At 37.8% G+C, this 288,358-nt stretch overlaps 1 protein-coding gene and 1 non-coding gene across 2 annotated transcripts; both read right to left on the bottom strand.

Annotated features, from left to right (window-relative positions):
* Positions 1-51,646: 51,646 nt before the first annotated feature.
* On the bottom strand, positions 51,647-229,643 carry TBC1D19 (TBC1 domain family member 19). The gene is made up of 21 exons (XM_031010512.3): positions 229,276-229,643; positions 200,400-200,472; positions 199,186-199,231; positions 192,948-193,023; positions 176,341-176,415; positions 174,786-174,849; positions 173,433-173,479; positions 154,373-154,483; positions 147,672-147,744; positions 141,905-141,943; positions 140,198-140,310; positions 130,325-130,399; positions 125,670-125,732; positions 95,983-96,067; positions 93,870-93,914; positions 78,193-78,225; positions 73,704-73,813; positions 71,386-71,477; positions 65,459-65,574; positions 53,974-54,044; positions 51,647-52,991 (listed from the first exon to the last, which is right to left on the bottom strand). The coding sequence occupies exons 1-21, from the start codon at positions 229,372-229,374 to the stop codon at positions 52,917-52,919; spliced, it is 1,581 nt and encodes a 526-aa protein (XP_030866372.1). The 5' UTR covers positions 229,375-229,643; the 3' UTR covers positions 51,647-52,916.
* LOC115934465 (small nucleolar RNA SNORD74) lies at positions 111,664-111,743 on the bottom strand. Its single transcript, XR_004070258.1, has one exon. It is a non-coding gene; the product is annotated as a small nucleolar RNA SNORD74 (small nucleolar RNA).
* Positions 229,644-288,358: the final 58,715 nt, after the last annotated feature.

The following is a 288,358-nucleotide window of genomic DNA, read 5'->3' as shown; positions in this document are numbered from 1 at the left end:
TCTCTGAGCCATTTTTGTCTTTGCCAAATGAGCCCCTTGGGAAAATGAAGCAGCTCAATCTATATAAATAACCACCATTTGGGAGAGGAAGTGAGAGATTTCCCTAGAGAGGGCAGGAAAGGGCTGTGGGGCTCAGTGTCAGGCCCAGCACCTGGCCTGTGGGGGACACTCAGAACTATCCAACCAGTGGATGGGTTTCAGTGACTTTCGTTGTGAAAGGCCTTCTTCCCTCCTTGGACAGAGGACATTGTCTTGTTGCGGGTGGCGGCTATGGAGGCTCAGGTTCTGTTGGGCTTACCTTGGCTGAGTCAGGTCGGATACCGGTCTCCTCACTTCTAAGTTGAGGACGGGGGACTCTGGATCCCTGCTGCGTCTCCTGAGAGAATGAAGGTTGCCAACACCCCTAACACACTCCGTAGTGATGCTACAGGGGAAAGGACAGGGAGAGCTCTTGCCTTTTCATGGGAGTCAGAGAGTGCCGTGGGAAGGGGGTGTCTTCGATTTATTCACTCACTCACTCTCTCACCAGTGATTGAGTGTTATATTAGTTTCCTAGGACTGTGGTAACAACTAGGCGGCTTAAACCTTCTGACATTTATTCCCTCACGGTTGCAGGACCAGCCTCTCTCTGAGGCTCTAGGAAACGACCCTTCCTTGCCTCTTCCTAGCTTCTGGCATTTACCAGCCTTCTTTGGCATTCCTCAGCTTGCAGTTCCTAACTTCAATCTTGCCTCTGCCGTCAGACGAGTTTCTTCCCTCTGTGTCTCAGTCTCTGTGTCTTCACATGGCTTCTTGCAAGGACACCAGTCATTGGTTTTAGGGCCTACTCTAATGGAGTATTACCTCACCTTAACTAATTGCATCTGCAAAGACTCTATTTCCAAATAAGGTCACATTCTAAGGTTCTGTGTGGACATGAATTTGGCAGGGGGCTGGTGGGAGGACACTATTCAACCCAGTACAGTTGACTTCTTCATGCCAGGCACCCTGACAGCTGGCCTGGATGTGAAGATGAGTAAGACCCCACAATCTGACAGTTACTGAGGAGGCAGACACATAGTGAGTCACTGTAATTCCATGAGATTAGCATGAGCTAATATCTGACATTGATTGAACTTTTACTAAGTGCCTGGCACTATTCAGTGTACATTTAAACTCATGATCCTCATAGCAACCCTAGAGGTATGTAGTACTATTATCCCCATTTTACAGATGAGGAGGCTGAGTTCCAGGGAGGATGAGTACTTGCCACAGGTCACAGGCCTGGTCTCCCTGCCTGTGGAAGTCAGGGCAGGCTCTTCTGAGGAAGTGGCACTGGAGTAGAGACTTGGATCAGGAGAAAACAGCAACTATAGGAAGGCTGGAGGGCGGATGGGGTAGGCAAGTGTTCCAGACAGAGGCAAAAGCCATGCCAAGCTTGGCAAGCTTGAGTCAGGCTCAAGTTTAGCAGGCATAGGGAGATGAAGGAGGCACCTGTGGCTGGAGCCAGTGCCAGGCAGCAGAGTGGGGTGAGGTTAGAGAAGCAGGGCCTCTGAGGCCATGGTGAGGAATCTGGGTCTCACACTTTTTCTCCCCCCCTCCCTTTTTTTTTTTTTTTGAGACCAAGTCTCACTCTGTCATCCAGGCTGGAGGGCAATAGTGCGATCTCGGCTCACTGCAACCTCAACCACCTCCCAGGTTCAACCGATTTTCCTGCACGCCAGCACTCCTGGCTAATTTAATTTTTGTATTTTTAGTAGAGATAGGGTTTCACCATGTTGGCCAGGCTGGTCTCGAACTCCTGACTTCAGATGATCCACCCACCTAAGCCTCCCAAAGTGCTGGGATTACAGGTGTGAGCCACTGCGCCTGGCCTGATTTGTTCTTTACACAAGTCTCTCTGGCTGGGAATGGAGAATGGACAACTGTGGGTAAGGGTGGAGGTGCGGAGCCCAGATGGGGTCTGGGTTATCCCTAGCAGGACTTGCTGATGGATGTGAAGGGTGAAAGGGAACGAGAAAGCACTCACGTTAGGCCTGAGTGACTGAGGACTGAGGATACCCTGAGGAAGATGGGAAGGATGGGGTGGGGCAAGAGGCATGGCCTGAGGAAGGACTAAGTCAAGGACTAAGTCTGTTAGGCACCCAGTGGTCCTTGAAGCCGCGGGACTGAATCTGGATGAGGACGCCGCGGCTGAGAATCCTGCTGGTACCCATGGCAGGGGCTGGGGTTCCCAAAGCTGGCTGCCCAGTAGAAACCCCTGGAGAGCATATTCAAAATACAGATTCCTGGACCTCATCCCAGACTGAAATTTAACATACGAGGGTCCAGGAATCCGTAGTTTCAACAGACCTAGAATGATGTAGCAACAGCTTACTTTTACTAAGCACTTCCTTTATGGATTTTTTTAATCTCATAAGAATTCTGCGAGCTAGATCCATGTCCCCACCCATGTTGCAGCTGAACACACGAAGGCTCAGGGCAGCTGGGTAATTTGCTCAAAGTCTCACAGCAAGTTCCAGCATCTGTGGGAAGAGGAGCTGAGCCACGTGATCTCAAACCCTAAGCGGATTCCAGGCATCTCCTGAATCTTCACGCTGCTTCCTTTCCATCCGGAGATTTCTTTATTGTCCGGGGCTGACTTCAGAAAAGCCATGTTCCGCTTGCTCCTGAGTCTCGGTTCCAATATCTCAGCTGTCTGCCCATCTCCTCTTTGAGTAAATATTTAAATCGAATTTAAATTTTCCCTCTTCAACCTTTCTAAATAAAAATAAATCTTGCCTTCTGGACTGTGTCTGCCGCTTCCCGTTTATTGGAGAGCTCCATTTATCGCACACAGCGCTCAAATCACTGACACCTGCGAACAGAGCAGCTCGAGGGAGTCCTGGCAAACCCGGGCCCGCCGTCTCCGCGGCTGCTCCCGCCCGCCGGGCCTGCGCTGCGCCCGGTGGGGTCTGGGCCTGCGGCGTGAGGACCCCTTTCGCTTCTGGGCTCTTTGACCTTTTCATTTAGCCGAGGTCCTACTGGCTCCCTCCAGGTGAAAGGCTAGCGAGGGGCCACGTCCCAGACTGACTTCAGGCCCACGGTCACCATTACCAAGCTTCCAGCTTTTAAATAACACAGACAGGGCCGCGCACGTGTGGCTCACGCCTGTAATCCCAGCACTTTGGGAGCCCGAAGCCAGTGGATCACCTGAGGTCAGCAGTTCAAGACCAACCTGGCCAATGTGGTGAAACCCCGTCTCTACTAAAAACACAAAAATTAGCCGGATGTGGTGGTGGGCGCCTGTGATCCCAGCTACTCGGGAGGCTGAGGCAGGAGGATCGCTAGAACCGGGGAGGCAGAGGTTGCAGTGAGCCAAGATCCCACCATTGCACTCCTGCCTGGGGGACACAGTGAGACTCCATCTCAATAAATAAATAAATAAATGAATAAATAAAAATTTAAAAGAAAAACACAGACTCAGCTGCTTGTTTTTTTTGTTTCTGTTTTTGTTTTGTTTTGTTTTGTTTTCTTTATTTTTAAGGAGTTAGGTCCCTGGATCCTTGAGAGACAAATTGTCTGAGTGAGGAAGGGAGACTGCTGAGTTTGCCTGCCTATTGAATCCCATTTCGTTTCCAGAAAATTCCCTCTTTCCTACCTCCATGCCCCCTCCCCCGTCCCCTTCTCTTTGCTGCAGTTTACCAAGACATACCAGCAGTAACGATTCTTGTTCAGAAGGCCCTGCAAAATCAAAAATGAAAAAGAGACATTTTCCTCTCCTTTCCCCAGCCGTCCTCTCCCCTCCTTGTTCTGCCAGAAACCCCACTAGCTTGCCAGGAGCCACCCAGGAACAGATTTCCTCTCTAATCTGTTGCATCTGTTCACTCACTCCTACTCCCTGTTAATCCCTCCAAATGCACGGTTTGCCACAAATGGGCATGAGACAACTGGCAGCGCGACCTCAGGGCTGATTCATGTGGCTCCAGCCACTCTCATTTGTTCTGTTTCTCTCTGAAATGCAGGGAGGCAGCCACCTCCATTCTGCTCAGCAAAGTGACACTTGAGAACTCTAGTCACAGGGCCAGTTCCAGTCTGTGAAGCCAAGCCTTTGTCATTTATATGTTTGTGCTCATCGATTTTACGCTGATGATTTAGTTATATTTATCTGGGAATGGTTCCGATTCAAGCCATGGGAAAGCCAGGAGACTTGGGTGGTATTTATGGTTCAGTAATTGCCTTGTTGTGGGGCCCTGGCTCAGGAAATAATCCTCCCGGAGCCTGCATTTCTCCATTTTGAAAACAGTGAGAAATCTTCCATGTAACAGCTATTTGTCAGGTGCACTGAAATCTCTTCATAAAAGTATTGGTTTATTTATTTTTTCTTCCTTTTCCCTTTCAGTTATTCTGTAATACCCCCAATGCATCCTTGGCACCCAGGAAATCTGCATAGAGAAGTGAGTACTGCACTGTTAGGGATGGCATGCGTTCCCCTCAAATTCATATGTTGAAGCCCTAACCTCCAATGTGATGGTATTAAGAGGTGGAGCCTTTAGGAGAAAATGAAATCATGAGGCTAGAGCCTTCATAAATGGGATTAGCGTCCTTATCAGATGAACCGACACTAGAGCTTCCTGCCTCCACCGCATGAGGATACAGTGAGAAGGTAGCTACATGCAAGCCAGGAAAAGAGGCCTCGCCAGAACCTAATCAGCTGGCACCTTGATCTTGGACTTCCAGTTTTTAGAACTGTGGGAAATAAGTATCTGTTATTTAAGCCACCCAGTCTATGGTATTTTGTTATAGCAGTTTGAGCTAATACATTATCATTCTAATAATTTTTCTCCGTGTTAATATGATCACCTGTAAACATCAATGTGCATCTATACCGATACATATATAAAGTATATGCCATTATTTCATATATTTTTTTCTGTATCTTGCTTTATTCCTCTAGCACCTAACGGAGCCACTTTTGTTTTTGTTTGTTTGTTTTTGACACAGGGTCTTGCTCTGTTGCCCATGCTGGAGTGCAGTGGTGGGATCTTGGCTCACTGCAACCTCTGCCTCCCAGGTTCAAGCGACTCTTGTGCCTCAGACTCTCAAGTAGTTGGGATTACAGGCACCTGCCACCACACCCAGTTAATTTTTTGTATTTTTAGTAGAGATGGGTTTTCACCATGTTGCCCAGGCTGGTCTCAAACTCCTGACTTCAAGTTATCTGCCCGCCTCGGCCTCCCAAAGTGCTGGGATTACAAGTGCCAGTCACCGTGCTGGGCCAAGGAAATCACTCTTAATTCACCTGGTTCAGGTTCAATTTATACTTTTAAATGGCCACATATAACTCTGGTGCAGTTCTATTATAATTTCTTCAGCTATTCCCATGTAGATGATACTCACTTTGTTTCCCGTTTTTTGTTTTCTTTGTTTGTTTTTTGCCTGTTTACAAGGTAGTATACTTCTGTGTATCTAAGCTTTTTGGTTTTGAAGCTTTTGTTCCTATGGGATGGATTTTCAGGAGTGTGACTTCTGGATAAAGGTGTATATATTTTAATCATAACAAATGTGGCCCAGATTTCTTTCCAAAAAGACTGCATTAATACAGTCTTTCCAATACAGTATAATAATACTGTATTTCCAATCACAAATGTACTAAAGTCCCCACATTCTCTTTAGCAGTAAAGATTATCAATCTCTCTCATTTTTTCACCTGATCAGAGTAAATTCTTGTCTCACTGTAACTTTACTTGGTAGCTCCCTGATTGCACATGAATTTGAACCTCTTTTCACATATGCGTTGGTCACATGGATTTTTTTTGTGAATTGCCTTTTCACGTCCAGAAAAGTACCACTTTTCTGTCTTGGTACTTATCCCTGTCTTGTTTGATTTGAAGGAGAACTACAAACCACTGTTCAATGAAATAAAAGAGGATACAAACAAATGGAAGAACATTCCATGCTCATGGGTAGGAAGAGTCAATATTGTGAAAATGGCCATACTGCCCGAGGTGATTTATAGATTCAATGCCATCCCCATCAAGCTACCAATGACTTTCTTCACAGAATTGGGAAAAACTACTTTAAAGTTCATGTGGAACCAAAAAAGAGCCCGCATCACCAAGTCAATCCTAAGCCAAAAGAACAAAGCTGGAGGCATCACGCTACCTGACTTCAAACTATACTACAAGGCTACAGTAACCAAAACAGCATGGTACTGGTACCAAAACAGAGATATAGACCAATGGAACAGAACAGAACCCTCAGAAATAATGCTGCATATCTACAACTATCTGATCTTTGACAAACCTGACAAAAACAAGAAATGGGGAAAGGATTTCCTATTTAATAAATGGTGCTGGGAAAACTGGCTAGCCATATGTAGAAAGCTGAAACTGGATCCCTTCCTTATACCTTATACAAAAATTAATTCAAGATGGATTAAAGACTTACATGTTAGACCTAAAACCATAAAAACCCTAGAAGAAAACCTAGGCAATGCCATTCAGGACATAGGCATGGGCAAGGGCTTCATGTCTAAAACACCAAAAGCAATGGCAACAAAAGCCAAAATTGACAAATGGGATCTAATTAAACTAAAGAGCTTCTGCACTGCAAAAGAAGCTACCATCAGAGTGAATAGACAACCTACAGAATGGGAGAAATTTTTTGCAATCTACTCATCTGACAAAGGGCTAATATCCAGAATCTACAATGAACTCAAACAAATTTACAAGAGGAAAACAAATGACCCCATCAAAAAGTGGGCGAAGGATATGAACAGACACTTCTCAAAAGAAGATATTTAGGCAGCCAAAAAACACATGAAAAAAATGCTCATCATCACTGGCAAACAGAGAAATGCAAATCAAAACCACAGTGAGATACCATCTCACAGCAGTTAGAATGGCGATCATTAAAAAGTCAGGAAACAACAGGTGCTGGAGAGGATGTGGAGAAATAGGAACACTTTTACACTGTTGGTGGGACTGTAAACTAGTTCAACCATTGCAGAAGTCAGTGTGGCGATTCCTCAGGGATCTAGAACTAGAAATACCATTTGACCCAGCCATCCCATTACTGGGTATATACCCAAAGGATTATAAATCATGCTGCTATAAAGACACACGCACACGTATGTTTATTGCGGCACTATTCACAATAGCAAAGACTTGGAACCAACCCAAATGTCCAACAACGATAGACTGGATTAAGAAAATGTAGCACATATGTACCATGGAATACTATGCAGCCATAAAAAATGATGAGTTCATGTCTTTTGTAGGGATATGGATGAAACTGGAAACCGTCATTCTCAGCAAACTATCGCAAGGACAAAAACCAAACACTGCATGTTCTCACTCATAGGTGGGAATTGAACAATGAGAACACATGGACACAGGAAGGAGAACATCACACACCAGGCACTGTTGTGGGGTGGGGGGAGGGGGAGGGATAGCATTAGGAGATATACCTAATGCTAAATGACGAGTCAATGGGTGCAGCACACCAACATTGCACATGTTTACATATGTAACAAACCTGCACATTGTGCACATGTACCCTAAAACTTAAAGTATGATAATAATAAAATTTAAAAAAAGAAATGTAAATGTCCAACAGGCAATTAAATCTATAGATAGTTTTAAAAAAAAAAGAATTCTCTGTATATTATAGCTATTCACCCTCTATCTGATCTCTGAGTTGACAGTCTTCCCCTGCTCCTCAAGCTGGTGTTTACCTATTGCCTTAGCATCTTATTCCGGTTGAGCTCCTACAACAAAACATTTTAGAGTGGGTAATTTATAAACAACAGGAATTTATTGCTCACAATTCTGGAGGCTGGAAAGTGCAAAACTAAGATGCCAGCAGTTTTGGTGTTTGGTGAGGGCCTATTCCTCATAGATGACACCTTCTGTGTCCTCACATGGCAGAAGTGATGAACAAGCTCCCTCAAGCCTCTTTTATAAAGGCACTAATCCCATTCATGAGGGCAGAGCTCTTATAACCTGATCACCTCCCATAGGCCTCACCTCTTAATACTAACACCTTGAGGATTAGGTTTCGACATATTAATTTTGGGGGGACACTTAAAATTCAGATCGTAGGACTTAGCTTCTGGTATCTTTTCCAAACAAAAGTTTTTCATATTTATCTGGTCAAATATGTGTATCTGTCCTTTTATAGCTTCTGAGTTTCCAACCTTAATTAAAAAGCTCTCACCCACCTTAGTTTTTTGTTTGTTTGTTTGTTTTTTTCCTCTTTGAGACAGGGTCTTGCTTCATCACCCAGGCTGGAGTACAGTGGCTTGATCACTGCAACCTCAACCTCCCAGGCTCAAATGATCCTCCCATCTCAGCCTCTTCAGTAGCTGGGACTATAGGCACCCAATACCACACCCAGTTAATTTTATTTTATTTTTTGTAGAGATGGGGTATCTATTTATGTTCTCCAGGCTGGAAAGGTCCGTTTTAACTTTCTTCTGACTGGATAATCATTCTAGCATCTTTACTTAATACCTAATTCCTCCTCATGGGATTAAAAATATCATTTTTCCTCTTTATTTTTATTTCATTTTAGATTCAGGGGTTACATGTGCATGTTTGTTAGCTGGCATATTGCATACTAGTGGGAATTGGGCTTCCAGTGTATCCCTTATCTAAACAGTGAACATTGTACCAGATAAGTTTTTTTCAACCCTCATCCCCCCTTCTACCCACTCCCATTTTTGAATCCCCAGTGTCTATTATTTCCATCTTTGTGTTTATATGAATCCATTGTTTAGCTCCCACTTATAAGTGAGAATGTGCAGTATTTGGTTTTCTTTTCCTGAGTTAGTTCACTTAGGATAATGGCCTTCAGCTCCATCCATGTTGCTGCAAAAGACATGATTTCATTTTTTATGGCTATCTAGTATTCCATGGTATATATTTCTTTATCCCATCAACTGTTGATGGACACTTAGGTTGGTTCCATGACTTGAATAGTGCTGCAATGAACATATGAATGCGGGTGACTTTTTTATAATGTGATTTCTTTTCCTTAGTCTCACTGCTAGTGAGACTGCTGGGTTGAACTGGTAGTTCTGTTTATAGTTCTTTGAGAAATCTCCATACCATTTTCCATAGGGATTGAACTAATTTACATTCCCATCATCAGTGTATAAGCATTCCCTTTTCTCCACATCCATACCAACATCTGTTGCTTTTGACTTTTTAATAATAGCCATTCTGACTGGTGTAAGATGGTATCTGATTGTGGTCTTAATTTGCATTTCTCTGATAATTAGTGATGAGCATTTTTTCATGTGTTTGTTGACTGCTTGTATTTCTTCTTTTGAGAAATGTCTGCTCCTGTAGACATGGCTAGGATTGCCATTTTTAATGGGGTTGTTTGTCTTTTTCTTGTTGAGTTGTTTGAGTTCCTTGTAGATTCTGGATATTAGTCCTTTGTCAGAGGCATAATTTGCAAATACTTTTCCCATTCTGTAGGTTGTCTGTTTACTCTGCTGATTATTTATTTTGTTATGCAAAAGCATTTTAGTTCAATTAAGTCCCATTTGACTATTTTTATTTTTGTTGCATTTGCTTTCAAGGTCTTCAGCATAAATTCTTTGCCTAGGCCAATGTCCAGAAGAGTTTTCCCTAAGTTTTCTTCTAGGATTTTTATAGTTTCAGGTCTTATACTTAAGTCTTTAATATACCTTGAGTTAATTTTTATATATGGTGAGAGATAGGGATCCAGGTTCATTCTTCTGCATATGTCGAGCTAGTTTTCCCAGCACCACTCATTGACTGGGATGTCCTTTCTCTGTTGTTTATTTTTGTTGACTTTGTTAAGGATCAGTTACATGTAGGTATGTGGCTTTATTTCTGGGTTCTCTGTCCTATTCCATTAACCTATGTGTCTAATTTTGTAGCAGCACCATGCTGTTTCAGTTACTATAGTTTGGTAGCATAATTTGAAGTCAGGCAGTGTGATGCCTCTAAATTTGTTCTTTTTGCTTAGGATTACTTTGGCTATTCGGGCTCTTTTTTGGTTCCCTATGAACTTTAGGGTTGTTTTCTTCTAATTCTGTTAAAAATGATGTTGGTAATTTAATAGGGATCGCATTGAATCTGTAGATTGCCTTAGGCAGTATAGTCATTTTAATGATATAAATTATTCCAATCCATGAGCATGGGATGTTTTTCCACTTGTTTATATCATCTACAATTTCTTTCATTAGTGTTTTGTAGTTGTCCTTGTAGAGATCTTTTACTTCTTTGGTTAAATGTATTCCTATTTTATTCTTTTGTGGCCATTGTGGGGATTGAGTTCTTTTTTTTTGGATTGAGTTATTGATTTGGTTCTCAGCTTGAATATTATTGATATATAGAAATGCTGCTGATTTCCATATGTTGATTTTTTATCCTGAAACATTACTGAAGTTGTTTATCAAGTGTAGGAATCTTTCAGAGGAGCCTTTAGAGTTTTCTAGGTATACAATCATGTCATCGGTGAACAGAAATAATTTCACTTGTTCTTTTCCAATTTGGATGCCTTTTATTTCTTTCTCTTGCCTGATTGCTCTATGACTTCCAAAAATAATTTTTTAAAAATAGCTTTTTTGAGGTATAATTTATATACCATAAAATTTAACTTTTGTTAAGTGATTTTAGTAAGAAGTTGATAGTTTTACAACCATCACTGCAATTCAATTTTAGAACATTTCTATCACCTCCAAAAGTTCACCTGTTTACCTTCCAGCCTAGGTAATCTCAGATATGCTTTCTGTGTCTGTAAATTTGCCTTTTCTAGACATGAAAAATCATTTTCATCCTATTTGAAACATAAATATATTATTACATCTGTTCAGGATTCTCTATTTTCTTTTTAAATGTTTACTTTTATTTTCATTATTTTTGAGGCAGTCTTACTCTGTTGCCCAGGCTGGAGTGCAGTGGTGTAGTCATCACTCACTGCAGCCTTGGTCTCCTAGGCTCAGGTGATCATCCTGCCTCAGCCTCCCAAAGTGCTGACATTACAGGCATGAACCACCACTCCTGGGTAGGATTCTCTATTTTTTCCCATTGAGTCTTTTGTCTATCCTTCAACTTAATAGAAATATGAGCAAAGAACATAAAGAGTTTTTGGGAAAAAAAATACACATTATTTTTAAAAGATACCCTCACTCCTGATAAGAAGTACAGATGAAAACTATGCTAAGATATCATTTTTCACCTCTTATATCAGCAGTAATTCAAAAGTTTAGTGACACACTGTGTTGACGAGTTTTGGGTGAACACACTCTTACATTGCTGGTAAGAGCATAAGCCCTGGGCAATTTGGCCAAATTTCAAATGCATATTCCCAGCAGTTCTACTTTTGGAAGCTTATTCTATATATATTTTTTCATTAAGAAAAAAAGTACATATTTTGGAACATTGCTTTTCGTAACAAAATGTTAGAAACCATGTCCTAGGGGACTCGTCAAATTATAGTATATTCATATGATGGAGACATGAGGCTGCTGTATAATAAAGGACAAGAAAGCTCTTTTTGTACTACAAATACCTTAGAGGCATATTAAGCAGAAGCAAGATTCAATGTGTACAGTATTAACATTTGTGTAAAGAACAATGGAGAAAAGATTTTTGTACTCATATCTGCTTGTCTATGTATAAAGAAATTCTGGAGGGATACATATGGTGGGGGGTAAGATGGAACTGGGCAGATGTGGGACAAAGACAGAAGAAAAATATTCACTGTATGTTTCTGTAACTTAATTTTAATTTTATATTAAAAATTTACCTATTTTCTCTTAGCTATCTTAGGCATTGACTTTTCCACATAACTTCCAAGACAATTTTACTCAGTTTTCACCTTCCCAACACTATTGGCATTACAAGAGTAATCACATCAAATTTATATCTGAATTTTGAGAGGATCAAGTTTTAAATGACAGTCATCCCTCTGTGCCCAGGACTTCCTCAGGTGCTCAGACTTTTCTAGAGAAGAGCCATCATGGTGGAGGAGAATAAACAGCACCAATCATCCTGTAATCATTGATTCAATTCATTCAAACATTTTTTTGAGCACCTGCTATGAGCCAGGGGATACAATGGTGAACAAAACAGGCAAAAAGGTCCCTCACAGAGCTTACGTTAGAGTGAAGGCAGATAGACAGTAAGTGAGTAAGTAAGTTAAATCATGGTGCATTAAATGGTGATCAATCTAAGGAAAAAATGAATCAGGGAACTGTAATAGTAGCTACCACAAGTTGGAGTAGGGGGATGCCATTTTAAATAAGGTGATCAGGAAAGGGCTCCCTGGAAAGTGACATTTAAGTCAAGAGAAGGTGAGGGAGCAGAGCCTGTGTAGAGCTGGGAGGAGCATTCCAGGACGAGGAAATCTGGTCAAGGGCAAGCCTGCCTGTGTGAGGGTAGCAAGAAGTCCAGCGTGGCTGAGCTGGAACGAGCGGGGTGAGTCCAGATAAGTGAGGCCTTGGGGACCAGCATATGGAGTTTGGCATTTTCCTGAGGTGGAAGCCACTGGAAGTTTCTGAACAGAGGCATGGCATGATCTGACTTACGGATTGAAAGGATCACTCTGGCTGGTAGCTGGAGAACAGCCTAAAGTGGCAAAGGCAGAAGCCAGGAGACCGGTCGGGAGCCCAACACAGTAATCTTGACAAGAGATGGTGGATGATGGCAACTTGGGCCAGGGTCGCACGAGGGAACATTCTGGATATATTTGGAATGCAAAGCCAAGACAATTTTCTGACTGATTGGCTGATTTTTTATTTTTGCAGTTATATTTAATTAATCGGCTGTTTTTTTTCTTTTACTACTGAATTACAGAACTTTAAAAAAATTTTCTATGGCCTAGAATTATTTAAGTAGCATTTTAACTATCTGTTTGTAAAAGTTAAAACTCAGCTATGACACCATCTGGTATTACTGTCTGTTTCAATGTTAGTTTTAAAGTCACCTTTTCCATATTCTCTATGGCAATTAATGTTTTTAAAAAAATTTCCCAGTTCTTTTCTGATTAATTTTGATATTTTGTATATTGTTTAAAAGATCATACTTTTTTGTTTTCACTTTGTATCGATTTATGACTTTTAATTTCTTCTGTAACATGGTTGTACCTTCTTTTTTATTTTTAAACTTACATGTTTTTACCCTCTTTTACCCTTGATGAAGTTCATTTAATCTATTTATCTTTTCAAATAGTTTATTTTCATTTATTCTTTCATTATTTTTATTGGTTTATATTTCAGTAATGTTTGATTTTGTCTTACTAATTTCACCTCATAATTTCTCCTGGCTTATTTTCTTACTTTTAAAAAATTTAATTTCAAGTTTGAAAGAATTAATGAAATAAACCTGAAAATATAAATAACAGCAATTCTTGGCTAAAATAAGAATTTTTTTCTTTAAAAGTAAATTGGGATTAGTAGGATAGAACAGGCATCAATATTTCTTTTTGCTCCTATAATATGCATCTTCCTTGTTTTTGGCAACTGAACATCAGTCTCCTTTTGGGAACATGTTCTCCTTCATCCTCAGTCTACGTGATCCCACCTCCAAGCTCCAAGTACAGGCCTGTAACTCAGGACTAGCTAATCAGGGTTCTGTATCTGTCTGGGTTCAGCCAATGGTCACATGACCCAAGATGGACCAATCAAATTTCTTCCCAGCATTTGCTAGAACTATTGGAAAGATCGTCCCTCTGTTCTTCAGAGGTTTCAAGTACTAAGAAGTAAGTTGATCCGGAACTGTCAGAGGCTGTCTTTGTTGCCATTAGAACCAGTCTGAGAATGAAGTCTGAGAATAAAGTCAACATAGAACAGGAGAGAAAGAGATGGATTTTTTTTTTTTTTTTTTTTTTTTTTTTTTGAGACGAAGTCCCACTCTGTCTCCCAGGCTGGAGTGCAGTGGTGCGATCTCTGCTCACTGCAACCTCCACTTCCCGGTTTCAAGCGATTCTCCCACCTCAGCCTCCTGAGTAGCTGGGATTACAGGCACTCGTCACCATGCCCAGCTAATTTTTGTACTATTAGTAGAGACGGAGTTTCCATGTTGGCCAGGCTGGTCTCGAACTCCTGACATCAAGTGATCTGCCCGCCTTGGCCTTCCAAAGTGCTGAGATTACAGGCATGAGCCACTGTGCCCAGCCAGAGATGGATTCTTAATGACATCAACTGTACCATTGGTTGTCATGTCTGGAGCTGATTTGATCCCTTTGAACATTCTAGTTATGTGGGCAAATAAACTCCCACTTTTGTTTAGTGAGTTTGAATTTGGTTTCTATCACACACCATAGGATGAATTTTGACTGACACAGACCACCTGGTGCCATTTTCCATGAGAAGCGGGTCTCCTGGCCGAGAAGGACTAGTCACCCCAGACATTTCAGGTCGCACCTCTCTGGCTTTCCCAGGTGCATCCCTCACTGTTCCTGACTTCCTCCTTCTTAGAAGTGCCCATCCCTTGGCCTCTTCAGCACTGCAACTTCCACATTACTTGGTTCTTCAAGTCTTCTGGTTGTCTGTTAGATGTTGGTATTTATTTAAGAATATCAGGGGGGAAAAAGTAACTTTTAATTAAAAGCTGGATGCAGTTTGAACTTTTGACTTGGGAGAAAGGCAGAACTGCTTAATTTTTTGGTTACAGAACCACATCCTTAATAGGCCCATTTTCCTGGAAAAACAGGAAGGCTGCAAAGAGCCCAGCCTGGCCAGGGTAGAGGAAGGAGGACAGGAAGGAGCTGTGCTCAGGAGCAGAGGCCTGGAAGGCCTGGCTGGAACCCAGCTTCTCAGACTAGTGTATGCATAGCCTTTGCAGTACTGCAGGGAAATAGGACAAATACAGTATGTTTCTTCTGGGGGATCCATTGTACTCAAGGACTTGGAGAGAATAGAGTACTTATAAATTAAAACAGATATTGTTCAGAATAAAAGAAAAAATTCAACTGCATCTTTAAGACTTCAAAGAAATTGTATGCTTACGCAGGTTGCTTCAGCCAATGCATCCCAGATGTTCTGGTGATATACAATTAAGATATACTCTTCCCACCTTAAGGCCTTTTCCTGACCCCATATTCGCCTCCAGCTGGGCCTGTTTCATCAGATTCCTTTACAGCAAAACTCACTCAAAAAGTGGTGTCTAAATTTGCCATCGCCATTTCTTCTCATCCTATTCTTTCGTGAATCCACCGATCAGTCTTTTGCTCCAATTTCACTTCTGTTAAGTCCCTAGTAGTTTCCATGTTGCCAAATCCAATGCTGTTATCTGCCCTCAGCTCACTGTTCAGCAGCAGAAACTGACAGAATGTATAAACCTCTTCTTTTCTTTTTATAATAAGTATGGTTTATTCATATACTGGAATATTATACAACAATGGAAATGAACTAATTACGTTACACACAACAACCAGGATAAAAAAAAAAGAGTTTATTCTTAGCCTAGAAAAAAAATGCATAAACCTCTTCTGGAATACTCTTCATTGGCTTCCAGGACCCTACATTCTGCTAGGTCTTGTCTCACAGTGGTCACCTCTTTTCAGCCTCCTTTGCTGATTCTTCTGAATTCCCAGACCACCTAGTATGAGGGTCCCCTCAGATGGCTGCTCTGTCCATCCACATGCTCTGATCTGTGATCTTAGCCAGTCTCACAGCTTTAAATATCATCTATAGGCTGACAACTTCCAAATTGATAGCCCCAGCTTGGACCTTTCCCCTGATCCAACTGCATACCTGACATCCCCACTTGGATGTCTAACATGCATCTCAGACTTAATACACTCAAAAAGGAAACTCATCTTCCCTCAGTAAAACTGCTCCTGTCCCAGTTCATTAAATGGCAGCTCTATCTTATCTATTGTTAGGCTTCAAGCCATGAGTCTTTATTGATTCTTCTTTTGCTCTTATACCCTACAATCAGTCAGAAAATTGTCTCGGCTTTATGTTCCAAATATATCCAGAATTTTCCCTGGTGCCACCCTGGCCCAAGTTGCCATCATCCATCATGTCTTGCCAAGATTACTGTGTTGGGCTCCCAACTGGTCTCCTGGCTTCTGCCTTTGCCATTTCAGGCTGTTGTCCAGCTACCAGGCAGAGTGATCCTTTCAATCCATAAATCAGATCATGCCATGCCTCTGCTCGGAACCTTTTAGTGGCTTCCACTTCAGGGAAAAGCCAGCTGGTCCTCAAGGCCTCACTGAGCTGGACTCTCCTTGCTCATTCACAGGTCAGCTCTGTGAGGGACCTTTTTGCCTATTTTGTTCACCATTGTATCTCCTGGTTCATAGCAAGTGCTCAAAAAATGTTTGAATGAATTGAATCAATGACTGCAGGATGAATGGTGCCGTTTATTCTCCTCCACCATGGTGGCTCTTCTCTAGAAAAGTCTGAGATTCTCTGTGGGAGGCAGCCAAGGGCCATGCAGGGTTTGGAGCAGGGAAGAGATTGGTGACAGAGTTTTAGAGCAGTTGTTCTGGGGATAGTGTGGAGAATGGATTTGGGAGTGCACAGAGAGGATGCAGAGAAAACTACGAGCAGGTTGACCAGTAGGAGGTCACTGTAGTTGTCAAGAAAAGAGCTAAAGATGACCTTGGAGTTTAAGGGACACCCGACATTTGGAACAGGCTCTACCCCACAGGCAGACTCAGTTACCATAAATAAATGTCAGTTTCACCTTATCATTTCCCGTATAAGTAAATTATTTTAATAATTATTTGAATAGAAAAGTGAAAATATTTTTGCATAAAACTCCATTTGGCTGAAAAAAATGTTTAAGTTGTCTGTCTCATTCAGACTATATCTCTTTGAGGAAAGTGATAGATTTTTGTTTTTCTTCAAGAAACATAGGAAAGTGCTAATAAATGGCTCAACATATTTTTCTGTAATGCCATCTCTTGCCTCCAGAATGCAAACTTTACAGCTGTACAGTAAAATTTAATATTATCTTGGTGATAATCTAAGAAATAAAACTCTGTGGCCAACTGCCTTTGCAACCCTTAAACATAATTTTGTCTCTCTTTCTCTCAATATCTATCTATTTATGCATCCATCCATCCATCACGGTAATATCAATCATGGTTATAGCTCATCAGGTATGTTCCAGACACTGTTCTAGTTCCAGTCACATATGTGACTTCATTTAATTCTTATAACAACCAATGAGGCAGGTTGACTGCTGTAAAAAACTCACCCTAACTTCTCAGTATCTTAACACAATAAAATTTATTTTTACTCAAGTAACAGTTCAGTGGAGGTGTTTGGAAGGCAGCCTTCCACATGGTGATTGAGAGGCCAAGGCTCCTCTTATCTGACGGCACCATCATCCCGCAGGGCCTCAGAGTCCTCTGAAGTAACCTCAGCCAGCAGATAGAATAAGAGAGAGTACGGAGGATCACCCAGAAAGTTTTGTTTATTATAAATTTAGAAGGTACAGGTGCAGTTTTGTTACATGGATATATTGCCTAGTGGAGTCTGGGTGTTTAGTATAGCCATCACCTGAATAGTTTACATTGTACTCATTAAGAAATTTCTCATTCCTCACCCTCCTTCCACCCTCTCACCCTTCCAAGTCTCCGGTGTCTACTATTTCACGCTGTATGTCTGTACATTATTCAGCTCCCTCTTTTAAATGAAAACATGCAATATTTGAATTTTTGATTCTGGGTTATTTCACTTAAGACAATGGCCTCTAATTCCACCCACGTTTTTGCAAAAGACATGGTTTCATTATTTTTTATGGCTGCATAGTATCCATGGCATGTATACTCCACATTTTCTTTGTCCAGCCATCCATTGATGAACACTTTGACTCATGACTTTCCTATGGTGCATAGTTCTGTGATAAACAAATCTTTTTGGTAAAATGATTTCTTTTGCCTTGGGTAGATACCCAGTAGTGAGATTACTGTATCAAATGGTAAATCTATTTCTCATTCCTTGAGATGTCTCCATACTGTTTTCCATGAGGTTATATTAATTTACATTCTCATCAACAGTGTTTAAGCATTTCCATTTCTCTGCATCCTCACCAACATTTGCTATATTTGACTTTTTAATAATAGCCATTCTGACTGGTGTAAGATGATATCTCACTGTGGTTTTCATTTGCCTTTCCCTTACGATTAGTGATGAACATTTTCAAATGCTTGTTGGCCATTTGTTTTGTCTTCTTTTGAAAAATGTCTGTTCATGTCCTTTGCCCAACCCAGAAAATTTTTATGGGCCAGATCTGGAAGTGACACATCATCCTCTGCCCACATTCTATTGGCTAGAGAATTTAATCACACAGCAAGTCTAATGCAAGGGAGGCTGGGCTAGAAAGAGCAGTCTGGCTGCCTGGTCAGGAATTGGTTTTAATTGGCACTTATCAATCTCTGCCAAAGGCCAAGTACTCAATTACACACGGGAACACCAAGGTATAGAAGTTTAAGAAACTTGCTCAAAGTTAAATTAGCAATAAATGATGGAGCTAAGATTCAAACCCAAGCTATTAGTCTTCAAACTGTGGGTTCCTTACATTACAACTATGTTGAAGATACACTAAGGTCAATTTGAGGTGACAACTACCCATCCACATAAATGAAAAAAGGGAAAAAAAGGTAACAATGACTTCCAGCACCCCCAGGGTGCTCCCATTTACTTGCTTACTCTCAATCTGCTGTTTCCCCTGAAATGTTCAGCCAAGAAGGCCAGTAGCTCAGCGACTCCCACCCTAAGTGCTTGAGAATTTGAGAGGCAGCTTCAGGGATCCTCCAACTGCAAATACTTGTCTCTAGAGCATGTTGTCCTCTTAACAGGAAGCCAACTTGATAGGTAGGTAGGGTCATGGGGTGGGAGTAGGCTAATTGGAAGGAGGGAAGGGGCTGGTGGCACAAAGGTTTTCAAAGTGGTCCTTCTTGACACATTTAATTTCTGTCTAGGGGCTATGTTCAGAATGTCACAGCAGATTGCTTATTGTAGGTTCTCTCATGGGGCCAGGGCAGCAGAAAGGGGCCTAATGACTTTGCTTTCTCTCTCTTCTCTGTTATCCACTGGTGGTGTGGCTTTGAACAAATCACTGAATCATGCTCTGTGGGCAAAATGAGGAGTTTAGGTGTCACAACATAGAGAGAGGATCTTAGAACCAAGAGTATCTGATTAAAACTATGTGCCCTCTTTGCACAAAATGCACATACCTACCGAATTTTGCAGTTTACCAACTTCCTGATGAGTATCCGGGAACCTCCCATTAAGAAGAGGTGGATTCTAGGCACTTTTCAGCTCTAATGCTCTTGCTTTCCAAAAGCAAAACAACTGCTCCCCTTGACTCTGCTGCCTCCTATGGAAGGAAACCTTCCAGGCACCCTCTTGGTTCCTCCCTGTATGGTTTGCTTGGTGGTAAAGCACAGCCCTTCCCCTGAACCCAGGGCCCCTGGGATCCCATAGTCACCTGGAACCATGCCGTGAAAATCAGCTGGCAGCCGGCCTTCTCTGCAGAGGCTTGTGAAAGGGTGAGTCACAGCAGATCGCTCCTCTGATTCACAGGTAGCATTTATTTGACAAAGGAGGTTTAAGGGGACTTGCTTCCCTTTGTATCATCTAATCTTTAAAAATCACTTGCTTCTTAACTGTCAGCTGAGAGTTTCTGTAGGCAGCAGTCTTTCAGCTGCTCCCTGGGGAGGGAGGAGAGTGCTGGCTGCCAGAGTCCTGCAGCTGTCCTGGGCACAGGAAGTCCACAGCTTCTTGTAAAAGGTAAGGGGAACTATAAATACTGTAAGAAGCCAGGAGCTTCCAAGTTCAAAGGAAGTCCGGATGTTGTCAAGGTCAGGCTTAGAGGAAAGGGGGTCCAGAGGGAACATTCCTACTTCCTTCTGAACCTTCAGTAACCTCCACGAATCTCCAGGGAAAAGCCAAATCTCATGACTTGACATGAAAAGCATGTCAAGTCCTCTACACTCAGGCTTCAATCTGCCTTTCCAGCCGCACAAACTTGTGGCTCTGGGAGCCCCCTCAGTGACACCAGATGCAACTCTAGCTTTTCCAGGCACACACTCTCATAGTGCTGCCCTTTCGTCAGAGACCGCCCTTTTCCTCTTTTCCATCCATCTCCATCCGGTCCTTTCTTCAGGCCTGGCTGTAATCCCATGTCCACCTGGAAACTTTTCTAGATCATTATTCATATTAATAAACCTAGTTTCAGACAGGCGCTGTGGCTCACGCCTGTAATCCCAGCATTTTGGGAGGCTGAGGTGGGTGGATTGCCTGAGCTCAGGAGTTTGAGACCACCCTGGGCAACATGGTGAAACCCCGTCTCTATTAAAATACAAAAAATACAAAAAATTAGCCAGGTTTGGAGGCACGTGCCTGTAGTCCCAGCTACTTGGGAAGCTGAGGCATGAGAATGCTTGAGCTCGGTATGCAGGGGTTGCAGTGAGCCAAGATTGCACCACTGCACACCAGCTTGGGCTACAGAGTAAGATTTCATCTCAAAAAAAAAAAAAAAATTAGTTCCTCTTTATTATGTGTCTACCACATGCCAGGTGCTTCACAAGCCTTATCACATTCAATTTTCTCAACAAGCTTGCAAGGCAAGTATTATCACTCCTATTTTATAAGTGAGGCGATTGTGTTTGAAAGGGTTAATTAAATCTCCTGAGGTCATGTAGCTAGTAAATGGCAGAACAGCAACTCTTGTCTAATTGACTTCAAAGATACTGTGTAATGCTGCTGCACTCATGCACCCACCCACCCATTCATCAACCGGCCATTCGGCCCCATCTGGCTGCCATCCTTCCATCCTTCCACCCATCCATCCACCCACCCACCCACCTATCCACCCACCTGTTCATGCTACCATCCTTTCAACTGGCCATCTATCCATTTACTTGCCCATCCCCAAAAACCTACACGCAGCAAGACAGCTCTCTCCCACCTTCAAAGTCCTGTGACACTCAGTGTTTGCAGCACCACCCCCTGATGTTGGCCCAGTGAAATACTTCTCCTTTTCTAGTTTAGGCACTGCCTCAGCCTCTCGAGTAGCTGGGGCTACAGGCACTGGCCACAATGCCCGGCTAATTTTTTGTATTTTTAGTAGAGATGGGGTTTCACCGTGTTGGCCAGGATGGTCTCGATCTCCTGACCTCGTGATCCACCTGCCTCGGCCTTCCAAAGGGCTGGGATTACAGGTGTGAGCCACCGTGCCCGGCTGGTACTACTTCTTTAACTAGACTGGAAGCTCTAAGAACTGGGATCTGGTGTCCCTCACAAAGCCTAGCCCAGCACTTTGGCGACATTGAATACTCACTGACAACTGGCTAATGACTGAGCACTCACCCTGCTTTTATGGGCAGCCACGTCCCAGGAGCAAGAGGCAAGGTGGCTAGGCTTAAACGAGGCCATTCAAGAAATGTCAGCAGATGAAGGGTCTTTTGCCAAAGTCCTGAGCCAGTGCCTCCTGGAACCCAAAGAAACCCTAATTTCAAACTCTTTCAAAACCTTTTGACAGGGACACACTGCTGTCAAGAAAATCCTGTAATGAGCATGGAGCTTTAGCCTTGAGATTGTAATCACAGGAAATGTAGTGTTCAGTTTCCTAAGAAACCATTATTCTTTTTCTTTCCATTCTGCCTGCCTACCCCTGTGTATTACAATGGAAGCCTCTGGTGAGTGGAATACAAATCCAAAATACTCTTCAATAGCAGCCAAAGTGGTATTTCTAAAAAGTTCCTAAAGACCCCAGTGCTATGTGGCACAAAGAAAAGGAATGATAAAAGCAGCAGTTGTCTGAAACTGAATCTGTTCCTGTTCACATATATGAACAGACAAGCAGTTGTATTTACAGTCATCTCTACATACACACACACAGTGTACGTCTGTGTGTGCATGCAATGCCGTGGTCCCCACCCAAACACCTGCCCATCCAGATTGAGTTCTCCTTTTTCTAGTCCTGCTCACACTTTGTGCATTATTTTTGCCACACTGTACTATGATCTTTTGTTTACCTGAATACTTCCTCCACTAGATGGAGAACTTCTTGAGAGGAATAACTACGTCGTCATCATCATCATCATTGTCATTGTAGTAATAGTTAACTTGTGTCACTGCTAACTATTGACATGGTTATCTTTTCTATGTACATTGTTGGACTTCATCCTGCCAAAACAACGCTGTGCTCTTACAGTTCTTGGGTGCCATTTTATTCTCTGAAGTCCTTTGCATATTTCAGCAAGGTCTATCTTACTTTAATTTTTTAAAAGTTTTATTTTAAAAAGAAAAAGAAGCAACTATTTGGGAGAAATGTTAGGCTATCCCTACTTTTTCCCTTTATTGAATTTGTCATCCTAGAGACACTTTTGAATTGGATTGTAAAAACTACCAATGCCATGTCAAAATAATAGCTAGAGTGGGTAGGGAGATAAAACGACCTAGATCTGAAATGGCTTCTAACATTTCAAATGGCTATGTGATTTTGGGCCAGTCCCCGCACCACTCTGAGCCTCAGTTTTAACTCATGTGAAGCAGTTTCTTTTGGTGGATATTGGGAGAACTAGGGAGGACCTAGGCCCAATGCTTAGCATGGCGTGTGGCACCAATAATAAACAATAATAAATTGTGGTTATCGTTACCATTATTTTCATGGTCAACATTCACCCTTTGATACTGGAGAGTAATATAAGCTAGGATTTAGTATGAATGTATATCATGGCAGTTTTTAATTATCTAAAAATTATTAGCCAATGCTCCCCAAGGCAGAGAACTACTTTTCTTCTCATAAATTCAGAAAGTGCGTAGTATCAGAACATGAACCTGCTCTCCAAGAGATATAAGGATACTCAAGCATGTTGTCACTGGAGGCCTTAGGAGCTTTGTAGGCGGAGGAAAGCAGAAGTAGACAGTCTTGGAAATGTCTCTTTGGTATGTCAACAGTGAGAAGAAACTGTGAGAAGATTTGGGAATGTCCATAACAAAGGTTTCTGATGGGCAATTGGGTGGATTGCCCAGTGTTTCACCAGCCCAGCATACACTGGTAGCCTGAAGAAGCAAGGTGAGGATGAGGCTAGCCATAGCCTAAGATCTGAGGTTGGGCTCCAGGGTTCCTGCCAAGTGCCTTGGGCAGTCACAAGATGGCTATTGGCCTGAGAGATAAGAGGCTGACACAATAATTTTTAATCTCTCACTGCCTTCTCAATACTGGACTTATGGAACAAAGAGATGGTAGTAAAGACCCAGTCTCCAAGATTCTTTACTAGGAGACCCAATTGGAAGAAGCCCAGGGGAATCTCCTGGGATTCTGGGTAACCGTTGCTCTAATGCTGTCAGTCACCATAGCCTTTGTCTTAGCCTGCACAGTTTCTCTACCCCTACCTTAGTGTGAACAAGTTCATTCAGGTTGTTTTGTATGCCTGGGAAGGATGAAGAAGTTTTTATTGAGGGTGAAAAACTGGAGAGGCAATTTGAAGCCAAAGCCATTGAGTGGCCAAAAATCTCAACAAGATTAGTACACAGGGCTCCCAGGAGGATGGAGGATAAATTCAACTCTGACCTGGTTCCCTGGTGACCAACAAAGAAACTTGAAGGGGGAGTTCTGGAGATGGCAACCACCAGAGGCACCTCTGGACCATTCCCAATGTTTTGAATTTAGAGAACATACTTGGATGCTCCTCATAATTTCCCTAAGATGCATGGTGGCCTAAGATGCATGGTGGCCTAAGATGCACGGTTGCCAGGCATTGTAGGGGAAGTATGAGCAGCACATGTTTCTCCAAATGCAAAACCATGAAGAGCATTTCTTCTCAACTGATTCATCCCCACCCGCATCCTCCTGTCTTATATCTCCCCCATCTAGCTATTATTTTGACACTGTATTGCCAATCTTTACACTTCAGTTCAAAAAGCATACCCCCTTTATTTCTCAGAGATGACAAGTTCTTTTGCATAAAAGTGGAAAAATAGAATTGGCTAATATTTCTACCAAATAGCTTTTTTTTAAAAAATGTGCTTTTTATCTTGGAATAAGACATTCCAAATTGTTCTGATTATTCTGTTCAAAATGTTTGAACACTCAAAACGTTTTTCAGGAGACCTTCAACCTGAAACCAAACATTTTTCCCTCGTTCATTTCAATAGGTGTTTCTCTAGCATATGGCAACTCATTGTCAGTGATGAGCATTTAGAATTAATCACTCCTTATGCCTTTAATTAAATCTTCAAGTTGGAAACTATGAGATACTTTATTCCAAATACCCAGAGAAAACATGAGCAGGCTTCATTTCTTGTTGTAACAATGCCAGTTTTCCATAATCTGACCTTCACGTGACACCAGTGGACCAGAACCTTTCTTCAAAGCACTGTATGTATTTTTATAACCTAGATGCTCAAGATGACGACAGAGGATTATCTTCAATTATTAAAGATGTTGGAACATTCTTTATTACAGATGGAAAAAATAGCCCCGCGGTTAGTTATGATCCATGCTTGAGGCTGATTTGAGTTGTCTTTTGTTGTCACAAGGTGTGGACTCCAACTGTGGATTGTACAGGATTATAAGTACCTATGTTCTTTAGGAACAACATTTAAAAGCAGATTAGATACATGACTCACACATTCTGCAGTCGTATTTTGCAGTAAATTGAGAGTCATGTTTGATCATAAAAAATTCAAATATACTTACAAAGAGAAAACAATCTGTATTCTCTTTCCTGAGCAAGCTGTTTTTTTTTTTTTCCTCAAGGAAAACTTTTGGATATATTGCTTTTGGGATATATAGTATGCTCTGTTTTCTTATTCCACACTCTTTTGTTTGTTTTATAAAAAAAAGTCAATGTTGTTTTTAATCCATACATCCTTTTCTTCTAGAATATGAATAAATAAATGATTAGTCACTAGAAACACTGGCATAGCCACAAGATGCCAATGTCAAAAGCAATCTAGTTTGACAGTAAAGCTTTTGGTTTAAGCTTTGTCTCTCAAGCACAGAAAGTACAATGCTAAATTTAAGAGAAAGATGCAAAACTACATGTAATTAAGAGTCTAATTCCAGTTTTGACGTTTGGCTGCTGACAACTTTCAAGCCCCGTGACTGCCCTTTCCATTTGATTCCACATCTGGACAAGCTGATAAGAAAACCCCAGTGCACCAGTGAGAAGTTCAAACCATGCAGTATTCAGTCTGTGTGCAGGAGCCCTCCACTCAGCCCCACACTCTAACTGCGATAAAAACCCCAAGCTAGTCTCCTTTCCCTGCTTTCTCAAGCCATTTATGGACTTCCTTGGGATCCTACTCTGCTCTTTCTAGAAAGCCTCATTATGCAAGAAACCTTTCCATACCCTCTTAAGATGTATGTGTGACATCATCAGTTTTGACATCTGAACCAAATTTTGGGTTGGGGGGAGTCCATCCTGCCTCTGCAGGGTGATAAAAACAGTAGAGTGTGATTTCATTAAAACATCTTAAATATAGATACATATCAACCATTACACATGTGAGCAGGAAGAAAAGCCACAAAGAAATACACCAAAACATTCACAGTGATTATCTGGGCAGTAGGATATGTGTGCTTGCTTTCCTCTTCATGTTTCTCTGTATTTTCTAAAATTTCTGCTATAAAGGTATATTTTTTTATAAGCAGAAATCAATGTAACATGGAAGTGAGTAAAAAATGTTCTGCCTTAAGAGAAAAGAATTAAAATGCTCAAATCATTTTTATTAGTTTTTAAACATTTGCCTAATCCTGAATTACAAATACAAAAAAAAAGTCAACCTTGATGATCTATTCTTCCTCTCTCTTAAAAAGAAAACAAAGGAAACCTAAGTAGAAGTTAAGTTTCACTTTTTAGTAAAGTTGTAATCTAATCTTTGAAACTATTTGGATGTAAGTCAGCATGGGAAAACATATTTCTGCTAAAAATACCATTATCCTCAGGACTTAAAGGCTGAACCAAACTCATTTAAACCTAGAACCACTTAAAATGTTAATTAAAAAGGTATTAACATCAGCATCCTGCATGTGGCCAATCTTGCAGATTTTTACCCTAGGAACAGTAGGTCCTGTTCTGTAAATTTCCTTTTAGATAGATTGGGGTGGCGAAATGAGAGAAACTACATAGGCCGGACACACACGACCTCCCAGTGGAAGAGGTTTTATTTCCCCCACCTTAGAGGTGAGAGAACTGACATCCAAGGTCACATCACTAGGAAGTTGCAGAGAACCAGGTAACCTGACTTGAGAGCCTCACTTTGTTACCCAGCTCCCCTTACCTCTAGAGAACCCCAATTCAACCTGATTTAAAGGGGCTCCACAAATAATGATTTGATAAAAGCAATGGTCCTCAAACTTGGACTTGCACCAGAATCACCTAGAGAGCTGGTGAGACACAGAATTCTGTATCCCAGCACCAGAGATTCTGCGTCAGTAGGTCTGGGATGGTGTCTGACAATTATTTCTAACAGGTTCCCAGGTGATGCTGATGCTGCTTCCCAGGGACCACACTGAAAATAGTGAGAGCAAGAACCTCAACTCTGGACTTTCCAAGGCACATAGTTCAAGACCTGGATCCTAGAGGCCCTAAGTATTTATGTAATTTATTTGATGCTTAAGGCTGCCGGAGGGCCTGTGTAGCCGCTGAGCCTTCCCATCTCATAGATGGCAAATCTCCACACATCAGGAACTTCCCTCCAGAGGTGCCAGGCTTCCTCCATTGTCCTCAATTGGCTAGTCAGCTACCCCTTAGGTGAAGTTTTACTAGGCCAATGACTCACTTCAGGGCCAGGAAATGTCTTCTCTCGTTTCAGCCCTAAAAAGCCTACATAGAAATAGTACTCTCAAGGGAGGTGTCACAACGCTGGGGCAAGTGAAGAGAGGAACTTAAGTCTACTCAGACCAGTTGCAGGAGACCAGAAGCCTGTCCCAAGGGCTGAAACAGATTGCACTGTGGGTACTTGGCTACTTGCTAGCTGGGACACTGGTCTTGGGCAGTTTGTTGAGCCACCTCATCTGGGAAATGAAGTTTTTCCTTGGCTGTCCTTTGGGAAACAATGAGGATTAATTATCGTCTGATGCTGTTAGTAGGGAGGAGAAACCTGCTCACTCTCTGAGCCACATCGCCTCTTTCAGTTCCCAGAGTAGCTTTCCCTAAATGGTTGGAAACTGTAAGGAAATTAAAGAGTCTCAAGAATCTGGGTGAAAAGTGTTATTCCACAGGGTAAAAAGGTTATGTTCTGGCGACCAGTTTTATCTGGCATGTGGTAAGATGCCTTGTTAACTAGTGCTTAGGAAAATGTCATTGAATAAGCCCCAAATAAATGTGGGACGATCCTAATTTAGAAACAGATTTTAAGAATCCTCTACTTGGCTGCCTTTATGTTGAATATCCTAAGGTCTCAGTTTTTCCCTTCCCTTTCTGTTCTTTTCTGTCAAACCTAGACAAAGTGAATTAGTTTGCTCTTCTGTAGAGGTTAACTTTTGGCCCAGTGGAATTCTGGGTAAGTGTTTTGCCATCTCAGAAATGGCCAGCTAAGGCTGTTGAGGATTCCTTAGCCCTGGCACGTCCAGAGGGAAGCCCTTACCTAGCTACACCAGCAAGATTTCCCACTCTGCCACAGGCCAGGGGATGAGTCAAAACTTTGGGATACAGCCAAACCCAGCGTGGACCTGCCACCACACTCGACAAGTCCCACACAACCTGCTGATGACAGTTGCTTGGGTCTTGCCAAGGGAAAAATATGTAAATTATAAGCTGGAGTGAGAATAGTTCATGTTCAGTCCTGCCAAGCTATCAGACCACATATTGCGTGTCATGAACGGATCTGTGATGAAAAACAAATCAAGTTCCATCATGCCGTATCTCTCAGGCACTTATCCCCAGGGCCCTTCTTATTCCGCTGGCTTAAGCTCCTCTGTGTTATGGCCTGAGATTTTGCAGTTTTGACTTAGTCCAAAACCCAAGTAAGCACATAGCAGACCAAGCAAGTGCCCCAGTTGCTGCTGGGAAGCCTGGAGACAGGAACCCAGGGAAAAGAAAGAGAAGGACCCAGGGAAAGAAAGGTAGACAGATGGTGAAGGCACAGGCAATGAGAAAAAAGTATGTGTTTGCAAGAACTCTTGCCTTGGGGCTGCAAGCAGCAGCCTGATCCCAACTGTCTGGCACACCTAGGTGGGTCTGCCCAGCACCAGGTGTGAAGTAACCTGGAGAGCCTTGTAAGAGCCTGCAGCACCTCCACCCCTTCTCCCGGAGTTCCTATTTTGCTCTCAGGTGGAGTTAGAAGGCCAGGACTGTGCGTTAGAGAAGCTTTCCTTGATTAGATGCTATTTGTATTTATTGACATTGTTGAAGGAGGCTTCCGGTAGTTTCATTTAACTCCAGAAACTCTTAGGAGCAGCAGAAACTACCATTTGAGAACTTGTTAGAAATGAAGAATCTCAGGCCCCAAACTAGATCTACTGAATCAGCATGTGAAGATGAGAAGCTCCCAGTATTCTTAGGAACATGAAGGACTAACCGTACTGTTTTAAGACCTAGCTCCCAAACATGGCTATACTTTGGATCACTTGGGGAGTTTTAACATATGCTATGCTCCATCCCCAGAGATTCGGATGTGATTTAATTGATAGGGGTTGTGGCTTGGGTATCAGGAATTAAAAATTATTCCAAGGGATATCAGTATGCCATAAAATTTGAGAATTATAGCTTAAAATACCTTTAGATTTTTCTCTAGACCAGTGTTTCTTAAATTGTAATGGAGATTGAAATAACCTGGAAATCTTATAAAAATTCAGAATCTCATTCAGTAGGACTGGAGCAACTGAGATTCTTCAGTTCTAATGGGGTTTCTGGTAATGCCAATGATGCTGGTCCAAGGGCTAGATTTTGAGAAGCAAGACTGTAAGGCACATGAGAGTGACCATCTGAAGGAAAAGCAGTGAAATAAACTCAGAAAGGACCCAGGCGGCAGGGTAATATGGAAAAAAGACCTAAAGATTCATGGTTGAGCAGACCTCGGTTCTGGTTCTTCCCCTACCACCTGTGGAATCTTGAACAAATTATATCATCTTTCCTTTCCTTTTTCCTTTCCTTCTTCCCTCCCCCCTTCCCTTCCCCCTTCCCTCCCCTTCTCTTTCCTTTCTTTCTTTTTTTTGAGATGGAGTCTCACTCTGTTGCCCAGGCTGGAGTGCAGTGGCACGATCTTGGCTCACTGCAAGCTCTGCCTCCCAGGTTCACGCCATTCTCCTGCCTCAGCCTCCCGAGTAGCTGGGACTACAGGCTCCCGCCACCATGCCTGGCTAATTTTTTCTATTTTTTAGTAGAGATGGGGTTTCACTGTGTTAGCCAGGATGGTCTCGAACTCCTGACCTTGTGATCCACCCACCTCGGCCTCCCGAAGTGCTGGGATTACAGGCGTGAGCCACTGTGTCCGGCCTCTTTCCTTTCCTTCTCTCTCTCTCCCTCCACACTCCACCATGTCTCCCTCCCCTCCCTTCCCCTCCCCTTCTTTTTTTCTTACAGGGCCCTGCTCTGTTGCCCAGGTTGAGACACAACTGCATCCTCAGCCTCATGGGTTCAAGCAATCCCTCCACCTCAGCCTCCTCAGTAGCTTGGACCACTGGCATGTACCACCACGCCCTGTTAATTTTTTATAGAGACAGAGTCTTATTATGTTTCCCAGGCTAGTCTTGAACTCCTGGGCTCCAACAATCCTCGCACCTTGGACTTCCAAAGTTCTGGGATTACAGGCATGAGCCACCATGTCCAGACAAAAAAATCTTTCTGATTATCAGTGTCCTCAATTTAAAAATGGGGGTAAGAGGCCAAGAGCAGTGGTTCAGACCTGTAATCCCAGCACTTTGGGAGGCTGAGCCTGGTGGATCACTTGAGGCCAGGAGTTAGAGACCAGCCTGGCCAACATTGCAAAACCCTGTCTCTATTAAAAAGTACAAAAATTAGCCAGTTGTGGTGGTACACGCCTGTAATCCCAGCAATCCCAGCTATTCTGGAGGCTGAGGCATAAGAATCGCTTGAATCCAGGAGGCGGAGATTACAGTGAGCCAAGATTATGCCACTGCACTCCAGCCTGAGGGACAGAGAGAGACTCTGTCTAAACAAACAAACAAACAAACAAAACCAAAACCAAACAAACAGGCAGAGTGCGGTGGCTCACGCCTGTAACCTCAGCACTTTGGGAGGCCAAGGTGGGCAGATCACCTCAGGTCAGGAGTTCGAGACCAACCTGACCAATATGATGAAACCCCATCTCTACTAAAAATACAAAAATTAGTGGGGCATGGTGGCGGGCACCTGTAATCCCAGCTACTCAGGAGGCTGAGACAGGAGAATTGCTTGAACCCAGGAGGCAGAGGTTGCAGTGAGCCAAGATTGCACCATTGCACTCCATCCTGGGCAACAGGAGTGAAACTCCGTAAAAAAAAAAAAAAAAGAAAAAAAAAGAGAGAGAGAGAGAGATGCCTAATAGAGCTATGTAAAGATATAAAGTGGCCTGTCCCAGCGTTTCCTGTAGAATAACACCAAAACAAGGAAATAAAATAAATTCTGCAACTATAGTTCTACAAGCTATAATTCAATAAAACGTTCTTGAAATAAAAAAATTTGAAATTACATATTGAAAGAGCACAAAAAAATTTGAAATTACATATTGAAAGAGCACACGATGAACTTCAAAATATGAACACAAAACAACAAACAGAAAGATATATATTAGTTATTACTTGGCTTAATGAAAAGGAAAAAAATCCTTACAAAATCTAGGCAAAAACTGCAAGTGATTTATAAGGGAAAGAAAATTAGATGACCATCTAATTTTAAGCCAGAGAAAAATAGAATAACATATTTAAGATACACAAGGAAAGAAAATGTGAGCCAAGCATTTTACATGTAACTTAACTTACTTTCAAGAAAAAGAGTACATACAAGCTCTTATCAACATATAAACTTAAGAGATTATTTTCTCCCATGAGCCCTTCTTGAGGTATCCAAATAGAAAACAAGCTTCGGACAACCAAAATGACTAGGATGACATTGACACAAGTAGATGGTGGGTATTCAATATAATTACTTGTAGAACTAAGACTAAGGGGTTAAATGGACTAGGATATAGTCTGCTCTGGCTATATGCTCTGACAATGTAGACATAGTGCAAAATTGGGAAAAACATATAATACAGACATTTACAAACTCTTCTGTTGGGGTGAGTTTTGTTATCTTAAGACTATTATATGTGAATTGTTGGATAAAGCAAATGAATCATTATAGATATTTTATCCCATCACCTCTTGTATTCTTGAAAACTATTATTAGTATGCAGAAAAAAATTATATATATATGAAAGCTTAAGTAAAAATACAAAGTCTGTATTTGAATTTGAAATTACCTCTGAGCACCTGAAAAGGCCTAATAACAATGACCAACCTACTAGCAATGATTAGCCCTAACGATCAGATTGTGGCCTTAAAATATTGTTTACTACTAAAAGATACCATGACTTCTTCGAGAATTGACTAATTTCAGGTTTTGGGTAGAAAGTGTATAAGATAAACTTGGAACATCTTGTCATACCTGATGGCAAGTAAGCTTTCAATGATGACTAGAGTCATGACAAAAAAAACTTTACTCCTTGAAGTGGCTGTCACTGACTGAAGATGGGAAACCTTGAACCTCAATAAGGATAAAAACTGCATGGGAATGAAACCCGTAACATATCACGTTTAACTACATAAGTTCACAATGATATTAAAAAAAACTGACCACCTTTGAAGAATAATAAGATACCAACTCATTGCCTTGAAAACTGACAAATAAGCCCTTTATTTGTCAGGATGAAGCAAATCCTGGCTTTCCTGTATGAATTTGTCTTAGTCCATGTTGTTCTGCTATAACAGGATACCTGAGACTGGGTAATTTATAAAGAACAGAAAGTTATAGTTCTGGAGGCTGGGAAATCCAATATCAAAGTGTTGGCATTTGGAGAGGACCTTTTTGCTGTGTCATCTGATGGTGGAAGGGCAAAGAGTAGCCACCCTGAAAGCCCTTTTAGTAAGGCACACATGAAGCTGGAGCCCTCATAGCCTAATCATCTCTTAAAGTCCCCACCTCCCATACCATTATATTGGCAATTAAATTTCTTTATTTCTTTCTTTTGAGACAGAGTCTCGCTCTGTTGCCCAGGCTGGAGTGTGGTAACACAATCACAGCTCACTGCAGTCTCCACTTCCTGGACTCAAGTGATCTTCCCACTTTAGCCTCCTGAGTAGCTAGGACCATAGGCGTGTGCCACTATATCTGGTTAATTTTTTAAAATGTTTTGTAGAGACAGGGTCTCACTATGTTGCTCAGGCTGGTCTCAAACTCCTGGGCTCAAGTGTTTCTCCAGCCTTAGCCTTCCAAAGTGCTGGGATTACAGGTGTAAGCCACTGCATCTGGCCTGGCAATTAAATTTCAACATGAGTTTTGGAGGGTACAAGCTTTCAAATCATAGCAGTACTGCCCTAAATTATTAAAATGCAATTTACCAGTTCACAGTACTAACATACTAAAAGAGAAAACTTATATGGTTATTCTCAATGGATACAGAAAAGTCATTTTTACAAAATTCAACCTTAGTTCCTAATAAAAAAACTCTCAGCAAACTTGGAATAGAAAGGAAATTCCTTAACCTTACAAAAGGTTGAAGCCTGCTGCTCATATGTAATGGAGAAAGAATAAGTGCTTTCCTTCTTAGATTAAGAACTTGTGAGGGATGTCACTCTTACAGTGTCTACTCAATGTTTTCTTGGAACTTTTAGCAATGCAAAAAGACAAGAAAAAAATAAAAGGTATTGATATGGGAAAGGAAGCAGTAAAACTGCCTTTATCAACAGACAATATTATCATTTATGTAGAAAATATTAGATAATCTACGAAAAAAGCTACTAGAACTAATAAGTAAGTTTATCAAGGTTTCTGGTTATAAGATCAATATACAAAAATCAATTGTATTTCTATATAGTATAACAATCCAAAATTGAAATTAAACAACAGCACTTATAATAGCATCAAAAATATGAAACCCAGGGAAAATTCTGACAAGAGATGTTCAAGACCAGTACGCTGACAACAAATGCAGAGATATACCATGACAACATTGCTAAGTGAAATGGAAAAAGATCTAAATAGAGAGATATACCATGTTCATGGATTGGAAGATTCAGTATTATTAAACGGAGTAGACTTTATTGTGGAGATTGACAAACTGCTTCTATAATCACATGTCAAAAACTGAACTAAGAGAGTGCTGATCTGCCAGGAATCAGCATAGCTGATTAAGGCAAAAAGCTAAAATGAAAATAAGAGTCAAGCCTTTAGTCACTTGCTGTACTATGATGGTATAAGCAATGTGCCACCTCCCTTTATTTTCCCTGTAAAACAGCTCTGGTTGAGGATCAGGTGGATCAGTGCAGTTGTGGGGAATGGTCTCAATGCCAAAGGAGCCCTGCCCCCCAAAAGGCTCCTGGTGTATTATGGACCTGGGGACCAGGAGGTGAGAGAAGGGAAGGGGTAGGAGAAAAAAAGTAGTGAGTATTGGGTTAGTGTGGAGAAAAGCATCAAGTGTCCCCTATTTCTACCTAGATAAGGAGATCTTAGCAGAGGCACCTGAGGAAGGCCTCTGCAGAAAGCCCCTGTGCAAGGCTTCTAATAAAGAGGCCTCCAGGCAACACACTACCCAACTTCAAACTATGCTACAAGACTACAGTAACCAAAACTGCATAGTACTGGTACAAGAACAGACACATAGACCAATGGAACAGAATAGAGAACTCAGAAATAAGACCACACACCTACAAACCATCTGATCTTTGACAATCCTGACAAAAACGAGGAATGGGGAAAAGATTCCCTATTTAATAAATGATGCTGGGAAAACTGGCTAGCCATATGCAGAAAATTGAAACTGAACTCCTTCCTTATACCTATATAAAAATTAACTCAAGATGGATTAAAGACCTAAATGTAAAACCCAAAACTATAAAAACCCTACAAGAAAATCTAGGCAATACCATTCAGGACACAGACATGGGCAAAGATTTCATGACAAAAATGTCAAAAGCAATTGCAACAAAAGCAACAATTGACAAATAGGATCTAATTAAACTAAAAGCCTTCTGCACAGCAAAATAAACTATTATTAAAGTGAACAGACATCCTACAGATTGGGAGAAAATTTTTGCAATCTATTCATCTGACAAAGGTCTAATATCCAGAATCTACAAGAAACATAACAAATTTACAAGAAAACAAACAAACAAACCCATTAAAAAGTGGGCAAAGGACATGAACAGATACTCCTCAAAAGAAGACATACATGTGGCAAACAAACATATGAAATAAAGCTCAATATTACTGATCATTAGAGAAATGCAAATCAAAACCACAATGAGATACTATCTCATGCCAGTCAGAATGGTGACTATTAAAACGTCAAAAGCAACTGATGCTGGTGAGGTTGTGGAGAAATAGGAATGCTTTTACACTGTGGATGGCAGTGTAAATTAGTTCAACCACTGTGGAAGATAGTGTGGTGATTCCTCAAAGACCCAGAGACAGAGATACCATTTGACCTAGCAATCCCATTACTGGGTATATACCCAAAGGAATATATATCTTTCTGTAATAAAGATACATTCATGCATATGTTCATTGCAGCACTATTTACAATAGCAAAGACATGGAATGAAACTAAATGTCCATCAATGATAGACTGGATAAAGAAAATGTGGCACATATACACCGTGGAAAGTATGCAGCCATAAAAAGGAATGAGATCATGTCCTTTGAAGGGACATGAATGGAGTTGGAAGCCATTATTCTCAGGAAACTAAAGAAGGAACTAAAAACCAAACACCGCATGTTCTAATAAGTGGGAGCTGAACAATGAAAACACATGGACACACAGCAGGGAGCAACACACACTGGGGTCTGTTGGGGGTGGGGGATGAGGGAGGGAGAGCACCAGGAAGAACAGCTAATGAATGCTGGGCTTAAAATCTAGGTGATGGGATGATCTGTGCAGCAAACCACCATGGCAGACGTTTACCTATGTAACAAACATCACATCCTGCACATGTACCCCTGAACTTAAAAGTTGAAGGAAAAAAAAGATGACTCCCCACTACCCAGAAAAAATAAAGAGGACTCCAAATGGAGGTACTTAGGTGAGGAATGCAGGCATGTGTAAGAGCATGGTCAGCCAGATGGGCCTGAGTCTGTGACTGCAAGACCCTTCAGGGACTGCAATGCTCTGGCTGTGCACCAAGTCTGGTGAGGGGGTAGTCAGCTTCCTCCCTTGAGACCTGTGAGGTAAAGCCTTTGTAATTGCCTATAGTAGGACCTGAAAAATCACATGTAGACTTTGGCCAGGAGCCAGACTCCTTAATAAAGAGATGCAGAGAATCCACAATAGCCATAATTACTCAAAAAAAAAAAAAGTTGGAGGGCTAAAACTACCTTATGTCAAATTCACAGGCATGAAGTTGTCCATAGTATTTCCTGCAGTTATATTATCTCTCTCATTTCTGATATTGGTAATATTTATCTTTTCTCTTTTTTTCCCTAATCAGTCTGGATAGAGGTTTACTAATTATACTGACTGCATTGAAGAACCAAAGTTTTGTTTTAATGACACTATTGTTTTTGTTTTCTATTTCATTGATTTCTGTTCTGATCTTTATTATTTTCTTATTCTACTTATTTTGGGGTTTAATTTTCTCACTTTTTTCTAGTTTGAAAAATGTGATAAGAACACTTAACATGAGACATACCCTTTGAACAAAATTTTAAGTGTATAATACAGTATTGTTGACTATAGCACAATGTTGTGAAGCAGATCTCTTGAACTTATTTATCTTGCATAACTGAAGCTTTATACTATTGAAAAACGACTCTTCATTTCACCCTCCCCCATCCCCTGGCAACCGCCACTCTGCTTCTGAATTTGACTATTTAGATACCGTATATAAGTGGAATCATGCAGTATTTGTCTTTCTGTGACTGGCTTATTTCACATAGTATAATGTCATCAAGGTTTTCTCATGTCATAGATGGCAGGATTTTCTTCTTTTTTAAGGCTGAATAATATTCCTTTGTATGTATATACCACCTTTCTTTATTCACTCATTTAGGTTGTTTCCATATCTTGACTATTAGGAATAATGTTGCAGTGAACATGTGTTCAAATCTCCTTGAGATCCTGATTTCAATTCTTTTGGATAAATATCCAGAAGTGAGATTGCTGGATTGTGTGGTAGTTCTATTTTAACTTTTTGAGGAAACTCCATACTGTTTTCCAAGCAGCTGCACCATTTTACATTCCCACCAACAGTGTACAAGGGTTCCAATTTCTCAACATCGTTGTGAACAGTAATCTTTTTTTTTTTTTTGATAATAGACACCTTGACAAGTAGAAGGTGACATCTCATTGTGGTTTTAATCTGCATTTCCCTGATGATTAGTGATATTGAGTGTCTTTTCATATGTCTGTTGACCATTTGTATGTCTTTTAGTTTTTTAATAGAAACCAAGATCACTGATGTGAGATCTTTCCCCTTTTCTATAATAATATTGGTATTTATAGTACAAATTTCCTAGTAAATACTGCTTTGACTGAATTTCAAAAATTTTGTTGTTTTATTTCCATTTTCATTCAGTTCAAAATACTTTCAAGCTTCCCTTTTGATTTATTCCTTGACCTATGGGTTATTTAGCAATCTGTTAGTATCCTCAATAGTTCAAGATTTTTCTAGATATTTTTGTTATCAATTTCTAATATTACTCATTGCAATCACAGCACATACTTCATATGGCTTGAATCCTTGTAAAATTGTTGAGACCTGTTTTTTGGCCCAAAATATATTTTATACTCATAGAAGTTCTGTCTGCACTTGAGATTAATGTATAGTTTGCTGTTGTTGGGTGGGGTGTTCTATAAATGCAGTTAGACATAGTTGCTTAACAATGTTGTTCTTCTGTTATCTAAAATTAGTCAGATTTCAACACCCCTTTATCAATTATTGGTGGAATAGGTAGAAAAATCTAGAAGAAATAAGAACTATAGATTTTTCTACTTACTCATTCCACCAATAATTGATAAAGTTTGTTGAAATCTGATTAATTGTAGATTTGTCTGTTTTTCCTTGCAATTCTATCAGTTTTGCTCCATATATTTAGAAACTCTGTTATGTGCATAAATGTTTAGCACTATGCCTTCTTGATGAATTCACCTTTAACATGATAATGCTTGCTGCTTTGAAATCTCTCTAGTTTACTTTTGATTAGTGGTAGCATGATCTTTTCTCACCCTTTTACTTTTAACCTAATTGTGCCTTTATATTAAAATGGGTTTCTTGAAGGCAGTATATAGGTAGGTCTCATCTTTTTTAATCCAGTCTGACAATCTCTGCCTTTTAATTGAAATTTTTGTATTTAGACTTTTTATTTAATGTGATTATTGATATGGTTGAGTTTTAAATCTACCATGTTGTTTTTTTTTCTATTTTTCTCCGTCTGTTTTTTGTTTCCTTTTTATTCCTTTTACACCATCTTTTGAAAACATATTTTATGATTCCATTCTATCTCCTTTATTAGTTGTAACTCTTTGTTCTTTTTAGTGGTTGTTTGAAGATTTCAAAAATATACGTATTTAACTTATCACAGTCTACCTTCAAGTGATATCATACCATGCATATATAGAATAAGAACCTTATGGCTGGACTTGGTGTCTCATGCCTGTAATCCCAGCACTTCTGGAGGCTGAGGAGGGTGGATTGCTTGAGCTCAGAAGTTCGAGACCAGCCTGGGCAACATGGTGAAACACAGTCTCTGCAAAAAAAATACAAAAATTAGCCAGGTATAGTGGCAGACACCTGTAGTCCCAACTACTCCCTGGGAGGCTGAGGTGGGCAGATTGCTTGAGTTCAGGAGGTTGAAGCTGCAGTGAGCTGAGTTCACACCACTACACTCCAGGCTGGGTGTGAGAGCAAGCCCCTGTCTCAAAAAAAAAAAAAAAAAAAAAAAAAAAAGAACCTTAAACTATATATTTACATTTTCTAATCCTACTTGCTGTTGTGCTATTGTCATACATTTTACTTGTACTTCTATATAAATCTCATGATTTATTATTATTGCTTTACACTGTTTATTTTTAAAATAGATTTAAATAATAAGAAAAAGCCTTTCTATTTACCCACATGGTTATTATTTCTAGTGCTCTTCATTCTTTTATATAAACACACATTTCCTTTTAGAGCCATTTTTCTTCTGCTTGAAGGACTTCATTTACCATTTCTTTCGAGGCATGTCTGCTGGCAAAGATTTCTTTCAGCTCTTGTAGGTGTGAGAAAAAATCTTTATTTCATATTCATTTTTGAAAGATGTTTTCACTGGATAAAGAATTCTAGATTGACAACATTTTTCTTCCAGTGCTTTAAAGACATCGGTCTACTGTCTTCTAGCTTGTAATATGTTGTCATCCTTAATCTTGTTCCTCTCTACAGGACAGGACTTCTTGGGCTGCTTTTAAGATTTTCTCTTCATAACTAGTTTTAGCTAAATTTATTATCATGTGTCTTCTTGTAACTTTCTTCATGTTTCTTCTGCTTGGGGCTTGTTGATCTTCTTGGACAGGAGAGTTTTAATTTTCATCAAATTTAGAATATTTTTGCCATTATTTTTTGAGATATCCTCCCCTGCTTCCTTTGGATATTTCAATTACAAGTATATTAAGTTGTTTAAAGGTGACATACAGATAATTGACTATCTTTTTATTATTTTATTTTTAGTTTTTAATCTCTCTGTATTTCATTTTGGATAGTTTCTATTGCAATATTTTCATGATTCAGTAATCTTTTCTTCTAAATTGTCTAATCTGCTGTTAAAATAAGCAGTTCCTTTTCATCTTAGACACTATTTTTTAAATCTAGAAGCTTTTTAATATCTTCCATGTCTCTACTTAACATGGCCAATTTTCCTCTGGCTTCTTTAACAAATAGGACAAAGTTATAAAAAGTAATGTTCTTGCTTATACATTCTATCATCTGTGTCATTTACAGTCCCTTTTGATTTATTAATTTTGTTCCTATCATGAGTCTAATTTTCCTGCTTCTTTGCATGTCTGGTAATTTTTTATCAAATGCCAAGTATTGTACATTTTACTTTGTTTGAATGCTGGATATATTTGTATCCTTATAGTCTTGAGGTGTGCTGATATGGGGTTAAGTAACTTGGCAGTCACTTAATCCTCCTGAGCCTTGCTTTTAAGCTTTGCTAGATTGGACCAGAACAGCATCTAGTTTAGGATTAATATTCCTTCCTGAGGCAAAACCCTTTTGAGTATTCTACCCATGAATGCTGGTAGGAATAGCCACTCTTCCTGGCCTGTGTGAGCTCAAGAGATTACTCCCTTTAATCCTTCTGAGTAATTCTTTTTCAGCCTTGGATAGGTTCCTCATGTGCATGTTCTGAGGAAAGCTCCCAGCTGAAAAGTTGAGGGGATCTTTTGCAGATCCTTAGAGTTCCCTCTCTGTGCATCTCTCTCCTCTCTGGCACTCTGTCTTGTGAACTCCTGTCTTGGCCTCCTGGAACTCCTAATCCCATCTCTTCAACTCAGCAAGAAAACCAGGTTCCTCCTTCTTATGTTCCATCATGGAAACTTTCCACAGGCAGCAAGTTAGGGCAACTGTAAGGGTCACTGTCGTTAGTGCTTGATGTCCCATATCTTGAGAACTATTATTTTGTATAGTCTAGATTTTGAGTTGTTTCAGATGAAGGGTAAATGGGTAAATTTGATTCTAGTTACTCCATTGTCTTAATCAGTGCAAGCTGCTATAACAAAATTTAGCAGCAGGGTGGCTTAAACTACAGAAATTTATTTTTCACAGTCTGGAGGCTGGGAAGTCCAAGATGAATGTGCTGGCAAGGTAAAATTTATTCTGAGACCTCTAGTCTTGCCTTATAGTGCCACCATCTTGTTGTGTGCTCACATGACCTCCTCTTTGTGTGTGAGAAGAGTGAGAGGGGAGAGAGCTACGTTCCATCATGGTGGCTCTACCTTGATGACTTGATTACCTCTCAAAGGCCCTGCTTTCTATACCATCACATTGGAGGTTAGGGCTTCAACATATGACTTCTGGGAGTGGGGCACAAACGCTCAGTCCATCTCGGACAGAAATGGAAATCTATTCAAATGGTGTTTTGAGGAAGACTATCTCTGTAAGATATTAATAGTTTGTGTATATGCAATGCTGAGGAACTGTGGGATAAATGGAGTTATTCAGGTTGTTTATTGCAGGAATTCTCAGAGTATATAATGGACTAATGCGCAGTATAAATCTCCATGAGGAAAATACAGCACAAAACATTTCATTTATTTATTTTTTATTAATCAGTTGACTGAAATAGAGTCTCACTCTGTCACCCAGGCTGGGGTACAGTGGCATGATCATGACTCATTACAGCCTTGAACTCCTGGGCTCAAGCAACCCTCCTGCCTCAGCCTCTCAAAGTGTTAGGATTACAGATGTGAGCCTCCATGCCTGGTCTCGCAGATTTATTGCTCATGAAACCCTAAAAATGGCAGAGCACTTCTGATGTGTCTTATTGTTCTGAGCTTGCTATTTATGCATCACTACGTACCTATTAATTGTATGTCCCTTGATGATAAGAATAGATTTCTTCTTCTTCGTAAAGTGTTTAGTATTAAATATTCTATATGCATTGTCTCATTTAACCTTTAGAGTAACCAGACCTATTTGGTACTGATTTACATTTTGTAGATGAAGAAATCAAGGCTTAAAGGTTAAGTAATATTACCAAGGTCACACAGTTAGTAAATAGTGGAGCTGGGATTCAAGTCCATGCCTGGTAAAATCTAAACAAAAAATATGGGTATATTGTGAAAATATTTGTTTGCAACAGTAGTGACTATTCCTTCTGTCTCCAGTCCAGGTGTTACTAATATGCATAGTTCTCTACAAAGCATGGGTGTAGAAACTCTCCCCTCCTCTTTCAACTACCTCCCTCACATGGCATAGGTGTCTGGTGGTTACTTAGGAGTGGAGAAAGACCTGAGAATCTGGAAGGTGTCCTCACACAGTGGTTGGGTATTTATATTGGTAAGAGAAGTCTGGAAGGTCTACCAAGATATTGTTCCTATTCTCTAGCTGAGGCCACTGAACTTGTCTTAGGGCTGAAAGGCTGGGTTGGCCTTCTGTTGAGGAGAGTATAGTTCCTGTTCCTCATACAGTGCTCCATTACAACATTTCTGTATTTGGCCACCAGCCTGGCATTATTCAGACCTCTGACAGAGTTGGGGAGCACTCTCAGGGTGAAGTTCTATTTGCCATCCTCAGACTCAAATCTTTCTTTCCAGACATGTATTCAGTTCTTTCCTCTTTCTTTAGGCTCTCACACATGAAATACTCATTCATCTACTTTTCTCCTATGCTAGGGGAGGAAATCCATCAATGTAAAAAATAGTATGCCTCTCTCCATATCTCTGTCTTTCACATACACTCTCCCCACCTCCCCACCATGGGTCAGTCCATCACCCAAGTCTTGGCAGTGTATCGTGCATGTGTTATGGGTGCAAATTAAGTTGTGTATCGAAAAGAATTTGTTGCTTTATATTTCAAAAAAAACCTTGCAGTGATTCCATTTATAAAGGAGGAATTATTTTGTCTGAAGATAATCCCTCCCCATGCCCGAAGTAAGTAGAAACAACAAATAGGCAGAAGTCAGAAGAGAAGAGAGGAGAACCAAATTCACTAGATGAGAAAAAATAGGTGAGTCACCAAACTAGTGTAGTGATAGAGCAGAGACTACGACAACTCCTGCTGTCTAAGAAGCAGCTGACTTTGATTAGACCATATCAGGCTTCCTGAGGCAGTAGGTGCCCCTCCCCAGAGACAAATGATCTAGACCACAGCAGTAAAGTTTATTGCTCAGTCACCTCTGAGGAGACGGTTCACCTACACATCCCCGTTTATTCTACTCCTTATCAGAACTTACTCTCTAGGCATCAATTACCTAAATACTTTCTTCCCTTTATCTGACCTAATTTGCTCCCCACTTCTCTCATCCCCAAATTCCCCTCCTTAATAAACCATCCCCCGCTACCTCTTTGGAATTCCCAGCCCCCAATATGAGTTCATTAAAATCCTGGGTTTTTCAATCTCTTTTCTGGAGATCTATTCACAGTCTCACTTAACTAAAAGCAGGCTATATCTTGGGGACATGGTTTCTCTGAAACCCTTTCAAATTTTTTTCTCTCCTCCCCGAAAGTGCTTCAGCACCAACCTTACTCCTCAATGCCAATTTTAGACTGTTATTCCTCCTTCCTTCTTGCAAACCCCCTCTGCTCCTTTGAGGCTCATGCCATCTGGTTCTACTACTCTTCCGCCTCCATCCTGCTGTCGCCTACTAGTAGTCTCTGGGTCTTTCCTCCTCATTCTCAGGGAAGTGAGCTTGCAACTCAGTTTTCTTCTTTATTCCTACCCTACTCCTATTGTCCTTTGTGGCTTCAACATGTACTCTCATGATTCATCTAACATCATGGATTCTTGGTTTTTTTGACTTACTCATATTTTCAATGATATTTTCTTCTACCCTATTTCAGCTATCCATATGCCTTACATTTTTACATCAATAAAAATGGCATCATCTCCAAAATTTCAAATGCAAATATCACATTCTGACTACCAATATTAACCTTCCACGTTATGTGCCTTCAAAATTACCATTCTCTCAGAAGCACTTTTACTTTTTTGTTGTAACCTTTAATCCATTTACCCCTCTTTATCCATATCCATCACCAAACCCTCCTTACCTTTTATTTCTCTTCTTTTCTAGGTTATATTCCATGACCCATCATTATAGGTTCTTCCTTGCAAACCTCAACTTCTTTGTTCTGTTGAATGAGATTTGGAGTCCAATAAACTGCACTCTTCTTTCTGCCTGAGCTCAGCAGTACTTGAGAGAGAAAATTAAAATCTAGGCTGATGAAAGCAGATGAAGATGATATATCATCTTTCTGACTGCTAAAGTTAATCCCAAGGAATGTGACTTAGTTTTATAGCAAGGACTTTTAAAAACTGAGTTAGTCATGGGCTCCTCGGCTTTTAAAAACTGAGTTAGACACAGGCTCCTGAACAACTACAGCCATCTCCTTCCCCACCCCCAATTCCATACCATGGGATCTGGACTCTGTAAAGCTCAGAGAATAGAGGAGCAGTGCAGAACTGTTCACTGTGGGCAGCTAGATTCCGTGAAAAAGATGAGAGAAGGAGGTTGGCTTTAAATGCTCACTGTCATATCCCGACTTCATCAATAATATAATTCATTCTTCTCCAGGGGAGGAGGGAGTGAGGGTCAGCAATCAGCCAAAATATTACATTGATAAATATCTTAAAATACTTGTTAAACTTATTCAAAAAAGAAGTACATTTCATTTAAAATTAGGTGAGCTGTAACACTTTTATACTTGATTGCAAATTCTAGTCAGCAAATAAGAAATGAAAAACAATAGGCATACATATTTGAAAGAAGCAAAATTGCCTATTTATAGATAACATACTGTACATCACCTAGGGATGCTGCAAAAAAGGATAGTAGAAGTAGTAAGTTCAGCAAAGTTTCAGGACACAAGGTCAATTACACCAGCGAACTCCTTCCACACAGAAGAAAACATTAGGACTTGGTGATATACTTCCCCTAACACCCCTCTTCCTCTATCACACTTGCCCAACTTTCTGTGGTCTTTTCCCTGTCAGCACCAGAACAGAAGTTTGTATTCAAGATACTTGTATGTATTTTATCTTACTTGTGTAGACCCAGAAAATCTGAGACAGGTCTCAATTAATTTAGAAAGTTTATTTTGTCAAGGTTGAGGACGTGTGCCCGTGACACAGCCCCAGGAAGTCCTGACGACATGTGCCCAAGGTTGTTGGGATGCAGCTTGGTTTTATACATTTTAGGGAGGCATGCGCCATCAATCAAGTACATTTAAGAAAGACATTGGTTTGGTCCAGAAAGGCGGGACAACTCAAGGCGGGGAGGCTTCAAGGCTGTAGGTAAATTTAAACATTTCCTGGTTGACAGTTGGTTGAGTTTGTCTAAAAACCTGGGATCAATAGAATGTTTGGGTTGTGGAGACCAAAGTTTTATCATGCAGATGAAGCTTTTAGCTAGTGGGCTTCAGGGAGAACAGGCTGTAAAATGTTTCTCATCAGACTTAAAGTCTGTGTTGATTTTAATGCTGGAGAGGTATAGTGAGGCATGTCTAACTCCCACTTCCCTTTATAGCCTGAACCAGTCTTTCAGGTTAAATTTTAAGAGCCCTGGCTGAGGAGGAAGTCCATTTAGATGGTTGGGAGGTCTTAGAATTTTATTTTTGGTTTACATTCGATCATTTTCAAAACCACACAAGAGAAATTAAGACAGGCAGAATCACCTATTTTATAAAAAGTGTTATTAAAACAATGTGAATTTGTTATTTTCATATGTTACAGTTAATACAGTCAACTTAATTTAGCTGCGAGGAGACAGATTGTCTCTTATTGCTGTCACAAACTATGACCCACATAGGAGCTCAGAACAATACAACATTATTATCTTACAGTTCTGGAGGTCAAAAGTCCTACAATTAAGGTGTCGGTAGGGATGCATTCCTTCTGGAGGGTCATGGGAGACTCCATTTCCTTCCAGCTTCTAGAAGCTGCCTGTATTCCTGGCTCATGGCCCTTTCCTCCATTTTTAAAGCCAGCTGTGTGACACCTTCAAATCCCTCTGTGACTCATACCCTCCTGTTTCTGTGTTTCACTTTCAATTATAAGAACACTTGTCATTACATTGGGCCCACCTGATAATCCAGGATAATCTTCCCATCTCAAAATTGTTAATAACATCAGCAAGTCCCTTTTGCCGGTAAGGTAACATATACAGTTTTCAGGAATTAGAACATGAATATCTTTGAGGAACCATTATTTTTCCTATCACAGGAAGGATGGCGCCATTACTTTAAGAAAGAGGTGCTAAGATTCTATTTTCGTAGGGGGTACTGTCTCTTACCACATTTGATACTGAAAAAGCAATCACATGAATACCTGTATACGTTGAAGGTCCAGCAGAGTACCTTGCTCAGAGTAAGTATTCAATGTTTGTTGAGTAAGTATATGTACACTACATATCTAAGAAAAAAGTTTTAAGGATAAAGAATAGTTAAATAAGTAATTAAAAACCATTTTCTAATTAATATGACAAAGGCATTGATAATACCTGAAGCCAACTGTTTAAGTTAAAAGGATAATTTTAAGAAGCCATGTGAATGATCAGCAACATAAAACTTAATCTATCTTCTCTGTATGTGAGTATTGCTCCCTACCTCCTTCTGAATCTGTCTCACTTTCCCCTACTGTTTTATTTATTTATTTATTTTGAGACAGAGTCTCACTCTGTCACTCAGGCCAAAGTGCGGTGGTGCAACCTCGGCTCACTGCAACCTTCATCTCCCTGGTTCAAGTGATTGTCCTGCCTCAGCCTCCCAAGTAGCTGGGATTACAGGCATGTGCCACCATACCCAGCTAATTTTTCTTTTTTTTGTACTTTTAGTAGAGACGGGGTTTCACCATGTTGGCCAGACTGGTCTCAAACTCCTGATCTCAAGTGATCCGCCCACCTCAGCCTCCCAAAGTGCTGAGATTACAGGCGTGAGCCACCGTGCCCATCCTCCCCTACTGTTTTATAGCTAAATTGGCCAAACTATTGTTTATAAATATTGAAAAATATTTGTTAAACTTATTCAAGAAATAAGTACATTTCCTTTAAAATTAGGTGAGCTGCAATACTTCTGTATTCAATTGCAAGTTCTAGTCAGTGCATAAGAAAAGAAAAAAAGGCATACCTATTTGAAAGAAACAAAATTTTATTTATTTATGGATGACATATTGTATATATGGAAAATCCCAGGGAGGCTACAAAAAAGGATAGTAGAAGTAGTAAGCTTAGCAAGGTCTCAGGATACAAGGTCAATATAAAATATCAATTGTATTTTACATTTTAATAACAAAAGATTGGAAATTGAAATAAAATACCATTGTTTAAATACAATAGCATCAAAAAATGTGAAAGAAGTAGGGATAATTTTAACAAAATATGTGCAAGAACTGTACATTGAAAACTACAAAATATTACTGAGTAAAATTAAAGCAGATCTAAATAAATGGAGAGATATGCCATGTTTATGGGTTGGAGGACTCAACATTGTTAAAGATATCAATTATTTCCAGGCTGATCTATTAAGCCAATGCTATCTCAATAAAAATTAACGCAGACTTTTTACTTCTTTTGGTGCAGATTAAAAAGTTCTTTAGAAATGCGAAGAAGCTAGAATGGCCAAATAGTTTTTTTTTTGTTTGTTTTTTTGTTTTTTGTTTTTTTTTTTTTGAGACGGAGTCTTGCTTTGTCGCCCAGGCTGGAGTGCAGTGGCGCGATCTCTGCTCACTGCAAGTTCCACCTCCCGGGTTCACGCCATTCTCCTGCCTCAGCCTCCCGAGTAGCTGGGACTACAGGCGCCCACTACCATGCCCGGCTAATTTTTTTTTTTTGTATTTTTAGTAGAGACGGGGTTTCACCGTGTTAGCCAGGATGGTCTCGATCTCCTGACCTCGTGATCCGCCCGCCTCGGCCTCCCAAAGTGCTGTACCGCGCCCGGCCGGCCAAATAGTTTTAACATACATGAATAAAGTTAGAGGACTTACACTACCTGATTTCAAGATTTACTATAAAACTACAAAAATCAAGAGAGTGCAATATTGAAATTAGGTTAGACAAAAATTCATGAACAGAATAAAGGGTCCAGAAACCAGCCCATACACATAATCAGTTAATTTTATACAAAGGTACTGATGTAAAAGGGAAAAGACAGTCTCTTCAGCAAATGATTTATATCCACATGCAAAAACAAAACCTCAACCCTTAACTTGCACCATACACAAAAATTAACTTGGAAAAAAAGCGATCATAAACCTAAATGTATGAGTTAATCTTTAAAGTTTCTAGAAGAAAACATAGGGAAAAAAATATTTGTGACTTTGACTTAAGCAAAGATTTCTTGGAGAGGAAGCAAAAAATATAAACCATAAAAGAAAAAATAGATAAATTGGATCTCAACAAAATTAAAACTTTTTCTCTTTAAAAGACAGTTAAGAATATTAACTATCTCATAGTTAAGAAAATTAAATATCCTATAGGCTGGGAGAAAATTTTGCAAACCATATGCTACATCCAGAATAAAGACTCCTTACAACTTTCTTTGTTTTGATACAAGGTCTCCCTCTGTCATCCAGGCTGGAATGCAGTGGCGGGATCACAGCTCACTGCAGCCTTAACCCCCAGCCTCAAGCAATCCTCCCACTTCAGCATCCCCACCACTCCCACCAGTAGCTGAAACTACAGGTGTGCACCACCATGCCTGGCTAATTTTTTTTGTATTTTTTGTAGGGACGTGGTTTTACCATGTTGCCCAAGCTGGTGTTGAACTCCTGGGCTCAAGCCATCTTCCTGCCTTGGCCTCCCAAAGTGCTGGGATTATAGGTGTGAGCCACCACACCTAGCCTATAACTTAGTAAGATCATTGATTTAAAATGGACAAAAGATTTGAACAGATACTTTACAAAAGAATATGTATAAATGGCAAATAAGTATGAAAATATGCTCAATATCATTAGGAAAATACAAATTATAACCACTTATTAGAATGACTAATATGACAACACCAAGTGTTGGTAGTAAGGACTGGGAAACACTGGAACTCATATACTGTTGGTGGCAACGTAAAACAGTAGAACCACTTCAGAAGAGTTTGGAGGCCTCCTTCTAAGTCAAACACGTGCTTACACATAACCCAGAAATCCTACTCCTAAGGTATTTACCCCAGATAAATGAAGATATATGTCCACATGAAGGCTTGTGCACAAATGTTTATAGTAGCTGTATCCATAATACACCCAAACTGAAAACAACATGAATGTACATTAACAATGGTAAATAAAAAAATTGTGAAATACTCATACAATGAAATCCTAGGCAGTAGTAAAAAGGAATGAACTACTATCACATAATATGGATGAATCTCAAAACATGCTAAGCAAAAGAAGCCAGACACAAAAAAGTACATATGGATGATTCCATTTACGTGAAACTCTAGAAAAGATGAATCTAATCTTTAGGGACAGAAGCAGATGAGTGGTTGGAGTGAATGCGTGTATGGGGGACTGGATGGGGAGGGGCACAAAAGGAACTATTTTGGGTGATGGAAATGTTCTATATCTTGATGTGGTGGTGGTGACATGGGTATATACATTTGTTAAGCCTTATAGAACTGTACACTTAAAATGCATTTTATTTTACATAAAATATACATATAACTTTATTGTACATAAATTATACTTAATAAAGTTAACTTAAATGAAAAAAAAGAGTGACTGAACCATTTCATTTTTTCCTCTGAAAATATTCTTTCCTTTTGGACTTCCAAAGGTGACTCCACAAATTCCTTTATCAGTAAATGAGTGAATTAGAATAGATGACGTCATTCGTTCATTCAATAAATATTTACTAAAGTCTATTATGGGGCAAACACAATGCCAGATTCTAGAGATATATGGCTGAAAAAGAATCCAATTTTGTCCTCAAGGAGTCACAGTCTAGTGGGAGTGAAAGACAAGCTAACTTGATTATAATACATCTTATGTATATGTAGGGGTTAAGGATTCTTAAGAGAAGCAGTCTTCCCTGATGATGCAACACCTGAAGTGGGTTTTGATGTACAAGTAAGAGTTAGGTAAAGAGGGAAGAGAAGGCATTCTAAGCAGAGGAAGCTGTAAGGGCAAAGGGCCAAAGGCAAAATATGTACCTTGTATTAGGTACTTCGAGTAGTTCAGTAGGTCTGAAATATACAATTTATCCTTGTAAGGTCATGGTTGTGTCTTGACTAGAAGAAGTTAAAATATACTACTCTAGTTTGAGCAGTGTGTAGACAGGGGTTCTATACCAAATAATGATACCCCTTATTATTGTGCGTCACCTAAAAGGAAAATAACTGCCATCAGTTAGGATCCTTTCTGTTGCAAAGAAAATCCTTTGGGTCTTGTAAAAAAACAGTCCAGAGGTAGACTGGTGCAGCACAATCTGGGGATCAACAAGGCCAAAAGAGCAGCTTTTCCTTCTCTCCATTCCTAGACTGCAGCAGCTACACACCCTACATTCTTTCATTTTCATATCCAGCTTCCCTGAAAGATTAAACCAAAGCTTCCTAATTAAGTTTCACTAGCTCTCATTGGTCTCGATTTTGCACTGGTCCTGAAGCAATCCCCACGGCCAGAGGAACAGTACATGGTGACTACTTGGCTAGGACCCAGAGGTCCTGGGGATGCAAGTCAGCCTCACCTGATGCACATGAGGAAGGGGCAGATCACTAAAGAAAAATCAGAGCATTTGTGGAAGAAGGAAGACTAGATACAAAGGAGAAATTATGTTTTATAGAAAACAGATCCCAACAATTTCTGAGTAGGTCAAGGGATACAGACATATATGGACAAATTTCTGCTTGCATCTTCCACATTTAGGACAGACAAGTCAATGAAAACTGCCTTGAGAATAAAGTGACAAAATCAGAACACATATCCAAAAAGCTATCACTTAATACTATAAGCATCATATGAGTGATGAACAGTTTTATGAGAACAAGGAGAAGGGCATAATTAATTTAATTTATAGGCTCCATGGTATCTTCACAACAGAGAAAAATTTTGGGGGAAGGCCTTGAGAAATGGAGAAGATTTTGGTGGAGACAAAAATAAACAGCCATATCTGGTTGAGAATCAGCATGGAATCTGGAGAGGCTGAAGTACAGGATAATGGATCATTGTGGGAACATAGGAATGAAAAGACCAAGCGATGAAGAATTTTTCCTGTTATGCTACAGAGCCCAGCCTTTATCCTTTAAGCAATGAGAAGTTGTTGAGTTTTTCAAGCATAGAAACGGCACAATCAAATCTGCATTCAGAGAACTATAGGACTAGACTAGACTAGACTAGACACTTCTTAATGCAAGAAGGAAGGAGATAAATCTGGGGGGAGAGAAAAAGCTAAATTCTGAAGTAGAAGGCTGAGACAACTCAAGCTTAATGGTCTCTATTTTCCCTGCAAAATAGGAGAAGAGAGCACATGCTGAGTATGGGGTGTTGTGAAGTTAAGACAAGCTGGAAATTTCTATTAGCCAGAACACTGCCTTACCAGAGCATTCTCAACAAAACCATTATTCAATAAACTCTTCCATACTATAAAGTCATAACATATCACATTAGTGGGTGAAATGACACCCTGAAGAACCAAATACAATTTGCCTATTAGGCTACATCAATGCCAATGTATCACTGTTTACTCCAATCTTTGTAATCACTGGCAGAGCAGATGTGAAGGGGGTGTCAGGGGTTGGAAGGAGATGGCACAGGAGGATGCAAGAGGAAGAAAGCCAAATGAGGGAGCCTAAGGAGGCGTGGTTAAAGATGGAGCGGACAGGTCCGGTGTGGTCACTCATGCCTGTAATCCCAGCACTTTGGGAGGCTGAGGCGGGTGGATCACTTGAGGTCAGGAGTTTGAGACCTGGTTGGCCAACATGGTGAAAACCTGTCTCTACTAAAAATACAAAAACTTAGCCAGGTGTTATGGCACATGCCTGTAGTCCCAGCTACTTGGGAGGCTGAGGCAGGAGAATCACTTGAACCCAGGAGGTGGAGGTTGCAGTGAGCTGAGATCGCATCACTGCACTCCAGCCTGGGTGACAGAGCCAGACTGCGTCAAAAAAAAAAAAAAAAATAGCATGGGTAAGGCAGCCCGATGACCCTCAGTGCAGTGTTTTAACAAGCAGCCAAGAGCACAGCTTGGCAGAGAGGGGTCTGCGGAAGCAGCAAAGTGGGTGGTTGTCAACCAGGTCTGGCTTTGGGATTCAGATTCAGATCTACTGCCTAGAGCCACCTGTTTCAAATGAAAGGATCTGCTATGGCATGGTCCATTCATCTTTACAGACATAGTCTTAAACTATCAGGTTAAATGATAAAAATGCTAATGAAGTTGTGCATTCTTCATATATCATCTTCTACCACTTGACCTTAAAATGTCATATACAAACTAAGTACCAACAATATCCTTCATTTGCTTGGTGCTTTGCAGTTTAAAAAATTACTTTCAAATATAGTATTTTCTCATTTGGTCCTACAGGTCCTTACCTACCTGCAAGGTAAATGGAGAAGATACAATAAGTTCCTACCATTTGTTGCCAGCCCCTCAACCCCAGTTACAGATAAGAAAGCTTACATTATCTAGGGATTTACAGGAGGACCAAAATTCCCCCATCTGAGGACCAGAATTCTCCAATCTAGTGTACTAGACTATTACGTTGCCTCTTTTAAAAAAGCTAATGCATATTCTCCTAAAGAAAAAAGCCAAAGATGGGCATATCTGTATGCATGTGAACGAGATCATTTAAAACTCACTCTCTTCCTAATATTTAGCCATTTTCTCAGAGTAGATAATAGTCATGGGTGTGTGCTTGTCCTGTCAATTAATGTGCATTTGCAAACAAAGAATGACAAAGCATAGGATTATAACTGCATCACCTTCAAAAGCAATAAAATGGGGTTTATTAAGAATCAATCATGGAATAAATTATTATTCAGCTCTTAGTAAATCAACAAGCGTTTTTCCTAATACATACTGCCAAAATAAAAGACTCATAAAATACATTTGGGTAAAACTTAATAAAATTCTAGGCAATCAATAAGTGTATCAATCTACTGATTTACAGTTTTAATGAAGTGATCAGCATCTTAAATTTGAAACTAAAATCAAAGGACAATAGTTTTTGGACTTTTTACCCCACATACTATTATTCCATATTACAGAAATGGTAGGTCTTTAGGAAGTAATACAAAATAAGACCCTTCACTTATAATAAAGCCCAATATAAGGCTGATGCCTTGCATAATGTCTGCAGTTTAGAATGAATGCCTACTACCTACTTTTAATCTCTCTCAGCTGCTCTGCCCTAGAAGTAAATCTTGTTAAACCAAGCTTCAGCAAAAGTGAATGGGGTTTTGACTCCTCATTCTCTTGGGTGTCTTCCTTGTATAGTTACAAAGTAACAGAAGCTGGCAACAAGCATCGGCAATGTCAAGTCTTCTAAGCAAGAGAAGGAAGGTTGAGAAGTGAAAAGGGATCACCTATAATTTTCTGACTTTCAAGAGTCAAGCATAAAATATTGTCAGATGGAGACTATTGTATTCGACCTTCCCCAGTAGAGATGTTTAAAGAGAGAAATAAAATGGAGAGAAATGTAGAAAATCCCTGGGGTGTAAAAAGTTGCTTAAAACATCATTTAAGCAACTTTTGAATTCCTACTTAAAAACATTATCTTTTTCAAGTGTTCTCACACCCTACCCCACCCCTGGCTCTTAGTGAGGAGCAATTTATGAGACAAAACAATACATTATCTAGAGATAAATTTATAAACTGACATAAAAGAATTATCCAAGAAGCTACATTGCCTCTTGAAATTTATTACAGTATCTTTAGTTCTTATTGCATATATTATTACATGCCATTTACAAGTCAGGATTATACATATAATATTATATATATAATGCTCAATTTAGCAGAAGTTGTGTTTATTGCTTCTCTCTTGAAAATCAGCAGCATGCGATGCAATATTTGGTGCAGAGTTATTGTTTCAAAAAGTGAGAAACTACTTAGGTTTAACTGAAGAGGGAACATGATCTTTATTGGCTTATATGCAAAGTTTCATTTTGGTTTTATGCAGAGTTTGCATAGTTCATGATTTCTTTCTAATGAAAAACTAGATGTGTTGTCAGTGACTGTGAAGAAGATCAGGTGACAGTAGCAAACAGAAAAATTTGAAGAAGAGGCATAACTTTTAAAGTAGAAAGGTCAGCAAGAACTGCCTGAAACAAAAAATAAAAAGAATTATTAATAGCAAAGCGAAGTCTATGAAATAAGGTAAACATAATTACAATGTAATTTTGACACTAAGCTCCTTCTTCGGATTTGTCCTAAATCTTAATACTAAAGCTACAACTTTCCTTCTCTTTTCAGAATATCTTAATGTTAGTACATGTGCAAAATGCTGAAATGTGCTGTAGAAAATAACCTGGATGTTAGCCTCAGTCTTCTTCAAATATACAAGGTAGCATGAGTTTATAACAGGTTTAACATTTCAACTTGCTTCTATAAATAAGCATACATTATGAATCCTAGTCCTGTTATTCTAGTGTAAGGAGTAACTGACTGCAGGAAATCATTTTGAGATGGAACTAATGTTTATTCAGTTACAAGATGCATAAACATCCTCTTCCCTTTAAACAAAAATGCAGGCAGCTATTTTAAGGAAAAACTTATATTTCTGTGAAAGATAACAAATAGAATAATACAGTAAACACTATTTAATTGGACCATATTTCAGGTATAAATTATACCACTGAAAAGAAATCAGCTTTAAATAATTAACTCACAATTTAAAATAACCAAAAAAGCCCATGTATCTTCACTATATCATCCAAATACATGCTCTTTAATTCTCTCAAGTGGTTTTTCTTCTGTGAAAATAATGCATGGACATGAATGATAAAAAAATGCAACATAAACCCCAATTGTTTCCATTAAAATTACCAGGTATCTGGTTTCCTATATGGTTATAATGGTTTCCTAAAATAATCTTGTTTATTACTCCCTCATAAGAAGACTTTTCTCAAGTAATTAAAGAAATTTGAATCTTTAAGTATTATTAGCTCAGAACTTAACAGGTTTTACCCGAGTTAAAAAACCTGGCTACAAGTAACGCGTGTCCTATGCAACAGACACTAAAATGACAGCCTGGCAATCTCTCAGAGACTATTTCCATCCCATCTGAGTGAAACTTATCCTTACTTCAGCTGCAGCCAGTGATGTCACCTCCATCAGGTTCACTGCTCGGAAAGCAAACACGGCAGCTGCCAGCACTGGAAAAGAATGCACACTACTTCAACTGCTGGCCTACTCATCAGCCCGGCACGGTTACTGCTATGCTATGCCCAAAATCCACTGCACGGAAACTCAGAACTAGTGCTTTACACAACCGACCACACCCCCACATTCTGAGTTAAGGTCTTGTGATGAACGGAAATTGTCTGCTCTAGAGGACAGTGCCTGATGGCCAGACAAACTGAATACCACAGTTTTGAGAAAAAGGAAAATTCAGTGTTCTTAAAAAAAAGCCATTTTATAAGTTATTTCTTTTAGACCTACAACTTAAACCGCTTTAAAATGGCATGAAGATCTAATGAGTTTTTTTTGTTTTTTTTTGTTTTTGTTTTTGTTTTTTGGTAGAGATGGTGTCTTACTATGTTGCCTAGGCTGGTCTTGAATTCCTGTGCTCAAGTGATCGTCCTGCCTCACCCTCCCAAAGTGCTGGGATTACACGGGTGAGCCACTATGCCTGGCCTAATGACTGTCTTACCGATTAAGGTTTATTTTGGTGCAGGTATTTCTTACTAATATAGTAGACAGGCTTCTGAAACGTTATACGGAGGCTGAATTTTTAAATAGATTATGTTTCATATGTAACAAGGAGGTGTCCTGATAGAAACACGGCTTTAAAGCCTTTTCTTAAAAAATATTTTTATAATTTTTTGTTATATTTTTATACACAGCACTGACTTTCTTAGAGTGTCACAAATGGATATACCTGTAAGGAGGGCTGCTGTGGGATTGATCCTGACATTTAATTTAATGTTGGCTACAGGAAAAAAGAAGTGAAACTTCAAAAAAATCCAAACATTACAGGACAACTTAAAGGTCAATAATATACATTAAGTAGAAAACAACATTGGAGGCCAAGCATGGTGGTGCACACCTGTAGTCCCAGCTAACTGGGAAGCTGAGGCAGGAGAAGTGTCTTGAGCTCAGGAGTTTGACAGCCTGGGCAACATGGCAAAAACCCGTCTCTTAAAAAAAATTAAAAACAGCATTTGGATTATTTTTTCCATTAAACATACGCACATGGAAAAAGAGTAATGCTAACATGCAAAACTTATATAACCTACCATAAAACTCCATGTGAGGGAGTGAGTCATAAACAACAGAAGGACCCATTTGAAAGGCAGGTGACCCTGATAAGGAGATGGTACTGCTTGGAGCTAACTCTTGACTTATCTCCTTTTCTCTCCATCACCAGTGATGGTAGTGGATTCTCTACCCAACAAGTCATTGAAGTTTAGGAAATTAATGGTAAGAAATATTCAAAATACTGGGCACAGTGACTCATGCCTGCAATCTCAGTGCTTTGGGAGGCTGAGACAGGAGGATTGTGTGAGCCCAGGAGTTGAAGAACAGACTGGAAAGCAAAGCAAGACCCTGGTCTCTACAAAAAATTTAAAAAATAAGCCAGCCACGGTGGTGCATTCCTGTAGTCCCAGCTACTCGGGAGGCTGAGGCAGAGGATTGCTTGAGCCCAGGAGTTCAAGGCTGCAGTGAGCTATGATTGTGCCACTGCGCTCTAGCCTGGGTAACATAGCAAGACCTCGTCTCAAAAAAAAAAAAAAAAGAAAAGAAAAGAAAAAGAAAAAGAAATATTCCAAATTATTTGGAAGACTGGTTCCTAGGTATACTGCATACCTAATGCAAACACATATATTTTTTAAAATACATTTTTACAAAGAGAATAAGTCATTCTCATACCAATTCTGTGAGTTAAATACTATTAATAGCCCATTTTACTAATATAGAGAGTGAGGCATAGTAAGTGGGGTGACACATTCAGAGGCACCCAGGTAGAAAATAGTAAAGCCAATACTCAACCTTGGCTCTGGAGTTGTGCAACTAACCACTATGTGAAGATACTATTGAGACTGAAAGTAAGCAGCAACTACTCATCTCTGACATGAAAATCTGTGTGCTTTCCTAAAAATCACTGGCTCTGCTGTCTATCAGAATGGCTTTCCAGAGATGGCATGAAGGATGCTGCTACAGTGGTCCTGGTCATTGTGCCTGAGGAATAGAAGTCAGCAGCCAGGTCTCTTAATTTCCCCAGATAAAGGCCAAGTGCAACCAGTAACTGGGAAGCACAGGCACTTTTCTAGGGGACTAGAGATTTTGGACAGTCGGGCAAAAAAGCATTAGAACTCATTAGAGAGAAAAATTCTGGAGAAAAAGATGAGAATGGTAAAATTTTAAAAGTCAAGTCAGCTGGAGATAGTGAATATGTAACAGTAGATACAAGAGATCTGCAACAAAGGATTTACTCCTTAACTGAAATGGAGAAAACATGAATACTTTAAAGTCACTGAGTTTCATGTTTACAAGAATATCAAAGAAAACTATTTCTGTAGACCAGCAATTTTTTACCGCTTCCTAATATCTGGAATCATATTTTATATAGTGCAGGCATTTTAGCAGTTAAAGAGTATGATTACTACTTCCTTTTTGGTATATAATTGAACATAGTTGCTGAAAGCTTGACAGTCTGGCCAAATTTTCTGCTCCAGCAGGAAAGAGTTTTACACAGTGGGAAACTGTTTCTCCAAAGGTAGATAAGAAGGGGAAAAAAAGAGCAGTTCACTAATTGACCTCAGCATCCAAAATGCTTATGTGCTCATAACCTTTATTTATCTTGGTGTCACATCACAGAAGTTCCTTTCCATCTGCCTCATGTTTGGTTTGCCCAGCCCTTCCACAGAACAGGTTTGTTTGCCAGGGAGGAAAGGTCTACACTTTGGGATATTTTCAACTGAAATTATGCTTCATATGAAATATAGAGTCTCTAATATTTTCTTTTGGTCTTATTACTTTAATTCTAAGCAATTCTATCGAGAACATTAAGATAACTTTGCTTTAAACTGTTCTTCAAAAGGCTCTAATTAATTCACAATTAAAGCCAGTGACATTTGTGAAAATATTTCTCAAGACTACATAGTAACCCACTTGATCAGAAAAAGGTGATTTCAAAATTCTCATATTTCATAAAGTATATGAAATAATCAAAACTAATTTGTATACATTTACATGAAATTATCTACCCTGTGATTCTTTATCTGAATTCCATGGTAGGGGAGCTTCCTTCAGTCTAGTTCCATTTCTAGATGTTCCAGAATTCTTCCCTGTAGATTTTTTTAAAGCACTCAGGGAAAATGGGTGGAAGCAATAATGCAGACTACATTTCTACCTATTCTTCAGTAACCTTTTTATTAATTATTGAGCTCACAGAAGAGTGCCTGGCTTACAGCAAATACAGTATTCAACATACATTTATTTCTCTTTTCCTTCAGTTTGCTAAGGGATGATAAGGCACAGAATGAGAGAATTTAAATTGAAAGAGGGCTTGGAGGTTTTCTAATTCAACATTTCTTTCAAGGTATGAAACCTCTTGACCCTTCACATAACAGTTAAAGAACACATTCTACTTTTTGAAAGTCCTGATTATTAGAAAGTATTTTCTTAGACTGAGCCCTCCTTTTAAACATGCTTTAATGTCTCTTTAAAATGATACAGAAAGCTATACACAGTACTCTTCAAATTTTCTGGCACACTCAGAGGACAGACATTTGGTTAAAAGTCTACAATTCTCTCACTTGAGAAATGACAGTAGAAAACAAGGCTACTTAGCTTGGAAAATAGATGACTTTGGGGAGAGGCAAAAATGTGAGAGTAGAGAAAACATGATAATTACTTTGGTTTAATAGGGGTACATGTAATGAGCCATATTATCCAGAAATGAAATGGGCCACGAGGTAAGGCAGGGATTGCCCAATACTGAAGTGTCCCAGCAAAGGATAAGAAAGGCTTGTGAACAATGTTTAGAAAAAGTTATACTCAACACCCTTGAGGATTCCTTCTCTTGCTAGATTATATATGTTACTGCCATTCAGCCAAAAGAAATGAGGGCAGACCATTATTTCCTAAATCATATTTGTATAGGTTTTTAAAAAAATTGAGACAGAATACTAGAAGTTGCTAAAAACATTAATCAGTGGTATCTCTGATTATATCAGGGTAATTGCCACCCAGGGACATATGCTACCCAGTAACTATAACTATAGACTTCTCAGCATTCAAGAATATGTTAAGGCTGGGCCTGGAGGCTCACACCTGTAATCCCAGCACTCTGGGAGGCCGAGGTGGGTGGATCACTTGAGGTCAGGAGTTTCAGACCAACCTGGCCAACATGGTAAAACCCCGTCTCTACTAAAAATACAAAAATTACCTGAGTGTGGTGGCAGGCGCCCGTAATCTCAGCTATTCGGGAGGCTGAGGAAGGAGACTCTCTTTAACCCAGTAGGTGGAGGTTGCAGTGAGCCAAGATCGTGCCACTGTACCCCAGCTTGGGCCACAGAGTAAGAGTGTCTCAAAAAAAAAAAAAAAAAACAACCCGAATATGTTAATATGATACCTAGAGAATCTTCCTATCATATTCTTCTTCAACTAAGCTTTATTTCCACAGCAGCCCAGAGAGGTGATTTTATAATGCTATCAATTTAAGGTATGGAAACATTCTGCCAACTTTTCTGATCCCTATCTACTGTGAAAACATTGTAATTATTATTTGAATTTCCTGGTAATCTCACTAATAAAATAATTGAGTCTATTGTGCACAAGAGAAGCAAAATAATATAATTAATAAGAAATATATGCCTTCTTTGTAATCATATAATTGCCTTGGGCATACATCTGTTGTAAGAACTGCTTAATTATTAAATAAAAGATAAATTTGTGGCTTTGAAAAAAAGATGAAATAGTTTTTGGCCTGAGAGAATAAAAGGGGAAACTCAGCCACCAGGGAGGAAGTCAGAGACTGTTAGCAAAAAGGAAAAGGTTTTAACTTCATTTATAAACAGACACAGGTCGAAGGAGGAGCCAAGATGGCCGAATAGGAACAGTTCCGGTCTACAGCTCCCAGCGTGAGCGACGCAGAAGACAGGTGATTTCTGCATTTCCATCTGAGGTACCGGGTTCATCTCACTAGGGAGTGTCAGACAGTGGGCGCAGGCCAGTGGGTGCGCGCACCGTGCGCGAGGCGAAGCAGGGCGAGGCATTGCCTCACCTGGGAAGCGCAAGGGGTCAGGGAGTTCCCTTTCCGAGTCAAAGAAAGGGGTGACGGACGCACCTGGAAAATCGGGTCACTCCCACCCGAATATTGCGCTTTTCAGACCGGCTTAAAAAAACGGCGCACCACGAGACTATATCCCACACCTGGCTCGGAGGGTCCTACGCCCACGGAATCTCGCTGATTGCTAGCGCGGCAGTCTGAGATCAAACTGCAAGGCGGCAGCGAGGCTGGGGGAGGGGCGCCCGCCATTGCCCAGGCTTGCTTAGGTAAACAAAGCAGCCGGGAAGCTCCAACTGGGTGGAGCCCACCACAGCTCAAGGAGGCTTGCCTGCCTCTGTAGGCTCCACCTCTGGGGGCAGGGCACAGACAAACAAAAAGACAGCAGTAACCACTGCAGACTTAAATGTCCCTGTCTGACAGCTTTGAAGAGAGCAGTGGTTCTCCCAGCACGCAGCTGGAGATCTGAGAACGGGCAGACTGCCTCCTCGAGTGGGTCCCTGACCCCTGACCCCCGAGCAGCCTAACTGGGAGGCACCCCCCAGCAGGGGCACACTGACACCTCACACGGCAGGGTATTCCAACAGACCTGCAGCTGAGGGTCCTGTCTGTTAGAAGGAAAACTAACAAACAGAAAGGACATCCACACCGAAAACCCATCTGTACATCACCATCATCAAAGACCAAAAGTAGATAAAACCACAAAGATGGGGAAAAAACAGAACAGAAAAACTGGAAACTCTAAAACGCAGAGCACCTCTCCTCCTCCAAAGGAACGCAGTTCCTCACCAGCAACGGAACAAAGCTGGATGGAGAATGATTTTGACGAGCTGAGAGAAGAAGGCTTCAGACGATCAAATTACTCTGAGCTACGGGAGGACATTCAAACCAAAGGCAAAGAAGTTGAAAACTTTGAAAAAAATTTAGAAGAATGTATAACTAGAATAACCAATACAGAGAAGTGCTTAAAGGAGCTGATGGAGCTGAAAACCAAGGCTCGAGAACTACGTGAAGAATGCAGAAGCCTCAGGAGCCGATGCGATCAACTGGAAGAAAGGGTATCAGCAATGGAAGATGAAATGAATGAAATGAAGCGAGAAGGGAAGTCTAGAGAAAAAAGAATAAAAAGAAATGAGCAAAGCCTCCAAGAAATATGGGACTATGTGAAAAGACCAAATCTACGTCTGATTGGTGTACCTGAAAGTGATGCGGAGAATGGAACCAAGTTGGAAAACACTCTGCAGGATATTGTCCAGGAGAACTTCCCCAATCTAGCAAGGCAGGCCAACATTCAGATTCAGGAAATACAGAGAACGCCACAAAGATACTCCTCGAGAAGAGCAACTCCAAGACACATAATTGTCAGATTCACCAAAGTTGAAATGAAGGAAAAAATGTTAAGGGCAGCCAGAGAGAAAGGTCGGGTTACCCTCAAAGGGAAGCCCATCAGACTAACAGCGGATTTCTCGGCAGAAACCCTACAAGCCAGAAGAGAGTGGGGGCCAATATTCAACATTCTTAAAGAAAAGAATTTTCAACCCAGAATTTCATATCCAGCCAAACTAAGCTTCATAAGTGAAGGAGGAATAAAATACTTTACAGACAAGCAAATGCTGAGAGATTTTGTCACCACCAGGCCTGCCTTACAAGAACTCCTGAAGGAAGCGCTAAACATGGGAAGGAACAACCGGTACCAGCCGCTGCAAAATCATGCCAAAATGTAAAGACCATCGAGACTAGGAAGAAACTGCATCAACTAATGAGCAAAATCACCAGCTAACATCATAATGACAGGATCAAATTCACACATAACAATATTAACTTTAAATGTAAATGGACTAAATTCTCCAATTAAAAGACACAGACTGGCAAGTTGGATAAAGAGTCAAGACCCATCAGTGTGCTGTATTCAGGAAACCCATCTCACGTGCAGAGACACACATAGGCTCAAAATAAAAGGATGGAGGAAGATCTACCAAGCAAATGGAAAACAAAAAAAGGCAGGGGTTGCAATCCTAGTCTCTGATAAAACAGACTTTAAACCAACAAAGATCAAAAGAGACAAAGAAGGCCATTACATAATGGTAAAGGGATCAATTCAACAAGAGGAGCTAACTATCCTAAATATATATGCACCCAATACAGGAGCACCAAGATTCATAAAGCAAGTCCTGAGTGACCTACAAAGAGACTTAGACTCCCACACATTAATAATGGGAGACTTTAACACCCCACTGTCAACATTAGACAGATCAACGAGACAGAAAGTCAACAAGGATACCCAGGAATTGAACTCAGCTCTGCACCAAGCGGACCTAATAGACATCTACAGAACTCTCCACCCCAAATCAACAGAATATACATTTTTTTCAGCACCACACCACACCTATTCCAAAATTGACCACATAGTTGGAAGTAAAGCTCTCCTCAGCAAATGTAAAAGAACAGATATTATAACAAACTATCTCTCAGACCACAGTGCAATCAAACTAGAACTCAGGATTAAAAATCTCACTCAAAACCGCTCAACTACATGGAAACTGAACAACCTGCTCCTGAATGACTACTGGGTACATAACGAAATGAAGGCAGAAATAAAGATGTTCTTTGAAACCAACGAGAACAAAGACACAACATACCAGAATCTCTGGGATGCATTCAAAGCAGTGTGTAGAGGGAAATTTATAGCACTAAATGCCCACAAGAGAAAGCAGGAAAGATCCAAAATTGACACCCTAACATCACAATTAAAAGAACTAGAAAAGCAAGAGCAAACACATTCAAAAGCTAGCAGAAGGCAAGAAATAACTAAAATCAGAGCAGAACTGAAGGAAATAGAGACACAAAAAACCCTTCAAAAAATCAATGAATCCAGGAGCTGGTTTTTTGAAAGGATCAACAAAATTGATAGACCGCTAGCAAGACTAATAAAGAAAAAAAGAGAGAAGAATCAAATAGACACAATAAAAAATGATAAAGGGGATATCACCACCGATCCCACAGAAATACAAACTACCATCAGAGAATACTACAAACACCTCTACGCAAATAAACTAGAAAATCTAGAAGAAATGGATACATTCCTCGACACATACACTCTCCCAAGACTAAACCAGGAAGAAGTTGAATCTCTGAATAGACCAATAACAGGAGCTGAAATTGTGGCAATAATCAATAGTTTACCAACCAAAAAGAGTCCAGGACCAGATGGATTCACAGCCGAATTCTACCAGAGGTACAAGGAGGAACTGGTACCATTCCTTCTGAAACTATTCCAATCAATAGAAAAAGAGGGAATCCTCCCTAACTCATTTTATGAGGCCAGCATCATTCTGATACCAAAGCCAGGCAGAGACACAACCAAAAAAGAGAATTTTAGACCAATATCCTTGATGAACATTGATGCAAAAATCCTCAATAAAATACTGGCAAACCGAATCCAGCAGCACATCAAAAAGCTTATCCACCATGATCAAGTGGGTTTCATCCCTGGGATGCAAGGCTGGTTCAATATACGCAAATCAATAAATGTAATCCAGCATATAAACAGAGCCAAAGACAAAAACCACATGATTATCTCAATAGATGCAGAAAAAGCCTTTGACAAAATTCAACAACCCTTCATGCTAAAAACTCTCAATAAATTAGGTATTGATGGGACGTATTTCAAAATAATAAGAGCTATCTATGACAAACCCACAGCCAATATCATACTGAATGGGCAAAAACTGGAAGCATTCCCTTTGAAAACTGGCACAAGACAGGGATGCCCTCTCTCACCGCTCCTATTCAACATAGTGTTGGAAGTTCTGGCCAGGGCAATCAGGCAGGAGAAGGAAATAAAGGGTATTCAATTAGGAAAAGAGGAAGTCAAATTGTCCCTGTTTGCAGACGACATGATTGTATATCTAGAAAACCCCATTGTCTCAGCCCAAAATCTCCTTAAGCTGATAAGCAACTTCAGCAAAGTCTCAGGATACAAAATCAATGTACAGAAATCACAAGCATTCTTATACACCAACAACAGACAAACAGAGAGCCAAATCATGAGTGAACTCCCATTCACAATTGCTTCAAAGAGAATAAAATACCTAGGAATCCAACTTACAAGGGATGTGAAGGACCTCTTCAAGGAGAACTACAAACCACTGCTCAAGGAAATAAAAGAGGATACAAACAAATGGAAGAACATTCCATGCTCATGGGTAGGAAGAATCAATATCGTGAAAATGGCCATACTGCCCAAGGTCATTTACAGATTCAATGCCATCCCCATCAAGCTACCAATGACTTTCTTCACAGAATTGGAAAAAACTACTTTAAAGTTCATATGGAACCAAAAAAGAGCCCGCATCGCCAAGTCAGTCCTAAGCCAAAAGAACAAAGCTGGAGGCATCACACTACCTGACTTCAAACTATACTACAAGGCTACAGTAACCAAAACAGCATGGTACTGGTACCAAAACAGAGATATAGATCAATGGAACAGAACAGAGCCCTCAGAAATAACGCCGCATACCTACAACTATCTGATCTTTGACAAACCTGAGAAAAACAAGCAATGGGGAAAGGATTCCCTATTTAATAAATGGTGCTGGGAAAACTGGCTAGTCATATGTAGAAAGCTGAAACTGGATCCCTTCCTTACACCTTATACAAAAATCAATTCAAGATGGATTAAAGATTTAAACGTTAGACCTAAAACCATAAAAACCCTAGAAGAAAACCTAGGCATTACCATTCAGGACATAGGCATGGGCAAGGACTTCATGTCCAAAACACCAAAAGCTATGGCAACAAAAGACAAAATTGACAAATGGGATCTAATTAAACTAAAGAGCTTCTGCACAGCAAAAGAAACTACCATCAGAGTGAACAGGCAACCTACAACATGGGAGAAAATTTTCGCAACCTACTCATCTGACAAAGGGCTAATATCCAGAATCTACAATGAACTCAAACAAATTTACAAGAAAAAAACAAACAACCCCATCAAAAAGTGGGCGAAGGACATGAACAGACACTTCTCAAAAGAAGACATTTATGCAGCCAAAAAACACATGAAAAAATGCTCATCATCACTGGGCATCAGAGAAATGCAAATCAAAACCACTATGAGATATCATCTCACACCAGTTAGAATGGCAATCATTAAAAAGTCAGGAAACAACAGGTGCTGGAGAGGATGTGGAGAAATAGGAACACTTTTACACTGTTGGTGGGACTGTAAACTAGTTCAACCATTGTGGAAGTCAGTGTGGCGATTCCTCAGGGATCTAGAACTAGAAATACCATTTGACCCAGCCATCCCATTACTGGGTATATACCCAAAGGACTATAAATCATGCTGCTATAAAGACACATGCACACGTATGTTTATTGCGGCATTATTCACAATAGCAAAGACTTGGAACCAACCCAAATGTCCAACAATAATAGACTGGATTAAGAAAATGTGGCACATATACACCATGGAATACTATGCAGCCATAAAAAATGATGAGTTCATGTCCTTTGTAGGGACATGGATGAAATTGGAAACCATCATTCTCAGTAAACTATCGCAAGAACAAAAAACCAAACACTGCATATTCTCACTCATAGGTGGGAATTGAACAATGAGATCACATGGACACAGGAAGGGGAATATCACACTCTGGGGAATGTTGTGGGGTTGGGGGAGGGGGGAGGGATAGCATGGGGAGATATACCTAATGCTAGATGACGAGTTAGTGGGTGCAGTGCACCAGAATGGCACATGTATACATATGTAACTAACCTGCACAATGTGCACATGTACCCTAAAACTTAAAGTATAATAAAAAAAAATGTAAAAAAAAAAAAAAAAAAAAAAAAAAAATAAATAAATAAAAAATATAAACAGACACAGAAGAGCTGAGGTTTCAGCCATGTAGGGAGGCTTAGCCTCAGTTTGGATCTTAGGTGTTGAGATGGGGCATAGAACAGACTGCTAAGGTAGCCAGGGGAGTCCAGAGTAGAAGGGAAGTATATCTACACTCTGCTGCACAGACTTCATAGGTGCTGGGAGATAGTGAGACCTAGCTGGACTAAAAGGGGAGAGGGAAAGGGAAGGGAAAATGAACTTTCCTGGGAGCTGGGAAGAAAGACTAGAAGTAGGCTGGTATTGTGCAGTTACATAAAAGTATCAAGACTGCAGTTTTTGTTCGTACTTATCGTCAAAGCCAGATATATCTATTAATTGTTCATGAATTAGAAGTGACAAATAAATTCCAGTTACGGATGGTGAATGTTAGGAAGAAAAGGGGACTTATTATAGAAACAACATGTGTTCTACAAACAAGCATTTACTCTTACCAGCAAGAATTTCCAGAGAGTTGTATCCCAGGATTCTATCCCATAAAAGCAAGAGCTGATCTGTAGCTAAGTATCCAGAGAAAGCTCGAACCATCCACTTAAATGATATGCGAAGTCTATAAGCAAGGAAAAATAAAAATTAATGTACCACTGAAATTTTTTCTCATGAAAATGCAGTATCAGAAGAACCCAACCAATTCTATTCAAGAGTCTTAGAAACCACCTGGGCATTTAAAACTTAAGTACTTTCTTGAAAGCTGCAAGAGTGCAGTGGTGAGAAACCATAAGTCCTCAAATTAGTGGTCTTAAAGTATTAAGAGGAAGAATTACACATGCTGGGTCCTCCTTTACTCTAGAGGTCAGCCTTTATAAAACCCACTTCTACATTCTGTTTTTCAGAGTGTATACTACTTAGCTATCAATGAGCTGACCTTCTGATAGTCTTAACAATTCCAGGCAATCCATAATAATTTGAATTTTTATTCAAAATACTTGAAAGATTGTTCAATGCCTGCATATTTTCTCAATTTAATAAATTATTTTCTACATTTCAGTCAAATGGCTATATAGGATGAATAAAATAAAATAACAAGTATGAGTATAAGGACAAAAATAGTTTTAAAGCTATGAGACATTAGAAATAGATTTCTGATTTCAAACCCTTCATTTTAGTTAGGAGGTTATAGAACTCTGAAAGATCAGCCACAAAATTCAATTAAATTCCATTTTGCTAAAACAATTCTAAGATGTATGAGATCTTACTACTTACAAGTAGGTTATGTTACAATAACAATTTATCTCTGAAATCAGGAAATGAACTCTTTGGCTTTGGTGCCTTAAGGGATCAACCAGTTCTTCATATTTCTGTATTATCTATTAGCATCTAATATCACTTGACTGTCCCTGACAGGTACTAGCTAAACTGCTTGCTGGAATTATCATATTTTGTCAATAAACATCTGTGCTATTCTCTTAAAAGACAGAAAAGGACCCAGAGGTTGCCTTGGTTGGTGTCATTGTATTAATTATCTTAAGACTGAAAAAGATCCTCAAGTTTCAGAAATTCCTCAATACTGCATAACTATTGTTCTAATATAACAAAGTACATGTAGGCACTAGTATTGACTAAGCTTTTTGGGTGGTTTTAGAATATCTCTTTATATATACAAAAGAAACTTTGGGCCACTGGATATTTTAATAACTTACAAAATACATTTGAATTTAAAGTCAAAATTATTAACTTCAGCTTGCTTCGTTTTACTCAAATTCTCACAGTGTCATATTTGAGGAATAGTGCCACACATCCCCACCCACCAATATAGAAATAACATAGCATAGCTTTTTAGAAATAAAGCCTATTGTGCTATAATTTATGTACAGTTGTCCTCCTACGGTTTCACTTTCTGTGGTTTCAGTTACCCATAGCCAACTGTGGTCACCAACAGTCCAAAAATATTAAATGAAAAATTCCAGAAATAATCCATAAATTTTAAATTGTGTGCTGTTTTGAGTAGCCTGGTGAAAGCTCGCACGGTCCCACTCCAGATATGAATCATCCCTTTGTCAGGTGTATCTATGCTGTACGTGCTACCCACATATTAGTCACTTAGAAGCCACATGGGTTATCAGGTTGACTGTCCTGGTATCACAGCGCCTGTGTTCAAGTAACCCTTTTTTTTTTTTAACTTAATAATGGCCCCAAAGAGTAAGAGTAGTGATGCTTCCATATTGTTATAATTGTTCTATTTTATTGTTATTGTAAATCTCTTGCTGTGCCTAATTATAAATTGAACTTTATCATAGTTATTCACATATAGGGAAAAACATCATGGTGTATATACAGGGCTCAGTACTATCCACAGTTTCAGGCATCCACTGGGGGTCTTGGAATATATCTCCCACAGATAAGGGGAAACTACAGTATAGCAGAAATTACCCTTATTAGTGTACAGTTCAATATGTTTTGTATGAAGAAGAACCAGATGGAAATTATAGAACTGAAAAATACAATAACCGAAAAACCACACAAAAACATCTCACTAGATGGGATCCAATAGTAAAATGAAAATGATGGAGGAAAGAGCCAGAGAATTTGACTATAGATCAGTAGAAAATGTCCAATCTACACCATACATAAAAAGGATTAAGAAAAAGTGAAGGGCTGTGTGTGGTGATGGCTGTAATCCCAGTGCTTTGGGAGGCTGAGGCAGGAGGAATACTTGAAGCCAGGAGTTTGAGACCAGCCTGAGCAACAAAGCAAGAACCTGTCTCTATGGAAAAAAAAAAAAAAAAATAGACCTGCAAGGACCTGTGAGAAAATAACAAACCTTATTTTTCTTCATCTTCTTTTTTTCTTTTATATCAAAAGTTTGAACATTTGTGCCACTGGATTGCCAGAAGAAAAGAAGAATGAGTATGGTGCAGAAAAAAATATTTAAAGTAATAATGGGTCAAAACTGCCAAATTTGGCAAAAGATATAAACTTATAAATTCAAGCTTAGCAAACACCCAAGAGGATAAATCCAAAGAAATCTATGCCTAGATATATCATAATCAAAGTGGTGAGAACTGAAAACAAAAATCTTGACAGTAGCCACAGAAAAATAAGGATTAATATCACTTCTTCCTGGAGTGCTTGGTAGAATTTGCCAGTGAAGCCATCTAGGCCTGAAGTTTATTTAAAGGTAGAATGTGATTAATTAAAGAAGTATATTGGCTGGGTGCGGTGGCTCACACCTGTAATCCCAGGACTTTGGGAGGCCAAGGCAGGCAGATTGCCTGAGGTCAGGAGTCCGAGACCAGTCTGGCCAACATGGTGAAACCCCATCTCTACTAAAAATACAAAAAAAAAAATTAGCTGCGCATGGTGGCATGCACCTGTAATCCCAGCTACTTGGGAGGCTGAGGCAGGGGAATTGCCTGAACCAGGGAGGTGAGGTTGCAGTGAGCCAAGATCGCATCACTGCACTCCAGCCTGGGTGACAGAGTGAGACTCCATCTCAAAAAAAAAAAAAAAAAAAAGAAGAAGTATATTATAAACCTCATGGCACCTATCAAAAACATACTTTAAAAGTATAAAAATCTAATAGTGGAGATAAAATGGAATAAAAAATGTTCAATTCAAAAGTAGGCAGAGAATGAGAAAACAGGAATAAAGAGAACATGGAACAACTGAAAAAATTTAGCAATATAGTTGATTCCAATTCAATAATATCAATTTTATTAACTATAAATGGTATAAACACACCGATTAAGAAACAGACTGCCACATAGGAAGACCCAACTTTCGATAAGAAATCCACTTAAAAAAAAGATATTGATAATCAATACGTTAAGTAAAAGAATAGAAAAGAATGTATCATGCAATTATAATCAAAAGAAAGCTGGAATAGCTATATTAATATCAGACATAGTAGATGTATTACTAGGAATAAAACAGGACATTATATAATAATAAAGTGATCAATTCTCCTAAAAACAAAGCATCAAAATACATGAAGAAAAAGACAAATAAAGCACTAAAGGAAGACATAGACAAAATCCACAATTATAATTAGAGCTGTTCACATTCCTCTTTCAATAATTAATAGAAAAAGTAGACAGAAAATTAGTAAGTGTATACAAGGTTTGAACATCATTATTAACAAACTTGATTTCCTTGACATTTATATGACATTCTGTCCGATACTTGCAGAATACAAATTTTTTTCAGGTGCACATGGACCAAGACAGATCATGTTCTGGATCAAAAAACAAACTTCAACACATTTAAAACAACTGAAATCATGTGAAGCATGCTGTTTAACTGCAACAGAATTAAAACAGAAATAAATGCCAGAAAGATAGCTTTCCAAATATTTAGAAATTAAACAAAGTACTTTTACATAACCCATATTCAAAGAGGAAACCACAGGAGAAATTACAAAACATTTCTAATTAAATAAAAATGAAAATATAACATATCAAAATTTGTTAGGTGGAGGTAAATAGGTAATTTGAGGGAAATCTGTAACATTAATGCTTATATTAGAAAAAAAGAAAGTCCCAAATCAATGATCTAACTTCTACCTTAAACAAGCAGAAAGACAAGAGCAAAATAAATCTAATGCAAGCAAAAAGAAGAAAATAATAAATATAAGAGTAAAAATAAATAAAATTAAAGTAGAAAAACAACAGAGAAAAAGAATCAATGGTACAAAAAACTGATTCTTTCAAAGATGAATAAAATTGATAAACCTGTAGCCAGAATAATCAAGAAAAAATGGGAGATAATACAATTACTAATCTCAGGAATGACAAAGATGATGTCACTACTAACCCTATAAATATTAAAAAGGCTAAGCATAGAGAATATTATGAATAACTTTGTTTATAAATATGATAACCTAGTAAAAGACATAAACTACTGAAGCTTATTCAAAAAGAAATAGATAACCCAAGTAGTCCTATATCTATTAAAGAAATTAAATTCAAAATTAAAAAACCTTCCAAAAGCTTCAGTTTTTAAAAAAATGATTTCTACCTTGACAATTAGAATTTTTACACTTTTCCTATATAGGAATTCTAATGTTTATCAAGTCATTGAAATAAATTTATTTCTTTTAATGAGTAAAGTATACAAACAGGCTAAAAAAAATATTTGTTTCTAGTAATGAACTAAATGTCTTCATCCTAGTAAAGAAAACCCTACTTATACTCCAATGTTCATTTCACAATAGCAAAAAGAAGTCAATTTACTACAAGAATAAAAGTCTTATGCTCAATATAAAATATTTCTGAATCATGAATAGAATTTTGTTTTTTAATGGCTATAAAGGAAAGGGTATCCACTCAGTATTATCAATGGATGATATGAGGTATTATTTTATAAAGGCCATCTCTAAGATGTCTGAAATTCAATGGTACTTTATAAAAAGGAGATTATATATCTACCTATCTCTATCTCCATCTTGATTGCTATCTCCATCTTTATAATCAGTCAATCTTGAAACAACTCTGCAAGGTACTAATTCTCTTGATTTTTAAGATAAACAAACTGAATTATCTTAACATAAAGAAATTGAGGCTTTGATAAATTAAAAAACTTCACCAGGATTACAAAGCTTAACAGAAATGGAATTTGAATCTGGATTAAATTTCCACCCACTGAGCTATCTATTTGCTATGGATTCAAGAGTGGAGAAGACAAATACTATACTATTCTATCTCCCACTAACTTCTTTTGTGGCCTCAAGGAGTTAATACTTTTTTCAAATATGCCCTCCTTAATAGGAGAAAATAGCTGCACAGAGAAGACAGGAAGAAAACACTGATAAACCATTTGGAAATTTCTCTTGCTTTAGACATATTTTTTTTAAAAGAGAGAGATAGAACCAATAATCTTTAAGTCCAGAGATACTATACATATTCACTTATAACTCATGCTGAGACCAATGAACAAAACTCAAATTTTAGAAAGGAGAAATCACAGTGTACAACCATTGATAGGTACCTGATTTGCTTTCCTTTAAGAAAAGACAGCCAACTTTAACTTTTATAGTTTTCATAGGTTATTCTCTGGTAAATGTGGCCTATATTGAATTAAGTTTAGTATGATCATGTTTCTCAGGTAGTATTTGTTTCCACAAATGTTTGCTTCAGTTTTGGCTGACACCTTTCGTTATGAATAGAAATTGGTTCATTTTGGTGATTCTTGTACCAGACACAAAAATCCTAGTAAATAAGACTTTATTAGGATTTTGGTAATTCTTTCAAGAATTTTTGGCACAATGTTATTACAATTTACTAATTGATAATTATAGTTTTATTAGGAAAACTGTTAGCTTAATTTCTCTGAAAAATTACATATTTGCAAGTGCTCTGCAATGAGGAAAAAAGAGCTTTCTGTGAAACTATCTATTCTTCAATTAGGAGAGAAAAGTACTCACGGTTGAGCCCCAATTTCTCGTAGATGATAAAAGAGTTGGGGAAGATAAGTTTGAAGAAGAGTTTCAAACAGCAGACAGAGTGACACAATACCCTGGATACAATAATGAATCATAAGAGAAATAGATATTTTAATATTTAAAAATTAACTATGCCAACAAATTATTCAAATGGAAAATGAGAAACTATCAACATAAATTTTCTTTATACTGTTTAAGAGTCAAAAACAGGAAATGTATTAAAGGATCTCTAACATTGTGTTTAGAGATAAACTTTATCCTCTTTATGTATACTCACACATACAGATATGCTAAAGAGCCTCCCTTTTTACACAATATGCTCTCCACATAAACCAGTATGTAATATTTGGAGAGTCCAAGGAAAATATCACCTTACAGAAAACTTGCTACTTTGCAAGCCACTATTATTACTTAGCCCCAGCAAAATTAGTTTTTATCTGAATGCATTCCAGTTTCCAGTTATTTTCCTAGTGCTATATAGCCACCTTCACTCTCCCTCCATATGTCCCTTCCCCTCCAGCCTCACTCACTAGGGAAAATACTGCCTGCTTTTCTCACTCTTTCTTTGAAATCTACCCCCAGGAAAAGACTAGCAGCTAGCTGCTTTAAATTTGCATCAGAAGTTATTGAACAAGAATGTTTGATTACTTAGTATACACATATTTTTTAAAACTAAAATCTACTGTTTTTAAAAGGGCATTATTTGTAAAGTACAAAACCAATTTAAGCAGATAGTTTTTCAAGTACATTTATTATTTGACAACTCTGAATAAAGTCTTTCTTGCAGCTTAGCATTCCTCAGAGTTTATCTTTGTAAGGAAGTTTTAATCCTCTTTTTGCATTTCTAAAGAAAAAAAGACTGTCATGGTTCCAAATAGTTCAGTCTAGCTGCAAGCCAAAAAAGGAGGTGACTGCCTGTAAGTTTTCACTCCTCTGAATCAAAAAAAAAAAAAAAAAAAAAAAAAAAAAAAAAAAAAGACAGAGGCAGGCCTGGCTCAATCAATTCACTGAAAAAGAATACCCAGGGCCACCAGCATAGAGATAGACAAGAAATACCCAGAGTTGCCCAGTGCCAGGCTTCAGTGCTCTGCACAGGGAGAACACCATGGGTGTGTACTATGCAGCCAGTTTTTTTAAACTCTGAAGCATAAAATGGCATAGAATATGAGCATAGAAATATGATACTTAGAACTGAATATTAGAAAATAATTATTAATATTAATTATTGGTCATATTTCTGATTATTCCAGATTAAATATTAAAGTAAGATAAGAACAAAATCAAGTTCTCTTAGAGATAAGAAACCCAAGATAACTGGTGTTGCTTCATTTGTTTATCTGTAACATCCTGGAATTCTGTGATTTGCCAACTTTCACTAGCGATGTATGAAAGCAAAACTGGAGATGGAGGAAGGTGAAATAGGAATATATAGGCTTAGAATAGGGGGATAAAGAACAGCTATTTAATTTCATAGCAATAATACAGTTGCCTCTTTGGGGAAATTTAGTAGCCCTGACATATATTCCAATTGAATGTTTCACCTGGAGTAGCAGTCATGTTACCCACAGCAGGTCCAAAGGGGGAAAAAAAGCATAAGTGAAATAAAATAAATACTGCTCTTAGTCAGGTTTATGGGAAGGGAAAAAAAAGATATGATAAAGGAACAGCCAAAAGAGAACAGATTAAAATGTTCAACTCCTAAATATATGCTTTTCCTTGATTCTTATATCGTAGGCCAAAGGATCATTTTATTGAATACAAAGAAAATATGTACTATTATAACTGATAATTAGCCAAATATGAAATTGGCAAACAAGTGACAAATCAATACTTGATTTTCACTAACAAAGAAGAATGATGATTATAATTATAACAACAACGGCCATTTATTTACTGAACACCTGCGAGGAGCCAAGCACTAACTACACTGCGTGCTTTGTAGACTTTTCTACAGCACTAGAGATAATATATTATTTACTTCATTTCATAGATAAGAAATGAGAAAAGAAGGTAGGCATCTTTGCTAAGAATAATAATACAGACATTCTAATTTTTTTAATATGTAAAAGAAAAAATCATTTAAATGTAGTTGACAAGAGACTTTTTCTGTTTAAATTATTACCAAAATATTTAAATATCAATTTCATCTTCTCTGTCATTTTTGCAATAAAAACACATTGCTTGACATCACAAATTAAAATTTGTTGCGTTACAATTTGAGTAGAAGACTTTTTCTTAACAGAAAGAAAGAATAGATTACAATCCAACCTAATTTGATCAAGTTTTTCTTATGAACTTACAGAAGGATGAGAAGAGATGGAATGGAGTCTGAAGAAAAAACGCACATACATCTCACGGAATATCTGATATAATTTGGAAGGTTCATGGTATAGAAAACAAAGTGGTGCAACTGAAAGAAAAAAATTAATTTATAATACTGCAGAACTACTGAAATGTTAAGATAAATTTATAAAATATGTCATAATAAATCACTATTTTATAGTAATCATATACACCACCAGACAAGTTTAAAATCATACTACTTTTTTTCATTTTGAGAGGGGAATATATGCATATGTAAAGTTCAAACAGCCATTAAATATTATACAGAAAGGAATATATTACAAACTATTATAATCCCAATTTAACAGATGCCTAAGAATGACATTATGGAATTGTACAGAAATATGAAAAGTTCCAAGTAACTTATAAAAACTACCTAAGTCAAATCTCTCCTTTTTTTAATTGAAGTAATAAGAAAATAACAACCAGGCAGCTTATTTTTACTTTCTCTCACAAAAGATTCAGGCCACATTTCAAAATTTTTAATTTTGGAAGTCAGGTAAGTAAAACAGATGATTTATGACTTTTAGAATCATGGTCTTCAATTAATTCAATTTGAAAATAAAGATTTTGAGTAATAGCTGTATACTACTGGTCTTTATCGCTATATCCCCATATATATTCATCAAATGAAAACAATCCTTAGGCAGAAAGGATTTATTTCTCTAATGAATGTAGAATTGACTGCCCCCAGTTTGTAGCAATTAAGCACAGCTGGGTCAACTCAACCAGACATCCCACAGTTGAATGTCAGAAAGTCCTAATCTTGGATTGGCGACCTACCTGAACATGTGATTATTCTACACTGACAAAGGTGGTCATGCTTTCCATCTTTTCAAGCCTTAAGTATTTTAGGCAGCATAGAGACAAATTTATAATGCAGATAGATACAACTGCATTGCCTAAATATTAATTTTAATAAAAAATGCCTTACAGGGTAATTTCAAACAATATGTATTGGACAAGTAAGAGTTTCTGGGGCTCTATAACCTGTTGGTAATGCTCTGAGGGCAATAAGCACTAAGTAAGCAAGGAAGTCAGTGGGCCAGTTGTGCTCTCTTCCTTTTGACAAAGTAAAAGGAAAAATAGTAAAATATTTTAAATTCTTTCAAACACAAAAATTCAATTTTCTGGGATAAACAGCAATGCACAGTATTACTGATAAATAAGTCATTAAAAATCAGCATTGCTAGTGAGAATTTTTATTTTTTCTGAAGGGCAAAAGAGAAATCACTTTTGGGGGTAAATATCTAAATTCATATAAAAATACATACTTGTATATATATAGAAAAATGTATATACAATATGTATTATAAATAAAATTTTAAAAAGACAGGTATGTCTATTTCAAGACTGATTTTTAAAACTTATTTTACTATTAAATAAATTGCTACTTATAAAAACAGCCCAAATTAGGATATTTCATATATTTACAAATAGTAACTCATGCTCTAATTACAATAACAACCTAAGAAACAACAGTGTGGTACAAATATATGGTATTATTATAAATCTAAGACTAAGGTTTGGAACTTCTTTATTTTTAAAAAATGATGCATATTTTTCCTCCAATTCTTAGATATTGATATGTGAAAACTTATAACCTGAATCTGAAGATGGTATGGATTCAGTAATTATTAATGAAAATTTCCAGTGAAGAAATGAAAAGAGAATTTTAAAATAAGCACGTTTCTACGAATATATAAAATATAAAAGAAATTTACAATTAGTTTTTATTCAAGATACCACAGTTGTTTATGTTGAATTCCTTTATATAGCTATGAAATGGAAAAGCTTTAGTCCATTATAGATTATATGTAAAAAAGATTCTACATGACTTAATTTTTAATTTTAAGCATCCTTTCCTATTTGGTTCTTCCATAAAAATAAATTTAGCTAATTATCTTTTAAACCAATGAAAGACTATACTGTAGGAATTTATGACACCATAATATACTATACACCTACAATAAAACTTCATTAATCTGCATAAATAGAAGAGCAGAAGGTATTTTAAATTAGAGAAGAGTTCTGAGTAAATTTTTAAATAAATTACTATCTTTTGGTTTCCTTTTTAATGACAGCCTATCATTAAAGATCTGTATCAATGTTTAAAAGAGATAAGTATTATAATTTTAAAGAAATATAGTAACTAAAACTGAAACGGCAAAGTACTAACTAGAGTTCCTTAGGGATGATTTGTGATTATTTTTGTACACTGGTTCTAAATAAGTGGTTGCTGGTAAAGTTTTTGTGGATGTTTAAAATAGTTTTCTAAAATAGTATAAATAAATTCTATATCAAACATTTTGCATCATTGTTAGCAAATGCTTTCCCCTTGGGTGTATAAACTGCAGCCTATTTAAATGACCATAAATGTGAATAGGCAGAGGCTGAGTCAATGATATATTTTGAACACCAGAAGATCTTGCTAGAAGATTTAAACTTTGATGACATCAAGTATCCTCCAAATCATTCAAGCACAACTTCCAAAAACGATTTACTTGAAAAATTTTTGCAGTTGGAACTATTAAAGTAGAAAGATAAAAAGTGAACATTTTTATTATTAGATGTAAAAATTTATATTATTAATCTTTTTTGGTTTTCTATTTTAAATTCTTCACATATATAAGATAAATATGCTGTAAGGTCTCTATAACATTATGTATTATGTTATGAAATTTTGGTTGCCCAAGAGAATGAAGCTGAGTACCCTATAATTCAAGCCTGTGACTAACACCAAGTATAGCATAAAGTCCCTAGGTACTTTGACTCTTTTTCACTGAACGATAGTTTTATATTATGTCATTCACCATGACCATCTGATGTTGAACACTGATGTTTACAAAGAAAAGTGTTTATTGCAGATTCTTGGTACAAAGGCAAAACATTAATGTATTTCTGTTCATTCTAAAGGTAGGGGGTAGAAATAAAGGGGACAACAATCTTTAATAAGTTTATATGTAACACTTGAAAACTTAAAAATTAAGTGGCATTAAAGTGTAGAGAGTTCTTCCTTTTGCTAATCTTCATAAGCTTCTTGCATTCCTCATTTAACGACACATGAGGCCTCAGAGACACTCAGAGCTCTCAAGCCTGCATATGCATCACCCACGTGTATCTCAGGTGACTGAATGCTCTGATGTAATTGTTGCTGTGCATATAAGTAGCCTGGAGAAATCATGAGCTCAAACTCAGTACTGTCCCTTCCTTAGCATTCTTTCTGACCTATTATTTTCAAAAAACTCTTAAGAGAATTACTTTAGGAATTTAAGCCATCTGAATTTACACCTATTAGAGCTAAATATTAATGTGTATCTCTAGTTTCCATCGGACTAAAAAATGGTAAACCACAGGACCATTTTCACAGTATGTTCTTTTTTTTATTATACTTTAAGTTTTCGGGTACATGTGCACATTGTGCAGGTTAGTTACATACGTATACATGTGCCATGCTGGTGCGCTGCACCCACTAACTCATCATCTAGCATTAGGTATATCTCCCAATGCTATCCCTCCCCCCTCCCCCAACCCCACAACAGTCCCCAGAGTGTGATGTTCCCCTTCCTGTGTCCATGTGTTCTCATTGTTCAATTCCCACCTATGAGTGAGAATATGCGGTGTTTGGTTTTTTGTTCTTGTGATAGTTTACTGAGAATGATGATTTCCAATTTCATCCATGTCCCTACAAAGGACATGAACTCATCATTTTTTATGGCTGCATAGTATTCCATGGTGTATATGTGCCACATTTTATTAATCCAGTCTATCATTGTTAGACATTTGGGTTGGTTCCAAGTCTTTGTTATTGTGAATAATGCCGCAATAAACATATGTGTGCATGTGTCTTTATAGCAGCATGATTTATAGTCCTTTGGGTATATACCCAGTAATGGGATGGCTGGGTCAAATGGTATTTCTAGTTCTAGATCCCTGAGGAATCGCCACACTGACTTCCACAATGGTTGAACTAGTTTACAGTCCCACCAACAGTGTAAAAGTGTTCCTATTTCTCCACATCCTCTCCAGCACCTATTGTTTCCTGACTTTTTAATGATTGCCATTCTAACTGGTGTGAGATGGTATCGCATTGTGGTTTTGATTTGCATTTCTCTGATGGCCAGCAGCCTCCCAAAATGCTGAGATTACAAGCGTGAGCCACCACGCCTGGACTATTAAACTCAACATTTTAAAATGTTCGTAATAACTTGTGGGTGATTAGAAATAAAGTGGTGTTCTTTTTGTTCAATTTTCCAATGGGTAATAAAAATAATAATTAAAAAAAATGAAGCCCCTATGGGGAACTAGCATGCATTTCACTTTATTTTTTCCTTTATTGTTTTACTATAGTAAAACAATTATATCTCAGTCATTATTTTTTAAATTGACAGATAACATTGTATGTTTTTATTGTGTACATTATGATGTTTTTAAAGCCCAACTTACCATACATTGAAAATCCATGAAAAGGGATAACACCTAAAAAAAAAAAAGGTATTTCTTTTCAATAAGTAGTAGGCCTACTGATTATTAGGTAAGCTTTAAAAGAATAAAACTGACAATAAAAAGGTTTTCTATTTTTGCTTCAACTTTGTTCATAAATGTCAGAAAGACAGTGATAGTAAACAATAAAAAGATATTTTTAATACCTCCAGAAAAGTAAACTAGAGGCTTTAAAACATATATCCAGTTAACATTCTATTAATATTGAGAAATCAAAGCTTTGAAAATATATGTGTATATATGTGTATATACACACGTGTGTATATATGTGTACATACATATACACATACACACATATGTGTATACAAATATACACACATATGTGTACACAAATATACACACATATGTGTATACATACACATATATACACACGTGTGTATATACATGTATATACACACGTGTGTATATACACATATACATATATACATGTGTGCATACATATGTGTATATATACATGTGTATACATATATACATATGTGTATATATACATATATACATATATACATATACATATGTGTATACATATATACATATATACATATACATATGTGTATACATATATACATATACATATGTGTATACATATATACATATACACATATATACATATACATATGTGTATACACATATACATATATACATATACATATGTGTATACACATATACATATATACATATACATATGTGTATACATATATACATATATATGTGTATACATATATGTGTATACATATATACATATATATGTGTATACATATATGTGTATACATATATACATATACATATGTGTATACATATATACATACACACATATATGTGTGTGTACACATGTGTGTATATATATACACACACTTACGTATATATATACACACACAAAACAACAGGACAAAAACATAACGAGACAGATCACAGAATTAAGTTTAAGAACTAATTATAATGGTCTCAGAAAGTCAATAGATTATGTCCCTCCTGAATCAACTTCACTGTGTATATTAGAATTGAATATGCTAAAAGATAAGTGAGCTTTTCAAGGCACTTCTTGAAAACATTTGCTTTACAGAAAACACTATGGGTGTTAAGTAAACTAACTGAAAATTAATCATGGGATATGGCTTTTGAAGAAATATTGGCAGAAATACGATACAAACTCAGTATAATCTTTGGCAATAATTACACACAAGTAAAGTACACATCCTTTTCAAAGAAATACTCAAAGCCTAACTTGGTGTGCTAAACATCGTCTCACATTCCAAGTAAAAAATTTGAATTTGTACAGTTTAGTTCAAAACAGAAGTTTTGTAATATATACCACCATATAGCTAACACTACTAAATCAGGTTGCAAACACAGCACAGAAGAAAGCTGCTAAGTTACATTTTTGAAAAATAATATAGAAATGCTTTATTCATCTGACATGTTCACAGGCAAAAATTTTGTGCTGGTGGTCATATAGAGTGAGTTCTAATAAATGATAGTTCAGCCTCAGTTTAAAACATGTCCAGCGATAGCAGAAGCATTAATTCCCAATGCAACTCATTACAATTTTGAATGGGTTTAATTTGGAAGGAGCTATTTTCTCATAGTGAGCCAAACTCTGGCTCCCTGAAATTTCTACTTAGTATTCTTAGTTCCGACCACAAAGGTCACACAGAACAAATCTAATTTATCTTCTATGTGAAAACGTTCAGAAATATTTGAAGACGCTGCTCTCTCTCCTGCTCTATCACCATCAGGATTTCTTGCTCCAAGACTTTATGAATTTCTTCAATTTTTCCTGAGATGAGGTGGTCTTGAAAAGCTTCCATATTTTATTTTCTTCTAACCAGTTACAGTTCACTGCAGTCCTTAAAGTGAGCTGACTAAAATCTCTAATCATTTTCCCTCCCTACACACCCAACAGCTAAGACAGTGTTCTTGGACAGTTGTTCCTGGACTTCACGAAAGGGTTATATTTTTATCCCTATTACATTTCTTCTTTGGTGAACCACTCCAGTTAGAGATAATAATCCTGAATTCTTATTCTGTTATCTAATGCATTCTCTAGTTCTCCTGATTCTACAAAACTGAAAAATTTGATAAGTATACCATGTCCTCATCAAAAGCAATATAAAAATGCTGAACATGACGGGGTGAAGACTAGAATTATCAGTAGAAACTCCTTTCATATTGATGTCAATGCATTAATCAGCAACCTGTTACGATAAGGGCATGGACTGGATGTCAGACAGACTTGGTTGGGTTCATCCGGTTCTATCACTAAAGAGTGTGTGTGTGTGTGAGTGTGTGTGTGTGTGTGTCTTTGCATATGTATCTTAACTTCTCTAAGCTTTAGCTTCCTCATCTGTAAATCAGAGATAACGCTAGAACTCACATAATATGATTAAATGAGATAACAGTTGTGGCTTAGCCATTAATAAATAGCTTAGGGCCTATATTATTTATTTAAATAGCTTAGGCTATTATTTATTAATAAGCAAATGTTAATTGTTGATGTTATCATTTACAAGTTAGTTCATACTTCTTTGTTGTTTCTAGAAGCAATTTTATCAAAAATAGTATGAGAAAAGCCAAATTATTCTGAACCGGTATGCCAGGCCAACCATCTTCAGAATTTTGTGCAGCACTGCTTTAAGCTCACAAGTGAAAATTCTGAGGATTGACATTTTCTCTAGTCTTCTAGCACACAGATTCATGTTCTCCAACTTCTGCTGAATTTTATGTTGTGTATCAATTTTCTTATTCCTCTCTATATGATTAGCCACCCCATTCTTTCAAAATTTCCTCCCTTTTCAAGTGTTTAACACTGAATTGTAGACTTCACTTTCTCCTCACTAGGAGGCTGATGCCATTGACGTGAACTCCTTCCTTTGTCTGTTCTTCATATTTCATGTTTTCTCACTTACAGCCCAGAGGAGGATGTATCCTTTTTCTTTTTCACCCAACATCTTCACCTGTGCTCTAAATCGTGTTTCCTTGACTTTCACAGTGACTGGCAAGCAGCAGTCAGGTTTGCAGCTTGTTTATGTGTGGCCTGTGAGCTAAGAATGGCTTTTACATATTTTAAAGGATTATTTCAAAAACAACAAAGAATAATATGGGACATGGACTGTTTGTGGCCAGCAAAACGTGAAATATTTACCATCTGGCTGGTTAAAGGAAAAGTCTGCCAAACCCTGCTTCGGACTCCTGCCCCATCAACCATCCCTTCCCCCTTGCTGCACGTGCATCATTCCACACACATGTGCTGTGTCCCTGCGATGTGCCAGACACTGTTCTAAGAACTGAAGCTGCCATTTGATTAGGGACAAAACAATCATAATAAAAATAAGCGAATACATGTCAGATAGTAATAAGTGCTATGAAGAAAAATAATGGAGGGACAAGGCCAGGCTAGGGCGGAGGAGGACTTACTGATAAAGAGCCCTTAAGCTGTGGAGGTGAGAATCATCTGACAAGGGTGACCTGGAAGCCCTAGCTTCATGTGATGATTGTCATAAACAGGGTTACCTTTACTGAGGGCAACTGGTCTTCAGCCGGATAGTGGTGGGATCTGCTCTTTACTCCTCTAACGAAGCAGAGTAGAAGCAAGGGGTGGGTGTATCTTATCAAAGTAATCATATCTTTAGTCTTTCATGTTTCACTGCATCCTTTCAGCCAAGGATGTTACAAATATTCTTACATATAATAATAAGAAGAAATAAGAAAGAAGAAGAAAAAATAGGAAGGAAGGAAGAAGTAGTCAATTTTTTTTCCCGGACCCTACTTTCCCATCAAACAAATCTCTAATCTCGCTCATTTTCTCGAAGACAGGCTTAATTTTTTTTAAACTATATTCACTTCCTTTACTTCCTTATTATGTATCCTCAAATTCTCGCAAATGGTTTCCCATCCCTACGGACGTAACTTCTGATTGCCAAATCCAGGGGTTTCCCTTCTTTGTATGCTGTACTTAATGGCCTCACAGTCAAACTTGAATCTACCATGGCATTGATGACACGACGCAGATCGGGCTTCTTGTCCCACAGAAACTTTTGCTGCTCAGTTTTTTGTGAGTGTTTGTTTTGTTTCTGGCAGTTCTCTCTTCTGCGCACTCCTTCAATATAGCTCTGAGACTCTGTATACTTGTTTTCTCTTTCGCTCTACCAGTATTCTCATTATTAATCCATAATACCAACCTTAAAAGCCCAGTATCCTCAGGCTCCTTCTGGTCTCTATTTTTGTAAATGACTCACCACCTCCCTAGTCATTCAGGGAAGAAACTTTTGAGTCATTTTTGCTCTCTTGTTCTCCCTTAGCCCTTATACCTAAATGTGATTATGTACCTCTCCTGTCTCTTTTGGATAAGGACCACTTAACTCTTCAGTCTTCATTCCTTCTCTGTACCCCACAAGCACTGCTCTAATCCCTCCAAATTGATCACCACCCCTTCAGCCTCTGGGTGCAAGACAAGGGCTGTAGGCAATGTTCTCGTCTACCTCTGGCCCTGTCCCTGCCCTACTCCTTCATAATTTTAAACAATAATCTTCCTAGAAAGATCTCCCTGATAGCCTTGATCCCTCCCCCTAAGCAATTCATTAATCGGTCCTCTTCTTTCAGTTGATTTGCCCTCATTGATTGAGGTACTACTCCTACACACTGTGCAATTCTGACTCCAGCACTTTCTACCTGTGTACGCTTACGTATGTTACTTAACCTGCTTCCTCATCCAAAGCTGCTTTTAGACTAAGGCACAGGGGCTTGCGCTGAGGGCTCTGTGACCCTCCTCCGGCTGTACTCCTTATCCAGAGCCAATGTTTCTCCTTCCAGACCATATCCGAGGTACCCAAGACTCTGAAATTCTGAGCCCAAAGGCTCCTAAGACAGCTTCCAGGGCCTGCATGTTCTCTTTGGTGGGGAAGAGAAGAGAAGAGAAGGTATACACCTCCTGATATACTTGTATACCTCAGGACAGAGAGGTGGCCAAAGCCTGGCTATTTGTGGAAACTGTGAACAGAGGTTGGACCTGCAGGCTTCTGTCCATGAAGCCTGTCCAAGGTGTGAAGTGGAGCCGTAAATGAGAAGTGGGTGGGGATACCACAGGCTAGGGAAGGATGAAGAGTCTGATAATTCTGAATTCAAACCTGGCCTTCCAGATTGTTATCAAAGTATATGTGTCAAGGAAAGAAAATAGAGTAGACTTTATCAGTTTATGAGTCTAATTTATAACTTTCAAATATTTTGACTTATGGTAGGTGGGCCTCTATTCGTACTTCTGCTCTGGGCCCTGCGAAGGTTGGAGAGAAACTTGCCTTCAACAATCAAGTGGGAACAATACCAATGAGGTGGTGAGGATTAAATATTATAATATATGCAATATGATTAGCACAATATTTGATACAAAGTCAGTACTTAAGAATTGTATTCCTTTCCCTATCTTACTGTCTTTTAATAATTTTTTATTTTTTTCTCTCCCAGTAGAATAAATCCTTTGAGCATGGGAACTGTTTTTTGTTTATGTATCTCTATATCCAGAGACCAAGCACAGTGCCCAGAATATAAGAGGTACTCATTAAATGCTTGCAGAATGAATATATGCATCTGTAGGGAGTCTACCTCTATCATTTTTTAACCTTTTATTTCCTTCCGTACTGCCATGATCAGAATTCTGTCCCTAATAAACTCTTACCTATGGTTCTGTAAGAGCCTCCTAATTGGTATCCTTTCCTCCAAACTCTCAGTTCTCTAACCAGTTTTTGAAATTAGAAAGCTCAAGTTATCTTTCAAAAATATTAATAAGACCATGAAAAAGTTCTCTACATCCACTGAGGACTTTCCACTATTTATCCATCTACCAAATATTTGCTGAGCTCCTACTCATCTAATTAACAAATATTTAAAAACCTACTCTGTAGCCTCTGGAGATATTAAAATAAATATGACATTGTCCCTGTATTTATAGAGCTCACACTCTAGCCTTATAATATAGGCTAAGTGTATACACAGTAAAATTCAAGACCTTTGATCTGGTCTTAAACATTCATGATTATGTCCTGCAACCTGAGCTACATCTGCCTCCCACTTGGCATACTATCCTAACTCCACACTCTCTGTAGTACAGCCATACTAGATTATTTATCGTCACCAGTATCCCTACAGTTTGATAGCTCTGAACTTGATAATTCTTTATTCTATTTAGCCATCAAAACCTTACTAAGGTCAGCTATAACCTCAGACAAACATTTCCTGATCTCTTAATCATAATTAAATGCTCATTCTTCTGCATTCTCATGGCACTTAGTTCATATTTCCAACACTATGATTTCACTCTGCTTTGTGTTATAATTAGCTGTTTAACAGGTTGTTCCTGAGGATAGGAAATATATTTTATTCATCTGAGTATACAACTCATGGTGCCACGTACATAGTTGATGATATACATCTTTGCAGAATGAAGAGATGAGTAAATCATAGATACAGAAGCAGCAGGAGAAGTATTGGTCTCTAGTTAGGAGATCAAAGTTCAATTGTGGGCTTAACACAAACCAGCTGGGTAACCTTAGGAACGTCATCAAACCTGCTGAGCTTCAGTAACCTGCCTGACACACAAGCGGACTATGATTGCCTCTGATGTATTATCTAACTCTAAAATTAGATGTTAACAATTAAGTCTAGAGGAAATGCGAAAAAAATTGTGAGACTTGAAGAAAACAGTACCTATAAAGATTTTCCAACAGTAAGACTCTTTTCTTTTTTTTCTTTTTTTGAGACGGAGTCTCGCTCTGTCGCCGAGGCTGGAGTGCAGTGACGCGATTTCGGCTCACTTCAAGCTCCGCCTCCCGGGTTCAGGCCATTCTCCTGCCTCAGCCTTCTGAGTAGCTGGGACTACAGGCGCCCGCCATCACGCCCGGCTAATTTTTTTTGTATTTTTAGTAGAGACGGGGTTTCACCATATTAGCCAGGATGGTCTCAATCTCCTGACCTCGTGATCCGCCCGCCTCAACCTCCCAAAGTGCTGGGATTACAGGCGTGAGCCACCACGCCCGGCCAATAGTAAGGCTCTTTAACAACTTAAAGGCCCTTTGCATTCTAGAAACTAAAAAAATTAAAAACCAGATTAGAAGGTCAATATTCCCAATGACACTATAGCCACCAGCTTCATTTCCAGGGACCATCTGGAAGGAGAGCTCAAAAAACATTACTTTTTCAAGTCTTTCTCTATATTCTTTGGTTGAGTCTCTTTTTCTTCCGCCCATCTTTTTTTTACCTTCCTACTGCCTCTGCTGTTTCATGTTATTTCCTTTACTAATTATAAACTTTTAACAAATAATTACAAAGTTTGTCTTTTCTAACTTTTCTTCAATAAACATGTTGACATGTGAAAGAAAAACTCAGAGAGAAAAATAAGTTAATAAATAGAAGGCATATTTTGATGCCTTATAAAAGTGTAAGTACATATTATATCTTTCTAAATACTAAATCTCAAAGCAGACTGCTATTATATAAAAACCTGACAGCCTTACTTAAAAAACACTTTTGCCTTCTTCTTTTAAGCCACTGCACTGCAGAAACATTTCAACAAGTGGCTAAGGTAGTCAGAAATGAAGACATTATTAATATTTTCATCTTATAAAAATACTTATTCAGGATCTGCTAAGTGTGAGAATACCCTAGTCAGGACAAGGCACTTTTAATAAGAAAGCTTACAATAAATTAATTAGTGAACTACGAAGCAGCAAAAAGGGATGCAAGTATTAAGATGAGTCATGTTTAACCACTTTTACTACATTTCCCCCAAGTTCTGAAATCTATAGCTTCTCTTTAAGTAGCTAGGATACAAGCTGTTTGAAGAAAGAACTGTATTTCATACTGTGTATTATCTTCAGCATCCAGCACAGTGTCTTCCACAAGTGAGATGCCCAGTAAATGTTAATGATGGAAATTTGAGCATTTATAAATATAATCAAGGCTTATAAATAAAATACTAAAATATAAAATTCATTTATAAATAAGTAAGATATAGGACAGAAGGCTTTTGATAACTCAATGTTGAAAGAACAAATGACCAAAGAAGTCATACAGACATGAATTTGAATCCTGTGTGACTCTGGGCAAGTTACGAACCCTTGCTGAAACCATATTTTCATTTCTGAAAATGGAGATAAACAAGATCAACTTCATTGGGTTGCACTACAAAGCACAACGGAGTTAATTTATTTAAAGTGTGCCAGTGTGGTGTTCAGTCCACAGCAGATGCTCAATAACCCATAGCTATTTTATGCTCTCAGAAGGGAAAGTGCCACATTAACATATCAGCTTAAACTTAAGAAAATCTTTTTTTTGTCAGTATCAGATAAAGGCACACTCAGCTTAGCCAAGATTAGCCTGGGCTTAAGGCTCCAAAAAAAGGCTACACAGTCCGCTTTGTTGAAGGACGAGTCAGATTCTGGTAAACAAAATCCGGAGGCATAAGAAGCAGTGAAGAATCCATTAACACTGTAGGGCGCATACCACCTAGAACATTTCTTTGATCTTAGAGGTTGTCATGTTCTTGGCTAGTTTTTCAAAATCCTTCCCTTTGCCTCTCATCACTTCAGCCTTTCAAGGGCCAAGTTTCATTCACCTGGCTACCACCCAAGAGCATGTTTCCAGCAGGCGTCAGGATGCTTGGGGCACATCTCATATCTGGCCTCAGAGTTCTTCTACAAGTCTGCTATGAGTAATTATTTTCAGATTCTAGCCTTTCCTTATGCATCTGAAGAAAGTCTAAAATATTAACCGCCTATTCCACTCAATGTGAATAATTTTATAAAGTGATGATTTATGGGCCTTTGACAAAGCTCAGAATGGCAAACATTGTTAACTAAAATAAATCTTGAACTAGATGAGATATAAATAGTAAATATGACTCAGAAAATACCCCAAATATTAACATGCTTTGCACTTATTAAATATTTTCTCTTCATTTCCTCATTGTCTCTATTAATACTTAGCATTTATCGTTGTACCATAACTCGCCTATCTGATTCACTTCAACTTCACTCCAGCTGAAAGCATATTATTACTTAGTACAGTTTATTTAATTCATTTGTTGAAGTAATCAATTCCTCTGTTTATTCTCATTCCACATGTAGCCTACAGGTCAGTAAGAACAGAGATTGGGACAACGATTAAATTGTTTTCTAGTTATTTCCATTATCTTTCTGAATTAGAATGTCACATGATGGTTTTGTTACTCTATTTCAGTAGTTAAAATTTCACAAAACATAGGAACATAACCACATTTAAATATCAATCTGAAAATCTTACTTTAAAATTTTAGTGAGGTTTTCATTGAAGTTTAAAGTTATACCTCAAATGAATTTTAGAATATGAGATATTTTAAATTTACTTAATATGGATGACAAACTACATTGCTATTTATTAATTTGACACTTGCAAGAAGATTTAAAATGATGTACTTTGATTATTTTTCTTCTAAGAGCCTTATCTAATCTTTGTTGTAAGGGGCTGTCCAGTGTACTGTAGGATGTTTATCAGCATCCCTCTCCCCTGGCTGACAACCAAAAATGTCTTCAGACATTGCCAAATGTTTCCTGATATGTGTGTGTGTGTGTGTGTGTGTGTGTGTGTGTGTGTGTTGGGAGAATTGCCACTGGTTGAGAATTACTGCTCTAGAGTACTGAAACTCCCCTACCCAATATTCACTGACAGTTGTTTTCTTCTGTCATGTAAGAAACAAATGATATTAACAAATTTATGATGGTTGTTTATCACTTGTAATTAAGTCAGTCAGATATATGTGTATTTTTGCTACAAGTCTGGTTTCCTTGCTTCTATTCTTATTCCTCTGTATTCTATGTTCATTTTCTTATTTATTCCCTCACTTATTCAATAATGTTTACTGAGCACAGACTTTATGCCATGCATGATTCTAGGTGCTAGATATGTTGGTCACCAAAACTATTAAGGTCCTTGTTCTCTTGGAGCTTACATTCTAGTGACACTTTTATTCTACACAGTAGACAGGATGATCGTTTAGAAGTATTAATCAGGGTTGGGCATGGTGGTTCATGCTTGTAATCCCAGAAATTTAGGAGGCTGAGGTGGGCGGATTGCTTGAGACCAGGTGTTCAAGACTAGCCTGGCAACATGGTAAAATCCTGTCTATATGAAAAATACAAAAAAATCAGCCCAGCATGGTGGTGTGCGCCTGTAGTTCCAGCTACTTGGGAGGCTGAGGTGGGAGGATCACTTAAGCCCAGGAGGTCGAGGCTGCAGTAGTTCATTATCGGCCCACTGCATTCCAGCCTGGACGACAGAGCAAGACTTTGTCTTGGGGAGAGAAAAAAAAGAAAAAGAAAAAGCATTAATCAGGAATTGGAGGAGAGATGTCACTGAGAAGAGTGGAGTAGGAAACTCCCAAACTCCATTCCTCCATTAAAGCAATGGTTAAGCTGGCAGGAACTGTTAGAATCAACTTTTTTGAACTCTGGAATTTAATAAAAACTTACAACCACCAGGGGAATATTTAATGAAGAAAGAATTTTAGTAAGAAAGCATATGGCATTTTAATTTGCCCACCTACCATACCCTACTCCCCAACTTGGCAGCAGCCATGAAGACCATGGCTCACATTCCTGATGCAGCTTGCTGCTACCAGGGGGATCTTGTATCAAAATATTGTGGTTGTGTGTTTTGACCTATATAGTAGCTAACTGCGGGACTGGCTCAGGAGATTGCCTTCATTTTATTTGCCTCATCTCTGGGTTTTTTCAGGGCTGACATGGCCTGCCAAGAGGCATTTGTCAAAAGCATTTAAAGGAAAATATATACTAGCTGCAGCCACCTAGGAGAAGGAATAAAAGATGGGAGTGGTGGTATACAGATTGAAAAGCCTGGGAAGAAAGAGGCTGGGGAAGGAGCTACTTGGGGCATGAGGGCTTTGGAAAGCATCTGTGTATACAGGTGAATCTAAAAATTACCCAAGAAGACCTTAGGCTCCCACTTCTGACTGCCTTTTAGGCTCTGTGCAAGCAGGAAGTGAAGGCTAACATACAGTTGTAAACAGCCTGGCTAAGCCTTGAAGGAGTGCCCCAATACTCAGCCAATCTGCAAAGACTGAAAGAGTGTTTTTTATTTTTGGTTCTAGATATTTAAGAAAATCTCTGTCAAATCACTAGTTGACTGTTACTCTAGTAAAATAAAGACTTCAGTGAGCATATAAGATGAAAAATATCTTTATAAAAATATCTGTATAAAATATCTTTATAAAAATATTTAGAAAAGTCACTAAACAACACCTAGAACCCACAACAAGCAACAAGAATGAATTCTTGGGGAGGCGGACAGAGAGACTCCCATTTCCAGTGATACCACAGTATAATATTCAAATTATTCCATTTTCAACAATAAAACAATTACTAGGCATGTGAAGAAATAAAAAAGTATAACCCATTCACAGGAAAAAAATTAATAAAAAATCCCTGAGGAAGCCCAGACATTGGACTTACTAGACAAGACTTTAAATCAACTATCTCCCTAACTGACCTAGCTCCATCTACCTTTTCTAACTCACCTTGTATCAGTCAATGCTTTGCTCACTATTGCCAGTCACACTGGCCATCTTGGTGAGCTTCAGACCATCAAGCTTATTCCTGCCTTCAGACATGCTGTGTACTCTCTTCTGGAACGTTCTCCCATTTCATTGCATAGCATACTCCATATAGTCTGTCTCTGTTCATATTCCACCTCCTCAGAGGCACCTTTCCTGACTACTTGATCTAAAATGGCTATGCCCATCCCAACTTCCTACAATTTCTGCTCCCTTTCATTGTTAAGTTCATCATTCTTTGAAATTACTTTCATTCATTCATCCTTTGTTGATTGACTGATGATTGATTGATTTTATGTTCCCCTTACTAGAAGGTAAGCTCCCTGGCAGCAAGTACTTTATTTGTATCATTTACTGTGGATCACCCTCCTACAACAGTGACCTAGGCTAAATAAATATTTATCAAATGAATAAAGACAATTTATATGTGTTGAATAACAACAAAAAATATAAAAAGCTTATAAAATTCTTCTGAGAAGTCTCCCTCAGTTCAGAAATTTTGCTCACTAGCTGTTTGGTGAATCTACTAGAGGAAATCTGTCCATTGGTGATTCTTCAAATGAAGTGAGAGAACAAAATGTTTGATGCCACCATAGCCTGTCATTTCCCTCCCAGGGAAGGTAATCACAGGCATGTTGGGGGTAGTGGTGAGAAAACCTCTGCCCACCTGTAAGCACTGGCCTGGTCAGGGAATGAGAGTGTGTCAGTGAGCTGCAGGCTAACCTCTATGTGTGGTCCCCTGAGACCAAGAAAGCCAGAACAGTTTTGGTGGTAGTAGTGACAGAGGTGTCAAGATTTCAAAGTAATAATATCTTTGGCAGAGGTTCAAAACAGGGTGGGTAATATAAAAATGCTGCTAAGTATTGCCTTGAGCTTAAAAAAAAGCAGGGGACAGTAGATTGACTGGTCTTTGTCTCTTCTTGTTCTGAAACTTCAGAACCATTGCCCAGAGAAAAGTGTCCTCCTTGATTCTGGCAAGTTCTAAAACAACCTGAGAGGAGAAATGATTCTGTAGAACTAAATTTATGAACAGCTGTGGGCTTATCTCATTAAGGATTAAACAGTTTTCATTCTGGATGAAAATCTTTCTAGAACCTATCATATACATCCTCTACCTTTTTACTACATTAACTACTTTCCTTTCTTCCCAAATTCACTATAATGAGCTCAGCAACATCTTCTGAGGCAGTAGGGCATCCTGATAAGAATGTTGCTTCTGAAGCCAGACAGCTTGGATTCAAAGCTTGGCTTTGTCACTCACCTGTTGGGCAGGTTAACACTCTATGCCTTAGTTTCTTTATCTGTAAATAGGGATAATATTAGTACCTTCCTCATAGGTTCTTGTAAGGACTAAATGAATTAATATATGTCATATACTTAACACATTGCCTGGGATATAGTACTGCTTGGAAAATGTTTGCTGCTGCTGCTATAACTATACTGTTACAATTATTACTATAGCGAGATTTTTTTTGGTGTCTTGAGCTCATTATAAAGATGTTAAATTATAATATGCTGCAACTTAGTGATACCTTCTTAAAGGGCACAGCGTTACTAGCTTTTACATAAAATGGCCCCAGACTGATTTGCTGGAGTGGTCTAATATGCTGTTTTATAGCTCCTGTATTTTCCTTTGTGAAGTCCCCTTTTTACTTCTCACTGTTGTTGCTATTTTTTCATATCTATATCAGCCTTTTCCATGCTTCTATTTTTGCAGGAGGCATAAAAAAGAGTTAACCAATTTGTTAGACATGTGTGTTAAGTAAAAGCTAATATATTCTAAACTAAGTTGAAAAAACACTTCTATGGATGGAGAGAAGAACTTGAGTCCATGGACAACTCTTTTGGCTATTCAGAGGTATTTTGTTATTGTTTCTTGCTTCTTAGATAAAATATAAAAAGTTACTATAAAAGTAAGTTTCTGGGATAATAGATGTAACAATGGTAATATATAAAGTTAAAATTAACAAACCTCTAATTGAGTTCAAATAAATACTCATTACAATCCTATTACATGCTAGATACTGAGGCAGCAAAAATGAATGATATGGCTCTGAACTACAAGAAGCTTGCAATTAAGAGGAGGAGATAAAGTATAAACAAACAATATCAAGATAATATAGCTAGAGATACCAAAGAGTTTAGACCAGGTACTATGGGAGTCTAGAGGAAGGGCCCTTAGCCTAACCTGGGGATTCAGGGAAAGCTTCCTGAAAGAGGATCATGCCTAAACTGAGCTTGATGACAGCCAGGTGAAGAAAGGTTAGATGGGCTATTCTAAGCATGGAAACATGAGAAGTGATGAGACAGGAAGCAGCATAATGCTTTCGTGAGAGTATGTAGCTGTGGGTATAAATAATAAATAGTTTGATATTGCTATAATTAAAAATGAGATGGGAAATGGTGGGAAATGAAGCTAGGAGGTAGACTATAGGGATCAGACTCAAGAGGTCCTCATATGTCATGCTGAGAAGCTTGAATATCACTTGTTAAGAGATGGGAAGCCATTAAGAACACTTTGAGAAAAATGGCAATTTGCAGATTTTCACTTTAGATGTATAACTCAAATGAGCAGTGTAAAAGACAGCAAAAGTAGAAAAGACTGTGGGAAGAGGGACCAGTTAGATGTTTGTTGCAATTAACAAGCTAGAGATAGTAAGAACTGAAAGGAGACAAGGCAGCGGGGATGGTGTGGAAGAGAGGGTTCCAGACATATTTGAAAGATAAAATTGGAAGGTCCTTGTGACTTATTAGATGAGTTGGGGACAAGGTGGAGAGAAATCTAGGATGGCCTTGAGTTACTAGGAAGATGATAATTCAATTAACTGAGAGAGAAATAGGTGAGTTTTTGTTTTTTGTTTTTGAATTTAGTTTCTTCTTTTTTGTTTTGGGGGTGGGCATAAGAAGATAAAACAGTGAGTTCAGGCTGGGACATATTAAGCTTTAGGTAGTTATGGGAGAGGTACGAACTGGATATATTTTAGAGTAATTAACAATAGATAGAATCATAAAAGCAAATGGCAGCCCCTAGATAAAAGTAAGAAAAGAGAAGAACAGCAGAACAAGAGTGAGATATTAAAAGAGGGACAGAGGTAGATGGCCCATGAAACTGAGATTCCATATTGAGAGACACAGGGAGAGAACAGCGCCATGAAAGCCAAAGCCACGTATGAGTTTTAGATATAGTGATCAGTAAAGTTAAGCACACTCATAACAGCTACATCTTCTGAGCACTCACTACATGTCAGGCACTACATGTCAGGTTTTATATACCATATCTCATGTAATCTATTATCCACATGGTACAGATGATGAACCTGAAGTTCAGAGAAGTCATGTAACTTACCTAAGGTCATAGGGTAAGCTGGAAGAACTGGGATCTGAACCCAAGTCTGCTGGATTACAAAACCCATGTTCTTAACTCTGCTGGAGTAAAAGAACTTCTTCAGGATGCAACTTAATATTATCATAAGGACTGCTATATATTGCTTTTCCAAGAAGCATATCTTAAAACCTGTCTAGTTATCTCAAAAGAATATTTAATGTCTAATGAGGTCATTATATATTTGATCACTTTATAACATCAAAATAGGTGATTTCAGTGATACCTTTTAATAATATTTTTGTTTCATAAATACTACATTGGTCAAATTATGAGAACAATAAGGTGCAATACAAGATAATCCACCCAATTGAGTAAAGCCCAGCTCCAAAAAACCCAAAAGGAAGGTCCACGTTGGACTAGCTAGTTTTCTTCACAGTAAAACGAAGTGCCTTGGACTTAGATCTAAGCATACTCAGCTTTCTCACAGGTTTACTGTTGGTCCCAGGGAGAATCAGAGAGAGTATGCATAATTTAGCACAAACCTACCACAAATGTGGAGGATTTCATTAAATTATACATTCTATGGAAGGTTTATTTTAGATAATAAATGATTATCCATTAAAGAGAATAAGAAAGTCACATTTTGATTATAAAAGTTGTAATTTTTTCACTTCCCACTAGAGGAAGCAATAGCATTACTCTTACCATTTGGTGGGTAAAAGACAGCATATTCTTCCAGTCCTAGTTTTCCTATAAGAGAAAATCATAGAGGATTTCAATATGATTAAGTAAATAAATCTTTAAAAATCAACTTATTTTGTGAATGTACTAACAACGGAATTTTAAAAACTACTATAAACTGATATGTCATTTCATGATATGGAATTAACTTAAAAATGTACCAGCCAATCTTTTGATATTAGCAAACCCTTTCATCAATTAAAGTAACACAAACATAAGTACAACAGAAGCGACACAAAACAACCAAAAGAACAAACGCTTTCAAGTTCCTTAGGCACTTAAGAAGAGAAGTATCTATTTATTATGCATAAAATTGTTTTGCTAATTATAAATAAGTCTAATCTATTCATTAAAGCAAGTCTTAAGCTTTGTAATACTGTGTGTACACTTTTATGGAATGTGCTGAAAGTTAAAAATTAAATGACTAGCTGTATGGTGGTCATATTTTCTGAATACCAAAACAGTTCACATGATTTCAGAATGGGGCTGAATATTTGAAATCAGAGTTGTCCCAGAAAAGTATATTCACAATAGTCAAATATTTAACAGAGTTTTAAAAAGTATCTTTCCTTTAAAACTCTTAAAAGTTCTCAGTTTTTTCCACCTTCCACTGAATATCTTTAAATAGCTTTTACTTTGACAGTTTTTCTAACACTTTTGAGTTTATTGAAAAGTCACTTGTATTTTTATACTGGGCTAAGAGTAATATTTTTAGTTAAAAAAAAGTTCTTTTTATTCTTGTTAGGGGTGGTGACAGAGACGAAATGAAGAATAAGAAGTGTGAGCAGTTCAGGTTAGGGTGGAAACAAAAAGGATTGATCTTGTGAGCAAGAAGAGAATGGAATAATGAATAGGTAGGTAGGTAAGTAGATAAAATTGATTACTGGGCTAGATGCTGAGAGGCAAACATATATATGTTCCCTCAACCATGTGGTTTATAGTCCAGACTAAACCATGAAACATTAGGGTATATTTGCTAACTTTTCTAGCACAGACTTTAAGTGTTTAGAAGTTCAGAGAAGAGAGAAATGGATGATGGGTTGGTGGACATGGTGAGGTACTGGCTAGTTCTTCAAGGACCTATGATTTTTAAGGTTGGAAAGTGGGAAGCCTTCCACATGCAGGGACTATAGGGAGGCTAGAACGAATATGGGGTATTGTGGAATAATCAGGGAAGCAAAGTTAGTTAGGTTAGGACAGTATCAACTGGTCAAAGGCCTTAAAATCCTGGCCGAGTTTAGAGGTGAGCTCAGTAGATAATTAAGTTTACAATCAGTTTTTCAGCAGAAGACTTAAAGAAACAAACAAAAGGTTTCCATAAATTCAATTTAGAAGCAATGGACCTAAGAAAACCTTATGTTAGGGGTAGCTGAAATCCAGCACAAGGTTATGTGGCCTCTCCTAGGGTAGGAGGTGGAGCAATCAGGCAGATAGTTCAGACATAAGAGATACAGGAGAAAGTTTCTTTTTTCATGGAAATGGCAGAATGACCATACACAATGAAGTCTGAGCTTTCAGTGTTGGTGTTCACCATTTAATAAAAAGGAAAAGTTGGGAAGGGCATTCAGCTGAAGTTATTGTATCTTCAGATGATGGCAGGATATTGATATTTTATAAGCAGCTGGTGATAAAGAGGAGAAGAATAACTAAACTAGAAATTGGAGAGCTAAAAGCATATAAATTGTATCAAAGTTTTGTATGTGGTGGAGCGTTTTGAGAGAAGTATAGATTGTTTAAAAAAGTAGAAAAAGCAAATCTGTGTTATAAACTTATAGTTAGAAAGAAAAAGAAAAGTCAACAGATATGACATAAAAACAACAATAAAGGGTAGAGCACACAGGGAAGACAGAGAAAGTAACTTGAAATGCTGCTTCTGGGGACCACTTTCCCGTGATTTGTGATAAATTACTTGGGCACTGATTTGAGGTATGAAAGGATGATTACGGTCATCTGAGAGAAATCTTAAGTAATTTATAATAAAATAATTTGGCAACACCACTATCTCCAAAAATAAAACAAATATTCTTGGCATGATTATGTAAGTCTTAATGCTTCCTTAAAATTATTGAAAATTTACCTCTTATGTATGATTTTGGTGGCGAGGCACTGTTGAATGCAAAGTGACTCAACACAGATGTATCCCGGGAAAAACAAAGTAATACCTGAATATAACATTGGAAAAAAAATAGCAATTAAGCACTATTATAAAACCAGGTAATTCATTATTTCCTACTCAGGAGGCATCCTTCAAGTTCAAGTACCGTGCCTTGCGGTGGGAAGAATGCCCTTTATCGGTATACCTTTGGTAAGCATTACAGTGGGATGCCAAATTCTTCCAAAGAGTTCTCACCATTTGCTACCTCAACTTTGAAGAGCAGAAAATGCAAACTGCTAACTAACAGTTGACTCTTCTCTTGTGTTTTCTATCTGGACAAGAGAAACACCTGGGGGAAATTTAACAGATGAAAAATGTATGGAGAAGACCCTGAGTAACTATTGTGACATAGAGCAATTTGGGAAGTGCAGGAAATGAACTTGACTCATACTGGGATGCATCACGCAGTTAGGCATGTCAGGGTGGGAGGGAAGGCAACTCGTGGTACTTAGAAAGGATAGCAGCAGCAGTAGAACAAGTGGTTGCCTAATAAAGGGTAGAAGCTAGCTGTCCTGACCAGTAGGGTAGAGTATGTCAACTCTATGTGGAGATGAAAATAGGCACAGTAGAAAGTCAGGATCAAGGATGTCCATTAGGAGGTACTAGATTGAGGACACCAGCCTGGAATTTGGGAGCAGCAGTCCAAGACCCAGTAAGGCCATTAGTGACAGGAAATCTGGGTCTCAGTATTAGAAGACCTGGGAGTCTAAAAATATTACCAAGAAAAGAACTCAAGATGACTGAAAAGGCAGAACAGGTGCACAGAGTCAGGCTGAACTAGCAGCAAGAGTGAAGGGAGAGGAAAAATCCTTGTGTCCAAGACACAAGAAAGGGGATACAGCTTTGGAAAAAAGGATAAGTAATGGAGATTGGGCATCAGTCAGGTTCACTGGTGGAATGTGTATCAACCACTGCCACTGCTTTGTTTTCATTATATTTTAAATGACTGCATAAGTGGTACATGTTAATGACAAATTTAGAAATACAGAGTATTGGCTGGGCACGGTAGCTCATGCCTATGATCCCAGCACTTCGGGAGGCCAAGGCAGGAGGATCACTCGAGCCCAGGAGTTCAAAACCAGCCTGATCAACATGGTGAAACATCATCTCTGTTTAAAAAAAAAAAAAAAAGATTAACTTTAAAAATAAAGAAATACAGATGATAAACAAAAGGGGAAACAGCCATAATCCCATCAGTCTTAATAATTTGAGGTATATCCTTTCAGACTGCTTTTTAACATACTCATACATATAATTTTTTCAAACCAAACAGGATTATATGTAGTTTCTTTTCACTATTGTAAGATAAATATTTCTTACACATTTTTATGTTGCAGAATATTCCACTGTATGAAAGAACAATAATTTATTTAACCTGTATTGTTGTTGAACATTATTTCCACTTTTCTCCAACTACAAACAACACTAGAGTGAATTTACTTATGACTAAATATGTACACCTTTAGTTATTTAAATTCCAAAAACTGGACCACCTGTCTGGTCAATTGCTTTGGGCATTTTTAATTGAACGATGCCTCTCCCACATTTTCTTTATTTACTTCTACCTGACTCCTGTAAGCTGTAAGATTTACCTACACATATTCAACCTGCCATGCCTTTTACTTACTTTTATCCCCCCTGTTCCATTCTGGATGACTTCCTCAGATTATTTTTTAGTCAGTTCACTAATTCTCTTCTTCTGCCCCTACTATGCACCAGTCACTGTTCCTTGTGTTTGGAATACATAAAAGGAAACAAACAAAACACCTCTTTTATGGAGTTTAATTATGATGGAGCAGAATGTGTGTAACAAATAGCAAATATGATAGATAATTACATTATATAGTGTATTAGGTAGCAAGTGCTATGGAAACAAGATAAAGGGGAACAGAGAAAGAGTGGGTGACACTTTAAAGAGGCTGTTCAGTGTAGGCTTCCTTGAGAAGGTGATATCTAATCAAAGATTGAAAGGAGTTGAGAAACTTAGCATGCGGATATATGTGCAAAAGCATTCCAGGAGACTTGTTAGGAGACTATTGACAGTGGCTTTCACTAAGATGGCAGCAGTGTGTGGCAGATGTATGACACACCACCCAGAGATCCTCCTCTAGGAATGAAGGACTAACTATAGCAGCTGGTAGTGCTGTAGCAAATAGCCCTCAGCAGCCAGCTCTTTTCATGGATTGCCTCTGCTGGAGAGAGCTATTTTGCTCAAATATCAAGATCACACCCTTTTCCTGAAATGGCCTATATCTGATGAAGAGGATGCAAGGGAAAAAGGTCTGAAATGCTTGTCCCCAGCTCAGGATGGGTCTGACAGTTTATTCCATCTTTAGAACTCTCTGCAGCATTGGCTGAGGGTTTCATTTAAACTGTATTGCAGCTAGAATTGTCCTTATGCTCAATCCTGCTTCATTAACTGCACTTATACATGTGTTGATTCCAAGAGCACTCGCTAATAATCCTTTGGTATCCTCATCTCCATCTAAATTGGCTTCCCTGGGAACCCATCTTACAATACAGTGAAAGTGGGGAAAAGTCAGATTCTAAATACACTGTGACGGCAGGGCCAACAGGAGTTACTGATAGATTGAGATGATATTTTGGAGAAAGACAGCAGTCAAGGAGAGTAACATGTGGAAGTTGAAGGTAGAAGGATGTTTGATCTCAGCAAGTGGAACACCTTTAACTGAGACAGGGAAAGTGGCAGGCAGAACAGTTTGGGGAGTGAGATCATGGGTTCATTTTTCAACATGCTAAATTTGAGATGTCTGCAAGACATCTAAATGGAAAAATTGAAGAGGTAATTGGAGATACTTGTATGGAGTATAGAAGAAAAGTTCAAACTGAAGATACAAATTTGAGAGTTATCAACATATAGATGGTACTGAAAGCCACAAAATAGGTGAGCTTGGTGGAATTATCAAGTGAGTAATTGTAACTAGAGAAAAGAAGACCAAGAACTGAGACTTGAGGCATTCTAGGATATTGGAGAAAAGAGAAGGAACCAGCCTAGACAACTGAGTAGTGAGTACCCATCAAAGGTGGATTTACCATGATGCTCTGTGAGTGCTGCAAGTTGCTGGGAGACGCAGAGTGTCCTAGGCAAGGAAAGTAAGTCAGTGTGTAATCAGAAAGCATTTCTATGTATGCATTTCTAGAAACTGTTTCTAGAAACAGTAAACTGTTTAATAAGATCTCAGAAGAAAAATACCTGAATCTCTATAGTTCTAATAATCTGTTACAAATTTTTCCTGATTCAAAACAAAAATATGTGTTCTTATCTGGTTTTGTATTTATAATATGATATTCTTTTTCTTAAAGAAGGCCCTCCAAATTGTATAAGCTTTAGGTCCGCAAAATGCTGAATTTGCCACTGGTGACTAGAAAAGTAAGAGGAAAACTAAAAAGAATGTGGTGTCTTGAAACCCAAGTGAAGAAACAGCAAAAATGAATCAAATGCTGTTGAGAGATTAGTTAAAAGGAGGATGGATAATTGGTCATTGGATTTAGTTCTTGATGACCTTGACAAGAGTATTTTCAGTTCAAGTGGTAGGAGCACCATACACAATGTTTGGTACCTGCTTCTTAAAACAACATGGCACATGTATACATATGTAACTAACCTGCACATTGTGCACATGTACCCTAAAACTTAAAGTATAATAAAAGAAAAAAGAAAAAACAAACAAACAATGCATTAAAGAGATCTTTTCATATCAGTATATACAGAGCTGCCTCATTCTTTTTAATTTTTTTGGTAGAGACAGGGTCTATTTATGTTGCCCAGGCTGGTCTTGAACTCTTGAGCTCAAGTAATCCTCCTGCCTCAGCCTTCCAAAGTGCTGGGATTACAGGCGTGAGCCACTGTGCTTGACCCACTGCATTCATTTTTAAAGGGCTGTATCATGTTTCACTGAATATGTACTCCATGACTCATTTAATGGGTTACTCCCCAATATATGAACATTCATTTTCAACTTTATGCTGTTTCTGACAATACCAAAACAATTAGCCTTTTACTGTATCATTTTACACATATGAGTGTCTCTGTAGAACAAATACATAGGAATAGAATTGCCCAGTCAGAGAGTATACACATTGAAAAATGTGATGGCTATTTGCCTGTACATTTATATCCCTTGTGTTCTTTTTCCAGCATTTCTATATGTGTACAGTCTAAAAGGGAGCTGTGTGAATAAGCCCAATACCTTATGTTGCCTAACTCTATTTTCTATTACATAGTCTAAATAATTATTACTCATATTTAAAAGAGTAAGGGATTTTAATATTTTATTCAGTAAAGAGGCAGTTAACTGAATAATCTTATTAGTTCTACTGGCTTTCAGTCCAATCCCTTGAATTTTTAAATAACTATAGTTAACAATAATGTTGTGTCCTTTCTGTTATTTATTATTTTATTTTTCTTATTCGATTGTTGAGAAATTCCAAAATGATATGTTCTTTCCTTCCTTTAGTGGGAACATCTCTAGTATTTCACTAATGAGTAACATTAACTTGCATTAATATTGCAAATGTTGGTTTCAGATAAATACTATTATGTCAAGAAAATATATTAATACTTGATTTCTAGTGTATAAAAAGTATAAAAATGAATATTAAGTTGCAAAGCAATGTGAATATACTTAACAGTGCTAAACTGTACCCTTAGAAATGGTTAAGTGGTCAATTTTATGTTGTGATTTGTTTTACTACAATTGAATACTTTTTAAAAATCGATATTATCAAATATGGTCTCAAATAAATTTTTGGCGTCTATTAAGATAATCATGTGAATTTTTTTGACCTATTAATATAATAAATATTTTCCAATAATTAAGAAAAACCATTAGGCTATAAAAATTCTAAATTTATAAATATTAATCTCTTCTCTTGCCAGACTTTCACATACCACTGTGGTAGGTAGCATAATGGCCCCCAAAGATGTTCACATCCTAATCCCTGAAATTTGTGTGCTACCAGTTTGGATATGGTTTGTTCCTGTGAAAACTCCTGTTGAAATATGATTCCCAATGTGGTAGTGTTGGGAGATGGGCCTAGTGGGAGGTGTCTGGGTCATGTGGGCAGATCCTTTATGAATAGATTAATGTATCTCTGTGGGACAGGACTAGCTGCCATGAAAGCAGGTTGCTCCTTCTCATGTTTGGTCTCTTTGTATATACCTGCTTACCCTTCCATTTTGTGCCATGAGTTGAAGCAGCATAAGACCTTCACCAGATAGGCTGTTCAATCTTAGACTTTCCAGCCACCAGAATCATGAGCCAAATAAGCCTCTTTTCTTTATAAATTACCTAGCCTCAGGTATTCTGGTATAGTCACACAAAATGTGACTTATGTGACAAATGGGATTATGCAGATGTGATTAAATAGAAGATCTTTAAATGGGGAGATTATTTAGGATTGTCTGGCTGGGCCCAATGTAACCAAGGATTCTTATACATGAAAGAGAGAAGCAGCAGGGTCAAAGTCGGAAAGAGATGTGATGATGCTCTCTGCTGGCTTTGAAGACAGAGGAAGGGGACACAAGCCAAGGAATACACTAGGTTCTATAAAGGGCACTCTAGGTTCTATAAATGGCAAGAAAAACCCAGATTCTCCTCTGGAGCATCCACAAGTAACACAGCCCTGCCAATGCCTTGATTCAAGCCCAATGAAACCAATTTCAAACTCAACTAAATTTATGGCAGCAATAATAAACTAATAGAACCAATCAACAAATACAACAATAAACATATATAATTAGGGTAAAATAATACAACAAGAAAATATACTTACAAACAACTTTCTACTATTGCCTAGAGGAAAAACAATTCCTAAAGAAACATTTGTATTAACTTTCCCTTAGTTTAGCAGACTCGTAGAAGCACAGTAATTTTAGAAGAAGCTCTATGATTAAATATATCTCCCTAGAGTCCCTGTTGCCCTAGAGAAGACAAGCTATCTGAGACTGCTCTAAGGAGAATATTGGCGATTGTAAGGTGATAATGCCAGAAGTGGTATGTTAGACAGTACGTACTGGTGTGCAATCCTGTGATACAAGCAAAGAGCTGCCAACTCTTATTCTAACCTGAGTTGTTTTAACTTCTGAGATTCTAATTTTTGTATCTGTATGGAAATGACAGTTCAATTGTAAATCTGCTAGAAAATGGTATGATTATATGAAGATGACAATTTCAATCAAATTAACTAGAAAATCTAACCTGGATTAATTACTAATTAAGTAAAAATTAAACTTCATCAGGATGAAGCTACACATGATAGTAATTTACTTCATTTAGAAGAGTTATAAGAAACTGAATGTGTAAGTCTGAACTATGCTAATATGGCAGAATTATACCTAAAATGTCTACATATAGCCACAAAAGATTTAGTTTGTCCTAAAGCTTTCTCTTACTTCTAGAAAATATATTTATGGTAAATGTTTCTGAGAAATAAATTATTTTTATAATAAAAGCAATAAGAAATGACATATCAATTGGGCAATCACTTTAATGTAAAACTATTATAAAATTTTTTTCATTTGTGATACTCTTACATTTTTATCCAAATTTAGAAAATTTCAAATGATAAATTTTCAAGAATCACTTTTTAAAACACTCTGCCCTCACCTGTCAAAAACAAGCAATGGGGAAAGGATTCCCTATTTAATAAATGGTGCTGGGAAAACTGGCTAGCCATATGTAGAAAGCTGAAACTGGATCCCTTCCTTACACCTTATGCAAAAATTAATTCAAGATGGATTAAAGACTTAAACGTTAGACCTAAAACCGTAAAAACCCTAGAAGAAAACCTAGGCAATACCATTCATGACATAGGCATGGGCAAGGACTTCATGTCTAAAATGCCAAAAGCAATGGCAACAAAAGCCAAAACTGACAAATGGGATCTAATTAAACTAAAGAGCTTCTGCACAGCAAAAGAAACTACCATCAGAGTGAACAGGCAACCTACAGAATGGGAGAAAATTTTTGCAACCTACTCATCTGACAAAGGGCTAATATCCAGAATCTACAAAGAACTCAAACAAACTTACAAGAAAAAACAAACAACCCCATCAAAACGTGGACGAAGGATATGAACAGACACTTCTCAAAAGAAGATATTTAGGCAGCCAAAAAACACATGAAAAAATGCTCATCATCACTGGCCATCAGAGAAATGCAAATCAAAACCACAATGAGATACCATCTCACACCAGTTAGAATGAGGATCATTAAAAAGTCAGGAAACAACAGGTGCTGGAGAGGATGTGGAGATAGGAACACTTTTACACTGTTGGTGGGACTGTAAACTAGTTCAACCATTGTGGAAGTCGGTGTGGCGATTCCTCAGGGATCTAGAACTAGAAATACCATTTGACCCAGCCATCCCATTACTGGGTATATACCCAAAGGATTATAAATCATGCTGCTATAAAGACACATGCACATATGTTTATTGTGGCACTATTCACAATAGCAAAGATTTGCAACCAACCCAAATGCCCAACAGTGATAGACTGGATTAAGAAAATGTGGCACATATACACCATGGAATACTATGCAGCCATAAAAAATGATGAGTTCATGTCCTTTGTAGGGACATGGATGAAGCTGGAAACCATCATTCTCAGCAAACTATCACAAGGACAAAAAACCAAACACCACATGTTCTCACTCATAGGTGGGAATTGAACAATGAGAACACATGGACACAGGAAGGGGAACATCACACACTGGGGACTGTTGTGGGGTTGGGGGAGAGGGGAGGGATAGCATTAGGAGATATACCTAATGCTAAATGATGAGTTAATGGGTGCAGCACACCAACATGGCACATGTATACATATGTAACAAGCCTGCACATTGTGCACATGTACCCTAAAACTTAAAGTATAATAAAAAATTAAAAAATAAAACACTCTGCCCTGATACAAATTTTCAAAAACTAAAGGGCAATGTGGCTTACTAGCTTTGAAAATGGACACCCCTGGCTTGGGGTCCTGATAGCTGTATGGGCTTGGAATCTAAGCCTCTGCTTCTTCATCTATAAAAGGCGAATAAAACTACCTCCTAGGGTTGTTGTAAGAATCATCTATAAAGTGGATTCTGGGAAGATGGTGCAGTAGGAAGCACCAAGAATCTGTTTCCCCACCTAGACAAAAATTGCACTGGCAGCAACTGTCTCCTGTAATTATTTTAGAACTCTGGAGTCTACTGAAGTCTTGCAACTTTTAGGAGAAAGCTTGGATGGTAAATTTCAGTTAATTTTGATCAATGTCAGCTTCTAGCATAGCCGCATATATGCATCCCCCACCCCAATCCCCTCAACAGGCAGGAATGCATGAGTCCCAGGAACAGCTTACAAGCAGCTTAAAGGACCCAGAAAGGGAAAAAAGCACCCCATCCTCCAAATGTCTGGTATCTGTACTCTGATTGCTTCTTCTGACCAGAGAGGTGCAAACAAAGAAGTAAGGGTGAAGATCGGAGGAAGGAAACACTGTTGTTGAACTTCCCTTGATTGTTGCAAGCCCCTTCCCCTCTGGCTGAAGTAACTTTCAGAAGATTTAAAGGAACAATGCTCTCCCTCCTCTTCATTTTCTCTTTTATTCCCTTTGGGAGCCAGATGTTAAAGACTAGGTCATTCAAAAACAACTGTGTATAAGGGGGAAATTAGAAAGTGACCACATGCGCTCAATGAAAAGTGAAGGCTAAGAAAAGACCCAAGAAGATGTTAGATTTATACCTCAGGCTGATCCTGGGCAGAAGGAGAACAAACAACATTCAAAAAAACTAAAACTAAAACAATAACAACAACAACAAAAACCCTGGGAAGAAAAAGAATCTGATTTCCAGAGATTCCCCATTATTAGATTTATATGTCCCTTTTTCAACAACAACAACAAAATCACAAATAATACAAAGAACTTGAAACATATGGCCCATTTAAAGGGCCAAAAAAAAAAAAAATTGACAACTGTCCTTGAAAAAGACCTGATGGCAGATTTGCTATAGAAAGACTTTAAAACAACTGTCCATAGATTCTCAAAAAACTAAATAAATGCGGAGAAAATCAAGAAAAAATATATGAACAAAACGGAAACATCAATAAAGAGATAGCAAACCAAAAAAGAAACCAAAAGGAAATTATGGAGCTGGAAGGTATAATACTAAAATAAAAACTCAGTAGAGGGATTCAAAGGCAGATTTGAGCAGGTAGAAGAAAGAATCAGCAAACTTGAAGATAGGGAAATGGAAATAATTAAGGCTGTGAAACAGAAAGGAAAAAAAATTGAAGTTAACAGAGCCATAGGAACTTATGGGACACCATCAAGCCAACCGATATGCAAGGTAGGAGTCCCAGAAAGATGAGAGAAATTGAGGAAGGGGTAGAGAGAATATTTGAAGAAATAATGGCTGAAAATTTCCCAAATTTGATGAAAGACATTAATATAAACATCCAAGAAACTCAATAAACTCCATGTAAGATGAATTCAAAGAGTCCCACACTAGGACACATTATAATCAAACTGTTGAAGGTCAAAGGCAAAGAGAGAACTTTGAAAGCTGCAAGACAGTAATGACTCATTAAATATAAAGGATCCTCTATACAATTATTAGCAGATTTCTCATCAGAAACTTGAGGACCACAAGCAATGGGCTGACATATTCAATGTGGTAAAAGAAAAAAGCCATTAATCAAGAATGCCATATCCAGCAAACTGTCCTTCAAAAGTGAGAGAGAGATTCAGACTTTTTCACATAAATGAAAGCTGAGACCTGACCTTCAAGAAATGCTCACAGGAGTCCTACAGAGTAAAATGAAAAGATACAAGACAGTAACTAGACTCTGAGTGAAGAAAGATCTTTAAAAAACACACATGGGCAGTTATAAAAATAATACTATTGTAACAAAGGTTTGTAACTCCATTTTTTGCTTTCTATATGATTTAAGAAACTCATACATTTGAAAAGTCATTATTAAAAAATCAGTATTATTGTAACTTTGGATTGCAACTCCACATTTTGTTTTCTACATAATTTAAGAAATCAGTGCATTTAAAATAATTTCTGATTTCTGGGTTTGTGTATGCACTGTACACAGATGTAACATTCTGATGTCATCAAGTGAAAGGGGTGAGGATAGAGCCGTAAAGTAATACAAATTTTGTATGTTACTAAAGTTAAATTGGTATTAATTTAAACTAGAGTGTTACAATTTTAGGTTGTTAAATATAATCCGCACGGGAACCACAAAGAAAATAGCTGTGGAATATACACAAAAGAGAAGAGAAAATGAGAAAGAAATGTAAACATTTCACTACACACACACAAAAAAACCCCAACTAAACCCAAAAGAAGACAGCAATACAGAAAATGAGAGGCATAAAAGCTATAAGACACATAGAAAACAAATAGAAAAATGAGAGAAATATCTCCTCATCAGCAATTACTTTAAATGTAAATGCATTCAACTCTCCAATCAAAAGACAGGTTGACAGAATAAATTTCAAAAGACAAAACTACATGTGATCTATAAGAGATTCATTTTAGATCTAAAGACATAAATATATTAAAAGTTAAAGGACAGAAAAAGACCCTCCAGGCAAATAGTAACCAAAAGAGAGCAAGGTGACTGTACTTATATCACACAAAATAGACTTTAAATAAAAGAGGTTATGGGAGACAGAAAGACATTATATATTAACAAAAGTTTCAATACAGCAAGAAGATACAACAGCTATAAACATTTATGTACCTACAACAGACTTGAAAATGTATGAAGCAAAAACTGACAAAAAATGAAGGGAGATATAGACAATTCTAGTGTAACAGTGGACTTCAATATCCTATTCTCAATGATGGATAGAACCACTAGACAGGAAATAAGGAAATAAAGTATTTACATGATAAACCAACTAGAGTATTTACATGATAAACCAACTAGATCTAACAATATACTGAACACTTTACCCAAGAACTACAGCATACACATTCCATGTAAATGCACATGGGACATTTTCCAGATAGATCATATATTAGGTCACTAATTAAGTTTCAATAGATTTTTAAAAAACAGAGATGATACAAAGTAGCTTCTGTGACCACAGAGATGGAGGTAGAAATCAGTAACAGAAGGAAAACTGGAAAATTTACAAATTTATGGAAATTAAACAACACAGTCTTAAACAGCCAATGGATTAAAGAAGAAATTATAAGATAAATTAGAAATACTTAGAGACAAATGACAAAACCATGACATATTAAAACTTACGGGATTCAGTGAGAGTGATGTTAAGTGGCAAATTTATAGCTATAGAGGCTTAGATTAAAAAACAAGAAAGGTTTCAAATCAACAGCCAACTTTGCAACTTCAGGAACTGGAAAAAATGGGCAAACTAGGCTAGAAGCTAGCAGAAGAAAGAAAATAAAATAATAAAAAGTAGAGCACAGATAAATGAAATAGAGAATAGGAAAACAATAGAGACAATAACTGAAACCAAAAGTTGGCTTTTCAAAAAGTTCAACAAAATTAACAAATCTTGAGCTAGAAGGACTAAGAAAAAAGAGAGAAGACTCAAATTATTAAAATAAGAAATGAAACTGCGAATATTACCACTGACTCTACAGAAATAAAAAAGATTATAAGAGAGTACTATGACCAATTGTACACCAACAAATTGGATAACCTGGATAAAATGAACAAATTTCTAGAAACACAAAGTCAACCAAGACTAAATCACAAAAAAAATAGAAAATCTGAACAGACCTGTAACTAGTAAAAATATTCATCAATAATCAAAACTCTGACAAAGAAAAGCCTTGGTCCTGATGGCTTCACTGGTTAATTCTACTAAACATTTAAAGAAGAGCTAACACCAATGTTTCTCAAACTTTTCAAAAAATTGAGCTGGGCATGGTGATGTGCAACTATAGTCCCAGATACTCAGTTGAGGCAAGAGAATTCCTTGAGGCCAGGAGTCCAAGGGTACAGTGCATGTGCTATGATCAAGCCTGTGAACAGTCACTGTACTCCAGCCTGGGCAACATAGGGAGATCCTGTCTTTCAAACAAACAAACAAACAAACAAAACAAAACAAAAACAAAACAAAACAAAAACTCTCCCACACAATTAAAAAATAGAAAACACTTCTTAATTCATTCTGTGAGGCCAGCATTACCTTGATACCAACACCAAAGACCCTACAAGAAACCCCAAATAGCCAAAACAATGTTGAAAAAAGAACATATCTGGAAGATTCCTATTTCTTCCACATTTAAAAACTTCCTAGAAAGCTATAATAATCAAAACAGTGTGCTATTGGCATAAAGACAGATGTACAGACAAACAGAATAGAACAAAACTAGAAATAAAACCTAGAATATATGGTCAAATGATTTACAACAAGGGTTTGTGCTTGTCCTTTCTCCCATTACCATTCAATGGGAGAAAGTGCAGTCTTCCAACAAATGGTGCTAGGAAAACTGGATATCTATATGCAAAAGAATGAAGCTGGGCCTTTATCTAACACCATATCCAAAAATTAAGTCAAAATGGATTAAAGACCTGAATGCAAGTTCTAAAACTATAAAACTCATAGAAGAAAACATAGTGCAAAATCTTCACAACATTGGATTTGGTGATCTCTTGGATACAATACCAACGGCACAGATGACAACAACAAAAATTAGGCAAACTGGACTTCATGAAAATTTTAAAATTTTGTGCATCAAAAGACACTATCAACAGAGTAAAAAGTCAACTCACAAATGGGAGAAAATATTTACAAATCATATTTTCAATAAGACATTAATAACCAGAATATTTACAGATCTCTTAAGACTCAACAATAACAACAACAACAAAAAAAACAAGTTGATCCAAAAATGGCCAAAGGACTTCAATAGACATTTTTTTCCTGAGTAGATATATAAATGGCTAATGAGCACAAGAAAAGATGCTCAATATCATTAATCATTAGGGAAATGCAAATGAAAACTATAATAAGATAACATCATTTCATACCCATTAGGATGGCTACTATCAAAAAAAGAGAAAGTAACATGTTGGCGATGATGTGGAGTAACTGGAAACTTTGTACACTATTGTTGGAATAGAAAATGGTATAGTCACTATGGAAAACAGTATGACAGTTCCTCAAAAAGTTGAAATAAAATTCATTTCTTATAATATTATATTTCTATTCTGAAGCCATCATTAAGTTCTGCACTACTCCCAGAATTTATTTTCCCTTTATCTATATTTGCATAGAATTTATATATATTTCTATTGGGGGATTTATCAAATTATAACTATGAATTTGTCTTTCTCTTCATTTTTCACTAAGTTGTGAGCTTAATAAATATCTTCTTTTGCTAGCACCTAACACAGTGCCTATATCAGAACATACACTAAATAATCTAACTAGATACATGAACAAAGAATATCTGACACATTTGGACCTTTTTAACTCCATTCAATAGCGTTAAAATATCTATAACTATGTCACACTTCAGTATCTCAGGACTACTACTAAGTATATGCCAGATAAACCAAGCATATGATGGAAGATTCGTCATACAACAGAAAGAGTAAATCTCCATGTCTTCCCTTTTACTATATATGAATTCTTTCCCATGAATATTTTATATACTTTGGACAATATGTTAACTTACGTAGTTTGTGAAAATTCCACTCAGTATCGAAGTCTGAAAATGGTACTGTCAAACTACTCAATTTACTTCCATTAAATAAGAGTTGTCTTCTGTTTGAATACATTTTGAAACTGACATAATTTAAAACTTACAACACTTAAAAATGGGTACTTTAAGAATTTCATGCAAAATAAAAACTAACTTAACAGTGGAATACTAAAGGATTGGCTTATTACTAAAAACATTATTTCTATAATATTCAGCATTGTTGCCTGTAAAATTTAGATAACATTAATATGAGGTACTCAGGAACAAGTGCCTGCGCATCCTTGTAACATAGGCCCAGATTTTCTTTTTTCTTTTTTTTTTTTTTTGAGACGGAGTCTCACTCTTTTGCCCAGGCCGGATTGCAGTGGCACGATCTTGGCTCACTGCAAACTCCACCTCCCTGGTTCACGCCATTCTCCTGCCTCAGCCTCCCGAGTAGCTGGGACTACAGGCGCCCACCACCACGCCCAGCTAATTTTTTTTTTTTTTTGTATTTTTAGTAGAGACGGGGTTTCACCATGTTAGCCAGGATGGTCTCGATCTCCTGACCTCGTGATCCACCTGCCTTGGCCTCCCAAAGTGCTGGGATTACAGGCATGAGCCACCGTGCCCGGACATAGGCCCAGATTTTCTTTAAAGAAGGATTACTGGATATTTTCTCATCTGTATGTAAACACAGCAATGCCACATGACATCTAATTTTGCAGTGTAGTCACAAAATCCAATAAATCGGCTATGACCAAGAACATGGCCAGGAATATTAAATTTGCTATACATTGACAATTTTCCTATACAGCAACTGTGTTGCTAGGCAGCTCTGCTAAAGGAATGCCTGTAATTAATGACAAGAACAGGCTTTCTTCTGTCTTATTACACACATGCACACACACACACATGCACACACACAATTTTTTCTGAAAGGAAAAAACAGAACTCAATTTCTGAAAACAGAATATTTACAATGCATACAATTACATACGTTTTTATTAGTTAAAATAAATTTCTAATAATTCAGACTAATTGTAAAATGAATAATTAAAAAGTAACACCATGAAAGTGTTTTCTTAGTAATTATCCATATAAGGAAAATTTATTTTTACATAATTCCCAAAGAGAGATGCTTAGATGTTGTAATTATCCATCTATTTATGTTATGGGGATAGAGATCCACATTAAAGCTTATTTAGACAGATGAAAGGATAAAGAAAATGTAGTATATACAATACAATGGAATATTATTCAGTCATTATAAAGAAGAAAATGAGTTACATGAGGCCACATGATCCTGGAGGACATTATATGAAATGAAATAAGGCAGTCACAGAAGAACAAATATTACATGATTCTACTATATGAGGTGTCTAAAACAGTCAAACATATAGCAGCAGTTGAATGGTGACTGCTGGGCCCAGGGGGCAGGGGGAATATGGAGCTGCTATTCAATTGGTATAATGTTTCTGTCATGGGAGATGACTGAATTCTAAAGATCTGCTGTACAGCACTGTGCCTATAGTTAATACTACTATACTGTACACTTAAAAAGGTATTAAGAGGATAGACCTTGTGATAAGTGTTCTTACTACAGCATTTAAAACAGGCTTATTTAGTCATTTCCAAAGTACTAAAAGCAGGAGAAGTCATGAGACCTATGACTGAAAAAATTATGTAAAATCTAAAAACAATACAATTTGGACTAAAATATTAATAGAAATGGAAAATAAAGGTTAAAGCATACTCCTATAGTACTTACTGTTTGTGATACTGACTTAGCACCTAATGCTTTACATAAACACTTTAAAACAATTTCAGAATATTTTGCATGTTCGTGTCCTGCCCCCTTAACTAGAATGTAAGCCCATCAAAGGTGGTATCGTTTACACATAGTATAAGAATCAGTATTTTTTTTCTATCAGAGTCACTGGCATTCATCAACACTCTCAGATGTCCCCACCAACACAGGTTTCATCAGAGGTAGATCAATAAATATTTACTGATGCTCATTCTGCTTTTTCTCAAAATATGCATCCACTTATTAGTTCAGTTACTTATAAGTTTTCTTAGAAGTTTTCTCGCATGTAAGTCACTTACATGTGGAAAAGATAAAAATGAATGCTCCCTTAAGGGTTAGTTCTGGCATTATTTGGAGAACTTGTTACTGCTCTCATTTAAAACAGATGCCCTCACTGACTCTGTTTACCAAATGAGGCAGATTTATTACCTGTCAAGCCCCTTTTTACCACCACCAAAGAGGCTTTGTAGTTGTAACTTAAAAATGGCAATCCTCTTATCTCTGGTGACCAAATGGGACAAACTACTCAAATGTACACTCTCTCTACCCACACACTGAAGTAGAATAGTCACAGATTACTATGAGTCATGCCATTATTGGCCTTTGGCTGATATTATAATTTATGTGTTCATATGTTTGGTGTCACAACAGTTTCATGTTCTGGATCAAAATGGCATAAGAAGGACCAAAAACTTTTAGCGAGTTAGTTAAATTTTTGCCAAGTGGTAGATATTTAGTTTATGTGGGGTTTTTTTTTATATCTTTGTGTGACATTAATTAATCTGTTTATGAGTCAGTTCATAAAAAAGGATTCATTACAACTATACTAAAATCTAAGGAAATCTAGAGCCCGATAAAATGATGGTAAAATATCAATTAGCCTATAAATTACTAACATTAAGCTTTTAGATAAAAGAAGAAAGCTTCCTTCTCAATAATGAAAAAGATAACCCCATCAATGAAAACAAGTACACGATGTTAAGGAAAATTTTTACTCAGTATCTACAGTATACTAGGCATTGGAATTAACAATAAGGACCAAAACACTTAAGAATTTACCCGGGAGAGACAATTATAAAATAATCAAATAAACTGTGATAAGCACTATAAACAAAAAGTATGGAAAATACTACACAGTACTTCAAAAGCACATATTAGATAGCCATCACTTTGTGTGTGTTTGTGCAGATGAGTGACGGGTTGGTCAGGGAAGGTGTATCTGAGTAAATGATTATTTCTTTAAGCATGCTTTCCTTTGGCTCTCTGAATATATTTATAATGGCTGCTTTGAAGTTTTTGTCTGTTAAGTCCAAAATTGAGAAATGAAGTAAAAATAGGAGTTGACTAGGTGAAGAGGGGAGGGTTAACAGTCTTGCTTATAAAAGGAATTGCAGATCTTATGGCACTGAGGTAGAAAGGAATATAGTGAACTTATGAAGTTAAAGATCAGGGTGGCTGGAATATAGAATGCCAGAGTGTCAGGTAGAGAAGTGAACAATCCACCTGGAGAGCTGGGCCAGGTAATGGAGGGTCATGTAGACTCTTGTGAAAAACGTGGGTCTTTTGGTTTTAATCAAACAAGTGACATGAATTGATTAGTGTTTTTAAAAGACCACTCTGACTTTACTGTAGAACATGGATTAAAAGCTGGGGTGGCCAGCATTCAGCAAGAGAGAAAAATAGGAAGGCCAATTTACTTTTTAGTAGCAGTAAAGAAATGTAATAAAATACCCATAGATTAAAGAAAATATAACTATTCTTTCTTTAGGACAAAACCAATAGAATTTTCCTGCATAACAAATTATGAAACTTTCAACAGATAAAATCCCACTAATAACTCTTGAGATAAAAGAATTTTAAAATCCACATTTAAAAAGAATAAACAATCTGTAATCAATACTTTTATGGAAAAATCTAATTGTTCCTTTTATGGCAAATCATATAAACTTTTTTTTTGTACCTCTGATATCTACATAAAGACAGTTTAGTCTAAACTCTCAGCTTAATGACAAGAATATGAAGGCCCATGAAGTTCTGGTGAATTGCCTAAGGCCACAAAGATATTTGAAGACAGAACTACTGAAACACGAGTTAAATAAAAGAAAAAAGATGCCATTCAATATTTATTTCAGCACTTTTGAGATTGTTTCATCACCTTTGGCTTTTGACATTTTGACTATGATATGTCTGGGTATGGATATCTGTGGTTATCCTACTTTCAGTTTGTTGAGTTTCTTGGATGAGTTTCTTGGATGTGTAGATTAATGTTTTTCATCAAATTTGAGACATTTTCAGCCATTCTTTCTTCAAATACTTCTGCTCCTTTATCTCTCTCCTCTCCATCTGATAGTCCTGTTATAAATTTGTTGGTGAGCATGTTGTCCTAAACCTCTCTGAGGCTCTGTTTGTTATTTTCTTTGTTCTTTGAATGACATAATTTCTTTTTTTTTCTTTTTCTTACCCCTTTTAATTTCTTTTTTATTATTATTATACTTTAAGTTCTAGGGTACATGTGCACAACATGCAGGCTTGTTACATATGTATACATGTGCCATGTTGTTTTGCTGCACCCATTAACTTGCCATTTACATTAGGTATATCTCCTAATGCTTTCCCTCCCCCTTCCCCCCACCCCAAAACAGGCCCCAGTGTGTGATGTTCCCCTTCCTGTGTCCAAGCGTTCTCATTGTTCAATTACCACCTAAGAGTGAGAACATGTGGTGTTTGGTTTTTTGTTCTTGTGCTACTTTGCTGAGAACGATGGTTTCCAGCTTCATTCATGTCTCTACAAAGGACATGAACTCATCATTTTTTATGGCTGCATAGTATTCCATGGTGTATATGTGCCACATTTTCTTAATCCAGTCTATCACTGTTGGACATTTGGGTTGGTTGCAAGTCTTTGCTATTGTGAATAGTGCCACAGTAAACATATGTGTGCATGTCCCTTTATAGCAGCATGATTTATAATCCTTTGGGTATATACCCAGTAATGGGATCACTGGGTCAAATGGTATTTCTAGTTCTAGATCCTTGAGGAATCGCCACACTATCTTCCACAATGGTTGAACTAGTTTGCAGTCCCACCAACAGTGTAAAAGTGTTCCTATTTCTCCACATCCTCTCCAGCACCTGTTGTTTCCTGACTTTTTAATGATCATCATTCTAACTGGTGTGGGATGGTATCTCATTGGGGTTTTGATTTGCATTTCTCTGATGGCCAGTGATGATGAGCATTTTTTCATGTGTCTGTTGGCTGCATAAATGTCTTTATTGAGAAGTGTCTGTTCATATCCTTCGTCCACTTTTTGATGGGGTTGTTTGTTTTTTCTTGTAAGTTTGTTTGAGTTCTTTGTAGATTCTGGATATTAGCCCTTTGTCAGATGAGTAGATTGCAAAAACTTTCTCCCATTCTGTAGGTTGCCTGTTCACTCTGATGGTAGTTTCTTTTGCTGTGCAGAAGCTCCTTCATTTAATTAGATAACATTTGTCAATTTTGGCTTTTGTTGCCATTGCTTTTGGCGTTTTAGACATGAAGTCCTTGCCCATGCCTATGTCCTGAATGGTATTGTCTAGGTTTTCTTCTAAGGATTTTAAATGTGAGATTTAAGGTCTCACATTTAAGTCTTTAATCCATCTTGAATTAATTTTTGTATAAGGTGTAAGAAAGGGATCCAGTTTCAGCTTTCTATATATGGCTAGCCAGTTTTCCCAGCACCATTTATTAAATAGGGAATCCTTTCCCCATTCCTTCTTTTTGTCAGGTTTGTCAAAGATCAGATGGTTGTAAATGTGTAGTATTATTTCTGAGGGCTCTGTTCTGTTCCATTGGTCTATATCTCTGTTTTGGTAGCAGTACCATGCTGTTTTGGTTACTGTAGCCTTGTAGTATAGTTTGAAGTCAGGTAGTGTGATGCCTCCAGCTTTGTTCTTTTGGCTTAGTATTGTCTTGGCAATGCGGGCTCATTTTTGGTTCCATATGAACTTTAAAGTAGTGTTTTCCAATTCTGTGAAGAAAGTCAGTGGTAGCTTGATGGGGATGGCATTGAATCTATAAATTACCTTGGGCAGTATGGCCATTTTCACGATTTTGATTCTTCCTATCCATGAGCATGGAATGTTCTTGCATTTGTTTATATCCTCTTTTATTTTGTTCAGCAGTGGTTTGTAGTTCTCCTTGAAGAGGTCCTTCACATCCCTTGTAAGTTGGATTCCTAGGTATTTTATTCTCTTTGAAGCAATTGTGAATGGGAGTTCACTCATGATTTTGGTCTTTGTTTGTCTGCTATTGATGAATAAGAATGCTTGTGATTTTTGCAAATGGATTTTGTATCCTGAGACTTTGCTGAAGTTGCTTATCAGCTTAAGGAGATTTTGGGCTGAGACGATGGGGTTTTCTAAATATACAATCATGTCATCTGAAAACAGGGACAATTTGACTTCCTCTTTTCCTAATTGAATACCCTTTATTTCCTTCTCCTGCCTGATTGCCCTGGCCAGAACTTCCAACACTATGCTGAATAGGAGTAGTGAGAGAGGGCATCCCCGTCTTGTGCCAGTTTTCAAAGGGAATGCCTCCAGTTTTTGCCCATTCAGTATGATATTGGCTGTGGGTTTGTCACAGATAGCGCTTATTATTTTGAGATACGTCCCATCAATACCTAATTTATTGAGAGTTTTTAGCATGAAGTGTTGTTGAATTTTGTCGAAGGCCTTTCCTGAATCTATTGAGATAATCATGTGGTTTTTGTCTTTGGTTCTGTTTATATGCTGGATTTGGTTTATTGATTTGTGTATGTTGAACCAGCCTTGCATCCCAGGGATGAAGCCCACTTGATCATGGTGGATAAACTTTTTGATGTCCTGCTGGATTCGGTTTGCAGTATTTTATTGAGGATTTTTGCATCAATGTTGATCAGGGATATTGGTCCAAAATTCTCTTTTTTTTGTTGTGTCTCTGCCAGGCTTTGGTATCAGGATGATGCTGGCCTCATAAAATGAGTTAGGGAGGATTCCTTCTTTTTCTATTGATTGGAATAGTTTCAGAAGGAATGGTACCAGCTTCTCCTTGTACCTCTGGTAGAATTCGGCTATGAATCCATCTGGTCTTGGACTTCTTTTGGTTGGTAGGCCATTACTTATTGCCTCAATTTCAGAGCCTGTTATTGTTCCATTCAGAGATTCAACTTCTTCCTGGTTGAATCTCTCCTTGGGAGGGTGTTTGTGTCCAGGAATTTATCCATTTCTTCTATATTTTCTAGTTTGTTTGCATAGAGGTGTTTATAGTATTCTCTGATGGTAGTTTGTATTTCTGTGGGATCGGTGGTGACATCCCCTTTATCATTTTTATTGTGTCTATTTGATTCTTCTCTCTTTTCTTCTTCATTAGTTTTGCTAGTACTCTATGAATTTTGTTGATCTTTTCAAAAAACCAGCTCCTGGATTCATTGGTTTTTTGAAGGGTTTTTTTGTGTCTCTATCTCCTTCAGTTCTTCTCTGATCTTAGTTATTTCTTGCCTTCGGCTAGCTTTTGAATGTATTTGCTCTTGCTTCTCTAGTTCTTTTAATTGTGATGTTAGGGTGTCAATTTTAGATCTTTCCTGCTTTCTCTTGTGGGCATTTAGTGCTATAAATTTCCCTCTACACACTGCTTTAAATGTGTCCCAGAGATTCTGGTATGTTGTGTCTTTGTTCTTATTGGTTTCAAAGAACATCTTTATTTCTGCCTTCATTTCGTTATGTACCCAGTAGTCACTCGGGAGCAGGTTGTTCAGTTTCCATGTAGTTGAGCTGTTCTGAGTGAGTTTCTTAACCCTGAGTTCTAGTTTGATTGCACTGTGGTCTGAGAGACAGTTTGTTATAATTTCTGTTCTTTTACGTTTGCTGAGGAGTGCTTTACTTCCAACTATGTGGTCAATTTTGGAATAAGTGTGATGTGGTGCTGAGAAGAATGCATATTCTCTTGAGTTGGGCTGGAGAGTTCTGCAGATGTCTATTAGGTCTGCTTGGTGCAGAGCTGAGTTCAATTCCTGGATATCCTTGCTAACTTTCTGTCTGGTTGATCTGTCTAATGTTGACAGTGGGGTGTTAAAGTCTCCCATTATTATTGTGAGGGAGTCTAAGTCTCTTTGTAGATCTCTAAGCACTTGCTTTATGAATCTGGGTGTCCTGTATTGGGTGCATATATATTTAAGACAGTTAGCTCTTCTTGTTGAATTGATCCCTTTACCATTATGTAATGGCCTTCTTTGTCTCTTTTGATCTTTGTTCGTTTAAAGTCTGTTTTATCAGAGACTAGGATTGCAACCCCTGCCTTTTTTTGTTGTCCATTTGCTTGGTAGATCTTCCTCCATCCCTTTATTTTGAGCCTGTGTGCCTCTGCACATGAGATGGGTCTCCTGAATACAGCACACTGATGGGTCTGGACTCTTTCTCCAATGTGCCAGTCTGTGTCTTTTAATTGGAGCATTTAGCCCATTTACATTTAAGGTTAATATTGTTATGTGTGAATTTGATCCTGTCATTATGACGCTAGCCGGTTATTTTGTTTGCTAGTTGATGCAGTTGCTTCCTAGTATCACTGGTCTTTACAATTTGTCATGTTTTTATAGTGGCTGGTACCAGCTGTTCCTTTCCATGTTTAGTGCTGCCTTCAGGAGCTCTTGTAGGGCAGGCCTGGTAGTGACAAAATCTCTCAGCATTTGCTTGTATGTAAAGGATTTTATTTCTCCTTCACTTACAAAGCTTTGTTTGTCTGGATATGAAATTCTGGGTTGAAAATTCCTTTCTTTAAGAATGTTGAATATTGGCCCCCACTCCCTTCTGGCTTGCAGAGTTTCTGCCGAGAGATCCGCTGTTAGTCTGATGGGATTCCCTTTGTGGGTAACCCGACCTTTCTCTCTGGCTGCCCTTAAGATTTTTTCCTTCACTTCAACTTGGTGAGTCCAACAATTATGTGTCTTGGGGTTGCTCTTCTCGAGGTGTATCTTTGTGGCGCTCTCTGTATTTCCTGAATTTGAATGTTGGCCTGCCTTGCTAGGTTGGGGAATTTCTCCTGGATAATATCCTGCAGAGTGTTTTCCAACTTGGATCCATTCTCCCCATCACTTTCAGGTACACCAATCAGACACAAATTTGGTCTTTTCACATAGTCCCATATTTCTTGGAGGCTTTGTTGACATTTCTTTTTATTCTTTTTTCTCTAAACTTCTCTTCTCGCTTCATTTCACTCATTTCATCTTCAATCACTGATACCCTTTCTTCCAGTTGATCGAATTGGCTACTGAAGCTTGTGCATTTGTCACGTAGTTCTCATGCCATGGTTTTCAGCTCCATCAGGTCACTTAAGTACTTCTCTACACTGTTATTCTAGTTAGCCACTCGTCTAATCTTTTTCAAGGTTTTTAGCTTCTTTGTGTTGGGTTTGAACTTCCTCCATTAGCTCAGAGCAGTTTGGTCATCTGAAACCTTCTTCTCTCAACTCGTCAAAGTCATTCTCCATCCAGCTTTTTTCCGTCGCTGGTGAGGAGCTGCATTCCTTTAGAAGGGGAGAGGTGCTCTGACTTTTAGAATTTTCAGCTTTTCTGCTCTGTTTTTTCCCCATCTTTGTGGTTTTATCTACCTTTGGTCTTTGATGATGGTGACGTACAGATGGGATTTTGGTGTGGATGTCCTTTCTGTTTGCTAGTTTTACTTCTAACAGTCAGGACCCTCAGCTGCAGGTCTGTTGGAGTTTTCTGGAGGTCCACTCCAGACCCTGTTTGCCTGGGTATCAGCAGCGGAGGCTGCAGAACAGCAAATATTGCTGAAGAGCAAATGTTGCTGCCTGATCATTCCTCTGGAAGCTTTGTCTCAGAGGGGTACCTGGCCATGTGAGGTGTCAGTCTGCCCCTACTGGGGGATGCCTCCCAGTTAGGCTACTCAGGGGTCAGGGACCCACTTGAGGAGGCCGTCTGTCTGTTCTCAGATCTCAAACTCCATGCTGGGAGAACCACTGCTCTTCAAGCTGTCGGACAGGGACATTTAAGTCTGCAGAGGTTTCTGCTGCCTTTTGTTCAGCTATGCCCTGCCCCCAGAGGTGAAGTCTACAGAGGCAGGCAGGCCTCCTTGAACTGCGGTGGGCTCCACCCAGTTCGAGCTTCCTAGTCACTTTGTTTACCTACTCAAGCCTCAGCAATGGCAGTCGCCCCTTCCCCAGCCTTGCTGCTGACTTGCAGTTCAATCTCAGACTGCTGTGCTAGCAATGAGTGAGGCTCTGTGGGCGTAGGACCCTCGAGCCAGGGGCAGGATATAATGTCCTGGTGTGCCGTTTGCTAAGACCTTTGGAAAAGTGCAGTATTAGGGTGGGAGTGACCCGATTTTCCAGGTGCCATCTGTCACCCTTCTCTTGGCTAGAAAAGGGAATTCCCTGACCCCTTGTGCTTTCCGGGTGAGGCGATGCCTCATCCTGCTTCGGCTCACACTCGGTGGGCTGCACCCACTGTCCTGCCTCCACTGTTCGACGAGCCCCAGTGACGTGAACCCGGTACCTCAGTTGGAAATGCAGAAATCACCCGTCTTCTGCATCGCTCACTCTGGGAGCTGTAGACTGGAGCTGTTCCTATTCGGCCATCTTGGAACTGCCGAATGACAATTTCTTATGATGTCTTCCAAGTTCACTGATTCTTCTCTGCTTTTTCAAATATACTTTTGAGTCCTTCCAATAAAATTTTCATTTCAATTATTGTACTTTTCAACGCCAGAATTTCGGTCTGGTACTTTAAAAATGTAATTTCTATCTCTTTAAAACCTTCTGTATTAGAGGAGACATTGTCATCACACCTTACTTTACCTGTTTTTTTTTTTAGACCGGGTCTCACCTGTTGCCTAGGCTGGAGTGTAATGGCATAACCACAGCTCACTGCAGCCTTGACCTCCTGGGCAAAAGTGATCCTCGCATCTCAGCCTCCTGAGTAGCTGGGACAACAGGTGCATGCCACTACACCCAGCTAATTTTTTTTCTATTTTGTAGAGACAGGGTTTTGCCATGTTGCCTGGGCTGGTCCCAAATTCCTGGGCTCAAGTGATTGTCCTGCCTCAGCTTCCCAAAATGCTATGATTACAGGTGTGAGCCACTGCATCTGGCCTTACTTTACTTTTTTTAAGCATGGCTTCCTTTAGTTCTTTGAATATATTTATAATGGCTGCTTTGAAGTTTTATTTGGTTAAGTACAACATCTAGGCCATCTTACAAGCAGCTGGGGCTCATGATTGTTATTTGCTTATTTGTTTAGTGACTTGGTTGAAATATTTCATTTAAGTCTGTTTCTCCCAAAGTGTGAAGCCTCTGATGTACTTCAGAGTATGCCGCCTTGAGCATACACACAATCATCCTTCAATGACACTGGCTTTAGCAGGGTTTTTTTTTTTTTTTTTTTTTTTAGACAGTCTTGCTCTGTCACCCAGGCTGGAGTGCAGTGGTGCGATCTTGGCTCACTGCAACCTCTACCTCCTGGGTTCAAGCAATTCTCCTGCCTCAGCCTCCTGAGTAGCTGGGACTACAGGCATGCACCACCAAGCCCGGCTAACTTAGCAGGCTCTTTGTCTCTTCCCCTGATCTCTGTGTTAAGCTTTCTGTCTTTCTCGATATCACAGCCAGATATTAGGTTCCTCTAATTGCCAGCTGATTATTCTACTGTTTTCAACAATGTCCTCATGCATAAATTGTACCACAGTCTGATTCAATTAAACGTATGGTCCTTTGTGAGGTCATTTTTGTGGCCAGTCTTTGAGGTTTGTCCTATCCCATCAGGACTCCTCCTAGTTATCTCTGTCTCTGGCTTTCTCTGGTAAACCAGCTGCTATGCTTTTAGCTTGTTACTCTTAAGTGTTTGCTATTAAAATCTTCATTGTTCAGAGCCCCATTAGGTTGGAACTTTCCTATACTCCATATAAGTTAGTTCTTTGAGGAGAGCTTCAGAGTTACTATTGTTAAGGCTGTCTCCCATTCTGGCCAAAATCTGAGTCATTTGCCCTGGAACCGGGTTGTGGACAGTGGCCTACTTCTCTTGGAGTGACACTTCTGCTTTGTGAGAAAGACACTGGTGAGGGTGGTAGCCTCTGGTCTTCTCAGCTTGCCTTTCCCATGTGGAACCTCTCTCCCCTCTATAAACAAATGAGGTGAAAGCCGTTGAGGCCCTAGTATTTTTGGCCTGCTGAGTGGAGTCAGAGCTTTTGGGCCAGATCTCTGCCCTATGGGAAGGAATCTGACAACTTCCTGATGGTACTCTCTAGAATTTAGCATCTGCAATGGAGGTGAGGGAGATAAGAAATACTGGCCATCTGCCCCTCCTGTGGAGATACTGTATCCGTCGACTAGAAGCTGGAGGGAAACGGAGCCCCATCTTCCTGGCCACACATGGCTGAATTGAAGCTTCTGTCATGCTAATCTGGGGATGAGGGGAGGCAAAAAGCAGGTCATGACTCAAGGGCCACAAATTATTTTTACCGAGATTTAGTAGCTTTTCTCAAATAAATGTTTTCTTCTTTGCTGACTTTTTATGTAACCTTAGGATAATTACCAGAGACTTTAAGTACTTTTAAAAAAATAGTTTTCACTAGTTACAGTTTCCTGCTGAGGATGGTTCTGCGGAGCTTCTCTCAGACAACCATTTAAGAACTGATAATTTCCACTCTGTATTTCTGAAGTACAGAGGTTATTGGCAAACTAGTATTATTGTATAAATGAAGAATTAATTTTATTTATATAGGCATACCTTGGAGATATTGCAGGTTCAGTTCCAGACCACCACAATAAAGTGAATATCGTAATAAAGCAAATCACACAAATTTTCTGGTTTCTCAGTATGTATAAAAGCTATGTTTATACTACACTATAGTCTATTAAGTACATTAGCATATGCCCAAAAATATACATGCCATAAATTAAAAACACTTTCTTGCTAAAAAAAAAAAAATGCTAATGACCATCTGAATCTTCAGCAGGCTGTAATCTTCTTGTTGGTGGAGGGTCTTGCTTCAATGTGTATGGCTGCTAACTGATCCAGGGTGGTGGCTGCTGAACATTGGGGCAACTGTGGCAGTTTCTTAAAATAAGACAACAATAAGTTTGCTGCATTGATAGACTCTTCCTTTCACAAAATATTTGTTTGTTGGCACTTTACCCACAGAACTTTCAAAATTGGAGTCAATTCGCTTGAACCCTGCTGTTGTTTTACTAAGTTTATGTAATAGTGTAAACACTTTGTTGTCATTTCAACAATGTGTATAGTAGCTTCACCAAGAGTAGAGTCCATCTCAAGAAATGACTTTCTTTGTTTATCCTCAAGAAGCAACTCTTCATTCATGTAAGTTTTATGATGAGATTGAAGCAATTCAGTCACATATTGAGGCTCTACTTCTAATTCCAATTATCTTGCTTTTTCCACCACAGTGACCGTTACTTCCTCCACTGAAGTCTTGAACCCCTCAAGGTTATCTATGAAGGTTAGAATCAACTTCTTCCAAACTCCTTTTCATGTTGATATTTTGACCTCCTCTCATGAATCACAAATGTTCTTAATGGCATTTAGATTGGTGAATCCTTTCCAGAAGCTTTCAATTTACTTTTCCCAGATCCATCAGAGGAATCACTATCTATGACACTATATAGCCTTACAAAATGTATTTCTTAAATAAGATTGAGAGTCAAAATGACTCCCTTATCCATGGGCTGCAGAATGGATGTCGTATTAGTAGGCATGAAAACAACATTTATCTCCTTGTACATCTGCATCAGAGCTTTTGGGTGAATATGTGCATTGTGAATGAGCAGTAATATTTTGAAATGAACGTTTTTTTCTGAATAGTAGGCTTCAACAGTATGTTTACAATATTAGGTAGACCATGCTGTTAACAGATGTGCTGTCATCTAGGCTTTCTTGTTCCATTTATAGAGCACAGGCAGAGTAGATTAAGCATATTTCTTAAGGGCCCAAGGATTTTTGAAATGGTAAACGAGCACTGGCTTCAACCTAAAGACACCAGCTGCATTCGCCCCTAACAACAGAGTCAGCATATCCTTTGAAGCTTTGAAGACAAACATTGACTTCTCTCTAGCTATGAAAGTTCTAGATGGCATTTTCTTCCAATGGAAAGCTGTTTCATCTATACTGAAAAATCTGTTGTTTAGTGTAGCCACCTTTAACAATGATCTTTGCTAGACAGGGACAATTTGCTGTAGCTGCTACATCAACACTTGCTGCTTCACCTTGCATTTTTTAAGTTATGGAGATGGCATTTTTCCTTCAACCACATAAACCAACCTTTGCTAGCTTTCAATTATTCTTCTCCAGCTTCCTCTCCTCTCTCAGCCTTGATAAAATTGAAGAGATTTAGGGCCTTGCTCTGGATTAGGCTTTGGTTTAGGGGAATGTCATGGCTAGTTTGATCTTCTATTCAGACTACTAAAATTTTCTCCATATCAGCAACAAGGCTGTTCTCCTTTCTTATCACTCTAACACTTTTGATTTCCTTCAAAAACTTTTCGTTTGCATTTACAACTTGGCTGTTTGGTGCAAGAGGCCTAGCTTTTGGCTTATCTTGGCTTTGGGCATGCCATCCTCACTAGGCATAATCATTTCTAGCTTTTGATTTAAAGCCAGAGACATGTAACTTCCATTCACTTCAACATTTCAAGGCCACCACAGGGTTATTATTGGCCTAATTTCTATATTGTTGTGTCTCAGGGTATAGAAAGGACTGAGGAAAGGGAGAGAAATGGGTAATGGCCAGTTGGTAGAACAATCAGAACACATGCATTTATCAATTAAGTTTGCCATCTTAAGGGTGCAGTTTGTGGCATTCCAAAATAATTACAGTAGTAACATCAAAGATCACTAATCACAGATTACTAAATCAGATATAATAATAAAGTTTGAAATATTGTTAAGAATTACCAAAATGTGACACAGAAATATGAAACAAGCTCATGCTGTTGAAAAAAATGGTGCTGATAGACTTGCTCAATGCAGGGTTGCCACAAACCTTCAATTTGTAAAAATAACAATATCTGTGAAGCACAATAAAGCACAATAAAGTGAGATACACCTGTATATTCAAAAATTTACTGAGTACTAAGAATTAGGTACAGGGCTACATATTAGCTAAATAAACAAACTTTTAGAAGAAGATTTTTGTATTCTCCAACTTTTAATTAATAACTAACTTTATATTAAAATGGAATTTTAAGTCCACTACTTAAAAAAAAAAATTTTAATTATGCATTTGAAATCACAGGAATCTCTTAAAATTGTTTCTGGGGTTATTTAAAATTTTAACTTCATAAACAAGTCTTATAAAGTCTTTATACTTTAGCTCTTGGAACATATGATAAACCTTCTTGAGAGATGCTTATTTAAGTTTATATTCTCTCTTAAACACATATACACCACAATACCATTTTCAAACAAAAACCTGCTCATACAAACAGCAGGGACCAATTTACATTTAATCAAGCAGAAATTGCTGTGTAGAATCTAGGTATTTCCTTTATGACATTTGTATTGACATTTATTCAAAATCAAATTATTAATATGTACATATCTTTTCAAAAAAGAACATCATGTAAGCAATTCTATATAAATTACATATTTTCTATTTATGATAAATGATTTTATTCTAGATGTGAAAAAGTAAGAATCCAAGCATCCACAATATCTGCAAATGAAACGATCAAAGGATAATCACGACACTCCAAATTGATTTTGAAACATTATTTTTTCAATATCTTTAATTTTAAAAGTATAATGCAAAATGCTTTCTCCAAACATCTTGGAATGGCTTAAATATGAATTTGACATCTGATTTAAGCATCTGTGCCAATAACAAAGATAGAAAACTTACCTGCCAATACCTCCTTGATGTACCATATATGACAAAAAGAAACAATTGGGAACTCTTATTCTCCTAATTTCACAGTAAAAACAAAAGGTAATCTTATCCCAAACTTAGAACATTTCATCCGACAAGCATGCCATGGATTACAAAAAGATTTAGTCAACAACAGAGATATCTCCTAAAGTATCATGATATAGAGAACCTAAAACAAGAACACTATGTATTTTTATTTTTAAACTTACCTGATATAAATAATCTTCAAATACAAAATAATAATCATCATTGCTTGCTGTCAACTTCACATCCTATAATTAAAAGTAGACAGTACTGAAAAGAACTCAAACAGATCTGTCTGTAGTACTAAAGCATACACATGTATTTAGAAGCACTACTGCAATAAATTTATTACTTTATGATTATAAACTTCTCAATTAAATTTTATCATTGCTATGTATTTACTGAACTAATATATGTGACACATTATTTGACCTCGAATTCCTCATACTTTTTAAGGTCCCATTAGTAATTCTTTAATATTTATTTCAATTTTATCTCCTTTTAATCTAATATTTAGATGGCTTAAAGCTAAAAAAGAAAAGCAGATGCAATCATAACATCCAGAAGCAACCATAACGATCTGGCCCCAAATTACTGTTCCAATCTCACTGTTCAAGTCCAAATTCTTGCCATTCCCACAAAAGACCAAATATCTTCCATGCCTTTGTGATTATTCACTTGCAAGTCACCACTTGTTACTGAGAGAGCAAGAATGTTGATTTTCTGTATTACGAGTTTAAGGGCCAGTTCACTGACTTCCCCTGGATAGCATATTAGTTTCCTTCTTTAAATATATTACTATTCTCACTTTCTGACTTGAGTCTACCTTAATGATTTCTATGAGCCTCCCTATGACACTTTAGCCACTTTGAGCTCCAACATCTTAAATGTTTTCTGTATACATAGTACCAAAACAGTGCTTAGCACCTAAATACCCAATACGTATTTGATGAGTAAAAATAAATATGATAAAATTGTTAATAGAAATTAATTATATTTTCCTGTGATATAATTCATAAGTATATAGGTACCCCTCCAATAACAAGCAAACAAATGAACAAAAGTCTAGAAAAATGAACTAAAGCATTTGTGTTTCCCCCAGGATTGTCTCTGAATATTATGTCCAGAGTTGGAAACTGCTGCTTGTGTGCTTCAGTGTAAAGAACATAAAATTCCAACAGATCTAACTAAGATTTGAAATCCAGTTCCACTACTTTTAGCTGTATGACTTTGGTCAGTAACTCTGAGGCTAGATCTCCATATCCATAAATGAGGATACCACTGTCTCCTTCAGAAAGGATGGGTAAATGCCTAACACGGTATCAGACAAAGGGTAAACATCCAGAAAGCTTTTTTTAAAAAATTCACCAAAAGCCCTTTTACTTATAATAGTGTTCATCTATTTATAAGTAAATATAGATCCCAAACCTTACATGTATCCAAAATCTCCAGATGTAACTATACCATGCTTTTAGACCCAATATATAATCAATTCAACAAGTACTGATTGATTGGTTGAGATGAAGGATACAAAAATCAAAACTTCAAAAAACAAACAAACAAAAAAAAAAGAAGACAAATTATAAATGTTTACCATCAAGAAGTCTACAATCTCACTGGCAAGATAGTAAAAACATGGGAAAATCCCAAAGAAATGTTACAAAAATCCATGGTCAAATAGCTCTAACAGTCTATAAAATTCAACCAGGCTGTTGAGCAAAGTAGCAATCAGGGGAGGATGGAAAGAGTCATAGATGACTCTGGGGTTAGCGAATGTGTGCTAACTCTGAAAAAACCATAATGACACAGATTAAGGAGAAAGAAACAGTCCAGCTTTTTATGTCAGAAGACAACCCAGACAAAGGTAGAGATCATGCATTCTCAACAGGGGGATACTATTGCCTCTGTGGGCATGAAAACTGGTTCCTGGAGGTCAACAAATTTTACATATTATAATGGTATGTGGCCGACCAGAGCTCATCCCTACCCATCCAAATCTTATTTTTTGTTATTTACTTTTTCTTATTAGAGAGAAGTTAAATAATCTTTCTCTCCAGGAGCGTGATAATGAAGAAAGGTTGAAAAACACTAGTATAAATTATCAGATTATAGTAAATGGTTGAAAACTATAGAAAGTATGGATACAAGGCAAGTTTGTTAAAAAAAAAAAACACAGAACCATTTAATAAATTAGCCTAGGGAGGGTTCAGTGATGTTCTGTACTCACAACATCATTGGCTCAGAACATCTATGACTTTCCATCCTCCCCGATTGCTACTTTGCTCAACAGCCTGGTTGAATTTTGTAGACTGTTTGAGCTATTTGACCATGGATTTTGTAACATTGCCTTGTTCCATTCATTCCTTTAACCTTTAAAAGAATTCCATCTTGTTTTCAGTTAAATTTAAAATAAGTCTTTGCTATAGGGAGCTGTAATAACACGGATTTTTGTTTTTAAATGATCATTCCCTTAACGGCTGACTTCAATAATGTTTGGAGTGATTGGCAGAGCCCAACTAAGTCAAAAATAACCAAAGACAGATATCTTCCTAAAAACATTCACATTGCGCACAGCTTAGATGCCATTAAAACTTTCATTCAATTCCTCAGGCACAAATTACTTACTTCTTGGAACAAATTTTCTTTACTGACTCAAACTGAAATTTGTTTTGGTGACAAAGAGAACTCTCATCCTAGCACTCCTTACTTTTTTTTAGCTTTTTCACGTGTGAGTTTCCTCTCATCTGACTAGAAAAGAGGCTAACGGTCTTACAGGCCAAAAGATCTCTCACATTTTTGATAAAATAATCCACTGAGCATAATAATTTGACCTCAAACTTAAGAGTAGTACCTGTGATCCAAATCTAGTGAAAAACCTCTGTGAGATACAAGACTTTCTATCATAGGACTGTATCCTCTAAACTCTCATTTCCACTTACTGTAGAGCTTAGTGGTTAAGAATACAGTTCTGAAGTCAGATTGGCTAGGTCTAAATCTTGGCTTCACTACTTCATATGTTAATTTAAACAAATTTCTTTCTTTATCTCAATTTCCATAACTACTTTCTGCTTTGTTATCACACATGTGTCACTATGTTGCTGGTAAGTAAGGAAATGATGTTAGTATAACATGGAAATTGTATTGGTTCAGATGCAATTTTTCTTAAGCAAGAGGAGCTGGAGCAGAGGGAGGAGAATTATAACCAACAGCAGGAAAAAAAAAATGTCTTCAGCTCAGCTGCTGCTGCACAGGCATGAGACTTTATAGTTGCTTTTTAAGAACATTAAAAACAGGCATTGGCACTGGGGCTCCCTCTTGAGAGAGGCACGCTCCCAGCTCAGCACATTTCTTCACTGCTGTTCTCTTGTGCTCACCTTAACAGTAGCCCCAGTGGCCCAGAGCACCACTTCCACTTGCATTATTTTAGCATTTCTGTTTTATTATTTTTATACATTTTTAATAGCTCCTACCAGAGTAGCCTGCCTGAGCTGTCTGATTCTTCTCCCAGGCCACCAATGATTGCTTTTGTTAGTACTCTGATTACAAAGTTGCAAAAATTTTGAGTGGGTCTACCCCAACCCTGTTTTACCCATAAGCTCTGTTATTTTCAATGCGTGGTTTTACAGAATGCAAGTTTTTCCACAGAAAAACAATGCATTTATAATGCATAGCCTAAATGTTGGTATCTGCTACTCTTAGGTAGTTGTATGCACTAAATAGTAATCTATGTAAAGGGTTTGGAATACTATATGGCACAGTAAGCAGTCATTTGTTAGTAATAGTTATTATTACCCCTGGCCATGTTCTACTCAGACACATTTTCAGGTCCTCAATATGTAATCTTCTTTTTCCCATTTCTGAGACCTATAATAGTATGCCTTTCTCTCTTATATTTCAAATCTAAATTTTAAATCTAAGACTTTTAAACTGCCTAATATTAATTCAGAATTATTCATATCCTATATTACACATAAAGTGTTAGCTACACCAGACCAATCTGGTTCAACTTCTATGTAACACAGTTATGAGCTGTTTTTCAGTTGCCATGGACCTCCAGGTTGAAGGTCACGTAACCCGAGCATGGCCAGATGAACCAAGCACACAACCACAGGTGGAACCTATGTGATAGGACTAAAGAGTGGGGTCTGAATTAAGAAGTGGACACCACATGGCAGTATCCAGGATTCAATCAGATCAAGCCCTGGCATCACCCCATGGCAGGATCCAGTCCGATCAAACCTTTCTAGCTACAAAAACCCAGTGCTTTGGTGCTTGGCTTTCTATTGTGTACTGGAAAATGGACCCCGTTTGGCTCAGTGATGAAAGCATTAACTCAGCTCTCAACTTGATTATCAGATGCTTGGAGGCAAAAAGTCAATGTGTCTCTACCTTAAAACCTGAGATATACTTAGCCATATGTCTAGAAACTAAAAGAAATTAAAAATTAAAAATGACTTCAATATAAAGAAAATAAACAAGTAGGCCCTAAAGAATCATAAGATAAAAATATTATAATCTGGTTTTGCTTTTCAGTTGCCTTTTTACTTGGTTTGTGTAGAAAGCTTGAATTTAGAGATATAAGAAATGCTTATCTTAATCAAAAAATAGGAGGACTAGGAAAGAATCATGAAGACAGCTTCAAAGGGAAAGAAGATAACAGAGAATGCAAAGTGCAAATTTTGAACACCAACTTTAACTTTATATGTATAAATCTAATCACTTAAAATTATTTTTCAAGGTTAATATATATCATTATACATAGCACAGGATCTGCATACTGAAGAATCTCAATTTTAAATTATATTAATGAAAAGGAAAAACTAAGCTGACTTTTACTTACTTTATAGATTAGACTGTCCACCAAAAGGTCATGTTGTATCACATTGGTCTTAAGCTGCTCATAATACAAGACATCCTAAATTCAAAAGTAAAACAAAAAAATTAAAGGTCAATCACATTTATAAAGTCAGCCTTAAACTCAAATAATAATAGTATTCTAAACACTAAGAAGGGCAGGAACTCAGTGTTAGTCACTACTATAACCCTCACGCCTGACTAATAGTAGATGTTCAACAAATATACTTACTTCTATCACTTAGGATAACATCTGGCACCTCGTAAGTATTCCGTCAATATTTGCTAAGTTAACTATAATTTAACTTTAATAGCAAATACAGTATTTATTAAGTACTTATAGGTGCCAGGCACTATTTTACCCACTTTACATGAGTTAACTCATTTAATCCCAAACCAACAAAATGAATTAGGTCAGTGATTATTATTCCCATTTATGCTTGAGAAACTGAAGCCAAGAGAGAAAAGTAACTTGCTATCCAAGGCCATAAAGCTAGTAACATTTAACCTCAAGAAACCTGGCCCCACAACCTACACAAAAAACTCAGAAGGATTACTTTATACTGCCTTTCTAATATCTAAATTATTACAAAATAAAAAGTTTAAGCATAACAAAGAACTCCTGGTAGTAAAAGCAATCATATAGGATATAAAGTCAGCTTTTAATATTAGAATATGGTCCCACATGCTTGAGCTCAGGAGTTTGAGGTTACAATGAGTTATGATGGAGCCACTGCTCTCCAGCCTGGGCAACAGACTGAGACCCAGTCTCTAAAATAAATAAATAAATAAATAAATAAATACAAGAATATGGCCACATAATATTATAAAATCTGATTAACTGCACAATGATGAGATTAGGCTAATGTAATAGAGAATAAGAAGTGGAAAAGAGGGAAAATGGAAAGTGGAGAGAATAAGGAAGGAAAGGAAGAAGGGGGAGGAGGGACTAGAGACAGTAATCAAGTTAAGCATCAGGTTCATAGTTGGTCAGGGCATTAAGGATGAAGGTAGGGATCAACTGGGTAATAGATATGCTAACAAGAGATGCAAATAGTATCTCGTTGCTTTAGCTGACATGTGTATTGCTCCAAATCCCCCCTTTCACCTCTCAGGCACTTTAGCCCTAGCCTCCTCTCAAACCCAAAGGCAATTTAGGACAGCGGATCTGTATGACTCCTCCTGACCTCACAGAAGAGTTGTGGGATAGGGTCGTCTGAGACAAGGAGGAATATTTACTGCATGTAGCTGCCTTGCCAGGATAAAATCTGACTCTGCGTTTCCTGAAATATGATTTCTTCATTGCAAAAGATGTTTAATACATAGTTCTTTGGCTTGAGTCAAAGTGCTCTTTGCCTAACGATGATCAGGGCATTTACTGGCTATTTTTAGTCATTTAAATTTTAATTAAAAAGCCTTAATTGGTCCTTATTGGTGTCTTCATTTTTTAACTAAAGCAAAATTATTTTACTATTTTATTTATATTCCATTGTATCTACTGAATCTATCTCTCTGGCTAGAATGCAGGCTCCTTAATGGTAGAAACAGCACCTAATTCAAATATCAATTCCTGCCAGTTGGCATAAGTAGAGTAATGCAAAAGCTACGTTTAGGGGTTTGCTTCTATTTAAAAATAAGTTTAAAATTACAAACTAATATATGACCATTAAAACAAGTGAAACAATCTAGAGTAAAATAAAGAAAAAGTTAAACATCCTTTTTCCTTCCATTCAACCATCCTAAAATAATTAACATTATTTGTATTTGGTATTGTATTTGTGGTGTTATTTGTAATTTGTATTCTTCCATGCTTATACCTATCTCCATGCTTATATGACTATATAATCATAGTTGGGCATTTGTGTTGTCGTTTTTCAATATGAAATGGAATCATACCATACTCATTATTCAGCTTCTCTAACCTAATGCCATATCATGGTTTTCCTTCTTGTTAAACAATACACATTTAACTCATTCTTTTTGATAGTTACATACATTTTAATATTTTTAAAGCTGTGGTATAGATTTGTCACAATTTGTTTAATCATATCCCTATAGATGGATACTCAGGTTGTTTGTCCCTACAAATAATGTTGTAATAAATATCCTTAGGCACTATGTTTTTATATCTACAGAATAAATTGGCAAAGGCAGGATTATAGACTGAAGGCTGTATGTATTTTTTTCTTTTTTTTTTGAGACGGCGTCTCACTCTGTCGCCCAGGCTGGAGTGCAGTGGCACGATCTCGGTGCACTGCAACCTCCGCCTCCCGGGTTCACGCCGTTCTCCTGCCCCAGCCTCCCGAGTAGCTGGGACTACAGGTGCCCAGCACCATACCCGCCTGATTTTTTTTGTATTTTTATTAGAGACGGGGTTTCACCGTGTTAGCCAGGATGGTCTCCATCTCCTGAACCTGGTGATCTGCCCGCCTCAGCCTCCCAAAGTGCTGGGATTACAGGTGTGAGCCACCACGCCCAGCCAAGGCTCTATGTGTCTTAAACTGGGCCACAAATTGCCTGACTAATCTCAGAAAAAAAATCAATTCAAATTCCCACCAGCACCATGAGAGCACATTTTATCTATGTACTCACCTCTTTTAAACATTTTCATGCATGAGAAACATCTCATTTTTGTATTAATTTGCACTTTCCCAACTCAATATAGTTGAAGAATCTTTCATATATTTATTGGCCATTTGAATTTCCATTTCAATGATTTGTCATTCATAACATATACCTATTTTTCTATTACATTATCTTTCTTGGATTGAAAACAGAGTTGAAGCCATTAGGGAATAGGTGACTTGTGGATGAGACAGTTCAGGGAAAATGAATAGAATAAGATCAAAATGGATTTCTGAGAAATACATGCACTTAAGAGCCAGCAGAGAAATCCAAATGGAGACTAAATAAAGAAAAATGAGAGAAAGAAGAGCTAAGAAAACAGGGTGAACTAAAGTAAAGACCAAGAATATTTCAAGGATCAAGTAGGCACTGGTATCAATACTGTAGGTATAAGAACTAAAATATGTCCACTATTCCTTGGTGACTTTAATTAGGGTAGTTGTAGTCATGTAGTGGGGGTCGGTGTGTGTCAGACTACAATCAACTGAGTAATTAATGAGATCAAGTGATTAACTCAGCATTACTTAACTCATATTAATACAATCAAGTAATTAATGAAATTAAGTCTAGCACAGAATTTTGTTTCACAGGTGTAGCTGTGAAAGGAAGGAAAGGGAGAGAGAGATGGCTAGGAAAGACATGAGGTTTAAGATTTACTTTTATTCCTAAGATAGAAAAGACTTGAGAATGTACAGTGCTATGAGAAGGAGTGAGTAGAGAGGAAGGAAAAGGCAGAAAAAAAGATTTTTTTAAAAGTAGATGGAACATGTACAAACATAGGGTAAGGAGAAAGTATGTTCAGGTGTTTAAAATACAGGATTTTTAAAAGTGTTTAATCAGAAGAGCTGAGATATCAGATGTATTAGTCCATTATCATGCTGCTATGAAGAAATACCTGAGACTGGGTAATTTGTAAAGGAAAGAGGTTTAATTGGTTCACAGTTCCACATGGCTGTGGAAGCCTCAGAAAACTTACAATCATGGTGGAAGGCACCTCTTCACAGGGCCACAGGGGAGAGAATGAGTGCCCAGCAAAGGGGAAACCCCTTATAAAACCATCAGATCTCACGAGAACTAACTCACTATCACGAGAACAAAATGGAGGAAACCACATCCATGATTCAATTATGTCCACCTGGTCCCATCCATGACATGTGGGGATTATGAGAACTATAATTCAAGATGAGATTTGGATGGGGACACAGCCAAATGATATCATTCCACCCTGGCCCCTCCCAAATCTCATGTCCTCACAATTCAAAACACAATCATGCCCTTCCAACAGTCCTCCAAAGTTTCAACTCATTCCAGCATTAACTACGCTGATGCAAGAGGTAGACTCCCATGGCCTTGGCCAGCTCTGCCCCTGTGGCATTACAGAGTACAGCCCCACTCACAGCTGCTTTCACAGGCTGGCATTGGGTGTCTGCACCTTTTCCAGGCACACAGTGCAAGCTGTTAGTGAATCTACCATTCTGGGGTCTGGAGGATGGTGGCTCTCTTCTCACAGCTCCAGTAGGCAGTGCCCCAGTGGGGACTCTGTGTGGGGGCTCCAACCCACATTTCCCTTCTGTACTGCCCTACCAGAGGTTCTCCATGAGGGCTCCATCCCTGCAGCAGACTTCTGCCTGGATATCCAGGCATTTTCATATATCCTTTGAAATTCAGATGGAGGTTCCCAAACCCCAATTCTTGACTTCTGTGTACCTGCTAGACCACCACCACATGGAAGCTGCCAAGTCTTGGAGCTTGCACCCTCTGAAGCAGTGGCCTGACCTGTATCTTGGCCCCTTTTAGTCATGGCTGGAACTGAAGCATGGGACACACGGCACCATGTCCTGAGGCTGCACAGAGCAGGGGGGCCCAGGGCTTGGCTCAGGAAACCATTTTTCCCTCCTAAGCCTCTGAGCCTGTGATGGGAGGGGCTGCTGTCAAGGTCTCTGACATGCCCTGGAGGCATTTTCCCCATGGTCTTGGCAATTAGCATTTGGCTCCTCATTACTTATGCAAATTTCTGCAGCCAGCTTGAATTTCTACCCAGAAAATGGGTGTTTCTTTTCTACCACATTGTTAGGCTGCAAATTTTCCAAACTTTTATGCTCTGTCACCTCTTCAATGCTTTGCTGCTTAGAAATTTCTTCCACCAGATACTTACCCTAAATTAACTCTCTCAAGTGCAAAGTGTGAAAGGAAAATAAATCTTGGGGTCCCCAAATCACTAAGCTAAAGGGAAAAGTCAAGCTAGGGACTGGGTCATGCAAAACTGCCTCCCCTTTTGTTTCCTAAAAAAGATGATTATAAGACGAAAAGCTACATGCCTCCCCCATATTTTACCCACAAGGAAATTCCTAGTGAGCTCAAAGATCTTTACTGTAAGGTGTTTCTGTTAAAATTTCACTATGGCAATGTAAGCTGATAGCTTATTTTTACAGGTGCAGTCACCTCCCTGCCCACCAGACAAATGCATATCTGATTGTTTCCCCGCCCCATTTTTTTCTATGTTATCTCATATAAAAATGCAGATTCTCCACATTTTTCCTCACTCCATTTGTCTATGTCATCTGAGGTTGAAAAAAAAAAAAAAAAGCAGTTTTGCTGAGCCAGGCAAAGGCATGAATAACTATTTTTCCCTGCCCACCTCTTACATAAAAATTGTGTACTTCTCAATACCTCGCTCTTTCCCCTTTAAATTTGGAGCCCTCAAAATCATCTTTGGAGAAGGCGTAGACCTGTTTCCAGGATGCACATCCTTAACTTTGGCAAACAAACCTCCTAAAATAATTGAGACTTGTCATTTTTCTCCACTGACGAAAGTTACACAGATCTCTAGGGCAGGGACAAAATGCTGCCAGTCTCTTTGCTAAAGCATAACAAGAATCCCTTTTATTCCAGTTCCCAACAAGCTCCTCATCTCCATCTGAGACCATCTCAGCCTGGACTTCATTGTCCATATCACTATCAACATTTTGGTCAACGCCATTCAACAAGTCTCTAGAAAGTTCCAAACTTTCCCACATTTTCCTGTCTTCTTCTGAGCCCTCCAAACTATTCCAACTTCTGCCTGTTAACTAGTTCCAAAGTCGCTTCCACATTTTTAGATATCTATAGCAGCACCCCACTCTCTGCAGTACCAATTTACTATATGAGTCCATTCTCATGCTGTTATGAAGAAATACCCAAGACTGGATAATTTATAAAGGAAAGAGGTTTAATTGACTCACAGTTACACATGGCTGAGGAGGCCTCAGGAAATTTACAATCATAGCAGAAGGCACCTCTTCACAGGGCAGCAGGGGAGAGAATGAGTGCCCAGTGAAGGGGGAAACCCCTTATAAAACCAAACCATCAGATCTCGTGAGAACTCACTCACTATCATGAGAACAGGATGGGAGAAACTGCTCCCATGATTTAATTATCTCCACCTAGTCCCTCCCATGACACGTGGGAATTATAAGTACAATTCAAGATTTGGATGGGGACATAGCCAAACCATATCACCAGATTTCAGTTTTTAAAAAAGCAGGGTATTGGGAGGCCGAGGCAGGCGGATCACGAGGTCAGGAGATCAAGACCATCCTGGCTAACATGGTGTAACCCTGTCTCTACTGAAAAATACAAAAAAAAATTAGCCGGTGTAGTGGCGGGCACCTGTAGTCCCAGCTACTCGGGAGGCTGAGGCAGGAGAATGGCGTGAACCTGGGAGGCGGAGCTTGCAGTAAGCCAAGATCGCACGACTGCACTCCAGCCTAGACGACAGAGTGAGACTTCGTCTCAAAAAAAAAAAAAAAAAAAAAAGGATTTATAGGGAACAAGGCTGAAGTCAGAAAGATAAGGTAGAAGGTTTTGTTTTGTTTTAATCCAGGCAAGAAATGATGGTATTTTGAAATGAGAGTGGTAGTGAAACATGTTTAGGAGTTAAATCAAGAAGGAATTATTGAGTAGTATAATTATCGAGTAATACAATATGATATTCAGGAGCTAGGGATAACACCAGGTTTCTGGCTATGGTTCCTTGATGGACAGTGGTACTGAAAAAGGAATTTAGGAAGAGTGTTGACATCTTGAATTTGAGGTGCTTGTGAGATATACGAGTGCTTAGGTTCACTAAGCAGCTGCATTTGAAGTTTAGAAAAGAGAGATCTGAGAAGAAGGCATATAGATTTGAGGTAACTGGTAACTGAGGCTTTGGGAGTTTGTAATATTTGCTAAGGAATGTATGAAGAAGAGACAGACCCTCAAGAATCCTAACTGATAAGACAAAGAAGACCCTCCACAAATGAAGAATGCCAGAAAGAGCACTGTGTCACAAAAGCAAAGGAATATTTCAATAAAGGAATAGTCAATGAGGTTAAACACTGACAACAGGTATAAGAGGTAGACATTTCTTTTTTTTTTTTTTTTTTTTGAGACAGAGTCTTGCTCTGTTGCCCAGGCTGGAGTGCAGTGGCGCGATCTCTGCTCACTGCAAGCTCTGCCTCCCGGGTTCATGACATTCTCCTGCCTCAGCCTCCCAAGTAGCTGGGATTACAGGCATGCACTACCATGCCTGGCTAATTTTTTGTATTTTTAGTAGAGTCAGGGTTTCTCCACGTTGGCCAGGCTGGTCTCAAACTCACAAAATCAGGTGATTCACCTGGCTTGGCCTTCCAAAATGCTGGGATTACGGGCCTGAGCCACTGTGCCCAGCCTGACATTTCTTCCATTTAAATAAAAGTAGTTGAGGAAAGGACCAGGTACCGATGCAATTAAGTTTACAAGTTTGGCAGGAAGAATTTGAATGAATTTCTAATGATGACTTCTGTTTTCTCTAAGTATCAGGAGGCGAAGTATTTTGCTAAGACTGAAGAGAAGGGACTGAAGAGAGTGAAGGTCAGAAACAGGCACCGTGAAGACTAAGTGAGCTGACCACAAAAATCTAGGCAGATCAGGTATCGTTAAGAGCCAATGTAAGGTTGTAAGAACCTTCCTAAGAAATTATTAAAGAAAATCTTAAATGTTAATATTAGTCTTGGCTATTGTTATCAGTAAGCAAGTACCTAGAGCAAAAGTAGAACATTTTCTGTCTTTAATTTAGCAAACTGAAATTTAAAAATTTTTTAAATATGAACAATGTTTACTAAATATAGATATTTTGACACATACCTAGAAATGCGTAGAAAAGGAAATATATAAAAGCAATCTTCTTAAACCTATCATAGATTTTCTTTAAAAAATGAAAGTTAGATAATATTCTATTCAAAGTATGAAAAGAATTAACTACTAGGAACCACAAGTATTATATCCAAAGTCTTTGTATTGAAATAGATTTTAAAGAATAGCTTTATGTTTGTGAAATGTAGAATCTTCCATTTATGTCTAACTCCTCAACTATGACTACAATTATATGTGCAGCTTATTTTATGTGATTGAAAAGCGATTCAACAAAAAATTCTAATAAGGTATTCCTAATAAGAAGTAGTATTCTTTTTCCTTCTCTCTTTCTGTCTCTCTAAAGTACCACCTACAACAATTATTTTGGAACTGCTATAGTTCATTGGGGTCACACTTTTATAGCTGAAATTAACTGTAAATGATAAAAGATGCTTTAATAAAAAAATCAGGGTTGCTTTTCTGAAAATATTAATTTCTATTTACAGATATTGAATAGACTTGTCACTTTGCAATTAGAAAACTTAGATGGCTATTAGCTCCAAAATTCAAGGGTAAAAATCACCTTAAAAATTTTTTCCTTTTTACAAGAAAACACCTACAAGTAGTAAAAACGATTTTTGAACACTGTAAAAAATGATTACCTGGGATTATTATTTTATTATTATGTGGGGTTATTAGGATGATACTTCTGGAAATATTCTAAATTTGTTTTAGAAATGGCAGTGATTCTTCTGCAAAGAGATAGAATTTGTTAATACAATTTCTATACAGTTAAGTTGGCAGTGCATCTACAAAGTTAGATCAGGACAAGAGTTGTATCTTCTTCTACAAGAATTGATACACTCACCAAAAAAAGGCCCAATATATACTCAAAACTATTTTATAAACTATTTTCTCTAAAGTGTCACTATAAAAAGTCAGCAATATCATTTGTCTAAAACTGCTCTGAAATAAATTGCAAGCTTTATTGTTTCACAAAGGAAGCAAGTGATTTTTGACAGAACTTTCAGAGGGAGATTTAAAACACAGTATACACACATGCACGTATACATAGTTTGCAAGGGTTAGAGGTATAGTTTTTATAACAATATTAATAATATTTGATTTTCTTTAAAAACGTCATTATTAATTATAATTAATTTATAACATGATTAAATGTAATATGTAACTCTTATGATTACTTTATTAATGGTGATCATTTATGTTCCAGGCACTATGTTAAAAGTACATGTACGTTATTTCATTTAATTCTGACGATTATGTGATATAAATATTATTACCTATATTTAAGTGTGGGTTAACTGAGGTTTGAAGAAATTTAAGTACTTGCTCAATGATATATTTCTAGTAAGCTGGGTGAGCTAGAAGTTGAAACCAGGTCTGTATGATTCCAAAACCCATGTTTTAAAACACCAGGCTAGAAAACTATTAGTGTGCTATTCATTAAAATTTTTTAAGTGGATAACTTCTATGATTAATGGGCTTAAGCAAAAAACAAACAAAAAAATCCCCACTAAGAATATTTCAAGAATCAATGTCTTACGTAATTTTGCTTTATTTAATCTATTACCCATCTGCTGGTGATCTCTTTTCATATTCATATTTCCTAAAATAAAATGTTCTTACATATAGAAAAATAACATTCCCACTTAATCTGTCAATTTCTAGAACCATAAAAATAGTGCATATTTCAAAAGTACCTATAGGGACAAAGAATCCATTTACTTAACCTGAGTTGCCTTTCTTTATTTCTCCGTAGTCTAACATCCGTATTCAACCACACATCTTCACAGATCTAAATTGTCAGTCTCCACTTCTCAAAATTTTACTTACTGTTTTGTTGTATATGTAAGGTCACACCATTTCATTAATTATTAATAACAAAAACTTCAATATTAAGCAGACAATATTAAATTATATGTTAAATCTTATTTTAGAATCTAAAACTATAGTGATTTTGAAAATTTAAAAAGGGAGTTAATAATAGATTAAGAAACAAAAGTTTTTTCAATTTTGAATAACTGGTCTTTGAAAAATAAATACCCCAAAGCTAAAATCTGACCCACCCTTTTTTTCTTCTTACCTCAGGTTGGCTGGAAATATTCAAAATGAGAGCCCACAATTCAGCTCTCAGTGCCGTGGGACTTCCTTGTCTGATGTACTGTTGAGCAGCAGCACTATCTTGTTCTGATAGAACTATCAAAAGTATATGAAAATCTCCTTTGAAAACTCGGAATGTAAGAAACATCACTGAAATCTTCAATTATAAATCTTTTGAGAAGCTGATATTCAGTCTTTCTATCTAACATAATTACACCATATCTTTACCTTTTAAAATTTATTCTCTGGATTTCAACACAGCCCTATTTGCAGCCCTCCAAGTTGCAAGCCTTAAGCTCTTCCACCTCCTACCCAGTGTGGATAAGGAGGGACTTAATGTAAGGACTTTGAGATCACTTTGCTTTAACTATAGCTCCATGGATCTGAAACTAGTATTGTGTATGTGTGTGTGTGTCTGCATGTGTGTGTGTGTGTGTGTATATATATATATGAAATAATTTTTAGATTCCATTATCAAGTTAATTCATAGCTACGGAAACCCCAAATTTCTTATGCATATTCTACTACATCATGAATGTTCTAATATTTGGAAATGTATGGTACATGAAGTTTCATGCCTAAGAATTACAATATATAAGAATGTTACCTATGTATTCTATTAAATGACTTCTTAGTTATTTGCCAAAATCAACAGAAAACAGGGATTTTTAAAGACGTAGAAACAAAGATCTCATAACCTTGCAAGAAGGCTCAAATTATTCTTAAAAAGCCAAGTTCACACAATCAATATGTTATCTTTTGCTTTCATTTTAATTTTTATTTTCTTTAATAAAAATGTCAGCTATTCAGTCTGGAAATAAAGGTCCAAAAAAACAAAATGAAGCAAAACCAAAAAAAGACATACCAAAACCACTGCTAATGTTTATCTAACCAGTATTGTTTTCTTATATTTTCTTCTTAAAAAAAAAATCTTATATTAAATGAAAATGACATGAGCAGAAGAAACAAAGGAATCATGAAATAAAAAAGAGATGAAGCATATTCTTTAATTTGAAATTGCTCTTAATAAAAGTGTCAAATCATACAAATAAATTCTAAATAAATACAATTTTTAAAAATTGAAGTAGGGATTTGGTACATGACAATATAATTGCCATAGAAGGTTCATTCTCACACAAAGACCAATCTGTACTTCATATCTCAAAGACAAAAAAGGATTTATAAAAACAAGGAAAAGAATCTTCAAAAGATAGGGAAAAAGTATTCCCCAGAATACTAAGAGCCACTTTGGTTATTAAGCCACACCACTGTGAATGGTCACTGGGAACCATTACAGTTATATTTTCTCCTGATGCGGGAGCATATTCCCATTAACTCTAATGAGAGGTGTGTGGGTGCATCAAAGACAGAACCTGCCTCTTTGATTTTAAAATGAAATTCTACTGCCGAATGGATTAAGCTAACATCCCTGAGGAATATGTGTCTGCATTTCCTTTATAGTGAACCAGCTGTGTACTTCTTTCTCTGACATTTATTGACAAAGCCAAAATAATGCATTTTCCCTACTTATAAAGATTCTCATTATATAATCTACATGGTTAAATATTACCCCTCTTTAGGTTTTTCACTTTTCAGAGATTAAATTTCACTTGGAGGTTATTTGAGGCAGACATTTACCTGGGACTGTCTCACTTTTCAGAAATAATAACATTTATAATTAAAAGCTTACCTTTTTGCCCAATACGTACATGCTCATTTTCAAAAAGTTCTAAAAATTAAAAAATAAAATAAAATTATTAGACCTGAGTATGAGCAATCACATTTAGAACAACATTAGATACATTTTTCTGGTATTGATACGTTTAATGATTTTTAAAGCCAGATGGCTCTACAGAAAACTACAAGAATATCTTATATGTGAAAGTTTTTTTCTAAATTGTTTAAAATTAAAACAGAGTTATGAGCATTTAATCAAACAAAAAAATTGATGAATGAATTTTCCCTTTGTTAAAACATCTCATAATAAAGCTAAACAATTTTTTGTTTAAAATTAAAACAGTTATGAGCATTTAATCAAACAAAAAATTGATGAATGAATTTTTCCTTTGTTAAAACATCTTCTCATAATACAAAAATGTTCCTATTCATTCATCTTTAATTTTTTTCTTAAAGAAAAACAAAACTTATTGACAGCTTCATTTATAAAATCCTACTTCCACTCCAATCTACCATTGGCTATCTAATAAAAGCATATCTAATAAAAGCCTTACTACTATATAGGAAAAATCTCACTCTACAAATGCCATTTTAAAAGATTCTATGATGAGATTTTTTTAAGTAGCAATCATAATGGAAAAAGATTCATGAACTAGACTATATTACATTTTTTAAAAAAAACTTCTGTTCATCAAAAGCACTGTTAAGAGAGCGAAAATGTAAGTAACAGAGTGGAAGAATATATTTGCTGTACATATATCTGGCAAAAGACTCCTATTCAGAATATATAAAGAACTCCTGGTAGACAAAGACAGATGACTCTCAGACACGAACAGGCAAAAGACTTAAATAGAGGCTCTTCACAAAAGAGGTGACCTGAAGGACCAATAAACATGAAAAGTTGCTCAACCACATTGGTCTTCAGGGAAATGCAATTAAAACCACTATGAAATACACAACCACCACAATAGCTAAAATGAAAAGACCGACAATTCTAAATGTAAAAGATGTGGAGCAAATGAATTTCTCATACAAAGCTAGTGGGAGTAGAACTTGGTACAAACACTGTGGAAAAGTGTCCAGCAATAGCTACTAACACTGAACATATGTGCATATCCTATGATAATTAGCAATCCACTCTCAGTTATAAACCCTAATGCATACATATGTGCACCAAGAGACATGTACAAGAATATTCACAGCACCACCATTGATAATAACCGAAAATGTAATCAATACCATCAGCAGGATACTAGATAGTGGCACATTCATACAATAGATTACAATACAGCAATGAGAATGAATGATTTATAATTCTCTACAACACCTTGAATATTGTAAAGAAAAGCAAAAGAAGCCAAACACAAAAGAGTATATACTATATGATTTCATTTCTATAAAGTACAAAAATAAGCAAAACTAATCTATGATGTCAGAAGGCAGAATAGTTTTTACCCATGAGAGTGACAGAATCTGAATGTGTGCCTAAGGGGGCTTCTGAGATGCTGGTAATATTCTGTTTCTTGGTCTAGCTGGAGGTTATGCAAGTGTGTTCACTTTGTAAAAATTCACTGATCTGTATATACGTGATTTGTATACTATCCAGTATGTATGTTGTACTTCTATAAAAGTTATTTAAAAATTAGCAGTCATTTTTCTATTACCTGCAGTACTTGAAAACTCTAGTTTTGAAATATAAAATTGCAACCCTAAGGAAAAATCAGAAGAATTCTCTTAATCAAAGAAAGATTAATGTATGTGTGGTACATTTTCAGTATTAGATAATTTTTTACTTTTAAAAAATAATCCATAAAGCTGTTTTTTCACTAGAGTATTTGAGCCAGAATGCCTTATTCTTTTAGTTTACTGTAGTCCTAATATTTCTGAAGTAATTAGTTGAACAGATTATACAACGACTAAGGAAAGTGTCTGGGATCTGTAACATAAATCATTTATATATATAAAATGATTATATATAAAAATATATATAGTCTACATATATATGTATATAGTAACAATACAGTTTCATTTTAATCAGCTATGATTTCTGAGACTTAGTGACCAAAGCAGACAATGCTTCAGTGAACACTATAATAGCATGAAACAGCAGATGTAATACTGCAGCATACTATAGTGGGGCGAAGTTCAGTAAACTTTCAGAAAATAACAAACAGTATATTACAGGCACTGGAGATAGTTTTCACATAGAACCCCATAACTGGTTCTTCTCAGTTATCTTGATAAGCACATCACAAAACTGCCCATAACAACTCAATTCTTTTCATCCTCCTTGACTAAGGATTAAGTTAAAATTTCTCTTAAGATTCAAATTATAATCATTTATGTTCATTTCAATCAATGTAGTTTATACAGTTCAAGATTTTCTTCTCATAATATGCCAAGAAATGTTTTATATTCATAATTTTCACTGAATGAATAAAGAACAGTTGAATAATCAAGTATAAATAAGTTGCCAGCCAATTCTCATTTTCTAATAAAAGCAGAGGATATTACTATATGATAACAGTGCTTTATTACCCAAAGTAGTATGAAATAACAATAATCAAACAGACTTCTTTAAAAAATGTAACTATTCAATTATGTGAAATACAATAATTTTGCTTTTTAAATGCTATTTTCTGTCCTAAGAATAAGAAGCCTAAAAAGTCAGAACCAAAATCTCCAACTTATACTCTAATTCTGTTTTTCAGAGTGCCCTGAGGACCATTATGTTAACAGATGCATCTATATTAATAGATCTTGCTCAGGAAAAAAACTTCTGTTAAAATGATCTTGGAAGATGCAAAGCTAAAATAATTTAGTTAAGACTTCTCATAGTCTTTATAAGATAGTAACATACACTGTGTATCTTAAGAAGGTATACAATACAGCCCTTCTCAAACCCTATTTGACAACAAGATTCTCTCTTTCACAGGGCATCTTATGAGTGCTCCTGAGTATAACACTTCAGGAAATACTGCACTAACTGGGTAAGATTTTTTCTTTTAGAAAGAAAATGTCTATTTAGTAGAACCCTCATCTAATAAGATTCATTATTACGTACACTCAGACAATAATATCAGACATATGACCTCCTTTATCATGAAGGCTTATGAAAGAATGCTGAGCTTGCTCACTCTGTTAACATCAGTCTTATAAATGGTTTCCATAGTAAATGTGTGTGCGTGTGTGTGTGTGTGTGTGTGTATTTAAAATAAATGCAATGCATGTTCATGAGAGTTTGTAGAAATAATGGCTATGACTTTTTTATTATTGTTAAATAAGGATTCTATAGTATAATTGTAAGGACTTTTTCTCCTGACTTTTATATAAAAGCTCATAAGTAAGAAGTGCATTTCAAATATAATAATTGAATAGCAGTAATGATCAAACATAGGTAACAGAGGTTTTAAAGATGCGTAAGAACACATGTCCCTTAAGCCACGCTTAAACTTAATTCTGAATATAAAAAACTTGCCTCTAGCCAAACACAAGTATTAGCAACATTTTCAAACATTAGCATTACATTTCCAACTTAATCAAAGTGAAAGACACAGACTAAAATATAAAATAAGATTCGTCGGCCTCCTTCAAGCAGGCTTAGTATTCTATGCTCCAACTGCCCTTTAAATGTAATAACAGCAAATACCACACTGTATCTTATCTGTCACTTACCACTATTTTTTCCCCTAAAAGTAGAGATTATGTCTTATGTCTAAGTATTCTATGTATATCTCTGCATTCACCAGTCCCTGGCCCTCAGCAGGGTCTCAAAACACATTTGTTATATTATGAATGAATCAAAGAAGGAAAATCTGCACTGTAGTTTAAAAATACAGTATATTAAGTCTTCTAAAGCATAGATACTATGAGATTTAGAATAATTTTAAATAACTCAAAGATTATTCCAAAGGTAAAAAATAAAAATATAATTCAAGGCTGTGTTACTACTTCCTTTCCTTTTCTTATATGACTATCATTTGCCATTAATAAAAGTATAAGATATTTTATTTTATAAGATATTTTACATCTTCTTATAAAATAAGAAAAAGCTGTCAAAGGTGGCAGGAGGGAGGCAGCACAGGGTAGCAGACTTTGGAGACAGATTGCTTAGTTTTGAATCCTGGCTCTACCACTTACTAGTTTTGTGACCTGGAGCAAGTTACTTAACATCTCCACATCTTCAACTTTAATATGGAGATAATAATCCTACATCACATTATATAAGAAAATTAAAACCATATTGCAATACCACTATACTCTGCCAGATTGACTAAGACAAAGATGAAATACACCAAGCATTAGTGAGGACATACAGCAAAACTATGACTCTCACACATTGTTGGTGGAAGTGTAAACTGGTACTAACACTTTTGAAAACTCACTGGCAGTTATTTACTAAAAATGAACACATACAAATATGAATATGAATGAATGAATGAATGAATATTTCTAGGACCTAGAAAATGCACTCCCAGATATATACTCCACAGCAGAATACAGATACGTTCACCAAAAGACACATACTAGAATGATCATAGTAGCCTTATCTGTACTATCCTCAAACTTGCAACTTTCCAAATATTTATCAACTGTAGAATAGATAAATAAATGTGTGGTATATGCATCCAGTGGAACACCGGAAAGCAAATTATCTATAAACACATATAACAATATGGCCAAATGTCACAAATATAATTTGAACAAAAGAAGTCAAACATCACAGAGACACACTGTATGCTTCTATTCATATGAAGTTCAAGAATTTGAAAAACTAATCTGTGCTGCCAGAAATCAGAATAGTAATCTTTGTAATGGGGATTACAGATTGAAAGAGGGTAGGAGGAGGGCTTCTGTTTAGTGTTCTGGGTATTTTAATAGATGTATTCAATTTGTAAAAATTCATTAAGCTGTCCTCTTATTATAGATGTATTCTTTTATATGCATTATACATTAATAAAGTATTTAAAAATGAAAATTGATACCATATAAAGTTGCTGAGAGGTTAAAATGAGACAATATAGATGCAACATATAGTATGTGCTCAATGGTTATTTCTGATTACATAGTAATAACAGTAATAATTATGTAATATTGCTATTATAATAGTGGTAAGAGCCAACTTATTTATTTTATAGAGGAAGAAACAAGTCCAAAGATGCATAGTGACTTGTGCAAGTTACACAGTTAGCCAGTGGCAGAGGAAAGACTAGAATAGTCTCCTAACCCCTATCTAGTATTATTTCCACTACAATACGGGGCTCCCATACTTCAAATAAATTTGTACTTCGTTTTTATTATAGCTAAATACCAGTGTAGTATTTAATAAAAAGTACATTGAATTTATGCACAAAAAGGGAAAAGTTAGGAAAACTGCTTGGATTATTAAGGTTTAAAACACACTATTTTTAAAGCCTAAGTTGACTCAAGGTAGACGTCAGTGTTCACTTAACTTGGTGATACAAAAGTAAAAACAGATGCTGATGGCCAGGAAAGGATGTTGCCAGTAAAGATTCTGACAACAAAAATGACTTATATATGTCTAATGACTTTTCAAAATCATTTTAAAGACTTTCAAACAAAAAGACAAAATTTAGTTGAAATCTAATAATTACAACATACAAGATTCTATTCAATAAATAACAGTAACCAAGGAGAGGCAAAAGCATTCTTAGTTTTCAGATATAAAAAAAATTGCTAGATTAACTTGGAAATAGCAATATAAACCTTAGGCTCACTCTCATTTATCATTAATTATATGCCGTTGGAAAAATACTAACCAGGAGGCACTTGTGTAGAATCATCTATACCTAGTTGTCCTATATTTAAGCCAAGTTCCACAAAGCATTCTTTCTGAAAAATAACATATGTAGAATTAACATAGATCTCAGACTTTGCTGCACATTGTTAAAAGATCACCTTTGCCTTAACATTAGCTTGAATAAAAATCACAGTGTGAAATGAGGCTTTGCTTTATTCAAATACCTAAAAAAGAAAAGGACATATTAAACATCTAAATAATAAGGCATTAGTCCAAAATTAAGGAACAGAATAACCAGTGATTACTATATAATATTTATTATTTTCATATAAAATAATCATGAATAGAAAAGATATAAGCATTTAGGAAATATAAATATATAATGGGAAAGACATAAACATATAATGTTTATCCAAATGGAGAGCCATTAGCAATATTTTTCTTTCTCCTAATTTTTCCTACCTAATAAAAGTTTTACTTCTTGCCTTTTGACCAATGAGTGCTGCCATTGTTTAAAAGAACTGTTTTCCAAAAACAGTTCTTGATTTTGCCTTTTTAGGTAACAGACTACTCAGCAAGGTAAGGAATGATAATTATCCTTTCAGTAAAAAACTAACTTTAAACCTTTCCTGAAACACACACACACACATACAAACACTCAGTATGCATATCACTTACCAACTTTATCTTCTAAAATCATTGTCTAAAATTACCATTATGATCCTGTATTTGTGCTTTCTGTGCTACTGTACTTCACTCAGATCTTAATCAACTAAACACTGCAAACATCCAAAACAACTTAAATTAATTTTTAAGTACAATTGGACCATCAAGTGCTCTGCTAAAATAAGGATAAATCAGATTTATTCTCCAGACTTCCTCTACTTATCTAGTAATGTCTAAGAAAATTAATAATGTTTGTCTGGTATTTTTTAAATATATAAAAACCTCACATTATTCACATTTTTATGCCCAAAGTAATTAAATATTTCTATTAATATTTTCCTCAGCATTTTGTTAACTATTCTAATTGCTAAACCCATACTTCCTTGTCCTTTAAAAGATGGAATTAGTTTTAATCCTTACTAATTATCTATTATTACTTAAGTTAGTGATTTATTAATGTCCTTTATAAGACAGTTATTCAGCCTAACATACACATATACGCATTTCATTTTGTATAGATTTTAAATAACTACTACTATATTTCAATTTTTAATCTTTATCTACCCTTTAAAAAGTACTGCATCTTGTCCATGACTAAGATCTACCGCAGACCCCTGGACTGGCCTGCTAGCCCATGTTCTGATGTTAATGACATCGAAGGCACCCCTTCCAAGGAAATCTCAACTGCACGACCCCTACTATGCCCCAGTTCAGCAGGAAGCAGTTAGAGCGATCGTCGGCCAACCTCCCCAACAGCACTCGGGTTTTCCTGTTGAGAGTGGGGACTGAGAGCCAGGACTAGCTGGATTTCCTAGGCCAACCAAGAATTCCTAAGCCTAGCTGGGAAGGTGAATGCACCCACCTTTAAACACGGGGCTTGTAACTCAGCTTACACTCGACCAACCAGGTAGTAAAGAGGGCTCACTAAAATACAACTTAGGCTAAAAGCAGGAGGTAAAGAAATAGTCAAATCATATATCGCCTGAGAGCACAGGGGGAGGGACAATGATCGGGATATAAACCCAGGCATTCGAGCTGGGAGTGGGCAACCCCCTTTGGGTCCCCTCCCATTGTGTGGGAGCTCTGTTTTCACTCTATTAAATCTTGCAACTGCAAAAAAAAAAAAAAAAAAAGTACTGCATCTTATGTTACCAATTTCTAATGACTGAAGAGGTAAAAATGTGTTATTCTTCCATTTTCAACCATTGTTTTCCATTTATTTTAAGGCGCTCTTCTGTAATTGAAATCATTTGTATTTTTCTTTTTAAAAATAACCTTAATCTTCATACTGCAAAAGGGACTTATACCCAACAAATGCTTTAATATTAGGTTATATAATTAAAATGGAGAGTTTTACTTAGGCTACGACATGTTAAAAAGCATGAACAGAACTCTGGACATCAATTTCCCACTTCATTGCTCTGGACTATTTTTAACTCAATGTCAGCAGACATGGACCCTAATCTCAGATTTCCTTCAAAACTCACCCCAGGTATGACATCTTCAGAGAAGCCTCCCTTGACATTCCAGGCTGATATAAACAACTTTTTATGCACATACATTATCCTTTATCAACCTCTACCCAAGCACACAATCACATCATATTGAAACTGTATTTTTACTGCCCACCTCTCCACTAGCCTGCAGCTCTTGGAAGACAAGCACTGTCTCTTACACACATTTGCACTCTGCTTTACTACTTGGCACAGGGCCTGACATAACAAAAGGGTTCAATAAATATTGAACCACACTACTTAGCTCTAGTCCTAACTAGCTGCCTCCACATAACCAAATTAGTAAATAGGAATTTATCACAACTACACTTTAGAGTTAATACATCTCAGTTATGAGGAATTTCTGTTTAATATGTATGAGTCCACTTAACCTTGTAATTAGGTTTAAGGGCTATCCATTACAAGATCACAGGACTCACTGAGCCTCACCAAGTTCAATACTCGCACAGACAGACCAGGGTCACAGATAAACCATGCATCCTGGAGTCAGAATCGTTACATTGCCAGGCTGCATGATATAAGCAAGGCAGGGACAACTACCCATAATGACTGAGGAATAAAAGGACTAACTATACTCTTAATCATACAGCTACAATTTCTTGAAAATTAGCTACAAGCTTTTGGTTCTCCAATAGCTAAGAATGCATTCGCATCAGTTTAGGGTCTCTTCAGACAGACAGAATACATAGTAGTCTCATTCACACATAAGCTGAAACTTTGTCTAAATTATCCTTTCCCTGCTTTTTTACCTAGCAAACTCCTTCAAGTTGGCTGGTTTCAGAGTGTCATCACCTAATATTCATATGAAATTGCCTCTACATGCGGCAGTTTCAGATATCATCTATTGATTTTATATGGAAAATGAGGATTTTAGCTCATGCACATTCTTTCTGTCCTTCAGTCATCATTAATTCTTAATTAAATCCATATTAAAAGTTTGCATTATTGTGACTATGTAAATGTTTCACTGGTGAGGCATGTGGTACTTATCAATGTTTTCATTCTTATACTTTTTTCCACACTGTTTATAATTAAACTGATTTTCCACTTATACAATTTTCTCTAATCATTTACATCTTTTTCTTAAACCCATAACAACTCTGAAAAGACCCTCCTTAATATAATTTTGCATGTGGTCAAGCCTGTGAGATCATCTGTACTTTTGGTGTTTTTCTTGCAGGCATCCATCCTGGAACCTTCCAACCTCCTGCTCCAATCTAGGATTGTTGTGTTTCAGTCCAGTTGTACAGCCTTTGTCCTGGAACTTCTCTTCACTATCATTTCTGGGAAACTCTTTCTCTTTGGTTGGGATCCTGTTTTCTGGGTCCCATGTTTTGCTTCTTGTTTATGACCTTGTTTGAAGCACTTCTACCAAGAGCTCCCTAAATAAGAGTAAATATTTTAGATCAGTACATCAGAAAATGTTTACTTCTCCTTAACATTTGATTGATTGTTGGTTACATATAGAATTCCAGGCTTGAAATCACTCAGGTTTTTAAAGACATTACTTCAAAATCTTCTGGCTTCCACTGTTGCTGCTGAGAGTAAGATGCCACACTGATTCCTGACACTGTATATACTCTGCTTTTCTTTTATAAAAAAAATTTCAGTTTTCTCGTTTTCAAGTGCCTTGGTGGGGATCTTCTTTCATTCACGGCACTGGGTACTTGGTAAGCCTTTTCACTGGAGAGCCACATCTTGCTTAAATTCTTATAAACTTAATTACATTCCCTCTGTTTCCCTTTTCTGGAACTCCTTTTGGTCAGATGTTAATCTTTGTAGATTGATCTTGTAATTTAAGAAATCTTTTCCCTCCTGTTTTTCATTTCTTTGGCTTTTTGCTTCATCTTCTGATAAAGATTTCCTCAGCTTTGTTTTCAACTCATCTATTGATATGTATTTTTTAGCATACTATATTCTTAATCCCAAAACCTCCTTTTCATTCTCAAGTGTTTTCTTGCATTAATGAAATTCCGTTCTTGTTTTGAGTAATATCTTATCTTTCTGAGAATATTAATGGTTTCATTAAAGTCTCCTTCTGGGAATAAATGGTTAACATGTCCATTTGAAGATGACATTGGGTTTACCTTCTCCCATCACTGTTGCCCTAAAAGTGTACTGAATCACAAAAAAAAATTCTAAGAGAAACGTCCCCACTATGTTGCTAAGCAATGTTGTTTACTGAAAACATATGATCCTTGACTGGTAAACGACATCTGAAATGGAAAATTGTGAGTAGAGTATAAAAACTGACTGGAAAACACAGGCCTTAGCCACCTGTGTGGTATCTCTTGAGAGGACTTGGAAGCTATGCTTATGTGCATTACAAGAAATGATTCCTATTGTGTATGAGACTTCCCTATGTTGTGCCTATGTGACTTGTCATTTTCAGTTGCATACCTTCCTTGTGAGGGTTGGGAAGTAGCATTTGGATGGCTGTAAGGACTCTCTGTGATGATGTACCTGCTAATGGCATGCTAGTATACTGTCATGCTGTTTTCCATTCTGTTTCATTCACAAATTTAAGTGAACCTGGGGCCAGGTTATCGTCTATTGCATCCTGTGAGTGTCAATGTAAATCAGAACCTGAAATGCCTATTAGTGGTCATTCCCTAATGTGGCTATTTGGGTTTTGTTATTGTTGTTGTTGTTTGGTTTTGCTTTAGTTTGGTCTCTGCCTCTCATACTGGAAGAATTCAAAAGTCTGGGGTTTCTAGGTCGGTCGTTCCGATTTAGAAATGAGGTAATAAAAAACTGACTGAAAGCTCTGTCGGCAAGGGTCAGGCATAGAATGCAGTAGGCTTCACTGTGAGGCAGTTTTATAGCCAGCCAACCTCTTTTTTGCAAGGGTTCCCTGAATCCTTGTTAGTCTTTTCTCTGGCATTCTAGAGTTGGTTGAGGGTAAGGAAAAAGAAGGTGGAGGGTGGGGAAAGTAGGGTAGTGGTGTTAAGAATGAGAGTATTAATCTCACCATTCAGCAGACTTTCACTTAATTGCTGTTTTCAATAGCTCATTCCTGTCCTGCTCTATGTCTGAGGCCTCCGAGTGCACAGTCTTTCTGCATCTGGATCTCTAGTGAATACACCTCTGGTCTTCTGTGGGGGAGGAGGAGTCATCTGAATATGCATGGTGATGGGAATCTGGGGGACTAACTTCTCCTGATCCAGACTTTCACACAATCTACATTTTCAGCCCTATGGCTCACTATGGTTTCCTCTGACATGTGGTACCTTCATTTCTTGAACATTTCTAAGGCTCTATGGAGAAAATCATATTGCTTCTTGCATCAGTCAGTGTCTAGTCAGGAAATAGGTCATACCAGAAATGTGAACAGGGAAAAACAGAAGAAGCAAATGCAGAAAGCAACTATGACTTCTAGGCTAAAGGAAAGTAAACAAAGAAGAAACTAAGAACTTAGAAAAGGGTCCCCTGGCCCTGAATGCTGAGATTCATACCTCTGTAGAGGGGCAGTGTAGCTGCCACACAAAGGCAGACCGGGGTAGTGGAAAAACTTGTCAAGGGGCAGCTTAGAGCTGGACTATTGAGGACTACTGAGGTGAGTGTTATTGAACCTCCTGCATCCCAATCTGCTGACTCCTACATACAGGAACTAGAAATGGAAGCCCCTGCCTCCTGCTATGACCTTGCGGTGTCCCTCTAGAACCTTCTGTTGACAAACCCTAACATCAGGCCTGCTGGCAAAGGGGAAATGTTTATAGGGTCTGGCTCCAGCATGATAAAGCAGAGCAAAAAGGAGAATTTGGAGCCGAAAGATAATAAACTGATGACTGGCAAAAAATATAATGCCATAAATATACTTTAATCTCATTCACACTTTCTATCTTCTAGAGACATTTAGGTTTGATCTTCTCCCCTGTTTAAGTCATTTATCATCAGTGCTCTATCTTAATACATTAATGCCCAGAGTTATAAGTGGCTTCCTAGTTTCACCAAAGACAGTATTTATATTTCTACGCTCCTTATTGTTTTAGGGTGACTTTGAAAGAAGGAGTGATAATTTCTTAATTCCACCATCAGGAAATCTCCCTACTTTTCATTTTAAAATCAGCTTCCTCACAAAAATATTACGGTCTCCAGAGCAAAGCCAGTCTCTAATTAATTCTTATGTTCTCCATCTCCCTAAGTGCCTCATCTTGTTACAAGCTCCATAAAAGTTTGTGAAATTAAATAAAATGTACTTTTTTAAAAATAATTTTATAAAACTCACAATTTGTCTCAATCAGTTTTATAACCATCCACCAGACAACTGAATCCCAACAAGCTGTCTCAGAAATCTATGCTGCTTATTAAAATACAAAATAAGCAAAAGCATTTATATGTCAATGCGAACTCATTTTTAGTCCTATTAGCAAAACAACTTGCTCTCTCTATATACATATTTGCAATAAAAGAATCAACGTCACTTTATTAATTTGTTTAATGAGTAGATTACCCTATTGCTTTACATACATGCTGTATTAAAACGTTTTTCTAATGGTTATCTTCTAAATGATGTTTATTTTTAAGTTTCTATACTTACCAATTCAGGGATGTCTTTTACTTTCAGTGGAACTTGAATTAAACCCAAATGAGTCCTGAAACTAAGAGAATCACCGTTTTCATAATTTGGGTTGCGAAGATTAATTAATACCTTTAAAAACAAATCCAACAAAATTGGTTAGTTTTTTTCCAGGATATTTACACTTATAAAATTAGCAGGGATATTCTTAGTGTATCACCACAAAATTAGTTACTATTTGGGTGATGCATATACTTTAATTACATTCTAAAATAGTATAAAAGTATACTGAAATGTTAAAATATAATGCCATAAATATACTTTAATTAGGATGGTTTTATATTCCAATGAATGATCTACAATACAAAACTCTACCAAGTTAAGAATTTACTTAAAAATAAAAACTTTTTGGTGGTTAGAAAAAATAAAAATTGCTTCATTATAACACTTTACCAGAGAAGGTGATAAGAAAAAAATCTTGCTTGATTGTAATATTTATCAGGAAAAATTTTAGAATCAATTCTAACACATTTAAAAACAAATTGACAATATTTGTAGAAAGATGATGAAGTAAGATTGCAAGGCATCTCTCTCACCACTCCTATTCAACATAATATTGGAAGTTCTGGCCAGGGCAATCAGGCAAGAGAAAGAAATAAAGGGTATTCAAATAGGAAGAGTGGAAGTCAAATTGTCTGTTTGCAGATGACATGATTGTATATTTAGAAAACCCCATCGTCTCAGCCCAAAATCTCCTTAGGCTGATAAGCAACTATAGCAAAGTTTCAGGATACAAAATCAATGTTCAAAAATCACAAACATTCTTATACACCAATAACAGACAGAGAGCCAAATCATAAATGAATTCCCATTCACAATTGCTACTAAGGAATAAAATACCTAGCAATACAATTTACAAGGGACGTGAAGAACCTCTTCAAGGAGAACTACAAACCACTGCTCAACGAAATGAGAGGACACAAACAAATGGAAAAACATTCCATGCTCATGGATGGGAAGAATCAATATCGTGAAAATGGCCATACTGCCCAAAGTAATTTATAGATTCAATGCTATCCCCAAAGCTACCACTGACTTTCTTCACAGAATCGGAAAAAACTACTTTAAACTTCATATGGAACCAAAAAAGAGCCCGCATAGTCAAGACAATCCTAAGCAAAAAGAACAAAGCTGGAGGCATCACACTTCCTAACTTCAAACTATACTACAAGGCTACAGTAACCAAAACAGCCTGGTACTGGTACAAAAACAAATATATAGGCCAATGGAACAGAACAGAGGCCACTGAAACAACACCACACATCTACAACCATCTGATCTTTGACAAACCTGATACAAGCAAGCAATGGGGAAAAGATTCCCTATTTAATAAATGGTGCTGGAAAAACTGGCTAGCCATATGCAGAAAACTTAAACTGGATGCCTTCCTTACACCTTATACAAAAATAAACTCAATATGCATTAAAGACTTAAACATAAGACCTAAAACTATAGGAATCCTAGAAGAAAATCTAAGCAATACCATTCAGGACACAGGCATGGGCAAAGACTTCATGTCTTAAAACACCAAAAGCAATGGCAACAAAAGCCAAAATTGACAAATGGGATCTAATTAAACTAAAGAGCTTCTGCACAGCAAAAGAAACTATCATCAGAGTGAACAGGCAACCTACAGAATGGGAGAAAAATTTTGCAATCTATCCATCTGACAAAGGGCCAATATCCAGAACCTACAAAGAACTTAAACACATTTACAAGAAAAATAAAAATAACCCCATCAAAAAGTGGCCAAAGGATATGAACAGACACTTCTCAAAAGAAGACATTTATGCAGCCAAGAAACATATAAAAAAATGCTCATCATTACTGCTAATTAGAGAAATGCAAATCAAAACCACAATGAGAAACCATCTCACACCAGTTAGAATGGTGATCATTAAAAAGTCAGGAAACAACAGATGCTGGAGAGGATGTGGAGAAATAGGAATGCTTTTACACTGTTGGTGGGAGTGTAAACTAGTTCAACCATTGTGGAAGACAGTGTGGCAATTCCTCAAGGATCTAGAACTAGAAATACCATTTGACCCAGCCATCCCATTACTGGGTATATACCGAAAGGATTATAAATCATTCTACTATAAAGACACATGCACATGTATGTTTACTGAAGCACCATTCACAATAGCAAAGACTTGGAACCAACCCAAATGCCCATAAATCATAGACCGGATAAAGAAAATGTGGCACATATACACCATGGAATACTACACAGCCATAAAAAAGGATGAGTTCATGTTCTTTACAGGGACATGGATGAAGCTGGAAACCATCACTCTCAGCAAACTATCACAAGAACAGAAAACCAAACACTGCATGTTCTCACTCATAAGTGAGAGTTGAACAATGAAAACACATGGACACAGGGAGGAAAACATCACACACCGGGGCCTGTCAGGGGGTCAGAGGCAAGGGGAGGGACAGCATTAGGAGAAATACCTAATGCAGGTGACAGGTTGATGGGTGCAGCAAACCACCATGGCACATGTATACCTATGTAACAAAACTGCACATTCTGCACATGTACCCCAGAACTTAAAGTAAAATAAAAATAAATAAAGAAGAAGAAGAAGAAGAAGAAGAAGAAGAAGAAGAAGAAGAAGAAGAAGAAGAAGAAGAAGAAGAAGAAGAAGGAAGGTTGCAGGGCATCTCCTATAAACCAAACTCACAAGGAAAAAAAAATTGAAAAGCAGAGCTTAAAAAAGGTCATTTATATAATTTTCAAAAATAAGTGTCTTGGCGCAGCAGCTCATGCCTGTAATCCCAGCACTTTGGGAGGCCGAGGCAGGCAGAGTGCCTGAGCTCAAGAGTTCACAACCAGCCTGGGCAACATGGTGAGACTCCATTGCTACTAAAATACAAAAAATTAGCTGGGTGTGGTGGTGTGCTCCTGTAGTTCCAGCTACTCGGGAGGCTGAGGCAAGAGAATTGCTTTAACCCGGGAGGGGGAGGTTGCAGTGAGCCAAGATCGTGCCACTGCACTCCAGCCTGGATGGCAGAGCAACACTCCATCTCAAAAAAAAAAAAAAAAAGCAGATAAAAGCCAACTTAGATACTGACATACCATTTAATGTAGGAATCTTACTTCTGTAAGTATAAATATAGAATATGATTCTACGGAATATAAATGTTTGCTAGGATCATAAAGAAATAATGTTAGTGAAGTACAGCTTACATTGGAAAAATATGAAACAACTTAAATAACTCATTAGAAGGAATTATTTAAATAAAGAATGGTTAATTCATATAATAAAATACAGTATAATATGCCTCAATTAATATGGGTAATGATATGAAAAATGTTCATAATATATTGTTATTTTAAAAGTATAGCAGTTATTGCTGTGCAATAACATTGTGTGTTATTTTATTTCAAATTTTATTCTCACATATAGTAAGAATAAAAGAGTAGTTATTGCTGTAGAATAACATTGTGCATTATTTCAAATTTTATTCTTACATATGCTTTTTTATTTTTCTAATAACATGCATTTTTCAAGAAAGAATAATAATAATTTTTTAAAATATTTTTAAGTAAAACTCTAGAGAGAAAAAAAAACTATTAGGAATCTAGTGGAGGGGTTGGAGCCAAGATGGCCAAATAGGAACAGCTCCAGTCTACAGCTCCCAGCATGAGCGACGCAGAAGATGAATGATTTCTGCATTTCCAACTGAGGTACCAGGTTCATCTCACTGGGGATTGTCGGAAAGTGGGTGCAGGACAGTGGGTGCAGCGCACTGAGCATGAGCTGAAGCAGGGCGAGGCATTGCCTCACCCAGGAAGTGCAAGGGGTCAGGGAATTCCCTTTCCTAGCCAAGGAAAAGGGTGACAGATGGCACCAGGAAAATCAGGTCACTCTCACCCTAATACTGCGTTTTTCCAATGGTCTTAGCAAACGGCACACCTGGATATTGTATCCCGTGCCTGGCTCAGAGGGTCCTACGCCCACAGAGCCTCACTCATTGCTAGCACAGCAGTCTGAGATCAAACTGCAAGGTGGCAGCAAGGCTGGGAGAGGGGCGCGCGCCATTGCCAACGCTTGACTAGGTAAACAAAGCAGCCAGGAAGCTCGAACTGGGTGGTGCCCACCACAGCTCAAGGAGGCCTGCTTGCCTCTCTAGACTCCACCTCTGCGGGCAGGGCATCACCAAACAAAAGGCAGCAGAAACCTCTGCAGACTTAAATGTCCCTGTTTGACAGCTTTGAAGAGAGTAGTGGTTCTCCCAGCACGCAGCTTGAGATCTGCGAACGGATAGACTGCCTCCTCAAGTGGGTCCCTGACCTCCGAGTAGCTTAACTGGGAGGCACGCCCCAGTAGGGGCAGACTGACACCTCACATGGCCGGGTACTCCTCTGAGACAAAACTTCCAGAGGAACGATCAGGCAGCAACCTTTGCTGTTCACCAATATCCACTGTTCTGCAGCTGCCGCTGCTGACACCCAGGCAAACAGGGTCTGGTATGGACCTCCAGCAAACTCCAACAGACCTCAGCTGAGGGTCCTGATGTTAGAAGGAAAACTAACAAACAAAAAGGACATCCACACCAAAACCCCATCTGTACGTCACCATCATCAAAGACCAAAGGTGGATAAAACCACAAACATGGGGAAAAAACAGAGCAGAAAAACTGAAAATTCTAAAAATCGAGCACCTTTCCCCCTCCAAAGGAATGCAGCTCCTCACCAGCAACAGAACAAAGCTGGATGGAGAATGAATTTGACGAGTTGAGAGAAGAAGGCTTCAGAAGATCAAACTACTCCGAGCTAAAGGAGGAAGTTCGAACCTATCAAAGAAGTTAAAAACCTTGAAAAAAGATTAGACAAATGACTAACTAGAATAACTAATGCAGAGAAGTCCTTAAAGGACCTGATGGAGCCGAAAACCAAGGCACGAGAACCACGTGACGAATGCACAAGCCTCAGTAGCTGATTCAATCAACTGGAAGAAAGGGTATCAGCAATGGAAGATCAAATGAATGAAATTAAGCAAGAAGAGAAATTTAGAGAAAAAAGAATGAAAAGAAATGTCAACAAAGCCTCCAAGAAATATGGGACTATGTGAAAAGACCAAATCTACGTCTGACAGGTGTACCTGAAAGTGATGGGGAGAATGGAACCAAGTTGGAAAACACTCTGCAGGATATTATCCAGGAGAACTTCCTCAATCTAGCAAGGCAGGCCAACATTCAAATGCAGGAAATATAGAGAACGCCAGAAAGATACTCCTCGAGAAGAGCAACTCCAAGACCCATAATTGTCAGATTCACCAAAGTTGAAATGAAGGAAAATATGTTAAGGGCAGCCAGAGAGAAAGGTTGGGTTACCCACAAAGGGAAGCCCATCAGACTAACAGCAGATCTCTCAGCAGCAACTCTACAAGCCAGAAGAGACTGGGGGCCAATATTCAATATTCTTAAAGAAAAGAATTTTCAATGCAGAATTTCATATCCAGCCAAACTAAGCTTCATAAGTGAAAGAGAAATAAAATCCTTTACATACAAGCAAATGCTGAGAGATTTTGTCACTACCAGGCCTGCCCTAAAAGAGCTCCTGAAGGAAGCACTAAACATGGAAAGGAACAACTGGTACCAGCCACTGCAAAAACGTGGCAAATTGTAAAGACCATCGAGGCTAGGAAGAAACTGCATCAACTAATGAGCAAAATAACCAGCTAAGATCATAATGACAGGATCAAATCCACACATAACAATATTAACCTTAAATGTCAATGGGCTAAATGCTCCAATTAAAAGACACAGACTGGCACATTGGAGAAAGAGTCCAGACCCATCAGTGTGCTGTATTCAGGAGACTCATCTCACATGCAGAGACACACATAGGCTCAAAATAAAGGGATGGAGGAAGATCTACCAAGCAAATGGAAAACAAAAAAAGGCAGGGGTTGCAATCCTAGTCTCTGATAAAACAGACTTTAAACCAACAAAGATCAAAAGAGACAAAGAAGGCCATTACATAATGGTAAAGGGATCAATTCAACAAGACGAGCTAACTATCCTAAATATATATGCACCCAATACAGGAGCAACCAGATTCATAAAGCAAGTCCTGAGACACCTAAAAAGAGACTTAGACTCCCACACAATAATAATGGGAGACTTTAACACCCCACTGTCAACATTAGACAGATCAACCAGACAGAACGTTAACAAGGATATCCAGGAATTGAACTCAGCTCTGCACCAAGCAGACCTAATAGACATCTACAGAACTCTACACCCCAAGTCAACAGAATATACATTCTTCTCAGCACCACATCGCACTTATTTCAAAATTGATCACATAGTTGGAAGTAAAGCACTCCTCAGCAAATGTAAAAGAACAGAAATTATAACAAACTGTCTCTCAGACCACAGTGCAATCAAACTAGAAGTCAGGGTTAAGAAACTCACTCAGAACAGCTCAACTACATGGAAACTGAACAACCTGCTCCTGAATGACTACTGGGTACATAACAAAATGAAGGCAGAAATAAAGATGTTCTTTGAAACCAATGAGAAAAAAGGCACAACATACCAGAATCTCTGGAACACATTCAAAGCAGTGTGTAGAAGGAAATTTATGGAACTAAATGCCCACAAGAGAAAGCAGGAAAGATCTAAAATTGACACCCTAACATCAAAATTAAAAGAACTAGAGAAGCAAGAGCAAACACATTCAAAAGCTAGCCGAAGGCAAGAAATAACTAAGATCAGAGAAGAACTGAAGGAGATAGAGACACAAAAAACCCTTCAAAAAACCAATGAATCCAGGAGCTGGTTTTTTGAAAAGATCAACAAAATTGATAGACCACTAGCAAGACTAATAAAGAAGAAAAGAGAGAAGAATCAAATAGACACAATAAAAAATGATAAAGGGGATATGACCACTGATCCCACAGAAATAAAAACTACCATCAGAGAATACTATAAACACCTCTACACAAATAAACTAGAAAAATCTAGAAGAAATGGATAAATTCCTCGACACATACACCCTCCCAAGACTAAACCAGGAAGAAGTTGAATCTCTGAATAGACCAATAACAGGCTCTGGCCGGGCGCAGTGGCTCACGCCTGTAATCCCAGCTCTCAGGGAGGCAAGAGGTGGGAGGATAGCTTGAGCCCAGGAGTTCGAGACCTGCCTGGGAAATATAGCGAGACCCCATTCTCCACAAAAAGGAAAAACAAAAAAATAACAGGCTCTGAAATTGAGGCAATAATTAATAGCTTACCAACCAAAAAAAAGTCCAGGACCAGATGGAGTCACAGCCAAATTCTACCGGAGGTACAAAGAGGAGCTGGTACCATTCCTTCTGAAACTATTCCAATCAATAGAAAAAGAGGGAATCCTCCCTAACTCATTTTATGAGGCCAGTATCATCCTGATACCAAAGCCTGGCAGAGACACAACAAAAAGAGAATTTTGGACCAATATCCCTGATCAACATCAATGCAAACATCCTCAATAAAATACTGTCAAACCGAATCCAGCAGCACATCAAAAAGCTTATCCACCATGATCTAGTGGGCTTCATCCCTGGGATGCAAGGCTGGTTCAACATATGCAAATCAATAAATGTAATCCAGCATATAAACAGAACCAATGACAAAAACCACAGGATTATCTCAATAGATGCAGAAAAGGCCTTGGACAAAATTCAACAGCCTACATGCTAAAAACTCTCAATAAATTACGTATTGATGGGACGTATCTCAAAATAATAAGAGCTATCTATGACAAACCCACAGCCAATATCATACTGAATGGACAAAAACTGGAAGAATTCCCTTTGAAAACTGGCACAAGAGAGGGATGCCCTCTCTCACCACTCCTATTCAACATAGTATTGAAAGTTCTGGCCATGGCAATCAGGCAGGAGAAGGAAATAAAGGGTATTCAATTAGGAAAAGAGGAAGTCAAATTGTCCCTGTTTGCAGATGTCATGATTGTATATCTAGAAAACCCCATCGTCTCAGCCCAAAATCTCCTTAAGCTGATAAGCAACTTCAGCAAAGGCTCAGGATACAAAATCAATGTGCAAAAATCACAAACATTCTTATACACCAATAACAGATAAACAGCCAAATCATGAGTGAACTCCCATTTACAATTGCTACAAAGAGAATAAAATACCTAGGAACCCAACTTATAAGGGATGTGAAGGACCTCTTCAAGGAGAACTACAAACCACTGCTCAATGAAATAAAAGAGGATACAAACAAATGGAAGAACATCCCATGCTCATGGGTAGGAAGAATCAATATCATGAAAATGGCCATACTGCCCAAAGTAATTTACAGATTCAATGCCATCCCCATCAAGCTACCACTGACTTTCTTCACAGAATTGGAAAATACTACTGTAAAGTTCGCATGGAACCAAAAAAGAGCCCACAGTGCCAAGACAATTCTAAGCCAAAAGAACAAAGCCGAAGGCATCACGCTACCTGACTTCAAACTATACTACAAGGCTACAGTAACCAAAACAGCATGGTACTCATACCAAAACAGAGATATAGACCAATGGAACAGAACAGAGCCCTCAGAAATAATGCCACATATCTACAGCTATCTGATATTTGACAAACCTGACAAAAACAAGAAATGGGGAAAGGATTCCCTATTTAATAAATGGTGCTGGGAAAATTGGCTAACCATATGTAGAGAGCTGAAACTAGATCCCTTCCTTACACCTTACACAAAAATTAATTCAAGGTGGATTAAAGACTTAAATGTGAGACCTAAAACCTAAAAAGCCTAGAAGAAAACCTAGGTAATACCATTCAGGACATAGGCATGGGCAAGGACTTCATGTCTAAAACACCAAAAGCAATGGCAACAAAAGCCAAAATTGACAAATGCTATCTAATTAAACAAAAGAGCTTCTGCACAAAAAAAGAAACTACCATCAGAGTGAACAGGCAACCCACAGAATGGGAGAAAATTTTTGCAATCTACTCATCTGACAAAGGGCTAATATCCAGAATCTACAATGAACTCAAATAAATTTACAAGAAAAAAACAATCAACCCCATCAACAAGTGGGTGAAGGATATGAACAGACACTTCTCCAAAGAAGACATTTATACAGCCAAAAGACACGTGAAAAAATGCTCATCATCACTGGCCATCAGAGAACTGCAAATCAAAACCACAATGAGATACCATCTCACACCAGTTAGAATGAGGATCATTAAAAGGTCAGGAAACAACAGGTGCTGGAGAGGACAAGGAGAAATAGGAACACTTTTACACTGTTGGTGGGACGGTAAACTAGTTCAACCATTGTGGAAGTCAGTGTGGCGATTCCTCAGGGATCTACAACTAGAAATACCATTTGACCCAGCCATTCCATTACTGGGTATATACTCAAAGGATTATAAATCATGCTGCTATAAAGACACATGCACATGTGTGTTTTCTGCGGCACTATTCACAATAGCAAAGACTTGGAACCAACCCAAAAGTCCAACAATGGTAGACTGGATTAAAAAAATGTGGCACATATACACCATGGAATACTATGCAGCCATAAAAAATGATGAGTTCATGTCCTTTGTAGGGATGCGGATGAAGCTGGAAACCATCATTCTCAGCAAACTATCGCAAGGACAAAAAACCAAACACTGCATGTTCTCACTCATAGGTGGGAATTGAACAATGAGAATGCATGGACACAGGAAGGAGAACATCACACACTGGGGCCTGTTGTGGGGTTGGGGGAGAGGGGAGGGATAGCATTAGGAGATATACCTAATGTTAAATGACGAGTTAACGGGTGCAGCACACCTACATGGCACATGTTTACATATGTAACAAACCTGCACATTGTGCACATGTACCCTAAAACTTAAAGTATAATAAAAAAAAAAAAGTTAGAACGTTGAGATATTATGCCACAACATGTATGAAACTTGAAAACAGTAGGCTAAGTAAAAGAAATCAGTCATTGGTTATACAATAACCATATGTGGTATAATTTCATTTCTATGAAATGTCTAGCACAGGCAAATTCATAGAGACAAAAAGTAGATTAGTGGTTGCCTAGGGCTGCATGGGGAAGAGAATGAAGGGTGACTACAAATGGGCATAAGGTTTCTTTTTTGGGTAATAAAAATGTTCTAAAAATGTGATGATGTTGCACAGTTCTGTAAATATACTGAAAACCACTTGAGTTGTATATTTTAAATGGCTGAAATTTATGCTGTAAAAATTCTAGCTCAATAAAGCTGTCAAAAATGCTGGGGGTATTGGGAAAAAAAAGAATCTAGTGGAGGAGATTATGATGACAGAAACGCTATCATATTTGAGGAAGACATTAATGAACTGATAGCTAACAGCTGATAAAATATATGCTATAATACCAAAAAAGTTTCCTAAAATTGCAAACACTATATTGACACTATAAATATCAATAGTATTTGTTTAAAAAAAAATTAGCAAAGAATCTACAATTTTAGCCTAATTACCTAACAGCACAATTTTAGCCTAATTACATAAATAAGGAATCATACTGCAAGGGAAACTGACAAACATAAAAACAGGAAAAGGAGAAGAAACTGTAAATACATGAGTAACAGAAAAATAAAAATATTAGAAATGTAGAAACTGTAATTAAGGAAATAATTATTTAAAATATTTGTAATTTTAAAAAGATCTCAGCATGAGTAATAAAAGATCAATTAAGGAACTGTCCTCAAAGAAACAATGTTATGAGCTATTAAGGAGAAAACATAATAAGAATAAGAATATAAAAATTACATAAAGTTTCAGCTTTTAAGTGCTAGAAAAGGGAAGAGTTTGGGAGAAACTTTTAGTAAGCTAAGAGAAATAAAGCCATCATCATAAAGGCATTTTTTTACTAACCTGTCTCTTCAACATTAAAAGTAAACTGCTTTACAATTCCAAAAGTTCTGAAATAATTTCTAACCAAGTTTTACTTTAGCAAATGTAAAGAGATAAAATGTGAAACCTTCATTTATTGATTCATTTATTCATTCATTCAGTAAATATTTATTGAGCAGATTGTGCTAAGCACTGTGCAGTCAAAGACAGGATTAACTTACAGCTGACTTGTGGTAGTGTTATGCTAATCTTCAGAAATACCTGGAAGTCTGGTAGTGACCCTTGGCCAAGATGCAGTGACATGTACTAACTAGTCAGTTGTAATATGCTATTTTTATGACCAAAACTAACCTGGAGGCATTCCACAACTGTTTATTTACATTGTTTATTGAAAATGTAGATTGGTGGTTTGCATCTGATATAACCAGTTGGGTAGAAACGACCCCTCAAAAAACTTGTGTCTTGGCTCTCTAGGCCAAGATATCTCACATGTATCTTGATGGTTTATAACTGAAAATCTAAACACATCCTGTGTAACTGAGAAAGGGCCCTGAGAGCTCTGTCAGAAGTGTGGATCTCTTTGTGTTTGCAGGTTCATTCTTTCTCTTGCTGAAAGAAAGCCACATGTGGGTGTACCCTGAGAAGTCTTGTGAGTGTTGTCAATTATTTGACCCTGTGTGACTGTTGAAGCAGGGAACAAAACAGAATTGAAAAGCTCTTGCCCCTGTGGAGCTTCCTTTGTAATGGAAAAAGGCAAGCAATAAGCAAAATAAATCAATAGTATGTTACATACGTCATGATAGATGCTGTGGAGGAAAACAAAGCTGGAAAGGGTATAAGGAGTTCCAAGCAGAAGAGCCAGTGAAACCTTTACTAAGAAGGTGATATTTAAGCAAAGACACAAGTAGCGAGGGAACATGCAGGTAGACATTTAGGGAAAAATCGTTGCCAGCAGATAAAACAAAGAGCAAAGACACTCAGCTGGGAGGAAGCCAGGGGTAAGCAAGGAGGCTAAAGTAGCTGGAGTAAGACCAATTAGAAGGACAGTAACCAGAGATGAACTCAGACAGGTAATGGGATATCAAATCAAATGGGCTTTTATTTAATAAGTAGAATGAGATGGGAAGCCACTGGATAGCAGAAGAGTGGCTTATTCTGAATTGCATTTAAAGGCTTTCCTCCGGAAGCTGTGCTAAGAACAGATTCTAGGTGGGCAAAGGTAGAAGTAGGAAGACCAGTTGGGAAGCTTGGATATAGCAGTGATGGTGACAAAAACTGGCTGTATTCTGGATATATTTCAAAGGTAAATATAATAGGATTACATGTGAAGTCCAAGAGAAAGAGTGAAATCAAACGTGTGAATTAAAATAATGAATTCCAAGTGTCTACTGAAGGGTTCCACTTGAATATTTGATATGTCTCTGTAACTTAACTCAGCTTATCACCTTCACTAACAGCCCTGTTCCTCCTCCTGTATCCTCTATCTCATGTCAAGTAACTTCTAGCCATTTACACAACCTAGATACTTGAAGGTGATCATTATCTTTTCTTTTTCTCATAGACCCCGTATCTGATTATTTCCCAAATCATCCTTAAAATCTCTTTCAAATCCATCAAATTGTTTCCATTTCCAGTGTTGTTGTCTTAGTTCAGATACTCATCATGTCTTCTGGACTACTAGAACAGGGAATGGAATAAAAAAGAAAAAGATTTCCTGAGTATGTATATGTGCCAGGCAGCAGGCTACGTGATGTACAGTCACTATTCTTTTTCATTATTTTACTTTTTTTAAATTATACTTTAAGTTCTAGGGTACACCTGCACAACGTGCAGGTTTGTTACATATGTATACATGTGCCCGTGTTGGTTTGCTGCACTCATTAACTTGTCATTTACCTTAGGCATTTCTCCTAATGCTATCCCTCCCCCATTCCCCCACTTCAGTGTGTGATGTTTCCCACCCTGTGTCCAAGTGTTCTCATTATTCAATTCCCACCTATGAGTGAGAACATGCAGTGTTTGGTTTTCTGTTCTTGCGATAGTTTGCTCAGAATGATGGTTTCCCACTTCATCCATGTTGCTATAAAGGACATGAACTCACCCTTTTTAATGGCTGCATAGTATTCCATGGTGTTTATGTGCCACATTTTTTTAATCCAGTCTATTATTGATGGACATTTAGGTTGGTTCCAAGTCTTTGCTATTGTGAATAGTACCGCAATAAACATATCTGTGCATGTATCTTTATAGTGGCATGATTTACAATTCTTTGGGTATATACCCAGTAATGGGATCACTGAGGCAAATGGTATTTCTAGTTCTAGATTCTTGAGGAATCACCACACTGTCTACCACAATGGTTGAACTCGTTTACACTACCAACAGTGTAAAAGTGTTCCTATTTCTCCACATCCTCTCCAGCACCGGTTGTTTCCTGACTTTTTAGTGATCACCATTCTAACTGGTGTGAGATGGTATCTCATTGTGGTTTGGCTTTGCATTTCTCTGATGGCCAGTGATGATGAGCATTTTTTCATGTGTCTGTTGGCTGCATAAATGTCTTCTTTTGAAAAGTGTCTGTTCATATCCTCTGCCCACTTTTTGATGGGGTTGTTTTTTTCTTGTAAATGTGTTTAAGTTCTTTGTAGATTCTGGATATTAACCCTTTGTCACATGGGTAGATTGCAAAAATTTTCTCCCATTCTGTAGGTTGCCTGTTCACTCTGATGGTAGTTTCTTTTGCTGTGCAGAAGCTCTTTTGTATAATTAGTTCCCATTTGTCAATTTTGGCTTTTGTTGCCATTGCTTTTGGTGTTTTAGACGTGAAGTCCTTGCCCATGCCTATGTCCTGAATGGTATTGCCTAGGTTTTCTTCTAGGGTTTTTTATGGTTTTAGGTCTAACGTTTAAGTCTTTAATCCATCTTGAATTAATTTTTGTATAAGGTGTAAGGAAGGGATCCAGTTTCAGCTTTCTACATATGGATAGCCAGTTTTCCCAGCACCATTTATTAAATAGGGAATCCTTTCCCCATTTCTTGTTTTTGTCAGGTTTGTCAAAGTTCAGATGGCTGTAGATGTGTGGTGTTATCTCTGAGGCTGCTGTTCTGTTCCATTGGTCAATATCTCTGTTTTGGTACCAGTACCATGCTCTTTTGGTTACTGTAGCCTTGTAGTACAGTTTGAAGTCAGGTAGCATGATGCCTCCAGCTTTGTTCTTTTTGTTTAGGATGTCTTGACACTGTGGGCTCTTTTTTGGTTCCACATGAACTTTAAAGTAGTATTTTCCAATTCTGTGAAGAAAGTCAGTGGTAGCTTGATGGGGATGGCATTGAATCTATAAATTACCTTGGGCAGTATGGCCATTTTCATGATTTTGATTCTTCCTATCCATGAGCATGGAATGTTCTTCCATTTGTTTGTGTCCTCTTTTATTTCATTGAACAGTGGCTTGTAGTTCTCCTTCAAGAGGTCCTTCACATCCCTTGTAAGTTGGATTCCTAGGTATTATATTCTCTTTGTAGCAATTGTAAATGGGAGTTCACTCATGATTTGGCTCTCTGTTTGTCTGTTATTGGTGTATAAGAATGTTTGTGATTTTTGCACATTGATTTTGTATCCTGAGACTTTGCTGAAGTTGCTTATCAGCCTAAGGAGATTTGCGGCTGAGATGATGGGATTTTCTAAATATACAATCATGTCATCTGCAAACGGGGACAGTTTGACTTCCTCTTTTCCTAACTGAAAACCTTTATTTCTTTCTCTTGCCTGATTGCCATGGCCAGAACTTCCAACACTATGTTGAATAGGAGTGGTAAGAGAGGGTATCCCTCTCTTGTGCCAGTTTTCAAAGGGAATGCTTCCAGTTTTTGCCCATTCAGTATGATACTGGCTGTGGGTTTGTCATAAATAGCTCTTATTATTTTGAGATATGTTCCATCAATACCTAGTTTATTGAGAGTTTTTAGCATGTAGGCTGTTGAATTTTGTCGAAGGCCTTTTCTGCATCTATTGAGATAATCATGTGATTTTTGTCTTTGGTTCTGTTTATGTGATGGATTATGTTTATTGATTTGCATACATTGAACCAGCCTTGCATACCGGGGATGAAACCGACGTGATCTTGGTGGATAAGCTTTTTGATATGCTGCTGGATTTGGTTTGCCAATATTTTATTGAGAATTTTCACATCAATGTTCATCGGGGTATTGGTCTAAAATTTTCTTTTTTTGCTGTGTCTCTGCCAGGCTTTGGTATCAGGATGATGCTGGTGTCATAAAATGAGTTAAGGAGGATTCCCTCTTTTTCTATTGATTGGAATAGTTTCAGAAGGAATGGTACCAGCTCCTCTTTGTACCTCTGGTAGAATTCGGCTGTGAATCCATCTGGTCATAGACTTCTTTTGGTTGGTAGGCTATTAATTATTGCCTCAACTTCAGAGCCTGTTATTGGCCTATTCAGTGATTCAACTTCCTGGTTTGGTCTTGGGAGGGCGTATGTGTCCAGGAATTTATCCATTTCTTCCAGATTTTCTAGTTTATTTGCGCAGAGGTGTTTATAGTATTCTCTGATGGTAGTTTGTATTTCTGTGGAATCGGTGGTGATATTCCCTTTAGCATTTTTTATTGCATCTATTTGATTCTTCTCTCTTTTCTTCTTTATTAGTTTTGCTAGCATTCTACCAATTTTGTTGATCTTTTCAAAAAACCAACTCCTGGATTCATTGGTTTTTTGAAGGGTTTTTTGTGTTTCTATCTCCTTCAGTTCTTCTCTGATCTTAGTTATTTCTTGCCTTCGGCTAGCTTTTGAATGTGTTTGCTCTTGCTTCTCTAGTTCTTTTAATTGTGATGTTAGGGTGTCGATTTTAGATCTTTCCTGCTTTCTCTTGTGGGCATTTAGTGCTATAAATTTCCCTCTACACACTGCTGTAAATGTGTCCCAGAGATTCTGGTATGTTTCTCTTTGTTCTCATTGGTTTCAAAGAGCATCTTTATTTCTGCCTTCATTTCGTTATGTACCCAGTAGTCATTCGGGAGCAAGTTGTTCAGTTTCCATGTAGTTGTGCGGTTTTGAGTAAGTTTCTTAATCCTGAGTTCTAATTTGATTGCACTGTGGTCTAAGAGACAGTTTGTTGTGATTTCTGTTCTTTTACATTTGCTGAGGAGTGCTTTACTTCCAACTATGTGATCAATTTTGAAATAAGTGCGATGTGGTGCTGAGAAGAATGTATATTCTGTTGATTTGGGGTGGAGGGTTCTGTAGATGTCTATTAGATCAGCTTGGTCCAGAGCTGAGATCAAGTCCTGGATATCCTTGTTAACCTTCTGTCTCATTGATCTGTCTAATATTGACAGTGGGGTATTAAAGTCTCCCATTATTGTGTGGGAGTCTAAGTCTCTTTTTAGGTGTCTCAGGACTTGCTTTTTGAATCTGGGTGCTCCTGTATTGGGTGCATATATATTTAGGATAATTAGCTTTTCTTGTTGAATTGATCCCTTACCATTATGTAATGGCCTTCTTTGTCTCTTTTGATCTTTGTTTGTTTAAAGTCTGTTTTATCAGAGACTAGGATTGCAACCCCTGCTCTTTTTTTGCTTTCCATTTGCTTGGCAGATCTTCCTCCATCCCTTTATTTTGAGCCTATGTGTGTCTCTGCATGTGAGATGAGTCTCCTGAATACAGCACACTGATAGGTCTTGACTCTTTATCCAATTTGCCAGTCTGTGTCTTTTAATTGGGGAATTTAGCCCATTGACATTTAAGGTTAATATTGTTATGTGTGGATTTGATCCTGTCATTATGATCTTAGCTGGTTATTTTGCTCATTAGTTGATGCAGTTTCTTCTTAGCATTGATGGTCTTTACAATTTGGCATGTTTTTGCAGTGGCTGGTACCAGTTGTTCCTTTCCATGTTTAGTGCTTCCCTCAGGAGCTCTTGTAAGGCAAGCCTGGTGGTGACAAAATTTCTCAGTATTTGCTTGTCTATAAAGAATTTTATTTCTCCTTCACTTACAAAGATTAGTTTGGCTGGATATGAAATTCTGGGTTGAAAATTCTTTCCTTTAAGAATGTTGAATATTGGCCCCCAGTCTCTTCTGGCTTGTAGAGTTGCTGCTGAGAGATCTGCTGTTAGTCTGATGGGCTTCCCTTTGTGGGTAACCCAACCTTTCTCTCTGGCTGCCCTTAACATATTTTCCTTCATTTCAACCTTGGTGAATCTGACAGTTATGTGCCTTGGGGTTGCTCTTCTCGAGGAGTATCTTTGTGGTGTTTTCTGTATTTCCTAAATTTGAATGTTGGCCTGCCTTGCTGGTTAGGGAAGTTCTCCTGGATAATATCCTGAAGAGTGTTTTCCAGCTTGGTTCCATTCTCCCTGTCACTTTCAGGTACACCAATCAAATGTAGATTTGGTCTTTTCACATAGTCCCATATTTCTTGGAGGCTTTGTTGGTTTCTTTTTACTCTTTTTTTCTCTAAACTTCTCTTTTCACTTCATTTCATTCATTTGATCTTCAATCACTGATACCCTTTCTTCCAGTTGATCAAATCGGCTACTGAAGCTTGTACATGCATCACATAGTTCTCGTGCCATGGTTTTCAGCTCCATCAGGTCATTCAAGGTCTTCTCTATGCTGTTTATTCTAGTTAGCCATTCGTCTAATCTTTTTTCAAGGTTTTTAGCTTCCTTGTGATGGGTTCGAACATCCTTCTTTAGCTCGGAGATGTGTGTTATTACCGACTTTCTGAAGCCTACTTCTGTCAGCTCGTCAAAGTCATTCTCCGTCCTGCTTTGTTCCATGCTGGCAAGGAGCTGCGATCCTTTGGAGGAGAAGGGGCACTCTGGTTTTTAGAATTTTCAGCTTTTCTGCTCTGGTTTCTCCCCATGTTTGTGGTTTTATCTACCTTTGGTCTTTGATGATGGTGACCTACAGATGGGGTTTTGGTGTGGATGTCCTTTTTGTTGATGTTGATGCTATTCCTTTCTGTTTGTTAGTTTTCCTTCTAACAGTCAGGTCCCTCAGCTGCAGGTCTGTTGGAGTTTGCTGGAGTTCCACTCCAGACGCTGTTTGCCTGGGTTTCACCAGCGGAGGCTGCAGAACAGCAAATATTGCAGAAGAGCAAATATTGCTGCCTGATGCTTCCTCTGAAAGCTTTGTCTCAGAGGGGCACTGGCCTGTATGAGGTGTCAGTCAGCCCCTACTGGGAGGTGTCTCCAAGTTAGGATACACGGGGGTCAGGGACCCACTTGAGGAGGCGGTCTGTCTGTTCTCAGAGCTCAAACACTGTGCTGGGAGAACCACTGCTCTCTGCGGAGCTGACAGACAGGGATGTTTTAAGTCTGCAGAAGTTTCCGCTGCCTTTTGTTCAGCTATGTCCTGCCCCCAGAGATGGAGTCTACAGAGGCAGGCAGGCCTCGTTGAGCTGTGGTGGGCTCCACCCAGTTCGAGCTTCCCCCCACTTTGTTTACCTACTCAAGCCTCAGCTATGGCGGATGCCCCTCCCCCAGCCAGGCTTGCCACCTCATAGTTTGATCTCGGACTAGAAGTGAGCAAGGGTCCATGGGCATGGTACCTGCTGAGCCAGGCATGGGATATAATCTCCTGGTGTGCCGTTTGCTAAGACTGTTGGAAAATCGCAGTGTTTAGTTGGCAGTGTTCTGATTTTCCTGGTACAGTCTCTTATGGCTTCCCTTGGGTCAGAAAGGGAAATCCCCCAACCCCTTGCCCTTCCCGGGTGAGGCGATGCCCCTCCCTGCTTCGGCTCACCCTCCGTGGGCTGCACCCACTTTCTGACCAGTCCCAATGAGATGAACCAGGTGCCTCAGTTAGAAATGCAGAAATCACCCGTCTTCTGTGTTGATCACACTGGGAGCTGCAGACTGGGGCTGTTCGTATTCGGCCGTCTTGGAACCCACTTCCTACAGTTACTATTTTTTAATCAAAATTATCCTAACTGATTTACTCAATGCTAATCTTTCCATATTCCAATATATTTTCCAAGGGTAATTTTCAAACACAGATCTGATCATGTCATTCTACTGCTTCAGTGACTCTGGTGCTTTTTACATGCTAATCCCTCTGCCTTGATATATTTTTACATCATCATTTATTCACATTATTCATTCATTAATATATGTGTATTTATCCAATAGTACCTACCTCAAGAAAATCCTTAGGTGCATAAACAGGTCTGAAAAGGCTTAAATCTAGAATAAGATAGATTATAAGCAAAATTTCAGCTAATAATATATGAAGGCTTATTAAATAAATGTTAATAATTCTTTCACATGTTATCATACAGATAGATTAATTCAAACATTTCTTGAGAATGCATACACTGCATTAAGTACAGAGGACACTAAAATGAAAAGACAATTTCTGCCCTTAACATCCTAGATGACATATTCTGGAAGAAATTAAGAGCATCCTATTCACAAATTGTAATTATTTATAACTGAATTGGCCAAACAATGTCAATGTAACATAAAGGTTCTATATGAGAATTCTCAATGTACTTAAAATACAAACAATGCATTCTTAGTGAATTCCTCTAGTTGTATTAAACTATTCCCCCTTTTGAACTCAAATAACTATATATAATAACTCTATTATGGTATTTATCTCTTACCTAGTCCCCTACATGTATTTTTAGCAGTGGTAAAGGAAGGGGAGGAGGAAGGGTTATGTACATGTCTGTCTATACAATTATAGGCATCTATCATAGTAAATGAAATATAGTTGTTATTCATTTTATATTTACAAAATTGACTAGACTTTAAATATTAAAATGAACAAAAATAAATTCTTTAAAACATTTTAAAGTCTTCAAACGTATTTTTCACTATTTATCCTATTTTTAACAACCCAATGTAATTAAGCTTGCACAATATTTACCTTAATTAAAAGACAAGAATCTCAAAAATCCACTGGATAATTTATAATTTTATAAAAATGTTTTTAAAGGCTGCTTTAAAAAAGGATAAATAAGGCCAGGCGCAGTGGCTCACACCTGTAATCCCAGCACTTTGGGAGGCTCTGGTGGGAGGATGGGAGGATTACTTGAGGCCAGGAGTTCAACAGAGAGAGCCAGGGCAACATAGCAAAACCTCATCTCTACAAAAAATAAAAAAATTAGCCAGGCATGGTGGTGTGTGCCTGTAGTCTTAGCTACTCAGGAGGCTGAGGTGAAAGGACCCTCTGAGCCCAGGAGCTTGAGGTTAAAGTGAGCTGTGATCATGCTACTGTACTCCAGCACAGGTAACAGAGCAAGAACCTGTCTCTAAAAACACAAACAAACAAAAAGCTGCTCCTGATGTCTGTATTTATTAGTTGCATGTGGTGTCTGGGAGTTTGAGTAGGTCAGTCTAATTCTGGTTTTCCAGATGATAGAAAATTAATGAGAAGGAAAATTGCAATCTTCCCAAAAGAATTGTTAATTATGTTATTTTGGATCCACAGTTAAGAAGGCAATTATTCTTCCACTACTACATTCAGAAAAAATTGTTCACATACCTGGTTCATCAGTTCCCATTTCATTCCATTTATTAAGAAGTTCTTTCTGTTCTCCAACTGGCCTCTGGAAAAGGTAATTTTGAAACTGGTTTCATTTCATTTTTTGAAGTCTAGCAATACAACTAAAAACAAGAATCAGTAACTTATTTAAAAGCTAAACAAATGACCATAACAGTATAATTTCATTAAACATGTTGAATTTGGGGGGTAACTGCATTTAAATTATTATTTAACTATTATGTTATATCTAGTCTCAATGGCTTAGTTAGAACATGGTGCTAATGAGTCCAATCAAAGAAGGTAAGTGATCTGTACTGGCCAGTAAATTTCACAAAGAAAAACTGCTCCTCAGCCACATACTACATCTCTTACCCCCATCCAGCAGTCTCAGAAAAGCATCACAAGGGGGACTGGCCAAGAGAGTGTGACTAAGAGTCAGTAGCATCATCTTCCTATAAGAAAGGCAGTATATTATACAATACTACATATTTAGACAGTTTTTAATATAAATGTATCCCTTTTTAAACACCATCCTTCTGGTGCCTTCAGTAATTTTTCCTTGGATATTATCCAGAGTATACCTACTACATCCTGTCCAACAACAGGGAATAAATAGCAGGTAGGGAGAATGAAGTAAAGGGAAAATGACTCTCTCCTACTTGTGAGCAGCTACAAAGAAAACAGAACATCCCTCAAGTGTTTTTTCTTTTCTTTCTCATTTTTTCTCCTCAATGCCCAGAGTAACATAAATGTTGAGTATTAGATCTAAATAGAATTCCAGTTCTACAGAGAGATGACAAATTATCCTTTTCGTTTCCCACGTTAATACCAAAAGATGGTACCGTATTACCTATTACAAGATCACAGTATGCCTGAACTCTATCTGTGATTCAAGGAATATGACTGTTGTGCTAATTAGCCAAAAGGTAAGGAGACTAAAGGTAATTAAAATCTTTAAAGCATATTCCTAATCTTTACAGCCAAATGTCTAACTCATCTGTACTACAGATTCATATTTCTATTTATTTGCAAAGATACAGGTTTGTTATAATAATTATTATGGCATACAAAATAGAAATCCATACAGAATATACCCACATAATTGGCCTTTTACAGATTTTTGTTTCAAACCAAGGTGATATACTAGTAAAAATACATAAATAGGCCAGGCACAGTGGCTCACATCTGTAATCCCAGCACTTTGGGAGGCCAAGGTGGGTGGATCATGATGTCAGGAGATCGAGACCCTCCTGACTAACACAGTGAAACCCCGTCTCTATCAAAAATACAAAAAAATTAGCCAGACCTGGTGGCGGGTGCCTGTAGTCCCCGCTACTTGGGAGGCTGAGGCAGGAGAATTGCTTGAACCCAGGAGGCGGAGGTTGCAGTGAGCCAAGATCGCGCCACTGCACTCCAGCCTGGGTGACAGAGCAAGACTCTGTCTCTAAATAAATAAATAAATAAATAAATGTGCCTAACAGTTATATAACTTCATGATACTTTCTAGTATTTGATTCACAATGAAATACTTAAACAGAAAAATGTTTAAAAGTACCTTTCGTGCCAGTGGGATACTCAGTTCAGTGCACATACTATTTAAACTCTTCAAAATTCTTTTTTCCCAACTTCCCTGAAACATAAAAAACAATCAATTATCTTTTCCAGTAACAATACTAAAACTAATAAAAAAACAAGATATTACAAATTATATAGAAATGGTAAGGCTGGTTGAGATTGGTTATCCTTATTTATTAGTCCACTCAACAAATACTGACTATTGCCTACTATATGCCAGATACTATCCTTCGTGCTATGAATTAAGCAGTGAATAACAGAAAGCCTCAGTCCTCAAATAACTGATATTTTAGTTGAGGATGGGAATGAGGACAGATTTTTTAAAATGTCAAGAAGTCATATGGTAATAAACATTATATGGAAAATATCAGATAAAAAGATAAGTTAAATTTAAGTATTTTATAAATGTTTAATACTTAGGAATCTCATTAATGACCTAGTAAAAGGTAAAATGTACAGAAATTATTACATAGTAATTTTTCCAAAAATGAAATTTTACCCCTAAATACATCAGCATGCATATTCTTAGAATAAGGACATTTTCCAACATATCACAATATCATTATCATATCTAAGAAAATTAATATTTCATGATGTCATACTTAGTCCATATATACTCAAATTTTCCAGTTGTCTCCAAAATATCTTTTATAGTTTTTTAAAATCTGGGATCCATTCAAAATTCATGCATTACATTTCATTGGTTGTTATGTCTCTGTCTTTCAGAGCAGTTTAATCCAGAATCTCTCTATTCTTCTTTTTTTTTTTTTTATGATACTGACTTTCTTGAAAGGTCCAGGCCAGTTATCTCTTAGAATGTGTCACAATCTAGATTTGTCTCACTATTTTTCATAGTATTGATTACCTTCTTCATTATCTCTTCTATTTCTTATAACATGGAAATTAAGTTTTAATAGTCCTAGGTTTGATCATCCATAAATACCATATTTTAATATAATATTCTTTTCAATGACAAGCTAAAATGCCATAATGATGTTTTTTGTCTTTTTACTAAATGTGCCTACAGACCACTTCTGGCTCACTGAAACCAAAATAAAACAATACCAAAGTCCCAAAATTCAGACCTAATAAGGAAAGAAGGAGAGAACTGTATATTACTCATAAAGAACAATTAATAATCAATAATCAATTAATGAAAGTGGAATAATAACAACAGTTCCCTTATATGGCTGTTACAAAGATTAAAGATGTTAATATATGTAAACTGACTCAAACAGTGGCATAATATGATAATTATCATTCAATAAGTGATGGCTTTTACTACAGCTATCATTATTCATAGCTTCTTCAACACACACATTCAAATACATTACTCTTTATCTGAAATTTGCTCTCCAAGCTCAACTCCCACCTCCAACATTCTTATTCTTGTCTAAATAAATCTTATTCACCTTTTAGGTATCAGCTTAAATATCCCTTCCTCCACTAAAACTTTTCTCACCTGGTCCCCAACCAAGATAGCATTAGGTGACTTTGCTTATGGGCTTTCATAACACCCTGTCCTCCACCTATCATGGTACAAATCACACTGTGTCTAGCACATAATAGATGCTCAATAATTAAACATATTTCTACCCTAAGTAATGTTGCAAGTATTCTAAAAAATTTTAATGCAATGGCCCAAGCAGTGACTGAACAGAAAAAATTCTTCTGAAGAAATATCGAGCTATGTGAAATGTATAAAGTTCAGTTTACTACATTTATAGAAATAGATTTTCAAGAATAAAAGCATACTCAATTCATTACATGAAATAGCTCCCAAATTAACTCTATTTATTGGCTTATTTTAATTCTCTCCTTAACTATAAATAATTCTCTTAGATCCCAGACTTATTTGGTACCTCTTATTTGGGTACATTGTTAATGAGCAAACATTAATTATAATGATACAACCTACCTTCCACATTCAATATCTTTACACCCACCTTATTTAGATAAATCTCATTCACATTTCTGATGTCAGATTAAGTATCATTTCCTCTAACAAGCCTTCTGTTACCTGCTGCCTCCCACCCCAAATGGTGGAGGAAACAGGTAAGAAAAAGCTTATTAAAAAATACTTCTAATTAAATGATCGCAATAAAATAAAATTTGCATACATATTAAAAATCCAATCCCTGGATTTTTATTTATCCTATTATAAGGAACCAAATTGCTAGCTATTAAATTATGGTTACAAATATTCTCATTTTTAATCACTCATGCAAACAGCTCTAGAATTGATAAAAAGGCATTAACTCTCAGACATAAAAACAAAATTAAAGTTATTAAATACAATAGACATTAATGTGCAGCTCATAATATACAGAGTTGGCACTTGAACAACATAGGCTTGAACTGTATGGGTTTACTTATATTTAAATTTTTTCCAATAAATATATTGGAAAAAATTCTGGAGATCAGCAACAATTTCAAAAAACCTCACAGACAAACCATATAGCCTAGACATATTGAAAATTTTAAGAAAAGGTTGGGTTTGTTCTGAATGCATAAAATATATGTAGATACTAGTAGTCTATTTTATCATTTCCTACCATAAAGTCTACACAAAACTATTATAAAAAGTTAAGTTTTATTAAAAACATATATATACTTTCAGACTATACATGGTACCATTTGAAGTTGAGAGAAATATGAACAAACATAAAGGCGCAGTATTAAATCACAACTGCATAAAATTAACTGTAGCACATACTATATTACTGTAACAATTTTGTAGCCACCTCCTCTTGCTATTGAATTCACAGTGAATTCAAGTGCTGTGAGTATCTGCTTGAAACCCTGGGTGATGCTAATCATCTCCATGTGAGCAGTTCCACAGGCCTGTAAACTGTGTATTGCAGTAAAAAGTGATCTCTCGCAGTCTCACATTTTTTTATTGTGTTGAGCACAATATTGTCCCTGAATAATGCCATGGGACCCATACAAAAAGCCACTAGTGATGCTAGAAATGCTCCCAAGAAGAAAAGTCATGACATTGCAAGAAAACATTGAATTGCTTGATATGTACGGAAGATTGAGGTCTGCAGCTGCAGTTGCCCATCACTTCAAAAGAAATGAATCCAGCATAAGGACTATTGTAAAAAAAGAAAAGGAAATTCATAAAGCCATTGCTGTAGCTACACCACCAGAGGTGAAAATCTTGCATTCTTTTTTTTGCAAAATACTCTTTTATCTAGCATTGAAAATACAGCTTTTATGTGGGTGCAGGGTTACTAAAAGGCATACCCATAGACTCCAAATATGATTTGAGAAAAAGTGAAGTCATTACATGACAATTTAAAGCAAAAGAAAGGTAAAGGATCTAAAGCTGGAGGATTTAATCCCAGCCAAGGATGGTTTGACATTTTCAAAATCAGTTTGGCTTAAAAATGTCAGGATAACAAGAGAAGTAGCTTCTGCTGACCAAGAGGCAGAAGATGAGTTCCCGATGCCATTAAAATCATTGAGGAAAAAGTATATCTGGCTGAACGGGTTTTTAATGCAGAAGAGAGTGCCTTATTCTAAGGGGGAAAAATTGCCACATAAGACTTTCATTAGTAAGTAAGAGAAGCAAGTACCAGGATTTAAGGCAAGCAGAAATAGGCTAATTCTACCATTTTTTGTAAATGCAGTTGGGTTTAGGAACAGGACTGCCCTTATCTGTAAAGCTGCTAACCCCTGAGCCTTGAAGGGAAAAGATAAACACCAATTGCCAGGCTTTTGGTTTTAAAACAAGAAGGCCTGGACAACAAGAACCCTTTTTATGGATTGGTTCAGTTTATGCTTTTTCCCTGATGTCAGGAAGTACCTTGTCAGTAAAGGACTGTTTTTAAAGCTGTTTTGATATTGGACAATGCCCTTCGCCTCGCAGAACACCACGAGTTCAACACAGAAGATATCAAATTGGTGTACTTACCCTCAAACACAACGTCTCTAATTCAGCCTCTGGGTCTGGGTCATAGGGACCTTTAAGGCTCATTATATACAGCACCCTATGGAAAAGATTTCCCAATGCCATGGAAGAGAAACCCAATACAGAGATCATCATGAAAGTCTGGAAGACTTATACCATTGAAGACGCCATTGTTGTTACGGAAAAAGCTGTGAAAGCCATCAAGCCCAAAGCAGTAAATTCCTGCTAGAGAAAACTGTTTCCAGATGTTGTACAGACTTCACAGGATTTACAAGAGAGTCAATCAAGGAAATAATGAAAGAGATTGTAGATATGACCAAAAAAGGTTGGGAGTGAAGGGTTGCAAGATACAGATTTTAGAGAAATTCAACAGCTAATAGACACCACACCAGAGGAAGTTAATTAAAAACAACTTGATGGAGATGACTGCTTCCAGACCACTGTCAGATAATGAGGAAGAACACGTAGAAGAAGTGGTGCCAAAAAACAAATTGACATTAGACCATCTGGCAGAAGAGTTCTGATTATTCAAGACTGCTTTTGACTTCAGTGTCCATATCATAGAAGGGTCCATTTTGCAACATGGACCCTTGAAACTAAAGCAAACAGTGAAAGAGGACTGGAACCATATAGAAATATTTTTAGAAAAATGAAAAAGTAAAAATGTCAGGTGGGAGTTACAATGTATTTCTGTAAAATTGCACCAAGTGTGCCTGCCTCTCCTGTATCCCTTCCACCTCCTCTACCTCTTTTGCCTCTGCCAGGCAAGACAGCAAGACCAACCCTTCCTCTTCCTCCTCCTCCTCAGCCTACTCAATGTGAAGATGATTTATGATCATTTATGATGAAGATATTTACGATGATCTACTCCCACTTAATAAATAATAAGTATATTTTTCTTGCTTATGATTTTCTTCATATTTTCCTTTCTCTAGCATTCTTTATTATAAGAATATAGTATATAATATATATAACATATAAAATATGTGTTAATCCACTTAATGTTATCAGTGAGGTTTCTGGTCAACAGTAGGCTATTAGTAGTTAAGTTTTGGGGGAGTCAAAAGTTATATGTGAATTTTTGACTGCATGAAGGGTCAGCACCCCTAAACCCCACATTGTTTAAGGGTCAGCTGTACTGTACAAATTTTCAAGACTGCAATACACAATTTTAAAACAGCATAAAACTTACTAAAAATTCAAACATGAAGGCCATTCAAAATAGAAAGATAACTTTTGGAATGACACCTAGACAAGATGTTGAATATTTGTTAAATTATCCTTTAAATAATTATTTTGGCAAAAACAGCTCATTCAGGTATTTTCTGTAAAGTGATGAATCACAGTTCTCCAAATATAGATATCCCATTGTATCAAGAATTTCAATTTACCAACTCTAAATTTAACATTAGATGTAATATATAGAGAAAACAGTCAAGAGAAAAAGTTACACAGAAAAGAAATTAGACATCATAAGAAAGTATTCTCAATGGAAAGAGTTGATGAAACACAATTATGTGATTTACATGTGTTTATGTATGTTATTTTACTAACCTATAAGATGTGTGTGATTACTATCATTTTACAAATGAGGAAACTTAAAAAGTAACACATGAAAGCACAATGAGAAAGACTGTTAAGAATGTAAGAAGTGCTGATTAAAACTTATTTGATTACCATTTTTCTCTGAGCTACACAATTAAAGCAGGAACTTAGAAATAACCCGGAACAGAGAAATACTATGACTAAACATTGAGGAAATAAAAGAGTATGTCCAATTCAGAAAAGTGGGGTTTTTTAATAACTAGAACAGGGGAAAATGAGGTATATTATCTGAGTTTTTAAATGATGAAAATACATTGATTTAGCAAATATTTATTAGCCACCTATTAAATACATGCCACTAAAGATGAATAAAACAGCATTCCTGTCACTAAGCAACACATCACTTTTGTGGTGGAAGTCAGGAGGATAAGACAGATATACAAATAATATGGGACAGAGATAGTTTGCAAAAAGTTCATAAGATCTGTATCAGTCCATATGTCATAAACTACAGAAAAAACATGAAAGAATGAGCAAACAGAAAAGCTAGATATGGCTAAACTTGAACACTGTCAATTGAACATATACCACTTCCTTGAAAATCCTAAACATAAGGAAAGAAAAGTGACCCCAGTTGCTGGCCATGTCTATCCTCTGTCCCATATCTATAACACTATGTCAAGGTGGAGAGGTCTTTTCCAAGGTATCTCTTGCAAGAACTTCAGTCAGATGGTAAGTGAAGTCATTTCCATTGAAATCTTGGATGGTCAAAGGAGTCAGTTCCACGGTTATCAGAAACAGGAATAGAATTTCCTGACAATGAGGGGAAATCCAAGATGAAGAAGCAAGCAGCTGCTTTCAAGCTTGGCCATCCTTTAGGTTTCCTCAAGAACTCTAATCTTAATTAAGTGGTATCCATTCATTCCTTTATTCACTAGCTGACTCACTGACTAATATATTAATATACTGAATGCTGTCTATGTGCCAAGCACAAAACGAGGACCAGTGAGTAAATGTAGTAAGGAGCAGATGATCATTTAATATTAAAAAGACACTTTGCAACAAGTAGAAATATTTACCTCAAATATAACTTAACTCAGTGAAATTATGAGCTCCTTGTTTCCAGAAGTCCTGGAGCAAAAGGAGATGAGAAGTGAACACTTGCCAGAGTTTGGAGTGGATAAAGTTGAGGTCCACTCTAGCTCCAGTTTTATAGACACAATTTTTCTCAGGTCCTATTCGTGGAGGTGGATAATTAGGCCCTAAGGCTTAGAAGAAATGCCAAAAAAAAAATCATGATTATGCCTGTGCTATTATATAATAATTTCAATGTACATTTAGCACCCCAAAATAAATAAATAGATGGTTTCTACCCAAAAGACTTACAAAATAAATTCAAAGCTTTCATGTTATTCAAAAGGAAAGTGAATGGTTTTTAACATTTAAAATGTTCAGATAGGAGGACATCTACCTTTTAGCCAAACCTATATCCTCTCTAAATGAAATTATTGTTGCCTTCAAGTAAATTTCCCTAATAATTGGAATCTATGGTATTGACTCAAAGGATTTCAGGAGTTTCATAAATAAAGCAATTTCTAAGTATGAGAAGCAAAAAATTTATAAAAGATTCATGATCATACTAATTTTTTTAAATTAGTATAGCATTACTACTTTTTAATAACAATGAAGGTAAATAAAATGACTTTTAAACCATATATTAAACAAATAGCACGTAAAAAAAACAATGAAATTATAAAGTCAGAAAACTATTTTCTTCACTCTGACAAAAAAAACTAATTATAACCCAGCTATCTAATAGAAAAACATTTTAGTAATTCTTCTCTGATAATAAAAATAATACATCAAACAAAAACAACCAATATTAATATTTTTTCTTTCATTTTTCTATGCATGTATATGTGTGTAATTGAGACATAAAAACACATATATTTTGGATTAAAGTGAAATTATGTTGTTTTATATTTTGCTTTCTCCATATAAGATTATAATGTATGCCTTTTCCTATTCATTATAATTCTTCAAAAATGGACATTTTTGATGCCTATGTAACATTGTTTCTTTTGGAAACAGCAGTCATATTTAAGCAAGCTCTACTGTTTTTCATTTAGATTCTTTTAAATTTTTTACTATTATTACGAACATAAGTTTCTGTGTTTCTGATTCTTTATACAAGGTTCTAGAAGTGGAATTACTAAGTCAAAGGGTCTGAATATTTTCTAGGAATATTCTCTATTTTTTGTTTATGCTATTCATTCGTAATTTTTTAAAAATATCTATTATCTACCATGGGCTGGGGACTGTGCCAGATGTTGGAGATAGAGTGGTGAAAAGAGAGACTCAGGTCCTACTTCACAGAGACTAAAGAATCTAAGTGATGATACAAACAACCCAAGTGTTATAGTAGAGAAGTATAGGGGGCCTCTCATGTGGAGGATGGATGAGACCGGAAAAGTACCTGAGTATCTGAGATCTGGGAGTCAGAGAGCCATCCTAAACAATCTATCATCTCACTTGATAACATAAATGATGTGCAGAAGCTAGCCAGAAATATATGGGATGAGAGGAGGCAGTTTCAAGTATACCCAGAAACATATGGGATGAGAGGAGGCAGTTTCAAGTATAGCCAGAAATATATGGGATGAGAGGAGGCAGTTTCAAATAGACGCAGCGGCATAAGCAAAAGTTCTCCTACTGCAACAAGTGGAAGAGGTCAAGTATGATTAGAGAGAGAGAAAGTATGTGCATGGCAGGTTGGGGAAGAACAGTGTGAGAAGGCAAGAGATGAGACTGGAACTAAAGAGGTCAAGATCATTTCTAGCTTTGTAAGCCATAATAAAGAATTTGATGGGGATGGCATTGAATCTATAAATTACCTTGGGCAGTATGGCCATTTTCATGATATTAATTCTTCTTACCCATGAGCATGGAATGTTCTTCCATTTGTTTGTATCCTCTTTTATTTCATTAAGCAGTGGTTTGTAGTTCTCCTTGAAGAGGTCCTTCACATCCCTTGTAAGTTGGATTCCTAGGTATTTTATTCTCTTTGAAGCAATTGTGAATGGGAGTTCACTCATGATTTGGCTCCCTGTTTGTCTGTTATTGGTGTATAAGAATGCTTGTGATTTTTGTACATTGATTTTGTATCCTGAGATTTTGCTGAAGTTGCTTATCAGCTTAAGGAGATTTTGGGCTGAGACGATGGGGTTTTCTAGATATACAATCATGTCATCTGCAAACAGGGACAATTTGACTTCCTCTTTCCCTAATTGAATACCCTTTATTTCCTTCTCCTGCCTAATTGCCCTGGCCAGAACTTCCAACACTATGTTGAATAGAAGTGGTGAGAGAGGGCATCCCTGTCTTGTGCCATCAAGCTACCAATGACTTTCTTCACAGAATTGGAAAAAACTACTTTAAAGTTCATATGGAACCAAAAAAGAGCCTGCATCACCAAGTCAATCCTAAGCCAAAAGAACAAAGCTGGAGGCATCACACTACCTGACTTCAAACTATACTTCAAGGCTACAGTAATCAAAACAGCATGGTACTGGTACCAAAACAGAGATCTAGATCGATGGAACAGAACAGAGCCCTCAGAAATAACGCCACATATCTACAACTATCTGATCTTTGACAAACCTGAGAAAAATAAGCAATGGGGAAAGGATTCCCTATTTAATAAATGGTGCTGGGAAAACTGGCTAGCCATATGTAGAGAGCTGAAACTGGATCCCTTCCTTACACCTTATACAAAAATTAATTCAAGATGGATTAAAGACTTAAACGTTAGACCTAAAACCATAAAAACCCTAGAAGAAAACCTAGGAATTACCATTCAGGACATAGGCATGGGCAAGGACTTCATGTCTAAAACACCAAAAGCAATGGCAACAAAAGCCAAAATTGACAAATGGGATCTAATTAAACTAAAGAGCTTCTGCACAGCAAAAGAAACTACCATCAGAGTGAACAGGCAACCTACAAAATGGGAGAAAATTTTCACAACCTACTCATCTGACAAAGGGCTAATATCCAGAATCTACAATGAACTCAAACAAATTTACAAGAAAAAAACAACCCCATCAAAAAGTGGGCAAAGGACATGAACAGACACTTCTCAAAAGAAGACATTTATGCAGCCAAAAAACACATGAAAAAATGCTCACCATCACTGGCCATCAGAGAAATGCAAATCAAAACCACAATGAGATACCATCTCACACCAGTTAGAATGGCAATCATTAAAAAGTCAGGAAACAACAGACGCTGGAGAGGATGTGGAGAAATAGGAACACTTTTACACTGTTGGTGGGACTGTAAACTAGCTCAACCATTGTGGAAGTCAGTGTGGTGATTCCTCAGGGATCTACAACTAGAAATATCATTTGACCCAGCCATCCCATTACTGGGTATTTACCCAAAGGATTATAAATCATGCTGCTATAAAGACACATGCACACGTATGTTTATTGCGCCACTATTCACAATAGCAAAGACTTGGAACCAACCCAAATGTCCAACAATGATAGACTGGATTAAGAAAATGTGGCACATAAACACCATGGAATACTATGCAGCCATACAAAATGATGAGTTCATGTCCTTTGTAGGGACATGGATGAAATTGGAAATCATCATTCTCAGTAAACTATCGCAAGGACAAAAAACCAAACACCGCATGTTCTCACTCATAGGTGGGAATTGAACAATGAGAACACATGGACACAGGAAGGGGAACATCACACTCTGGGGACTGTTGTGGGGTAGGGGGAGGGGGGAGGGATAGTATTAGGAGATATACCTAATGCTAAATGACGAGTTAATGGGTGCAGCACACCAGCATGGCACATGTATACATATGTAACTAACCTACACATTGTGCACATATACCCTGAAACTTAAAGTATAATAATAATAAAATAAAAAAATGAAAAATAAAATAAATAAAAATAAAAATAAAAATAAAATAAATAAAAATAAAAATAAAAAAAAGAATTTGAGCTCTATCCTCAAGGTATTGGAAATTTTAGAAAAAGGAGTGACAGTATAGAAGGCAAAAAGACCATTAGGAAGAGGGTGAGAACTGAAGTAATGCAAAATTAACAAAATTATCATTTTTGCCAAGGTTACTGGATGGATAGAGAACAGAATAAATTCAACCACACAGTACATCTTGAGTTTGCCTGAGCATTTCTGAGCTAGATAAACAGACTGAATATCAGGTAATGTAAATTCTGGAGCCAGGCTGACCAGGTTCAAATCTCAGCTCTACCACTTTCTCATTTTGTAAAGTGAGAACTAAGACCACATTAGTAACCCACCTCATAGGGTTATCATGAATATTAAATGAGTGAGTACATGTATAGCACTAGAATATTACCTAGGATACAATTAGGGATCTATATGCTTATTAGTATTGTTTCACAAGAAAACTCATGCACTTATATTTATCACACTGTATGTCTTCAGATACAGCTTTCACTGAAGGGCGTAGCAAAGTATTTCCCAAGGTATTTTACATGGAAATAGGGTTTCATGATCAGTAAGCTTGAACAACACTGGATTAAATAAAATTAAACAGGTTTCTTTCCTGCAGAACTTCTCCAAACCTTTAACATGCCGCAATAATTTGTGAGCAACAAAATTAAAAAATATTAAAACTCAAAGTAGAAAATGAATATCCATGAGTCCATACTGATGTAAATAAATAATTGAATACATAAATAAATGGGGAAGGAGAGAAACTCTTTCATGCAGAAGGATTCCAAATAATTTATGTAGATACCCCTCCCTCAAAGAGGTGGAACATAATTCTCCACTCCTTAAGTATGGTCTATATGTAGTGACTTCCTTCCAAAGAGTACAGTATGGAAAGAGGGAAAAAGAGTAACATTACAGTGGAGAAGGCTCACAAATACTACCTCAGTCAGATGATCAGGGTTAACACCTACAGCGATAAATCATGCTAATAGTATGTACCCTGATATGATGTGATAAATGTAAATGGCACTTTACATCTGTGATCTTCCTCCAAAAAACCCACAATCCCAGCCTAATCATGAGAAAACATCAGATAAATTCCAAGAGACGGATATTCTATAAAATACCTGAACAGTACTTCTCAAAACTGCGAAAGTCATCAAAAACAAGGAAAGTCTGAGAAACTGTCATAGCCAAGAGAGTCTAAAGAGACATGACAACCAAATGTAATGTAGTGTCCTGGATGGGATCCTGGGTCAGAACAAGGACATTAGGTTACAACTAAGGAAGTCTGAATAAACTACGGACTTTAGTTCATAATAATGTATCAACCAATATGGCTCATTAATTATAACGAATGTACCATACTAATGTTAAGAAGTTAATAATAAGGGAAACTGCGTATGAGATCTATGAGAACTCTCTGTGCTAACTTCGCAAAACTCTTCTAAAATACGAAGTCCAGTAAAAATAGTAAAACAAATTGTGAATCATCAAGAGGAAAGCAGTGTTCCTCAATTTGCAAACTTCCTTGTCCAAGGAACCCTTTTTTGTGGAGCATCTGTCAAGGTTAGTATTTAGCAGAAAACATTCCGGGAAATGCTGATACAGAATAAGAAGCTTCATAACCTCATGAGCCCAGAAAATTAAGTACCAGTGTAGCTTGCCAGAAACTGCAGGAAGCTGATTTATAACCCAACTCTGAAGACACAATCAAGAGCTAAGTGAAGTTAAAGTAATTCATAAAACTTTAACTGAAAAAAAAAATGAATTGAATTTTTCCAGGGCAAAATTCAAAATATTTTCTACCCGTGTTTTACTGAATACAAAGTGAAAAGAAACACTAACTGGATTTTTAAAGCTTCTTTTTCATTAAAAAGGGCAAAGAAGAACCTGGTGGGAAACAACTTGTATACTACTCCTTCCCAGTGCACGGACGAAACTTCCTAGTCACTTCCCGCTAGTCACACAGCACTTTTTACTTTGTATTACATCTAGTGTCGAAGTCTTATTTCAATTACTAAACCTTGCAATTACTTGAAGGCAGAATCTGTATCTAATTTATTTCTGAATTTCTGCAGCATAGAATCTTCTACTGAGTAGGTATTCAGTAAATATCCTTAAAATAAATAGTGTAATAATTGGGAAAATAGATGGCTAACTCCTTTACTATCAATCCAACATAAAGTTACTAAGCTCCTGCTACATAAAGGCCAGTGTACTAGATGCAGCAGTTATGTAAAAATGTTTTTAAACTGTTAATTCTTTCAAGAGGCATATAATAAATGTCAGAAAGATGTATACAGAAATTACTATAATAGGCCGGGCATAGTGGCTCACGCCTGTAATCCCAGCACTTTGGGAGGCTGAGGTTGCAGTGAGCTGAGATCATACCACTGCACTCCAGCCTGGGCGATAAAGCAAGACTCAGTCTCAAAAAATAAAAATAAAAAAAAAGCAATTACTATAATAAATTGCAATTTGTGCTAAGGGCCATAAAACAACAGGGAGCTATTCAACAGAGTTCAAGAGAGAGATCCCTTTCAACAGGGGTAATCAATAATAACATCAGAGAAGAGATGCCATCTGAGCTGACCCTCACAAAATAGATAGGATTTTTGTAACATAAAACAGGCAGAAAGGGCTTTCCAGGACAGGAAAACAAGTGTTAATGATGCAAGAGGGAAAGGCAAAATGATTCACTTGGACAGGCACACAGGACAGTTATAAGACAGCAGAGATTGACAAAGTGGAAGGGGAAGGCTGAGGACAGACAGTAAAAATTCTTAAATGCTGGGCTCTGGAATCGGAACTTCATTTTTTAGGCAACTGGGAATAATCATTGAAAGTTTGTTAAAAGGCAGTGAGCTATAAGGGTTTGTCTGCTTATAATTAAAGTTAATAGTATTGAGAGTACATAAGGAGATTAGGAGAGATAGACTGAAAGTTGGGAGGTATAAAAATAAGATAAGGATGTGAATTAAAGCACAATGTCTAAAATAAAGTAAACAATAAAAGGCAACATTATCAGCATTATCACCATCATCATCATTATTGTGTAACAGCCTTGGTAATGAAAAGAAAGAGGAGATTATAAGACTATGGGAAGAAATAATATACAGCACTTGATCACTAGTAACAAAAACAGGAAGTTCAGGAAGAGATGGTCATTTTAAAAAGAACATAAACAGTTTTAGACATGCTAAGTTTGATCTCACAGAAAAAAATGTGCAGCAGACAGTTGATCTTAGAGGATTGGAGCAAAAAGAGATGTGGCAACAAAAAAGAAGGAAGCTGTGGAAGCTTGAATGAGATAACCTGAATATTCTTTATAAAATATAAGTGAGAAATGCTTAAAATGAGTGAGACAGAGGTTGAATTAGGGGCCACATAAGCATGAAAAAGTTTTAGAACAACCTAAATGGAAGACAGACAATGAATAACAAATATAATATTGGCAGACAGCAAAAAGAATCCACTGGAAGTTAAATAAATGAATTGAGACTAGATAATGGTTAACACAGAAATTACATGATTTTCTCTTGAAGTAGTCAAAAGTTTGGGAGAAGAGAGAAAGTAAACAGTAAAAGTAGCCTTAGACTAAGGAGTAGAATGGCAGACAGAACAGAAGTCTGTTGGGGAAGAGATTATGAAACGTAAGGAAGAACATGATGCAATACAAGTCATGTGATCCAAACTAGGTAGCTTTCATGGAAAGAAGAGAGAATTGCCCCCCAAAATAGGGAGCTAAACAACTAAGTGTCTCAAAAAGAACAAATATAGAAAGACAGGTAGATACTTACTGATAGGGGAGGTAATCAGTATGGCCATGGTTAAAGAATCAATTAGCTCAGCAAACCTTATCAAGAGTGTTCTGTGGGCTGGGTACTATGCTAGATGCTGACGATAAAAAGCACAATCCCTGCTATTGAAGAATGAATAATTTAGTGCGGGGATTGGCAAACCTTGTATGAAAGGGAAGATAGTAAATATTTTAGGCTTTGCAGTCCACGGGTATCTATTGCAACCACTTTAGGCTGTCACTGTTGTGCAAAAGCAGCAACAACCAATATGCAAATGAATGAACATGACTATTTTCCAATAAAACATATCTTAGTGATTCATATAGTTTTCATGTGTCACAAGATTATCCTTATTTTGATTTTTCAACCACTTAAAAATGTAAAAAAAGTAAAAATAAAATTCCTAGTTTGCCAGCCCTATAAAAATAGGTGGCAGGTTGGATTTGGCCCAGGGGCTGTAGTTTGCAGATCCCTGATATACATGGGAAAGTCCAGAAAGAAAAGAGAGGAGTATCATACGTGTACCTATCACTCACATATATTCTCAGCAGCTAGCAGTAAGCTCTAAGAGTCGACTTATTATTTACCTATCTCTTCTTTTCAGTCATGATTTTAAAAAAAAAACCTTTATGTTTTGTTTCTTACACCTAGTATGTTAAAACTGATACTTTCTCTATACTGTTTAGAAATTTTCAATTTCACTAAAAAATATTCAGGCCCAACCTTCTTAGTTTTATTTTACTGAGTTTAAATCTTTATTATTATTATTATACTTTAAGTTTTAGGGTACATGTGCACAACGTGCAGGTTTGTTACATATGTATACATGTGCCATGTTGGTGTGCTGCACCCATTAACTCGTCATTTAGCATTAAGTATATCTCCTAATGCTATCCCTCCCCTCTCCCCCCACCCCACAACAGTCCCTGGTGTGTGACGTTCCCCTTCCTGTGTCCATGTGTTCTCATTGTTCAATTCCCACCTATGAGTGAGAACATGCGGTGTTTGGTTTTTTTGTCCTTGCGATAGTTTGCTGAGAATGATGGTTTCCAGTTTCATCCATGTCCCTACAAAGGACATGAACTCATCATTTTTTATGGCTGCATAGTATTCCATGGTGTATACGTGCCACAATTTCTTAATCCAGTCTATCGTTGTTGGACATTTGGGTTGGTTCCAAATCTTTATAACAAAAAAAACCCCACAATTCTTTCATATAGTTATTATTTATTATGCTTTATGACAAATTGATAAATAAACATTAACTGATTTCCAGCCCTAAAAGATACCACCTAGAGATAGAAATATATACTTCCTCAAATATCTCCAAGGTTTTTATTTATATTGCTTCTTTTCACCATCTAATTTTTTGATGGTTTTTTTAAATAAAAATAAAAGTCAAAAAAAGTGCCTAATTTCCACTGTTGTGGAATGTGATGACTCTGCAGAAAATTTTCAAGAGCAGAAGAACCATGATGATAACTGTGGAAGCTGAGTGATGGGTTCATGGGAGTTCTTTGAGGTACCTTTGAAATATTCCATACCAAAAAAGGTTTTAAAAATCCATCTCTGAGGCTATGCTGAAGAATGAAGGTCGACTGACTGTGGTGCTCATTACGTGCCTCAGCAGTCGCAGTCACAGAGTCCTACTCAACCAGCACTGTGAGGAAGGCTTACGGACAGGACTGGACTGAGGGGAGGTGAGTGAGGCTGTGCTGAGATGAAGGACAGTTAAAAGAGCTAGGGGCATGTGCTAGAACTTCTTGAGCTTCCATTTTAACAACTATTCATAGTTTTTATGCTTAAATTATTTTATTTTGTCATTTTATTCTTAGTTTTTTGCCAACCCATTTTGATAGCAGGTTTATCAGAGTTCTATAATAGCATACAATTAATAGGTGACAGCCTATTGCGAGAACAAATATATTTTAAACACACTTTCAATAACACTGGCTTCAAAGGCCAAAATTTTAAGGAAAGAGGGTGTCAGTTCATTCACATTTCATTCCTTTAATATCACAGGCCATGAAGAATAGATTGCCACATTACACTTCTACCATATTTTAAATTGCAGGCCAGTATAGTAGATGATTTTTCCCCTTCTACCCCATTTTTTCCAGGGTTGCCATAGTTAAATAGGTATGATCCTTGGTTACTGAATATAAAATGGGAGAATATACAAATACCATTAACATAAATTTAGTGGTTCTTACCCAGTATTTCATAATTAATAATACATACTCCTGACATCAATAATGATCTTTTGCTCTGTATTACATAACTTGGCATGAAAAAATAAAATGAAATGGAACAATAGCCAACCTGTGCTTTCCTCATGTATACCAAAGGTTCTTTAAGATGTTCAGGAGGTGCAGCAGGATGACTAGGTAAAGGAAACCTAGGAGCAAAAAGAGGCAGCTAAATATCACACATTATTCTCTTGGTTAGATATTACTTACCTCTGTAGTCCATGTTATAAACTGTTTTCCCAGTAACATTTCATTTTATATTCAAAATGTACTGTTTTTATTAAGAAAATAGATTGATGTAGTCAACAAATACTTGGGCCATTCTAGGTACTAAGTATAAGGTGGTGATTGAGATAACATTCTCTGTTCTCATGGACGTAACATTCTCGTGAAGAAAGCCAATAATCACAAACACATAGAAATAAAATAATATCAGATTGCAGTAAGTGCCATGAGAAAATGAAAGCAGGGTAATAAGACACAATAAATTTGGTGGTCAGTGAAGTCCTCTTAGGGGATTTTATATTTAAACCAAGACATGAGTGTGAAGGAGCCAACCATGCAAAGATCTGGGGGAAGAATATTCCAAGCAGAGGGATGGCAAGCACAAGAATTCTGAGGAGGTAATGCTTGAAATGTTTAAGGATCAGAAAAAGTCAGGGCCACTGGAACATAATGACTGAAGTGCAGAGTGGTATGAAATCACAGATAGAAAAGGCAGTAGGAAGACATGATGGTTCAATGTTTATTTGGAGATTCCAATCCATTTCACAACAATATATAACTCCTCTTGAAATTAGTCACCAGACTTATACCTACAGCAAAACAGTCATGTTCCAATAATCAGGAAGCATAGACTGAATTCTCAATAAATTCCTGGTCCAAAGTGGGACAAAAGCATGTAAAAGGTTAATAATATTCGAAACCACTTGCATCTGTCCTGGAGCCTACATGTAAAAGGCTAAACTGTCCATAGAAACATTGCTGGAATAGAGAAAGGCAACCTATCCAACCTAATCTATAAGACAGTTTCACAAATTGATTATTTCTGGCAAATTATTTTTCTACTAAAATCTACATTTCATGTACCTTTCACATTCACAAATGAAAAAAAAGTTAAGTCTCTAGATACCTTGATATTTGTTGTCTTATATGTAAAACAGTATAAAAACTATCTCACATTGTCCAATATACCATTTGCTTCCACTTTTAATGGTAATTATGTCGAAATTTAATAAAGCTTAGAAATTTAGGATTAAGGCCAAGCGTGGTGGCTTATGCCTGCAATCCCAGCACTTTGGGAGGCCGAGGTGGGTGGATCACGAGGTCAGGAGCTCGAGACCATCCTGGCTAACATGGTGAAACCCCGTCTTTACTAAAAATACAAAAAAATTAGCCGGGCGTGGTGGCGCATGCCTATAGTCCCAGCCACTCGGGAGGCTGAGGCAGGAGAATGGCGTGAACCTGGGAGGCAGAGCTTGCAGTGAGCCAAGATTGCACCACTGCACTCCAGCCTGGGCAACAGAGCAAGACTCCATCTCAAAAAAAAAAAAAAAAGAAATTAAGGATTAAAATTTGAGAGACTTTACTGATGATCTTAATAGTTATTTAATGATCAAAGAAACATATCCAAAATACAGGTAACAAGAGGAGACAACTTGAAAGTCATTCATATTAAGACCAAAATCAAGTTATTTATTTTTTCAGAAATATTTAATGACAACCTACTCAATATAAAAGAGATACAGAAGTGAACAAAACTAGCTAAAATACCTGCCCTCATGGAGCTTACATTTAGTAATATGCAGAGATAAGAGTTGCCAGATAGGAAAAATGCACAGAAACTTATACAGCACACTTGACTCTATTTTTTCTTGTCCCCCAAGTCTCCCTAAATAACTTAAGATGTTCTACCCACTGACAGTAAACTATTTTAGGCAATCATTATTCCTTGCCTACATTTATCCAGCAGGTTCCTAAGTGCTTCCAGACTGTTTTCAACCTATTCACCAATTTGCCTGGATGTTGGCCAGAAGTGATGTCTTCCTTATTCACCAGTAATTGTAACTCCAGCATTGAGCAAAATGCCTGGTACACAGTAGATAACCAATATATTGTTGAATGAATAAAATGCAAATTTGATCATGTTACTATTTTACTTACAATTTTTAAATGGTACCCAAATGCTTTTAGGATCCAGTCTACAAAGTCTTAAGAGGCATAATCCTGTTTATAAATCTAGAATCGTCCTTAGCCATGATCCCTTCACCTGCTACCATTCAGCCATACAAACTTTTGTACCATGTTTGCACCACACTCTTTTCCACTTCTAAATCTCTGAGCCTGCTATTCCCTTCTGCCTGAAGTGCTTTTCTTCTCTACTCTTTCCCCTGACAAACTCTAGCTTAGCTTTCTGATCTCAGCCTGGATATTGCTTCTTTTGGTAAGCCACCATGACATCCCCAAATCTAAGTTAAATGCCGGCCTTATGTGTTCCTTGTATTTCCCTAATCATTGCACTTATTTTACTGCACTGTAATTGCCTCTTTAAAGTCTGTATGCCCAACTGGGATGTAAGTTCCAGGAGACAAAGACTGTCTAGCCTGTTCATTATCAACAGCACCTGGCTCTGTGCACAATAGCAAACATACAGTAGCATTTCAAACTAAGAGGGCAAAGAAGAACTGTATGTTTAGGACGTTTCAGAGGTACCCAGGTCTACTGCTTGAGCACTCTCCCAGTGAAAGCCATGAATGTGTACGAAGACTTACCCAAATCTGTGGTCTAGTGTAAGGTATCCATTATCTAACATCTTTCCATTTTAGGCCCACTACTGTTTGACACTTGTAACTCTCTAAGGTATGGTAGACATTTGCATATATCTACTATAACAGCAAACTATGCTATATGTTTTTATAACTTGCACATATAGAATAAGATTGTTAAGGTTTATTTACTTCTTTATGTTCCTTGAGGGAAAAAGAATAGGTCATCTAATTTCTTATAAACTGCTCTGTACAAAGTACAATGAAGACTAACACACAGAAATAAATTGATCTATTTTCATTTTGCATGTAAAGATTGTCTTAAATACAGTAAGGCTAAGACTAATAATTGCACTGTCTCCTCAGTTCAACAAATATTTGTCATGTGTTAGCATTGGTAGGTGGCTTAATAACTATTTGCTGACTCAATGTCATTTATTTGATGCTATAGGAAATATGAAAGAAATGTAAGACACAATTTTTGTTCCAGAACATTTTTAATCCAGTCAAGAGATAAGACATAGACCTATGTGAGACATAGTAAAATGTATGGGCTTTGGAATTATATAGCTGGAGGTTAAGCCCTAGCAGTGCCATTTGCTAGCTATATGATCTTCAACAAGTTACTTACGTTTTCTGCCATGGTTTGAATGTTTGTCCTTTCCAAAACTCATGTTAAAATTTGCAATTGTAACAGTATTAAGAGGTGGGGTCTTTCAGAAGTGATTAGGCCGTAAGAGCTTCACCTACGTGGGTGGGATTGGTGCCATTATAAAAGGGTGGGTTAAACCCCCTCTTGCCCTCTCACCTTCTGCCATGGGACAATGCAGCAAGAAGGCTCTCACCAGATGCTGGCACCTTGATATTGGACTTCCCAGCCTCCAGAACTGGGAGCCAATAAATTTCTGTCCATTATAAATTACCCAATCTCAGGTATTCTGTTATAGCATCACAAGACAAACTAAAACATGGTTTAAGCCTCAGTTTTCTCTTCTGTAAAATGGTGATCATAATAAATTTTACTTCATAGGGTTGTAATGAAGATTATATGGAATAAGCCAATGCATATAAAGTGTTGGCATAAAATAAGCATTCAATCACTGTAAATTATCATTAATACTAAATAGTTATTAACACAATAATAAATATATAACTAATTGTTTTAAATGAATGGAAAAGATAATTAAAGTATGCAATCTGAAATGGAGAGTGCTAACCTAGACTAGTTTAAAATTTCATGTAAATAAAAAAATACAGAAAATTTTCTAGTGTATTTGTTAAATAAGAAACTGACCAAAATCTTTGTAATGCTTACTAAAACAAGTAAAATGAAGTGTGCTGTTTTCAGTCTGTATAGTCTGTATAGCTCATGTGTTCTATACCTCTGTTAGGCATAAGGATGTGTATTTTTTATCTCGCATTGTTTAATATTACCTAATGAATATTCATACTTTCCTTTCCTTATTCATCCATCTAATGGTTGCTGCCAATGAAAAATGCAACAGAATACGCTAAGTCTTCTTTATTCTTTTGACTTATGTTAGGCGAAATGTTTCTTCCCCACCCCTGATGTGCACTTCCATATGAAAAGAGTTCCATTACTGTAACATTCTTGGACTCTCTCTAAGGCTTAACTCAATACACCACAAGAGAGGTTTAATGCCTTATTCAACTTTTAAATTTGAGAAGAATAAACTGAACATACTGCCCCTGATCCAATGCTATTTGACTGGAAGGTTAAATCCATTTAATTCTGGAGTTCAGTTGAAAGACTAATTTTGCTCTCATACTAAGCTATGTCCTCCTATCTAGTCTTTATCGGTAATAAAAGTGTAATTTTGATCTCCCATCTGCTTTTTTGTTTTATCTTGTTTCTTAATTTGTTCAGAACCCAAGTGAGGAATAAAAATAATATCACTGGACTGCTTAAAAAAATCCCAACGAGTTATTCAGAAAATATATACTTAAAGTTCTATTGTACAGAATGCCAACAATATGATAATGAATTAAACACAGTCCCTCCCCTATCAAGTAAAAGGTCAGTAGGTCACACAGAACAATTTTCAGGAATATCAGTAATATTGCCTCAGATTGAGAATCCAGTGTTTGGAATTATACACAACAGGCACCTTTAGTACATATTGTAAATTTAAAACCTTACTTGTCATGATAAATGTCTATTCCTTTGGTGACTGCCAAAGGTACTGTCACAGTACTTACTGCTAAAGGTATGGTCACAGTCAACTTCAATTATTAGATAGCACTTATATCTAACATTATTTAAGAATTCAAATCCAACTGGGAAGATGGATTTGAGCAAAGCAAAGAAGCAAATGCTAATTCTTTAAAAATTGTATCTAAAGCACATGTGCATAGGGGTTCATCTGAGTCTCTTTATTTTAGAAACAATTCTGGTAAGCTGCATTATGTCATTTCCCAGTTAACAAACTGGAAAGGTCAACTTGAAAATGGGAATGTTAAACACTAGAGAATGCTACAGACATAAATACAGTGATAGCAGTAAAGGAAAAAAAAAAAGCAGACATGGGAACGCAATTAGACTTGGGAACTCTGTTAGACTATGAACTCCATGAGGGCAGAAATTGTTTATTGTTCTATACTATATGCTCAGTGCTTAGTACGGTGCTGCCACATGGTAGGTATTCAATAAATAATTGACAAGTAACAGAACGTTGGAGAAACTACAAAAGCTAACATTCTGGATCTACATTTTTTTTAAATGGCAAACAGTTCTATACACCTTAATAGACCCTGATGTTAAATCTAAATAAACAGAAACATGGATATTCTTAATAATGACAGCAATTTTGCCAAAGAACAAAAAAGATAATCATGTTTAGAATGGATAGTTTATAAAGACACAAAAAAGTGTAATACCCAAAATGACAACAATAAAAAGAATATTAGTAAGCTTCAGTTATCTGAAATATTAACTTCAGAGAAACATCTTATTCCCTAATTACACTAGATAAATGAATTGTTAATATAAAATAATGGGTGGGGCCAGGCACAGTATTGCATACCTCTAATCCCAGCACTTTGGGGGGCCAATGCAGGTGGATCACTTGAGGTCAGGAGTTCGAGACTAGACTGGCCAACATGGTGAAACCCTATCTCTACTAAAAATACAAAAATTAGCCAGGTGTTGTGGCAGGGGCCTGTAATCCCAGCAACTTGGGAGGCTGAGGCACAAGAATCACTTGAACCTGGGAGGCGGAGGTTTCAGTTAAGCCAAGATCATTGCACTGCACTCCAGCCTGGGCAACAGAGTGAGACTCCATCTCAAAAAGAAAATTTAAAAAATTCAATAGTGGGTGGTAAAAAAAAAAACAAAAACACCTATTTCTTATTATTTGTCAGGCAAGACGGTAGTAATTTTTAATTGTATCAACTTACTTGAAATGCTGTATAAATATTAATGATAAATAATAATACAACAAGTATATATAACAATACTAGTTTTATTACTCACAAAGTAAATATAGCTAAACAAAATACTATTGTAAAATAGGTGGGAAAACTCACACACTCAGTTCACTATAAACAGCATTCTGAAGTTTCTTCTCCCAACCTGTTTTTTAAAAAAAGAATAAAATATATGAACATACTAGTTTTTAAATAAACATACATTACAATTAAATTTATCTCAATAAAACTTTGGCATCATATTTATTTGTGAAAGAATTTTGTCAACTGCCAATCCCTATGTAAAGCGTTATTAAAGATTATTTCCTATACACTTACCATATCCCTTGGCTAACACTGAGTAGCAAAGTCATGACATGATATTTTAAAATAATATCATTATTGCACCATTTTACCAAGTTGGGAAGAACATTTCCTTTTTCACTATCAAAGTGCTCAATGAATGTCAAAATCTTCAGATGTTGTACTACTAAAGCTATAAGGAATGTGCCAAGTGAACGGCAAAAAACAGCCACCTGATGAAGATAGATGACAAGTATCTAGTTATAATTCACACGTCAGCGAAGTCCTGGACGACAGAGGCAGATTATTGTGAGTTACCAATAGTCAGACGAGTTAGCTCAGCTGCTAACTATCTGGGTCAACCATTTAACATCTCAGTTCCCATATACAGATGTTGGACTAGGGAACCTCTCTCTCCTCTTGCTCTATGAAAAGTTAGAATTTTCTTTTTATTTTCTGTGAAAGCATAAAAGGAAAAAAGTCACAACTGAAAAGTAAAATGAAAAATTACTTAACTAAGGAGATACTTAACACCTTATGGATGTATTTATCCATCAGAATATTACCGGTAAGGTAAACAGTATTTAAAACCAACTAATGCAAAGGAGTCTTTCTCACAGAGTTCTTGAATTTTTGCACCATTTTGTTAAAATGTCTAATAGTTCTAATTCTCTCTAAATAGAAACCTATTTGGCCATAGTTTTCACAATTTTGAATGAGTAATTGGAAGGCTGGGGATAAAATATTATTTATTTTGCCTTGCAAGAGTATCCAAGAGAGAGAATACAGTCATGGGTTCTTAGTTTCTGTTTCTGACTGGGCCAGTAAAGCCCTTTCCTCATCTCTCTTTTCTGCTTATCACTAGAGACAGAAACCAAAAACCATGGCTTCAGCCTGCTAAAAGCCTAAAACAAAACAAAACAGAACGGCAACAAAGTAAGGTGGTTGTACAAGCTTGAGGGCTTAAAGAATTAGGAATAAATAAAACATTTTCTTATTTTGCCTTAAGTTATTAGGAAAAACTTACAAACCTGATATTTTAAAGAATTCCTTAATATCTTCTTTCAGTGATTCAAGTTTAATCTCAGGTCTCTGAAGACTGGCCTAAGAATAATAATAATAATAAAAAAGAAAGATAAGGAAGGAAAAGATATCCAGAGTAAATCATTTGGGTTGATATTTAGAACAAAGGAAATGTTTAAAAAGGAGTGTTCAAAAATGTATACTACTTGAAAAATCCTCTTTGAAGATAGAGCTTAGAACTATCTAGAATAGCTTATAAGAAAGAAGACTTTCTCACTAACTCTTAAAGGATCTGTGACAGTATACTAAAGTCTACTAAAACTATAAAAACTTGGAGATTATGAGTCCTTATCATCTTTATCTAGGGTCTCAAGTTGGAAAAATACTCAGATTTTATAAATTCATTGCCTTGATATTATATTAAATATATATGGCACCTGTATCTAATGACTAAAAAACCAGTTGCATCCATGTAAATGGATCTTTGCACAGTGTCTTCCTCTTTGGATTGCTTCTCAGTGTAAATGCATTGTGTATATTTGTAGAAAATACATAAAACTACTAGTTCATAAATGTGTGTTATTAGTGTTTTATCTTCAAGTGCATGTTTCCTATTCTACTGGTTTTTCACACTGTAATTTTTATCAAAAATATAATTTTTCCTACTTGTAATGGCTTTGATTACTCTCAAAGTGTTAATGTTCCATCACCTAGCTCTGTCAAATTCTAGCAGCATACTTCTTCAGAAGGAATTTCTATTAGAGGATCTCAAATAGAGTATTTCAAACCTAAGAAATCAAAAATTGGTCTTATCCTCCACTTACTGTCTTGTTCCTTCTCTTACATTTTTTAAATCTTCATCAATAAAATTACCATTTACCAGATCTTCCAAGTTAGAAACTTCAAATTTATTCTCAATTCCACACTAACTCTTCCAAGATTCAATCCCTTTCTGGGAGATGGCACTGGTGGCAGTGAGATTTTCTTAAAAACCTCCTTGATTTCCACATAAAAACAGACCAAGCAACTAGATAGCAAAGCCAAATCCCTTGGAAAATATTCACAACAAAACTAGATGATAAGCTGTCCCCCAGAAATACAAGCAGCTGAGGATAAACCAACTGCCACAAGATCTCTAAGACATCAACATCTGTACAGGAAGAAGCAGAAGAAAGCAACTGACTATCTGATGTAGTGAAAACAAAAGAACCCAAAGTAGTCAACAAACATACATTTGAACACATGATGAGCCAACTTTAGAGCAGAAGTTAAAACAGGGAAGGGTTTTGCCTAATTCAAATATAGCCAGGTGATATCTGAAGAGACTGGAGCAATCTAGTACCTATAAATTCTTAAAACTGACCAATCAAGGCTCCCTTTCCAAAGTCTTGAAATGTTGATAGAGTAATAAAAAAGGAGAATGATAGGGAACTAACTCATTACCTTAAACACTGGTAAATAATGAAAAAGGCATTTATGCTGCCTTTCCTATTGGCACTATACCACTGGACATCCACACAGTAAATGAGGGGAAATGATTCTTTGCAAAATAATTCTAGCTAATAACTAAAACAGATATGATACAATTAGAATATCACAACTTTGCAATCCCCAATGAATTACTAATTCTGGGCATTGAGCAAAAACAGCTGCTCACATTGCAAAAGAGATAATCAGACATTATGTGGTTTTCAATGAAAGAACACTCTACTGCTATTGTCAGGCCAAAGGGATAATACCTGAGTCTGATGAAGCTTCTGGGTCCACCTGTCAACTTATAAGACATACAAAGGGCAGAGGAACATGTTGAGCTATACCATGAGTTTACAACAAGAAAGGTCTCCAGGCTATGGGAAATTCTAAAGTCAAATAGCCTAGTTCTTCAGCTGATAAACTGTAAGGAAAAAGAAAGGAAGGAGAGAAAACCTATAGCTTAAAAAAAAGACAAAGACATTTAAAAAATAGGCAGGACTAAGTTATAGTGTCTAGAGACATATATTTGATTAATAAAATTATCAAGGAATGCAGAAAATATAAAAATACTCAATGTCACTAATCACTAAAGAAATGCAAATCAAAACTGCAATGAGATACCATTTCACACCAGTCAGAATGGCTTCAATTAAAAAGTCAAAAAATAACATGCCAGGGAGGCTGTAGAGAAAAGGGAACGTTTATACACTGCTGGTGGGAATGTAAATTAGTTCAGCCATTGGGGAAAGCAGTTTGAAGATTTCTCAAAGAACTTAAAACAGAACTACCATTTGACCCAGCAATCCCAATTACTGGTATATATCCAAAGGAATATAAATCATTCTACCATAAAGACATATGCATGCCTATGTTCATTGCAGCACTATTCACAATAGCAAAGAAATGGAATCAACCTAAATGCCCATCAACAGTAGACTGGATAAAGAAAATGTGGTACATATACACCATGGAATACTACACAGCCATAAAAAACAATGAGATCACGTCTAGCAACATGGATTAAGCTGGAGACCATTATCCTAAGTGAACTAAGAGCAGGGACAGAAAAACGAAACCCACATGTTCCCACTTATAAGTGGAAACTGAACATTGAGTACACATGGACACAAAGAAGGGAACAATAGACACCAGGGCCTACTTGATGGTAGAGGGTGGGAGGAGGATGAGGAATGGAACTACCTATTGGGTATTATGCACACTATCTGGGTGACGAAATAATCTGTACACCAAACCCGTGACAAACAATTTACCTATATAACAAACCTGCACATATGCCCCTGAAACTAAAAGTTAAGAATAAAATATCTAACAGAACAGCTAAAAAAAAAAAAAAGAAATGCAGAAAAGTGATTACCATAAATATCATGTTATCAGAAACGGAGGGGTTTGTGATTGGGATGGGGCAAATGGAGAGGTTTCCAGTGTGGCAGGCAAAGTTTAACTTATAGGGTGGTCATTACAAAGTCCTTCACCCCATAACAATACATTATAGATTTGTATCTATAACATAAATATAAATTTATATACTTATGGGCTAAAAAGGTTCAAAAAAGACAGGAAAAAATGTCCTCCCAATCTATACTTTCTCTCCATTTTAAAGTCCCACATTTAGTCTAAGACAAGTCTTTCTCATTTGAATTACTGCAACCACCTCTAAATTGGGCTTCTTGCCACCTTACTTAAATTGTGACCACTTCCACCTGGCATTCTCAAAACTCCCTTACTCTATTTTTTCTTCTTACTTAGCATTTCTCACCTTCTATTATACTGTATGATTAATTTATTTACTATGTTTATTGGTATATCATCTATCTCATTACATTGCAAGCGGTAAGCTCCATTAGGGCAGACATTTCTGCCTTTTTTTTACTATCTGTATCCCAAGTGCCTAGAACCTAAGTTGTTTTCACACAGTAGGTGCTCAATAAATGTTTATCGAATGAATGAACCAATTTTTCCCTTTTCCAATCTATCTTCCAGCATTTCTTCCTAAAACATAAGTCTTTCCCAGCTGTGGCACTTCACAGCTTACACAAGAAGTCTACATTTTTTAACAGGGCATACTTGGTCCTTCACAATGTAGACCCAACTTATCTCTACAAATTCATCTCCTGCTGTTGCTCCACCAAGTTAACAACATCCTCTTCTCACACCTCCTCCCCACACACCCTAGCCACAGTGAACTATATTCACTGATTTCCCAACTGTCAGTCCTTTAAGGGCTGTTCATATTTCCTCAGATGGAAGTGCTCTCTCACTACCTTAGCAAACACCTGCTAGCTTCCAAGACATCCTTCAAATATCACCTCCTTTCCCTAGGCCAGGCAGCAAGGATAGAACATTATGTTCCTCTGTTTCAGCAATTATCAGATTACAGTGTAATTTTCAGCTCACTTATTTATCTTTCTGACTAGACTATAAATTCAAAGGCAAGGAATGGGTCTTTATTTTTGCATCCCAAGTATCATCCTGGCATTAATTATTGCTTGACAAAATTATATTGCCCAAACCACATTCTATTTTTTTAAATTTTATTATTATTATGCTTTAAGTTTTAGGGTACATGTGCACAATGTGCAGGTTTGTTACATATGTATACATGTGCCATGTTGGTGTGCTGCACCCATTAACTCGTCATTTAGCATTAGGTATATCTCCTAACGCTATCCCTCCCCCCTCCCCCCTTCCCCCACCCCACAACAGTCCCCAGAGTGTGATGTTCCCCTTCCTGTGTCCATGTGTTCTCATTGTTCAATTCCCACCTATGAGTGAGAACATGCGGTGTTTGGTTTTTTCTCCTTGTGATAGTTTGCTGAGAATGGTTTCCACAAGTCTTTGCTATTGTGAATAGTGCCACAATAAACATACGTGTGCATGTGTCTTTATAGCAGCATGATTCTATTTTTACCAATTTCCTCCCCCCCAAAACAAGGAACTTGATAAAAAAATATATTTCAGTGAAGAGACTGTTTTCCAATCTGTTACTCCTAGAAAAGATTTCTAAAAGCTGCAAAAACCCTGCTAATTATTCAAATGTACTAAATCAAAAGTAAATAAGCTGTCTTATACTAGCCTGCATTTGAAAATGATTCGGAGAGAAGACAATTTAAAGAATTTTTTAAAAACTGATTATTTTTTCTAAACACTTTCAGTATTTTAAGGTTGCTAAACCTACTAGATATACTTTGCACCCAAACTAATTATAAAAATCTTCAAGTTTTTGAGGATCAAAAGCAGGACAGTGACAACATGGTAAGGCACAGAGGTTCCCAAACATGATTTAGCAACAGAACCTATTTTGCAAATGAAATCGAAACCCTATTAGGAATCCTATATAAAACACATTGAAAGTGATATTACCAAACAGTAAGAACAATGAGCCTTTTCTTGTTTGCTAATGTTGTGATTAACATTAAAAAGGTACAGCTTTATTCTGATATAGCCTCAATATCCAATTTTTGTATTTTGTTTTAGTGGCTTAGCATAGAGAAAAATCCCAATCAAAGACATGTTTGCATTTTTAATAGATTTCCTGGTCATCTCAGCACACTCCCAAATTAAAATGATGTAGCAAATTGAAAGAAGCAGACTTGGAAATTTTTATTTTGAGATAAATCCTAAAATTTATCACAAATGCAAAAACCAGACAAAAAGCTTCCAATACTGCTAAAATTCTGCATAACATGGTTTTACTACTACATAATGTGGTATGACAAGTTCACTTGCCTTACATCTCAGCAGTATACCATCACTAGGGGCCTGTGTTGAACAGAAGCACTTGTGCTTTGCCTGCCCAACCAACCCCAAAAACAGCATACCCACTGCATTAAGGTTCATCACTTGAACAACATTCCATAAGCACACATGTGCAAGCCCAGATATTTTAAAGGACCGGTGTAGAATTATATCTTTATCATCAAGCATGCATTTGTAAGAAGTGTCCCAAACACAGGACAAAAGATAAAAGAAACAGGTTCTATTCTGGGATCACCCAGAAACAAGTTAATCTGGAAGCACAGTAGTGGATTATGTGCTAAACACTTGATATTTAGTGCATCTGAAAGAGTGTTGTTTCTTAGTGTAATTTTTTAATTAAATATTTTTAAGTGAATATGGCTTATCAGAATCCTTAGGTATAACAGAACACAGTTTGAAAACCACTTGGGACTAAATGAGAGTGGGATTTGGCATCAAAAGATCTGGAATCACCTCTCAGCCTAATTTACTAGCTTGTTCAAGTCACTTAACCTCTCTGTATGGCAGTTTTCTTCTTTATTTAGCAGGAAAAATAATACCTTTACTGAGTTATTATGAGTCTCAAATAGAAAATTTTTCAGTTATTTTTAGGCTGTGAAGTCCAATATAAATTAAAGTCGCTGTGCAATAAAATATAATACGTCCCAGATGGCAATGGACTAAATATTTGTAAAAGACTGTCAGGGAGGTGGGTGAGGGAGGCTAGAAGTAGCAGCTTTTCAAATATCTATGACAGAAGTTAAGTCTTCTTTAAACAAAATGCCTCTCACTCACTTTAAGAGCTAGTGAAGACTATGCTCAAAAATATAATCTAGTGAGAGAGGGTACAGTACATTTGTGGTATGGTCCTGCATACATCCTTCATCCATTTAGTTATGCTGATTCTGACATCCTCCACCCTTCTGCACTCCTAGAAACACATGACCAAACCTCTCCCCTTCCCACACATACACAAATCCAGTTTCTTTCAATTCCTACTAGAATAGTCTTAGTCCAAAGTACTGGCCACTAGCAATCTTATATTTCTAATCTTGGTGAACAAAGGGAACTGGAAAAGCAAAGCAGCTAAAATAGTAGCTGGGCCAAAGAAGCTGCGAAGTAAGCTGAGTCTAAATCTCCATTAAGTACAAATGAGGGCATAGGAAGTTCTACAGAAAGGGTTCCAAGTATCCTTTAATTCCCTCTAAAGAGACCTCATCTTTCCTGCTTTTCACTATGCTATCATGCTAATCCTGAACTTCATCATTCTATGCCCCATGGAACTGTAGGGTTAGAAGTGATTACAGAATTCTTCTATGTTGACTAACCATTTAATGCTTGATTATCCTCTCCAAATGATTTTCTGGCTTCGAAACTCTAAATTTAAAACTCTACCTTTCTAACTTAGAAACTGTCTACATCCCTACCTTACTCAATTCCATCTCTGAACTATTCTACTGGAAAATTCTCACTATGAGATTAATTCTCCTTAAGATTCACCATCACTACTCCCCTCCCCTCTACCACTCCATCCTGGGGTCACAGAAATAAGCTTAATGTCTCTTCTGTGAGAGAGCTTCCTATTTGAAGATAGCTATTGTGTCTTCTCTGAAGGCTTCTCCTTTTAAGTCCACAATATATTCCCGGGTTCTTCAAGTTCTCTTCATATAACAGAGCCTTCTTACCACCCTGGCCATTCCTCTCTGAGCAAGGTCCAGTCCAACTTGTTCTCCACTGTTGTAGTTTCTTAACCGGCCTCTCTATTTCACTCATCCCACTAGACCACTGACATTCAAACTTTTCAGTCTCAGGACCCTCACTCTTAAAAATTACTGATGAGGAGACAGGTATAGTGGCATATACCATACCTGTGATCCCAGCTACTGGGGAGGCTGAAGCCAGAGGGTCACTGGAATCCAGGACTTTGAGACCAACCTGGGCAACACAGTGAGACTACATCTCAAAAAAATTATTGAGAACCCAAGAATGCTTTTGTTTATGTGGATGACATCTATTGATACTTGCATTGGAAATTAAAACAAAAACAATTAAAATATTTGTTTATTAGAATGGTAGTTCTTCAAAAAACAAATAACCCCATCAAAAAGTGTGCAAAGGATATGAACAGACACTTCTCAAAAGAAGACATTTATGCAGCCAAAAAACACATGAAAAAAATGCTCATGATCACTGGCCATCAGAGAAATGCAAATCAAAACCACAATGAGACACCATCTCACACCAGTTAGAATGGCGATCATTAAAAAGTCAGGAAACAACAGGTGCTGGAGAGGTTGTGGAGAAATAGGAACACTTTTAAACTGTTGGTGGGACTGTAAACTAGCTCAACCATTGTGGAAGTCGGTGTGGTGATTCCTCAGGGATCTACAACTAGAAATACCATTTGACCCAGCAATCCCATTACTGGGTATATACCCAAAGGACTATAAATCATGCTGCTATAAAGACACATGCACATGTATGTTTATTGCGCCACTATTCACAATAGCAAAGACTTGGAACCAACCCAAATGTCCAACAATGATAGACTGGATTAAGAAAATGTGGCACATATACACCATGGAATACTATGCAGCCATACAAAATGATGAGTTCATGTCCTTTGTAGGGACATGGATGAAATTGGAAATCATCATTCTCAGTAAACTATCGCAAGGACAAAAAACCAAACACCGCATGTTCTCACTCATAGATGGGAACTGAACAATGAGAACACATGGACACAGGAAGGGGAACATCACACTCTGGGGACTATTGTGGGGTGGGGGGAGGGGGGAGGGATAGCATTAGGAGATATACCTAATGCTAAATGACGAGTTAATGGGTGCAGCACACCAGCAATGTCTACATATGTAACTAACCTGCACATTGTGCATATGTACCCTAAAACTTAAAGTATAATAATAATAAAAAAAAAATAAAAAAATGGTAGTTCTTCAAAATATTAAACATAGAGTTCATATGATTCAGTAATTATTCCACTTTTGAGTACATAGGCAAAGAAATGAAAACAGATACTCAGATATGTGCACACTAATGTTCATAGTAGCATTTTTATTATTATTATTATTATTTGAGATGGATTCTCGCTCTGTTGCCCAGGCTGAAGTGCAGTGGCGCGATGATCTCTGCTCACTGCAAGCTCCGCCTCCCAGGTTCACGCCATTCTCCTGCCTCAGCCTCCCGAGTAGCTAGGACTACAGGCACCCGCCACCATGCCCGGCTAATTTTTTTTTTTATGTATTTTTAGTAGACACAGGGTTTCAGTGTGTTAGCCAGGATGGTCTCGATCTCCCAACCTCGTGATCCGCCCACCTTGGCCTCCCAAAGTAAAGTGCTGGGATTACAGGCGTGAGCCACCATGCCCGGCCCATAGCAGCATTATTAACAATAGCCAAAGGTGGAAATAATCCAAATGTCTATAGATGGATAAATGGATAAACAAAAATCATATGTACATATATGTTAGTACAATGGAATATTATTCAGCTCTTAAAAAGAAAATTCTGGCCGGGCGCGATGGCTCACGCCTGTAATCCCAGCACTTCGGGAGGCCGAGGCGGGCGGATCACAAGGTCAAGAGATGGAGACCATCCTGGCTAACACAGCGAAACCCCATCTCTACTAAAAATACAAAAAATTAGCCGGGCGTGGTGGCAGGTGCCTGTAGTCCCAGTACTCGGGAGGCTGAGGCAGGAGAATGGCGTGAACCCGACAGGCAGAGCTGGCAGTGAGCCAAGACCGCGCCACTGCACTCCAGCCTGGGTGACAGAGCAACACTCCGTCTCAAATAGAAAAAAAAGAAAAAAAATTCTGACACATGTTACAACATGGATGAACGTTCATGATATCAAGCTAAGTAAAATAAATCTGTCAAAAAAAACAGATACCATATGATTCCACTTATATGAGGTACCTAGAGTGGTTAAATTCATAGAGACAGACCATAGAATGGTGGTTACTACAGGTTGAAGAGGGGGAGAATGCAGAGTTATTATTTATGGGTACAGAGTTTCAGCTTGGAATCATGAAAAAGTTTTGGAGATGGATGGTGAGGATGGCTGCACAACAATGTGTATGTACTTAATGACAATGAACTGTATACTTACTGATTAAAATGGTCATTTTTATGTTATGTATATTTTACCACAAAAATTTGTTCACTTTATTTTAATATAACAGTAAAAAACTCATTGTATAGTAACTTATTTTTGTTTAAAGTAATTGTATTTTCAAAAATAAAGAGAAAAGAGGCACTGTTTTACATTTTTGCAAATCTCTTTTGATGTCTGCCTTAAAAGAAGACAGCTAGATTTTTTCACCTGCCATAGTTTTAAGTCTGTGGTACTGTGTTGTTTTGGTTGTTGTCCATGAAAAAAATCCACCCTCATACATATATGTAACTGGAAAAAGGAAGAGTATTTTAATATTCTTTTTCAGATAAATGGGGATATTCTCCTTTGATAGTATACCAAAATTTTTAAGCAGTAGTTTCCTAAAGATTAGTTTTGATGTAGAATCTGACCATCAATAAACTTTCCATACTTTATAACATAAAAATGCATTGATAAGCCTTGCACTGTGACTTAATTTTTTACGTATCATACATAATTTTGTAACATTATACACTGATCTTTTCAAATATATTGGTTAACTAAGTTATAAAGTGAAAATATATCATTAAATAAAAAGTAATGTTCATTAATATCACCACCAATATCATCAGAGAAGTCTGTAAGTATTGCGATTCCATCAAGTTCACAGTGGCAGAGACAAGTTTTGCAAAACTAATTTTTATTTAAAGCTTAAATTTTATCGTTGGCAACATAAAATGGCTTTCTTTGAAATGAGAGGCTCACTTTGCCATTTTTGAGAAAATACATCCCAATGACCCAAGTATAAATAACAATAATTTTTTGTCAGTCACTCTTCCAAATGTTTGATTTAAAAAAACAAAAAAGCATTTGAGCTCATACCTCCAATAATCACATACCTGCTTTTCTTCTAGATAACCATCTTATTTCTGTATGCAGGAGAAGTGCCTTATGTGCACTTTCCATTCATCCAACAGAATATTAAAAAGATGTGTATTCAAGGGATGAGATGTAATACAATTAATAATTATTTACTGTTTCTTCAAAGACACTCAAGTAAAACTGGTTCTTTTTTTTTTTCACTGTCAGTGTGTGGTGGAAAATAATACAATAGAGCTGGCTGGGCGTGGTGGCTCACACCTGTAATCCCAGCACTTTGGGAGGCTGAGGAGGGTGGATCACAAAGTCAGGAGATTGAGACCATCCTGGCTAACACGGTGAAACCCCGTCTCTACTAAATATACAAAAAATTAGTTGGGCATGGCGGCGGGCGCCTGTAGTCCCAGCTACTCAGGAGGCTAAGGCAGGAGACTGGCATGAACCCGGAGGCGGCGCTTGCAGTGAGCTGAGATCGTGCCACTGCACTCCAGCCTGGGTGACAGAGCAAGTCTCCGTCTCAAAAAAAAAAAAAAAAAAGAATACAATAGGGTTTGGTATCAGTTTCTTAAGTCACCAGCAGTTCTAACACATCACCATTGCTTTTGTGCCATTAGTATAAATGTCTGCACAATAAATAAAGCCCCCCAAAGAAGTCTTAGTATTATTATAAAAGCTTTGACCTGAAAGGATCTTAGAGACCACCAGAGGCCTACAAACCATACTTTGAGAACCACTGCATTAGACTATAAGCTTCTTGAGAAAAATGTTCTTTCATCTCTGTATCCCAAGATCTAGCACAAGAGCTATCACATGGTAAGTACTTCTAATTAATGTATTTGTCCCTTCTTTTATGCATGAAAGATTTCAACCTACAAACTACAAAACCCCATGAGAAACACAAGAAGAATAAGACATTGTCCTTGTTCTCTGGGACTTGTTTTTATTGTCCAGTAAGGAAGATAGCCAATTTTAAAACACACCAAAAAGCCATTATAAGAAAGAAAAGATGTCACAACAGAGGTACCTCCTATAGAAAAAGAAACAATTCTAATTAAAGAAACTGGAAAACGGGAGCAAAGCAATAGAGGCTGAGTGAACAGACTGAGCAAAGGCATGAAAATGGTTTTGTACAATGTTAGTTTATGGAACAGCAAAAGATCCAATAGAATGTAAGAATCAAAAAGAGTAGAAGGTGAAGCTAAAGCACTCACTCCAATTCCTATCTAACCTGCTCATCTGTGTCAGATTAATGTTCCTAAAAACCAACTCCATGCCTTCACCCTCCTCAGAATATTTCATTCAAGTATTTACATCCCTCTAAAACTCTAGTTCTACTCAACCTAGATAAGCTTATTTCTCTAGAAATACCCTATAAGAGAGACCCTCTGCTTAGCCTTCTTACTGTTTCTACATTGGAAACTCACTCCCATCTTGTCACCTTGAGTGCTATCCAAGACTTCCCCAATCTCTAGCCATTTCCTCTCAGTATATTTATACCTTATTCATTTGCATTCTTCTTTCAATATACTCAGTAACTGGCACATAGGAAGTGTTCAATAAATACAATGGAATACTATTCAGCCCTTAAAAAGGAAGAAAATTCCAACACACACTACAACATGAATGAACTTTGAAGCCATCAAGCTAAGTGAAATAAATCTTTAAAAAGACAGATACTGTATGTTTCCATTTGTATGAGGTACCTAGAGTAGTTAAATTCATAGAGACAGACCGTAGAACAGTGGTTACTAAAGGTTGGTGGGAGTGGGGGAGAAGGAGAGTTATTGCTTATATATGTCTCTCTCTATGTATATATGTATATATATATAGACATACACAATATATATAAAATATATAAACAAAAAGCTAAAACAGAAGTGATATTTTAAAAGGATATGTCCTTTCTCACATCAATCCCCGAAATATCCTTATCACGAGCTTAATTGTTTTGTACTTTTCTAATTTCTCTCAAGAGCCCATCCTACCACAGATGAGAGGCTCAATTAAAATATGTTGAATTACTACTATCTTTATTTCTTCCTAATACTTTTGGTTCTTTCTAAAACTGTAGACCGGACTTGTTTCTGTAATCCTAGTCATCCCAGTGGACACACATTGTAGCCAGGAATAAGCTCTAGTTTCAGATGGAAAGTTCTGGCTCTGCAAAAGCTGACCATGCCTTATACTCAATCTGCACTGTATAATTTCAGCCCTGCTCTGGTTTCTCTCACCTGAGGATGGATCCCTCACTGGTTTTCTTTTGCTGACATCCCCAAGCTGACCCCCTTTTCCAGCACTGGCTGTCTTGTCCCCTATTCATCCGCATCTTTATTCTTAGCCTCCTTTCATGATATACTCTATGCCTGAAAGTATTCACTTCACATTTAGTAACCAATTTTCTACCTTTTATTTCAACTTGGTCTTACCTAATTCAACCCTACATGGCCTTCTATAAACAATGCAGTTTTCTCTAAAAGCTGAAATAAAACATGAAGAGATGTACTTAAACCAAGCAAACCCACATTTTAGTACTTCTCTTATCCCTTACATATGTATTTTCTATGGAGACAGGAACTTTCTTATTTTACAATCCTGTACACCATTATTCATTTCTTTACTGTTTTAACTTTTCAGGATTAAAGGACAAACAGCAGCCAAAATAGATATGGGTATCACAGCACTCCATGGTTCACACCAAATGTAATCAGGGTTCTTGACTTAGGACAACAACCTATTAGTTGCATTATTCCTTCTCTCTTCAAAGCCTATCTTCTTTCAGCTTCCTTCCTTTTGCAATTCTATTATTTATAATGACAATCTGAGCAACAAAACATATTAAACACTTAATGGAATGAAAATAACATTTGGGGTATTACACAACATCCATTTGAAATACAAATAATGCATGATAACATAAAATAACATTGCTGATCTGGTGCTAATCATCCCATCATCTAGAAGATGAGTGAGCAAATTCTTTTTTTTTTTTTTTTTTGTGGAGAGACAGAGTCTTGCTCTGTCGCCCAGGATGGAGTGCAGTGGCGCGATCTCAGCTCACTGCAACCTCTGCCTCCTGGGTTCAAGCAATTCTCCTGCCTCAGCCTCCTCAGTAGCTGGGACTACAGATGCACGCCACCACACCCAGCTAATTTCTTTTGTACTCTAGTAGAGACATGGCTTCACTGTGTTGCCCAGGCTGGTCTCAAACTCCTGAGCTCAGGCAACCCGCCCGCCTTGGCCTCCCAAAGTGCTAGGATTACAGGCATGAGCCACTGCACTTGGCCAGCAAATTCAATTTTAAGATGCAGGTTGACTTCATAAAGTAACTCAGAAAATGAAAACATAGCCCTTTTCTAGAGAACACAAAATTCCACACTCTCTTTAACAAACTTCAACATATAAAGGGATATATTAAAATACAGTCAATGTTTAAGAGAAGAGCTAATGGTGGGGGGTGGGGAAATCTAAAAATCACTTATATTTATTTGGCTGTGAAATATTCTGTGTGATTTTATATTTCCAACTAAGTTGGGCCAACACTGCTCTAGCACTTTCTGGATATACCCAAACAGATAAAACGAAGGCAGTACAGAAGATGCTGGTGGCAGGAAAATGCCCTCTTGATTAAATTTTAAAAGGCTTGTAACAAACCACCAGTTGTTTAAAAGTATATTATTAAAGCAGATTGTAAAGTTGCCTTTAAAGAGTTATTTCTATTAAATGTCAGTGCTAATGGATATAAACTAAAGCAAAGTTGGTATCACAGATTCTCTTACAAGTCCAAGATTATTTTTAAAGATACATAATCATATTCTTTTAAAATATGAATCTATAATATTATAGATCTGTCTAATAAATCTACATTGATTTTACAAATATACATATATATAATATAGATCTTATTTTATCTTAAGAACCAGCCAAATACTTTTTTGAGTTTCTTGTGTAACCATCTCCTGACTCCTGCTTTATCCTTCTTTCTATTCTTGCCCAACTTTCTATTTTGTCTATTTTCTAACTTTCTAATTTTCTATTTTTTCTATTTTTTCTTTCTATTCTATTTCTTTCTATCCTTGCCCAACTTTCTATTACTTCAAGGATTCACCTCCTGATGTTATATGTACAGATCCATAATCCTTTTTTGAAATCCTGAAGCCTGAAAAGCTTTGCAAACCAAGTTTTTTCAAAACTGAATTAGTGGCAAAATCTTTCCTGACTTGAACTCATGTGATACTAAATTGACAGAAGAATATTTAGGGCCGGGCACGGTGGCTCACGCCTGTAATCCCAGCACTTTGGGAGGCCGAGGCGGGCGGATCACGAGGTAAGGAGATAGAGATCATCCTGGCTAACATGGTGAAACCCCGTCTCTACTAAAAATACAAAAAATTAGCTGGGCGGGGTGGCGGGCGCCTGTAGTCCCAGCTACTCAGGAGGCTGAGACAGGAGAATGGCGTGAACCCGGGAGGCGGAGCTTGCAGTGAGCCGAGGTCGTGCCTCTGCACTCCAATCTGGGCGACAGAGCAAGACTCCGTCTCAAGAAAAAAAAAAAGAAGAATATTTAGTCATTTATCATACATAGTGTAAAAATTCATGCATTTTGCTGCAGAAATATTAATGTATACAATTACAAGGTACTGCCAGATCCTGATAGGGATATTAAATAACATAAAATATGCATGAATTACCTTTCTATAATTTAAAAAATAATATGAATTCCTTAATATCTGGTCCTTAGATTTTGCACAAGGGAATGTATGGACTGTATATACTTATTTGTAATACTATCATCTCTTCATGAGAGCAAAAACGATTAAAATATGGTTAAGAATGAATAATATTGACTAAATATTAATGCTGCAATACAATAAATAGCAATGTCTTATGAAATGTAAAATATATACAGATTTAAAATGCATGGCAAAATAACACACAAAGAAAGGGGTGAGTACATTGTTCTAAGTTCTAGCATTATATTACAGGAAAATAGTGAAAGTAATAATTTATATAAACTATAATTAATCAAGAATAAGTGCTGTAACTCTAGTGTAGCTACCTAAAGAACAGTACAACAAGCTAATGAAGAGGAAAACATAATAAAGAATTTGAATAACCCAAAAGAATGCAAAAATGAGAGAAAACAGAATATGAAGTACATCAAATAAGAAACAAACATTAATGTGAGTTATAAAACCATATAGATGTGAGTTATAAAACCATATAGATCAGTACATTCATTAAATGTAAATAGACCAATACAATTAAAAGACTATTTAAAAAAATACAAAGGCCAGGCGCAGTGGCTTATGCCTGCAATCCCAGCACTTTGGGAGGCTGAGGCGGGAGGATCACCTGAGATCAGGAGTTCCAGACTGCCTGGCCAACATGGTGAAACCCCGTCTCTACTAAAAAAAAAAAAAAAAAGACTCTAGCTGTCAGTCTGGATTTTTAAGAAAACTATATGACGTCTTTACAAGATATACATTAAATACAGTCACAAAGAAGGTGAAAATAAAAGGATAGAAAAAGCCATACCATGCAACTGCTAACCAAAAGAAACCTAATGCAGCTATAATAACACCATACAAAACGGACTTTAAGGCAAGAGCCTCACTAGAGATAAAGAGAGATACTTCAGAACGATTAAGAGGTTAAACCAACAGGAAAATATCATAAGATCAATCTGTATATAACCACTAAAAATAGCCTTTAAATACATAAGCAAAAATCTGAAAGAATTAAAAAGAGAAATAGACTAATACATAATCATGGTGGGAGATTTTAACATATTTATTTTAATAGCTGATGGAACAAACAAAAAAATCCAATAAGATTATAGAAGAGCTGAACAGCATAATTTCCAACTTGGCCTCAGTGACACATATAGGTAATCTAATCCAACAATGGCAATATAAACATTCTTTATGAGGTCACACGGAACATTCAGCAAAACTGACTATATTCTGGGCTATAAAGCAAGCCTTAGCAAATCAAGCAAATCAGCAAAGCAAGCTTCAGCCTAGAAATCAATAACAAAAATATCTTTTAAAGTATCTCAATTGCTTGGAAATTAAGCAATATACTTCAAAATAGCCCTTGAGTTAAATATTAGAAAAATTGTAGAAGATATTAGAAAACATTTTAAACAAAAGGATAATAAAAATATGTCTCATTAGGACTGTGGAATGCAGTCAAAGCAGTGCTCAGAAGAAAAATTATAACCTTGCATGCATGTTTTATAAAAGAGGAAAGACTTCAAGTGTATGGCACAAGCTTCCATTTTAAGAAACTAGAAAAAGAACAGCAAATCAATCTCAAAAAAAAAAAAAAACAGGAGGAAAGTAATAATAAAGAACTGATCTGAAATTAAGAGAAAATTAGTAAACCCCAAAACTGGTTCATTGATGAGACTAATAAAATTAATAAGCCCCTAGCAAAATTGTTCAAACACACTCACTCATGCACACACACACACACACACACACGAGTTACCATTATCAGAAATGGTAATGGATTTTTTCAGACATTAACAAGAAATAGAGGTTTACTATAAACAACTTTAGGCCAATAATTTATACAATTTAAATAAAAACAAATTCCTTGAAAAATGCAACCTATCAGAACAGACAACAGAAGCATAGAAAATCCAAATACTTCTATATCTATCAAAATGCAATCTGTATGGGCCGAGCACGGTGGCTCATGCCTGTACTCCCAGCACTATGGGAGGCCGAGGCAGATGGATCATATGAGGCCAGGAGTTTGAGACCAGCCTGGCCAACATGGCAAAACCCCATATCTACTAAAAATACAAAAATTAGCCAGGCATGGTAGCACGCACCTGTAATCCCAGCTACTCTGGAGGCTGAGGCAGGAGAATCGCTTGAATCCAAGAGAGAGAGGTTGCAGTGAGCTAAGATCATGCCACCACACTCCAGCCTGGGTGACAAAGTGACACTCTCTCTCAAAAAAAAAAAATTTTTTTAATTAAAAATAAATAAATCTGTATTAAAAATCTTGCTAACACAATACTGAAGTACAACAAAGTTGGAGAATTCACACCACCAACTTCAAGACTTATAAAGGTATGCAATCAAGCCAGTGTGGTATTGGTGAAAGAATGGACAAATAGATCAACTGAACAGAATAGAGACCTAGAAATAGATCCACATAAACATCACCAACTCATTTTTGACAAATGAGTAAAGGCAATTCAAGGATGAAAGACAGTATTTTCAGGAAATGGTACTGGAACATCCACATGCAAAGGAGGGGGGAGGAAGAGAAAGGGTGGGTGGTGGGAGTGGGGGACAAGAAATGGAATCTAGAAACAGACCTTAGACCTTTCACAAAAATTAACTCCAAATGAAGCATAGACCTAAATGTAACACATAGAAATATAAGACATCTAGAAGATAACATAGGAGAAAATCTAGATGACCTTAGGGTTTAGCTATTAATTTCTAGACACAATACCAAATGCACAATCCATAAAAGAAAACAATTGATCAATTGGACTTCATTAAAATTAAAAATTTCTGCTCTTAGAAAGATATTGAAGAAAATAAAAAGACTAGCCACAGATTGGAAGAAAATATTTGCAAAACAATTCTACCCAAATATACAAAAAATTCTTAAAACTCAACAGTAAGAAAACAACCCAATTAAAAAATGGGCAAAAGATCTGAATAGACACCTGACCAAAGAAGATACACAGATGGCAAATAAACATAAAAGGATACTTAATATCATATGTAATTAGGAAATTGCAAATTAAAATAATAAGATATCACAACACACATTAAGATGGCTAAAATCCAAAACAGTGATAGCACCAAATGCTGGGGAGGATGTGGAGCAACCAGCACTCTCATTTCTTGCTGGTGGGAATGCAAAATGGCACAGCCTCATTGGAAGACAGGTTGTCAGTTTCTGATGGTTAACCACTCTCTTACCACGCAATCTATCAATTTCACTCTTTGGTATTTACCTAACATAGCTGAAAATTTATGTCCACACAAAAACCTACACATGAAGGTTTATACCAGGTTTTCATTGTTGTTGTTGTTGTTTTTGAGACGGAGTCTCGCTCTTTCGCCAGGCTGGAGTGCAGTTGTAGTGGGATTTTTTAGGGAATCAGAGAGACCGAGGGGTTGAGGAGGATATTTATTATTTAGGTGCACCAGCTCAGTCGGATTAACATCCAAAGGACTGAGCCCTGAACAAAGAGTTAAGTTACGTTAGCATTTCATGGGGTAGGGGGAGATCTGTGCAGGGAGAAGCATATAACAGAAGCAAGAAATAAAGACAGTTATTCAATTAATTGAGACATGCATTACATCATTTCTCACTTTTCAAGGAAAAACATGTTTTACGGCTTGAGTTTATCTGTCTAATGACCTTGCAGCTGCACAGCTAGAGAAACAGGGTCTTTACAATGCCTGAGAAAGGGAGAGATAAGGCTCACTAGTCACAGAAAAACAGGCAGTTAATTTTTTTTTTTAATTATACTTTAAGTGCCATTTTGGTATGCTGCACCCATTAACTCGTCATTTAACATTAGGTATATCTCCTAATGCTATCCCTCCCCTCTCCACCAACCCCACAACAGGCCTCCGTGCGTGATGTTCCCCTTCCTGTGTACATGTGTTCTCACTGTTCAATTCCCACCTATGAGTGAGAACATGCGGTGTTTGGTTTTTTGTCCATGCGATAGTTTGCTGAAAATGATGGTTTCCAGCTTCATCCATGTCCCTACAAAGGACATGAACTCATCATTTTTTATGGCTGCATAGTATTCCATGGTGTATATGTGCCACATTTTCTTAATCCAGTCTATCATTGTTGGACATTTGGGTTGGTTCCAAGTCTTTGCTATTGTGAATAGTGCCGCAATAAACATACATGTGCATGTGTCTTTACAGCAGCATGATTTATAATCCTTTGGGTATATACCCAGTAATGGGATGGCTGGGTCAAATGGTATTTCTAGTTCTAGATCCCTGAGGAATCGCCAAACTGACTTCCACAATGGTTGAACTAGTTTACAGTCCCACCAACAGTGTAAAAGTTCCTATTTCTCCACAACCTCTCCAGCACCTGTTGTTTCCTGACTTTTTAATGATCGCCACTCTAACTGGTGTGAGATGGTATCTCATTGTGGTTTTGATTTGCATTTCTCTGATGGCCAGTGATGATGAGCATTATTTCACGTGTCTTTTGGCTGTATAAATGTCTCCTTTTGGGAAGTGTCTGTTCATATCCTTTGCCCACTTGTCGATGGGGTTGATTGTTTTTTTCTTGTAAATTTGTTTGAGTTCATTGTAGATTCTGGATATTAGCCCTTTGTCAGATGAGTAGATTGCAAAAATTTTCTCCCATTCTGTAGGTTGCCTGTTCACTCTGATGGTAGTTTCTTTTGCTGTGCAGAAGCTCTTTAGTTTAATTAGATCCCATTTGTCAATTTTGGCTTTTGTTGCCATTGCTTTTGGTGTTTTAGACATGAAGTCCTTGCCCATGCCTATGTCCTGAATGGTATTGCCTAGGTTTTCTTCTAGGGTTTTTATGGTTTTAGGTCTAACGTTTAAATCTGTAATCCATCTTGAATTAATTTTAGTATAAGGTGTAAGGAAGGGATCCAGTTTCAGCTTTCTACATATGGATAGCCAGTTTTCCCAGCACCATTTATTAAATAGGGAATCCTTTCCCCATTGTTTGTTTTTCTCAGGTTTGTCAAAGATCAGATAGTTGTAGATATGTGGCATTATCTCTGAGGCCTCTGTTCTGTTCCATTGATCTATATCTCTGTTTTGGTACCAGTACCATGCTGGTTTGGTTACTGTAGACTTGTAGTATAGTTTGAAGTCAGGTAGTGTGATGCCTCCAGCTTTGTTCTTTTGGTTTAGGATTGACTTGGCAATGCAGGATCTTTTTTGGTTCCATATGAACTTTAAAGTAGCTTTTTCCAATTCTGTGAAGAAAGTCATTGGTAGCTTGATGGGGATGGCATTGAATCTATAAATTACCTTGGGCAGTATGGCCATTTTCATGATATTGATTCTTCCTACTCATGAGCATGGAATGTTCTTCCATTTGTTTGTATCCTCTTTTATTTCATTGAGCAGTGGTTTGTAGTTCTCCTTGAAGAGGTCCTTCACATCCCTTGTAAGTTGGATTCCTAGGTATTTTATTCTCTTTGAAGCAATTGTGAATGGGAGTTCACTCATGATTTGGCTCTCTGTTTTTCTGTTATTGGTGTATAAGAATGCTTGCAATTTTTGTACATTGATTTTGTATCCTGAGACTTTGCTGAAGTTGCTTATCAGCTTAAGGAGATTTTGGACTGAGACGATGGGGTTTTCTAGATATACAATCATGTCATCTGCAAACAGGGACAATTTGACTTCCTCTTTTCCTAATTGAATACCCTTTATTTCTTTAACCAGCCTGATTGCCCTGGCCAGAACTTCCAACACTATGCTGAATAGGAGTGGTGAAAGAGGGCATCCTGTCTTATGCCAGTTTTCAAAGGGAATGCTTCCAGTTTTTGCCCATTCAGTATGATATTGGCTGTGGGTTTGTCATAAATAGCTCTTGTTATTTTTGAGATACGTCCCATCAATACCTAATTTATTGAGAGTTTTTAGCATGAAGGGCTGTTGAATTTTGTCAAAGGCCTTTTCTGCATCTATTAAGATAATCATGTGGTTTTTGTCGTTGGTTCTGTTTATATGCTGGATTACATTTATTGATTTGCGTATGTTGAACCAGCCTTGCATCCCAGGGATGAAGCCCACTTATCATGGTGGATAAGCTTTTTGATGTGCTGCTGGATTCGGTTTGCCAGTATTTTATTGAGGATTTTTGCATTGATGTTCATCAGGGATATTGGTCTAAAATTCTCTTTTTTTGTTGTGTCTCTGCCAGGCTTTGGTATCAGGATGATGCTGGCCTCATAAAATGAGTTAGGGAGGATTCCCGCTTTTTCTATTGATTGGAATAGTTTCAGAAGGAATGGTACCAGCTCCTCCTTGTACCTCTGGTAGAATTTGGCTGTGAATCCGTCTGGTCCTGGACTATTTTTGGTTGTTAAGCTATTAATTATTGCCTCAATTTCAGAGCCTGTTATTGGCCTATTCAGAGATTCAACTTCTTCTTGTTTAGTCTTGGGAGAGTGTATGTGTCGAGGAATTTATCCATTTCTTCCAGATTTTCTAGTTTATTTGCGTAGATGTGTTTATAGTATTCTCTGATGGTAGTTTGTATTTCTGTGGGATCGGTGGTGATATCCCCTTTATCATTTTTTATTGTGTCTATTTGATTCTTCTCTCTTTTCTTCTTTATTAGCCTTGCTAGTGGTCTATCAATTTTGTTGTTCTTTTCAAAAAACCAGTTCCTGGATTCATTGATTTTTTGAAGGGTTTTTTTGTGTCTCCATTTCCTTCAGTTCAGGCAGTTAATTTTTAAAGGACTCCAGCTCTTTCTCTTTCTCAAGGGGAATTGGGTTTCTTACATATAACTGAGTTTCTGCTTACACATTCTTTAATTTCTTTTAATTCCTGTTCCACAGTGGTGCGATCTCAGCTCCCTATAGCAGTTTTATTCATAAGTGCTAAAATTTGTATGCAAACAAGATGTCTATCAACAGGTGAATGCATAAACAAACTGTGGTACATCCATACAATAAAATATTACTAAACAGAAAAAAAAATCAGCTATCAAGCCACAAAAAGACAGAGAGGAACATTAAATGAATATTGCTAAGTGAAAGACACCAGTAAAATAACTACATACCACATAATTCCAACTATATGACATTCTTAAAAGCAAAACTATAGAGACAGTAAAAAGTGGTTGCTGGAGTCTCAGGGGGAAGGGAGGAATGACCAGGTAAGCCACAGGGGATTTTCAGAATACTGAAACTATTCTGTATGATACTGGAATTGTGAATACATAAATACAGGACACCATGTATTTGTCAAAACCCACAGTAGCCATGTACAGGGGTGAACACCTGGAATTCCAGCTACTTAGGAGACTGAGTCAGAAGGATCCCTTGAGCCCAGGAGCTTGAGACCAGCCTAGCGAGACAAACATAGCAAGACACTGACTCACAAAAAAAAAAAAAAAAACAAAAAAAAAACAGACCTGCAAGACAAAGAGTGAACCTTAATGTAAACCATGAAACCATGAACTTTAGTTAATAATAACGTATCAATATTAGTTCAACTGAAACAAATGTACCACACTAATGCAAGATGTTAATAATAGATGAAAATTGTGCAAAGGAGAGGGATAAATGGAAACTACTTTCTGCTCAATTTTTCTGTAAATCGAAAGTCTATTAATTTAAAAATATTCTCAAATAGAAAACTCCAGACATAGGCTTCACTGAAGAATTCTTCCAAACATTTAAAAAATAACAAATCTCATAACATTCTTACGGCAAATAAAATTTTAAAAGGGAGGCAGCACTTCCCTACTCATTTTATGAGGCCAGCATAACCTTGATATAAAACTTGACAAAGATGGTTACAAGGAAGGAAAATTACATACCAATCGTTCTCACGACATTATAGCAATATTTATACCCTAATTCTTGGAGTTCTGTTAGCTCCACTGTAGAAAGCCACTATAAAAGAATGTCACCCCCAGCCAAATCAGAAAAACAGTACAATATTCAAAAATCATACATTCTGAACCCATCAGTAAACTGAAGCTATAAGACAACCAAGTGAATTAAATTCCAAGTAGTAACAAGCTCCTTCAAGGACAAATGAGATTCTAAACTACTTCACCTTTGGCAGAGCACAGGAGGAAAAGGAAGCTACCATACAAGACAGTAAGAAATGAACTAAAATGTTAACTATCATAGACAAGATGTAGGCTAGTGTGTCAGTATGGAATAATTTTGGAACCCAAAATGCAAGGGGAATTCACACACATTTGCATACTCTTTTCCATAGGTCTATGCCAGGTGCCCATACAAAAGACTGAGAGCAGAAATCTACAAAGAGCACTCTGGTGGCACAGGTGTGCAAAACGAGATAGGCTGCCGCTGCAGGACAAGCATAAAACTGCTACCTTGGCCAAACTCTCCTCTCATCTGAAGCAAAGGACTAAAAACACTGGGGAAGGTTCAGAAACCCTCCCATTCTGAAGACAAGGCAGTAATTCACTGCTTCTGGGGGTGGGATAGATACAAAAACTCTCAACCTCATAGGAAAATAAGAAAACTCTCTTGGGCCCAGGATCCTACAACGATACAAAGCAGAGGTAAATTAGCACTAGGGCAGGGCAGGTATGGGTCTTTCACTCAATACTTACCACAGATACAAGGCAGAACTGGGCTGCAAAAGGGATAAGGGGATGGAACATGCCAAAGCTGGGAAAGCTCCACACCCAAGGATAAAGCACATGGACTGAGTCAGAAAAACAGATGACTCCTGCACCTACTGTGAGCCCAGGACTGAATAACAAAGAACAGACTTCTGCTGGGGACAAGAGCACAGAGAGAGATCTCCCCCTGAGGAACAGGCAAGGAGACAGAAGAAAGTCAAGGATGTAGTAGAAACAATGAGAAAAACTCTGTAGTACCCTAAGATCTATGCCAAGCACAAAGTAACAGCAGTCTACTACTGGGTTTTGTTGTTGTTGTTGTTGTTTGTGTTTTTGAGATGGAGTCTCACTCTGTCCCCTAGGTTGAAGGGCAGTGGCACGATCTTGGCTCGCTGCAACCTCCACCTCCCGGGTTCAAGCAATTCTCCTGCCTCAGCTTCCCAAGTAGTTGGGATTACAGGAATGCACCACCACACCTGGCTAATTTTTGTATTTTTAGTAGAGACAGGGTTTCACCATGTTGGCGAGGCTGGTCTCAAACTCCTGGCCTTAAGTGATTTGCCCGCCTCAGCCTCCTAACTACCTCTAGTTTCAAAGGAATCTGAAGCCTGTGATATAGTGAAGGTAATGACAACAATAACAAAACCCAAACCCAGCTTGATCCTTGTCTATATTGACTGAAGCCCCTACACTCAGTAAGGATATAGAATACTGAAACAAAATTGTCTACTAGACCTAATTGACAATTATGGAACAGAAACAGCAGAATAAGCATGCTTTTCAAGTACATATGAAACAAACAAGATAAAACATATTCTGGATCATAAAAGTAAGTAAACAGCTAAAATCATACATATTTTATTCTTGACCATAAGAGAATTAAACTAGAAATCAATCAGAGAAAGATAGTGGAAAACAACACATTTATAAATAACCCATGGGTTATTAGAACCCATAAAATCACAAGAGAATTTTTTTTAATTTTAATTGGGTGAAAATGGCAATAGACTATATCCTAATTTATAGACACAGATAAACCAGTACATAGAAAGAAATTTAGAGCATTTAATTAGAAGAGAATAAAGGTCTCAAATCAAAAATTTAAATTTCACCTAAATAGCTTTAAAAATGCAATTAAATCCAAAGCAAGCAGAAAAAAATAATAAAGGAAAAAAATCAGAGCAATTGAAAACAGAAAAACAATCAAACCAAGAGCTACTTCTTTGAAAGTATTAATATAATTGATAAATCTCTAGCCAGATTAATTAGGGAAAAAGAACACATGGCCAGGTGCGGTGGCTTATGCCTTTAATCTCAGCCCTTTAGGAGGCCAAGGCGGGCAGATCACGAGGTCAGGAGATCGAGACCATCCTGGCTAACACGGTGAAATCCTGTCTCTACTAAAAATACAAAAAATCATCTGGGCGTGGTGGCAGGCGCCTGTAGTCCCAGCTACTCAGGAGGCTGAGGCAGAAGAACGGCGTGAACCCGGGAGGCGGAGCTTGCAGTGAGCCGAGATCATGCCACTGCACTCCAGCCTGGGCGACAAAGCGAGATTTCATCTCAAAAAAAAAAAAAAAAAAAGAACACATATGACAATATAAGGAAGGAAGGAGGGGCTATCATTACAAATCCTACAGACACTAAAACGAATATAAGGGGATCATATAAACAATTTTATACCAGTAAATTCGTTAAAATAAATTTTAACGAAGTGCGGCAACTTCTTGAAACATAAAAACTACAAAAGCTTACAGAAGAAGAAATAGATAACCTGAATGGCCTGCATATATTTTTAATTGAATTTTTTTAATTAAAAATGTGTCCATAAAGAAAACTCTAGGCACCAGTGACTTTGCTGGGAACTCTACCAAATATTTAAGGAGCAAATAATATTAATTCTACATAAATTCTTTCAGAAAATAAGGAACACTTCCCAACTCATTTTATAAGATCATCATTAACTGGTATCGAAAGCAGACAAAGTGTTACAAGAAAAAAAAAAACTACAAAGAAATATCTTTTTTTTTTTTTTTTTGAGACAAGGTCTGGCTCTATCACCCAGGCTGAAGTAAAGTGGTGCAATCTCTACTCACTGCAACCTCTGCTACCCAGGTTCAAGCCATCTTCCCACCTCAACCTCTCAAGTAGCTGGGACTACAGGTGTGCACCGCCACACTGGCTAATTTTTGTATTTTTTGTAGAGATAGGGTTTTGCCATGTTGCCCAGGCTGGTCTCAAACTCGTGAGCTCAAGCAATCTGCCCACCTTGGCCTCCCAAAGTGCTAGGATTACAGGCATGAGCCATAGCGCCTGGCCACAAACCAGTATCTTTCATAAATACAGTTACAAAATCTTCAGCAAAATGTTAGCAAATTGAGTCAAGAAATATATAAAAAGAATAATGCATCATAACCAAGTGGAATTTATCTCAGGAATACAAAATTGGTGCAACATTCAAAGCCAATCAGTATTATTCATCATATCAACATGATCAGGAAAAATAATATGAACATATCTACAGATATAAAAAAGTACTTAACAAAGTTCAACATCCATTCATGATAAAACTCTCAGAAAACTAGGGATAGAATAGAGCTTCCTCAACCTGCAAAAAAGCATCTGCAAAACATTGCACTGGAGGCATTATCCAGTACAGTAAGTCAAGAAAAAGAAATAAAAGGCACACGGATTGGAAAGGAAGAAGTAAAACTGTCTTTAGTTCATTATGATACATGTACCTGGAAAATCTTAAGTAATCTACAGAAAAGGTACTATAACCAATATATAAGTTTAGCAAGTTCTCAGGATACATGGTAAATAGATTAATATCAATTGCATTTCTGTATGTTAAAAATAAAAAATTAAAACTTAAGTCACCATTTATAATAGCATCAAAAACCATGAAATACTTAAGGGGAAAATCTCAACAAAGAGTATGCAATATTTGTGTGCTGAAACTACAAAACACTGACAAGAGAAAATAAAAACAACATAAATAAATGAAAAGATAAACTGTGTCCATGGGCCAGAAAATTTAATATTGCTAAAATCTCGATTCTCCCCAAATTGATCTACAGAGTCAACATAATCCCAATCCAATTTTCAACAATTTTTGTAGTAATTTATAAGAGGATTCTAAAATTTATATAGCAAAGCAAAGGACCTAGAATAGCCAAAATAATTTTGGGAAAAAAAGGAACAAATTTGGAGGACTTTGATCTCAAGGCTTACTATAAAGTTACAAAAAGCAAGACAGTGTGGTATTGTATGATGAACAAATAGATCAATGGAACAAAATAGAGAGCCAGAAATTGTGTGTGTGTGTGTAATTGATTTTCGACAAAGGTGCCAAGGAAATTAGCAGACAAAGAATAGGTTTTTCAGCAAATCAGTAATGGAAATACTGGATATCCATATGCAAAAAAAAAAAAAGCTTACCTTGCACCATATACAATAATTAACTCAAAATGGATCACAAAATGGATCACACTTCTACATTTAGGATCACAGACCTAAATGTAGAAGCTAAAACTATAAAACTTCTAGAACAAACAAACATAGTAGAAACTTTTTTAAGACCTTGAGTTAGGCAAACATTTTTAGGTAGGGAACAAAAAGCACAAATCATAAAACAATTGATAAAAATTTATGTCACCAAAATTAAGCATTTTTCTCTTTCAAAGACCCAGTTAAGAAAATGAAAAGTTAATCCACAGACTGGGCAGGGTGCGGTGGCTCACGTCTGTAATCCCAGCACTTTGGGAGCCTGAGGCAGGCAGATCACTTGAGATCAGGAGTTCAAGACCAGCCTGGCCAACATGGTGAAACCCCATCTCTACTGGAAACATAAAAAATTAGCTGGGCATGGTGGTGGATGCCTGTAATCCCAGCTATTCAGGAGGCGGAGGCGGGAGGATCACTTGAACCTGGGAGGCAGAGGTTGTAGTGAGCCGAGATCACACCACTGCACTCCAGCCAGGGTGACAGAGGAAGACTCCGTCTCAAAAAAAAAAAGATAATCCACAGACTGGGAGAAAATATTTGCAAGACGCACATCTGATAAAGACTTACATCATATAGAAAGAATCCTTACAACTCAACAATAAGAAGACAAACAACACGATTTTTTTTAATGGGCAGAAGATTTGAAGACTACCTCACCAAAAAAGATATAAGCACATAAGAAAATGCTTAATATCATTAGTCATTAGGGAAATGCAATAAAAGCTACAATAAGATACTATTACACTTCTACTAGAGAAGTATAATTAATTAATAAAAATAAATAAAAGACTGGCAGCATCAAGCGCTATCAAGGACGCAAAACAATTGGAACTCTCAGAATTGCTTGTGGGAATGGAAAATGATACAGCCACTTTGGAAAAGTGTGACAGTTTCTCATAGAATGAAACATTACACTTACCATACAAGTCAGCAGTTCCAATCCTAGGTATTTATCCAAGAAAAAAAGAAACAAATATCCAAGCAAAATCGTATACTAGAATGTATATATCAGCTTTACTTATAATCTCTAAAACCAGAAAGCAACCCAAATGCCCTTCACACAATGATGAATAAACAAGCCATTGTACATTCAAACACTGAAATATTACTCAGCAATAAAAAGGAACAGAACTACTGAAATATCAACAAAATGGATGAATCTCAAAAGCACTGTGTTAATGCCAGAAAGCAGGCACAAAATGTACAAACTGTATGATTTCATTTATATGAGTCACAAAAAGGCAAAGATCTCAATCAATCTGTGCATCCTCAGTGCCTAGCATGTTATAAAATATCCAATAAATGCTAGGTGGTGGACGGATAGACGAGGAATAATTGCAGGGAGGGTAAAGTGCAAGAAAGTGATACATTGACGAGAAAGCAGAAAGGTACTTGGGGGTCCAAGTCCACCCACAGGACGGAAAAAGTGAGGGAAGGCAGGGTCCAAGCTACCTTCAGTGAGTCCAGCAGCTTAAAAAATTAGACCCTGTAAATGACTACAAGAATAGATAAATGAGTAAGCGTTTCTCTGGTCTGAAAAAAAGGTGTGATGCGCCCCACCCTTCTTTAAAAATCTATTAACCACGCCTGGGGTTGAGGCAGCACAGCTTGCACCAGACAGGGAGGTGGGGTTTTTTTGTTTGTTTTGTTTTGTTTTTGTTTTTGTTTTTGTTTTTGTTTTTGTCTGTTTGTTTTTTGAGCACCAGAGCGGAGCTGGAGAGGTCAGAGGCGAGCTCTGGCTTGGGTGAGGAGGGTGAAGAAGAGACATCGCCGCGGCCCCGCCCGTCTGCATCCCTTCCCACTTGGCCTCACTTACCCAGGCCTGCCGTTCCAGCTGAGAGTACAAATTGGAGCCCTTGAGCTTTTGGACTATCTGGGCAATAATGAGAGAGAGGTCCGACTCCTCCTGCAACATTTCCCCTGCCCTAGCCCGCCAAGCCGCGGGGACAGGCCGCCGGCGCGGAGCGAACGGGCTACCGAGTCCCACTCGGGGCCAGTGACACTTCTCCGGGACCTTATTACACTGGGACTCCTCCAGCGGGCGTTACCAGGCAACTGCCGAGCCTTGTGTCCGTCCCTCTCTGGTCCCCTCAGCGCCTGAAGGCCACAGCATCTGCGTTCCGCCGGCGGAAAAAGACCGGGGCGGGGAGGACGCTTTTCACACCGTTGTTCCTGCCTTGTCTATGGTTGAAAGGCAAGAAAGCTCATTCCTTCAGAGCCACAGCGCTTCTGATGCACAAGGGGGACACGGAGAGTTGTGCGTTTTACTATATAAAGGATCATTCTCTTCCACCTCTCAATTTCTGCAGAAACAGGACTGTGGCACGCAATGATACTGCGAATTACAACCACGAATTGTTAGGCTCTGACACTACCTGCGTAAACGTGTTACAGTTTCCGCCTCTGTAAAATAACACCCAGTTTGCAGGATGTGATGATTAGCTGAGGTAAAAATCGTGAAGGTGCCTAGCACTGTACCATAGCACTCCATTTTACTTCATTTTCTCTCGTTTCTATTCTCTAGAGTCTTATATCAGGAATAAGTAGACAATCTCGTCTCATCTAACAACTACAAATTAACCAACAGGCATTATTTGTAGGTTTTCTGCAAAGCATTAGCAATTCAAGGATGAATAAGACATTGTCCAAGTCTTCCAGGAATTTACCGTCTAGATTCATCCTCTTCCGTATATTCATTCATTCAAGCATTTATTCATAATTCATTCAGCTTTCAACTTATTGAACATTTACATAAAAGGAACTGTGTGGGCATAAAGGTTTAATAAAATATGGTTCTTGCCTTCAAGGAAATGCACAAAAGATTTTTAGCAGAACTAAAAGTAACTGACTTAAATTATTGAATGACATCCTCAAAGGCCAAGGGCACCTCCCTTCCCCCCCAAAAAAAAGGCTTAGTGAAAAATACATTAGAATAACCTCACAAAAATAATCAAAATTGAGTTCAAATGTGTATATGCATATTTTAAGCAAAGCAGAAGTAGGATTTTAAGAAAACAAACCAAGATTGCTGCAAAAGCTACTCTAGACTAACTAGAAACAAAGAGATCTCATTCAATCAAATGTAGATTCTAATTCAATAGGTCTCTGGTGAGAACTGGTAAACCGCATTTCTGACAAGTCCAAGAAATTATGATGCCGATGGTCCAAAGACTACATTCTGAATAGCAAAGGACTAAAGCAGGAAATAATATGAATTCAAAGGGATTGGACATGGGCCTCTATGCACAACACTCTGACATTTATAACACCACCATCCAGAATACTGGGATGATAAGTACAAATTCTAAATAATTTGGTAAAGTTGGTTTATCAAACCAAGTTTAGAAAGAGGCAGCCAGGAAAGAAACAAAGCTCTTAAAGGCAATTAATGACAGACTCTCTAAAATGCAGTTTCTCTATAAAACATTCTCTCACAACTCAGAATTTCTCAAAGCTGCAGATAAGTAGATATTGTCAACTCTTTATAGTCCTTCCATCTCAACTGTCCACCCATCCATGAATTCCCACCACAAACCTCACTTTGAACAGAGAGAAAGAAGAGACAGAGAGAGGAGAGAGAGCACTACCATAACAGTCCCTTTGAGATTGAAAGAAGTGGAGTGATTAGCTGCCAAAGAGATAAAGATGCTTCAGCTGAAAAGATTAGTAGAGCGTTGAAGGGAATGATGAAGCTGTAGAGCAGAAGAAAAGGCATAGATAGTGCCTGGAGTCAGAAAACATTCTGGCTTCCTTCCTAGTATGTACCCTGGGAATTGCATGAGTCTCTTTCCCTATCAGTTTCATTTTCTTCTCTGTATCAAGAGTGTAAAATATCCAACTAAGGAGATAGTATGAGGAACAAATGTACCAAGTATTAGACTATTAATATATATTAATAAATTAAATATTGAAACTGTGATAATTAAATAAAAATAATGCCCAGTACTATTGACAAGGGAATGGAAAGTAACTAAATAAACATAGCAACATATGTGAAAGTGCCCAGAACTATTTCTTGCACAGATGGAGACTTAAATAATTTTGTTAAAGAAGAGAACAATTATAAGCTTAAAGCAACAATTACGAAGTTTGGCTCTAATTCGGAAAGCATGTCCAAGCAAAAAAAAAAAAGTCCCTTAATCCTAATATCTTTAAATTGTTTTTTACATACATAGAAGCAGATGTGTCGGAGTATAATTTAATTACAGAATGGTCTTTGTTCTCTATTTGCAATTCGATTTAGCAAAACTTTTCAGAACACCTGCTCTAGGCAAGAAATGGCAAGGAATACAAAGATAAGTAAGAAATGGTCCTTTCTTTCAAGAAATTTCAGTCCCAAAGGAATGATGTGGCTGCTATACAAACAGTTATAATGATAGATAGACCACTTCAGTCTCCCACCTGTGTGTCTGGAAATTTTATTACTGTAAAGTCATTGTCTCACAAGAAACTGAAGGTACAGATTACCATCTCCATCCCACAAGGCAGAATTTGGCCTTGAAAATCTGGTGGCACATATACACCATGGAATACTACGCAGCCATAAAAAAGAATGAGTTCATGGCCTTTGCAGGCCATGAAGCTGAAAACCATCATTCTCAGCAAACTAACACAGGAACAGAAAACCAAACACCCCATGTTCTCACTCATAAGTGGGAGTCGAACCATGAGAACACATGGACACAGGGAGGGGAACATCACACACCAGGGCCTGTTAGGGGATGGGGGGCAAGGGAAGGGAGAGCGTTAGGACAAATACCTAATGCATGCGGGGCTTAAAACCTAGATGACAGGTTGATGGGTGCAGCAAACCACCATGGTACATGTATACCTATGTAACGAACCTGCACGTCCTGCACATGTATCCCAGAACTTAGAGTATAGTAAATAAATTTTTTTAAAAAGAAAATCCTTACTGTACCCAAGGTGGGTAGAGAACAGGAAAATCCTCTATTTCTGACATTTCAGAGTGACTAACAGATGAATAGCAAGAGGGGGTGCAATTTTATCTGAATAGTTAAAACTATACGAACAGAGACAAAATTAAAACAGATGCAGAGGGAAATCTCCTCAAAATTCTCTGAAATTTAGGACAGAGGTACTTCTGGGCCAACATGTATAGGGCTCTGGGCCCAACCCTGCCTTTCTCAGACCTGCTTGGTTCGATCTATTCTTCATATAATGCTGTGTCAGATTTTACTGGGGAGGGGCAGAGGATGCATTTGAAAACCACTGACTAGTGGTATCACATGGCAAGGTTGTGGAATGCATCAAAAACAACCTGCCAGCCTAACTCAAAATTGAAACACCCTTCAAGGGTACACTGAAACATATCTTTACTTTATTCACATGAGGGTGGCTTGTATAAACTGTACCATCTACAGTGAAAAATACTTTCCACTGTTGTTTTAGAAAGAGACTGCTTTTAACATGCCATGTCTGCAGAATAAATTCAACTGTTTGTAGACAGGAATTTACTTATAATAAACAAAAATCATGATGTGTGTTGTGTGTATCACACATGTCACAGGCCTCACTGTCTTTGGGAACAAACGAGGTCATATTGATGTCAATTACCTGTCACTGGATAGTTAGCCCCATTTGTTGGCACAAGACCCCAGGCCCCTCTTCAGAGTCTCTTCACATTCCAGGAGTCCTCAGGAAGTAATGCATGTATGCTTAAAAAGAAATTGGCTCATTATCTTCTACTCTGCCTGCCTCGGGATGTCTGATGCCCTCAAGCCACTGTCCAGGGTGCTTTTCTGGGTGCTACAAAAGCACCAAAGGTGCTTAAACCCCAAGGTTCACAAAGACCTTTATGGGGGGGGAAAAAAAAAGCCCCTTCTGCTTCTGATTGCCACCTCTCATTACAATGGCAGTCATACCTCTTTTCTGAATCCAGGCTGAGTATCAGACTATGCTATCCTCCTCCACTTTCCCATCTTTCATTCCTGTGGTCCCAGACAATTGTATGTGAATGGGGAGGACTGGGCTACTGGCTCCATGAGTAATCTCAGGGACCGTGTTGACTCTATGCAAAAGGGAAAACTTACAGGAGAAAACCTAACTGTGGTTTAAATAATAAGATCTTTATTATTACCAACAAGTCTGGAGGAGAGTCCCAAGGTTGGTTCAGTGTCTCAGAAACATCAAGTTTCTAAGCTCTTTCCATCTTTTCCATTCTACCATGCTTATCGTATTGACTTTCCCTCCCTGGCTTATCGCCGCAGTCTCGAGATGGCTGCTGCAATTCCAAATATCTTGTCCTACCGCTGTCTTGAAAGGCAGGAAAGAAGATGAAGTTGGAAGCCATCATTCTCAGCAAACTAACACAGGAACAGAAAACCAAACACCGTATGTTCTTACTCATAAGCGGGAGTTGAACAATGAGAACACATGGACACAGCTAGGGGAACAACACACACAGGGGCCTGTTGGGGGTTGGGGGTTAGGGGAGGGAGAGCATTAGGACAAATACCTAATGCATGCGGGCCTTAAAACGTAGATGATGGATTGATAGGTGCAGCAAACCACAATGGCACATGTATACCTATGCAACAAACCTGCACATTCTGCACAGGTATCCCGGAACTTAAAGTAAAATTAAAAAAAAAAAAAGGCAGGAAAGAAGGAAGAAAAATTTTAAAAGTTCTCAATGTATACATTTCTGTTTGAGTAAAGAATATTTTTCCAAGAAGCTCTGAAGAAGACTTCCCCATAAATCTTACTGCCTGAAGCTTTGTCACATGATCACCCCTAGTTACAAGAGAGTCTGGCAAGAGTTGATCTGGTGTTTCATCCTCAATTCTTGGAGAGAGATGAAGGAGTAGAAGAATGTCTGGTTACTTCTGCCATGATGTCCAAAATGACTTCTATGTGAGAGTGGTACTGGGATATGAACCTCTGTGAATGATATTTGGGCCACAAATAGACTACTTAAGAGTTAGACAATATCCAGATTACTTACCATTCACACAGAGTTGGTTGTGTGTGGTTTAGACTGAGAATCTAAATTATAGTACTTATCTAGGTGGCATTTGCTTAGTATCATGGTGACATTTTGAAAGGTAAACACAAATAAGGCTAACCCATTGCAAAATGAGGCCTATGAGTAGCAGATTACATGACAGGAGCAGAATACTTGCAAATGTCATTGTAAAAAAGACAAAAATTGATGACTTGTGAAGAAAGCAGCTTGCTCATAAATTGCTTTCAACTAAGGCCTCCCTATATCTGTTAGCCACTCTACTGGAATTTGAGATTATTCCCTCTGTTGAGTTGTACAAAAGAAATGAACATCAGAAATAGTCTCTTCTCTAATACAATCTGTACAACTTGAGGCAATAGAGGTTTACTGATAAAAAGTGATGTTCTAGTTTCTCTAGGCACTTCCTCTAGGTTTCAGCCAACAGTAGAGCAGAATTCACTTGGCCTATTTTCTCCTCAATTCTCTGATCACTATTCTCTTCTCACCTCCTCCAAACTACACCTAACACATACATAATTGCACGTGCTGTCTCTCTCTCTCTTACATTTCTACTCCAGAATGTTTCCTTTTTCATGATTCTTTCTTATTTTGGGCTTTCCTCCATTGCCACCTGGGAAACTTACATGCCTTTCGCCATCTTTTTTGTCTTTTTTGTTCTTCCAGTTTTCTTGAAGGCCTAGCAATATCTACAAGACAAGCATATGTTATGAGAATAGGACGGCTGCAATATTGGTCCTTGAGATCAGATTGAAGATTGCAGTTGGACCTGTCTCCATCCATTATGGAAGTTAGCAAGTTGTCCATGTGGACACAGATGGGGAATTAGGATCAAGTTATAGGCCTGGAAATGTCAGAGGCCCAGTAATTTGGGAGCAGAGCCAAATGTGCAGGCACAGCAAGGAGCTCTACTGCATAACTGGCAGGCCCACTGTAGATGCCATGCACAAGAAAGGGGACTGGGGCAGGGACCAAAAGCCTGTTACCAAGACTTAATCCTGAAACAAACTCCGTGTAGTGGACAGAGCAAGACCATGGACCCTGGAACAAAGTGGGTGTCTTAGCAAGGAGAATTCTTTTAAACAGGACACTGAATTAAGTGTTTGACACAAAGGAGAAGAGAGAAGAAAAAAGACAAAGACTGCACTAAGACAATAGTTCTTAGCTCAAAATTTCCTTGAATGCTCGTGTTTTACCTAAAAAATGTATGAAACTATGTATGTATTCCAAAATATGCATGTGTTTATTATAATATAAAAAGGTTTTAACAGTGCGACATCCAGAAAATGAATGCACCATTTTTATCCTTGGTTTTCAGTACACTCTGGGCATACAGCTGTAGGCTCCCATGCAGTCTCTCACAAGTCCTAGTGACACTGAATCCAGTGGCCCACAGCCATTCCCTTCTTGTTAACATGCCCTGTTGTGTCTTCCTTCCCTTCCCTGTCTCACTTCCCCACTCTCCTACCAGTGTTTCCTAGAATTACCCCTACCTAATAGACTCTTTGTACTCAAATTCTTATTTTAGCATCTGCTTCTGGGGGAGCCCAACCTGTCTAGTACCTAATATGTTGCCTGGAAGGTAACAAGTACTGAAGATGTGCTGGTTGAAGAAAAGAAAACCCATTTCCAATTTTCCCCAGGAGGGGACTATTTGGCTGGGTTCTTGCAACTTTAAGCATGACTTTCCAGACTAGCAGAGTCTTCCAAGCCTTGCATTGGAAATGAAAAATGACAAGAGAGGTGTATCACTCAAAGTTCCCAAGAGGAGTCCAACAAATAGGAAAATACACACACACACAGACACACACACACACACACACACACACAGAGGAGAGAGAAGAGAGATTTTAAGGATTTGGCTCATGTGACTGGGGAGGCTAGCAAGTCCAAAGTCTATAAAGCAGAGCAGCAAGCTGAATGTTCAGTTAAAAAAAAGTTGATATTGCAGTCTTGAATCTGAAATCCATAGGACAGACCAGCAGGCTGAAAACTCAGGCAGATTTTCTATGTTCCAGCTTTGAGGAAGAATTCCTTCTTCTCTAGAAAACCTCAGTTTTTGCTGTTAAGGCCCTCAACTGATTGGATGAGGCCCACCCACATTATGGAGGGTTATTTGTTTTACTTGAAGTCAACTGACTGTAAATGTTTTTCTCATCTACAAAAATACCTTTATAGCAACACCTAGATTACTGTCTGAGCAAACAACTGGGCGCCATAGCCTAGCCAATTTGACACACAATTTTAACCATCCCAACAGATACAATAGGTTCATGACATAGCCCTTTACCTGGTCATACCTGGCCCTTGTCCTGGTCATACCTTCATCCCAGAGTCTTATTTTACTGTGGCCCCTCTGTTCATCTCCCTGACATCTGCTAGTGGCTCTGTGGCTCTCTGCCCTGCTGTGTTGTTCTTCTGTCCATGAATTCTCTGCTGAATTGGACTCCACTCTTTGGGACTGACTTCTTGAGCGGGGTCCAAAGTCCCTTCCAGAATGCCCCCCGCAGGAATTTCAATCCAGTGGTTTGTTGTGTAGAGCCTCAAACAAAGTGTGAGATTCTTTCCAGATTCCCCAAACAAAATGAAGTTTAGTTCATGGAACTACACATAAAATATATGTCAAATAGCACTTTTGTTAAGGAAAAGGAAAGGTGGCAAAATCAAACTGCAGCCCCTGGGGAGAAGGGGAATGACAGCTGTGATTTATCACTAGCATTTTTGTCAGAGCATTTTTTAATGACGTTACCTACTGTCAAAGCATACTAGAAACACTTTGGAAGCGCACCACTGACACATTACATCAAATAAATAAATGTTTCCATCTCAACTGACTCATTCGCTGGAACAACTTCACTTGATAATACAAATAAAGAAAGAGGACAGGAAATGTGGATGCTTAAAAAGTACATTTTTTGGTTTTCAGGGTGAGTGAAGATGTAACATTTTTTATAAATTTTAAGAATTATTTTTATATTCCTGAAACAAGAGCCATCAAAATTAGAACAAACTTGGGAAGTCAAAAATTTCATCTCCTTTTGACAAGAGTGAAATGTATTCTTTCCAAGGGTAAAATTAAGAGAATTGCTTCGAGTCGCACAACAAGATGGAGGCAGAGTTCCAAGTTCAAAGCCAAATTTTCTGACAGTTTGTCCTGTGATTTTCTACTATCTTGGTGTGGGTGACTTGTTACTGTGTCTTTTCTTTTCTTTTCTTAATTTTTCTTTTTTCTGCTCCCTGCACAGATCCACAGAAAGAAACTAATGTATCTCATTTAACCCTTGTAACACCTCACAAGGTAGGGGTTATTTTCTCCAATTTTAACAGACTAGAAAATGAATACCTGAAAGGTAGATAACTTGTCAAAAGTCACAATAAAGTCCAGAATAACAGCTGGGATTTGCATGCAACTTGTTCATATTTCTTCTCTGGGACAAATCAGAGTAATTTTTGCCTCACAAATGTTCAGGTTTCACTTTTCTCTAACAAGCCCAACTGGTGATGAAATTCACAATTCCAGAAGTTTTCAGAACTCCTCCTTTCTAACAGTGACTATATTTAAATTCGATAACTTCTATTGACTGAAAAGCTTATAAAGTATAAAAGAGGAGAATATTTCCCTTTTCCCATTGTGCATTCTTCACATCTCTGGGAAAACTTCCTCTGGACATCTAATATCTTCCTCTACATTATTAATTTCTAGATATTAGAAGAATAATAAGATTTTATTACATCTTACAGATGCAATCTTAAAATGTCAGAAACATGATTAATAAAGAAAAAAGAATGTGGGGCTTTGCAGCTTGATAATACTATTTTGAGCTATTCTTTTTGAAAATATATAATATTTTCTCTAATAAATGGATAGACATAAGGGTCGGTTTTGCTATTTCTCACTTCAAAGATAATAATAAAATTCAGAGAATTGTTAGTTTTGTATCAGAGAGCAATTATTTCTTCAAGCTATTTCTTGATTTAAATAAGCCTTATTAGACTTTGAAGTACCTTTGCATTTATCCAAGAGATTATTGTTTCCTTGGAAGGATAGTTATGCGTCCAACTTTTTTCTTTAGTAACTAAATGACCTTGTCAGAGACACTGGGATATTGTTATGTTCAAAACAATTATTTGGAAGAATCTGATTTAGATGTAACCGGGATACATTTTCTAGGCTCTGCAAAGAATGGAGATGATACAAGCAGAAGGGTATAGTGATCATGAGTTTGGAGCTTATGGTCAGGTAGACACAGGTTAGATACTGCTACGGTATAGACGCTTATCCCCTCCAAACCTCATGCTGAAATTTGATCCCCAGTGTTGGAGGTGGAGCCTAAATGGAGAGGTGTCTGGGTCTTGGGGCTGATCCCTCATGAGGAGATTAATACCCTCCCTTGGGGGTGAGTGAGTTCTCTCTTTATTGGTTCTCATGAAAGCTGGTTGTTGCTTCCTCTGTTGCCATGTGCTCTCTGCACATACCAGCTCCCCTTCATGAGGTCTTCACCAAATGTAGATGCCCAATCTTGGACTTTCTAGCCATCGAAATTGCGAGTCAAATAAAACTGGTTTTTTTTTTTGAGGTCGAGTTTCATCATGTCCTCCAGGCTGGAGTGCAATGGCGTGATCTCGGCTCACTGCAACCTCTGCCTCCCAGGCAGTGATTCTCCCCACTCAGCCTCCCAAGTAGCTGGGATTACAGGAACTTGCCATCATGCCCAGCTAATTTTTGTATTTTTGTAGAGACAGAGTTTCACCATGTTGGCCAGGCTGGTCTCAAACTCCTGACTTCAGGTGATCCGCCCACCTCAGCCTCCCAAAGTGTTGGGATTACAGGTGTGAGCCACTGTGCCTGGCCTAACTTTTTTTTTCTTTTTTTAATAAATTACCCAGCCTCAGGTATTCTTTTATAGCAATGCAAAACAGAGACAGACACCCAAGATCTTACCAGTTGTATGATCCTGGGTATTTTTCTAAGGCTCTTTACACCTCAGTTTTCTCATATATAAGATGTGGATAATAATGCTTCCTGCCTTATAAGGTTATTATCAGAATTAAATAAAACACTGAGTGTCAAGTGCTTAGAAGCATGCCTGGTCCCTGGTAAGCCTCAGTGAATGTTTAAACCAGTGCTTCTCAAACTTTGGTGAGTATTAGAATCATCTAGAGAACTTGATAAAAATATGAAGACTAGGGGCCTAGTCTATTTCAATGAGCTTGAGACTTTGGACTCTATTAGATTTCTAAGTGGATACAGTGTCAATATCTATTTGATACTGATACATATCAAAGATTGAGAACTGCTGGTTTAAACAGCAACAAAAAACACCTGTTCATCTTTTAAATATTCCAGGTATTTTGTTTAATGCCAAGAACACAAAGAAGAATGTATCAGTTAGGGCTCAGTTACAAAAAACAAAAACCACCCTAGCTTTCTTAAACAGAAAGAAATTTGATCCAGACCATTAAACACAAGGTAGTTGGAAAGTCTTGGGAGCTAGTTATAGACTTCCTTTCCAAAAATAGCTCTCAGAATCACACTGCCAAGGTGGCCCACCAAGGCAGCTGCTATCTTCACCATGATCAGGGGGAGGAGGAGTCAGAAGACAGCCATCAAGAACTGTTGAGTTTGAGGATACACTGCCTTAGCTGCCACCTACTGATCAAGAGGCTACCTCAACCACCGCAACTCTCTCAATACCCTCTGAACTGGGAACTGGATACTGCCATGCTGCTGCAGAAAAACACAGCACCTCCACGACTGTGCTTGTTCCGGCAACACATGCAGCAGCTGAAGATGGCCCCTGCCTCACTTCCACCTTTGAAATCTTACATGAGGTCATCTAATTGGGGGATTTAATTTACATTTGCAGACTGGAAGAAAACAATTTTTTAATTTTATATATTTTTAATATTTATTATTTGCACATGATAATCATATTTGTGGGGTACAGTGTGATTTTTCAATACATGTATGCATTGCAAATTGATACAACACAGGTAGCTAGCATGTTCATCACCTCAAAGTTTTATCATTTCTTTGTAGTGATAACTTTTAAGATCTTCTTTTTTAGCTGTTTTGAAATATACAATGCAAATGCCCATTAATCAACAAGTGGATAAGAAACTGTGGTATACATATATGATGGAATACTACTCAGCCATAAAAAGGAATGAATTAATGGCATTTGCAGCAACCTGGGTGGGATTGGAGACTACTATTCTAAGTGGAGTAACTCAGGAATGGAAAACCAAGCATCATATGTCATCACTCATAAGTGGGAGCTAAGCTGTGAGGATGCAAAGGCATAAAAATGATACAATGGACTTTGGGGACTCAGGGAGAAAGGGTGGAAAGGGGGTAAGGGATAAAAGACTATTTTGGATTCAGTGTATACTGCTTAGGAGATGGGTGCCCCAAAATCTCACAAATTACCATTAAAGAACTTACTTATGTAACCAAATACCACCTGTTCCCCAAAAACCTATGGAAATAAAATTTAAAAAAAAGAAATATACACAATGCATTGTTACTTGCTATAGTCACCTTACTATGCAATAGAAATCCAGAACTCTTTCTTACTATGTATCTTTCCCCATCTCTCGACCCCCTCCCCGCCTTGGCCTCTGGTAACCACTATTCTACTCTCTAATTCTGCGAGGTCAACTTTCTTTAGATTCCACCTTTGCATGAAATCATGTGGTATTTGTCTTTCTGTGCCTGGCTTATTCCCCTTAACATTATGTCCTCCAGGTACATCCATGTTGCCACAGGTGACAGGATTTCATTCTTTTTTATAGCTGAAGAATATTCCCTTGTGTGTATATATACCAAATTTTTTATTCATTCATCTACTGACAGACAATTAGGTTGATTCCATTTCTTGGCTATTGTGAATAGTCATGCAGTAAACACGGGAGTGCAGATATCTGAAAGAGAACATTGTAAGCTCTCTGGCAGTACAGAACCAGGCGCGGGAAGGAGGTTGGAAGGGATTCTGAGTGTCAGTCTACCATATTCACCATAGGTGATTGTATTAGTCTGCAAGGGCTGCCATAACAAAGTATCACAGCCTTGGTGGCTTCAGCAATGGAAATTTATTTCTCATAGTTCTGGAGGCTAGAAGTCTAAGATCGTGATGCTATCAGGATTAGTTTCTCCTCAATCCTCTCTCCTTGCCTACAGACAGCTGCCTTCTTAATGTATCCTCACATGACCTTTTTCCTGTGGGCATGAGCACTCCAGGTATCTCTTCTTATAAGGACACCATTCCTATTGGATTAGGGTCCCACTTTTATGAACTCATTTAACTTTAATTACTTCTTTAAAGGCCGTTAATACCGATTAACCTAGGGACAGAAGGTAATGATTATACAGATGAAAATAACAAATTGATAGGCATTGGAGTAGTAACATCTCCTACTGCTCAGACGTAGTTCTGTTACCTTTATGGAGCAACAACAAAAAAACTATACTATGCTCTGCCTGTAGGTCTAAATAACAACATAACTCAAGAGACTTTCTTGGTCAGCTAAACATTTAGTCCTCCGATTTTCAGTTTCCTTATTAAAGCATTTGGATCTTGCGGGTCTGACTAATCAGAATGATTTAGAATTTCTTGTTCTCAATTTCTTATCTATAAAATAAGGGGTTTCACCATAATAACAGTAAGATTCCCTAAATCTCTAAAATTCTGAGATTTTATATTTTTGAATGGTTTGAAAATCTGGACTCAAAATTAAATTCAACCAATCTAAGGAGTGTATGCTATCAGCTATGCAGAGCTGGAAAGAGAAATACCTTGCCAGTAAGCAAAATGGCTTCCTAAATGTGAAATTATTTCAGGGATCTAAAATAAGACACTTCCGAGTGTTATGTTTTCCCTTCCCTCCAGAAAAATCTCTCCTGCTGCCTTACTTATAGAATTAGAGATTCATCTGTTTAACTTATCTTCTGATAAAATACAAATGCCTCTGGAAAGGTCACACATTTAACATTATCGGCCATTCTTTCTTTGTTGAATGATTTTTTTTTTATTTGACCCTGTCTTCTTACAAAAAGGATTTGAAGCTGCTTATTAGGAATGAGTTAAGCAAATGCATTTCTGAGATCAGATGTGGTGAAAGCCCACAGGAGCCAGGGAAGAATGTAGGAAGAAGGACGCCACCAGCGAGAAAAGCTCTATGTAAATTTCAAAGGGCTATAAAAGTATTAGAGATCATTACCAATAACAGGGCAAGACTGGATGCTTAAAGATAAACCTGGCCTATTTCCCAGTAACTTCAACAGGTCAGATTACTCTTCCTTCTTCTTATGGGGCGTAATGTTCCTTGTCTAATTCTTTGGACATTTTATTAAGCAGAAATCTATTCATAATTTGCTCTTTACCTTCCTCATGTTGTTTTCTTATTTCCCGAATGGAACAAAATTCTATTAGTCACAGTTCTGCCTCGAACCATATTTACACAGTCTCATGATCTTCCCCATTTCCTGGAAATGCAAAGATCCTTTCTCTGTCTTTGCATAAATAGGTATCTATTAAGCTCAGGAAGGAAAAAATGACTTTAATTTTAAATGGCTCCCTCAACACTGCCAGAGCTTATAGTAGCCCAATGGGGATAGTTCCGGCGTAATCAGCAAAGAAAAGTAAAAGTCTATTTTTCAAAGATAAAGTTTTAGCCACACATAAAAGCTGCCAGAAGTTTTTTAATGGGACTATAAAGATTACACATGGTTTAAGTCACAAGGACAACATAAACTTAAGAAAGAAAGGAAAAGGCAGTTTTGAACCATGAGAATTGTTCTGAAAACATCCCACGTTACTGGAAGATGCCAGCCCAAGAAGAAAATCTACCATGGGGACAGAGAGCCAAGAGAGAGAAGCAGGCTTCTTGGTGTAGGAAGCTGGCCTTTTGGAGTAGCCTTTTTGACCCTGCTAGTAGAACCTAATCTTTTATTTACTTATTTATTTATTTTAGACAGGGTCTCACTCTGTCACCCAGGCTGGAGGGCAGTGATGAGATCACAGCTCACTGCAGCCTCAACCTTCTGGGCTCAAGTGGTCCTCCCACCTCAGCTTCCCAAGTAGCTGAGACTATAGGCATGTGCCATCATGCCTAGCTAATTTCTAATGTTTCTGTAGATACAGAGTCTCACTGTGTTGCCCAGGCTGGTCTCAAATTCCTGGGCTCAAGTGATTCTCCCACCTAGGCCTCCCAAACTGCTGGGATTATAAGCATGAGCCACCCACCCAGCCTATAACCTAATCTTGAACACATAATTAAACTATTCTATTAAGAAACTTTTAAACCACTACATAACTACTGACCTGAATTAGCAGTCTTTAAAACAGGACTGTGGGATCAGGATTAGAAGTTCTATTTATATGCATTTATCTTAAAAAAATGAAATTAGCCTTCATTATTGTATTAGTCTGTTCTCATGCTGCTAATAAAGACATACCCAAGACTGGGTAATTTATAAATGAAAGAGATTTAATGGACTCACAGTTCCACATGGCTGGGAGGCCTCACAATCATGGCAGAAGGTGAATGAGGAGCAAAGTCAAATCTTATATGGTAGCAGGCAAGAAAGAGTGTGTGCAGGGGAACTCCCCTTTATAAAACCATCAGATCTTGTGAGACTTATTCACTATCATGAGAACAGCATGGGAAAGACCCACCCCCATGATTCAGTTACCTCTCACCAGGTCCCTCCCACGACACATGGGAATTATGGGGGCTACAATTCAAAATAAGATTTGGGTGGGGACAATTGTTATTTACTAGAAGCATGGTCCACACTCAGTCACCTATTCTCTAGCCATGTTGCCCACTCAGCATGGGAGGTGTACTGGTGGAAGAATCCCATGAGGAGCTGACAGTGGTAGCCACAAGTACTTCACTTTCAGCAGTTTGAGGCACATGGGCTTCAGCCAGGGGAAGTAGATTTACAGAGGTATGCTCAAATTTCAGTTAAATCAACCTTCCCAAGTGGAACAACAACAACAAAAAGATGTTGCAGAGAAATCATAGACCAACTCTATCACGTTAATAATGCAAGGACGCACACAAAATGGCAAATCTGTTATTTTGTGACTACCTAGTACAAGCCCTTTATCAGTCACATGACAATTTGTAAAAGAATGTTGTACAGAAATATATGACTAGAAGTTGGCCAAAATTTCTCAAAAATATTAATGTCTATCTAAAATATAGGTTTATATCCACTCTCACAAATGATAATCTTCTTTGTAAATGTATCTTGTGTGTGAGATATTAGTTATTGATAGTCTAGAAGCATCACAATTTTGCTAAGCAGGCAAAAATTATGGGGAGACAGCAGAGTAGGAACCAACAGAATCTATCTTCCCACCTAGACAATAATTACACTGGTAGAATCTGTGCAATATAACTATTTTGGAACTCTGGAGTCTATTGAAGGCTTGCAAATTCCAGGTGAAGGTTAGAACAGTAAATTGCAGTCAATTTCAGCTCTTAGCTCAGCAGCAGCAATCCTACAGGGTGAAGTGAAAGGACACTGGACAGTAACTTGAATCAGTATAAAGATAAAAGATCCCAAGAAAGGTAAATACATGTGCAGTTATGAAAGGAAGTATTATTGTAACTTTTGTTTGTAATTCCACATATTGTTTTCTACATCATTTAGGAGGTGGCCAATGAAGTAAAAAAAAATTGGTTTATGTTTTAGGGCTTACAATGTAAAAAGATAATGTCATGACATCAATAACTAAAAGAGATGGGAATAGAGTTGTTAAGGAGCAGAGTGTTTTTATGTTATTGAAGTTAAGATGGTATACATTTTAATTAGAGCATTATAACTTGCAGATATTAAATATAATCCCTAAAGAAATGACAAAGAAAATAGATATAGAATGTACAAAAAATGAAATGAGAAGGGAATTAAAACATTTCACTACAAAAAAATACAACCAAACACAAAAAAAAATAGTATCACAGAAAATGAGGGAAAAAGAAAAGCTATAAGGCACATATAAAACAAACAGGAAAATGACAGAAGTAGTCCCTTCTTATCAGTAATTACTTCAAATGTGAATGGATAAAATTCTCCAATCAAGAGATAGATTGGCTAAATGGATTTTTGAAAGATCCAAATATATGCTGTCTACAGGAGACTCACTTTAGAAACAAAGAAAGAAATACATTGAAAATGAAAGGATAGAAAAAGATATTTCATGTAAATAGTAACCAAAAGAGGGTAAGTGTGGCTATACTTATGTAAGACAAAATAGACTTCAGATCAAAAAAATTTATAAGAGGCAAAGAAGAGCATTATATGTTAGTAAAAGGTTCAATATAGTAAGAAGATGAAGCAGCTATAAACATTTATGTACCTAATAACAAATTATCAAAATATATGAAGCAAAAATGAACAGAATTGAAGGGAGAAATAGACAGTTTTACGATAATAGTTGAAGATGTTAATAGCTGTCTGTCCATAATGGACATAACTGAAGGGAGAAATAGACAGTTTTATAATAATAGTTGAGGAAGTTAATAGCTTACTGTCAATAATGGACAGAACAACTAGACAGAAGATAAGTAAAGAAATAGAGAACTGAACACATAATAAACCAACTAGATCTAACAGACATATACAGAACACTAACCAACAACCACAGAATACACATTCTTCACAAGTGCACATAAGACATTTTTCAGGATACAGCATGTATTAGTTTTAATAAATTTTAAATGATAGGTATCTAGAAAGTATGTTTTCCAACTATAAGTGAATGAAATTAGAAATGAGTAACAGAAGAAAAATTGGAAAACTTATATTATTCAAAATTAAACATCATACTTTTTTTGAGTTAAGGTCTCACTCTGTCACCCAGCTGGAGTACAGTGCAGTGGCTTAATCATAGCTCACTGCAGCCTTGAACTCCTGGGCTCAAGCAATCCTTCCACCTCAGCCTCCTGAGTATTTAGGACCACAGGCACCCACCACCATGCCTGGTTATTTTTTTTTCTTTTGTAGAGATGGAGTCTTGCTATGTTGTCCAGGCTGGTCTCAAACTCCTGGCCACAAGCAATCCTCCCAAAGGGCTGGAATTACAGGCATGAACCACTGCCCTGGCCAACAACACACTCAAACAACCTATGGATTAAAGAGGAAATCACAAGGGTGATTTAGTGATGAATGAAAACAAAAATATGGCATACCAAAATTATGGGACACAGAAAAAGTACTGCTAAGGAGGAAATGTATAGCTATAAACACTATTATTAAAAAGCAGAACTCAAATCAACAGCCTAACTTTACCATTTAAGGAACTAGAAAAAAGTTAAACCCAAAGCTAGAAGGAAGGAAATAAGAGTCAAGTGGAGAGAAATGAAATAGAGAGAGAAAAACAATGGAGAAAATCAATAAAATCAAAGATAGGTTGTTTGAATAGATCAACAAAGTTGACAAATCTTTAGCTAGGTTGACCAAGAGAAAAAAAGAGAGACTCAAATTACTAAAATCAGAATGAAACTGGGGACTTTACTACTCATTCTACAGAAATAAAAAGGATTACATGAACAAATGTATTATAACAAATTGAATAACCGAGATAAAATGGACAAATTCCTAGAAACACAAACCTACCAAGACCTAATCACAAAGAAATAGAAATCTGAACAGATCTATAATTAGTAAGGAGGTTAAATCAGTAATGAAAAAAATCTCCCAACAAAGAAAGCCCAGGACCTGATGGCTTTACTGGTGAGTTCTATTAAACATACAAAGAAGAGCTAACACAGATTCTTCTCAAACTTTTTCTTAAAATTAAAGAAATGAAAACACTTCTTAATTCATCCTATGAGGACAGTAATACCTTGATATCAAAGTCAGACAAAGATACTACAAGAAAACTACAGACCAATATTTCTTATGAACATTGATGCAAAAATTCTTAACAGAATACCTGAAAATGGAACCCAGCAACATATTAAAAGGAATATATACCATGTCCAAGTGGAATGAGAAGATTGTTCAACATATGAAAATTGATAAATGTAATACACCATATTACTAAAATGAAGAGGGGAAAACCCAAATGATTATCTCAATTGATGCAGAAAAAGAATTTGACAAAATTCAACATTCTTTCATGACAAAAACCCCCAACAAACTAGAAATAGAAGGAAATTACCACAACATAATCAAAGTAATATATGAAAAATGTACAGTGAACATAATACTCAAAAGTGAAAGACCAGAAGCTTTTCCTCTAAGATCAGACCTAAGACAGGGACATCTGCCTTCATCACTTCTATTCAATACAGTACTGAAAGTTCTAGCCAGAGCAATTAGGCAAGAAAAAGAAATAAAAAGCATCTATATTGACACTTCCTTTAAAATGGAGGGGGTATGTGTGTGGATGGGTGTGTGTGTGTGTATCTCTGATTTCATATTGACCATTCTTCCATTAGATAAAGGAATAATATTTTTTCAGCCCGTTCTCCTCCTTTGAACGTTGTATGAAAAGAAAGTAAAAGTTACCAAAGCAAATTCAAGAAATTGAGAAGAAACAGAATTGTTCTTCCTCAAAGAAGAAAGTTAAATCATCTTTGAGAACAATTTGGGTGGTCTGAACTCTCTGGAAGCATTTGTATAAGACTGGATTTGCCTGTTCCAATATTTGGTAGAACTAGCTATTAAAATCATTTTGACCTGGTGGTAGTTCTTCAGTTTCCCTTTCTCCATTTTCTCCTCTTCCTTCTTTTTTAGGGGTGGTAGAATAGAGTTTTATATAATTATAGATTCAGCATCTTTAATGATTATAGGTCCCTTTGGTTTTCTATTTCTTCCTGACTCAGTTATGTGAAATTATATTTTCCTTGGAAATTGTTCACTTTATATATTATTTGTATAAAGTCCATATGATTCTTTTTATTATTTTGATATCTGCTTTATCTTAGTTTATCTTCCCTGTTTCATCTTTATATATTTATTCGTACTGTCTCCTTTTTAATTTTTAAAAAATTTGCCCCAAATATATCCATTGTATTAAACAAAATATTTGATTTGGTTGATTTTCTCTATTGTATTTAACAGGAAGAAAAACTTATTTCCAAAAAAAAAAAGCATCCAAATTGGAAAGGAAGAAGTTAAATTATCTCCATTCACAGATAATAGAATTTTATAGGTAGAAAGCTTTAAAGATTCCACAAAAAATTGTTAGAATAAACAAAACCAGCAAAGTACCTGGATACAAAGACAACATACAAAATTAGTTGCATTTCTGTACACTAACAATGAACAACCCAGAAAAGAAGTTATGAAAACCATTCCATTAATAATAGCATCAAAAAATAAAATACTGAGGAATTGACTTATCCAAGGAGGTAAAATATTTCTACAAAGGAAACTGTAAAACATTGCTGAAAGAAGTTAGAAAAGACATAAATAAATGGAAATATATTCACAGATTGGAAGACTTCATTTGTTAAGATGTCAATACTATCCAAGTGATCTACCAGTATGATGCACTCCCTATCAGAATTTCAATGCTGTCTTTTGAAGAAATAGAAAAGTTCATCCTAAAATTCATAGGGAATCTCCAAAGACCACAAATAGCTAAAACAATCTTGAAAAGGAAGAGCAATGCTGGCGGACTCACACTTCCCGGTTTCAAAACTTCTACAAAGCTATAATAACCAAACAGTGTGGCACTGGCATAAAGACAGACATATAGACCAATGGAAGAGATAGCCCAGAAATAAATCCTCCCATACCTGATCAAATAATATTCGGACAAGTGTGGCAAGGCCATTCAGTGGAGAAAGGACAATCTTTTCAACAAATGATGCTGGGATATCTGGATATCTACTTGCAAAAAGTGAAGTTGGACTCTTACCTAACACTATATACAAAAATTAACTAAAAATGAATTGAAGACTAAATGTAATATATAAAACTGTAAAACTCTTAGAAGAAAGCATAGGACTTCATGAAATTGGATTTGGCAATGATTCCTTGGGTAAGGTACCAAAGGCATAGGAAATTTTTTAAAAAACAGAAAATTGGACTTCATCAAAGTTTAAAAATATTACGTGTCAAAAGACATCAGGTAAAAAGGCAACTCACAGAATCGCAGAAAATATTTGCAAATAATATATCTGCTAAGGCATTAATATACAGACTATACAGAGAACTCCTAAAACTCAACAACAAGAAATTTAAAAACACAATTCAAAAATGGGCAAAGGACTTGAGTAAACATTTCTCCAAAGAAGACATACGAATGACCAATAAGCACATAAAAAGATACTTGACATGACAAATAATTAGAGAAATGCAAATCAAAACTACAAAGAGACACCACCTCACACCCATTAGGACAGCTACTATACCCCCCCAAAAAAAACCACACACACACACACACACACACACACACACAATAATAAGTGTTGGTGAGAATGTACAGAAATTGGAAGCCCAGTGTGCTATTGGTAGGAATGCAAAATGGTACAGCTGTTGTAAAAAACAGTATGGTTGTCTCTCAAAAGATTAAAATAGAATTACCATATGATTCATCAATTCAACTTATGGGTACATACCCAAAATAATTGAAAGCAGAGTATCAAAGAGATACTTGTAAACTCATGTTCCTGACAGCATTATTCACAGTAGCTAAAACATGGAAGCATCTCAAGTGTTCATTCACAGATGAATGTGTACATAAAATATGGTACCTAGATACAATAAAATATTACTTAATTTTAAAAGTGAAGGGAATTCTGACATATGTTAAACATGAGTGAAACTTGAAGCATTATGCTAAGCAAAATAAGCCAATCAGAAATGAAAAATACTGTATGGTTCCACCTATATGAGGTATTTAAGGTAGTCAAAATCACAGGGACAGAAAGTAAAATGGCAGTTGCCAGAGGCTAGGGGAGGGAAGAATGGGGAGTTATTGTTTGACAGATATAGAGTTGATTTTTACAAGGTGAAAAGAGTTCTGGAGATGGATGCCTGTGGTGATGGTTGCACAACAATATGAATGTACTTAATACTGCTGAACCATACACTTAAAAATGGTTAAAATGATAAATTTTGTATGTGTTGTATCACAATAAAAAACCAACAAGGCAAAACATTAACGACCCCAACCACTTTTCAGAAGTATTTAAAATCATGTGATATCAATCTAGTACTTTATAACTACATTTCACAAAATTGAATGATAAATATTTAGAATGGCCATATGAGATGTCTTAAAACTGAAACCAAGCAAGCCACACAGCACTGGAAGTAACACTCATTTTTCCCATGGTGGTGAAAACTGCTGAAACAATGCGCTGAAAATAATACTGTTACAAACAAATAGATATTCATCTGTCATAAAATATTGTTGGAAGACGTACAAAAAAAACGCTGCTATAAAATGGACCAAATTAGAATTGGCACAAGCTAAATGGTTTGGGAGGTTTATTACTCTATTGGGGGAAAACACAGATGTTGCCAGCATGCTTTACCTGACAGTTTGTAGCATTCTGTTTCAGTAATGAACATAAGAAGGACTAATTTTGTGTGTGTGAACCTCTAAGGAAAGCTGTCCAGTAGAATTCAATAGTGAATTCAGTAGAAAATGACTTTTATTTTAAAAGGGGAAAAAACATGCCACATTAACACATCTGTGTTACCTGTGTGATATGGTTTGGCAGTGTGCCCACACAAATCTCATCTTTAATTGTGGCTCCTTTAATTCCCACATGTTGTGGGAGGGACCTGTGGGAGATAATTGAATCATGGGGGTGGCTTCCCCTTTTGCTTCACTCAGATTCCCTCTTGTCTGCCGCCATGGAAGATGTGTCTTTCACTTTCCACCATGACTGTGAGGCCTCCTCAGCCATGCGAAACTGTGAGTCCATTGAACCTCTTTTTCTTTGTAAATTAACTGGTCTTGGATATGTCTTTATCAGCAGTGTGAAAACGTACTAATACACTGTGTTAGTGTAACTCCTGATAGGGCAAGAGTTTGATGGGAATAAGTGAACACATTTGAGGAAAGTTTACAAAGATAAATTCCTTTAGTGGAATTTATATAAATATGCTTTAGTGAGATGAGGTATGACAATAAAATACTTGGAAACCTGTGGTGAACTAAATTATTGGTCTCAGTTCTTTATTTTTCTGCTATAAAATTCCATTCCCTTGACATAGACTCATGGTGGGTGGAGTGTTCTTACCACCCTTGACTTTGGGCTTAGTGTGGACTCATTTTGGCCAATGGGATGTTAGAGGCTGTTGCATGAGCAGAGGCTTGAAATATGCTTGCCAATTTGGCTTGGCTGTGCTCACTTCTGCAGCTGTCATGAGAAGAATATTCCCTGGGTGCTGGTAACCATTAGCCTGATCTCTGCAATATGATGAATGCAGCAGGCCTGCCACCTGGCATCAATCCCAATCACCCACAGCTGGAAGCAGAGTTGCCCCAGACCTGTAAGCAAGAAATCATGCTTATGCCAGAGACAACTGAGATCCTCTTTGTCACCTTTGAAGCAACAGTAGGTTAACTCAGTACCCCACATACAATGTGGTTATCTCCAGGTAAGATAAATGTCAAACATAAATATCTTCTTCATTTTTCCTTTATGAAAAACATAAATACTACAAATTTGCTAACCTTTTCTGTGATGACAAGTAAATGCCACTGGAATGCAACCTCGCTGGTTATTTTTAAGATAAGTAGGGTAAGGGGCAAGATGGCCAAATGGGAACAGCTCTGGTCTGCAGCTCCCAGCGAGATCAATGCAGAAGGCAGGTGATTTCTGCATTTCCAACTGTGGTACCCAGCTCATCTCATTGGGAATTGTTAGACAGTGGGTACAGCCCATGGAGGGCGAGCCAAAGCAGGGTGGGATGTCACCTCACCCAGGAAGTGCAAGGGATTGGGGAACTCTCCTCCCTAGCCAAGGGAAGCTGTGAGGGACTGTGCCATGAGGAATAGTGAATTCCAGTCCAGATACTATGCTTTTCCCATGGTCTTCACAATCCGCAGACCAGGAAATTCCCTAGGGTGCCTAGGCCACCAGGACCCTGGGTTTCAAGCACAAAACTGGGCAGCCATTTGGGCAGACACTGAGCTAGCTTCAGGAGTTTTTTTTCATACCCCAGTGGCACCTGGAATGCCAGCAAGACAGAACCATTTACTCCCCTGGAAAGGTGGCTGAAGCCAGGGAGCCAAGTTGTCTAGCTCAGTGGATCTCACCCCCACAGAGCCCAGCAAGCTAAGATCTACTGGCTTGAAATTCTCGCTGCCAGCAAGGTAGTCTGAAGTCGACCTGGGACTCTCGAGCTTGGTGGGGGGAGGGGCATCCACCATTACTGAGGTTTGAGTAGGCGGTTTTACCCTCACAGTGTAAACGAAGCCACGGGAAAGTTTGAACTGAGCAGAGCCCACAACAGCTCAGCAAAGCCACTATATGCAGACTGCCTTTCTAGATTCCTCCTCTCTGGGCAGGTCATCTCTGAAAGAAAGGCAGAAGCCCCAGTAGAGGAATTCTAGAAAAAACTCCCATCTCCCTGGGACTGGGACAGAGCACCTGGGGGAAGGGGTGGCTGTGGGTGCAGCTTCAGCAGAATTAAACATTCCTGCCTGCCGGCTCTGAAGAGAGCAGCAGATCTCCCTGCACAGTGCTCAAGCTCTGCTAAGGGACAGACTGCCTCCTCAAGTGGGTCCCTAACCCCCGTGGCTCCTGACTGGGAGATACTTCCCAGCAGGGGTGGACAGACACCTCATACAGGAGAGCTCCAGCTGGCATCTGGTGGGTTCCCCTCTGGCACAAAGCTTCCAGACGAAAGAACAGGCAGCAATCTTTGCTGTTCTGCAGCCTCTGCTGGTGATAACCAGGCAAAGAGGGTCTGGAGTGGAACCCCAGCAAACTCCAGCAGACCTGCAGCAGAGGGGCCTGACTGTTAAAAGGAAAACTAACAAACAGAAAGGAATAGCATCAACATCAATAAAAAGGATGTCCATACAAAAACCCCATCCAATGGTCACCAACATCAAAGACCAAAGGTAGATAAATCCATAAAGATGAGGAAAAACCAGTGCAAAAAGGCTGAAAATTCCAAAAACCAGAATGCATCTTCTCCTCAAAAGGATCACAACTCCTCACCAGCAAAGGAACAAAACTGGAAGGAGAATGAGCCTAACAAATTCACAGAAGTAAGCTTCAGAAGGTGGGTAATGACAAACTCCTCCAAGCTAAAGGAGCATCTTCTAATCCAATGCAAGGAAGCTAAGAACCTTCAAAAAAGCTTAGAGAAATTGCTAACTAGAATGGCCAGTTTAGAGAAGAACATAAATGACCTGATGGAGCTGAAAAACACAGCATGAGAACTTTGTGAAGCATACACAAGTATCAATAGCCAAATTGATCAAGCAGAAGAAAGGATGTCAGAGATTGAAGATCAACTTAATGAAATAAATTGTGAAGACAAGATTAGAGAAAAAAGAATGAAAAGGAATGAACAAAGCCTCCAAGAAATATGGGACTATGTGAAAAGACCAAACCTACATTTGACTTGTGTACCTGAAAGTGATGGGGAGAATGGAACCAAGATGGCAAACATCTTTCAGGATATTATCTGGAGAACTTCCCCAGCCTAGCAAGAAGGGCCAACATTCAAATTCAGGAAATACAGAGAACATCACAAAGATACTCCTTGAGAAGAGCAATCCGAAGACACATAATTGTCAGATTTACCAAGGTTGAAATGAAGGAAAAAATGTTAAGGGCAGCCAGAGAGAAAGGTCGGCTTACCCACAAAGGGAAGCCCATCAGACTAACAGCAGATCTTTCTGCAGAAACCCTACAAGCCAGAGGAGAGTGGGGGCTAATATTCAACATTCTTAAAGGAAAGAATTTTCAACCCAGAATTTCATATCCAGCCAAACTAAGCTTCATAAGTGAAGGGAAAATAAAATCCTTTATAGACAAGGAAATGCTGAGGGATTTTGTCACCACCAGGCCTGCCTTACAAGAGCTCCTGAAGGAAGCACTAAATATGGAAAGGAAAAACTGGTACCAGCCACTGCAAAAACACACCAAATTGTAAAGATCATTGACACTATGAAGAAACTGCATCAACTACCGGGCAAAATAACCAGCTAGCATCATAATGACAACATCAAATTCACACATTACAATATTAACCTTAAGTGTAAATGGGCTAAATGTCGCAATTAAAAGACACAGACTGGCATTTTGGATAGAGTCAAGACCCATCAGTATGCTGTATTCAGGAGACCCATCTCATGGGCAAAGACACACACAGGCTCAAAATAAAGGGATGGAGGAATATTTACCAAGCAAAAACAAAGGAAAAAAAAGCAGGGGTTGCAATCCTAGTCTCTGATAAAACAGACTTTAAACTAACAAAGATCAAAAAAGACAAAGAAAGGCATTACATAATGGTAAAGGGATCAATGCAACAAAAAGAGCTAACTATCGTAAATATATATGCACCCAACTCAGGAGCACCCAGATTCATAAAGCAAGTTCTTAGACACCTGCAAAGAGACTTAGACTCCCACACAATAACATTGGGAGACTTTAACACCCCACTGTAAATATTAGACAGATCAATGAGACAGAAAATTAACAAGGATATTCAGGACTTGAATTCAGCTCTGGACCAAGCAGACATAATAGACATCTACAGAACTCTCCACCCCAAATCAACAGAATATACATTCTTCTCAGCACCACATCACACTTATTCTAAAATTGGCCACATAATTGGAAGTAAAACACTCCTCAGCAATGCAAAAGAAGAGAAATCATAACAAATAGTCTCTCAGACCACAGTGCAATCAAATTAGAACCCAGGATTAAGAAACTCACTCAAAACCGCACAACTACATGGAAACTGAACAACCTGCTCCTGAGTGACTACTGGGTAAATAATGAAATGAAGGCAGAAATAAATAAGTTCTTTGAAACCAATAAGAACAAAGACACAAGGTACTAGAATCTCTTGGACACAGCTAAAGCAGTGTTTAGAGGGAAATTTATAGCACTAAAATGCCCACAGGAGAAAGCGGCAAAGATCTAAAATCGACACCCTAACATCACAATGAAAAGAACTAGAGAAGCAAGAGCAAACAAATTCAAAAGCTAGCAGAAGACAAGAAATAACTAAGATCAGAACAGAACTGAAGGAGATACAGACACAAAAAACCCTTCAAAAACTCAATGAATCCAGGACCTGGTTTTTTGAAAAGATTAACAAAATGGATAGACCACTAGCCTGACTAATAAAGAAGAAAAGAGAGAAGAATCAAATAGACACAGTAAAAAATGACAAAAGGGATATCACCACTGATCCCACAGAAATACAAACAACCATCAGATAATACTATAAACACCTCTACACAAATAAACTAGAAAATCTAGAAGAAATGGATAAATTCCTGGACACATACGCCCTCCCAAGACTAAACCAGGAAGAAGTCGAATCCCTGAATAGACCAATGACAAGTTCTGAAATTGAGGCAGTAATTAATAGCCTACCAACCAAGAAAGTTCAGGACCAGATGGATTCACAGGTGAATTTTACCAGAGATAAAAAGAGAAGCTGGTACTATTCCTTCTGAAACTATTCCAAACAATAGAAAAAGAGGGACTCCAGCATCATCCTGATACAAAAACCCGGCAGAGACACAACATAAAAAGAAAATTTCAGGCCAATATTCCTGATGAACATCGATGTGAAAATCCTCAACAAAATACTGCCAAATTGAATCCAGCAACACATCAAGTCAGCTTCATCCTGGGGATGCAAAGCTGGTTCAATGCTGCAAATCAATAAACTTAATCCATCACAGAAACAGAACCAATGACAAAAACCACATGATTATCTCAATAGATGAAGAAAAGGCCTTTGATAAAATTCAACACCCTTCATGCTAAAAGCTCTCAATAAACCAAGTATTGATGGAACATATCTCAAAATAATAAGAGCTATTTATGAGAAACCCACAGCCAATATCATACTTCATGGGGAAAAGCTGGAAGCATTCTCTTTGAAAACCAGCATAAGACAAGAATGTGTCTCTCACCACTCCTATTCAACATAGTATTGGAAGTTCTGGCCAGGGCAATCAAGCAAGAGAAAGAAATAAAGCGTAGTCAAATAGGAAGAGAGGAAGTCAAATTGTCTCTGTCTGCAGATGACATAATTGTATATTTAGAAAACCCCATCGTCTCAACCCAAAATCGCCTTAAGCTGATAAGCAACTTCAGCAAAGTCTCAGGATACAAAATCAATGTGCAAAAATCACAAGCATTCCCATACACCAATAATAGACAAGAAGAGAGCCAAATCATGAGTGAACTCCCATTCACAATTGCTACTAAGAGAATAAAATACCTAGGAATACAACTTACAAGGGATATGAAGGACCTCTTCAAGGAGAACCACAAACCACTGCTCAAGGAAATAAGAGAGGACACAAACAAATGGAAGAATATTCCATACTCATGGATAGGAAGAATCAATATTGTAAAAATGGCCACACTGCCCAAAGTAATTTATAGGCTCAATGCTATCCCCATCAAGCTACCATTGGCTTTCTTCACAGAATTAGAAAAAACTACCTTAAATTTCATATGGAACAGAAAAAGAGCCTGTATATCCAAGACAATCCTAAGCCAAAAGAACAAAGCTGGAGGTATCACACTACCTGACTTTAAACTATACTACAAGGCTACAGTAACCAAAACAGCATGGTTCTAGTATCAAAACATATATATAGACCAATGGAACAGAACAGAGGACTCAGAAATAATGCCACACATCTACAGCCATCTGATCTTTGATAAACCTGACAAAAACAGGCAATGGGGAAAGGATTCCCTATTTAATAAATGATGTTGGGAAAACTGGCTAGCGATATGCAGAAAACTGAAACTGGACCCCTTCTTTACACCTTATACAAAAATAAACTCAATATGGATTAAAGACTGAAACATAAGACATAAAACCATAAAAACCCTAGAAGAAAACATAGGCAATACCATTCTGGACATAGGCATGGGCAAAGACTTCATTACTAAGACACCAAAAGCAATGGCAACAAATGCAAAAACTGACAAATGGGATAAAATTAAACTAAAGAGCTTCTGCACAGCAAAAGAAACTATCATCAGAGTGAACAGGCAACCTACAGAATGATAGAAGATTTTTGCTATCTGTCCATTTGACAAAGGACTAATATCCAGAATCTACAAGGAACTTAAACAAATTTACAAGAAAAAAACAACCCCATCAAAAAGTGGGTGAAAGATATGAACAGATACTTCTCAAAAGAAGACATTTATGTGGCCAACAAACATATGAAAAAAAGCTCATCATCGCTGGTCATTAGAGAAATGTAAATCAAAACCACAATGAGATATCATCTCATGCCAGTTAGAATGGTGATCATTAAAAAGTCAGGAAGCAACAGATGCTGGAGAGGATGTGGAGAAATAGGAACGCTTTTACACTGTTGGTGGGAATGTAAATTAGTTCAACCATTGTGGAAGACAGTGTGGCAATTCCTCAAGGATCTAGAACTAGAAATACCATTTGACCTAGCAATCCCATTACTGGGTATATACCCAAAATATTATAAATCATTTTACTATAAAGACACGTGCACATGTATGTTTATTGCAGCACTATTCACAATAGCAAAGACTTGGAACCAATCCAAATGCCCAACAATGATAGACTGGATAAAGAAAATGTGGCACATATACACCATGGAATACTATGCAGCCATAAAAAAGAATGAGTTCATGGCCTTTGCACGGACATGGATGAAGCTGGAAACCATCATTCTCAGCAAACTAACACAGGAACAGAAAACCAGACACCACATGTTCTCACTCATAAGTGGGAGCTGAACAATCAGAACACATGGACACAGGGAGGGGAACATTGCACACTGGGGCCTGTCGGGGGCGGGGGTGGGGCTAGAGGAGGGATAGCATTAGGAGAAATACCTAATGTAGATGACGGGTTGATAGGTGCAGCAAACCACCATGTCAAGTGTATACCTATGTAACAAACCTGCATGTTCTGCACTTGTATCCCAGAACTTGGAGTATAATAATAATAAAAAATAAGTAAATACATTTAATTGATCCCTTCAATATAAAGATGAATTTTAACATGAGCTTAAAAGTTATTGTTTTTAAAATGTCTATTTAGAAATATAAATTAAAAGTAATGGCAAAAACCACAATTACTTTTGCACCAAACTAATATTTATTTTATGGAGGAATCATTTTTGAATCGATGTTGGAATTTTTCCACAATTATTTCATGACGCTGCTCCCAACAATTTATATTTCTCACCTGCAAACACAGCCACATCTACACACTTGAAAATTTCGGAAACTGAATTTTCTACTGCTTAAAAATTCTCAATTGAGTTTACGATCAGTATTTTTTACTGAGCAAATTATCACTCAATAAAGAAGACTTTTTTTCTAAACAAAAAATTTCAGTAGGTTTTAAACTCATTTGTTAAAAATATGGATATGAAACACCTTGCACTTAGTAAGAACAAATAATTGACATCAGGGAAGATGGAAATTTCCTCTGAATTTCAGTAACAACTCTTGCATAATTGGTAGGTGTAAGTGAAAAATGAGTGTCGTGATTTGGTAAGCAAAGCAAATAATATACTACTTCTAGTTGGATCTACATAGCTTTGTGAGGTATCTTTTTCAGCTGTGACAGACATAAAATCAAGTATCAAATAAGCTGAAATTAGAACGGACTTTTGATTTGCCATAATAGATAACATTAAATTGAGATTTTCAAAAATAGTGAAGCATATACTGTCACTTTGCTGCCACTAAAATTATAAATATTACTGTTACTAATATAAAATAATAGCAATAAATAATATTTTGAGTACAAAAGTTTCATAAATATCATAAATAAAGCTATTTGAAATATTTTACTTTTATGTTATCCTTTAAGAATATCCATATTTTTGCACAATTTCATAATGCATATAATAATGGTACGTGCAAGCAATTTATAAATAAGTGAACATTCTTGTATCCAGAATAAACCCTCAAAAAGACATTACTGATAAGAACGGCACAATCAAAAAAGTTTCAAGACCAGTCACCTAAAAATATGCCTATTTTTCTTATATCCAGGGGTTCACACCTCTGCCCTTCCTCTTCAACATCTTTAGTTTCCCTTGGTGCCTTCTTTGTTGCTATTCAAGCATGTGCACCTCCATCCTGTCTTGAAATTAAACACACAAGGGCATCCTTGCTTAATCCTGTAACCTCCTCTAGCTGAGATTCCTCCTTTATGTCACCAAATTTCTTGACCAAGTGGTCATCAAAACAGTAATGCCTGTTTTGCTTGAATAATTGCACTCTACTGCTTTTTGTCCTCACTGCCATTCTCAATATACACGAGCAAGCTCAGACCCTGTCCTTATGACCCTACAATATGACATCAGGCATCTGAAACTGATAGTTTGGATGTTGCCACAGATCTTAATGCCAAATCCAAAAGTATTTTTTTGGTCCTCCTTGTCCCCAAACAAATGTATTACCGCTTTAAGTTACTTTTAAAAAGAATATTCAAAAAAATCACTTAGTCTCATTTTGCATTACTGAGGGAAATTTAGTTTCTTACCAAATATAGCTGAAAATTTCCAGATGAGTTGATGGCAGTTACCTCTCTCAAGGTGATTATGCCAGACTGTTCCTTTGCTTACCTCTTGCCATCTTGACACTCTTTCCGAAGTATAGACACAGCCCCTTTCCTCAATCCCCATGACTCTAATAACACAAGTTTATTGTAAGGAATTATCACATAGGGCAAGAAAAATTAAACATAATATCAGTCATAAGGAGGAGGTAATGCTCTCTAACTCATTCCATGAGGCCAGCATTATCCTGATACCAAAATCTGGCAGAGACACAACCAAAAAGAAAACTTCAGGCCAATATCCTTGATGAACACAGATGCAAAAATCCTTAACAAAATACTAGTCAACCAAATCCAGCAGCACATCAAAAAGCTAACCCATCACAAGCAAGTAGGCTTTATCCCTGGGATGCAAGGTTGTTTCAACATATGCAAATCAATAAATGTGATTCATCACATAAACGAACTAAAAACAAAAACCACATGATTATGATTATCTCAACAGATACAGAAAGGGCTTTCAATAAAATTCAACATCTCTTTATTCTAAAAACCCCCAGCAAACTAAGCATTGGAAGAACATATCTCAAAATAATAAGAGCCATCTATGACAAACCCACAGCCAACATCATACTGAATGGGCAAAAGCTGGAAGCATTCTTCTTGAAAACCAGAACAAGACAAGGATGCCCTTGCCCACCACTCCTATTCAACATAGTACTGGAAGTCCTGGCCAGAGCAATCAGGCAAGATAAAGAAATAAAAGACATACAAATAAGAGGAGAGGAAGTCTAACTATCCCTGTTTGCAGATGATATAATTCTATACCTACAAAACCCCATAGTCTCTGCTCAAAAACTCTTTCATCTGATAAACAACTTCAGAAAAGTTTCAGTATACAAAATCAATGTACATATATTGGTAGCATTCCTATACATCAGCAACATCCAAGCTAAGAGCCAAATCAAGAATGCAATCTCATTCATAATAGCCACAAAAAGAATAAAATACCTAGGAATACAGCTAACCAGAAACGTAAAAGATCTCTACAATGAGAATTACAAAATACTGCTCAAAGAAATCAGAGAAATAGAAAAATATCTCATGCTTAGGAAGAATCAATATTATTTAAATGGCCATACTGCCCATCACAATGTACAGATTCAATGCTATTTCTATCAAACTACCAATGACATTCTTCACAAAATTAGAGAAAACTGTTTAAAAATTCATGTGGAACCAGACACTTTTCAAAAGATATACATGCAGTCAATAAGCATATGAAAAAATGCTCAACATCACTATTAGAGAAATGCAAATCAAAACCGCAAGATACCATCTCACACAAGTCAGAATGGGTATTATTAAAAAGTGAAAAAATAGCAGATGCTGGCGAGCTTGCAGAAAAAAGGGAATGTATATACACTCACTGCTGTGGGGAATGTAAGTTGGTTCAGCCACTGTGGAAAGCAGTTTGGTAATTTCTCAATGAACTCAAAGTAGAATCACTATTCAATCCAGCAATCCCATCACTGAGTATATACCCAAAAGAATATAGATAATTCTACCATAAAGACACATGCACATGTATGTCCACTGCAGCACCATTCACAATAGTGAAGACATGGGATCAACCTAAATGCCCAACAATGGTAGACTGGATAAAGAAAATGTGGTACATATAGACCATGGAATACTATGCAGCCATAAAAAAGAACGAGACAATGTCCTTTGCAGCATTATGGATGCAGCTAGAGTCATTATCATAAGTGAACTAAAGCAGGAACAGAAAACCAAGTACTGCATGTTATCACTTATAAGTGGGAGCTAAACATTGAGTACATAGGAACACAAAGAAGGGAACAATGAACACTGAGGCCTACTTGATGGTGGAGGTAGAGAGAAGGAGGAGGATAAAAAAACTACCTATTGGGAATGAAATTAAAGCAGAAGTCAAGAAGTTCTTTGGAACCAATGAGAACAAAGATACAACATTCAGAATCTCTGGAGTGCAGCTAAAGCAGTGTTAATAAGGAAATTTATAGCCCTAAATGCCCACATCAAAAAATTACGAATGTCTCAAATTGACACCCTAACATCAGAACTGAAAGACTTAGAGAACCAAGAGCAAACAAACCCCAAAGCTAGCAGAAGACAAGAAATAACCAAGATCAGAGTGGAACAGAAGGAGAAAGAGACATGAAAAACCCTTCAAAAAATTAATGAATCCAGGAGGAGGTTTTTTGAAAAAATTAATAAAATAGACTGCTAGCTAGATTAACAAAGAAGAAAAGAGAGAAGAATCAAATAAACACAATAAAAAAATGATAAAGGGGATATCACCACTGTCCCCACAGAAATACAAACAACCATCAGAGAATTCTATTAACACCTCTATGCACAAAAACTAGAAAATCTAGAAGAAATGGATAAATTCTTGGACACACACTCTCCCAAGACTGACTCAGCAAGAAGTTGAATCACTGAATAGACCAATAACAAGTTCCAGAATTGATGCAGTAATAAATAGCCTACCAACCAAAAAAAGCACAAGACCAGATGGATTTGCAGCTGAATTCTACCAGAGGTACAAAAAGGAGCTGGTATCATTTATTTTAAAACTGTTCCAAACAATTGAAAAGGAGGGACTTCTCCCTAACTCATTTTATGAGGTCAGCATCATCCTGATACCAAAACCTGGCAGAGAAACAGCAAAAAAAGAAAACTTCAGGTCAATGTCCCTGATGAACGTCAATGCAAAAATCCTCGATAAAACACTGGCAATCCAAATCCAGCAGCACATCAGAAAGCTTATCCACCACAATCAAGTTGGTTTCATCCCTGGGATGCAAGGCTGGTTCAACATATGCAAAGTAATTACCTAAACAGAACTAAAGACAAAAACCACATTATTATCTCAACAGACACAGAAAAGGCCTTTGATAAAATTCAATACCCCTTCATGTTAAAAAGTCTCAATAAACTCGATATTGATGGAATGTACCTCAAAATAATAAGAGTCATTTATGACAAACCCACAGATGATATCATACTCAATAGGCAAAATCTAGAAGCATTCCCCTGGAAAACTGGCACAAGTCAAGGATGCCCTGTCTCACCACTTCTATTCAACATAGTATTGGAAATTCTGGCCAGAGCAGTCAGGCAAGAAAAAGAAATAAAGCGTATTCAAATAGGAAGAGAGGAAGTCAAACTGTCTCTGTTTGTAGACAATGTGATCCTATATCTAGAAAACCCCATCATCTTAGCCCCAAAGCATCATAAGATGATAAGCAACTTCAGCAGTCTCAGGACATAAAACCAATGTGCAAAAATCACAAGCATTCCTATACAACAATAATAGACAATCAGAAAGCCAAATCATGAATTAACTCCCATTCAGAATTGCTACAAAGAGAATACAATACCTAGTAATACAGCTAACAAGGGAAGTGAAGGACCTCCTCAAGGAGAACTACAAACCACTACTCAAGGAAATTAGAGAGGACACAAACAAATGGAAAAACATTCCATGCTCATGGATAGGAAGAATCAATATTGTGAAAACGGCCATACTGCCCAAAGTAATTTATAGATTCAATGCTCTTCCCATTAAACTGCCACTGGCATTCTTCACAGAATTAGAAAAAAAAGCTACTTTAAAATTCATATGGAACAAATAAAGAGCCCATATAGCCAAGACAATCCTAAGCAAAAAGAACAAAACGGGAGGCATCACACCACCAGATTTCAAACTATACTCCAAGGCTACAGTAACCAAAACAGCATGGTACCAGTACAAAAACAGACACATAGACCAACATGGAACAGAATAGAGATCGCAGAAATAAGATAGCACATCTACAGCCATCTGATCTTCTACAAACCTGACAAAAACAAGTAATGGGGAAAGGATTCCTTATTTAATAAATAGTGCTGAGATATGCATATGCAGAAAATCGAAACTGGACCCCTTCCTCACACCTTATACAAAAATTAACTCAAGATGGATTAAAGACTTAAATGTAAATCCCAAAACTATAAAAACCCTAGAAGAAAATCTGGGCTATACCATTGAGGACACAGGCACAGGCAAAAAATTTATGACAAAAACATCAAAAGCAACTCAACAAAAGCAAAAATTGACAAATGGGATCTAATTAAACTAAAGAGTTTTCTGCACAGCAAAAGAAACTGTCCTCAGAGTGAACAGACTTCCTACAGAATGGGAGAAAATTTTTGTAATCTATCCATTCGACAAAGGTCTAATATCCGGAATCTACAAGGATTGTAGATTAAACAAATTTGAAAAAAAAAAAACTACCCCATTAAAAAGTGGGCAAAAACCATGAACAGACACTTCTCAAAAGAAGACATTTATGTGGCCAAAAAACGTGTGGAAAAAAGCTCAACATCACTGATCATTAGAGAAATGCAAATTAAAAATGCAATGATATACTATCTCATGCCAGTCAGAATGGCAATTATTAAAAAGTCAAGAAAAAACAGATGCTGGTGCAGCTGTAGAGGAAGAGAAATGCTTTTATACTGTTGGTTGGAATGTAAATTAGTTCAGCCATTGTGGAAGACAGTGTGGTGATTCCTCAAAGATCTAGAAGCAGAAATAGCATTTGACCCAGCAATCCCATTACTAGGTATATATCCAAAAGAATATAAATCATTCTAGTATAAAGGTACATATACATGTATGTTCATTGCAGCACTGTTCACAATAGCAAAGACATGAAATCAACCCAAATGCCCATCAATGATAGACTGGATAAAGAAAACATGGTACATACACACCATGGAATACTATGCAATCATAAAAAGGAATGAAATCATGTCCTTTGCAGGGACATTGATGGAACCGGAAGCCATTACCCTCAGCAAACTAATGCAGGAACAGAAAATCAAACACCACATATTCTCACTTATAAGTGGGAGCTGAACAATGAGAACACATGGTCACAGGGAGGGGAACAACATACACTGGGGCCTGTCAGGGTGGTGGAGGGAAGGACAGCATCAGGATAAATAGCTAATGCATATGGGGCTTAATACCTACATGATGGGTTGATAGGTGCAGCAAACCACTGGGGCACACATTTACCCATGTAACAAATCTGCACATTCTGCACATGCATCCTGGAACTTAAATGAAATTTTAAAAACAAAACAAAACAAAAAAACACTACGTAATGGGTGCCGTGCTTATTACCTGGGTGGTGAAATAATCTGTACACCAAACCCCCATGACATGCAATTTACCTATATAACAAACCTGTACAACCCTAAAGTTCACTGCTGTGTACTTTCATGGTGGGCATAGAAGTGGGACAAGAGGGGGAATTCTATATTGGCTGTCTACCACCTGAGCCCTAGGCTAGCCATCATGTTGCAGACAGCCCACTCCTCCATCAGGTTAAAGACTCCTTTCTAATATTCTCCCAAGTTCCAGTGCCTCGTCTTTAGCCCCATGCAAAGGAACCTCAACTTCCAAAAGTCTCAGACGATCTCTGCCCCCCACAAAGAAGACCATGCTTTTACTTCACATAAAACAGTTTAGTTCAATAGCTCTCAATCCTGACTACACATTAGAGTCACCTGGGGAGCTTTTACAAAATTCCAGTGATTGAGCTGCAATCACTGATTCGCACTGATTGAGAGCCTGATTCGCATGTTCTGAATTGGGGCCAGCTTATGGCTTATATTTGAAAAGCTGTCCACGTGGTTTAATGTGCAGTGTAGTAAAGCAGTCCCAGTTTCCTTGCTCATTGTTTTATGTTTTCTGCTCTAGTATAAGACTGTATTCTTTTACATAGCTAAAGACATAATCATTCCTTTCACCAACCAAAAGAGAATCACAATTTATGACCTTTAACAAAACAAATAACAAGTAGAAGCTTCGACATTATTCATTTTCCTTAAAGGCTGCAAAGACCCTACAGATTAAATCTGTAGGCTGGGCTCAAGGCCAAGTGCTTAAGTTTGTTCTATGTGGGGAGTTTTTCCTAACTCATAGAGAGACCAGTCCCTATATGGGTCTGAGATCATGGTAGTGGGTTGAATCTCAACTCTCTTTTCTAGAACAAACCTGGGGAGAGATGATTTTTCAAATTTTTATTCTTTCCTGATTCACTGCAGCAAACACTGCCATCTCTTCGTTTCATTGAAACTTTATCCTAACTAGGCCAGAACGATGCTCAATCAATCAAATCTCCCTCCTCATCTCTATTCTCTTGCCCAATTTCATTTGGGCCCTCCCCCAGGCTCAGCAATTGGCTCTCAGCTTTATCTCCTCTCCACACTTCCTCAAATAGGAAACTCATGGTGAGATCTTTAGCAATTTCATCGACACTTTATTCTAAAAATTATGCTCAGTGCTGAGGACATGATGGAGAGTTTATATCAACATGGCCTTGACCTCAAAGGGCTTACACTCTAGTGGGAGGGGCAAATGTATTCATGAAAGGCAACTGTTACAAACACAGATTGCCTTAAAAAAAGAGGGTGGGGGACAGATTTCTGTAAGAACATATAACAAAGGGACATGTCTATTTGGGGAGATTAAGGAAGCTCTGACATTTGAGTTGGGATCTGGAGGATGAGTAGGTGAAACTGGCAGGTGGAATGGCTTTGGGCCTCCCCAGTTGGTTGGTGAACTCCTTGAAGAGAGGCATTGGGTCCAGAACTTTTGTTGTACCCAACCTTCAGCGTCAAGCTTCAGAAGCTCAGCAATTATCTACTGATGTAAGATTTTCCAAGTAACAAAACATTTCTGAGGTGACTATCTGTTGTTCTTGCCCATCTAGCACATCTCCTCTAGGTAGAGGAACAGATCTTCCCCTCCAATCGAAAGATACCCCTCACCCCAATCCCTCAGCCATTTTCCTGTGGAAGACCATTGTCTCCCATGCCCTGAGCTATAGAGAATTGTTCCAGAATAGGAAAGTGACCAGGCGGGGCCCAGCACAGCTTTTCTCTGGATTTCTCCACTTGGAGTTGAAGGGACAAGGAGATAAAATATATGAAACTGAAGCAGCTGGTGGCCCACCCCCTTCCCTATCACATGGAGAAATCTCATCTTTTTTTTTTTTTTTGAGACAGAGTCTTGCTGAGCTGGAGTGCAATGGCGCGATCTCGGCTCACTGCAACTTCTGCCTCCTGGGTTCCAGCAATTCTCCCGCCTCAACCTCCCAAGTAACTGAGATTACAGGTGCAGGCCACCACACTCAGCTAATTTTTGTAGTTTTAGTAGAGACGGGGTTTCACCATGTTGGCCAGGCTGGTCTCCAACTCCTGACCTCAGGTGATCCACCCACCTAGGCCTCCCAAAGTGCTGGGATTACAGGCGTGAGCCACCATGCCCGGTAGAGAACTCTCATCTTTAACAAGTGAGAATAACAAAGAGAGATTAGAAAATATGTCATAAAGATGAAGTAGGGTTCTGAAACATTGGGGCCCAGTTCCAATTCCAGATGCCCCTGGAGCTTCCATGATTCCTACAAGACTTGCTTTAATGTTGAGAGCTACCCCAGTTATAGGATTCATAGTTCTCTTAATTTCAGGCAATTTGAGGTGAGTTGAGATTCTACCTTTTACAACTGACAGAATCCTGATTAACTTGGCTCAACTATTCATAAACAGATTTTTTTTCTTACTTTTTTAAAATTTAATTTTATTTTACTTTAAGTTCTGGGATACATGTGCAGAATGTGCAGGTTTGTTACATAGGTATACATGTGCCATGGTGATTTGCTGCACCTATCAACACATCATCTAGGTTTTCAGCCCTGCATGCATTAGGTATTTGTCCTAATGCTCTTTCTCCACTTGTCCCCCACCCCGACAGGCCCTGGTGTGTGATATTCCTCTCCCTGTGTCCATGTGTTCTCATTGTTCAACTCCCACTTATGAGAGAGAACATGTGATGTTTGGTTTTCTGTTCCTGTGTTAGTTTGCTGAGGGTGATGGTTTCCAGCTTCATCCATGTCACTGCGAAGGATATGAACTCATTCTTTTTTGTGGTTGCATAGTATTCCATGGTGTATATGTGCCACATTTTCTTTATCCAGTCTATCATTGATGGCCATTTGGGTAGGTTCCAAGTCACAAACAAGTTTGTGAGTGGTCTAATTTGTCTTTAATTAATAACGAAATGAGGGTCTGTGATTTATTATAAGCAAAATTAACAAAGGATATGGCATTGGAGCTATAGAGATGAAAAAGAAGTGGGTACTGTTGTTATGACACAATCAATAGGGGGAACACCCGAGCAGTAGTTACAAAACAGTATGACAACGACAATGACAAAATTACATACAGGATACAGTAATCTACTATGCCATTATAATTCCAATTTCATCTTGTCATTTATACGTTATGGAGAACTAGTATTTAAATCATGTTTGTCCTCTCACTATTGTAAGTGTGCAAGTGGAAGATATATTTTAAAATGCAATGAAGCTTAAAAAAAAATAAACCTGACAATTGACGTTTTTTGTTCAACTGTATGCCCATTGTGATGATTAATTTTAGGTATTAACTTGCCTGGATTAAGGAGTACACAAACAGCTGATAAAGCATGATTTCTGAGTGTGTCTGTGAGGGTGTTTCTGGAAGAGACTGGCATTTGAATCAGCGGACTGAGTAAGGAAGATCTGCCCTCACCTACTGGAAGTGGGCATCATCCAGTTGGCTGATACCCCAGCTGGAATAAAAAGGCAGAGGAGAGGTGAATTCTCTCCTTCTCTTTTAGAGCTGATACACATTAGAACTCCAGGTTCTCTGATCTTTGGACTGGACTCTGGTATTTGCACCAGTGGTCCCCTGGGGTTCTCAGGCCTTTGGCTTTGGACTGAGATTTACACCATCAGTTTCCCTGGTTCTGAGGCTTTCAGACTTGGAATGAGCCACACTCCCAGCTTCCCCATTCTCCGTCTTGCAGATGACCTATCATGGGATGTCTCAGCCTCAGTGACCATGAGAGCCAATTCCTCTAGTAAATTTTCTCTCATATATATCAGGTCATGTGTTGCTTAATGATGGAGATACATCCTACAAAATGTGTCAGTAGGCAATTCCATTGTTTTGCAAACATCACAGAGTGTGCTTACATAAACCTGGATGGGATAGCCTCCTATACTCCTAGGCTATATGATATAGCCATTGCTCCTAGGCTACAAACCTGTATAGCATGTCACAGTACTGAATATTACAGTACTAAATACAGTACTGTAGGCAATTGTAACACGATGGTAAGTATTTGTGTATCTAAACATAGCTCAACATTAAAAATGTGCAGTAAAAATATGATATAAAAAGACTTAAAAATGATACACCTGTATAGAGCAGCTTTATTATAATCTTAAGGAACCACTGTTGTATATGCAGTCCACATTGACCGAAACATCATTACGTGGTATACAGTGTATATATATATATATATATGTGTGTGTGTGTGTGTGTATATATACTATGTATATATATATATATATATATATATATATATATATATATAGTATTGGTTCTGTCTCTTTGGAGAATATTATCTAATACAACTATTTACAATTTCGAATCAAGCAGCCAATCACCATACCTTTTTCTTTGTTATAGAGTAAGAAATTATTTTAGAACAGGAAGGTTCAGGAAGCATATTTGGCACAGACTGAATTTTTCTGCCACCCCAAAATATTCATGAGTTGAGACCTAATTCCCAATGTGATGGTATTAGAAGGTGGGACCCATCCTTCCCCCTTGGAATAGACTTGATCTTGGACTTCTGAGCCTTCAGGACTGTGAGAAACAAATTTCTATTGTTCATAAGCTGCCCAGTTTGTGGTGTTTTTGTTATAGCAGCTTGAATGGACTAAGATAACATGGTTAGGGCAGGAAGTTGAGTAAACACATTGTTTCAACCCTTCCGCTCCTTTACCATGAATAGATTGGTTTTTCTGCTTTCTTCACACATTCTCAACCCTTTCAACCATTTTCCTTGGCTCCTTCAGGGGTTGAATCAAATCCTCTCTAAAACAGAATGAACTAGGACCCAAAGCTCTAATTCAAGACAAGATGAGCATCTTCCCTTTGCTTGTGATTCCCCTAGGGATATGTTCAGTGCCAGGCTGGGTGTGCTAGACGGCACTGAGACAGACCAGGGGGGTACTGAGAAGTGCACTCAGCCTCTTGTAGCCTGTGTGGTCTGGGGCAATTAACCAGTGTCTGTGACTCTCAATTTGCTTATCAGTTAAATGGGGATGATAATATTACCTTCTCACAGGATTCCATAGTGCCTGTTGAGTAAGTGGCCAGTGATTGCCAGCTTCCCTCTTCCTATGGTACTGGGTCCAGCATGGGTTGCACACTAGCATGCATGTCATGCCTCCATCTGTACTGGGCACAGGGAACTCTGTCACAGCCCGCAACATGGCCATTTATATCCTCCCACCAAATTATCTCATTTTTTCCTTTTGAAGTTTGTTTTTACTTTTGATGGTTCATTTTCTCTTTGGTAAAGGTGACTTTGAATTACGTTTACTTTCCCCAATGTGTTAACAACAAGGCTCGGTGGAGTAATCAACAAGCAATATAAACAAGTTTGAAAATGTTTTCATCCACACAATAAGAATGAAATCATTTTGACCTCTATATCACAGGGCACCAATCAGCATGATTTTCCAGGGTGACTTTCAACCACCTGTCAGTCTACTTGTAGCTCATCTTCCTGATTTAATGAGGAAAATCATCATCAGATTTTTATTAATTGCCTGAAGCAGTGCTAAGGAAGAGAGACATGGAAACAGAGATAAACAGAGATGGAGATAGAGACCGAGAGAGATCCTGGAAGACCTGATCTTGCTTACAGAGAGACACTGGGAATACATACTCTTGAATAGGTCTTATAGCAATAAAAAAAAAAAAATCACCCAAATGAGTACCTGGCCAATAAAGTATTACATCAAAAACAGGAAAGGAGCTCAATCAAGGAAACTGAATTCAAGGATAATGTAAGCTGGGCACAGTGGCTCATGCCTGTACTCCTAGCACTTTGGGAGGTCAAGGTGGAAGGATTGCTTGAGGCCAGGAGTTTGAGACCAGCCAGGGCAACATAGGGAGACTCCATCTCTACAAAATAATAATAATAATAATTTTAAAAACTAGCTGGGCATGGTGGCAACTATCTGTAGTCCTAGCTACCCTTAAGCCCAGGAGTTTGAGGTTGTAGTGAGCTATAATGGCACCACTGTACCCTAGCCTGGGCAACAGAGTGAGATCCTGTCTCAACAATAACAAAAAGATAATATATTTAATCACCTTTTTGGGTGGGAGCCAAGTTTGAGTATATTAGCTCCAAGATACTACTTTAAGCCAGATCTTATCTTAAACACAGGGGATATATGACTGAAAACAGAAATTCCCTGCCTTCATAGAGTCTACAATCTAGTGGGAAGTGACAGAGAAAAATATAATAACCCTATGAATGCATATATTACATGAGGTGGTCATTGATCATTATGAAGAAAATTAAGCCAGGTGATAGAATAAGCATGGGAATGGGGGGATTATATTATTTTGAAACTAATAGTTGAGAAGACCTTTTCATGAAGTAATATTTGAGCAGAGATCTGAATGGAGTGAGATATCTGGCCATGCAAGATATCTGTAAGAACACTTCTTAGGAAGAAGGAGCAGCAAGGGCAAACTCCTGAGGCAGGAGAGGCTTGACATGTTTGCAAAATTGTAAGGGAGCCAGCGTGGCTACATCATGGGGGTCGGGGGTAGAAGGAGTACGAGACAAAGTGAGATGGCGGGGTAGCTGGGTGCCTAGGGGCTGGTAGGACATGGAATGGCTTTGGATCCTGTTTCGAGCGAGATGAGAAGCCACTAGAGAGTAATGGCAGAAAGACCATTTAGGAGGCTTTTGCAATGATACTGTTGAGAGGCAATGGAGGCTTAGATGATGTGGAAGGTGGCAGAGGTGGAGGGAATGATCAGACTGTGGGTAATTTTGAAGGAAGAGCTGACAAAATCTACTGATAGATTAGATATGGAGTATGGAGAAAGCAAAGGGTCAAGAATGATTCAAATCGTTTTGGCCTGAGCAACTAAAAAAATGAGTTAACAGTTACGGAGACAAAGAGGAACAAGTTCGAGGTTGGGGTTAGGGTAGGGTGAAGAATCAAGAGTTTGGTTTCAACATATCAGGCAGGGCCAGGATCGGGGTAAAGCCAGTGAGGTACTCGCTTTAGACACAAAATACAAGAGGCCACCGAAAACTCAGTAACCAATATAAGTAATATTTGAATGTAATATTTTTAAAAATCAAAGTTAATGTAAAAAAATTGATGTTGCACAAACTATGAAAATTTAAAATAAAGAAAGACTGTGGTTGGTTTGTTTTATGACCGTCTATTACCGCACAACAGGAACAGTCATTTCTATCACCCTGAGCTTCCTGGGCCGTGAGGCCATGAGATCTCCTCACTCTTTTGTGAGAATTGACAGTGGAATGCCTATTGGTTAGGCAATACAAGGCTTTACATATAGCCTTTATTTTATTTTTCTAATGTAGAGCTTTATTTCCTTTTTCCACTTTGTTTCAAATACTTGAGGAAATTTGGATATGGGAATATAGGAGCTCACATGCCTTCTTTTGTCTCAGGCTCCAATGTGGCTCAGAAGGGCACTGCATCCAAGCAGGATGGTTGAATTTGGATTCCGAGTGTGGAGTGCAGGAGAAAAGTTTGAACAGGAGAGAGAAGGCAGGACTGTGGGCACATAAATGTGGTATTTAAGACCTGGTTGAGATCAGATGGAGGCAACGCATGAGGATAGAGGAGATAAGAGGTCTGAAAAGAAAACCCTGGGGAGGAACATGAAGACTAAGGAGAAACCAGCAGATATGATGAAGGAGCAGCCAGGAGAGAAAACCCGAGAGAGTGATGTCACAGAACTCAAGAGACAAGAGCATTTTAAGAAAGGAGTATAAAACTAGAGTTGACCTTTGAACCACATGGGCATGAGGGACGCCACCACCCTGCACAGTAGAAAATCCTCATATAACCTTCGACTCCCCCCAAAATTAATTACTAATAGCCTACTGTAGATTGGAAGTCTTACTGATAACATAAACAGTAATTAACTCATATTTTGTATATGTATTATATACTGCATTGTTACTATAAAGTAAGCTAGAGGAAAGAAAATGTTATGAAGAAAATCATAAGGAAGAGAAAATATATTTACTCTTTATTAAGTGGGAGTAGATGATCTTCAAGGTCTTCATCCTCATACTCTTCATGTTAAGAAGGCTGGGGAGGAGGACGAAGAGTACAGCTTGGTCCTGCTGTCTCAGGGGTGGCAGAGGCAGAAGAGAATTTGAGTATAAGTGGACTCATGCAGTTCAAACCCATTGTTCAAGGGTCAACTGTATACAGAGATACTATCTTTTGATCTTTAAGATTGGTAAAGATCTTTAAAAGTTTTAATAAGCTTGCAGTGTGTTGAATGGTAGGCTCCCACAGAGACATGTCCACGTCCTAATCCCCAGAACATGTGAATGTTACCTTATAAGAATCTTGAGGCCAGGCGTGTAATCTCAGCACTTTGGGAGGCTGAGGCACAAGGATCACTTGAAACTAGGGGTTTAAGACCAGCCTAGGCAGCATAGTGAGATCCTGTCTTTAGGAAAACTTCAAAAATTAGCCAAGCCTGGTGGCTGAGGTGGAAGGATCCCTTGAGCCGCAGAGTCTGAGGCTGCAGTGGGCCCTCAGTCCAATGACCAGTGTCCTTGTTAGATTGTGCAGAGGGAGATTACACAGGAGAGAGCACAGCCATGTGAAGACAGAGACAGAGATCGGAGTGACAAACGGCCGCAAGCCCAGGAAGCCCAGGAATGATGACGGCTGCCAGGAGCTGGAAGAGGCAAAGAAAGATTCCCCCTAGAATATCCAATGTGAGTGCAGCCCTGCTCACACCCTAGTTTTGGACTTCCGGCCTCCAGAACTGTGAAAGAATCACTTTCTATTGTTTTAGGCCACCAATTTGTGGTAACTTGTTACAGCAGTTATAGCAAACTAATATAAAATTCTATGACGAGGGTGTAGGGAAACCAGTTCTCTCACACACAACCACAGGGTGCTAAATTGGAGGGCAACCTCACAGAGGGCAATGTGGCAATAATAATCAAAATTTCACACGATACATCATTTGAACCAGCAGTTCCGATTTCAGGAATTTATGCAGTTCTACTCAACATGCCTGTAAAAATAAAAATATGTATGTGCAAGATTATTCACTGAAGCATTGTTTATAACAAAAAACTGGAAACAATCTAAACATGCTAACCTTTATGTTAAATGAGCTTAATTCTATAGGGTGCCATAAAAACAAGGCTATTTTTCCTCTCATTGTCGAGCCAGCTCTTTTCTGTCCTGGACAAAATTGTAAGCTACTCTCATAATTTTTTCTCCAGATGTTTACAGTAATAAAAAGGCCTTTGGTAATTTTAATTACAAGATTGATCTTATTGTACTAGCCCAAATATCTAGCCCAGAGTAATATTAAAATTGTCATATTCTTATTCTAATTAAGCTCTCTCCTTCTCACAACCTCACTGGAAATCTGCTTTGTGGGAGGGAGCATGGCTAGCTGCTGCTTCTTGTCTCTGCTAGTTCCTCTCCTCCAGGCTCCACACAGAGTCTACCTCTGACTTCTCCACGATTGGAGGGCTAGGGTGGGTGTGGTGGGGAGATCTAAGGAGCAACAAAGGCTTTAGCTGTTTGTCACAGATGGAATCTGACAATGGTAGGTGTCAGAGTGTATTAATCAGATTTACACTAATGTAATAACAATAACCCCACATTAGAGTGACTTCGCAGTGAAAGTTTATTCTCATCCTTGTCACAGGCAACATGCATCAGCCTTTGAGTGGGAAAGAGGACACAGGACTCGGCTACACTCATTCAAAACCCCAGCCTGTGGTGTCTTCATTTTCTAGGACCTCTTCCTGCTCTACTGTTGGTGGGGAAAGAGAAAAGGCATGGAGGATCCTGTAGGATGATCTACTTTAAGGCCAGGCCAGGTGGGAATGTGTCTCTCATCTTACTTCTGCCCATCCCCCATTGGCTGTAACTCAGTTACATAGGCCCACCGAACTGCAAGGGCAGCTGGGAAATGTGGTCTTTGTGCCTGGGAGTTGGAATGCATAGCATTGTCTCCACTGTATGGAGATTCCCAAAGCTGATTTTTTCTCTTGTTAGGGTGCTGTCAGGGATTCCCCAAATATGTCCCCTGTGATTGCAGCTTCCTTAATGTGGAGAATTCCCCACTCTGGCTGGCTACTTATAATTCCTCCAAAGCCTGTAGGCATCTGACCATCCACTCCTTCTGTTGGGGTCACATTACGCTTCCAGAGAGTTGAGTGGAGTTCAGGCTGACCCCAAGCTGAATTCTCCTAATTTATCTCCCAGGAGGCATCCCTGCTCCCATCAGTGAGGTACAGCTTGCTGCCAGTATGGGCCTTTCTACTTGAACCACATCTGGCTATTTCATCCAACCACCTGCCTGCAGACTTTTTCAGAAGTGGAACAAATATAAATCCCTGTGTTTCTTTTACTCCATAGGGTACATGCCAAGCTCTCACATTTGGCTTGAGGTGGGAAGGCAGCCCTCTCCTCCCCATCATCATGGAAGGAAGACAGATGCAAAGCATATGTGACTCTCTCTAAAGATCTTCAACCTCGACTCTGCAAATCATTCACTGTGATGTCACATAACAAGTTTTTTGAAGTATCTTTTGTAAGTCTTGCATAGATGGTCCAGCACCTGATGTCATAATGTGGAGATTCTGGAGACGTTGCTTTACTTAAGGTGTTTTGCAAAGTTTTTTTGTATTTTTAAAAAATGTAGTCCAATATGTCATTCTTTTGAAGGGGTTAAAAAAATTCTTATTTTAGGCTGGGCGCAGTGGCTCATGCCTGTAATCCTAGCACTTTGGGAGGTTGAGGCAGGTGGATCACTTGAGGTCAGGAGTTCGAGACCAGCCTGGCCAACATGGTGAAACCCCCGTCTCTACTAAAAATACAAAAATTAGCGGGTGTGAGCCGGGCGCGGCGGCTCACGCCTGTAATCCCAGCACTTTGGGAAGCCGAGGCGGGTGGATCACAAGATCAGGAGATTGAGACCATCCTGGCCAACACAGTGAAATCCCGTCTCTACTAAAAACAAAAAATTAGCCGGGCATGGTGGCACGTGCCTGTAGTCCCAGCTACTGGGGAGGCTGAGGCAGGAGAATGGCGTGAACCTGGGAGGCGGAGCTTGCAGTGAGCCGAGATCGCGCCACTGCACTCCAGCCTGGGCGACAGAGCGAGACTCCGTCTCAAAAAAAACACCAACCAAACAAACAAAAAACAAATTAGCCGGGTGTGGTGGCAGGCTCCTGTAATCCCAGCTACTTGGGAGGCTGAGGCAAGAGAATTGTTTGAACCCAAGAGGTGGAGGTTGCAGTGAGCCGAGATCGCACCACTGCAATCCAACCTGGGTGAAAGAGTGAGACTCCTTCTCAAAAAACAAACAAACAAAAATTCTTATTTTACTCCTGGTCTTAGAAACTTGGACTCTCCTTCCAGTTATCCCATTCCTAACTGGGCAGCTGTGGGCAGGTTACATAACAAGTTTGAGCCTCAGTTTCTTTATCAGTAAAATGAAGTAAGACTATGCAATTCATAGAGTTATTGTGGGAGTTCAATGGAACATTATTTACGAAAGCACCTGGCATAGCACCATGCACAGACAGTTTAAAATGTTCCGCGAGAGAGATCTGCCTTCATTTCTATTCTAGAACAGAGATGTTCAACCTGTTTCCAAACTGCAAATGAATAAATAAAGTAACAGTTTTAAATTTATGTTTGCAATTAACAAATGACTTTAAAGAGTAGCTTGAACAAGAGGATGAATTTGCTAGAAATCTAGCCCAATCTTTCCCTTTCATGTTCTGTGTTGGATGCTTTTACTGTGTAGGCAGCATATCGCTTATTTAAGGTAAACTAAGAGCCAGGAACAAAAGTGAGATTTAGATTTTACTTCATTTCAGCCACTCCCAAATCCAGTCCTGTATAAACATAACCAAAATGTAAATGTTGCCTACGGCTTTCTGGGAAGATCCTTTCTGAATATAAAGTACCCTGGGTAGACTGATCATTCTGAAATAAAACAAAGAAAGTATACCCAGCTTGCAGCAGGCAATTGTCTTCCTTGTCGTTGTTTGGATAATACTTTGCCCTGACATAACCAGGAAGCCCTGTCAAGTCTGCATACGTGAGGACAGTGAAACGGGTGGTCCTGATATGCTAAGCCAAACCTTGGCATATGCAGTTAATACAACAAAAATCCCAAGCCAAGCCTGAACGGTGACTGGAACCTACTGAGTGGTTTCTCTCACGCTGTTTTCCATACAAAGCATGTCCTTTTGCTGGGAAACTGGATGTGTTTGAAAAATGGGCAGCTCAGATAATTTCAGGAGTCAGGGATGCAAATTTTAGCTGTTTCACATTCCAGTGGTTTTGATCAGCTCCTGTCCTGTGTCAGGGTCCTGAAGTTCTGAACTAATTGAGAAATGAGACAAAAGGGCCAGGTGCGGTGGCTTACGCCTGTAATCCCAACACTTTGGGAGGCGGAGGTGGGCGGATCACTTGAAGTCAGGAGTTTGAGACCAACCTGATCATATTGTGAAACCCCATCTCTACTGAAAATACAAAAATTAGCTGGGCATGGTGGCAGGTTTACAGAATCCCAGCTACTCCGGAGACTGAGGCAGGAGAATCACTTGAGCCCAGGAGGCAGAGGTTGCAGTGAGCCAAGATAACACCACTGCCCTCCAGCCTGGGTGACAAAGACTCCGTCTCAAAAAATAAAATAAAATAAAATAATGAGACAAAGGAGACAGGCAGATTGAGCCCAAGTATCGCCTTTATTGCTGATAAATACTAGCAACTGATGAGCATGGTGGCTCACGCCTATACTCCCAGCATTTTGGGAGGCCCAGAAGGGCAGATCGCCTGAACCCAGGAATTCAAGACCAGTCTAGGCTGCATGGCAAGACCACCCCTGTCTCTACAAAAAAGTTTTAAAAATTAGCCAGGCATGGTGGTACATGCCTGTAGTTCCAGCTACTCGGGAGGCTGAGGTGGGAGAATCATCTGAGCATGAGAAGTTGAGGCTGCAGTGAGCCGTGATTACGCCTGGGTGACAGTGTGAAACTCTGTCTCAAAAAAAAAAAAATGACTTGCAACATGTCTGCAGGTAGGTGGATTTCGTAATTCTGAACCACAGAATTACATACACCTCCTCAGCCCTAGATGTCCTGGGACCACCACCTGCCTCCCCACTTAAGGGAGAAAGCCAATAAAATGAAGGTGTGGAGAAGCAGAGGGAGTTGTTGATGAAAGTGGCTCTCAGCAGGAAGGGGAGCTGAAAAGGGGATGGAGTAGAAAGATAACCTTCCCCAGAGTCTGGCCATCTCCAGCTGGACTCCTCACTGAAGTTATGCTGTCAAGCCATCCCTCTGAAGTCAAGCTGCTCCTCTCTGAAGTCCAACCATAGTCTCCCATGTCCTACTGCCTCTCCTCTTCTCCTCTCTTCTCTCTGCTGGCAGAGCCTGGGGTTTTTATGGGCACAGGATGGGGTGGGGCAGGCCATGGATAGTTTTGGAAAAGGCAACATTCGGCGGGGAAACAGGAATGTTATGTTCTCACTTTGGGGTGTGGTTCCAGGCTTGAGGGTAGGGCCCTTGCCAGGGACCTGCCCTCGTCTGCCCAGAATTTTCCTGCCCTCTGTCCCTATCAATGACAATAGCACTTCCCTAATGGGGTTATTGTAAAGGTTTAAGGAGAAAATGTGCACGAAATACTTGACATAGTGCTTACCCTATAGAAAGTGTGAAATAAATTTTAGCACAAATCATATGCAGTGGATCTTTATTATTTGCAGATTTCTTATTTATGAATTTACCTACTCCCTAAAATTTATTTGTAACCCCAAAATAGTATTCACGGTTCCTTCGAAGTCATCCGTGGACATGCACAGAGTGGCAAAATATTGGTGTCACTCCATGTGCATGTTCACAGCTGAGGTGGAACAAAGCAACGCTCTGCCTTCTAGTTTCAGCTCTCATACTGATATGAACGGGAGGCAGGGAAATACCGGGTAAAAGAGAGTGGTTTCCCGGCAAAGGCCCCACCCTCAAGCCTGGAACCACAGCTCTAAATGAGAACAGTTATCCCTGTTTTCCTGCCCAAGTGTTACTTTTTTGGCCTGCTACACTCCTCAATCCCGTGCCCATATAAACCCCAGACCTCAGCTGGCAGAGAGACAAGCAGCTGAACATTGAGAGGAGAAGAAGCAACTGAGCATCAGAGACTATGGATAGATGTGGCTTAATTTCAGACGGCCCGGCTTTGGAGAGGAGCCTGGCTGCAGACAGCCTGGCTTAGGGAAAGATCACCTTCTTCCTGCACCATCCCCTTTCCTGCTCCCCTTCTGCTGAGAGCCACTTCTACTGCTTGATAAAATCCTCCACATTCATAATCTTTGAAACCATTCATGTGACCTGATTCTTCCTGGATGCAGGACAAGAATTTGGGATGCGCTGGGTGCAGGAATCCAAAAAGGCTGTCACACTGACTCTTCACTGAGCTGTTTAACACTTAAGCTGTCTACGGACAGCAAAGCTAAAAGAGCATTAATTGTAACACACCCCTAAATGCTGCTGTGGGGCCAGAGCCCGAAAGTGCTCACCCTGGTTCCTGCACCCACTCAACTGTCTGCTCCCCTTCCCACAAGGGGCCAAATAAACAAGCTACACATCTATTGCAAGTCCTGCAACAGAGTCAAGGGAACTCTCCCATCTCAATACTGTAGACAATAGTCCTTTTCATGATCTGTTTAACACCGCATTATTCCACATTTTTGTGTGTGTTTTTTGTTGCTAATTTTGCTGTTTACCATGTCCCTCATGCATAGTGCTGAAATCTTCCTCGGCACGAGAAGGCTGTGATATGCATTGTGGAGAAAAAACATGTGTTAGCTAAGTTTCATTCAGGCGTGAGTTCTACTGCTGTTGACTGTGAGTTGAATGTTAATGGATCAACAATATATATTACATAAGGCATCTTTAAACTCAAACACACATAAAACAAGGTTATATATTGATCAATTGATGAAACTGTTGTGACCAGAGGCCTGCAGGAACCTAATCTTGTAGTTCTCCTAAAAATAGCAGTTAAGGATTTGTTAATTCAGTGTTCGTGGGAAGTTGACAGAACACAACTATGGTGAATAATGAGAATCAACTGAAATAATAGTAATAATAATATAACAATAGTTATTTGGTATTACTAATGATATAGCAATCAGAATAATTATTATTGTTGTTGTTATTAAGGCAGGACAATTTGATTAGGGACATTGGCTTCCAGGCCCCAGGTCTTGTGATATAAAAGTTAAAACTGCCTCTGGGTAAGAGTTGCAGCCACACCTGAAGGTGTGGATAAAGATGGAGGCATCGCCACAGGCTTCCAGGGCCCTATTTGGTCATTATGCCTTATGCTGTCCTTTCTCAGATACAAGTGATCCAGCAAGCTTTTATTTCAGACTGTCAAAATGTCTATTGCAAGGTGTAGTTAACCTGCTTTGATGGAAGTCAGTGAGAAGTATATTTTTTTTTCATAAATTGTGGGGTTGCCAATGGGAAATGTTAACATGATGAAAGGGTTGAAAGAAACGCCTCTAGGAGAAAAGACCAACAAAATTGGTGTTATTTTCCTCAAGAAAATAGGAAGAAACATCAAAATGGCTATTTTGTCCTTCCAATAAGTGAACGGACTGTCTCTCTTTGGTTGAGCTATTGGTATAGCAAAGAATATTACCGGAGTTGAGATTTCTAGAAGATTCCATGAATTCCAAGTTAATATTGAGTCAATTACATTACTTTTCTTTAAATGGCTATCTTATTTCTATTGACAGTAAGAACAACACATGTTCATGTCTTTTATTTTAAAAATGTAGAAAAGAGTAAAGAAAAAAGTTAAGCTTGCCTGTCAACCCATCACTCAGAGATGACAACCGCTATTTTTAGGAGAACTACAAGGTTAGGTTCCTGCAGGCCTCTGGTCACAACAATTTAATCAATTGATCAATATATAACCTTGTTTTATGTGTGTTTGTGTTTAAAGATGACTTAGGTAATATATATTATTGATCCATTATGGATTGTTGATCCAATATTTTGATGAATTGTTTTCTGGAACTTTTTATTTATATATTTCCTCTTATGGGGGAACTTGAGACAAATCCTCAAATTGCATCTGATACCTTTGGCATGAGAATCTAATACTGGTTTCTTCTCACAGAAACAGGTGAGCAAGGTATGCCAGCCAAAGTCACTGTCTCTTTTTCTTTAATGAAGAAAAACTAGTGTCAGCCACAAATCTCTGGTTGAGAGTTCTTGTTTAGCAAGTCTGTTTATTTGTTCTTCTGAGGGGTATGTGTCTCCTTAAATTAGGGAGGAATGTATTTTTTTTCATCCGAATGGGAGAAAGGAAGTTTTAAGTAGATTTCTGCACTGGTGCACAGTTGCTGTCCTGGGACAGAATTCTCTCTCCACTTGTTGGAGGCAACTTGACCATTGTAGGAAGAAGGGACCCTGCCTCTCATTTCCAATCCAAACCAAGAATATCAGCACCATACTGTGGGATAATGAGATAACTCTTAAAAGATAGTTTCCCGTCTTCAGTCAGGGAATGAAACAATGAGGGAACATAATCACAAGAGTGAATACTTGTGTAGCATTTACTGTGTACTGGATACTGCCCTAGGAACTTTAGGCATTGACTCATTGAAACCTATCAACAAACAAAAGAGATCAAAAGCCTTATTCCCATTTAACAGATGAAGTAAACAGAGGCATGGAAGGTTTAAGGAACAAGGAAATTGCCCAGTCTCACAAAGCTAGCAAGTGGTGGGGCAGAGCTTTGCACCGAGGTAGTCTGGCTTCAGAGTCCAGGTACATAACCATTAGGTAAGCAGGCTCTCAAACAGCATCTAAATATATACATATATATATATATGTGTGTGTATATATATATGTGTATATATATATGTGTATATATGTGTGTATATATATATGTGTATATATATGTGTATATATATATGTGTGTATATATATATATATATATATATATAAAATTTTTTTTTTAAGAAGGAATTTCGCTCTTGTTGCCCAGGCTGTAGTGCAATGACGTGATCTTGGCTCACTGCAACCCCTGCCTCCTGGGTTCAAGTGATTCTCCTGCCTCAGCCTCCTGATTAGCTGGGATTACAGGCATGCACCACCACGCCTGGGTAATTTTTTGCATTTTTAGTAGAGACGGGGTTTCTCCATGTTGGTCAGACTGGTCTCAAATTCCTGACTTCAGGTGATCCACCGGCCTCGGCCTCCCAAAGTGCTGAGATTACAGGAGTGAGCCGCCGCGTCTGGCCGCATCTAAATATTATTTGGGCATTGCATTCATAGAGAATGAAAAGTTTGAGAAACCCAGGTATATAAGGTACATGAAACTCTTGTTTAAGTCTTGAAGATTGATTACCTGAAAAGTAAAGGATGAGAAGAGGCACAGGGAACAAGGCAAGGTGGAAAGAATTCAAGCACAGGCATTAGAGGGACCTGGGTGTGAATCTCAGCGCTGCCACCTCTAAGCTGCCTTACTTTGGAAACAGCACTTCACATGTCTAAGCCTCAGTTTGTTCATCTGCCAAATGAGCATAGCAATGCCTGTCTTGGAGGGTTGCTGGCAGGATGAAACACGACATCGATGGCTGTGCCCTGTGCTTTGCCTTCTTGTCCTTTGGCCCCCAGGTAACCATGTGCAGCCATTGTGTCCACTTGCCCTCCACTCACCCATGTTTTAGTCACTCCTTAGTCATCACCTTTTAGTTTTCCCCAAAGAATACACTTGCACAGAAGCATTTGTAAGTAATATAGACTATACTGAGGATTGTGTAGAAGAGATGAGGAGGAACTTTACCTATCCCCCACCACAGCAACGACTTAGTGTTTCTTTTCCCAACTCCCCTTCTCTGCTAACCTGCTACAGAAGGGGATGGAGTGAGTGGGCAGTTTAAACTTAAAATCTATTTCTTTTTCTTTCTCTCCCTTAACTTTCCCCCAACTCTACACACTTGCAGCTTTCAGACTCCTCCTTCTCCCTCCAAGATCTTTCACCCCAAGCAACTCCATCAAACCATATTGCTTTGGCGCTAAGCCTGCTCTGAATTCTACACTTATATATGCATATTTGACACACTACTTAGCAAACAAAGGGTCCTCCAGTTATTTTATCAGGGCCCATTATCTTGGTTACTATTGCTGCATTAAAAAAAAAAACACACACACACACAAAATGTAGGGGCTTCACATAACAAAAAGCCTTTATTGTCTTTCTCACAGTCCTTTGGGTGGGCTGGGGCTCAGCCTGGTGGTTCCTTGGTTTCACATGGGGTAAGCTGGTGTTACAGTCATTGGGAAGCTGGAATGTCTGAGATGGCTGACTCACATGGCTGGCAGTTGGAGTTGGTTCTCTGCTGAAAGCTGAACTGGAGCAACTTAGTTCTCCATGTGGTCTCTCCACTTGATTGGGCTTTTCATAGCATGGCAACTGGGTTCCATGAAGGAGCATTCTAAGCACTTGAAAACAGAACTTGCTACTCTCTTAAGGCCCAGGTTTGAAAGTTCTACAGTAAAAGATTTTCCACCACTTTGTATTGGTCAAAGCAAAGACCAGCTTAAATTTAAGAGGAAGAGGGGCAAAGTGTTTGTACGATCTTCAATCCACCACACCCATCACCTTGAAAAAGGGGCTCATGCCTGTAATCCTAGCTACCCAGAAGGCTGAGGCAGGAGGATTGCTTGAACCCAGGAGTTTGAGACCAGCCTAGGCAAAAGCAAGATCCCATCTCTAGAGAAAAGAAAAAAAGAAAAGAAAAGGGTTATAAATAACAAAATTATTTTTCTGTTACCCATCAAAGTACTTGGCATATAAATGCAATAATGAGATTTTCTGACTTTTACTGTTTTGTGGGTTGAAACATGAACATTGAAAGGTTTACAGTGATGGGAAGGCAAAGAATGGAAAGTTCAGATGAAAAATAGACCTTAATTTTCATATCTGCATACAAGAGCCCTCTTTGGATAAATTTTAAATCACAAACCCCAAAACAATGAAGATCATGTTTTTCAGACAGCGCTTCTTTATCTGCTCCCCATCCATGGCCTATTTCTCATCCCTTCACTCACCCTGGAGTGAGCCAGAGCAGGGATGCACCCGAGTCTGCACCGCCCGCTGGCTCAGTGCCCCCAGCATCACACTCATCAGCTCATCTCGGTACCAAGACCCTGATTTCCTCTTCTTCTTTTCTTCATTTTCTTTGCAGATTCAGCTTATTATTAGCTGAAGGATACATTTAAACCTGACAGGGAATCAAAAGCAACATATTTTGTGTTGCCAGTGAAGAGCAATTGTCAGACCCTAGCTAGCCACAAGAAGCCAATCCGAACATTCTCCAGTAGCTGTAATGAAAAGGAATAAAGAGGATTCTTTTTAACTGCCCTGCGTCTGCACCCACTTCAGCAATAAAACATTCAGCAATAACCTTGTAAACAGAGCTGAGGGAGCTGGGGGGAGCTGGGAATCTACTTTGTGACCTAAATCATTCCTCTTTCTAATTAAAAGAATCTCATAAGTCTAGACATGGATTAACTTAAGTTCCTCTAAAAGACAGAAAGTAATTTAGACAATAAAAATAATTAAACTTTCCAAATATGTAAGAGCAATTCTTGAGAGCCTGGGGAAAACAAAAGCTTCTTCCTTTGCAATATAAATAATCTTTTGGAGTAGATCAGAGCTGAGTTTTAGGCAATTTTGAGAGGACTGAAATCCCTTCATTTTGGACTCAAATTTATGATCCCTGATGACCTTCCAAGTGGATTTTATTCCATTGACTTTGGCCTTGTATCTGCAGATTTTAAAGGGGGCAAATGACACCAGAGGGTGATCAGTCACACTGTGCATGGTTTGCTTGATGGAAGGAGGATTGGCCTTTCAAGTAGTCAAATCTATGGATCGGTTTCTTTGTGATTTCTTCTATTGCTTTTATGCTCAGAAAGTCCTTCCTCATCCCAGGATTGATTCAATATTCACCCACATTTTCTTCCAGTCCATTTAGGGTTCCCTTTTGTACAGCTAATTCTTTAACTCTTCAATGGCTAGAATATATTTTAAAGTATTGTAATTAACATGCATTACATTTTTGGTGGGCTAACAACTTTGATACATCCTTCGTGTGTGTGTGTGTGTGTGTGTGTGTGTGTGTGTGTCAAAGGGGATGTACTTAACTCCACAGTAGAGGCCAGAAACTGGATGTTGCAGCTGCCTCTGCATAGAGGGCACAGGCCTGTGACCAAGGTTCCACCAATCAGATAGTTCCATGTGAAATTTTATTTTAGAAACCGGTGATGAACAGAAGCAAGGGCCTCCAGAAATCCATTCTGTGGAGAGTGGTGGCACAGGCCTCCAGATTTCAGACACAACCATAGCAGTAGTTCTGTGGCACCACCCTTTGCCTGGCTACAAGAATGAGTGGAGGCTGGTATCTAGAAGGGAAGCTTTAGTGTTTCCACTACCGCTGGCCTGTTCTATAATTTGGGCTTTGTCCCTGCCTGCATAATCCTTGGACCCAATTCCTGTCCTTCTCAGAGAGTTTCAGGGCTACCCTGTCCTTTAATAATTTAATCATTTCCTTTTCCAGTTACACTAGCTAGGGAGGTTTCTGTTGTCTGCAACTAAGAACACTGACTGATTCAGGCACGCATGAGATAAGAACTTATGTTTTTCCAAATAGCTAATCAATTGCCCCTACATGGCTCATTGAAAAATAATAATAATAATAATGTATTTTTCCCACAACTAACTTGAAATGCCATCTTATTCTCTTAAATACACAGGGGTCAGTTTCTGTGCTCTTGGTTGTGTTTGATTGATCAACAGTCAGTTAAATTGTCTGGAAAAGGAAGGAGGGCAGACGACTACAAACCTTGTTCTGAGCTGCGACAGTGAATCTCTGCTTTCTGATTCCAACCACAGATAATTGTGTTCTTGCCTTGACTGCTATTCATATCGTTTAAAGTAATGTGATTTTTACATTCTGAGTCATCACTCTAATTTTTTTCTTTAAACAAAGCCAACTGTGGAGATATCTAATCCTCTCCATACCTGTGCCAAGCAAACATCTTGATTATAGTCAGAGAATTCTATTATTTAGCAATTTGAGGCTAGCAAATAAAAATTTAGGTGATGAATAGAGTTTTTCTATTTCATTGCATAGAACTGGTGGTGTAGACAGCTCTCTCTCTCTCTTCCTTATAGGAAGGGTGGAAATTAAGGAACAAGTATATTTAACCAGTAACCCTATGATGAAGGGGATAATGGTCCGAGATGACTTCCAGCAAGAGGTCCCTTGCTCCCGGCTGCCCCAGTCTCTTCTTTAACCAGGTGTTCCCATGTAAACTCGCTCTAGCAAGCCTCAAACTCAAGAGGTAAGAAAAAGGGTCTTAATTTGTGCGTCATAAGAACCAGGTTCAAATCCCAGTTCTACCACTCACTGGCTGTGAAGCCTGAGGCAGCAGGCTCCGTATATGAAACAAGAGCCACATCAAGGTCTTGAGGGCTACGTTAGTGTCCTAGATGCTGCCGTAACAAATGACCACATCTGGGTGGCTTGAAACAAAGAAATGTGTTCTATCGCAGTTCTGGAGGCTAAGAATCTGAAATCAAGGGGTTGGCAGGATTGGTTTCTTCTGAAGGTTCCAAGGGAGAATGTATTCCATGCCTCTCTCCTTAGCTTCTAGTAGTAGCCAGCAATTCTTGTCATTCTCTGACTTCCAGGTGTATCACTCCAGTCTCTGCTGCACCTTCACATCACCTTCCTCTCTGTGTGTCTGTGTCTTCTCCAGTTCTCATGAGAACATCAGTCATTGGATGTAGGGTGCACCCTAAATCCAGCATGATCTTGTCTCAAGATTCTGAATTACATCTGTAAAGACTCTATTTCTAAATAAAGTCACAGTCTGAGGTTCTGAATGGACATAAATTTTGGAGGGACACTATTCAATCTATTACAATGAGCAAGAACAAATCTAAGACTAGAGCCTGGCTGAAGTCAGTGCCTCATCCCTCTATTCTCATCTGGATGCCTGCAAGACAAAACAGGCTATGGGTCAGACCAGAGAGTTAAATCAGGTGAGCAAGAAATCCAGCTTATCACAGAGGAATAAGGCAAGAGGGAGATGTGGGGAGGTCTGCAAGACCAAGAGAGGGGCAGGGATACTTGAAGAAGTATGAATGTAACCAAACGAGCAAGAGAATTCGAGCAGAGGAGAGAGTTTGCTGCGCTAGCTACCTGCAACTGTCCTCCCACTTCCATAAGAATTATTCTTGAATCAACTGGATCAGGTCCCAGCCTCTTTGGCTCCCTAGAAGCCAAGTTTCTCACTCCCATGCAGCCTCTGAGTTGATGCTGACCAGACAGTCAGTTCACACCCACCAGCAGCTGGAGTCTGGATATGAGGCACAGGTATCTGTTGTGCCTGGGAAAGCTCTGACTCACCAGGCCAGCTCTGGTCCAGAAGCCGTCTCTGTGTTTGCTCCATTCTCAAGTCCCTTCCGCATTACCTCTTTGATTTTTACTATGGTTCCCCACTTGGAACTAAACCCTGGCACATCTGCTGAGCTAGCCTCTCTTGTCTCTATGTTACTCCATCACTGGATTTTCCAGACAATAATGATATAGTTAAGACAAGTAACTCTAGTAAGTCACATCTCAGTGACTTAACAACAACAACAAGTTTATCTCTAGCACACACAAACTCCGACACTGGTCAGATGACATTATATGGCAGTGTGCTTTCAGCGGTGACTCAGGCTCCAAGCTCCTCCCATCATATGACTCCATCACCTTTGGAGATCTTTGCCATGTAGATGGAGAACAAAACAGCATGGAGAATGGCAACATGCATTAGGGTTCTCCAGAGAAACAGAACAAATAGGATGTGTGTGCAGAGAGAGAGAAAGAGATTTATTTTAAGGAGTT

The sequence above is a fragment of the Gorilla gorilla genome, chromosome 3, assembly GCF_029281585.2.
Source record: "Gorilla gorilla gorilla isolate KB3781 chromosome 3, NHGRI_mGorGor1-v2.1_pri, whole genome shotgun sequence".
NCBI lineage: Eukaryota > Metazoa > Chordata > Mammalia > Primates > Hominidae > Gorilla > Gorilla gorilla.
Note: the sequence above shows the minus strand (reverse complement) of the source record. Positions and strands in the feature narration are given on the sequence as shown.

Bases quoted from the DNA above. Each gene is read 5' to 3' on its own strand.
- TBC1D19 (XM_031010512.3), bottom strand. From the start codon at position 229,374: ATGTTGCAGGAGGAGTCGGACCTCTCTCTCATTATTGCCCAGATAGTC. The intron at 199,232-200,399 runs GTTTGTAAGTTT...TTTAAAAAACAG, and splicing joins GGAATTCTTTAAAATATCAG to GTTGGGAGAAGAAACTTCAG. The intron at 65,575-71,385 runs GTGAGTACTTTT...CCTTGCTTATAG, and splicing joins CGAGAAATTGGGGCTCAACC to ACTTCGCATATCATTTAAGT.